Genomic DNA, 288,358 nt, shown 5'->3' on the forward strand with positions numbered 1-288,358 from the left:
GGGAAGCTAATTTATCTATATTTCTATATAACCCAATAAACAACAATATTTTACAGTTACAGATGACTTCCCATTCAAGGACTTAATACCACATTTGTCAAGTCAGTAATTATTAAATTCATTTTGTAGCAAAGGAAACAAGGACACAGGGATGGAGTGACTTGCCCGAAGAAAGAAAGGAAGGTTGTGGCACAGCTGGAAATACAAAACTCTGGTGACCAGTCCTTTGTCTTGGTGGTAAGATTCTTTTGCCCCCCAGTGTGGCTTACAAATTAATGACAGAAACATTAGCTAAGTGTAAGTCCACGTTATTTCAGGGTAGGCTGGGAGAAGAGTTGAAGACATAATTAAGGCCGTTTTCCCTTATGCAATATTTATAATAATATACAAAAATAAAATGACACTTGACAGGAAAATAAACATTTAATGAAAGACTGCGATGAAAAATCCATCTATTTAAAATACTGTTTATTTGTGATTTAACATTAATTAGCATTACATCTATGAGCAATTTCAGATAACATTTATATAATTTTCCACAGGACACAGAGTTGGCTGGCTCATTCTTTATGCCAAAGCAAGTAAATAGAGGCATTAGCAAAAAGGTGCAAATAGTTCACGTTTGCATTTTAAAAAATATTTATGCACATTGCATTCATTAAGATATATTTTTTAAAAAAGTTATGAAAAGCATAGTTCACAGGTTACTTTTTCTACATATGTTGTAATACAACACAAAAAATGTAGAACATAAAAAAAAGAAGTTAAGCAACTGGAAGTTTCCACTAAGATTAAAAACACTGATTCCAGTATTTAGTGATAACTAGAATATCATTTCCAGGATCCATTCCAACATTGCATTGTCACACTTACACACTCAAAGCTAACCAGCTCCAGAACATGCTATAGTCAATATTTTTGCATGCCAAACCACTCTCCAGCCATACTTAATCTATATACTGTATATATTTCAACTGGCAATCTGGGAATCACACTGATCTTTTAAACTTGTTTGCTATTGCAATGGCTGATGTCCTACAACAAATTTGAGAAGAAAAAACCCTATGTTAATTTCTATGTTTAGTTTGTTTTTACAATATAGTAAAAAGCAAAAATTAAAATATCAGCAAAATGAATAAGTGGCACTACCGCCACTACCCATGGCACTAAGATCTAATTGGTTCTTGGTTTGTCTGAAGGACATAAGAGATTCATGATACCCTTTTAAAAATCAAATTGAAGTGAGATAGAGTGTAGATCTCCATGTGAAACCACGTAAGTTATTTTAACTTCTAATATGGAAATGTGATTTGATGATTTAATAAAAATACCTCACAATCCATATCATATATGTAATAAAAATAATCACCAAACTTTTACTTTCTTTGCAACATTCTATTTTCTTACCATTTCACATTCCCTTAACAGTTTTGTTTCCTTCATTTGGTTATGTTAAGAGATTATTTTTCTTCATTTATTAGCAATGCCATGAGGGAAAAACCATGGTAAGATTTAAACATGAATCCATTTTAATTTTATATGCTTTAATCCTTTGATAGTGGAGTCCCTGGATTCCTGAATTATATTTAAGTATACTCTAAACCAAGCATCCTTAAATACACTCTACTGTTAGATGCTTGGTTTACATGCTTATAATATTTTTTATACTAAATGGTATACAAACATTTCAACATATAAAATCTTATTTTGTTTTTCCATACTTTAACTAAGTTATCAATGTTAAGTGTATAAAATCCCCTTTTATTGAAAAATAAGGGTTTTTTCCCCAACTGATAGAATAAAAAAAGATGCATTTAAAAATTATATTTCACTAAAATGAAATATTTGGCAAAAAAGTTATTGATGAATTGACTTTTACACATTTTGTATAATTCCAAATAAAATTTCTCTTACACAGTTTTTCTTCTAATATTACGTGCCAGTGTATAATATTCTATATATTCTAACCTTAAGATTTAAAGGTGTGCTGTTAATATGTACCCATTGATGAAGGGTACAGAAACAAAATATATTGTCTGAATCACAATACAAAACGTATTATATGATTACCAAGTGAGGCAGCAGTTTAAAAATGAAATTTCATGTAATCACTCAACAGTAACTCAATTAGAGACTTCAACTGTGCTGAAGGTTTTACAGTCTGCAAAATACTCCAAGTGTAACTTGTCACAACAATGTACTACAATGGTATCTGATCTCACTATGATAGTATTAAAGCACCTGCCAATGTAGCTCTATGTGAAATTACTGAATGTTTCAAACCCTCAGTAATTTTGGACACTAAGTAAGAGATGAATTTTTTTTTTAAACATAAAATTATTTTTAGTAAAACCTTTTCCAGTTTTGTTCATAGGTTAAGATCCAGTTTACTGCACACCCCTACCACTACTTTGTTAATGTTCACCTTGAATGTGGTTTCAAAATGTGCAATGCCACCTCTTAAGAACAGAGCTGCTCTTATGCTTCCACCTTTTCCTTCTTTTTGTTCTTTTTCAGAAAAGACGGAGTGCGGAATTTCTTTTTCTTCTTCGATGGTGATTTGGAAGGGGAGCCCTCAGGAGACAGGGTCTCTTCAATCTTTTCAGAGGTTTTAATTGTAATCTCTACACTCTCCACAGTACTAGTGGTTAACTGACTGACCCGTTGGGTGAGATCTTCTTCCACATCATGCATATCTTCTTTGCCATTCACCACCACAACTGGTACCTCTGTGGAGATGAGGTTAGCATTCTGGACATACATATCTTCATGATTTTCTATGAAAATGGAGAGTTCCACTATTATTATTCTTACTTTTGAGAGAAATATTTATGAAAAAAAATCAGAACTGGGCCTGGAATATGAAGTTTGGAAATTTGATTCGGATATGAACTGCTGCAAAGTTTAAGGTGCTCAATTATGTATTTTTCCTGTTTTCTGTGCTCTTTATTTTGTTTTTGTCAAATGATATAAAAGTAATAGTGTACATATTTCATCAAAGGATATGGAGTCAACTTCTCAGCCCATTCGTAGCCAAGAATAAAGCAACAGCTTTGCTGACCAAACAGTCTAAAGTATAATTAGAATTATGTGTGCCTTCACAAGGCCAACATATGAATATGCACTCACTATGCAAAAAAAGCTTTCAGAATAAAAACCTTTAAAAATGCTACACTGCTTCTGTTTCAGTACCAACGGAGGTTCTCTTTTGGAAGACTGTTAAACAAAAGACATAATAGCTACATAACAGGGAACAACAGACAACATACCTCCCATTTATTCATGTATGTTTCACAGTGTGCAATTTTATTGGAATGATTTCACATCAGCAAAAATGTATATTGGGGGGAAAAAAAATCAGTAATGGTCTTTAAGACACACTCACTGTTAACTACAGTTAATTAGGTTAGTTTTTGGCCAGCTAACTTTGAAAAATGTGTTCTATCAATTCCAATTTTTCATTTAGATTGAGTAAAGGTGCAGACTTCAGTAAACTCATTGGTTGTAAAAAGCAAGAATTTCATACTGAAACACATATTCCAGTTTCTAAAATCTGCAAAGCAGGCTAAACTATACCTTACTTAAAGGGTATAATGAAACAATAAGTGACCAACATTATTAGAGCTCTTTGTGTTTTATAAGAAAGTTGTATTTAATACCTTCTAATTTTTCAGGGACATTTTGTGGGGACTGAGTTTGTGACACAGATGAACCATCATCTGAGACTAATTCCTGTTCAGCATCTGCAGGATAAGATTTGAATTAGTAGCCATGCAAAATAAAAATGAGCAAGAATATTAATGTTAGTGCATAAAGTATTTACAGCTCTGCTAGCACTGAACTGTTCATGCTAAAGTACATTAACTTCTTGACAATAGTTTAAACACATTATTAAGAAGTTTTACAGCCATCATCCACTAACAGTTAGTTATCAGATGTTAGCTCTTCTATACAAGTAATTAAAAAAAAGGCTGAATACAAGCGAGCAGGTAGACCATGCATATGCAGTTTCATCTCATCATTACCAAGTGACACATAAGAAATCATGATACCATTCATACTCTTAGAAAATCTATACTACGAAAGTCAATCACACAGTATTAGTGCAGGAGAATGCATTATAAATGCTATTGTTAAGCAATACTGAATTAGTAATTCCTATAAGGATTAGCAACATAAAAAACTGTTATAAAATGCTTCTAATTCAAGTGGATGAAAGTCTTGGGGACATAGGAAAGATTATTGAAAAACAATGTTTTTACCTTTGAATCTTTAAGCTTTTGAAAATAAGAAATTATAAAGGTATGCTTTAAAATACCAGCATTTCAGAGTTAAGACATTGCCAAGTGAATAGCAAACAGAAAACTATACCATTTAAGAATATTATTTTTGATAAATGAGAGTTGCTAATGCTTTGCTCTAAATGTTTAAGATTTTATTTCTTGGCGTGTATTCCCCAATTCATGGTGGCATATTTCTCCTTTCAAAGGATCAGCTATTCCTATCTGAAATACAGGTTCAGAAAACAATACAAAATGAACCTATTAATGTACTTAGGTTGACTCCCATTGTTATGTAAGCTTTCTGGCATTTTCGTTCCTATTAGGGCAGGGGTGGGCAATAATTTTTGATGGGGGGGGGCCACTCCAAGAATTTAGAAAGTGGTCGAGGGCTGCAACTCTTCCATGATATTAATGGAGGAGGTGTGGGGTCTTGGATGGAAGTTGGGTGCAGAAGGGAGCTTGGGGTAAGGGATGGAGTTTGGATGAAGGAGGCAGTTGTGACCTGGGGCACTGGACTGGGGCGGAGAGGGTTGGATTGTGACCTAGGGCAATAGGGGACTGTGATCTGGGGCAGGGGATTAGATTAGGGTGCCAGATCTGGGAGGGGATAATGGGTATAGGAGGGGAGCAGAGGATTTGGGTATGTGGAGTGGGGGGCAGAGCATTGGGAAAGGGAGGGACTGGGGTGCCAGAGACTTACCAGCCAGCAGCGGTTCCTGAATCAGCCTCCCTGCCCGTCCTGCCTCATGCAGGCTGCAGCCAGGTGCTCTGGAGCCCCTTGTGCTTTGTGGCTGCCTGTTATTGAAACAGGCAGCTCCCATTGACCAGTATCTGGCAAGAAACCGGCCAATGGGATTGTGCTGGGGGTGGAAGCAGCTCCTGAAACTCCCCCCCCCCCCCCCCCCCCCCCCGGGACTCAGTTTTAAAAGAAAAACTGCCCAACAGCCACGTTTGAATGACATGCGGGTGGGACAAGGCAAACAGGGAGCCTGCCTGGAGCTCCCTGCAGCATCCGTGGGCTGGATCTGGTGGCATATTTTGCCCAGGCTTGTACTAGGGACATAAAAGGTTAACCAGAGGGCTGGGTGGTGGTCTGGTTGGACCCCAGCCACACAGTTAACCGGTTACATGATTGCAATTATAGTGTTAAGCTGTTTTTAATGGATAGTGACACCCCTAGTTTTGACACAAAGTAAAATCACCTAACATAAATTCTACAGTCCTCAAACCGTAAAAATTTGTAATATTTCCCAGGATGGTTGCTTTTGTCAGGTGAGTGCAAGAACTACAGCATAACAAGGTTTCAAGATGTGCTATCCCACCCCAACATAACAATGGAAGTTTGATCATAATGTAACAAATCATGTTCAATAAGGGCACCTTCCTACTGGCTTCCTGTTTGTCAACCCCATTAATTTCACATCTGGCTTTTAATATTATTATTTTAATATTATTGTTTACATTGCACTGGTGCCTACTGACCCCAACTGTGCTACCAGCTGTACAAACATTCCAACAGACAGTCCCTACCCCACAAAACTTTAAAGGTTTGTAGAGTGCTGCATTCTAACTAGTGCTGTCAAGAGATTAATCATGTGCATTGCCCCTTTGAAACATTGCAGTGGCATTTCAAAGGAGCAGTGCCATGAAAGCCCAGGATCAGCTGCAGTCTTCAGCTGGCCCCAGGCTCAGTGCAGCTGCCCCTTTGAAACACCAGGGCGGTGCTTCAAAGGGGGCAGCACTGCACAGCTGACCCCAGGAGCTGCCCATTTCAAATGCAGCAGCGGCATTTCAAAGGGGCAGTGCTGCAGAAACACCTGCAATTAACGTGTTAAAAAAAAACTTACGTGATAATTGTGCTCTGCGTTAATCGCAGGAGTTAATGCACGTTAATTGATAATGCACGTTAACTGACAGCCTTGATTCTACCTGTTCATAAAGCTCCAGTTACTGCAGGCTCCCTAGTGAAAACTGATCTACCCATGTTCCAAAGCAGGATAAATCAAAGTACACTGGCAAACTTTCCTTTTGTGGTAACAGGGTCCGCCCACATGGACTATTAGTGACTGGCAGACTAATGTGTGGCAAATTTATACCACAGCTTACCTTCAACTAACGATTCATCTGGATAAGCCCCCAGTATAAGCAGAGACAAGAAACGGGAACACAAGCAAACACTGGTAAGCCTGAAAGCCATGGGTGTTAGTACACTAGCTACTGAACAGTGTCAGGGTTTTTTGTTTGGTAGGGAGCATGGCAAAAACTGTTTTAAGGAGGGATTTAAAGGAAGACAATGAGGAGGTTCTTAGGATATTTACATAAGCCGGTGTCTCACCAACAGAAGTTGGTCTAGTAAAAGATATTACCTGATCCACCTTGCCTCTTATGCTTGTATTAAATTTGTAGATGATACCAAGCAGGGAAGGATTGCAATTGCTTTGAAAGATAGGGTCATAATTCAAAATGATCTGGACGAACTGGAGAAATGGTCTGAAGTAAACAGGATGAAGTTTAATAAGGAAAAATGCAAAGTGTTCCACTTCAGAACGAACAATCAGTTTCACATACAGAAAATGGGAAATGACTGTCTAGGAAAGAGTACTGCAGAAAGGCATCTAGCAGTTATAGTGGACCACAAGCTGAATTTGAGTCAACAGTATGACACTGCTACAAAAAAAGCAAACATGATTCTGGGATGTGTTAACAAGACTGTTGTGAGCTAGACACAAGAAGTCATTCTTCTGCGCTACTCTGCACTGATCAGGCCTCAGTTGGAGTAGTATATCCAGTTTTGGGCACCTCATGTTAAGAAAGATGTGGAGAAATTGGAGAAGGTCCAGAGAAGAGCAACAGAAATTATTAAAGATCTGGAAAACATGACCTGTGAGGGAAGACTGAAAGAACGGGCTTGTTCAGTTTAGAAAAGAGAAGACAGAGAGGGGACATAACAGTGGTTTTCAAGCATCCAAAAAGGTGTTACAAGGAAGAGGGAGAAAATTGTTCTCCTTGACCTCATAGGACAAGAAGCAATGGGCTTAAATTGCAGCAAGGGAGGTTTAGGTTGGACATTAGGAACAACTTCCTAACTGTCAGGGTGGATAAACACTGGAATTACTTGCCTAGGGAGGTTGTAGAATCTCCATCTCTGGAGATATTTAAGAGGAGGTTAGACAGATATCTATCAGGGATAATCTAGACCAGGGGTCAGCAACCTTTCCAAAGCAGCGTGCCAAGATTTAACTTAGGCGCTTATATTTATGGATCTGCATGTCAGGGGGAGGAGGGCGGCGAAGGAGGGGACAGAGGCTGAGAGGGCATGAGGGGGCTAGGCGGATGTGTGAAGAAAGCCCTGACCTTGCTTGTCAGATCTAGCTCGCGACAGAGTGGCAGAGCGAGTGGCTCCATGCGCTGCCACTCCCCAGTGGGGGGAGACAGCAGTAGTGCACCTGCCAACCCTCAATGTGCCGCCTTGCAGCACCTCAGCTGGGCTCTGGCCCCTCCCGGGGCTGAAGTGGCAGCTCCAAGGCGCTGAGATCTGGGTTTTGCCTCTGACATGGCCACCCCCTCTCCAGCAGCAGCAGTCGCTGTAACAACAAGCTGCCACCTGGAGATGGAGGAGTGACCGGACCAGGGATCCGCATGGCAGCCGCAGCGGGTGGCAGGGGCTCGCCAGGACTCCAAAAATGTTCTAGACTCCGGAAACGCCCACCAGCAAAGCGCTCAGAGCACCTATGTTCTCTGGAAGGGAGGTAGGGAGGCCGTTGCTGCTGCATCGTGCTATCATGAGCCTATCCCAGCTGATCAGGCAGGGAGGCTCATACGCCAGTGAAAGTGATCTTGTGTATCACTTCTGGCACTTGTGATTAGGCTGCCACCCCCTGATCTAGACAGTGCTTGGTCCTGCCATGAGGGCAGAAGACTCCTGAGGTCCCTTCCAATTCTAGTATTCTATGATTCTCTCTAAGGCCCTGGGACACACAAGGCTACAGCCATTCCTCTGTAATCCCTTACGATGTCCAACGGGTGTCTCTTCATAGGAGGAATTCGGTATTTGATCAGGAGCTTAATCTCTGAAATTTAATTCCACAATCTAGCTAATGAATAAGAACTACTACTTCTTCTCATACTACTTTGACGAGACGGATGAGAAGACAGTTACATAATAATGATCAAGAATCCTGGACATGCACCAAGAATCTGACCAGAGAAAGAAACTCTGCTACTTTCTGATATAAATTGCATCTGTCCTGTTGCAGCCAGATAACAAGGAACAATTAGTACTTCTTTTGCTCTGTGGCCTGTACTGATGGCAGCCAAGTCTCGGTGTCCTCTCTAGCTGTCTCCAGGATAAAAGTAACAAACAACTGGGGGGTGGAGGGGAGAAGAAGAGAAATACAAATGTCAAAAGATGAGAACAGGAAGATGCAAATCTGCTATTATTGCTCTCAGCACCTGGCATTGAAAAGCCATATTAACTGCAGTGCACAAGCGAATGCGTGTAAGTAATGTCTGGCAGTTGTACTTTGCACATTTCCTGTAGCAAGGCTTCCCTGAGGAAGCTGCTGCAGACCTTGTAAAATAAGCAATCATGCCCAGCCTCTGCATTCTATTGAGAAGAACCTGTTTTTTTGTCGCCACTCACTGAAGACATGTCCTTTGTCTCTACGCACAAAACACGGCACCTGCATCGCCACAGCTGTGCCACTACTGTGTGCATCTCGGGAAGTTCTGCTGCTAGCCCAATAAAGCCAACTTCCGTAACTCGTGGAGGTACATCAGCAGAGGTATGTCTCCATAGCTCCATGAGCACTTAGTGCTTACCATGCCAGTGCTTATGCCAGCGTAACTTATGTTGGTCAGGAGGTGATTGATTTACTCCCCTGAGCAACGTAAGTTTGGCTGACAAACTGATGTGTAGACATAGCTCAGACTAATTCAAGAGGCGAAAATCTGTAAGGTTCAAAACCTTACGGTAAATAATACCCAGGTAAAAAAGCTTCAGGGGGTAGCTGAGTTACCCATGTAAAAGAAAACCTGAATTAATTTAAAGCTTAGTTCTGACCCAGATGTTATCTGAGGTGTTCTACATGTTCCTATACCCTAACTAGGCTTTCACATAAGAGGAACTGCAGTAAAGTACCCAAGAAACCTGCTGTTTTTGAAGGGGGGAAGGGATGGATCAAACAACTCGGCTTCACTGAGCTTGAACCCTACAGGAATGGTCCACGCCAGGAATCTGAAGATACCACTGATTTACTCTGGAACCATGCCTCCTGAGCTACAGAGAAGCCATCTACACAGTATGAGGGGATGAGGAGAGGACATTGTCTCCAGAACAATCTCACCTGAGTGGACACAATCCTACATAAGATAAGGCTTCATAGGATTTGCATTGACGATCACTGAACTCTCACATATCCTCTAATGAGAACTGACTCTTAGTGCTGTGGCCACACAGATACAATTCAATAGGCCCACCCACAGTTTGACAACACCCTTTGGGGTACTTGAAATTGTCATGTCCCCTTTCAGTCCGATAGGCACCGATTTGAGGATGCCCCCCTTTTTTCAAGACCCTACCTGACTGTTAAAAAGGAAAGACCAATTCCCAGTATCTTTTTTTGTGGCAGCTTGACCTGGTGCGTGTGTGGCGGGGGGAGGAGAGCGGGGGGGAAGAGAACAGGACGACTGGCACTGGAGCAGGTCATATTTTTGAGGCAGCAGTGTCCATTGGTCTTTTAGATCATTGGAATTTTTTTCGCAGATGAATTTTTTTGCATTAAAGATTGCCTAAGCACATGCAAAGATAGAAAGACAGAGACTCTGATTGCCCTTTTCCATTTTATATTCTGATGACTACATTTAAAATGGACACAAATCTACAACTTTGTATTTCAGAAGTCAGTAGCTGTTAGTTAATCTTAGTGGCACAGCTGATAAATGAAATAGGCATAAGCTACAATCCACTCATAGAATGTTCTATTTATACCAGATATATATTTGCTTTTAAATCATGTTTTAGTTTAATTGGCCTTTTACTGTCAGATTCACACAAGACAATGCATCAGATAAAAATTAGCAATTAAATAACTTGCAATAATTACAGTTTCCAGAATGCAATGAATCTTTCAAGTGTATTTTAGAAATATTGTTTCTTTTTATGTTGAATATCTAAAACACTACTGAAAAGCCTTAGCTAATCCCCTTGGAAATCCATTTGAACAGACACGGCTTACTCATTATGATGCACAAAGCTGTTCATGCAGACTAAGATAGGAGATTTTTTCATACTTTCCTGATATTAGATGTACTGTATGTATAGTTTGTTCCGCTCCTCCAACTCCGTCCTGGACCTTCTCTAATCTGTCTGTCATCCCTTGTACTCTTCTGAAACTGCTCTCACGAAGTCACTTCAAGAGTATTGACCAATTCTGACTCCCTAGACAAATCTTCACAGGCAGTTGGCCATTCTCATTGACCTGTCAAGCTGCCGTTGACAACCAACCTCTTCTTAAAATCTTGATCTCCCCTTGGCTTCCATGACTTTCTCCTCTCTTGGTTCTCCTAGTTCCTTAATTTCTCATTCCTACTCTTCATGGGGGTTTCACAGGGCTCTGTCCTTGGTCCCTGTAAAGGATTCAGGCCTATTTTTAGTGCCCTCCTTCTAACAGATAAAGGTTGATCTTGCTGAGCTGGGTTAATTCTGTCTGTGCTGCCTCAGAATTCAGGGAAGCAGTATCCAGCAGGATTACTTGTTTTATTTTAAGCCTTATTGACAAAAAGAACCACTTTCACATCCATCCAGGCTGGTGCTGTAGAGATCGTTTTCCTAGCTTATTATGGCTTTAAACACGCCATTGCCTCCCTTTGCATTCTTCCTGTGAGTCCCCCTTCTCTATTCAAACTACTTTGTACTCACTTTCAAGGCCTTTTATAGAACTATTCCACCTGACCGATCTCACCTCTCATTCACTAATTAAGAAGTCAACTCCTGTCTCCAGTCCGTCTTCATTGCCCATGGATTAAAATTTCAAACAAGCACCTCCGTACTTTCTCTCATGCTGCCCTCAACTGGGAGAAGGTCCCCAGGAATACTCACAAAACTTAGTATCCCTCAAATCCCTCCTCTGCTATGACGTCTACAAAAAATCCTCAAACTCTGAATTTGATAATTTTTGGGCCAGTGGTGTATTGAAACTATCATGCTGATCAATTCTGAATCACTGTTTTCTTGTTTTCCCATCAATTTGTCTGTATCCATCTGTTGTCCCTTGTCTTAGATTGTAAGCTCTTTGCAACAGGACTGTCTGCTTATTCTTTGTTGGTAGAACATCTAGCACAGTAGAGTTCTGGTTCATGAGTAGGTCTCCTTGGTGAGACCACAACAGAAGTAATAAACCCACAGTAAAAATAGTACCCAGAATATTTAAGCATGAACATTGCTTAGATTCATTCCTATCGATGTAGTGCCCTTTCATTATTGTTAATAATAGCACTTCAAGTTAAATCAGAATATGTCCATCATTAACTGTGGTTTATTTGCCTGGGGAGTCTTTAAATATACTCTGTTAGCTGCCCTAATTAAATAGGACAGAATGGATATTACGAATAAGTCTGTCAAAGAAATCCAACAACAATAGAGTGTCAGCTGCTTCGGAATTATTCTGTGAAATGTTTCTCCTCTTTTTGGGTAACTTTACTACACAAATTCCCTAGCAATTCTTTTTTAGTGTAGTAAAGAATATCACATTTTAATATCACCAACTTCCTCAGTTCAAAAAAGAAAATGTTCCTAAACAATATATCCAAGAGACATGACATTAGAAAGGGATTAATAGGACTCAGCACATATGCCATACGATTAACAACCTTCTCATTTCTGATTTTGTATGTAATATGTTTAATCTACTGAATGGATTTTTTTAAACAACTAAGATTTAATTATAATTAAAAATCTCAACCATTTCTTATGTAGTTACTGATTTCAGAATACCTTAAAAGAAGCATCCACCTCAAACTTAATCCCCAACATTTGGCAGATTAGACTACTGACCTTCCATTCCTTGCTGCTTGCGCTCAATTGTCTTCTTATACTCTTCCAGTTCCTTTTCAGTAAGATGACTGAATGGATTGGGAGGGGCTGGTGGTGCATGCTCATCTTCCTCAAACTGCATTGGCTGGGGAAAAAAAGAAAAAAAAAATCAGAGACAGTAATAACAACAGAAAAGATTTACAGTATCTGTCCCTTCCTTTCCAAGGTTTGGGGATAACAGACCTACAAGAAAGAGAGTGTTGTAGATGGAAAGACTAAAAAAGCAAATTGAAATTGCTTCAATTAATAAGCATTTGCTCCCAAGTATACTGTAGGCATTTGCTTATTTAAAATATTGTGGGATTTGGTAATAAATTTAAAAAAAAATCAAAATTTTCTTGTGCTCACTTGCCTCTGAAAATTATTAGTTGAGATTTCTGGTGACTGATCTACTGCTGTTGATATAAAGTAACAACAGGCATTAATTGATTACTTATTGCATAATATCTCAGATTAGCCACTAAGGTGTCAATTGATTAAAGCACACAACTGCTTTGGTGAACTGTGATCCAAATATCTAAGCTCATTTGAAAAAGCCTTTTTGTCCATTTGAATCAATGGATTTACCTCAAAATTTAATAATTCATTTTTACAAATGTGAATTTTAATGGTATGCTAAGAGTGGCATTATCAAAAATGCCAAGTGACTCAAGACTGAGTTCCATTGACTTTCAGGAACTTGCACTCCTCAAATCATGTATGCACTTTTGAAAATTCCACCTCAAAATTCTAATCTTCTAAAGCTTCCTACTTTTCTCACCAATGTGCTGTAGAGTCCACCTCTAAGGCCATGTCTTCACTTCCCAGAAGATTGACACTGTGGCAGTCGATCTTCCGGAGTTTGATTTAGCAGGTCTAGTAAAGACCCGCTAAATTGAACACTAAGCGCATCCCCATTGACATCGGTACTCCTCAAATTGGGAGTTTGACACAAATAATGGAGTTGCATATCTTAATTTGAACTTAGCATAAATATAGACATGGCTTCAGAGTGACAACCCTTACTCTAGTTAATATCTATTTATTCTGCTGAGAATTTTAACAGGGCTGGCCCACATTTTGACACCTGAGGCGGGGAGCTCAAATGACACCCACATGCCCCCTCGCTTGGGCCAAAACTTTGAAAGGTCTCAATTCTGCCTTCTTCCCGTTCTATTCCTCTCATGTCACTCCACCATCTCTGTGCATCTAGAGCAGAGAGAATACATATGCACCAGCAGCAGACAATTTTCTACACTCTGGGTTCTAGTGGCGTCCTTCCCCTCCTCCCCCCCCACAGTCTGCCTCAGTTTGCCTCATGGTAAGGCCAGCCCTGAATTTTAATAAAAGCCCACTAAAATAGTGACCCTCTCTATACAAAGAGTTTAATCACAATTAACTTACAGCCATCAAAAGAGTAGGACTTCACTATCAACACAGGCTAGATTTACATCAATAATTTACATTAATATGGTGTCTGAATTGTTTAGTATTAACTTATTACAATTTCCACAATAAATTCTTCCTTCTACATTTCATTTCCTTTTTTCAGTTTATGATTGTTCTACAACCATGGTGTTCAATAAACTAGTCACTAGCCACATGTGGCTATTTGGCTGGTCACTATAGTGGCGACTGCTTCAGAAGTGGTTGGAAGCCACAGTTCTACAGCAAGCAAACTGTTTATAAAACTGAACTTGAGAAATAAGAGAGGGAGAAATGGAGTGATTGTTTTAAAGTGAAAAACACTTTTAAGTCAACAAGGTGACATTCACTTGCACTACATGAGAAAAGAAGGGGAAAAAAACCCCAAAACCTCAGCACCATTTCAAGAGTATAGGGAATTAAAGTGAGGAAATTGTCTTAACCCATACATAAAATGTGGGGCAGCTGCACACAAAAAATGACAAGATCTTTGTCAGAATAAGTGGATTTTCTATATTTATCTAGAAAAGCATACAAAATTATACATAATTAGGGCCATTTGTATAACTCAGAAATAAATACAACTGTGCTAAAGAAAAAGCAGAGTTATCTTTGAGGGATGTAAGCGACTAGTTGAGTAGTCGACTATTTGATAAGCAAATGCTTATCAGGTAGTCGACTAGCAACTTGACTAGTCACTCCCCCTCCCCCCGCGCCTTGCTGCCTCTATCGGAGGGAGGAAGCAAGTAGGGGCAAGCAGGAGCCAGTGCTGGGGGGAACTGGCTTAAAGCAACCCCCGCTGGTGCCATTTCCCTGTTTACGGCCAGTTCCCCCCAGCACCGTCTCCGTCGGGTAGGGGAGGCAGAGGCACAGCAGGGAAACGGTGCGAGTGGGGACTGCTTCAGTTCCTGCTTGCGCTAGTTCCTACTGTGGGCGCTTCTGCTTTTGAGATGTAGAAGAGCCTCACAGGCATTCCAAAAGCAGAAGTGCTGCAGGGAGCATGGGGGCGAGCAGGGACTCAAGCAGTCCCCGCTTGCCCTGTGCTTTCTGCAGCGCCTCCCACACTTGCTGCCAGGGGTGGGATAGGAACCAGTGCTGGGGGGAGCTGGCTTTTAAGCACCATCTCCAGGGTGCCTCCTGCCCCCTCTGCTGCCTCTATCAGAGGCAGCAGGGGGGATAGGGGCTATTGCTATGAAGCAGTGGAGAGCTGGATCCTCCTGCGGATGGGGCTGCTACCACCAAGCAACCTCTGTTCGCAGTGGCCAGGGCTAGTTCTGGCACAGAGGCTGCTCCAGCAGGAGCCACCGTTCATGGCATACCGGGCTGTCAGCCGCAAACAGGACTAAATGTGAGCTAGGGCCAAGCAATCCCAACTCGCACTGATCACTGAATCTCTGCATTTAAGACCCAGTGGCTCTTACTACATTTAATATCTAGAGCTGCAGCACAGGTGGCTCCAGAGCTGGCAGGCACCAGGACTGCTCAGTCCTGGCTCAAGTCAGCTCCTGGAGCTACCCCCGCTGCAGCTTTGCAGAGGCACTTGCTGACTAATCGCATAGTCGATACAAATTGTATCAACTATATGATTAGCCAGATCATCATATTTTAATATCCTTAGTATCTGCTAAGAAGCAAGAAATGATCACCATAGAACTTTAAGTCCTTCTTGCTCCTAAACCCGGTCAATACGTATGTTTCTCTCAGGCTATGTCTAGACTACATCCCTTTTTCGGAAAAGAGATGTAAATTAGACATACCGCAATTGCTAACAAAGCGGGGATTTAAATCTCCAGCGCTTCGTGAGCATAAAAATGGCTGCCGCTTTTTTCGAAAATAAAGCCTTTTCCAAAAGATCCTTTATCCCTTATTTCAAGAGAGATAAGGGATCTTTCGGAAAAGGCTTTATTTTTCGAAAGATCAGCGTCTAGACTGGTGCTTTTCTCCGACAAAGCTCCGTGCCAAAAAAAAGCGGCAGCCATTTTTATGCTAACGAAACGCAGGAGATTTAAATCCCCGCTTCTTTAGCTATTGCGATACGTCTAATTTACATCCCTTTTCCGAAAAAGGGATGTAGTCTAGACGTAGCCTATGTGAATTATCTAATTTGCAAATACATTATTATGGGGGGAGGGAGGAAAGTGGTACCTGATTTTATTGAAACTTATGCATGAAAATTTTTTTACACTGTTGTATATTATTATTTCAGAGGGGTAGCTGAGTCTGTAACAGGAAAAACTTTAAAAAACAAACAATAGTCTGGTAGCACTTTAAAGACTAACAAAACATGTAGATGGTATCATGAGCTTTCGTGGGCACAGCTCACTTCTTCAGATGACTGGGTGTGAGTCTTACTCATTTGAATCTCATTCTTTTTGGTATCACAGTACAGCTGGAAAAAAATGACTAAGATGATTTTGTCCTCCTGTATGGTAATACAGCAATATTTCTTGCTGTATTTGTAAATATTTGGCTCTTTTTTTGCAATTAATTTTAATTAATTTTCAGAAATTAAAATATAAAGTAGCAAGGAAAGACTTACAAATACTTAATCATTTACATTGTTGCAAATAGTTTTTAAGCAACGAGGAGTCCTGTGGCACCTTATAGACTAACTGAAGTGTAGGAGCATAAGCTTTCGTGGGCAAAGACCCACTTCGTCAGATGCATGTCTGTTTTAGGCTTCTAGCATTTCTCACAGGGCTTGAAGCCAAGGGGCCTAGGCTTGCCCTGCCGGACACACAGGGGACGAGAAGCGAGCCCCGCATCTGGATACTTGAAACTAAGTACAACACTTAACAGCAAATAAAACCTTTAGATAAGAACAGTGAACTTTTTAACGACTAAAATGACGATAAGAACCGCTAAGAAGTGCTTGCACAGCAAGAGCAAAGGCATGTCCATCACAAAGAAGGAACCGAGGAGGTGGAGGGCCATCAGGGGGTAAATATTAGCTGATATGCCAGCACAACTCCAGGGGACTCCCCTGCTGGCCCAACGGGTAATGCTAAGGGAAAAACTTCCAAAAACACATGCACACAGCGTGCACACCTACATGAAATAGACACGAGCAACACACTTCAAAGAAGAACCTCTCCTGTTGCTATAGTGAGAGTCTACACTGAAGCACTACAGTGGCACAGCTGCAGCACAGTTGCTGTGTCACTGTAGCGTTTTAAGATGCACCCTGAGTAACTAGGGGCCTCTCAAATGCATTTTTTAAAATATTGTAGATAAAAATTTGTATTCTGAAAGATCAAAATATCTCTTTGTTTAGATAAAATGGTTACTTACCTTCGTAACTGTCGTTCTTCGAGATGTGTTGCTTATGTCCATTCCATGTAGGTGTGAGTGTGTTGTGTGCGAGAGTCATTGGAAGTTTTTCCCTTAGCAGTACCCATTGGGCCAGCAGAAGAGACCCTTGGAATGGTGCCGCTATACGGGCTAATATATACTTCTGCTGGCCCGCCAATCCTCAGTTCCTTCTTACCAGACTACTCCAAAGGGGAGGCAGGCAGGATTTGGAATGGTCATGAGCAACACATCTCGAACAGCAGCAGTTAGGAAGGTAAGCAACCGTTTTTTCTTCGAGTGATTGCTCATGTCCATTCCATGCAAGTGACTCCAAAGCAGAAACCCCAGGAGGGTTTCGAGTTCTAACCGTCTACCAAGCAGAGGACAGCCCTACCAAGAGCTGCATCCTCCCTAGCGTGGTGAGCCAGGTCACAATGTTTGGTAAAAGTGTGAATTGAAGACCATGTGGCAGCCCTACAGATGTCCAGAATAGGGATTTGAGCCACAAAGACGACAGAAGAGGCCTGTGCCCTAGTGGAGTGGGCCGTGAGAAAAGGGCCTGGAACTCCAGCCAGACTCTAGCACTCCCTGATGCAGGAGGTTATCCATGAAGAAATCCTCTGCGCAGAGATCGGCTAGCCTTTGAGCCTCTCCGCAATTGCCAGCTAAGCGCTAACACTTAACAACTATTTACAGTAAAACTCCGATAGTCCGGCATCCAACTGTTCGGCACTCCTGATACTCCGGCATCAAAATGCCAAGCGCTCCTGACCAGCTGATTAAAAAGCCTGCCGCTCAGCACACATGCTGGCTGTAACCAGACAGAGCATAAGGTGTGTGGGGAGGGGGGAGGAGTGGGATCGTGTTACAGTATGGAGAAGAGCGTTTTGCTTCAGCAAAGGGGAAAGGGAAGGGGAGGGGAAGGAGGATCAGGTTACAGCACGGAGGAGGGAGGAGAGAGGGAGACTGTGTCCTGGCCAGCTGTTAAGCCATGCAGCTGTACCGGACCTCCTGATTCTCCGGCAAATCTGATAATCTGGCACCACCTAGGACCAAAAGGTGCCGGATTATCCGAAGTCTACTGTACAACTATTCAGAATGAGATAAGAACAATGAAACTTGTAACTGCACTATGAAACAAAAGTTGAGGACTGCTAAGAGGTGCTTTCAAAGCAAGAGTAAAGCACGTTCCAAGGACCCTCATATGCAGTAAGAAGGAACTGAGGAAGTGGAGGGCCAGCAGGAGTATATATTAGCCGATATAGCAGCACTACTCCAGGGAGCTCCCCTACTGGCTCAATGGGTACTGCTAAGGGAAAAACTTCCAACAACGCATGCACACACCTACATGGAATGGACATGAGCAATCACTTGAAGAAGAAATAGAATTTTAAGACACATTTAATAAAACATTTAAAAAGAAAAGACCAATATTCAAGTTTGGAGAAAGACTGATAGAACCCACTTAAGGCAGTGAATTAAACCCAAGTCATGATGTACACTTACCAGACTAGGCTTTTTGTCCACAACAATCCCAGCCAGTAGCTGAGACTGTGGTCCTGCTGTCTTTAAGTCATACCGGTTTTGCTCACGAATCTATACAGAAAAAAGGCAAATGTTATTTGAAACATCTATTGGCTTTGCATAGCAAACCCCTTTCTTACCATCAACTTTGTATGGCCAAGGTACTGGGCAGTGGAGCACAACTGGAGCACTGGAATGTGTAGTGCTCTGCTCTGGGTGCCCCCTACCTCTGATCACACTTGCTGATCCTATGACCCCACTTCAGCACCTCTAAAGATTCACTCTGGCCCTGACCCCAGCCACCTGTACACCCTGTGTGAGCCACCATGTATGTGACCCTGGTGGTGGTAAGTCCCTCTGCAGAGCTACATAACATCTGAATATGCGAGGCAAGATGACACAGGCTTAGCTGCCAAAAGGTAAATACCACGTGTGGTCACAGAAATATTCACAGAATTTGCCTCATTTGAATGACATGCTGCTTTCCTCAACTAGCAGCCCGGTCTACATGGCATGATGCACATAGTTAAATTCTAACAAATGAAAACAAAGAAACCCAACCCCCTTCCTCCCCAGGACTGGTAGCCCCTCTCACAGTAAGGCTTGTCAATCTACGTAGGAAGAGAAAGCTTAGTATCCTAGATTGATAATCGTAATCTAAATCAATATCTGGGCAATTATAGGACATTTTTTTATTTATCCTTTTGAAGGAAGGGAGTTGCTCCATCTAAATCATATTCAGTCCTCAGGGATGGTAGTATGGCCTTTTAACCCCAAAAGAATCCAAGAAAGTAAATACCATAATTTCCTGGAAACAGCATTACATGTCTAGCAAAACAATCATGCCTACAGTGAGGTTTGGGTCAGCTTTTGGAAAATGGCCGCTTTTCATATTCATGATAGTAATGTCCATTTAAAATAAATACTAATTCCCAAAAGCTACCCATACATTTCTGCAGTGTTTTGGGAAAGGGCACCTACAGCATAAGAGACATGGGTCAGTTCAGATTTAGATTCAAATTTACAGAAGTTTTGTGCTAATCCTAGGGTTATAGTTTGGAGCCATTTCTGATCTGTCATTCCCAGAGTAACAGCTGATCATCCTGCAAAGGTCTATCTATAACAACGGTGCTACCAGCTTTATTGTTCAATTCAATACCATGTGGAATTTAAAGAAAAATTTTTTGGTAAAGCTATGACACTTTCAGTAAAACATTTACTACTATTTTTAATGATCATTTGTCTGTCAAATTAGAATGTATTTAGTACCTGTAAACAGCAAGTACACATTTCTTTATTAATTTTTTCTTACCTTATTTCTCTTTGCTAAAACCTCACTTGGGTTTGTATTTAGAGGCACAAATTGGTTTGGATCTTCAATTTTGATTGGTGTTCCTCCACTAGTCTTGGAGGAGTCTTCAGCTTTCATCCACTGCAAGAAAAATGTTTAGAATGTAAGGTGGGGAAAAAAAGGGAGAATGTAGCCACTGGAAAGAGCATAGTCTAGTGGTTAGGAGGAGGAACAAGGACTTCTGGGGTCTATTTACATCTCTGCTATTCACTCATTGAGATCACTGCTAATTTGTTAAAACTCTCCGTGCCCTCGTTTACAAATCTGTAAATGGATATATTACTTATGTGCCTTGTATGAGGTTTAATTAAATTATTATAAAAAATTGAAATTCTCACTTGAAAAATAACACGTAACTGCAAAAGGATATTGACATGACTATGTTTAGAAAGGATAGCTTTTACCCAAAATCCTGTAGAAAAGGGCTAAAGGCCACTGAACTTTTTATTCCATTAATACAGCATTTAGTGGCCCCAGAATCGAGTCTCTTTCCCTATTACTCTATTTGTACTGTAAACTTCTACCCCTACTAATTACAGTTTTTGTATTGGGATTTTTCCTTTTTAAGCAAAAATTTAACATAAGCCTGCCACTGATGGTGTATCATCAAAACTAAAAGGTACAGAGAAATTGGTAAAATACCACCAGGTGGAGCTGCTGCTTTTAATCTATGCTTCATGCAACTGTGGTCTGGTGGATACTTAATGGGATTTTATAGGTACTAGGCACCACTTTGCAAGAGGTGTGGTCTCTCCTGTAGCTGGTTGGGAATGTGATTGAAGCAACATATTTAGCCCTACGAGAAGAATTCCTGCACATCATTCAGAGACATATGTTAGCATGTGGCATTCATAGGCTCTAAAGAAGTCCTGATCAGTTGTCTTTGATAAGAGATGGTGACAAGTGTCCTAGACCCAACAAGCACGGAGATATTGATTTAGCATGGAAAAAGACAGCACTCCACTGGGGAAGGAGAGGCCCTAACATCGAAGGAAAAATGAGACACACTATAGTTGATGCACTGGTAATTCCTTGCCTTCTAGGTGCAGTACAAAAAAACCCTCCTATTATAAAAGAAACATAAGAAGAAATTGCTAAAGGGCTTGATAACAAAGCTGTCTCTTTTTCTACCACCAAAATTTCCCCCCAAAAGAAAGGACATCTCATTGCAGCAGTTATCTTCACATTCAATCCCAGGCAAGCATATCTTCTTGTTTGATAGGTTTTTACCTAATTAGATAATCCAGTAAAAGAGATTTTGTAAATGGGCCAGATTTAGTAATATGATCTCTGTGTAATTCACTTTTTCCTCAGGTGAGTAAGAACAAGCTAACTACCAAAAATAGTGCCTACCGTTATCTTAGTTCTGGGACTAGTCTCTCCATTCCAAGACTCCTCAGGCACATTCACTTTCAAGTATGTATTTGGAGAGTTCAGCCATCTTGTCTTTTCCCGCTGCTGTCTTTGTGCTAGGAATTTGAGGGGGGAAAGCGGGACTGTGTCATCTTCGAAAGAAAAGGCAGTCACAGTGGCTGGGATCTCAACATCACTCTTATGTCTGGGTTTTTCTCTGACTAGAGGTTGCCTATAAGCATAGCCAGTTCTGTATCCCTGAGGAGGTAAGAAAAAGATAAACCAATAATGCGCAAAGAATAAGAAATTATGATAATGAAAATTTTAGATCATGGTATATGTATTAAATGAATTATCTGCAGTCATCACAGAGATATGGCATATACTCCTTTAAAGATTTTTTAATAAATCAATAAATGAAAAATATTTTGAAGTCAGCAATTAGGGATGTAAAATTCCAATTGGGGGGCTCAGTTTCCAACTCCCCACAGGGAGGGAGGGCTGCTCTCGGTTACTAGCTCACATCCCTAGTCAGAATCATAGTAGACAGACTGCAGTTTTTTCCACACATTTGATAGTCTTTCCACTTCCCTGATGAACTGTACAATGTGACAGGATCAAGGATAATTTGTAAAGTTTACAATAATCAATTCCACCCTCCATTAAAGAGCCAACAAAGATAACTTTTCCTCTCTGATAGAAAACAACATAGTTTGAATGAAATTGGCCTCTGGAATTCTGCCTTGAGCACAGAAGCAGAGCAGGCACCAAAGGTTGACCCACAGTCATAATTTGGTTTCTGCTCAGTTCGTGCTTGAGAGAGAGAGAGAGAGAGAGAGAGACTAGTAAGTTGAACTAGTTCTTTTCCTGCCCCTTCATGCCAGCTGAACTGTGTTGGCCAGCATGTTCAGTGAAGCCAAGGATGTTAAGAGGCAGTTAATTGGCTAATCGTGTAGTCGATAAGGGAAGGCGCTCAGTCCCAACTCACACCAAGTCCAGGAGCTACTCCTGCTGTGGCTCCGCAGTTTAAATGTAGTAGGAGCCAGGCATTGAGGCAGCCCAGTTCCTACTACATTTAAACTGCAGAGGCCCAGCGGGGGTAACTCCCAGACCCGGTGTGAGCGGCAACTGAGCTCACGCCAGGTCCAACAGCCCCTGTATGTGGGGGGTCCCGGCAGGGATCTGTGACCACCATGGACAGGGACTGCTTCGCAACAGCCTTCCCTGCCCCCGCACTGCTGCCTCTGATAGGAGGTAGCACTGTGGAGACAGGTGCTGGGGAGAGACAGCTTTTTAAGCTTCCCCCCCTTGCTACCTTTGATACAGAAGCACCAAGGGGTGGGAGAAAATGCGAGTAGTCAACTTGACTGCCTGATAAGCCTCTGCTTATTGGGTAGTGAACAACTTGCTCAGATCCCTAGTGAAGCCCATGCTCCACCCTCACCCACTCCTACCCATCCAATCCCTGTCTACTCATGCGAAGGAAGAGTCGTTTCCCAGCTGCTGTGTTTTGACCTATGATATAGACAGTCCACACAGCAAAGCAAAGAGGGCATCTAACCAACTTGCAATATGCAGGGCTCAGACATCAATTACACTATTAGATAAGTGGCACCCTCTTTTGCTTTGCTTTTACTTTATCAGCAAATCACTTAATCTGACATGAATTCATTACATTTTGAACAAATAGTACTGAACTTCATTTTTTCTAAGTCCATAAAAATTAAGGGGGGGAAATGAGAGAAATTAAAAACAAACACTACAATCCATAACAAAATAAAAACAGAAATTTCCAAGTATGTTTACTAAGGTGATGACTGGAAAATATATGTTGTAGCAATACAACTTTATACATATAAAGCCATAGCTTTGACAGAAATTTTAGCTTAATCAGCTTTCACTATTCTGCTGTGTTAGGTTTTAGAAATGGAAATATTGTTTTAAAAAACTACATTCAGTTCCAAATCAAATGTTCAGGAGATACTAAATATTTAATAAAAACGGCTTTTCAGTTAAACACTTCATTTGATTGTAAAGAAAATCACAGACAATTCTTTTCTTATGGCCTCGTTCCACAAAGAGTTGAGTAGTGAAAAGCACTCAAACTCTCAAGGGTTGCACTTGTACTGTTATAATTGTGTACCTACCAGGTTGTCTAGCATCCTCATAAGAGCTTCAAATTCTTGCTCCCCAACTTTCCATTTTTGTTGAGAGCCCATATTAACTCCACCTCCTCCAGCTGCTGCCACAGTGTGTGTAAAAGGCTTGTACTTCTGCATATCTAGTATAAGAAGATTGTCTATTCCACCTGCACCAGCTAATGCATGTACCTACAACAAAAGAAACCCACAAAACTTTAATTTGCTACCTTATAGATGGTGTGTGTGTGTGTGTGTGTGTGTGTGTGTGTGTGTGTGTGTGTGTGTGTGTGTGTGCAGAATTCTCAGCATGTTTGAATTTAAGATGAACAAGTTGTAAACAAAGCATTGGCTGCAATTATGTCCTCAGGTTGCTTCACTTTGCACTAAAATTATGACAACTGCATTAAGACATGCTGAGAATGACAGTAATAATAATGACTCTAGAAGGAGTGAATGCTATAAACGTCAATTATTTGTTAAGTGCTCAACAATGTACTTTTAGCTGTAGAAGACAGAGAAATCTCTTTAATCTTGATAGAGATATACCCTGCTATTGTAGAGAAAGAAAACTGGATGTCTGATTAATTCCCTAATAAGTCACTAACAAGTGATTTCTGGATTCTGCTTAATTTATTTTGTAATATGCCAGTCTCCTCTGCTTTGTGCTCTTAGTGAACAATCCTCCCTTTCATCCCAACATTCAGCTTGAGTAATTAAGTTGGGTGCTGTGAATTACCACAAGGACAGAGGGGGAAGGAACTCTTCAATCCTCCACGGAGGGGTAGAGAACCTTTTTTCTACCAGGGGCCATTGACCCAGAAGAAAAAATACCAATTAGAGCCTCGCAGGGGAGGTGGGCAGTGTGCCATGGAGACTCAGCACTTTCCCTAGGTTCTGGGGTGGGGCCAGAAATACAGGGGTTCAGAGTGTGGGAGGGGGCTCCGGCTTGAGGCAAGAGATTGAGGTGCAGGAGGAAGTGAGGGTTCCGTCTGGTGTGCCGGCTCTGTGTTGGGACCTGAAGTGCAAGTGCTCAGAGCTTGGGCAGCAGGTTGGTGTCGGGGAGGGACTGAAGGCTCCAGCTCAGGGGTGTAGGCAGAGGTTTGGGGTGTAGGCTCTGGAAGGAAGTCTGGGTTCAGGAATGGGCTCAGGCTTGGGGTGGCAGGTCCAGGAGGGAGTTAGTGTGCAGGAGGGGGTTCTGACCTGGGACAAGAGGCAGGGGTACAGGAGGAGGTTCAGTGTGCAGGCTCCAGCCAGGCAGCACTTACCTCAGATGGCTCCCAGATTCCCAGTTGGTGGCACATTTAGGCTAAGGTCCTGCTTGCCCGAAATGGTTCCTGGCCAATGGGAGCTCTGGAGCCGGTGCTAGGGGACAGCACATGGCACTTCCCCGATTATCCCTCCATCTTGGGGATGCAGGGACATGCTACTGAGCCTCTGCTTATGACTCCAGTCTCATGGGAGGGCATCTAGCCTTGGGCTGTGGGCTAGATGAAATGAATCAGGTTCCCACAAACCTCGTGTCCCATTTCTATACAGGGTAAGGACTGATGGATCTGTTGCCTTCCTGCTCCTCTGACCGTCACTGAGTTTAGTCCTGCAGGGAATGTTTATGGAGCAATGCTCTGTGGGGTGTAGAAGTATGCACTCTTGGACACATGATCCTGAAAGTTCCCTCTGTCCACAGTGAAAAGTGTCAATGCAGTTTCACTTGGATGATCTGCATTTAGACAAGAGGGACTCCAAATATGCCCTGTAATATTACAGATCCCTCTACATTTCCTCCCAGATTGCCAAATAACCTGTTGAAATCCAGGCAAAGTTTTAATGGCTCCTAAAATAACGTCCATGAAACGGTATCATTTTGTAATGTTATATGGCTATACACTGACTTTCTAATAAATGATACTGTCCCATGGGATAAACTCATTGAAGTGAGAACACAATGTACTGCACAGCAAAGCCAACACATTATGCCTACACTAACTAAAGCTCATACACAGAGTGTTTTCGATATTACTAACTGTGCACAGAGAATGCAGTAAACAGAACCATGTTTCTATTATAGACTGAAATTAAAAGCAAGTCTCCTCTTTATCCCACAGAACCTCTACCTCAGGGTAGCCAGTTATTTTTTGTCAAGGTTCAAATATCTTGGTCAAGGTATAGCCAAGGCCCAAACTCCAGTGAAGGAACTAAAACAAATGGTAATTAAATAAAAAGATTGTGCTGTGTTCAAAAATGTCTGGCAGTACAGGCTGGGCCCATGGCCTTCCTATTGACTACTTCTGTTCTACACAAATAGCCTAACAGCAGATATTCTGTTGAATACCTTGCAATAATGGAGCTTTCACCGTATAGAGTCATGTGTATCCATTGCAATAATTTGTTGCGGTATAAATATTTCCTTCAGGAAATTAAACAATGATAAAGCATCTCTCTTACCTGTATTTCACATGCAAGTTGCACATTGAAAATATAATGAAAGGCCTCCTCTAATGTCTCTCCCAATGCTACCACACCATGATTTCTCAAGACCAACACCTAGAGAATGAAAACACTAATGTTAAATGGTAGAAACTGGTACAGTACATGCAAATGATTAATGAAAATCATGAATAAAGGTTGACTACCTTGCAACTGGGTCCAAGAACCTTCTGAAGCTGAATTCTCTCTTCCTGTTCATCAAGAGATCCCTGGTAGTTGTAGTAAGCAACATCTCCCAGAATCAGAGCCTCTTGAGAGATTGGAAGAATACCACACTTCATAGAGGAAACCTGTTTCAAGAAAATTGAATGTTTGTGAAATTCCCAAAACAAAAATTTAAACCCACGTTCCGTACAAAAGTGCCCTGTTCCACAAGCCTCATGGTTAATCTTCCAAAGTTATAAAGGAACTGGTGATCACTCCAAAATTAACTACATAAGTGATAAATTATTCCCTATGATATTTCTCTAGTACATGGGTTCTTCACCTGTAGACAAGGACTACTCTGTCCCTCCTATATTCATAAATGAAAGGGAAGTCTTGGCTATATGCTGGCTTGATAAGAGGAATCTCAATATGGAGTAGATAGTATTCTAGTGCTTTATCCAGTCTAGTTTAAAATCTGGTGAACTGCTACCACTGCTTTCATTTGGGAGACGATGCCACATAAAAGATAGCACCATAAAGCAAGTTTTCTCTGGCAATTAAAATTAATGCATCTTTTCCTCATTTCATTCTCATCACAAGACTATAACAGGGTTCAAAAAACAACTAAATAAGTTCATGGAGGACAGGTCCATCAAGGGCTACTAGCCAAGATGAGCAGAGATGGTGTTGCTAGCTGTTGCCAGAGCTGGAAAAGGGAAACAAGGGATGGGCCACATGATGCTGTTTTGTTCATTCTTTCTAGGGGCACCTGGCACTGGCCACTGTCAGAAGATAAGATACTGTATGACTTACAGCTGCAGTTGCAGGGGTGTGTATGTGTATCACACATCTGACATCAGGGCGCATGGAGTAGATGGCAGCATGTGGACTGAATCCTGCATTGTCGATGCTCAGATTGGTACTCCCCTGGTCCACTACATCTCCTAAGATATTTACTTTAACCTGCGAAGTCAAACAAAGGAAACTAATGCAAACTATTATAAGTTGGTCATGAAACTGAAAAAGAAACAAACCAAAAAAATGTACAGTTCAGTAGGTACCATCATGGGAAAAGGTGGAGGGGTGGGGGGGGGCATGGGGGGGGGAGAGAGAGGAGATGGCATTAATTTGGCAACTATCATATTTGCTCTTAAACTTATGCTTAGTTTCATCTCTACTAAAGCAAGCTAAGTTTTTCTTTTTACCACATTCATTTATAACATAATGTTTAGTTCTGGCTGCCCTAACACTTGTAAGTATATAGTCCTGCTGTCAGGAAACAGCCAAGGAAAAGGTAAAGGCCAAATCCTGATAAACAGATGAAGAAATTCCTCTTTGATCTGGTTGCCCCTTAGCTAAAGGAAGAGATGGCAGCATAGTATACCAAGCATACTCAGTTGGAGTAGAAAGCCTGCAGGAGAGTCTCAAATAACAAGCTTCTGTTCAAAGATATATTTAGCATACAGATACCTATAAATACATCCTTAACTATTGTAGTTTAAGAATAGATGCTAAAAATGAGCATTTCAAATGAACACTTCAGATAAACTATATATTTAGACAATTATTAATGTACTGTGTTATAACATAAATTAGACCTGCTAATTTTTCTAATTTGCACTTGCAATTTTAATACAATTTAATGTGAAAACAAAGATTCAATCTCGGAACAACTGCAATTAAACACATTAAAAGTTGCAGACAATTTTAAAAAAATCCCTAAACTGTAACAGAAGTAATAAAAGCAGCATATAAAATCCAATTCTTATGCTTATTTTTTTAGCTCTATTTTTGGAAGTTGACCATATTGCACCACCTATCTGCTGTTCTCTTCCAAAAACTGTCAGCAAGACTCACCAGTAGATATGACTATTTGGTAACAAACTTTCCAGGTCTTTCACAACACTGCAAAATGCCTAATTTGGCTGTCTAGACACTGAATTAGGAGCCTTTAAGCCAGTTTCCATTTTGACCTTGGACAATTTATTTTTCTTTGCTGCTCCCAATTTTCCAGTTATGAAATGGTGATAATAATATATTCCTTATTGTTGACAAGGATCTCATGTGATTAATACATGCTGAGTGATTTGAAGACCAAAGCACTATGCATTACTGATAAGTGGTTGTTATACTTATAAAGTATCTGATATATTCTATTTGACTTGCTTTTGTAGACCAGGTGGGAGCCCAGCTAAAATGCAAAAAGTTTGCTGAAAATTAAAACTTCATTAGAACTAAAGCAGTGAAAAGTGGATACAAAACCTGGACATAAGGGTTCAGGAGCAGAGATTTTTTTGTATAATCCCAAAAATTAATCTGGCTGTTCACCAGATGATTGTGTGAATTTCAAAAAGAAAAACAAAAGCCTGATGTTAATATTCTGCTTTAGTAGATGCAAAACTGTCACAAAACATTCTAAGCCTCAGTGATTATTATTAATGTAACGGATGCACATACCAAATTGGAAGCTGAAGCTTCAGAAAAAGACAGGCCTCTTGGAATGATTAGAATGTGGTCATGTTCTTTGCTTACTCTTACCTACAAAGGAGGGGGAAGAGACTGCTGATTTATTATTGTATTAAGTTAAATAATCCTTGAAAAATTAAACATACAGGTGAAAAAAACCAAATTATTTTTACTCTTAAAAATACTCACAGTGATGTAGGAGTTTGCTAAGTGTGCCCATCCAAACAAGTCAGCCAATCTGTATAAGCTGGCTAATTTACAACGAGTAAGTTTTTCTCCCTTAACAAATGAGGTGGTGTCTATTCCAGATAGGTCATTGATAGCTGTAACCATTCCAAGGCCTGAAAGAAAAAAATAGGTGGCAAACTGCACAATTCAATTCTTTCTGTGATTCTCCAAAAGCAGTACACTTAAATTAGGAGTAGAGAATCTCAGTACTGTCTAAAAACTAACAGCATTAGAGTAGGATTGCAGAACAGGTGTAGTGATTTCTAGGTCTGCTGTAACAACCTTTGTACTATAAGGCCCTCATAACTGTATCCTAAAATAATATTAAAATCCCCAAATTTTGAGAAGGAAGAGTAAATTATTGACAGAGGACTACTCAGACAGCACCTCTCAGGTTTGAACTTCCTGTGCTTCAAGGAAACATACTTCTGAACAGATTCCAATGTTTTAAGACCTTCTGTACTGGTGAGTTAAGCTACATTTACAGTCTTTTTGGAAGTACTCCTATGGGTTTTGCACACGAATAGCCATTCAATTAGATTTCTCATTCTGAGTCATTGTAGTTCATTCTAGGGATGTCATGAGGGAGGAAATAAGAACTATTGCAAAGCTTCTCTAACTGTTCTGTATCACAGAACAATTTCTCTATTAAATTGTGTATCATGGAGCACCTCCTCTCCCATTTATGATTGTGAAGACTACTGACTGTCAATCTTCCCAGCCATAAATGGAATAGAGACCCTGGAAGTTTTTTGCATTCATTTGCAGCTTGGGTCATGGGTCACTTAGGCTAGGTCTACACTGCAGCACCATTTCGGGTGGTATCCTGAAATAGCTATTCCATGTCTTTAACATTCCCAAATGTCAGAGGGGTAGCCGTGTTAGTCTGAATCTGCAAAAGCGGCAAGGAGTCCTGTGGCACCTTATAGACTAACTGAAGTGTAGGAGCATGTCATGCCCACGAAAGCTTATGCTCCTACACTTCAGTTAGTCTATAAGGTGCCACAGGACTCCTTGCCGCTATTCCCAAATGTGTGGATCTTCTCATAATTACTAGAACCTGGCTATAAGTTTTAAAGGAACCCTTTTTGCCTGTAACAGCTATTTCACCACTGTGGCATTTTTTTTGGCCCTCTATTGTCTCTTCTGATTTGGGGTACACAATTAGTCGGAGCCATGATTAAGGTGTGTTTAAATAATCCTCATGCTGCTTGCAGGCATTTAGTTGCTTTTCATTTCTGTTTACAAACATTCTAATTCCAATATTCTCATCCATACAGCTTATGTCACTTCATGAAGGTGGCTATCCCATTTGCACCTCCATGTCTGCAGGCAATGCAGAGAACAGTCTATAAAGACAGAATTGTCTATTGTACACAGACACTTATGAATGTTTAACGCTAATATGCCTTTTTAATAAGGTTTCAACTATTCAAGATCTTGGAAATTAGCCATAGGACTTTTCCTTGAAGATTGTCACTTCAGTGCATGATCCTAGCAAGAATCTTCACTTTTTTCATTACTACATTTTGCTATTTAGTAAAAGCCGCTTTCATGCCCCTGGCAAGGTATGCATTTGAACAAGTTCCTTCTCAGTTTTGAAAATTCAAGGCAAGTTTACTACAGTAAATTGCTGCCAAGTTATGATGTTAGTTGTCATATTACTATTTATGTGTACCATAGTAAAATCGTAATGAGGTTGGGTATTAGTTTTGTTGAGATAAGCTGCAAAACTATTAACTATAAGCTATTTTTATACCTTTAACTTTTCTGATCCCAAATATTGAGTGAAAGTTTAAGATTAAAATTATTTAAGACCACAATTTTTACTGCTTTACAGCTTAAACACCAGGATAGAAATTCTGTTGAATGGATATGGTCCCAGCACCTTATAAAAGGAAGACAGAAATTTAGAAAAATATTGGCAATTATACTAATTGTTCACTTACTCAGTGGAGAAGAAGAGAAACCTGCAAAAGAGCTTGCCATGATGTAATCAGCAATCTGTTGTAATGCAAGAAGTCCAGTTGGATTATGGCCCTTCTTCATCTGTTCTTGAATAAGACATTCCAGGTCTTCTCGGAAGGCCTACATAAACATTTGAGAATAGCTGTGATAAACTTTCCTCAACACAGTGAGATTATTATAGGCAGGGTACATTTAATCATTATCTATTAAGGTCAACCTACACTTCCCAGTGTAAGACCCCATTTTAGTTGCTCATAACACTGAAAAACTAAGTCACAGGGTATGTCTGTGGCATTGCTGAAAAAGGAACTTAGCTCTCCTATCTTTCAGTATTTTGATTTCTCCACAAGATCATCCTTATGTAGGATCACACTATTCACTAGAGAGATGGTTTAAAAGTTCAGAACTATTTTTTGCCTATTTGGCAGCTCATGAATTTAAGAATAGGAATCTATTAAAATGCAGTTACTTTAGGGACAGGAGAAGGCTATATTTTGTAGAGACTATTCAAGTAGATACCTCAAAACACATAACATCTGGTAAACCCACAGCACTTGTATTGAAACTCATTTTTAAAATTACCCTCTCCTACACTTACATTTACTGTATCTTCATTTTAGACCTCATTAAACTGCCGTGGTTACAGAATGGTCAGATTAAGGGCCTGTATACACATATAGCATTTGCAATGACATAGGTGCACTGATGCAGCTGAACCACTCTAGTACTTAGTGAAGATGCTGATGGGAGAGCGTCTCCTGTTGGCATAGTTACTTCATCTCTCTGATATGATACTTCTTATGAAACCCTGAAAACATTTTTATCTTTTTATTGAACAAAATCCCATAAGACCTAACCCAGTACTATTGACCAGAGCATCTTGCAATTGGATCCCTACAGGTGCAAAGGTTCACCTGTGCATTACTAGAGCCCACGTGATTTTTTGTTGTTGGTTTCAATTACCTATTATAATGTTTTAATTCATGAGTATACTATATACCATTCCACATTAGTTGCACAGAGTTTTTGTAGTGGAAAGGGCATGAGCCACTTCAGATCTAGTACCTGACAAGAGAAGAAAGAGTTACTCATCTTGTGCAGTAACGGTGGTTCTTCAAGATGTGTCCCCGTGGGTGCTCCACTATGGGTGCTGGTGCGTCCTCACGCCGGCGACCGGAGACTTTTTCCAGCAGTTTCTGCCGCGCAGCGCAGGCGCCCCAGTGTCCCCTAGTGCCACTGGGATCCTGAGGCACCTGAGTGGCGCGACTCCTCCATTCCGTCTCTACCCACTAGAGAGCAAGGCTCCAAAGCAAGGGAAGGAGGAAGAGTAGTGGAGTACCCACGGGGACACATCTCGAAGGACCACCGTTACTGCACAAGGTGAGTAACTCTTTCTTCTTCTTCGAGTGGTCCCCATGGATGCTCCACTCTGGGTGACTACAGAGCGGTTGTCGGCTTGCAGATGTGGGTTTGGAGCCGTTTGGTAGTCACTGTGGATAGTACTGCGTGTCCCACTGCCATGGAGGAAGCAATTGAAGAGGAAAGTGTGTAATGTTGTGCAAATGTGTGGTTGGATGACCAAGTGACGGCGTTGCAGATGTCCTGAAGAGGAATATTGCTAAGAAAGGCAATCATAGAAGACATTGATGGAGTGAGCGGTTATAGTTTCAGGTAAGTGTTTATTGTATAAGGTATAGCAAGTTTGGATACAAGACGTGATCCATTTCGAAATTCTCTGAGACGAGACTGCTTGCCCTCTAGATTGTTCGGCATAAGACAAGAATAACCTAGGAGATAAACGCCAGGGCTTAGTGAGATCGACGTAGAAAGCCAATGCTCTTCAGACATCAAGTGTGTGCCAAGCAGCTTGGATGGGATCTGCATGTGGTTTCGGAAAAAAGGCAGGTAAGTGTATGGGTTCATTAACATGAAAGGGGGAGGGCACTTTAGGGAGGAACTTTGGGTGGGTTCGAAGTATTACTCTGTCCTTTGTGAACACTGTGTATGCAGGATCGGTCATCAAGGCCGCCAGTTCACTCACTCTCCTGCTGGAGGTTATAGCCACCAGGAAGGATACCTTCATGGACAGGTGGGATCAGGAACAGGTAACGATGGGTTCAAAGGGAGATTTTGTTAAGCTTTTCAAAACGTGGTTCAGATCCCAGATAGGGACTGGTGGGCGGACAGCTGGGAAGGTGTTGAGTAAGCCCTTAAGGAAGCGCTTAGTTAATGGATTAGCAAAGAAGGACGTGCCATCAATAGGGTGATGAAAGGCTGCAATGGCAGCTGCATGGACCTTAATCGTGCTAAGGGCCAGGCCTGATAGTTTCAATGAAAGTAAGTAGTCTAGAAGGATAGGAATGGGGATGGATTCTGGTTGTGTTGAATGTGAGGCGTTGTACCAATGGCAAAATCTCTTCCATTTGTATAGGTACGTTTTCCTAGTAGAATGTCGTCTACTATTGATCAGTATGTTTTTCACTGGCTCTGAACAGGAAGTCTCGGCATTTTGGAGCCATGAAGGAGCCAGGCGTGGAGATGGAGCTTGTGAAGGTCTGGATGGAGCGTCATTCCATGATTTTGTGACAGGCGATCGTGATAGAGAGGAAGTGGGAGCGGGTCCGTCATCGCCATCTTGTGAAGGTAAGGGTACCATGTCTGTCTGGGCCACGCAGGTGCCACCAAAATGACTTGCATCTGATCTGCCCTGATCTTGTTGAGAACCCTGTGCAGAAGAGGGAAGGGCGGAAAGGCATAGAGGAGGTGCGTGCTTCATGAGATGGAAAAGGTGTCCCCGAGGGATTATCTCCCTAAGGCCTCTCGAGCAGGAAAGATGGCATTTTCTGTTGATCTTTGTGGCAAAAAGATCTGGGTGTGGTTGCCCCAATGGAGGAAAAGTGGAACGAGAGCATGTCTGTTTATTTCCCACTCATGTTGGTCGTGGAACATGCGGCTTAACATGTCTGCTGTGACGTTCAGTTCGCCTGGGAGATAGTAGGCTGTTGGGGTAACTTAGTGCATGAGACACCAGTTCCAGAACTTGATGGCTTCTGCACATAGGAATGGGGATTGAGCTCCGCCCTGGCGGTTGATGTAATACATGCACGTCGTGTTGTCTGTCATGATGGCGATTGACTTGTGCGCTATGTATTGTTCAAAGCGTTGACAGGCGTATCTGACTGCTTGCAGTTCAAGGAAATTGATATGAAAAGTTTGTTCCATGAGCGACCATTTGCCTTCTGCTGTAATATTGTCCAAATGGGCTCCCCAGCCCAGGCATCTGTAGTTAATGTGAGAGTAGGTGGAGGAGCCTGGAAGGGAACACCCTCCAACATGTTTTGTGGGTCTGTCCACCAACAGAGGGATTTGAGGATACGAGGCGGGATAGCCACAGTCTTGGAGAGGCTTGTAGGATGTTGCCAACCATGACTGAAGACTCATGTGGAGTCTGGCCATTTTGACTACGTATGTCGTAGACGCCATATGTCCGAGAATTTTGAGACACTGGTGCACCGTCATGGTAGGGGTTAAGCGTGCAGCATTGATAAGATCGCAAATGGTGACGAACCTGTATTCGGGCAGTGTAGCCTTTGCTGCCACCGTGTCAAGGTAAGCGCCTATGAACTCTAATGTCTGTGTTGGCAGTAGAGAGGATTTTGCGTGGTTTATGTGGAACCCCAGGTTGACAAGAAGGTGCATTGTGGTGTCAATCATGGCCTTGGTTTCATGATAGAAGGAGCCCTTTTTGAAACAATCATCTAAATATGGGTCTCTCATAACCCCTTGCCATCGGAGTGCTGCCATTACCACTGCCAGGGTTTTGGAGAAGACCCTTGGGGCAGTTGAAAGGCCAAAGGGGACCACTTTGTATTGGTAAAGTTGGGCGCCCACTGTGAAATGTAGGAAGCGTCTGTGTGCAGGATGGACCATAATATGAAAATAGGCATCCTGCAGGTCGAGAGCTGAAAGCCAATTGCCTTGGTCGAGCACTGGGATTATTGTCACTAAGGTAACCATCTTGAAACGTTGGTAGGCGATATATTTGTTGAGTCATCTTAGATCCAAAATGGGTCGCCGTCCCCTGTTCTTTTTCTGGGTTAGGAAGTAGGCTGAGTAAAATCCCCAACCGTGGAATTCTGGTGGCACTGGTTCTATGGCACCCAGTTGTAGCAGATGTGACACCTCTTGATCGAGGAGGGTTTCGTGAGATGAGTCCCTGATGAGGGACGGGAAAGAGGGGTGGGTGGGTGGAAGAGAAGTGAATGGGATGACATAACTGTATTGGATCAATTCCAGGACCCATTTGTCTGATGTAAAGTGGACCCATTGGTAGTAGAAGGTCCGGAGAGGGTGGCGGAATTGAAGAGTATCGGTTATTGGTGGTGTGGAAGTGGCTTTCTGGCCCTTGACATGAACTTCAAATTTGTTGTTTGGTCACCGGCTGGTGGGTAGCTGAATGCTGCTGCTGCTGGCGTTGAGGTCTACGGCGCTGTGGTCTTTGTCTCCGACAGAAATCCTGTCTCGTCTGTTGACTAAAGGGTTCTCTAGGACGTTGGGATGGCTGGTATCTGGTCCTCTTGAAGGGGGGAGTGTACATTCCCAGAATTCTGAGGGTAGTACAGGAGTCTTTCATGGAATGTAATATCTCATCAGTTTTGGCCGAGAATAAGCTGATCTTATCAAAAGGTAGGTCTTCTACCTTGTGTTGAAGATCTTTTGGAATGCAGGATGCCTGTAGCCATGAGAGCCCGTGTAAGACTATGGCAGACGCTGTGACACGAGCCGCTGTGTCCTCTACATCCATGGCGGATTGCAAAATGGTACAGGCGACATTATGGCCCTCGTGCATGATATTCAAGAGGGTTGGCCATTGTTGCTCCGGTAAGAATTGGATAAGATCCTTCAGCTTGGAATAGTTAAAGTCATCGTAGTCTGCGAGCATCGCAGTGTAGTTTGATACTCTACGGAGCAGGGTAGCAGAGGTGTAAAGCTTACGACCAATAATGTCAATCCTTTTGTGGTCTTTGTCCTGTGGGGTATTTCTGAAGTTCAGCTGTTTCCCTTTGCGGCGAGGAGAGTCCACCACTAGTGAGTTTGGAGGGGGGTGAGTAAAAAGAAAATCCGAATCTTTGGGAGTGATGAAATATTTGCGGTCAACCCTTTTACTTGTTGGGGCAATTGAAGCCGGAGTTTGCCAGATGATGTCAAAAGGGTCCAGATGATGTCAAAAGAGGCAGTTGGAGGTTGCAGTATACGCAGAAGTTGGTAATGCTTTACTTGGACCTCCTGAAGGTCTTGTTGCTGTGCCAGGGCCACTCTCTTGAACAAATTTGAAACTTTTTAACATCACCCGGTGGTGGGGTTTCAGACATGACAGCATCGTCTGGGGATGATGAAGAGTTACGGAGTGGGGATCTATCTTCCCCTTCAGAAAGGGAGTCCTGTGTGTCCGAATGAGCTGGAGAAGGCGGCTCAGTAGCCGGAGCAGTGTTGGATGGTGAAGCAGGAGGAGGGCGAGACACTGTGGAAGAAGCACAATGGTGGACCTTCTTTGGCTGCAGTTCCCACGGCTACCATTGAGTGGCATATGGCAGTGGTGGGTAGGCATATTGCTGTGCATACCATGGTGGTGGAGGGTGGAATGCATATTGCACAGTGGTAGGTTGCCAGGATGATGGTCTAAGTGCCGGGCTGGAGTGTTGAGAAGAAAATCTGCTCCTAGACCCGGTGCCTGTTTCACTCGGTGAACGAGAAAGTGCAGGCGATCGTCAGGACCGTGCAGACTTAGTGGAAGAGGCCGGTGAGAGCGGTGCTACAGGAGTAAAACTCCGCGTTGGCGATCGGTGCCAACTATGGCCCTCCTTCGCTGTGGAGTGATGTGGCCTGGATGGTGCCAGCGGCGACCTCGGTGCCGCGGAGGTTGTAGGTGCCAGCGGCGAGTGCGGCAGGGTAGTTGGTTCAGGTGCCAATTGATCTGGTGGTGGAATGTCAGTGTGGCGTCTTTTCGGTGCCGGCCTCTAAGCCGTTTTACTATGGTGCCTTGGTGCCGTTCGATCTGCACTGTGGTTCATGGGCATTAACGGAGTATCTGGTGTTTCTGGTGCTGTAGTCTGCGGAGTCGTCACCGTTTGTTTTGGCTCCGAGTGGATTCTCTTATGAGTCAGCCCCGATTTGCACGCCATCACGCCCAAAGTTCCCGGTCTATCTCCAGTGCTGGCCTGTGCTGCTGTCAGTGCCGAGGGCAGCAAGGGAGTTGGGGAAAGGCTCGGTTTAGAGGTCGTATGGCCGGGAAGGGCAGAGGGATGATTCTTATCCATACTCTTATCTCGTGATGTCAGTTGTGGAGCCGCCGGAGAGACCTCAGTAGATGGTCACAGGGACTTCTTGTAGAGCAGCATTTTAAGTCTATTGGCTCTATCGCACCGCACTCTCGCAGTGAGTTTCAGACAGTGGGAGCACTTTTGTGTCTGATGAGCCTCTCCCAAGCACTTGATACACTTTGCATGTCCATCAGAAATGGGCATTGCATTGCGGCATCTCTCACATCATTTGAAGCCCAGGGGAAAAGTGGCAAGCTGCAACGGAGAAAAATTTTTTTTTTTCTGTTTTAATCAACTGAGTAAGGAGAAGGGTATTAAAGAACTTGGATTCTGAAGAAACTAGGGAATTAAACAGGGAATTTGTCTATTTTTTACAGAAAGAAGGAGAACTCAGAGGCTCCGTCGGCTGCCGAGGATGATAGAGAAGGAACTGAGAAGCCGCGCCGCTCAGGTGCCTCAGGATCCGAATGGCACTAGGGGGTGCTGGGGCGCCTGTGCGGCGTGGTAGAAACTGCTGGAAAAAGTCTCCAGTCACCGGTGCGAGGACGCACCAGCACCCAGAGTGAAGCACCCACGGGGACCACTAGAAGAAAAACACTTAATCAGGAAAAACAAATAGTAGCAATTGCCAGAGGAATGAAAAGTTATGTTATTCAAACTGTGTATACCCAACCCTCTGTCCTATGAGGAAAATGATTTACGTATGGGATTTAAAACATTTGTTTGAGCCTATGTGAAAGTTCTTTATTAGGATTATCTACAGACTTGAAATTTATGTAAGTATCTAAGGCTGAAACAGATATCTTGGACAAACATTTCAGAGGGTCTTCTAACTTGTCTATCTGTATGTCCATCTTCCTGTGAAGTCAAGTATTTCCATATAAAATGGGAGCCCTGGTTTGAAAATGTGGCCCACAACAGGTACTTAAAGAGTAGGTAAAAGAAACTTAAATCAGATGCACAAAAGAAGAATGAACAATCCTCTCAAAAACAGGTAATCCTGTAGCACCTAAGAGACTAACAGATTGATTAGATTAGATAAAATAGGACAGATTAGATTGATAGAGCGTGTTTTTGTGGGTAAAAGCCACTTCCTCAGATGAGCAGATATTTGTTAATTGCTAAGGTACAAGAGGACTACTTGTTTTTAAAGTTACAGATTAACACGGTTACCCCTCTGAGACTTTTAATCCTCTCAAAACCATCCCATCTGAGGCAAAGAATGACACTGTAATTTTCATTCACTCAGCAACAAAACACCCACCCGAAGGTCTACTGTTATAAGATGAGTTATGAACTCAACTTCTATTAATGTTCACAGGAAATATAGGTACAAGTCTCCAAATAGGAGAACACATTGGTACTTTGTATCCGAGGTTACAATAATGAATCTGAATTTTATGGGAAGAAAATGAAATCTTGCAGGACCAAAAGGATCAGATCAGTTGTAGTAAGTTGGCATAGCTTCACTAAAATAAATGGAGCTTCATTAACTTACACCAGAAAAGAATTAGGTCCCTTAACTTTAGAATTAATGCAAAATGCAATATACTGTATCTCATGTCATCTTGAAAATAAAGGATTTACATATTTTATAGACATCACTGTTCCTTTCTCTTAGTTTTCATAAAGAAACCTAAAATTCCTATCTTTAAAAATAGATATTCCAATACTACCTGTAGTAAGATGGGGGCCTGAAACAAAAGCCCATGTGGCACAGGCCTAGTTTGAGACCTAGCCAACAAGGGACAAAAACTTGGCTAATATAAAGCAAAGCTAAGCTGTGACCAAGAGGCAGGTCCCTGCTCACAGAACTTAGCATGAACAGGGCTGAGAGTGCAAAACACTAATTGGTAATAGGCCCAGGTGTAGAACAGTACAGGTCATAAATTGAAAGCACATTCCAAAAGGATGGTACCAGCAGCTCATTAAATAAGACCTTGGTTCCCACACTTCCCACAGATACCGGCCCAGGTTCAGAAAAAGGAGAGCATGAGGGATAGAGATGATCTAATCAAATCAAGAGGTGCAGGGTGATGGGTGGTATCTAAATAATGTTAGAGGGTGGTAACCTAACATCATCAGAGGGTGGCAACCTGACATGTCAGAAGTGATGTGTAACTTGTTTATACCAGTATATAGAGTGGTATCTTGGCAGGACAATCTTGGTCCAGCCAAGAGGGCAATGAGATCTCTCACTGATTGAACTGAATCCATTGTTACAGGGTACATATGCGTAGTGGTACGGTAGAGTCTACTGACCATGATTACTGTACTTTGCTTAACAATAAACCTGGCCAGGCATGTTTGATCCTTCTCTGGTTTGTGGTCTTCGGGGGCTCTCAGAATCTGCTGTGTTGACTAATTGCACAAGTCAACATGGAACACATGACTGAACACACCCCTCCACCCCCTTTTGGTTATCATCACTGACAGGCAGGAGACCTGTCAGGACACCAAGACAGAAAATCCTGACCTACTACACTACCTTGTTATACATCTTCACTGCCAAATACATTCATATTATCTACACTCAAATTATTTCTCTGGAGTTATCCTCTTGAGTGAGAACAGCCACAATATGAAACAACACTCAAAACTGCTCCTTTCATACTGGCACTGCACTCACTGGTGTGTGGCACTAAGACCTCTGAGGGTGTATCCTATGACTCTCTGTGCTGCAAGAAGCTCGTCTGCTCCATGAATACTTTCCCAGTAAATTATGAGAGCGTTCCAGTTTCCTTTGCATTAAAGACAAGCCCACAAATTAAAGAAAATTGAGACGTGGGATAAAGAAAAGTCCATATAACGTACTCTATGAGTTTCAAGTTGGGGTCCCAAAATTTTATCCTTAATCTCTGTGTCTCACTTTTCTAACTATAAAATACATACATTAATATCGCCTACTCATACAGGTGTGCTGGGAAAATTAATTCATTAAAATTTGTGAAACACTCAAACTACGAGGAAAGAACTGAAGAAATACTCAAGAGAAAATGAGTGATTTGGTATTCAGTGAGAAGCTGGATGGCATGCATTAAATAAGGCTTGAGGCAACAGACTGAAAAAAATTAAAGTATTGAATGAAGCAGGTGTGCTATGGAAAAATAGCATGCAACCCTGTAATTATAAGGCATATGCACAACAGCATCCAATTAATCTTCTATAGGCAGCCGGGATTCTGAATTTCTCTAATTTATGAGTGCTTGACTCGTCAGCTTCGAAAGTATTTTTCATTTTTTTAAAATGTAATATAGACAAGAGAGTGTGACACATGCAACACAAAGCAATAAAAACTGTAAGTATATAAAGATGCAGTTTCAAAGAAGCACAGTGTCCTAGTGGTTTTATAATTAATGACAGATTTGAACCTCCCAATTGTCCATTTGTAGGTACTGTTGGAATAGATTCAGTTTTAGATTAAGAGTTTGTCAGCAGTATAATGAAGTGCTAGTAAGGTACTAAGACCTAGCTGATTGTAACTTTCCTATACCTTCAAAAAAGGCAACAGTAGGTAATGTTCAAGGCCTAAAATATTTTTGCAGAGTGCAGAAGGCTTATATTGTCACCACTTGTACCCCCCCAAATCCTTGAGTTGTAAGACCATAAACAATTACCAAATAGTTTGAAATGATTCCTAAGAATAGCACCTAGAATCCTATTTCCTGGTCTACAATTCTGCAAATGTTCCAGATTCAAAGAGATATAAATTAGTGGAAGCTTACTGAACAGCTTACATGGTTTGAGGGTTCTAGATAACCAATCAAGTTTAATTCAAAGTTCTTCCTTCCAGATTTCAATCTTTCAACTTTCCAAACAGTCTTCCATGTAGCATTGACACAAATGTCAATCTTTAGCAAATATGGATTAATAATTTTGACCGGAGGGAGAATGCCAACTTCAGCATGCTAGCCTTCCTACACAGCTGCATTTTATAATTTATTTCATGACTGTCACATAAGAATCTTAGAATTTTGTATCAGTCCAAATGGGTTACCTATAGAAAGCTACAATTTTCTCAACCCCCCTTACAATTTTCTTCCTGTTTGTAAAATAAGCCATTTATTAGTAGAAAAGCTGCAACAAAGAGCTGTCACACATTTTTTCCTGAAGATGGCCACTCTTCTGGTTGTTCCTAATTCTTGTGGCAGGGAGTTCTGCAGCAGTGTCTTAGCTGCCCAGAAGATTCTATATTCAGTTCTTACGATCAACCTAGCCACTGAGAATTCTGTTTCTTAGGACTGCAGCTATCATGAAGGGACAAATGGCTACTGAGATATCCTGAGTCCAGTCTATTTGAAAGTTCTCAAAATAAAACAACAAGACTGCACACAATCCAATATGTAATGGCTAGCCAGGGCAATAGTTGGAGCAATATACTAACAGCACTTTTATGATTCAATATGTTTTATACCAATTAGTTTCATTAGTTTGTGGATTTATTCTCAATACAGTGCATTAATCATGTCTCATTATACATGGACAAGTGTGGTCTGATAGGAAAGACTATGCCACATCCTGTCATCTCACAGTTTTGTTTTGCCAATTTTTGTTGCTATTTGGGTACTCAGAAGAATAAAGAATACAGGTGGACCCACAGGCCATGTAGTATTTTAAGATAGTAAGGGCAAGTAGAAAGAAACATTTTAGACTACTCAAGAGCATCACTTCAGTCTTGCCTGGCCTTCATTTCAGCAAGGGGTCTTCATCCCAAAGATTATATCAATCAGGCACTATAACATCTGGAGAACAGTGTTGACATCTGACACTTAGAATACCCACTGACTTATTTTCAACAATGATCTAGCTTCTGGCTGGTGACATCATTAAATGGCTAGGCACATTGTGCATATGCCAATGAATGTCATGAGCCACTCTATTCTACAAGTTTCTAGCCTCTGTCAAACATTGGCGTAAGTGTCCAATATTCAATGACTAGCTAGGTCTGAGAATGAGTGGTGTGCAAAGAAGAAAGAAGCCTCAGAAGAGATGACAACTGGATTAGGCCCCTTTTGATTACTACTTCCACTGCAGTGGCATCCAAAGTCCCCAATCAGGATGTGTCACTTTTAGTTAGGGTTTCATTTCAAAATTCCTCCTGCATGAAGAGCAGGGGTCTCTGGACAATCCAACCCTGAGCATATAAATTTTACGTTTTGAATTTGCAATTTTACAATTTCTCATTACACAAACTTTATAATTAAAGAGTATATTTCTCTAACCTGAAAATATTTTAATTGCTTGACTTGCGAGAATTGGCATAAATGTTCCTGGAAGCGAAGCCTTGAAAATTTGTTTCACTTTTTTCTAAATTCCTTCAAAGAATTTAGTACTCACAAAAAGGAATAATTAAGAAACAGACAAAATACAGGCATGCTCCGTGCAAGCTTCTTGTGTAAGATAATTCTTGCAATTTATTTCAAAACACATTAGAGGTTGAACTTCTCTGGTCCAAGAATCTCTGGCCCAGAAAATCCATCATCTGGCAGGACCACAGATGTTGCTGGACTAGAGAGCCCCGGGGCAGGCCTCAGAATCTCAGGTCAGGGAAGCATGGCAATCTGCTGACACACTGGGACAGCCCAGAGTCAGTCAGCAGAGGGGCTGACCTTCCCTGACCCATCAAACTCCCTTCTTTGGGACTGGTTAGATCCCCAGGGTGCGAGACAAGAAAGGTCCAACCTCTACCTGCAATACTCCCATCATTTCAATCTTGCACCTATACTGAACAGACTGGCAATAGGACAGAAGTTTTCTGGTACTTTTGTAACAAAGCGTTCAGATGGAGGAGACAAGTCTCTTCTAGTTCAGACCCAAAATAAACTGAAGTTATATCTTAAGTAATCCACTTGATCTAGCCATGGAGAAACTTAATTCAGTCACTACCCCTAAATTTGTGAAAAAAACTGCTGTAAGGACATTCTCTCCTCTGAACACTATGGTAAAGATTATTTATTCCCTCAAAGAAGGAATTGTAGCACTGATCTCTAAAATTCTTAATTTCAATAATGAAAAAGGGAAGCAGGGAAGGGAGATTCTGGTCCTACAGACATCTGTAAGTCAAACACAGCTTCTCACTTTTGACTAGATCATCAGACACTGTGCAGACACAGCTATAGTTTTCTTCATCATCATCTCTAGGTATAGCAAGCCCCAGCACCTGGCTTATTTGGCCAACTTTTATAATATTGTCATCTATTAATGTTCCCTGCCACAGCAGGAGGTAGATAGCAATCCCTACAGATGCATCTTCACAGCACCCTAAACACAAAATATATATTTTAAAATAGCTTATTTTGAAGTTTGGTGTATCTACACAGCGCCAAATTTCAAAATAACGTGCTATTTCGAGACATCCCTTAACTCGCATGGAACGAGGGTTACCAAGATGCTGAAATAGTGCGCCCATTTTTTAAAAATATTTTGAAATAATGGGTGGCTTGTTAAGATGCAGGGTAGCTATTCTGGGGTACCTCCAATTAAACATGACAGTTAAACTTGGGAGTACCATCCCTCCAAGCCCCTGTAAACCCTCAGGCTGACCTTGCATATCAAAAGTAGCGTGCTCACAACAAACAGAAACTGATTATATTTGGCTAATTGAGGGGAAAAAATTAACTCAATAAGGCTACAGTTAGTTATGCTTATGAGATTCAGCACTTTTTCTGCATTTAAAGTAAATAAAAGAACACAATGTAAGACACATATGGGCCCAGTGTAATTTGCTGCATCTCATTTTATCCCTCTCAACCAACTGACATTTTTTTGAGTTTGTTCTGATTAAGAATTTGGGAAATCCACTTCCCCTGGTTTGTGAATAATTTAATAGTACTAAGTCAAATCATAATGTTTGAGAACTGAATTGTTTTTCTAACAACTTCTTATGATTATGCATTATTCCCTTAAAGTATTTCCTGACTACTGAACAGCTTGGTTGAAAAACTAAAGTTGCACAAAGTTATCTGAACATAATAAATCCCTGAGTCATGGGTTTTGCATATGTAGATTTGAATCTACATACAGACTCTGAAAGGCACTCAAAGATAATACTGAAATGAACAATCCTATTAGTCAAGAGTCTCTCTAATATGTGATTACTAACAGCTGTTTGCAATCTCATTATGCATGGAAAAATGTATACCCTCCCAATTATTTAAAAAAAAAAAAATCAGAAAAGAAAAAAACCCTGAATACCAAACTGCTTCACAAGAGAAAAATTGCATCAGACTTTTTTGGCACCTCTGCTATTTTCAGATATGCCATGGATTTTCAAGAATACTCAACAATTTAATACCCAAATATTGCACAACTCAAGACTGACTTCATCAAGGGGTTATGGAGACATTTGTTCTCCCCAAGATTTCAGATGGAATTAACAGAGCTATATGTCCAGTTGCACAAGCACTGAATTTACATGAGACGCACACAAATGCTGGTGTGATAAAGTAGACATATTACTCCTTCCAAAGTACACAAAGAGCAATTCAGCTTTGAAACACAAAAAGCACAAGTTACTTTTTTAAAGGTCAGAGTATCCATGATGTAACTAATAAGTGAAATATACAGAATAAAAGTGGAATGCAGATCTGCATGTAAATGTCTTTGTTCATATTTGGCTAGTGACCGCGTCACCCTCTTCCCTAAGTTTTAATCAAGTGCCTTGTAGCCAACGAGCTACTTTTGTACTTCTTTAATGAAGCATTACACCACGAAAGCATCAGAAGAAACCCAATAATGGGCTGTTTGTTCATACACTAAAACTATGCAAACAAAATGTTGTATAACCTAACTGTTCATAGATTGTTCTTATGAAAAGTTTCATGGCCTGAGATATTCCCTCTAGCTGTGATGCAATTTGAAGTTTTGTTTTGTGCTATATTGTTGTTTATTTTTGAGTTAGTCTCTGAGAAGGGGGAAAACATCTTTTAGTTCTTTAATCCAACTTACTGGACTCTGCAGTATCTGAGTGACCCTCTTCCTCTGCTCCATCATGTTGAAGTCTTGTCTCAGATCAGGAGACATGTTTCTTTCACGGATGTACTCGGGGTCATTTTCATTGATGCGGTCAAAATACCTCTCTTTGTGAGGCATGCTAGGAGGTGGAGGGGTGGTGATCACCCCCTGACTGGCATCGGCACTCATGCTTCAATACTGCAGATTACGCTCTTTACCTGGAACAGTAAGAGGGAAAAAGAATTAATGACATTTAAAAACAACTTATCAAATAATCCTTACAAATCTGGACAAAATACAATCCTCTCTCCTCCCCAGCAGGAATGACAATTGCTTAAAATGCAGTAACTTTAAAATCAGCAATTAGATGTTCAGGTGTAGGAGGAACTGTGTACCAAAAAATTTCACACACAAAACAGATATTACATAACACAGCCATTTATGTACTTATTTAAAAGCCCTCCATGATGACTTTATCATCTGTTCTTATTCAAATTTTTATGGAAGTACCTGCCATTTTAACAAAGAAGTGTTAATGTTTAGAATGTACATAAAGCACTTTATGACAGACTTTCCCTCAATATTTTATCAAAATCTATTCACTCTAGCCACCTCACCATCATTATGTATAATTTCACTTTCTGACAAACTGAACTTCTGTTAAATCCTATTGCAATGCTGGGCTCTTTGCATACTACACAACTACGCGCTCATAGCTCACTGCCTAACTAACTAAGAAAGTCAAGACATTACTGACTTACAGCATTTCTAAGCCTCTAACTTCAGAGGGAAGATTAAGCTCTGGTGGCATTACAGATTGCCAATAGATCTCAAAAGCTCTCCAGATGGTGCCTCAGTCCTAAAAAGACTATAATAAAAAAAACTATTAAGAAACTGGGGGGAGGGAGGAGTTCAAGTTTCTCAAAATTGCAGCTTTAATATTCTCTGAAAATAAATACATGGGTATACTGTTATATAGATATTTTCTTGTCCAAAGTTGAAATTCAATAAACAGTACTGGAAAAAAAATCTCAAAATAAGATTAAATTATAAAATCGGATTTAAAAAGCCTTATAAGAGTATCTGAAAATGTTGTAGAACTGGTTTTAAGCAGAAATCTGAATCACCACATAAAGAACCAGGTCCAGACACATACGGTCAGGAATCTTACTCGTCCAGCTGGAGAGGACTTAGTGATTTTACTCAGATTTGAGTTATTTCTGAAGAAATTAACTCTAGCTTTCATGACTGAGATTACTGGAATAGAGGGATGTTGGGACTTGTGATAGTTGCAAAGACACAAACTGGCTTACAATGAACGAGGCATTCATTGGATAGCAGCTTCCTTGACTTCTTGTTCAGGAAAAGACACTAACGTTTCTAAAACTCCTCATGTATGACTATATTTGTACTAGATAAATAGAGGATTAAAAATTACACAGAAGGCTCCCTCTCAAAATACAGCTTTAATCCTTCCTCAGCACAAAGTTAACCACAGCAGATTTATATCAGACATTTTTTGATGGGAGGGACCCTGTGACAAAATGGAGTTTTTAGTTCCCTTGTGATTTCTCCTGTCCCGTGGTAACTTTGTGCATGTACCTCAGTTTCCCAGGACTTTGCACCAATACCTAGATTGTGATGGGAATTTCTGTGTGATAGCTTTCACACCTACACAATGGCTGATGCTTTCTGTAACCTGAGCCTGGGAGGGGTGTGTGATCAGGTGACCTTTTGCCCGGGAAGCAGGACAAAGGCCAGAGGCAGGGCTGGCTGCATAACTGGGATAGGCTGCTGAGTGTGGTTTAGTCTTGCTGGCTTGGGGTACATGGAGAATAGTCAGGGCCTTTGGCTCTGAGCCACTCTCCCCAAGACAGATTGTCCTGGCTGCTTCTGGTTACTGTGCTGACAAGTCTGTTCTACACTGTGTCCCTGTTGACTAATAAACCTTCTGTTCTATTTGCTGGCTGAGAGTCACAGACTGCGGATGGGAGCGGGGAGGGGGAGAAGAGGGTGCAGGGCCCAGTGACACCTCACACCTCAGTGACAGGGCCATTCAAAAAATCTGGTAAGTGGTCAAGGATTACACTCTTCCATGATATTAATGGAGGAGCTGTCGGAACTGGGATGGAGGTTGGGAGCAGAAGTGGGATAGGGGATTCAAGTGTAGGACAGGGTGCACGGTCTGGGAGGGAGTTTGGGTGAAGGAGGAGGTTATGACCTGGGGCAAGGGACTGGAGTGCAGCAGGGGCATGGATACAGGTTCAGGACAGGATTCTGACCTGGAGGAGGGGTTTAGGAGCGGGTTGTGACCCAGGGCAGGAGTGGGTGCCGGGATTTGGGTTGTGACCTGGGGCAGGAGACTGGGGTGCAGAGTCTGGGTACAAGAGCAGAAGTGCAGAAGATCTGGGTTACATGGGGTCTGGTTACAGGAGGGTGGGGCAGAGGATTGTTGGAAGGAAGGGACTGAGGTGCCAGAGGCAGGCTGTGGCTAGGAGCTGCTTGGCAAGGCAACTCTCAGCCTGTAGGTCAGCAGGTCCCTCAGGTTGGCTCCCTGCTTTCCACATCCCCACTCCCTGCACCGAGTGGCCAATTGCAGGAAAGTTGGGGGCGGGGAAGGAAATTTGCATTAAGCCTGCCTTGCAAATAGGTAACTCCCATTGGCTAGTTTCCCAAGCCACTAAATCCAGCCCTTGGGCCATATTTTGCCCACCCCTACTCTCTACACACACTCTGGAACAAATCCTCAGTTGAGGATCTGCTTGCTTCCTTGTATTTTTTTTTTTAAACTACACATCCAAGATTGCTGAACTCATCCTTTGGCCAACCAAACAGCCTCAGAGACCACCTCCAGAACTACTTTGTAAATTAACTCACAATAGCCTATCTTGAAAGAATGGCAAACTAAGTCTTGCTTTGTGCTTTTTTTTCTTCCCATGAACTGCACTATCCACAAAAATTGGATTTCCTATTATGCTCCTGAACCCTGGTAATCAAGTAGCAAATTGTTATTCTGTTGCTAATCCACTTGGCTGGCTCAGAAAAAACTAGAATACGCATACATCATACTTTAACATTTTAAAAAAAAAAACAAGATAATTATTTCTAGTCTGTTACTTTAGAATATGTTCTTGTGGTTACAGTAAGATCTACTCATGTATAAAAAGAAAAGAATCAAATGTGTGACAGTCAATATCTTGATTTCCCAATTGATATTTTCAAATTCTAGGAAATTTTTTCTTTCCTCTCTCTCCTCTCCGCTGCCTCGTCAATAACAGTGTAATATTTAAACCTTGCAACTCCAACTATACATATAAACTATCCGTGTACAATGCCTGAAGCCATATCATTTCAAGCCACAACTTGTATGGGAGATGTCAAACACAGGTAGTTGCATGACAAATCATTTGTGTTTTAGTAGTTGTCGCTTTTCCTCCTGAATCACTAAGAGTATGTCTACCCTACCCCCCTAGTTCGAACTAGGTGGGGGGGGGGGAGTTAATGTAGTCATACGGAGTTGCAAATGAAGCCCGGGATTTGAATTTCCCGGGCTTCATTTGCATGAAGCCGGCCGGCGCCATTTTTAAATGCTGGCTAGTTTGGACTGCGTGCCGCGCGGCTACACGCGGCACAAACTAGCTAGTTCGAATTAGGCTTCCTAATCCGAACTAGCTGTACGCCTCGTGGAACTCCTATAGATATCGACCACCACATGGCAATTTTCACAGAGTAAGTATGTTAATCTGATGATTTTACAATTTACCCAACTAGATATTTGGATAAGTTACTAGAGACCTGCAAATCTGTGGCTATCTGCTTTATATCCACAGTATAGTGGGATGGAGACCTCCCCCACTACCGGAAGGGAGAAAATACCCCTCCAGAAGCCTTTTTGGGCACAGCCTAGCCCCGCCCCATCACCTGACCGGAAGCCAAGGGGCGGGGCTAGGACTATAAAAAGCCTGGCTGAGCGCTCAGTCAGGGCCCAGACTCTGGAGGAGACAGAGGCCTGCACTAAGCTCCCTGACCTGGAGGCCGAAACTTGGCTGGGGCCGCCCACAGCCGCCTTCCACGTGGCCAGCGAAGACGGCCCTGCTTGGGCTGCTGAGTCCTGGCCAAGCCGGCCAGCAGAGCTACCCTATGACCCAGAGGAGCCCGGGGCTCTGCTGGTACCTGGTAAACTTGAGGACCTGCCTGAGACGAAGGTCCTGCTTAAGCCCCGAGGCCTGTGGACACCCAGAGACCCTGAGGTCCTGCCCAAGCTAGAGGATCTACAGCCTGCGCCCCCCTTGCCACCCACTAACCGGGTGGCAGTCTCCCCCTCGCCACTGCTGCAGGTGCACTACCTGCCCACCTCCTGAACTAGGAGCGTCTACAAACCTGTGTGTTTGTTTGCGGCCATGCTTAATGAGTTTGCTGCCCCGCCCTGTTCGAGGGCCTGGGCTTGCACCTTGTGTTTTGTTGCCCCGCCCTGCTCGAGGGCCCAGGCTTACCTACAGTGCTTTGGTGCCGGCCGCGAGTCAGGCTGGACCTTTTAAAGGGGCAGGACTAGAACTGTTGCCCTGCCCAGAAACGTGAACTGATAGACTTGCATATATGGTGAACTTCTTCCCCTGCGGCCCAGACCTGAAGCAAGGCCAGGCACGCCAACTATTGCCTCTCACCCCGACCTGAAGCAAGGCCGGTCATAGACTCGCTGACTTGGACTATTTTAAGGCACAGTAGTGCAGTGGGGCGGACTAGCTGCCCACTGCACCAGAGGCGGAGGAATCTCCTCCCGAAGACCTACCGACCTACAACCAACCAGCCCCCAGAAGGGGGGCAGCGTAGAGGCTGTTGTGGGCACTGCCGGAGGGCAGTGTCCCGAAAAGGATCCCGCAACCTGCCATCTGAGCTAATTCCCAGGACCGACGGCTGGTGGCGCTAAGTGTACCCTGCTACACACAGGCATCTACTGATGTGAGCGGGGCTCATTTTTGCTGATACAGATAAAAATTTTAAATCTAGAACCCTGCTAATTTGTAGATAATCTGCTTTATGGCCTCAGCTCCTTTTTGCAGCTACAGATGCAGATGTTGTATCCACAGGGATCTATAAATTACATTGTTTGCATTTTACACTGCACAGTATAACTGACTTCATACCTTGTCCTAAACTTGTGTGAAGTTGCTTTGCACACAAACATCTCCCGCATTCCTCCCACAGATCTGGGTATCTTCCAGTAGTGAAAGAAAAGGCTCCCATATAATCCAGTTACTTTATATTTATAACACACTAGTCAAACAGTTCCTCTCTTCACATCTTGCATAAAAAAGTGCAGAGAGATCAGAGCCCCAATACCCTAGTGGCAGAGAGGCCAGATCTGTGAGCGGGGCCAGGGCGAAGCCTTCAACAGTTCCTGCACCAGCCCCTGACAGCTCGCAGTAGCAGGACTGTGGCCAGGATTAAGGCTGGTAGCAGCCCCCAGCAGCCTGCAGCAATGGGACAGGAGCTGGAGCCGGCAGCAGCCCGAGCAGCCCGCAGCAGTGTGAGGCCAGGGTCTGACCCCGACATTCCAGGATACAGTCCGGCCAGGGAACCAGTTAAGGCATTTGAGCTGGCAGTGCTGCAGGTCAGTGGGCTGAGGGGCCGGTGGTAGGGGACGGCTCCTGGCCTGGCAAATTCCCTGGTTCAGGACCAGTAAGGTTCTAAGGGTGCTGGACCAGGGAGGTCCAATATGTACAACAAGGGTGGGGAACCTAAGGCCCAGGGGGCTCAATGCGGCCCCCGGCTTGCCTGGATCCAGCCCCTGAGGCTCTGGACTCCCCCTCAGCATTAGGAAGCCTGTATTGGCACTTCAGCCCCTTCATTGTCCTCCCCATGGGGCTAGAGAACACAAAATCTACTAGCCTGGGCCCACATAGTCTCTGGTGTGCTAGGGGAATGTAAGGAGTGTCTCTCCTCCACAGCTGGGGGCCACGTCAGTGAGGGTTTTTTGTTTTGTTTTTCACTTGAGGAGCCCGACTGATTTTTGGTGGGTCAGTGGCCCCCAACCCAAAAAAGATTCTTCAACCCTGCTGGACATGAATCGCTGAGCAAGTTGCATGAGGGGACCTCTCTCTCTTTGAACTTATTTAAGGGCCCTTACCCCAAATAGCAGCAAGGTCCCCATCTCAGTTGCTGTACTGCTATCAGTTCTTGGCCCCTCCACTGGCAGTCAGGAAGTAAGAGAGTTAAGTTACCTTTCAGAACAGTTACAAAAGTAAGTAACAGTCTTTTCTTCTTTGAGCAATTCCTCATGTGCATTGCAATACGTGATTTGCCAGCAGTAAATGGTTTGGGCCTATGTAAAACACAAGAGCACACCAAAAGTCCAAGGAGTGCAGCACCGATTCTATCGGAAGTGTGGGGTATTGGGTAGAAGACAGGCAAAAATGTAGTTCGGTTGACATGAAAACAGGAGATCACTGTAGAGAGAAAAGCCAGGTGAGGATGAAGCTATACTTTATCCTTATAGAAGACAGTAAAGGGGGGTTCTGAGGTGGGGACTCAGAGCTCAGAAATCCTCCTGGAGGAGGTTATAGTCAGAAGGATACCTTCTATGATAGGTAAATTGGTGGGCAGGTGGCCAAAGGTGCACAGGGAGGGCCCGTCAGCTTGGAGAGTACAAGGGTCAGATCCCAGTGGGGAAATAGCTCCCTGACCTAGGGATACAACCTACCACGCCATTTGATAAAATGGATAGCCACAGGGTCCATAAATACCTATCTACTTTGACTCCCTGCATGGAAAGCAGAAATTGCTGCCAGATGCACCCTTATGGAGAAGGATGCTAGCCCCTCCTATTTAAAGCCCATGAGGTAGTCCAAGATGACAGTGACAGGAGACCCCATAGCCCTCGTCTTCTTTTGCTGGCACCACAAGGGAAAATGTATCCATTTGTCCAACTAGTGGTTCTGATGGATGGCTTCCTACTTCTCGGGAGGATCTTCCACACCAGACTGAAGCAGGCCAACTCCATGGGATTCAACTGCGGAGGCACTCTAGGTTGGAGTGATGGAGCCTGTGGTGGTCCCGAGTAATTAGATACCCGCACAGGGTAAGGGTTATGGGAGTAGCAGGGTGAACCAGTGATGTCTGCACCACACTGGAGCTATAAGGATGACCAAGGCCCTGTCCTCCTTGATTTTGAGGAGGACCTAGCACATGAGTGAAAACGGGGAAAAGGTGTCACACTGCCGGTTCGACCACAATAGGTGAAAGGCATTGGACAGGGAACCAAGACTGCTGCCCAAGAAGGAGCAGAACAGGGGACACTTGCAGTCGGCCCTTGTCACAAACAGGTCCACTAAGGAAACCCTCATCTTTGGAAAATGAGGAACAGAATGTCTGGCTGGGAGACTACTCATGGTTGATGAATGAGCGACTGAGCCATCTGTCGGCTTGTTGCAAATTCCTGGGAGGAATGAGGCTTGTAGAGTAATGTCATTGGCAATATAGAAGTCCCAAAATATCAGGTCTTCCTGTCATAGGGAAGAGGAGGGAGCCCCACTCTACTTGTTCACATAAAACATTGCCTTGGAGTTGTCTCTGAACACTTCTATGCACATGCCCTGCAGATCATCCCAAAAGACCTGGCAAGCCAGGTGAATGGCCCTCAGTTCTCTTACATTTATATGAAGGCCCAGCTTAGCTTGGAACCATAAGCCCTGAGACCATCACCAAGGTCCAGGAGGGTTCTGGTCTCCAGAAGGTTACTCTCTGGCACACTGACACTGAAGTCACTCAGTTTTCAGGACCAAAGGGGCAGGACCACACCTTATCCAGGGGTCCTTGCATGGTTTGTACATCCTCACCAGCCATGTCCAAAGACGAAGGCAGGCGTGCTGTTCTATGTATGTGCAGGCTACCATGTGCCCCAGTACCTGCAAGCACGTCCTGACTGTTGTCATAAACTGCTGTAGGCTGAGGATGAGGGCACTGAGGGTCTGGAAGCGTGTGCCTAGAATTGATGCTCTGGCTGTTGTGGAGGCCAACGTGGCCCGCATGAATTCTACTGTGTGGGAACCAGACTGGATTTGAGAATGTTAACGCTAAGGCTGAGCCTCTGGAGCATGTTGCAAGCTAGTGTGACCTGTGCCAGAGCCTGTTTGAGAACTGGCTTTCATGAGCCAATCGTCCAGATAGGGGAACACCTGGAGGCTGTACTTGCACAGGAACTCCACCACCACTGCCATGCATTTTGTAAAGACTTTGCAAGCAGTGAAGAGGCCAAAGGGTAGCACCCAGAACTGAAAATGCTGGTCCTGGACCACAAACCTTAGGAATCTTCTGTGGGCAGGGATAATGTATATATGGAAATACGTGTCCTTCTTGTCATGGGTGACGTACAAGTCCCCTGGATCTAGGGATGGAATGATGGTGGCCAGGATTACCATGCGGAAAAGAGATTTCTTGATATATACGTTAAGATTCTGCAGGATCCAATATAGGTCTGAGGCCTCCTTTGGCCTCTGGGATAAGGAAGTAAGTAATGGGAGTAGAATCCCCTGTCCCTGAACTCCTGTGGAACCTCCTCTCACCCCAAAATCTAGGAGCGATTGAACCCTATGGGCGAGTAAAATGGTGCTCATTCTTTTGGGGGGACAAAGTATTGTCACTTAACACCCTTGGCTGTGGGTGGCATGGAGGCTGGCTTCTGTCACAGCACCTTGACAGTATTACTGATGGATGTGAGGGGCAGCACCACCCCAAAAGATCCCTCTGCTATGATCCGAATCCTTCTCCATCTCATCTGCCTGTAGCTGTAGGTTCTGTGCCATGCTGCGCAGTAGGACCTGTTGGGCCCTAAGATCCATGACTGGGAGAGAGATGGAGGCCATCCCTTCCATCGCCTCATCCGGGGATGTGGAGGAGTATGCACGACCTTCTTTGGCTTGACATAAGTCTGGCTAAGAAGTCCGAGCCCTGTTAAAGTCTGTTGCTGGCAAGCATGCAGGTGGGCCTCAGGCTAAAACAAGTATGTGGAAATGCAACTTCTTGCCCTCGGTTATTGGGTAAGGTCTGACCATAAATCACTACCAAAATGCTGAAAATGATAAGTGTGATCATGAACAACAAGCATGGCTAAAATCTCCAGCTTGCAGGAATAGAGGGCGACATGATGGACATGCCTTGTATTTCTCAAAAGTGCTAGCTGCAATAAAAGTAAATAATTTATGAGAATGGCTTAGATTAGTGTCTGAATAAATAAAGTAAAAGGGCCAGCGTATGAGGGATTGATAGAATAGGGAAGTACATATGGCTAGGACAATATGTGGCAATGAAGGGTGCAGGCAACCAAGTCTTTCTTTGCTATAAAATGAACTTTTATGAACATCTGTTTGAGAGGCAGGGAACAGGTTAGACCCACAGACCCTGCTCATTGTAACTAGAAGACAAGACTGGCCACACAGCGCAAGACATCTTGACATGTGGGAACCAAAGAGACCACGAATCTTCTGTCCAGAGCACTAGGGGGCAACTGGTGAAGTGAATTACGTTTAATATTGTAATAACTAGCTTGCAGTAGGAATTATGGTAGAAGAGTATTTTATCTTGTGCTGTATTCATAGTTATTGCATTGATCTGTACTATAATAATGCTTATATTACTTTCAAAATATATGGGATTGTGTTAACTACTTAACGCGTGAAATAAATAAGGAAGTGGGTTTAGTTTCTCTCTCTCATGTTCTGATTTCCCTTGCATCTAAAAATACACTGAACCATACGACAGAGAGAAGGAAGATGCCACTGAGCCTAGAGCCTCTGGTCCACCACCTGGGAGAGGGGAGGGGCCCAGCTGAGGACACTGCCCTATCTGTTCCACTGCCAGGACCGACAGCACCGGAGAGCGTTCCATCTCTCCAGAGAGAGTCTGTACCGCTGTAGCAGGAGGGCCTCTGGACACAGACGTCGATGCCAGACCTTGACTCTGATGATAGGCCTATGGAGTCCAAAAGGGCCAGTTTACTGGAGCTTGCCATTGGGGAGGATTGCTGTGCTGGAGCCTCCTGGTGCTGACAGTGTCAGAAAAGGTGCTGGCAACCTGACCAGCACCGCCTGCAATATGATGGCAACAACTTTTCTCCAAACTCTGGCGAATATTTGGGGAGTCTCAGGGGTTGCTGAACCCAGCTGTACCAGAAAGTGATATCGAGGAGACACTGAGTATTTAGAAAATGTTGTCAGTTTGCTCCCGTATTGTTGGGGCAGTGCTGCTACCAGCACCAGCATTGTCGGTGCCTGGTCGAGGCTGGCAGTCTTGGTGCTGCTATCGATGCCATAGTGGCCAGTGTCGTACCCAATCATGCAACATGCATATTAGTGAACATTGCATCTGATCGTGCCACCAGCACTTGCAGCACTGCCAAGGATCCTGATTCCAGAGGCATCTGCACAGAATAAAAAGTGCCCACCATCGGTGGCGCCACATACAATGCATGCATATTTGGTACCGCATCCTGTGATATGACTCTGGAGTGTTCCATCGGTGGCGATGAATGGGCCATCATCTTGAAGAGGTCCCTGGCAGCCTCAAAGCTGTCCAGCATTGACAGAAGATCAATGTTTTCTTCCAACCCGTCTCCACCTGGGGAAATTATGACCACTGGGCTCGACGGCCTTGCCAGGGCCAATGGTGGCACCGTCACATGTGGGTGCCCCTACACTGAGGCCTTTATACAGTGCACTTTAAACTGAAAGTATGGCCATGGCATGAGTGCTAAGAGAGCTCTCGCAGTGCTCTGTGTAAAACACCTTCAAAAAGGGAATAGCTAACAGTGTTGGGAGTGCGGTACCCAGAGCTGTAGCCTGGTTCACACTGGCATTTTATACTGCTGTAACTTGCTGTGTTCAAGGGGTGTTTTTTCACAACCCTGGCCCAAAAAGTTAGCACGCTGTAAAATACCAGTGTACTTAGTGTAGCCAGCTCACCAACCCGTCTTGCAGAGGTTACTGCAGTGAGAAAGATAACTGGGGATGGAACAGGCGCTGACTGTTCTGGACAAGAAGGTTGTGCATCTTGGGAAGAGGGAATGGACGATGTGCTGACATATGATGGAGGTAAGGAAACCACGTTTGTCTTGGCCAAAAAGGAGCTATCAGGATTACAGTGGCTTTGTCCATTAGTATCTTTTCTAGTACTCTGGGAATTAGAGGTGTGGGAGGGAACGCATACAGCAGTTGACTCCAATCGTATAGGAAGGCGTCTCCCTTGGAGTTCCGACCTATTCCTGCCCTTGAATAGTAGCGGGGGCATTTGGCGTTCATGCGGGTCGCAAATAGGTCCACTGTTGGAAATCCCCAGGAGTGGAATATGGTTAAGAGGACTTCCGGGTGAAGCGCCCATTCGTGCTTCAGGGAAAAATGTCTGCTCAGTGCATCGGCTAGAGAGTTCTGCTGACCGGGTAAGTATTCTGCAATTAGTGAGATTTTGTGGTGGATGCACCAATTCTATAAGGCAATGGCCTCGGCGCAAAGTGACCGGGATCGGGCCCCGCCCTGCCTGTTTATATAGTATACCGTCGTCATGTTGTCGGTAAGAATTTGGATAGTTTGGGCACAAATCTTTGGGAGAAAGTGACGATAGGCATTGCGCACCGCTCGTAGTTCTAGGAGATTGATATGCATCATCGACTCCGTCGGGGACCAAAGCCCTTGTACCTGATTGTGTTCCATGTGTGCGCCCCAGCCTATTAAGGATGCGTCGGTGGTCAATTGTATTGTCGGTTGTTGACGATGAAATGGCACACCTGACATCAGATTTTTGGGGACTGTCCACCAAGTTAAAGAATTTGTGACATGCACGGGGACTGATACTCGTTTGTGGACATCTTGAACATTTGGAGTGTAAACCGTAGCTATCCAGTGCTGAAGGCAACGGAAGTGTAGTCTTGCATGCTCGACGACGTATGTCGTGGCTGCCATGTGTCCCATAAGCCGGAGACATTGTAGGACCGAGGGTCTGGGAGTGGTGGTGATGGCCTGTATAAGGTCTTGCATTGCTTGAAATCTGGTTATTGGCAATAGAGCACGAGCAGTGGTTGAATCGAGTTGTGCGCCTATGAATTGTATCGATTGGTGTGGCGTCATGGCCGACTTTGGAATGTTGATGATCAGGCCCAAGGTTTCGAAAACTGTTTTTGTGAGGCGTGTCACGCGCAGAGCCTCCGCCGCTGAAGGCGCTCTGATTAGGCAGTCATCTAGGTAGGGGAATATTACTACACCTAAACGTCGGAGGTACGCTGTTACTACTGCCAGCGTCTTGGAGAAAACCCTAGGAGCCGACGAGAGACCGAAGAGCAGGACCCTGTATTGGAAATGGCCTGCTCCTAATTGAAAACGTACAAATCGTCTGTGAGCCAGGTGTAACGCTACTTGAAAGTAGGTGTCCTGTAAATCCAGGAACATGAACCAATCTCCACTGTGAAGGGCTGGAATGATAGTGGCTAGGGTAACCATTCTGAAGCGGTGCCTCCGCAGATACCGATTTAATCCTCTGAGGTCGAGAATCAGTCTCCATCCCCCTGATTTTTTCCTCTATTAGGAAATATCGGGAATAGAACCCCCGTCCCCGGAACTGTTTTGGTACTATTTCTATTGCTCCGATGGCGAGGAGGCAATCGACCTCTTGTTGTAAGAGGCTCGTGAGATGGGTCCCTGAAAAGGGATGGGGTGGGGGGATTGGGTGGAGGTAGATTGGTGAATGGAATGGTATGTCCTAGAGTGATTGTTTGCAACACCCATCTGTCGGTGGTGATGTGAGACCATCGGTGTTCGAAAGATCTCAGGCAGTGATGGAATAATGCCTGTGGAAGTTTGGGATGGGTGTTCAGCGGAATGGTGCACAGTCCCTCGATTGGGATGTCAAACTTGTTGCTTGGCATTTAGACGGCCAGATGTTTTTGGCTGAGGTCTTCTCTTCTGCTGGCGCTGCCAGTTGCGTTGCTGGTCCTGCTGCCTGTATTGGGATGGCTAGAAGGCGAATGATCTCTTTCTCTGATAGGGAGTATACTTTTTCCGACGGAAGGGAGGGGTATACATGCCCAGAGTCTTGAGTGTGGTTCTAGAGTCTTTACCAGAATGGAGCACCTGATCAGTTTTGTCAAAGAAGAGATTCTGTCTGTCAAAGGGTAGGCCCTGGACTTTGGCAAGAAGGTCTTTAGAAACTGCCGCCTGGTGTAGTAACGAGGCCCTGCGCATGACCACGGATGTAGCTGTGGTACGCGCTGCGGTGTCAGCCATGTCCAGAGCTATGTGGAGAGCTGTTCTGGAAGCCGTATAGCCCTCTTGGACCACCGCTTTAAGGACCTCCCTTTTGCCCTCAGGTAGATGTTCCAGTAGGGGCACTAGTTTGGCATAGTTATCAAAGCTATGATTAGCTAATAGTGCCGCATAATTTGCCATCCAGAGTGTAAGGGTAGCAGACTAGTAGACCTTTCGTCCGAAGAGGTCTAGCTGTTTCATGTCCCTGTCCGGGACACTCTGTCTTTGCTGCGGGCCCTTCGTTCTTTGTTGGGCCGCATCGGCAACCAGAGAATTCGGTTGAGGATGAGAGAAGAGAAACTCCATCCCTTTTGCCGGAACGTAATATTTTGTCTGCTTTTTTGTTGGTGGCCGGTGCAGAAGCCGGCAACTGCCATATGTCATCAACAATCTCCAGAATGGCATCATCCAATGGGAGAGCCACCTTCACCTGCTGTGAAGGATGAAGGTTCCTAAGCAAGTAGTGGGATTTCTGCTGAACTTCCGCAATCTGTACTTTTTGTGATACCTCCACTCTTCTGAAAAGGTCTTGAAACTGTCGGAGGTCATCCGACGGAGATGTGTCTTCCTGAAATACAGCATCATCAGGCGAGGAAGAGGATTGGTCGATAGGAGATTGATGTTGAGACTCATCCTCAGTGGTATGTTGTAGGAGCACCTGAAGCTCGGGTGGCTGGGGGGGGCGGGATACCTGATGGAGTTGGTGGTCTGGCTGTTGCTGGTAAGGATTGACACTCCCTGCTGGGTGGTGTGTGTGACCGATGAGGAGAGTAGGACACCAAGGAATGTCGAGAATTAGAGTAGTGCCTAAAATAACGGTGTTCCGGTGACCTATGATCTGGAATAGTAATGGGTTCTGTGAGAGGCATAATACCCATAGCGCCCGGAGCGTGATGGAGACCGGGGAGATCAAGATCATTCTCTGGATCTCGGGGTCGGTGGAGGTGACTGGTGATAACGGCGTCTTGGCGAGACATGTGGAGAGTGGTAAACCCTCTGCGAGTGTCTCATAGATTGGGGAGAGAGTCCTGATGAAGGGGAAGGCGGTTCAGGTGAAAATTGGATGTTTTCTGGTGAGAGAGAAGGTGTAATGATTCTCCTCGATGTTCGGTGCGTGGATAAAGCAGTTCGCCCCGCAGAAGGTCGTGCAGGTTGCACATTTCCTTCAATCGGTGTCGACGGTGGCATGTCAGGAGGCGGAGAACATTGTGGGAGAACAGACTCCCGAGCCGGAGTGAGTTCCCGCACCGAAGAGTCGCTCGGTGCCGGCGAATTACTCGGTGCCGGCGAAGGGTGTGCTGCCCGAGCATCTGATGGTGCCAGGGGGCGACGCGGTGCCAGCGACACGTTCGGTACTGGAGGTTCTTTCGGTGCCGAGATGGAAGTCGGTGCCGTAGGAGTGGTCGGGGTCGCTTGTGGTGCCGCAGTTGTGAGTGGTGCGGAGGGTGTTCTCGGTGCCGCACGTGACTTCGGTGCCGGGAACGGCTTCGGTGTCAACAATGACTTAGGCGCCCGAATAGTCATGGGCTGCGGCGCTGAGATACTGCGGCCGAGCTTCGCCTTAGAAGGGCCATGCACGCCCGAGGTACCAGGTTTGTCCCCCACGCTAACACGCGTCGGGGGAAGGGAACGAGAAGGCGATGGTCTTTTCTTCGCCTTCTTTGGGGACGGCTCGGCTGAGGGAGCAGGAAGGGATCCGGGAGTTGCTCCATCTTGTGGCTGTAATGCCCTATCAAAGAGGAGCATTTTGAGCCTCATGTCCCTGTCCTTCCTCGCTCTCGCAGTGAGGGCACTTCTGGGGTATGTGTCCCTCACCCAAACAGCGGATGCAGAGAGCGTGACCGTCGGAGGCAGGCATTGCTTCACGGCATGAGCTGCACTTTTTAAAACTGGGAGAAACCGGCATGGTCGCTTCTGCCTTCTTCTGACGGGAGTCAAGAAGAAAACTATTTACAGTAGAAAACTATTTACAGGTAGCTTCTGAGAAAAATAATTTTTTTTTTTAACTAAACGACTATGACTAATGTAACTATATAACTGGAAAGAACTAACTATGAACTAATCTTTCTCTCTCTCAGCCTGACAGAGTCTGAGTAGAAACCAGTATTCTGTCCGCGGCCGAGGACGGTCAGGAGGAACTGGCGGGAGCCGGACCGCGCGAACACAAACGGCGCGAAAGAGCACGAGCCGCGCTTTGCGCATGCGCAGTACAGCGGACTACGGCTACGAAAATTCTCTGATCTGCGGCGCCGGGACGAGCCCGACACCTATAGTGGAGCACCAACGGGACACTACTTGAAGAAGAACTCAAAGTTTTCATGGATGCAAATAACACTTTTACACATCAAATTATTGTATTATATTCAAACAAGATCTGAAAAAATTATAATAAAATATACCTAAATATAATCTATAGTAATAAATAAAGTTATTCACCTGGTGCAGTAACATCTGTTCTTCGAGATGTGTGTCCCCGTGGGTGCTCCACTGAAGGGGTCAGGCTGGTCCCGGCACCACAGGTCAGAGATTTTTCATCAGCAGTAGCCCTGCTGGATCGTGCATGCACGCTTGTTGCCTCGTGCCATTCACACCCTATTGCGGAGCACGGTCCGGACCCGCCAGTTCCTCCTAAGCCGGGAACATCTGAAAAACAAAGACACTAGCTCCGAAGCAAGGAGGAGGGCGGGTCGTGGGGCACCCACGGGGACACACATCTCGAAGAACAGACGTTACTGCACCAGGTGAGTAACTCTTTCTTCTTCGTTGAGTAGCATTTCCGTTGGTGCTCCACTGAAGGTGAGTACATAGTGATCCCATACTATTGATGTGCTTCGGACTCAGTCTCTGTGCTGTAGACAGGACTGCCTGGGCCACTGCAGAATCATATCTCAGAATATTTGCAAGCGAAGGTCAGAGTAGAGGACCAGGTTGCTGCACGACATATGTCTTGTAGTGGTACGCCCTTAAGAAAGGCTGTGGAGGTTGCCATCCCTCTCGCGGAATGGGCCCTCGGCCTGTGCGGTAACGGGCTATTGCGCAAGGAGTAATATCTCATGACTCAAGACAGATAAGGTTGGAAATGTGCTGTGCAGAGAGCTGTTGGCCTTTTGACCGTTCCGCTATAGATAGCAGAAGGCGCTGCGATTTTCGGAAGACGCATGTTCTTTCGAGGTAAAATGCAAGCTCTCTTCTGATGTCCAGTGTATGTAAGCGCATCTCTTCCATGGTGGAATGTGGTTTCGGATAGAAGGTGAGTTGCATGGCAGGCTTCGGGCCGTGGAAAGAAACACCCGTTAGCATATTTCTGGGATTGTGCCACCACACTAATAAGTCCCTGACATGTTTTGGGATGGAGACCGTCTTGTGCATCCTCTGGACACCTGGCACAAACAGTGAGTACCCAATGTTGAAGGCACCGTAGATGGAGTCTTATGTGGAGCACAACGTAAGTGGTGGAAGCCATGTGCCCCATTAATTGCAGGCAGGCAAGTATAGGGTCTGGGAAGCAACCGATAAGGTGTGGGCCAGGTCTTGGATGGTATGAAACCTATTCAGGGGTAAATATGCTTTTGCAGTTATTGAATCCAGCCTTGCCCCAATGAATTCCAGAGATTGGCATAGCGTTAGGGAAGATTTTGAGAGACTGATTATGAGCCCGAGGGCTTCAAACACTGCCCTTGTCGTGTTGACCGCTGATGTAGCCTTCTCTAAGATAGGAGCCTTTATTAGACAATCATCTAAATAGGGGAAGATCATGATGTCAAGACATCGAAGGTAGGCAGCAATGACCGCCAGGGTCTTGGAAAACACTCTCGGGGCCGCTGAGAGCCTGGAAGGTAACACTCTGTACTGGTAGTGTTCTGTGTCCACGACGAATTGGAAGAACCGCCTGTAGGCCGGGTGTATCGTTACATGAAAGAAGGTGTCCTGCAAGTCGAGGGATGCAAACCAATCCCCTTTTTCGAGAACTGGAATGACTGAGGCTAACGTGACCATTCTGAATTTGTGTTTCCGCAGGTGGCGGTTGAGCCGGCGCAGGTCCGGGATAGGCCTCCAGCCTTCTTTTGAGTGAGGAAGTACTGGGAACAGAAACCTTTCCTGTGGAATTGATCCGGTGCCCTCTCCACTGCCCCGATGGTAAGGAGACCTAAGACCTCTTTTTGCAGAGGAGGCTCGTGAGAGGGGTCCCTAAAGGAGGACGGTGAAGATGGGACGGAAGGGGGCAGTGTAGTGAAACAGATGGTGTAGCTCAATGTGACAATTTCTCTGACCCAACAATCTGTGGTTATGGCAAACCAACGCAGGTGATATGGTCTCAACCGGTGATGGAATAAACGCTGTGCATTGTGTAGAGCCTCTGTTAAGGGGATGGTGCGCAGTCCCTTGACTGACACGTCAAACCTGCTGCTGGCTGTGTTGCTGACTGGGTGCTTTGTTGGGCTGCTTTCTGTGGGTGTTGTCTCTGTCTCTGCTGTTCGTATGGCAAAAGCGGGGTGTGGCATACGAGAATGGTCTCTGTTTATTGTAGGGGGCGTATCTTCATGGATACGACGGCATGTACATTCCCAACGTTCTCAATGTAGTGCGAGAGTCCTTGATCTGTATTTTGGGCGAAGAGCAACTGACGGTCAAAAGGTAAGTCCTCTACCTTGGATTGTAGGTCTTTTGGGACCGCCGCTAACTGAAGCCAGGATGCGCGGCACATGACCACGGATGTGGCTGTGGTTCGTGCCGCTGTGTCAGCAATGTCAAGGGAGATCTGCAGGGCTGTATGAGCTGCTGGGTGGCCCTCCTGAACAACCGTTTTTAGGATGTTTTTCTTGGTGTCTGCTAAACGCTCTAACAGAGCGACTAGCCTGGTATAACTGTCAAAGCCGTGGTTAGCAAGCAGTGCTGTGTAATTAGTAGAGGTGGCAGACGAATAAATTTCTCTGCCCAAAATGTCCAGACGTTTGGTGTCTGTGTTATTAGTGGCGTTTTTGCCCTGTGGTGTTTTTTATTTCTGCTGTATGGTGTCCAGAAAGAGGGAATTAGACTGGAGGCGTGTAAATAAAAACTCTGTCCCCTTAGAAGAAACAAAATACTTTTTATCCAACCGTTTGCTAGTCAATAGGGTGGAAGCTGGAGTTTGCCAGATATCATTAGCAATTTCCCGTATGGCCTCATCGAAGGGATGTGCTAATTTGGATTTTTGGGAGGGCTGTAGGTTCTTTAGCAGGCAATGTTGTTTCTGCACCATGTCCGTGGTCTGCACCTCCTGAGACTGAGCAACTCGTTTAAAAAGCTCCTGGAATTGCGTTCAGTCATCTGTGGGTGAAGAATCCCCCAGGAAAACTGCGTCATCAGGTGAAGATGACGACTGGTCGGTGGAAGAATTTAAGTTCTGTTGCTCGTGATCCGAAGGCATGTTGTCATTCTGCTACTGGTGGCTAAAGCCGAGGGCACCTCTCCGGTGCGTGTCAGCGCATCTGTTCAAGGAGCCAAGGTGTCCTGGGCAGGATGCTGCAGGGACACTGGGTGCCTGTAGTGAGGTGATGGAGATCAAGGGTATTCTGCGCTATGTGAGCGTGGATGCTCATGATAGTAGCAGCTGTAGTGCCGCCTGTGATGACATGCACCAGGGGAATACCTCGGGGAATACCTGCTTGTACTCCTGTAGCGGTGAGAGTATACCGAAGATGTTGGAGACCTCAGTGACGTTACCTCACTGAGTAGTGTGAGGGTGATCGGGAGTGGTGGACTCGATAATACCATCGAGGATTTGGGGAGCAATATGATGATCTATGGTATTGCTCTCTGGGTGAAAAGTAATGTGAAGCACGGTGCCGGCTCCCGGAGTGAGAAGAAGTTGGTGAAGGAGGCGCCGGAGAAAAAGTAGCTAGATCTGTGTTAGGGGAGGGTGTGCAGATGCAACTGGACTTCCGTTGTACCTTTGTAGGTACTGGTGAGATGTGCACAGGAGGTGTGCACAGGAGGTATGCTGGGGGATGGTCTGTGCAGAGACAAGATAGCTCATTTGTGATCTATTGCCGGGGGCAGCCAGTGCCGTTGGCATTGCTAGAGGCGATGTCGGTGCCATTGACGCCGCCGGTGTTAATTGCACCACTGGTAACGGTGCTGAGCTCGGTGGACCCACTGGTACTTGTGGCTACAACGTCAGCTCCAAGTGTGCCAGTGCCGTAGGGGTCAGCACCGACCCCTTTAGCCTGGTCTTCGAGTAGGCCCTTGGTGCTGTTGCCAGTGCTGAGTCCAATTGCGGCACTGCATGCACCATCAGTGCCGGGTCACTACACAGCTGGGCTCAGAGCCGACGTGCTACGGCCCTTGTTTGTCTTGCCACCATCATGCCTCAGCGGTGTACCCGAGGTGCCAGGTCTATCTCTCGCACATGCACTTCTGGTAGGTGCGGAGGTCCTCTTATCGGTGGAGATAGGATGGTTTGTGCGGAGGTCCTCTTATCGGTGGAGATAGGATGGTTTGCGCACCACAGGAGTCTCGTCAGCGGTCGGTGGCTGTAATGCTCTATTGAAGAAAAGCATTTTGAGCCGCATTTCTCTATACCTTCTGGCTCGTGCAGTCAACTTAGTGCAGTGGGCGCACTTTTGAGGGATATGGCCCTCTCCGAGGCACTTAACGCAGCACGAATGCCATCTGACGCGGACATTGCGTCCCGGCATATTGCCCCGGGGGACTTGGGCATAATGAGCGACTCTCCTGTCTCCATTTGTGAGGCTGTATGATTGATGACAAGAAAAATATATATATATATATATTTTAAACTAGAACTGAAGTAGAACCATAATTAGAAGGGCTACTAACAACAACAAGGCTAACAAAAACTGATTCTCTCTGTTTTACTTTTCTCCTCAGAATGGAGGAAGAGCTCATCCAGACTCCATCTGCGGCCATGGACGGTTAGGAGGAACTGGCAAGGCCAGACTGCGCTCCACGAAAGGGCGCAAACAGTGTGAGGCAACAAGCGCACATGTGCGGTCCGGTGGGGCTACTTCTAATGAAAAATCTCCAACCTGCGGCAACAGGACGAGCTCAACACCTTCAATGGAGCACCTACGGGGACTCTACTCAATGAAGAATTACAGCCTTTGAATGGAAGTACATTGTCTTTGGTGGCCCTGAAAGCTATCAGTTTTCGTTTGTGCGTCCCTCAATAGGCTTCTGGTTTGACATACCTGCCCTACAGGTTCATGTATGTTACCTTTCTTGATGTCTGATTTATGTTCATTTAGTCTGGTTTGGCCAATATACATGGCAGAGGGGCACTGCTGGCACTTGACATATATTTGATGGCAATTTGTAATTGGAGACTGCACTATAAACTGCATTTTGGAAGCATGTCTGATTATTAATGTCTGTGTTTAGATGCTAAAGTGATTGTTGCAACTTAACAGCTTTAGCTACCATAAATGTTTTGAAGGCAATTTTTCAAATGCATCTCTCAAAGTTTAAATGCATAACTGTATAACAGTTTTTACTTTATTTTAAATGAGTGACATTCTCTCTCTTTTGTGACTGTTACATAATTTTTAAACATTTTACTCAAGCCTGTCTTCTCTTTCATACTATATAGTTGATTGTGCAGTAAAGTTCTAATACTAGGTTTGTACCATTCATTTTTATACAACATCAATATTGATGTCAACAGAGAATTATTATTTTATCAAAGAATAAAGCATGGCTTTTTTTTTTTAAAAGTACTGTTTCTAATCTGACTATGCTTCATTATATAATTGAATGTAGCTAAAATTACCTAAAATTGACAGACAATGCTCATATACGTTAATTAAATTTTTAACAACATAATTCATTGTTAGTTCTATCTATAAACAAAGAGATGAGGTCACAGAAAAGTGTCCCTCCCTTTTATGGGCAGTGAAATGTATCTAAGATCCCACCAAGATATAACCATGACAAGTGCAACAAACAGGTTTTACCACACATTTGGTTTTAATTATGATCTCTCAGAAGCCAAGAATTCTGAGTTTCACAAATATATCCTCTCTAGTAACTTCTGGCCTCCTAGCATCATCTTGCAATATCAAGTTTTTCCAGTGTCACCCCACAGCCCCCTCTGTAACAGAAGAGAGAGCTTTACATTTTCATGTGAATGTGAACACTTGGTATGCTGGAATGATTGCATTTATTATAGTAGTTAAATCGAACATCCTACAGATGCGCATATTTCCACTAAAAATGGCATCATTTTGAACTGGGAAGGATACACTAGATCTATAAAAGTTCTTCTATTACATTACTTGGATGTATCCCTTCCAGTGTTAGGGACGCTTCTAATTGATTCCAGAGTATATCAGACGTCTTTTTGATTTTATGATGGTCTTGATTATCATTGGAAACATCAAGGCAGAAACAACTGTTTCTTTGATTTAATGGAGGGTCAAAAGTTGTTGTGACGGTGGGCAAACCAAATGACAGACACGAAGCAACTGTTAAATTTTACAAATGTTTACATGAACTGATCTTGCACGTTGCAATATGTAGCCAATTCTTTTTATAGCCCAAACCTCTGGAGGGCCTCCTCTTCATAACATAGTGGCAATACTGACCTTTAACAGTTACAAGTTTAGCAACCTCATACCTCAACTAAATGTAACATGAATGCTTTTTTAAACACTGACACCTATGGATAGTTTAGAGATTCCTAAAAAAGAATTTGAAAACATAGCCAGACATGAGTAGTATGTGAAGGTAGGGCTGGGGGAGGCAAATATTGGTTGTATTATACATTTTAATTAATGAAAAATCTAAATTTAAGGTAATAAAATATCACTCTTTGCAAAAAGATATTAAACAGGCTTCTCCACATATACATTGAGAATCTTGTGAAGCTGGATTATGTATTAAATACAAAATAACTATTAAATTTGACAGAACTAGCTAATGCTAAGACTTGAAGATAAAACTGATACATACTAATGAGAAGAGTATAGAGGTGACACCAGGAATGTTAAGGAAGACTCAAGGTTTAAAACTATTTTTGGGCTAATGGATCCAAACACTGTAGTTCCCCTTCCTGGCATTATTTGATCAAATTCCATGTCTGGTGCTGGCATCTCCCACACACATAAGCTAATGTTTAGTTTGGAGTGGTACAGGTGACCTTGCGCTTGTCCTCTATATTGGAATGAAGCATTTTATTCTACATATTTAACATTAGTCTATCTGTAGATACATATTTTAGCACAAATACTAATTTTAAATGCCAACTGAAAGACCATAATGAGTTTAATCATACTAAATGTAAGTATCTTGTGAGTTGGAGTGTTTCAAGAATTTAGCAGCTGAGGTGGTGAAGAGTTTCCCAGAAGGGCAATGAACACCTCTCATAAATCCCAAAGAGATTTGGTGAGGCTGGGTAGTACAGTAAGGCCCACTGACAGGAAGGGGAAGACACAGAGGGGGCAGCTGCCCAGGGCCTGGCAATTCAAAGGGCTCAGGGATCCAGCCACCTCTGCTGCTGCAGTAGCTCTGGAGGTGGGTGAAGCTTTGATTGATGCTGAAGTGCCACTCAACCTGGCTGTGAAGGCTGGGGTAGGTCCAGCTCCACTGTCTGGTTGACACTTAGGCTGGCTGCCCCAGCCCCACCCCCTTTGCCCAAGTTCCCATCCCTTCTGGAGGTGGAGAGCTGCCTCCTCCCCCCCCTCCCCCCGACCTTGCTCTGGGGCCCACAGTGGCTGTCAGCTCTGCCAAGTATAGTATACATATCTGAGGGGGAAACTTAAGACTGGGCATGTGTTTGGGTCACTGACTCTTACCAATCTTGGCTGGTTTGCAGAGTACAACTCAAGTGTGCCTGGCAGGCTGTAGTTACACATATACCTCATGGTGTGGCTTGCATGCTAGGAGGCTGTTGGTATGTAGAACAGGTGGGAGCTCCTTCAGCAAGGCACTGTAAGGAACCCAAGGTTTCAGGGCAGGGGTGGCACAACTTCTCTTTAGTCTGGATTTTACCCTGGCATATTACAGAAAGAATGGCAAATGCCACACTTGGTGGCAGTATGAGTCTCCCCAAGGCAGTAAGGTAGCACTGGTTGCAGACAGAGAAGGTAGCAAAGGTTGCCAACAGAGAAGAAAACCACAGGAGAGAGTTCCTAAACTCAGGTCTCTAGGCATAGTCCTTCATGAGAAGAAACTTCCTAAGAAGACTGGAAAAGGGCAAATATTGTGCCCATCTATAAAAAGGGGAATAAGAACAACCCAGGAAACTATAGACCGGTCAGTTTAACGTCTGTCCCAGGGAAGATAATGGAGCAGGTAATTAAGGAAATCATATGCAAACACTTGGAAGGTAATAAAGTGATAGGGAATAGCCAGCATGGGTTTGTGAAGAACAAGTCATGCCAAACTAATCTGATAGCTTTCTTTGATAAGATAACAAGCCTTGTGGATAAGGGAGAAGCGGTGGATGTCATATACCTAGACTTTAGTAAGGCATTTGATACGGTCACGCATGATATTCTTATTGATAAACTAGGCAAATATAACTTAGATAGGGCCACGATAAGGTGGGTGCATAATTGGCTGGATAACCGTAGTCAGAGAGTTGTTGTTAACGGTTCTAAATCCTGCTGGAAAGGGATAACAAGTGGAGTTCCTCAAGGGTCTGTTTTGGGACCCGTACTGTTCAATATCTTCATCAATGATGTAGATATTGGGATAGAGAGTACGCTTATTAAGTTTGCAGATGATACCAAACTGGGTGGGGTTGCGACTTCTTTGGAGGATAGGGACATAATTCAAAATGACCTTAGCAAGTTAGAGAAATGGTCAGAGGTAAACAGGATGAGGTTTAATAAAGAGAAATGCAAAGTGCTCCACTTAGGAAGGAACAATCAGTTCCATACATACAAGATGGGAAGCGACTGTCTAGGAAGGAGCATGGCAGAAAGGGATCTAGGGGTCATAGTGGACCACAAGTTGAATATGAGTCAACAGTGTGATGCTGTTGCAAAAAAAGCAAATATGATTCTAGGTTGTATCAACAGGTGTGTTGTAAGCAAAACTTGTGAAGTCATTCTGCCGCTCTACTCTGCACTAGTTAGGCCTCAGCTGGAGTACTGTGTCCAGTTCTGGGCGCCACATTTCAAGAAAGATGTGGAGAAATTGGAAAGGGTACAGAGAAGAGCGACAAGAATGATTAAAGGTCTAGAGAACATGACCTATGAAGCCAGGCTTCATGAACTGGGCTTGTTTAGTTTGGAAAAAAGAAGATTAAGGGGGGACATGATAGCGGTTTTCAAATATCTAAAAGGGTGTCACAAGGAGGAAGGAGAAAATTTGTTCCTCTTGGTTTCTGAGGACAGGACAAGGAGTAATGGGCTTAAAGTGCAGCAGGGGAGGTTTAGATTGGACATTAGGAAAACATTCCTAACTGTCAGGGTGGTCAAATATTGGAATAAATTGCCAAGGGAGGTGGTGGAATCTCCCTCTCTGGAGATATTTAAGAACAGGTTAGATAGACATCTGTCAGGGATGGTGTAGGTGGAGCTTGGTCCTGCCTTGAGGGCGGGGGGCTGGACTCGATGACCTCTTGAGGTCCCTTCCAGTCCTATTATTCTATGATTCTATGATTCTAAGATGGGAAAACTAAGCTAATTATAACACTAATAAGTGTAAACTTACTAAAAAGCTACTTACAATATATATTTACAAGTAAAGACGTTGAGGAGAATCATAGTGGATGCAGCAAATTCCAACTCAGGATATATAAGAAGGAAATGGAGAAGTATTTGTCCAGGCCACCCTTTACACCCCTTCTTTGGAAGCATGAAAAGAGCAACTGCTTATGCACAGATACTACTTGTTACAGTTCTCTAGTCTCAGGCACCTGGATCACATATGTACACGTGTGAAATGTATATAGGGACCATTAGTCAAACAAGATCAGGTTCCTATTGAATTAACAATATTTGTAAGGTTTCTAACCATATCTTGCTATATTATAGCTTTTAAACATGAAGCTAACCAGTTCAAAGTTTAAAATATGACCTTTGATGTATTTTACACAAAAGATTTCTTAAGAAACTGAAAGTTAGTCCTTATTTTGCAGCGATGATGATAAATCCATACATCCCAAAAGTTAGTGCCCTTTCTCTAAAGAAAGTAAGTCAGGATTATGCAGCATCAGAATCGGACAATGGAAAACTATTAAGACCAACCTACGGACGTAAAATTTCCATTTGGCTAATCGAATAGTCGATGCAATTTGCATTGACTATTCAGTTAGTCAATAAGGGCACTTCCGCCTTTGAAGTGTAGCAACAGCCCAGGGCTGTTGCTGCACTTAAAGAAAAAAGTGCTGCAGAGAGCACAGAGCCAGCGTGGGACACAAGCAGTCCCCAGCTGACCCGGGGCTCCACCCAGCACTGCAGCTTGGAAACGGCGTGTGCAGCCTGGTGCCAACTCTGGACTCCCTTGCTGACCCCGGGCTTCATGTGGTGCTGTCACTTTGAAATGCCTCATGCAGCCTGGGACAGCTTGGGTCTGCCACTTTGAAGCACCATCTCGTCTTCCTCCCACTTACTGCCTCTTTCTGATAGAGGCAGCAAGGGGGAGGAAGCAACTAGTTGACTAGCCTATCTACTATCCGATAAGCATTTGCTTATCGGATAGTCTACTAGTCATTCACATCCCTAGAAAGACCTACAGACAATACAGGAATTCTACCACAATAGTAAGACCCTCGCATCTGTGTGCATTAGTTTACAAAGATTCTATGGGAGGCTCCTGCGTTTAACACACTGAATGTTCGTGTTAAGGAATTTTTGGTCAAAATATAATGTGTGACAAAGGCCCACAGCTATATACTACAATTAGCGCTGTGGATTTGTTTTACAAGCCCACAGTAAACTGAAAAAGATGTACAAAGTGACTTTTAATTACTCTTTCTTGCCTCAAGAGCCTGATTTTGCTTCCTGTGAAGTCAATGGGGAAAGTCCCAGTATTTTAGAATTAATCTCTAAGCAGCTTCATCTAGTACTCATAGAAGTCAGTGAAACACCTCCCACTTATCTGAATGGACCAAAGTTCATCAGGGCCTAAATCAGCAACCTAGTATTAATGTGTGGATAGTAACCTAAATTACATCTAGTGCTCACATGTTATTAAATATTTTAAACAAATATTAAACAGAAAATTTGTTTTATGATGGGTATGCCAAACAAACAAAATGTGTAAAACAGAAAACTAGTCTCCTTACCTTAATTCTTATTTCTCATAATGGAAGGCATCCACTGGTCTGGACATTACTCATGGATTAGATCTGTTCATTCCACCACAATGCAGGCAGAAAAATTCTACCCTGGAAGGAGATGTGGTATGAAATTTCAGGTGGACCGATTTTGTTTATTTTTTGTTAGTTAGGGGTATGTGTCAATGAGCAAACTGAGATTATAATGTGAAACAATTTTCAATTTTCACTTTCTGTAGAGAGCAGTTCTACTTTGAAGAAAGCATCTATATAAAATGACACCTTTTTATTTAAGAGATCCATTTCACATGGGTATAATAATGTGGAGTCCTGTCTCTATTATATTGAGTAAAATGTGCTTTTCGAACATATTGTTCCTTGTGAGGCTGCATATGCAAAGCAAATTAAGATCTTTTCCTTCTAGTGCATCATAAGTGTTGTTTCCTAAATTCCACTCATTTGTGTTTGTACAAAGTCACTAAAAATTGTGGGACTATATGGTAAAAGTGAAAGAGTAACTTGGGATTGTAGATTTTTCACTGATGGTAAATGGCACGAGATGGAAAGAATTCAGCAGGACTTTCTGATCCCAAGGACAATTTGAGGCATTGAAATTTAGAGGAGATTATGGCTTCTGTATCAAATATGCTCAATTACACATTGATATATACACCAACAATGACATCTCATTACTCTTCAAAATGCATTGAGAATTCCATAAAATAAGTTACTGTGTTGAGTTTTCAAAAATAATGAATTTATATTTTCAACTAGGAAAAAAAATCATTACTCTTTGACAATACTCTTGAATTATTAGGTTTATTTTTATCGTTTTTACTACAGGAAACTATCACAGGAAGCTCTCAAAGTTCAACACAACTAGATTGTTGCTTAATATTTAAAAAATAATGGTTAAGGCCTTTATACACTATAACTACTGATTACTGAATTAATTCTGAAGACTAGCCAATGCTTTCTTTCTGGATAATACTCAGAACAAAGTAAATATTGGGTTAGTTAGGACACTTGTTGTTCTAATACTTTAATAGCTTATTGTTCACTCTTGGTTGCCTCAGTAAGATAAAACATAAAAAACAGCATTTCCTGACAGGAAGTGAATTCCCACTGTGTGTCTCAGGACTCCAGCCAAGATCTCTGTTCACAGGAGTGACAGATGTCTTTTGTGGTTTACAGATTAATAAACTAAAACCATGATTTCTGTATCAAACAATCTATGTAGTCTGGATACTGCAACGCACAATGCCAACTGCATTGTATTTTGCAGGACTTACATTCAAGTACATTTATGCTACCAATCCCAGAAAAAGTTAATATATCAGTCTTAGGACATCCCCAATTACAGCTATTCTCTCTATGTTAACATCTAAAGATTAAGCTGATTTTCTCAAGAATTTAGTGAATGATTCTCATCCTAAAATTATTTCCACATGATAGTCTGACATGTAAGCTAGAATGTTAAAATAATAGATAGTACCAAACTTACAGTGAAATTACTGGTATTAAATAATACTTATTCATTCACAGTGTGCCTTTTAATAGGTATACTTAACATTGCTATTGCAATAAATTAACATGTATTGTGGATAAAGTATTGAGATATGACGAGGGAATGATATAAATACTTAGACATATTAATCCAACAGTACAGTAACTATGGTAAAAACAAAAAGTTGCTTGTTAGAAATCACATACTCTCTTCCAATTAACAAGTGTTTTAATGATAATTAATATCCTATCATAATACAGTAATAATGAAAAAGGTGCTGTCCCATCAAATTTACCACACTGGAGTTCTACCACACTGTGCAGTATGGAATTTGCACTAGGGATGTTAGATATCAGTTATTCTAGTAATCGTGTGGCTGCAACAATTTTTAGGGGTTACACATTTACTAAAACGCTCCCTGGGGATAGGGTCAGCAGCCAGTAAGCATCTGGCTCCCAGCCCCACTCATGGGGAGCCTCTTGCTATCCTGTACTGCTATCTCTGTATCTGAGGCAACAGCACAGGGTGGCAAGTAGAGTTGGTCTGTAAGGGGAGCCAGTTTAAAAATCCACTCCCCCCCCCCCCCCCCACACACACACAGAGGCTGCTCTGGCATCCAGGGTTGACAGTAGGAGCCCCAAGCACACATACTGTGTTTGACAAAACAATATGAAGAATTTTAAAAGAAACATTAAAAATTCTGCACATGTTATGTATACCACAGAATTTCCCCAGGAGTATAAGTAACTATAACAAACGGAGAAAATTCTTTCACAAAAGTTTCCTAATCAGTGTCCTCTAACTATACTGCAGTTTAGAATCTCAGCCTCTTGGGTAGAGAAAACATTCCTATGAAGCTTTTGTTTCGTGATAAAATTACAACTAATCAAACTAAATGGTGGAACTCTGGGTTTTCAGGCAATACTACAAGTTACTATTACAAATATACATGAACTGTGTGTTTTTAAAAAATTATTTGCCCCACAGCAAATCTCATGACATGTACATTCCTGATTCTGTAACCATGTAAATTTATTGGCAGGATGGTAGGGTAAAGTTCACCTCTCAGGCTGCTTCCTCAGCACCAATCAGCAAAGTCTAGTTATGTCAATTTATGTCACTTTCAGTACTCAATGATGCAAGGAAATGGATTAGAGTGCTGGACTGTGGAAACAATGTTAAACATCTATGCCAAAACTGAGTATCAAACTCCCAGGCCCAGCTTTATATGCCCGACTTCATAAAAGTTAATGGAATGAATGACATTTAAAAAACTCAGTATAAAAAGTAAAACCTATTTCCAGATGTTGAAATAAGATTTGCCTGTAGAAAATACTTAAAATATATTTTTTGCAAACAGAGATGTAATTTGAAATGCAATTTTACAAGAAAATGCAATATAAAAGACATTTAAAAACACTTTTTTTTTTTTAGAATTTGCTAGTGATGTCTAAGGAAATAAAGATATATGGCAATCCTTGCAATGTTTAAGGCTATTAAAATACCCTCCAGACATACAACCTTTTCGTATATTTTTAAATCAGAATATACCCCCTCTGATCAGCCTCCTATTTATATGTGCCACAGCAATTGTAAAGAGGCAGTATCGAACCTATGACACTATCTTAGTGCTATGTATTATGTAATTTTGATTTAGTTCATGATATAGTTTAGTTTTACTCCATTTTAAACAATCCATTTGAGTTATATTTGTTCAACTGTAAATCTTAAAAGGTAGCTTCAATAACTCATCACAGTATCATATCACAACTAGATCCTTTTCTAAGCACAGTATGGAAATACTCGTCTTAACTTTTAAGATGTACTCCAAAACAAGAGCCCCATCCAGCTCCTACTGAAATGAAAGCTTCCATTGATTTAAATGGAAGCACAAGCAGATGCCATGTTCCTAAAACCCTCCCACAATGAACAGTAACAATAGAGGAAAACATCTTAGCAAAACAGGTAAACAGATTTAATGAATACTGACTGCATGGGGGAAACAATATTTCAAACATAAAAATTCAACTCACCATTCACATAACTACACTGAGGACGAAAACAAAAATATTTGAAAAAGAGAATCAAAATATGCTTCCAACAACTTTTTGCTGCATCCCTCCCCAATTGCTCTGTCAAATACATAGCAGCAGCAACACAAAGCATCTTTATGGCAGGAATAAAAGGCTCTTTTAAATGCTTTTTTTAAAATTGAATGAACCCACTCTTACATAAAGTTCATGCCACTATGTCTCGAGCGTCACTATTGCCAGATCATGGAGCTGTCAGTCAGCTAATTCTGGTAAATTACATACAGAGCAATCTGAAATATGTATTCAATTTTTATATTGGATCAAGTCATAAAATTGTAATCAAGAGGTTGATTAAAAACGATCTGAGCATTCAATGATACTTAGCAAAATGTTTACAAAGTTCTTCTGATTAATTTTTCTTTCTCCAAAACAAGAGCGTCACTTCTTACTGAGAACAGTTCTCACTTTCAGAGCCACTTTCTTCCAGGAAGAAATTAAAGAATTTACTACATAAGAACAGCCATATTGGGTCAAACCAACGATCCATCTAGCCTAGTATCCTGTCTGCCAACAGTGGGCAATACCACATTCCCTAGAGTGAGGGAACACAACAGGTAATCTTCACATGATCCCTCTCCTGTCATCCATTTCCAGACAAACAGAGGCTAGGGGCACCATTCCTACCCATCCTGGCTAATAGCCATTGATGGACCAAACCTCCATGAATCAATCTAACAGGTTTCAAAAAAGAGCTGTAGTCCTAGCCTTCACCATATCCTCTGGCAAGGAGCTCCACAGGCTGACTGTGCGCTGAGTGAAGAAAAACTTCCTTTTGTTTGTTTTAAACCTGCTGCCTATTAATTTCATTTGCTGACCCCTAGTTCTTATATTATGGGAATAAGTAAATAACTTTTCCTTATTCACTTTTTCCACACCAGTCATGATTTTATACTCCTCTATCATATCCCTCCTTAGTGTCCCCTTTTCTAAGCTGAAAAGTCCAAGTCTTTTTAATCTCCCTTCATATGGGACCCATTCCAAACCCCCTAAATTATTTTTGTTGCCCTTTTCCAATGCCAATATATCTTTTTTGAGATGAGGCAACTACATCTATACGCAGTATTCAAGATGTGGGCATATCACAGTTTTATTTAGAGGCAGTAAGATATTCTCTGTCTTATTCTCTGTCCCTTTTTTAATGGTTCCTAACACTATTTGCATTTTTGACTGCTGCTGCACACTGAGTGAATGTTTACAAAGAACTATCCACAATTATTCCAAGATCGCTCTCTTGAGTAGTTGTAGCTAAATTAATTCCCATGATATTGTATGTATAGCTGGGATTATTTTTTCCAATATGCATTACTTCACATTTATCAACATTAAATTTCTGATACACAAAGCCACAGACTCCTCCCAAGTACAGTATTAATAATTTGTGTGGGTTTACAGTTGCCATAGAATTAACAAATCTGATATCCCATTGCTTAAAAAAATACAAAAAAAAATAAAAGCTAAGTTTAATTGATATCATGTGGTGTGATGAAAGAAACCTTGCCCTAGAAATGACCTTTATGATTTTTCAAGCTATCCAAAATATACGCAAGAGCAAGGGTGGAGCACTATAGAACCCACTATAACAATGATTCACAGAATGCACATTCATTTGCAAGTTTGGCAAGCAAATAATGCTAGCAAGTATGGATATTATCTACAGAAATGTCCAGCTGCAAGTGTAACAGGGGGACAGAGAAATTCCCAAGCTAAAAATGTGGGATTTTGCTTGTAACCGCCATCAACTCTGAGGAGCAGTGCATTTTCAAACCAGTAAATTTTTTTTAAGCTAAGCAAACAGGACAATAGAAGAAAAAGAACTGGTCTGGGAAAGGATTTTAAGATGGTTAAGTAGAAGTAGGTCCTTTTTTAAGTTGAGTCTAAGTTTCACATACCCTTCACTGCAATGAACATTTTTACCTTGTCTACAAAATTATGTAGTGCCTTGAAAAAACACAAACATGCTACAAGCAACTACAATAATATAGCTGTCCTTTATGTTAACACTTCCCAGTAAGGCATCATACAATATTTGTATTTATCAGACAAAATATTCATAACTCAGACAGATAGGAATTTATATAAACGGAACACATAAAACAAGATAAAAACACATAAAAAAAGACAATGCTTTCTGGTGAAAACTTCCCAGATACATATCATTCCAAAGCAAACAATTTTTGTTTTAAACCAAAGAACTGTTCTTTATTTCCCAAACACCGCCCACTCTTCCAAATAAACAAGTGATCCACTGTTGCGTAAGAATTTTAATTGTTTCCATAATCCTTATTACCTGCCAAAAAAGTACTTAACATAAGATATCTACCATAGTAGGCTCAAAATACAGGCATGTTTAAAATAAAATAATTATCTATCTGTGCATTATGTAAAACAAGCTTAAGACTAACTTTGTATAGATTAAAGCATTTTATAAAGCACAAAAAAATGATTTTTTTCTATTTACTGTTTCTATCCTCAACAAACTTAATCCTGTTTTAGTTCTCCAAATTTAAAAAACATTTTAATCCAAGTTTTGCCTCCCCTACTCAAAGGAAGCAGCATCTCACATTGGAAGCAATCCCACTGGCTCCAATGAAATCTCTTGTGATACAAGACGCTATTGAACATAAGCAGTTAAAGACATATCCTAATATGAAATGCTTATGAGGCTTAAAGTTATTCAGATATGTAAGACCACATCAACATTAGAAACTTATTTTCTGAACATCAGTTGGAGGAGGGGATGATTTAAAAATGCTTTTGCCAGGTAAACTGATTTCATTGGGGAAACCAGAATAAGTTATCCTGATAAGCCTTTTCTAATGTAGACTCGCTCTAAAAATTCTTCTCTTGCAAGACAAAATTTAAACAATCTTATAAACAGTGGGGAAAGTGTTTTTGGAAATACAGGGTGGAAACTAACAAAATATTTTCCTTACAATGCATATCAGATTTTTTCCCCCTCACTCATTTTAACATTGAATCAGCATGTCATAGATTCTCACGCCTTCAGTGTTTGGAAGCTGCTCTCGAATCCACTTTTTGGTTTGTGATCTGTAGCGGGAGGGTAGACAAGCCTTTGATTTGGCATGCAATGTTGATAATGTGGCTTAACCATCTCTTGATAATATTTTAAATCCCGACCTCTCTCTCAGTACAGTGCATTCCCAACTTAGGAGTTTAAGATGTGCAGACCCTGCACATAGGAGGGTGGGGGGAGAGGGTTTAAGGGAATCAGTGAGTATCTGATGATTGGGTAGTAAAACGAAGCAGATAAGAATAAAAGTTAATTGACTGATTCTTATCTGCTTCATTTTAACTACCCAATCTTCAGATACTCACTGATTCCCTTAGCCCCCCTATTTTCTATACCCTCTGCTCCCTGTGTCCCTCCCTTCCCCCCCCCATTTATTTTGGGTCTGCACATCCTAAACTCAGAACTCCGGCCATCTGAAGAAGTGGGCTGTGCCCACAAAAGCTCAGGATACCATCTACACGTTTTGTTAGTCTATAAAGTGCTATCAGACCATTTCTTGTTTTTATTTGTTGAGAGTTCATCTCAAACCCCTTTAAGATTTTTCAAGATGAGAACCCAAAAGGCACCAGATCCTTTTGAAAATCTTGGCTGGAGTTTCTGCATTACAGTTTTTATTTAATAGCATGGGTTCTTAGAACTCAGGAGAGATGTTTGTATGTTGCATTTCAATCCATACATACAATTTCAGTAACCTTGGATTATTATTGCTGAAAAGGTCTATGTTGTTTTCAAAGTCTAAAAAACTTGCCTCACAGCTGCAAAGGAAATGAAGAGAAGAAAACACACACAGTCGGTATATATCAGCAATTAATTCCATCCACAACAGCCCAGCTGTCTGCACATGGAAGAATCAGCCTGTTTCCTTTAGGGACTTTTGCCACTGAAAACTGATATTGCACTTTCAGAGACACAGGCTGTTTGTAACATGTTAGGAATGTGCACATAGATCACACGAAGTTGAAGAAATGAAATCCAGATCTGATTCTCCTTACATCTTGCCAACATACTGAATATCTACAAAGTTATCCCCATCCCTCACCTTCCATTCCCCCAAATAAAAATGGAAAACTGCCAGCAAAATCAGATTAAGTGTCTAGAATGGACACTATTATGATTTACTGGCAAAGAAAAGGTGCAACATTCTCAGGAATCCACATGCCAAAGGCATGTTAAATTCAGCCAAGACATTAGTACTTTATAGCTAATTGCCAAACTGGTAGGTTCCAGGACATCTCATTATAAGTTTACATGGGAGCAATACTTTTACCATGGAAATGCTGATAATCTCTGTTCAGGATACATAGCCATCAAACAATACTTTGTTCCACTGTAACTAATTAATTATGCCCTCAATGTGTACTTTTTTATTTAATATTATGGGTTCTTAGCAGTCAGGAGAGGTGTACACTGCACCTCATGGGAAGATGACCTAGAACAAACTATTGGCAGTAAGCAAACATTTCATTTTCACAATTTCAAGGGCCAATGCCAAGCAGTAAGAAATCATTGTAAAAATGAGCTCCCACAATTCCAGGGAAGTGTTCTTTAATTTTAAAGGATCAATGGGTACTAGCTTGTACGTTTTACTGGACTCACGGTTAGTTAGGTAAACTACAGGTGTGTGTGCAAGTGAACTTGAGAACATGTTTTGCAGAAGTGGGACAGGGAATAACCTAAAAACAAGGTTACTAGTAGTTTCAAGTGACCTCGGGACTCACCTTGAAGAAAGTTCTTTATATAGTAATCAGTCCAGCCAAATACAAATGGCAAAGATATTAATTGCTATAAATTTTATAGCCTGCATCATTGTATCTGTGCCAGAGGAAATTAAAAAAAAAGATAACAAATACAGTTTCACTTTTAATACAGAATAAATTATATTAAACAGTACCTTTTTATATGGCTTTTTTGTACAGTTCAGACACATGCTTCCAGAAGACTGATGCTGTCTCTGAAACGCACAAAATAGAGGACTACCATAGCTTGGGAAATTTTGAAGTCGTTGAAACTTAACTGGTTACAGTTTCCCATAGGATTTAATCTCTCCACACCTGATTTGAAATGGGGTGGGGGAGAGTAAAAATATGAATTGTTTTCATATCACCATCTCTTATTCCCTTAAAGCCAAATCAGTCAAAAAGTAGTAGGTGAATGAGAACATTTAATCTCTTCATCTTTAAATTATTCAATACCTATAGTCACAAATTATCTCCCTATAGTAAGTAAAAGTGGCCCTACAGTTAATGGGTAGCAACATCCATTTAATGCCACTGTTCCCACCTCCACTGTTTTAATGTGCTCATAATCTTCCTAGATAAATTCCTTTGGGGACTTTTTTTCTATGCTTAGTATCAGTCCCACCAGACAATTTTTGGAAAAGTTAAAAATCATGGCCATTTTTTAGTTTTCTGTATGTTAAACATGAATTTTAAGACTCTCCTTTCCTATATGTTCAATGCATCTAACTTAACAAGCAGTGGTACTAACTGCATTCACAATGAAATCAAAACAAAAGCCAAATCTGAAAGAAATTGGATTATTAGTTCTGAGCACTGAAAGTTTTGTAATGCACACATATGCTAAACTGATCAGAAATACCAAAATGTAAAGTCAAAAGTAGCTATACAAGCATTTAGGGCATTTTGAAGTGCTCTTGTAACTTTTCTTAATGTTAAATACCACAGATTTCCAAAAAGGCTTAACTAAAGTTCTAAATTCCTGTAATTAACTTACTAAGTGGTAGTTTCTCCTTAGGTGAGAGTTCTTTATTTCTTAACCTCAATCTTGCATTAATGCTTATTATTTTTAAACTGCATGCAGTATAATAGGAAAACGTAGTTTTAAGGTAAAAGTAAAAATGGTGGTATAGTATAAACATTTCATTTCAATAGTTAAATTCTGCAAAGAAGAGGCAATTAAGATGTACATGTCCCACTGAGTCATCATTAATCTTATCATTCATAGTTTTCCTCCCTCTTGCCTCTTTCGCATGAAAGTTCTCCTTGTGCACAGAGCACATTGAAGGCCCATCCACCACTTAAATGACACTTATGTCTATTTTGAGACTGAAGTGGTAAAGAGGCCTTCAACATTCTCTGCACAGGAAAGAATTTCACCCTTCACGTTGACCCCACCTCCCCTCACTTACTGCATCTAAGTTTAAATTATAAATCCTTAGAAGTCAAGACCCGTAATATTAATTTCTGTGAAACACCTTGCATGCTTTTTTGTGCTCAAAAATAATGAGCTTGGAATAGGCCATACAACTGATGATACCACAAGTGAGTAGCATAGCTCATTCCAAAAGAGTGCCAATATGGATAAGCAACTATGTATACTAGGTGATTCAATATCATTGAAATGTTTGAGCTGTTTAATAGTTCCCAGCAATATTAAGATTATATACTAATTAAGGACACAGATCGAGTAATCATGCAGCATCCAACTGAAATGGTAAAGGGATTCAGGAGTGCAGCTCACAATACTTGTTTTCTGTTACCCAAAGAACTAATGAGATCACTTAATTCCTGAACTGCAGGGTAAACCAAATGATTATGGTTATATATTTTGTGCTATGAGAGCAGTATAAATGTTTCCATGTTTAGGCATATGAATGAAGATGAAAACAAGCTTCCAAAAGAAAAAGTGTAACAAATGGCAACACAATAAATATCCTAATTGGGGAAACAAATTTGATTGGCATGTTTCTAACATAGTATTAATAACAGAGCTAAGAATTCAAAGGATAATACGGTCTCTAACTCTGTAGAGCAATACTTTTCTAGGGGGCTGTGTAATAGAGCTTTACTTGTTATTTGTGACCAGAAGAAAAAAAAATTGGTTAAAAAAAATGTTTGCAGGGTCAGAGTAAAGTACCCTAAAACTAACAGTGCAGGAGAGGCTGAGCAGTTGTAAAAGTTTTGCAAACTCATTATAAAAAATGTTGTACATGCCTGAAATTAATTTACAGCTTAGAAATTTCTTAAGGTTCTCTTATCCCTACATCACAATAAAAGTCAGAGACAAAACCAAAGGAGTAAAGAAAAATACTTACACAGTTCAACCACATTTCTGGATTTCAAGATATTTAAAAAACCTTGTATTTTACATTCCCATGGCATGTAAAGAAATAAAAGAATCTTGTTTAAATTACTATGGTTAATTTATAAGAAACTTAGACACACTAAGTTGAAGTTTAGCCACTGACTGAAACTATACTCAAGCATAGCTACAATTAACTGACTACATTATGGCAATGTCTTTTTGGTTCTAGCCAGAGAATTCATGGAAAATACTCAATCAGTCCCAAATGTATGAATATGTACATTATAGTATATGAACAAGGAATTTGAATCTACTATACCACCTGTAAATATCTCTTTGCTTCTAAGTAGCAAATTCTGTTGTTACAAGTGTGCATATCTTGTATTTTATGTATTAAGAGAAAGGGCTAAATTGAACTAGGGTATGTGTACACTACAGAATTATTTCAAAATAAGCTATTTCGAAATAGTTATTTTGAAATAGCTGATTTTGAAATAATGTGCCTACACACAAAATGTATTTCGAAATAGCATTTTGTTATTTTGAAATAGCACGTCCACACTGAGTGGACTCTGAATTGCATGTAAGGCTGGCCAGAACCAGGTCCAGCAGGGTATCGGGTCAGGAGTTACATTGTGTGGCTGCTGCCTGAGGCTATCTGAGGCCTGTGCTTAAAGGGACCCCCCTGGACAGCCAGTTCTCAGGTTTCCCTGCTTGCTTGCCTACCTCGATGAGGGACAGCAAAGCATTTTGTCTCTGTGTTCTGCTTGCCCTCGCTCGGGACACCACAGCAGTCTGCAACATGGAGCTGGAGCTGCCCCATGGCACTCTGGTGCTGCTCTTGGATGCGATGCTGCAAGCCTGGCTGTACTTTCTGCAGGCTGCCATCCAGAAGGTCCATCGGGGGGCTGTCAGTATCCAAGGAAGCCCTGCGGGAGAGGTTCCACTCTGAGGAGCACTGAGAGCCTCCCTGGTCTGCCCCACTGAGGGCTTGTGCCTCATTTCTCCCTCATGTCCTTCCACTTACCCTTCTACGTCCTACCCACACGTCCTTCCTGATGTAAAATACATGTTTTTTCATAAAAACAAGCTGTCTTTATTTAACAAAACTGGGGGGGGGGATGAAACTCTGGTGAAACTGGGGAAAGGAGAAAGGGTGGAGAAGGGGAGGGGGAACCTGGGAGGAGGGACCTGGAAGGGGGAAGCAAGGAGAAGAAGGGGGAGGGGAAGTTCAGAGGTGGGGGTCTCGCTGCACCAACTTGGTTTTCATGCGAATCTGCTCCAGGGTTTGCATGTGGCCTTTGGTAGCCAAGCTGGCAGCTATCTTGCCATAGATGGCCACGTTCCTCTATCTAGTGCAGAGATCATGGACGTTGGGGGCATCCCCCCCAAGTCTGAATAAGGTCCACGATCTCCACCCTGGACCAGGAAGGGGCCCGCCTTCTCCAGGCCCTGGCAGGCTCCTGGAAGCTGGCAGACTGCTCCTGGGGAACGGTGGAGGGCTGGCTGTCAGTGGCTTGCTAGCTCATGTTTTGGGGCCACTGGGTCAGGGGCAGTGACTACTGGCTCTGGGATGGCAAGCTTGGAGCTGGCACAAGCATTGTGGCCAGAGTCTACCCCTTTAAGGGCTACAGTGTTCTTGGTTGAGGCTGATGTGGCCACCAGAGCACCCTGGGAAGGCTGGAGGCCCCCTATTTCGAAATAAGTGTCTACACAGCACTTATTTCGAAATAGCTATTTCGAATTTGGCGTTATTCCTCATAGAATGAGGCTTACCAAATTTGAAATAAGTGATCCACTATTTCGAATTTATTTTGAAATAGCCATTTGGCTGTGTAGACACTAGGAAAGTTATTTCGAAATAAGGGCTGTTATTTCAAAATAACTTTGCTGTGTGACATACCCTTAGAGTTTAACTCCACTGAAGCCTAGTGGAAGATTTTGGTCAAACATGTCTTATGCCAACCTGACATCTTGGAACAGTCCCCATCTATAGATTTCCTCAATATTATAATTTCTTTGTACCTATGAGGAAACCATAGGCTACCAAAGCAGAAAGCATCAGGACTGGTTTGATGAGAATGTTGAAATCGAGCAACTCATCAATGAGAAGAGAATGACATTTCATGCTTGGCAGAATAATTGCACAACATCAATTTCTTTGTTTTCTATTGGTATATCCTGCTTTGTATACAATTAATGAAATATCATTTCTGACTACATTAAAATAATTAACTTTAAAAGAAATTCATAGCAAATAGCCTTATTGATTTTTTTCAGGAAAGATGCTATATAAAATAAAAGTACATGGGATTTGGATACAAGGCCAGCTTTTAGTTTCATCAACTGTTCTTTTGTTCATTGCTAAAAATCTTACCTTCTTCATTCCATAATTATAATCTCTCAACAAGTGAGGGAAAAAAATTATAGCATCCTAACCCAAAATGATTTATTTAACCCAGACACAGATTTCCAGCAGTACACAGAAATATTAGGAAGCCATCTTGTAAAGATCTTAAAAACTACTGCCACACTGGATGGACATTAGGCTCAAGTTACTTTCAGATAATCTTTGTTCTGAGAATTTTTATAGTTGGAACACAACTCATATTTTATGCATTTTATTTAGAATTCTGTAGGCCTTGAACTGCTGTTGGGCATTTACCTGGCAAACTCAAAGGAGTCATACTCTAGATGTAATATGTCAAACCTGGCAGAAAGGTTAATTATTTGTGTCTACATACTAACAATGTCATACTCTTCATTAACACTAACCATGAGTAACAGGATGAATTTCTAGCTAAAATCTCCTGCATCAAAGCTATAGCAATGCTGAAAGAGCCTTATCCCCTACAGTGGCATCCAATATGTTAGCCACTAACCACATGTGGCTATTTGGCTGGTTCAGTGTGGCTTATTTGCTAATTTGAAGCTAATTTGCTTCAGAAATGGTTGGACACCATGGCCCTACACCCATGTCAATTTGGAGTTTATGGAAGAATTGATCCTGGATGTGGTCTATGGGCTAAATAAGATAAATACACCTTTATAGCAGTAGCACAATTCATTTCAGGCAATTATTTTTGTTATAGTCTATTTTAACTATATACATTCCATTTTAAATGCAAGATTATTTATAAACCAAATGCTGGATATTAAGCACATTCAACAGAAAGCATATCCCCTAACAATCAAGAGAATAAACTTGAAATGTCAGATATACCTTGTCATGAATTTTAAAATAACTTTTATATAAGAAAATGACACCCAACTAAATACAGGTATCATTATAATGCATAGTCTTAGTGGATATACAGAAGCGTAATGGCATACTGACTGCTCCAAAGTAACCATTATGGTCTTGCATATCTATGTGAAAAAACCTCAATTAGTAAACCATTAGAGCTGTTGTGCCCCACGCAACCATTACGGTCTACAGCAGGAATTCTCATTTTCACAGGATGGACTACATTTTGGAGAGATTATCTGAAATACTTAAAAAAAAAAAAACCCCAAAACTCTTCTTAAAACTATTTTTCTGCCATACACAACTGAACAGCCAAGCTCCAGTAACAAAATCACTCAAAGAAAATACAGTGCTATGTAACTAGCAAGCTGTCCACTGACAAGTATTTTGTGGACAATAATTGGGGAACTGCCGGTTTACAGTGATAAACAATCTACGAAAGGAAAGGAAAAAGGAAAGGAAAAAGGAAAGGAAAAAGGAAAGGACAGGAAAGGAAAGGACAGATAGCTCCTTCAGAGCAATTATCAGCCACCTGCCAAATGTTCTGCACTCCTGAAGTCATACTTTAATGACAGTGTGTATTTAATTCTAAAGATGAACTCTGAATGTCATGGTACTCAAAGCAAATGCTACAGGTCCAATTTGAACCTCAGTTACAAGCAAATGGAAACTCTGCACACATGGAAAGATGATGGGGGAGGAGAACAAAAACAGGCTTTAAAAACAAACTACAAAGCTTCTATGAAAGAGTAGTTGAATACTGAGAATTACGTATGCAATTACAATCACCTCTGTGACAGCAGATATTGTAACTGATCTTTTCCCACATCAGGGGGTCTGACTAACAGGTCAGATTGTTCAGCATGTTAATACAATATTGGCTGCAAAGAAACAACAAAAGCTGAGAAAACAACTTCAACACTTAATCTGAATTTCTATTTCAATCAGTTTCAGACAAAATACAGAATTTTAACAGTTGTAGTACATGCATGAAAAAGAAAGGATCAATTCCAAGAGGCCCCAGAATAGGACATAATTTTAAAACATCACACACTACTGGAAAATATACTCTGGGTTCTGTGTGTCAATCCACAACTCCACTGCAAATAATTTTCAAACCATTACTATTAATTTATGCCCTCTGTTTATGTACAGCCTTATAAAGCTCTGCTCCAGCAGAGTCAGCAAGACTGAGGGTATGTCTATACCACCAAGGTTTGTGGAGGAAACTAATGTTAACATGCAGAAATAAACAATTGCAGTCATCAGTGCATGTTCATACTTGGACCCCATTGTTGAAGGGCTGTGTTCACATTGGGAGCTCCTCCTTTGACAGCGGAAGCAATGAACTGTGGGTATGTCTCCCACAATGCCTTGCAACACCATCTGTCGCAAGATGTTGTGGGACTGCAGAATATAGTGGAGGGAATCTTGTGACCATGCAAAACATCCCTCCCCCCAAATCAACATTTTGTTCCAGGGCTACCAGTGGCCTTTCACACTTTTTCCAATTGCCATTCTTTGCTGTACACTCTGGCATTTGCAGTGAGAAAAAAAATGGATCCCTCTTCTCTTTCATGCTCTGTTAACTCTTGTGAGGACATGGTGCATGGCAGCGACAATCTTCAAGTTGTTGACAGAAAAAGGAGACTTGGAAGAGCCTGGCAGCATGCAGGATCTGGACAGTGGTGACCTATCATTGCATTTGGCTGTCACAGAGTAGCTGTACAAGGTAGACCAACATTTCTGGACTAAAGAAACCAGCACTGATTGGTGGGATTGCATTGTCATGTAGGTGTGGGATGAAGACCAGTGGCTACAGATCTTTAGGATACATAAAACGATATTAATGGAATTGTGTACTAGGCTAGTCCCTGACCAGCAGCACAAGGACACCACAAGAGCTGCCCTGTTGTTTGAGGGGAGTGTGGCAATTGCTGTCTCAAAGTTGGTGACTCCTGATTGCTAACAGCTGCAAATCAGTTTAGAGTGTAGAAGTTTACCTTTGCTGCTGTACTACTGCAAGTATGCAGGGCAATAAATTGCATTCTGCTAGGGAACACCATGACACAAATGTGCATGACATAGTGATTTGCTTTGTGGGCTGGGATTTCCCAGCTATTGCGGGGGGGGGGGGGGCATTAAACAGCATACATTCCGATTTTAGCATCAGACCACCTTGCGACAGAATACAACAAGAAGGGCTACTTCACAAATACTTGAAGCAACACTGAGGATCACTGTGGGCTTTTCACAGCCATCAACATGGGGTAGTCTTGAAGGGTGCATAACACACACATTTCAGAAACACTGGTGGAGGTGGGGATTTTGTTTCCAGACCACAACATTACAGGGAAAGATGTGGAAATGCTCGTAGTGATCATGGGAGACCCAGCTTACCCTTGCAACCTTGGCTCATGAAACCACACACAGGACACCTGGACAGCTGTAAGGAGCATTACAACAATAGGCTGAGCAGGTGCCACATAGCAGTTGAATGTACCTTTGGGAGATTGAAGATGAGATGGAAGTGTCTATATGGCAGGCAGATCTCACCAAGAATAATATTCCCTGATTATCACCATGTGTTGCGCTTTGTCTAATCTGTGTGAAATAGGGGGAATTGTTTGCTCGGGGATGGAGCACTGAGGTACAGCGCTTGGCTGCAGAGTCTGAGCTGCCAGAAAAGCGCAAAGGGCTGCTATTAACATCAGAGAGGCTTTAGGGTAAACTTTGACAATGAGGGGCACTGAAATAAACCTCTAGCCAGTTACTTCTAGGCAGCATCCACCTCCTTCCTCCCCCCTTCCCCTCCCCATCCCATGCACCACAGCCACAAACATTTCTCTAAAGCCTTCACTGGGGATCACAGTGATTGGTTTATGAGAATGTTTTAACAGTCAATAACAGCATTGTTCTGCTACCAAAGTGTGCCTTTATTAATCAGAAAATAATGCAATGAAAAGTAATTAAGCACCTCTGACAACTGATAAGGGGGGGTGCTTACAAGGGTTACACCTAACAAATGTGTGTAGATCCAGGTTTCATTACCAAAGTTGGGAGAGAGTATGAAGTGCATAGGAAATCAGGACTCTCAGACAGTGAAAAGGAATGAGAGGGCATAGAGGAGGTGCTGCCTGACACAGAATTATGAATCAGCTGCAGGGGTTGGTAGTGAACCTATGTGGGCTCACTATGCTGCTTGACTAAACACACGAGAATCTCAGTCTGTTCCTTCATCACCATGATTATGCATTCTGTGACCTGCCTGGCAAAGGCCTAGTTGTCCTTACAAATTTGAAGCTCACTTTCCAGGCACTGTTTCCAACTCCTGCACTCATATCCTCCTTGTTTCTTTTCAGGCACTTCCTTATCTATTACAACCTCTCCACTGTGGTCCATGGTGCAACTGCCAAGGTCACAGCTGTTTGGCACAATTCAAGAAAAGAATCTGTTACTATCAAGCCCTACATTGTATCACTTCACTTACCACCTCCTTTTCCACTCACTTTCCTGCTGAACCTTGCAAGGAATGCATCTCATTAAGCACCATAATCATGGTGAATGATGGGATAAAGGTGGCTGCGCATACAGAAAAAATTGTAAGAAGGGCTCAAAATTCCCTTTGCAGGAAAATATTTCAAATTATGCCACACTTCTCCACAGGCAGATATCACCCTGGCAGACATCTCCCTGCTGAGGGGAAAGAGGGAAACAAGGACACAACTTCTCCAGGCTTGCAGCTTTCACCCGGCTCCATATACAGCCTACTTACGTTCTGCTTTGGTGCCTGCACAAGTGATTGCTGAATGGTACGGGATCATGTCGCACAATAGGAGAGGAGACAAAGCTGTATTGCCACAAAACCCGTGGCAGAAAATTAAGTATCTTTTCCACAGCCTCTCTGCGAAATTCTATTGAGATCACAGTGAGCATCAACATCCTGCTCAGCCAGCTACACAGGACTATGTGCTGCTCACAAAGCGCAGCCAATCTTGCTCTTCTCTATGCCCTCAACCCTGCACTTCACAAGCCACAGCCTCCCTGACTCTCATCCCTGGCTTCCTAGTTTCTGGAAAGTAGTTGCTCAGACTAGCTACACCCTTCAGGAGTAGAGATTGATTCTTGGTCACCAGACACTCAACACACCAAGGGAAGCCCCTTATCCTTATCTGCTTCAGCCTCTTCTCTTTGTCTACATCGTCTTCTGGGTTAGGCCCTCGGTGCACTGCCTCCGTGCCCTCTGAAGTATCCATGGGGTTCTTGGTGGTGTAGGTGGGGAAATGGCACACCCTCTGTGAAGCACAGGAATGTCAGTTCATTTCACAGTCCTTATATATGCTTGCCTGAGTTCTTTAATTTCTCTATGTACTGCAGCATGTCCCACTCGCACTCCTTTTTCACACAAGGATTGAAAAACGTGCCTGTATACATCCTAGTTCCTACAGGTCACTCAGCTGGAATTGAACAGATTCTTCTCCCCATACACTGATCAGACCCAACAGCTCCACTACAGTCCAAGTGAGAGAGCATTTGGTGTTAGGGCCAGGCATGGGCACCTGGGATTACAGCCTGAGTCAGCCCACAAGAGGGAGTTGGCGGTACAAGTGCTCATGCTGTGTAGTTCACCATGATTTGTAAGGTTAGCTCTGTGTGACGTACTTGCTCCATTGCATCAAATGCCTCAACCACAACATAGATGAAACCAGACAATCAGTATCCTTTCAAATGAACTCACACAGAAAAGCCAGGCAACAGGAAATGGGATTTAAAATTTTGTGGGAAGGACAGGTAGCTGGTCACTTGGCTGAAAGACATCAAAGTTCAAACTGCTGACCAGAGAAGCTGACTGGGAATTGCAGACCACTTCCTGGAGGCCACAATCAACAACAAAACACCTTGAGGTTTCTATAGTGCATGTCTGTTGACCACAAAGGTAAAAGAAAAAAATCCCTCATGAAATTTGAAATGTTTTGTAGACAAGCGTGGGCATTCTTCTTGACAAGAGTCAGGCTGCAGCGTGAACACTCATGCAATTGTGTGTCAAAAGGTACTTTTCCTCAACACTACATTGCAGCATAGAGAAAGTCCAAGTTACAAGGCAGTGAGGAATACAACATTTGCATATGTATCATGCATACATTTCTCAACTTTCTGGACATGTTTGCAGCTACTGGGTTTCATCTACAGATAAATCAGCAATATGAACTTTAAAAATTGAGCAAGAGCAAAGATCAATGGGGTACACAAAGGTTTAAAAAGCAAAACATTTTCAACCAAGTATTGGAAAATCAGTTCCTCTTTAGACAAACTTGGAGGGATTCACGCTCCCTCTGACAGACACGATAGTGTCACTAACACTTTAAGCATAGTACACTAGCAAATGTACCCAGCATTGCTTCGTTCTTTAACTGAAGTAAAAGTGTGTGTGGGGGGTGGGAGTTTGAAAAACAACTGAAAAAAATATACATACTTTATTTCATTTATTGTATTTTTTTTTTAATGAAGGCTGGACTGAGAGTTTAGGGGTGAGGAGAGGCAGGAGGTTTGGGGCAGGAGGTTGGGAAGTATGGTGGGGACTTAAGGCATGGTGTGGGGGGCTCAAGGCAAGGCAGGTGGTAGATGGCAAAAAAATCAAGGCAGGAGGGCTCAGGGAAAGGAGCTGGGAGGTGTCTGTGTGTGGGGGGGGGCTTATTGGAGCCTCACCTGTGGCATCAAGAGTGGCACTGCTCTAATGACAACTCCTCCCAGGGACCAGGGGCAATACTCTCCTGCCAGTGCCCCACTCCCAACTGCCCCCTAATCTGCAGGCTTGGGGGGCAAGGCTCTGGGAGTTCCTCCTCACCTCCAACTGCCCCCTGCATCCCTCAGGTTATTTGTGGAGGGGTCAGGCTCCAGGGATTTCTACCCTGTCCTGCAGCCTGCCCGGTCCTCCAGCAGGTCCCACCTCACATCCGGTAACAGAGCACCCACAGCTGACAGCATGTGTGCATCTGCATGTGCCTCAACGAACATAAAATTTATTCCTCACAAGGAGGGAAGCAATGAGAGGGAACATCTTTTTCAGAGTCACTGAACCCCCACATCTTTTTCAGAGTCACTGCTTCCCAATGTTGAGTTTATCATACAAGTATGGCCTACTTTCTTTGATCCTAGAGATACATATTTATAAGTTTTAATATGGCTACTATTTCCTTGAGTTTCGCTCGCCAAGTTTGCTCTGAATCAGTGACATGGCCTCTTCATTCCTTAAACACTCTTCCAGTTTGTGTGTCTGCAAACTCTCAGTGATATCACTGGTCTATAATTTTTTAGAAGTCGTCTGCTTCAGAGATAAAATGTGCTATTTATTATGTATTTTGATGTGCTGAATTCAAATATGACAATTAAAACAACTGATTGGCTACTGTTTCCAAGATATTTAAGTTTTTACATTTTACGTCTATATATATTGTGTAGATAGTAGAGTTTTAATCATAAATTGTAAAGCTAGGTCTTTTCATGTGTTTATGGTTGCTTTACATGATATTTCACCTGTCCTGTTTATGTAACACTTTAAAAATCAGCAAAAGGGTTATATAAATAAAATTTATTATGAAACAAAAGGCAAAAAACTATTATGTACATAGTTTAGTTCTATTCAGTGTCTACTCGGCACTTCTTGGCTTGTCTCTTGTATTCATTAAATGGAGCATCTCTTGTCACTGTCCAGCAATAGTCTGCAAGCACTGATGGGCTCCATTTGCCCTGATAGCGTTTCTCCATTGTAGCAATGTCCTGGTGAAATCGCTCGCCGTGCTCGTCGCTCACTGCTCCGCAGTTCAGTGGAAAAAAATCTAGATGAGTGCAAAAAATGTATCTTTGGTGACATGTTGCAACCAAGGCTTTTGTACGCCTTGAGGAGGTTTTCCCCCCCCAACAACCTGTAGTTGTCTGCCTTGTTGTTTCCGAAAAAATTTATTGCCACTAACTGGAAGGCTTTCCATACCGTCTTTTCCTTGCCACGCAGTGCATGGTCAAATGCATCATCTCGAAGAAGTTCACGAATCTGAGGACCAACAAAGACACCTTCCTTTATCTTAGCTTCACTTAACCTTGGAGATTTTCCATGGAGGTACTTGAAAGCTGCTTGTGTTTTGTCCATGACCGTGACAAAGTTCTTCATCAGACCCAGCTTGATGTGTAAGGGTGATAACAAAATCTTCCTTGATTCAACAAGTGGTGGATGCTGAACACTTTTCCTCCCAGGCTCCAATTACTGTCGGAGTGGCCAATCTATCCCATTCACAGAGAAAACAGCAGTACTTTGTGTATCCAGTCTGCAGACCAAGCAAGAGAACAACAACCTTCAAATCGCCACAAAGCTGCCACTGATGTTGGTCATAGTTTATGCACCTCAAAAGTTGTTTCATGTTGTCATATGGACTGCATGACCAACTGGAATTGATGGCAAAACATTGCCATTATGCACCAAAACATCCATGACTTCTAGGAATAACATGATGCAATTCATATCATGTATGACGCAATACCAGCTTCAGATTGCATCATTCATTGTTTTGCCCTAAAAGCAAGTACTGTCCAAACCCAGTCATAGATTTATTCATAGATCCAGTCAAAGATGCATTTTAGTCATTTCTGGTTTAAATTGAGATCCCTTCCCTTTACAACTCACTTATCCTCCGCCATTCGCAAGTCAAGGGTCGTATATACTGACCCAATAGCATATCTTGAAAACTAGAGCCAATCAACAATTTTAAGCATCATTTTCATTCTCAGTGACCCAGAATTAGTAACGTTTGACTACATTTATTTCAGAAGCATTTTGGCTGTAGAGCAGTGTATTTTGTTTTCTTTCAAGTTGGGATTCCACAAGAAAACACCTGGCACCTGATGATTCCCCATTTACAGTTGCAGCATGAGATCTATCAGAAAAGCCAACATTTAATCTATTTAATGAATATTGCGTTAATTTTATAATCGTTCTATTTCTTAAATCAAAATGTCATGTCGTTTTAAGTAATAATGCATTACAGAAGATTAAGTATATTACATCAACACTATCACCTTATCAACTTAATGTGTTAATTCATTAAAAAAAGACAGCTGATTATTCAGGTACAGAAAATATTGGACACTTGGTCAGTGCAGGTAGGCCATTGCTACCATCACACATTTTGAGAAGACCTTCGCGGCTGACAAAGGGGAGCACTCTGTATAATTAGAGATACTGCCTGCAATAAAACTACGGACTTTGTTGTAGCGAGAATGTACTGTCATATGGAAGCACGCATATTGCAAATCAAGCGTAGCATACCAATTTTCACTCTCTAGGGAACGGATAAGGGAAGTGAGGGCAACCTTGAACTGCTAAATCAAGTTCAACTTCCTGATGTCTAATATTAGACATAAGCCCCCAGACTTTTTGGGAATTAGGAAGTAACAAATAGAATCCTTCCCTTAGTAATTCCAGGAACTTCTATCACTCTCAATTCTAGAAAATATTATACTTCTACAAGCAACATGGTCTTAAGAGGTGGAGCCCTGAAGAGAGATTGGAAAAGAGAAAAGAGATGCATTGGATAACATATCCCTCCTTTATAGAGCTGAGAACCCATCTGTCTAATATTTCATTCCTAAATACTGTAAAAAAGCAATAGGGGTCTTCCAGAAGCTGGGATAAGACATTAGTTTAGTATGCTGTTCTCAAGGAGGCACTCAAAATGATTGCTCAGAGGCTGTCCATGTTTAGTGAGAGGGACTTGATGAAGTTGTCTGGCATTGTCAAGAATAGCCATATCATCTTAAGAGAGTCCTGGAATTTCTGAAGAACATGTGATCTGAAATAGGGATGTAAAAGGTTAACTGGTGCGGGGCTGGTGCAGCTCTCCGCCTGCCACTGGCAGGAGGCTGCTCCAGCCCCACATCGGGCCCACTACAGGTAGTGGCAGCTCCAACAGGGGCTGAGAGCCAGAAGCCAGCTCCAGTGTGAGACTGGGAGTGGGAGCCCTGCAGGCCGAGGGCAGCTCCAGCCAGACTGGACCGGTCCCTACACCTGGATCCCACTTAACTGGGTAAATGTTAAGTTAACCAACTAACTGATTAACCAAGTTTTTACATTCAGAATCTTAAGGGGGAGTGAGGTCTAAAATGCTGAGAGCTTAGGATGTAAACCCTAGGGCTACGTCTACACTGGCCCCTTTTCCGGAAGGGGCATGTTAATTTCAGCTATCGTAGTAGGGAAATCCGCGGAGGATTTAAATATCCCCCGCGGCATTTAAATAAAAATGTCCGCCGCTTTTTTCCAGCTTTTAGAAAAGCCGGAAAAGAGCGTCTACACTGGCCCCGATCCTCCGGAAAAAGCGCCCTTTTCCGGAGGCTCTTATTCCTACTTTGAAGTAGGAATAAGAGCCTCCGGAAAAGGGCGCTTTTCTAAAAGCCGGAAAAAAGCGGCGGACATTTTTATTTAAATGCCGCGGGGGATATTTAAATCCCCCGCGGATTTCCCTACTACGATAGCTGAAATTAACATGCCCCTTCCGGAAAAGGGGCCAGTGTAGACGAGCCCTAGGGGTATATCTACAGAGCAGTGTTATTTCAGAATAACTGATGATATTCCAAAATAACAGTCCATGTCTACACTACACGTAGTTATTTCCACATGTCAAAATAATGTCGAGCTGGACGATTTCTGACTCCAACTCCTGTAACCCTCATTTTACGAGGAATAAGGGAAGTCAAAGGAAGGGTGCTTTTTCTCTGACTTCCTGCTGTGCAGACAGAGCCAAAAGCCACAATCAGCTATTTTGACTTTAAGCTACACAATTGACGTAGCTCAAGTTGTGTAGCTTATTTTGGCTTTTGACCTGCTGTGTAGACATGCCCTAAGAGATCTCAGAGTTAACTGGGAATCTTCAGGTCCACATTGCATGGTATAGACCCCTCAAAGAGGAAGTACTTGATTGTATTTTGCTAATGCCTACAGCCAAAAATGTCTCACATCAGTAACAGTGGCCATGGACCATGAAGCCAATGCAGTAATAAACTGTTACCTATACTCCTTTGGTAGTTTGTCTACAAACTTTGCTAATGCTGTATAATTAACCCTGTATTTGGAAAGGAGAGCTTGAGAGTTAGATATTCTGCAAATGAAGGTAGCAATGAAGTAAGCTTTTCTACAATACATATCCAATCTCTTTATTTCTTGTCTTTAGGAGTGGTTCTGGGATGAGATAGGAAGGAGCAGTCATTGGCATCTATGACCACCAATGAGTTGGGGACCACAAATATGAAGACATAATTCAAGTCTATTGAGTGACTTGGTTGCATCTGCATGATCTCCTGACTGTATGTGTCTGGTGTATGCCAAAGGCAGTATGCCATTAATCTGAAGGGTAACCCTTCCTAGTGCAGGGGGTTTGTATACTACTGAGGTCATTGTGCAGATTTTCTAGAATGAGTTTCACCTGTATTTCTAAAGAAATGACAACTCTTCTTACTAGATTCTTGAAAATCTTAAAGTCCTCTGGAGGTGGACTCAGATGACAGCCTCATCTGGAAAAGGAAAAAAAATGTGGACACCTCCAGGTATTCCTCCAATATTTCATCATCCTCAATGGGGTTCAAACCTCTGGGAAAGTAAACAGTGGAGCTTGGTAACAGGCTTCTTGGACTGGAAATTATGGACCTTCCTTCTGATATTAGATTCTGAGGGTCTCAAATCTTTTGGAGTGGGCCAAGACCAGTATGGTAAGGGGAATGCTCACCAGTTTTGAATCCACAACAGTGTAGCTTACCATTGTGTGGCTTCCCTGTAGGAAGATCATTCAGAGTCCTTACAAGCTGGGTCTCTGTCACGAAGTCTTTAAATTGATCTGAAAAAATCAGGATGGTGACATGTGTGCCCCTCAAATTCCAAGTCTGAAGATGGAAGACAGGATCCATCAGGGGCTGTTCCTGTATGTGGAGAGTTTGTTGGGGAGTCACCATTCGGTCTGTATATGGTACAGGGCAAGGAGATCTGAATGCCAATGTGATAAACATCACCATCAGTGTTGAAGCCAACTGCACTGACACAGAAGACCTCTGCAGTGCTGCTGGTGACTGATGACTTCAGTATGGGGAAAATACTGTGGGGCTTCCTTTTGAAACAAGATCTGCACTGGGGCTCTTGTACATTTCAAAAGAAAGCCCTGAGCTTGATGGAAATAATCAAATAGTCAATGGAAATCTCATCGGAATATTTGATTAATTTATTAATCTAAATTTAACATCCCTAATCCAGTTCTGATTAGGTAAACTCTGGTTTTTTGTTCTAGTAGGGAAGAAGATATAAAGTGTATATTTGTCCACTTGGAATTTATTTTTAAAATAATAAATCCTAGGTATCTACACAGACCATTACAATTAATTAACACTAAAAACCTATCTGAACTAGATACAAAGTTTTTCAGAAAACATTGGCTAACTGAATCAAGCAGCTTGCCAAACAGCTTGATGTGGGAAGCTCTGACTTTCACCACGGATGGTGAGACGGAACAGAGGGAGGTAGTAGAGAGATCCATTTTATAACCTGGACTCAATGCACTAGCAAAGCATCCAGCCTCAGACTCTGGCTCCCCCTCAGCATTGGGGAGCCCATGTTGGCACTCCAGCCTCTCCTCTCCCCACTTCCTCCCTATGGGGCTAGAGCATACAAAATCTACTAGCCTGGGCTCACCTAAGCTCTGGTGTGCTAGGCGAAAGTGGGGAGTATCTGTCTCCTTCTCAGTTGGGGCCACATCAGTGAAGGTTTGTTGTTTTGTTTTTGCTTTTTACTCATGTGCAGCCCCGACTAATTTTTCAGTAGATCAGAGGCCCCTCAACCCAAAAAAGGTTCCCCACAGCTGACTTAGTGAAAATGCTGGAATAAAGCTACTCAGTTGTACTTGGTACTCATACACCTGAAGTGAAATGTATGTGCACACAAACACTTGAATGAGAACTTGAGAACAGACTTGATTAAAGTGCTCAATATCTGGTAATTTGTGTAGCTGCACTGGTATTAACTCTGAAGTGTAAAACAAAAGCTGAGGTTTGCACCAATTGAACCAGAGTTTATTTCAAATAAAGCACAATTGAGCTGATCTCACACACACCCCTGCACATTATTTTCTTTACTGAAGGTCAACACTGATGCAGCAACAATTGCTGGCCACTAATTGTGGAATTGTAGCTATGCTGGAATGCAGATAAGGCATAACTAATCATCCTCACATTTACTCATATGTTTCTAAAATATGTAATAGAGTAGGGTCTTTTTTCCTTTAAAAAATGTTATGTCAACTTGAAGATTGTATGTTGAAAAAACACTAGATCCACCATAATACCCCATATATGACTAACATATTATTGTTCTGCAAAAACTGAACACCCTCTTTCCCCCACTGAAATACTGAAATAAAGGTACAGAAAGACTCTGTAAATCAATGCTGCAGAAAAGCAAGAATTGAGACATCCCTCTGTAAGTGGCCTAATCTACTGAACAATACTTACAAAAATGACAACTGTAGGCTCACAGCCCAAGATATATGAAATAAAAATATTTAAGCTAATTCCACTGTTAAACACAAACTTTCCTCCATACACAGCTATTGGTCAGTAGCAAAAACACAAATCCTCATTTTATGAAAACTGCAAAACTGTTAATGCTAAACCTTTTGTGATAAAAGGAAACAAAAAACTGTATGTTTGTAAAACTGTCCTTCTAACCAAACTGTCTCACCAAACTGAGTGATTGGGCAACAAAATGGCAAATGATATTTAATGTGGGTAAGTGTAAAGTAATGCACATCTGGAAAAATAACCCCAACTATATGTACAGTATGATGGGGGCTAATTTGGCTATGACAAATCAGGAAAGAGATCTTGGAGTTATCGTGGACAGTTCTCTGAAAACTTCCACACAGTGTGCAGAGGCGCTCAAAAAGGCAAATAGGATGCTAGGAATTATTAAGAAAGGGATAGAAAATGAGACAGAATATCTTACTGCCCCTGTATAAAACTATGGTACGCCCACATCTTGAATACTTTGTACGGATATGGTCTCCTCACCTCAAAAAAGATATTTTGGCCTTGGAAAGGATTCAGAAAAGGGCAACTAAAATAATTAGGTGTTTGGAACGGGTCCCATATGAGGAGAGGTTAAAGCGACTGTGACTTTTCAGTTTAGAAAAGAGGAGACTGAGGGGGGATATGATAAAGGTATATAAAATCATGAGTGGTGTGGAGAGGGCCGATAAAGAAAAGTAATTTATTAGTTCCCTAAATAGAAGAACTAGAGGACACCAAATGAAATTAATGGGTAGCAGGTTTAAAACTAATAAAAGAAAGTTCTTCTTCACACAGCATGTAGTCAACCTGTGGAACTCCTTGTCAGAGGAGGCTGTGAAGGCTAGGACTATAATAGAGTTTAAAGAGAAGCTAGATAATTTCATGGAGGTTAGGTCCATAAAAGGCTATTAGCCAAGGGATAGAATTGGTGTCCCTGGCCTCTGTCTGTCAGAGGCTGGAGAGGGATGGCAGGAGACAAATTTCTTGATTATTGTCTTCGGTCCACCCTCTCTGGGGCACCTAGTGCTGGCCACTGTCGGCAGACAGGATACTGGGCTAGATGGACCTTTGGTCTGACCCAGTACGGCTGTTCTTATGTTATGTTCTAAATATCTGCCTCTGTACCACATACAGCGAGGAGATCATTGCTAGTAGATACGTGTCAATGGCTATGGACAAATAAAGCCTAAGACTATAGACTGATTAACTGCTTAATGAAAAGTGTTAAGGCTTATGACCATACTTTGAGGGAAAAAAGTCATTCTAAACATTATTTTTCATTCCACATTTTGTCAATTACAAGAATAGGGCAGACTGGGCTACGGGTTGAGAAAATAATCCCCAGCCCAATGTCTTCGCACAGTACTCTCACACTAAGCTGTAGTTACTTTTCTGCTCATACAGATTTATTGTTTTGTATGTAATCAAACATAAAATAATTGCTTCTCAGACAATAAAACCAACACACAATTTGTAATCAAAATATAGTTTGCTAAATTTTGACCTTTGGAGAAAATATTTTAATTTTAAATATCTATTATGTTAACTAAACATTATAATTATCTAAATTGGATGGAAAAAATGGACCCATGTGTATTAACAATCTAAATAGGTTTATATCTATCAATCAGTCACGTTAACAAGCTAATGAGTTCCAGCTTACAGCTCTGAATCAGCATTTTCTACATAAACTGCACTGTTAGTTCAAAATGGTTGGAAACTTCTTGTTCAGTATGTAAATAAGCAGTGACTATAACTAAATTACCCTCTATATTTGAATTCTGGCAGTTTCTCTTCATTATTTCACAATTAAACAAATAAGAGAACACACAATCTGTGTTACTAATCTTGAAAAAGCCACTAGTATTTACCCTGAAAAAAATATCAAATTCTGTTTGGTGAAAAATCAGAACTTTTCCACACTATAGCAAGTACAGCTCACATCTGCATAATTCCATCTGACATAACAGCCTAATTTTTCTGTTATTAAGAAAAGCTTTACATTAATGTCATCTTATTCCTTTTGCCTAGCATGAAACTGCTTTATCTCATAGGCCAGGAATCTGACAGTGACGGTGATATGGAAGTTTATCTGCTGCCAGAAAACTACTTTTATGATAGGATTTTGGAAAGAGGAGGGGGAGACACTCTTCAGCACTCTCCAGATTCTGGAAAGAAGAGTAATATCAATGTGATAAATTCTAAACCACAAGATGTACATCCAAAAAGTTAAGGGGGTAAAAAGTCAGAACACCTTCAGTGTTTCATGAAATAACACCGATACACCTAAATTCATCATCTATATTACCAACACAACCAAAAAAGAGAACATACTGGAGAAGGGGGATGTATAAATCCGACTAGTTCCATGCCCAAATGACAGCCTATGTTTGTAGCCGCACTCCGTTGCTTCCAAGAATCTAACTGAAGGCACCCAATCCTTTATCACATGTCTGGATCAGTAAATCCCTACATAAAGCAGCTCACAGAAGATTGCAGAACTTGCACAGCCTCACTATTTCATCTTGGCAACCTCTCCCCCCTGTCCTGTTCTCTCATTGGGTTTACATCTTTGTTTTTTAACAGAAATTTTGGTTATCATGAAGAGCAAGTGGATATTGGCCATGTTAAAAATGAAATATCCCATTAAGTTCTCGAATCAAGACCTGTTTCCTGAACCTTCCTGTCTTAACACTCATTAAAGGTAGAGATGTTAAATTTAGTTTAATGAACTAATCGATTAGTCTATGGAATTTCCATTGACTAGCTGATCAGTCGGTAAGTGGGGGAGCCACAGCAGAGTTCGCTCCTGGCCCCAGGGGCGAACTCCGCTGCAACTATGCCTTTTAAATGTATTAAGAGCCTGTCAGCTCTTAATACATTTTAAAACTGGAAGCGCAGTGGGGAGACCCAGCGTTAGGCAGAAATCAGCTGTCCCAGCTCACGCAGGGTCTTCCCCGCTGCACACCAACCTTTTAAATGTATACAGAGCCTAGTGGCTCTTAATACATTTAAAAGGCTGGTGCAGAGCACAGGGGACCCGGCACGAGCCAGGACAGCTGATTCCCAGCTTGCAACAATCTCCCCGCTGAGCTTCTGCTTTTTAAATGTATTAAAAGCCGGTAGGCTTTTAATACATTTTAAAAGCAGAGATGCAGTGTCTAAGAATGGGCACAAACAGGGAATTAGCTCATTCCCGGCTCATACCCAATCCCCACTACCCCCTGCCTCCCGCAACAAGGGGGGTGAGAAGCAACTAGTCGAGAGACTAGTCGACTATCCAATAAGCTAGGCCACTATCCAATAAGCTTATGCTTATGTTTATCAGATAGTCGACTAGTTGCTTATATACCTACTTGAAGGTAGGTCAATTGCTACAGGAGTTCTACTCTGTCTTGTAGCAGGACTTTGGAATCGGGATGGGAATTCTGAAATGATGGGTTCTTTAAAAAATGACCCATCCTGTCTCTAATCGCATGCGCCTCCCCTTTGAAACACCGCTGCGGCATTTCAACACGGCAGCGCTGCATGGAGGCCAGGATCAGCTAGAGACCCCAGATGACCCTGGGCTCCATGCAGCACTGCCCCTTTGAAGCGTCATGGTGGTACATCAAAGGGGGAGCACAACACAGAACCCAGGATCATCAGAACCCCCAGCTGATCCCAGGCTCCGCTTTGCGCTGTCCCTTTGGAGTGCCACAGCGGCACTTCAAAGGAGCAGCACAGAATTAATGCCTGCAATTAACATGTTAAAAAATTTAACACGTTAATCCTGGACTGCGTTGATCACAGGCGTTAGCGCATGTTAACTGACAGTCCTAAAAAACATGAAGAATGTCTCTTCTGAAGCTTTTCTGATGTGTGTTCTAATTAAAGACTTCCTCCTTTTTACAAAATATCGGGACAATGGGGGGAGGGGGAATATGTATTTTCCCGTTTTTCTACACTCCTAAGCAAGTAAAACCAGTTATACTTTAGTAAGTGGTGTATTTTAAACGGGAGCATTTCTTATTTATTACACAACATGGAGAAATGTTGAAATGCATTTCAACGTGTTAAATGGGACCCTTTACTGCTTTTGTATATGAATGTCTTATTCTTGCACAATATACACCCCAAGTTATATTTAAGCTGTGTTTGCAACTCAATATTTAACTACTGTTTACACTTACATATGGGCAGAGCTCCAAGTTTTTGACATAGATTGTTATAGCAAATAGTACAGTTCAACACATTAGCACAATCAGCACAGAAAATTCAGTGGGTGGAAGATACACAAAATCTTTTCCATGCACACAGGATATGGCTGTGATTGTTCTAGTAAATATGGGCTAAGTTACAGAATAATTTCTTCAACTGTACAGGAAACTAAGTAGTGAAAATACTCATCTCTCTTTTTCCACAGAAAGTTTGTCGTACAGCAACATAACAATTCCATCTTTTCAAACTACAATTAAGGAATTGTATAAACAAAAGATGTAACTATTGAGAAAAAGAATTATCATATGTAATGGCTTTCTACCCAAGTTCCTACGATGAGTATTAAAACCCCCCAACATTTTGATGTAATAAAGGGCGAATTCATTATCAGACTAATGCTGCACAGTCTCCCACATCATCAGTTTTACTGGTGGTAAAGACTTCCAATTAACCACCATGGAGAGCGTGGGACATTTCTGCAACATTACCTACCATATAACTCTCTTGTGCTATCCACATTACAGAACAATTGTACCAGAACGTTTTGTGAAGTCTGTGCCTGTTTCTTTCAAACACATATTGCTCAAGAGGTCAATTAGAAACGCAAGTGCTCATAAAGTTGGAGCATTGGGACAGGGCATATTGAAATGACTGGGGATTCTGGAGGTGTAGACAGTAGTTACAGGGCCTAGGCCAGTGTTTCTTAAACTGTGTTCCATTTAGTCAGAGGTGTGCTGCGGAGAACAGAATTAAAAATGGCCACCCTTAAAGGAGCAGGCGACCTTTTTTTGCACTCAATAACTTTCCCCCCGACACTTCCCCTCCCCAATAACTCGCCCCCCTCACCCTTCCACCCCACCGACCTTCTCTCCCCCCGAAACAAAAAAATCCTTGATGTTCCTCAAAAAAAAATTTTTTTGTTGTTCCTCGGTCTTAAAAAGTTTAAGAAACAGTGGCCTAGGCAGTTGGGCCATGGAGCCTTAGCTCTCATAACAGATGCTTGAAAGAAAACCTGTACCTTGAGACTAGGTATAAAAACTCCAAGCCAGGGATAAGTGAATAGACTCTGCAATGGAGCTGAGAATTTTTGCTGGGGGTAGGGGTAGTGTAGAAAGCCTTCTCCCTTCCTCCTCAACCCCTTCCCCTCTCATACCCTGAACAGAGCCACGTGGAGCAGCCTTAAGCAGGCAGTCTGCCTCAAGCTTCTGCTGGTAAGTGCCTCCAAGCCAGAGCCTGCCTCTGGCACCCCAGCCTCTCCCTTCCCCAACCCTCTGCACCCCTCCACATACCCAAACCCTCTGCCGCCTCCTGCACCCATACCCCTTCCCAGATCTGGCACCCCAAAATCACAATCCCCCACCCTAGGTCACATCCCAAATCCTACAACTTTGTCCCCTGCCCTAAGTTACAATTGTGTCCTTCACCCAAACGCCCTCTCAGACCCCATTCTCTCTTCTGCACCCCAATCCCTTCTCCCAAGGTCCCTTCTGCACCCAACCTCCATCCCAGACCCCATAATTCCTCCATTAATATGCTGGAAGAGTGTGGCCCTTGACCACTTTCCAAATCTTGAAGTGGCTCCCTGTCAAAAATTATTGCCCACCCTTGGCATAGAGGAACTTTCTGGCACTGGTGAAATGTGGAACACTTCGGCAGTTTTTGCCAATTCCATTTTGATCTTTTCTTTCACAAGCATTTTGTATAGCATTTTAAAATCTATAATTGGAAGCATCATTTATTAAGCTCCAAGATGTGCATGATTATATACTGGGTACATTATGAGAGTCGCCTCTCTGGAAGTTTATAATATAATAAAAATCATCATTATCATGTAATTAGGATAATAAAGTAGAGCAGACTTTGGAAACTTTTCGACAAAGGGCCTACTGATATACTGATTCACATGTAAGTTTAAGGTTGTTGAATTCTCCTTCCTATGGACTTGCAAAAAAAGTATAGGAAAGAGATTGCTGTTAGTGGGATAGGAATAATCAGACATTGAATTCTGTTGAATTTAGTTGAGAAACTATGAACAATACTCTGTTTAGTCCCAATTCCTTCTGCATTCTGGATCACAACACAGGCCCAAGTGATTTCCCAAGTGATTACTCGGATATGAAATCTGCACGTTCAGAACAGAACAGAACAGAACAAAAGGTTGATTCAATCGGCTCTCCTACCACATTTGAAATTCGGGGAGAATCTGAACTGGGTTTACTGAATTAACTAGATACTCCCCCCTCCCCCAAGGGGGATTTGCATTGCTAATTTTGCCTCCTACGTGAATTCTGCTCTTGAATGTTATGGTACAGGACCCTCTGCTTTATGCCTTCAGAGACTCAGTGGGTTTAAATTCTAGATTCCCTTTCATTAAATCTCCTCAGATGCCGAAACGTCATTTACTTCTTGTGAGGCACTGAATGAATACCCTGAATAGCATCAAAGAAAATATTAGAAAAAAAGTTGAAGACCAAAATGAGATGAAACATATGAGTATGGTTCTTAGCCTCAGTCACTCATCATAGCAAAATAATAAAGAAAGAAAATATAGTGTTCACTTTGCTGGAGTCTATCAGTGACTCGTCTATCCTTTAGCACTACAGCATTTCAGAGATTCTCCTCTAGTATCAAGTATCTGGCAATCCCAATCAAAAAGGTATTTCCTCCCCTCACACCTCAAAGGTCAAGTTTAAACATTTTGAATGCATCTACTAGTTGTGATGTTGCAGATAGTATTTTTGGGGGGTATGCCCAACACAGCAACATTATTTTGAAATAACAAGTGTTATTCTGAAATATAACAGTCTGTGTCTACACAGTAACCAGTTATTTCAAAATAATGTCAAAATACTGTCAAGCTGGAGGACTTCTTACTCCATTTCCTGTAATCCTCTGTCATAACCATGAAGGTTGGCCAGCAGCTTGGGGACTATCGGGTTAACTACGTCCCTTGTACCTAGCCAGGTAGCGGTCAGCCAATAGAAATGTGTCTATCAAACAGACAAAGGAATTTTGGGGTTTTCCCTCCTTTGTCTGAGCCAGTTTGATCTCTAGATACTGAGGGAGTCAGAAGACATCGCTCTCCAAGAAAAAGACTCTTCATAATGTGTAACTAGGGTAAAGTCTAAATAAATCCATCAGGTTTTATTGTTTTCTGTTTCGGGAATTTGGATCTGATGTCTGTGCTGTCAGAAAGGGTTTTCCTCTCTTTTGTAACTCAGTTTTGGCCCATGGTGGAATCCTCCATTAGTATATTAATTGGTGGCTCTTACCATCTAGCCATTCCAACTATGCTTGTAACTGGGGTATTGTTTTGATAATAAAAGTTTTTTCTTTTTTATTTAACCTGGTATTGGTTAATTTGTGTGTCCTGGTTTTACTTTAGGGCTGAGATTTCCCAGGTGGTCGCTTCCCTGGTTTTCTTACCATTACTTGGGTGGTGGCAGAGGATTTTATTCTCTGAAGTCCAGGTATTAGGATTTTGGTAGAAGTTTTTGTACCAAAGCCTGTAGAGATCAGGCCCCCACTTCTGCATTCATTGTGCCAAAGCAGGGAACAGCCTTGACATCCTCACTGTATGAGTAGTAAGGAAAATGGGTGGAAGAATACTCTATTTCAAAATTAGTGCTGTTTAGACACTCCCAATTTCGAAATATATTACGCAACTGACGTAGCTCAATTTGTGTAGCTTATTTTGAATTTAGCTCTGCAGTATAGATGCACCCTTTGGAAATAGTGAGGTTTGCCAAACTATTTGATTTTAGAAAGTAGATTAAACTCTACCCTGTTCAATCCAATACCTGCAGAAGAGATTTCACTTAATTTGACACTTTGTAGAACAGCTTCTCTACATTAATAATTTGGGTGCCCATCTGCTGTAAGTTTCAAGAGCTCTTTTTCAAATGTATTTGAATATCAAATATTGTATAACCTATTTTTGCTCATATTGTAATGGTCACCTCTGTTCCCAGATTACTATTAGTTTTTCTCCTCACATTCTTATCCACTTTTCATTTACAGTCCTCCCTACAGTAACCACTGATGGTGTATATTTTCAATTAGGGATGTAAGAGTGTAACTGTTTAAACAGTTAACTGATAAGCATTAGCTTATTGGTTTCCATTTTATAGTCTTTCTCAGCGCACACCTACTCCTGGCTGCCAGCCCTGCTCCCAGGGAGTCAGCTGACACCCTGAGCTGTAGGGTCTGCAATATAAAGCTTACACTGAAAAGCCTGCAGCACAACTGGGTCCCTGGGAACAGGGCCGGGAGCTGGTGCATGTAAGCCATATCCCGGCATACACCGGCTCTACTCCTGCACTGCAGCCTCTGCAGAGTCAGCTTTATACGGCAGAGCCCGCAGCATGGGGCAGCAGCTATCTCCCTGGGAGCAGGGTCACCAGTCAGAGCCAGTGCACACTGGGAATATGTGCACTGGCTCCAGCTCCCAGGCCTGCAGTATAATGCTTATAACTGCAGAGCCTGCAGTGTGTGTAACCACTAGGATTTCTAACAGTTACTTGAACTGTTTCTTTAAATACCTATTTTCAATTTAGCAGCGGTTCTAAGCAATATAAATACAGTCTCTCACAGGCATCCAAAAGAAGAGTCATTCTACAATATACATTTGTGGAATTTCCCAGGAGAAATAGCCTCTATTCCATAGAAATGAGAATTGACTTAAATGTTCTCAAGTACACAAACCAAGGAGAAAGCCATAGTGAACTCCCTGACTTGAATATGGATACTATCTCTGCAGCAGACAAAAGAATAACTAATATTGAGTTATATCATGCATAAAACCCAACTTGATTAATCACACAGGAAAGACTAACTCTATATTTTCTCTTTTTCAAACTTCTCGGCTGGACAGAGAGATTTTTTGTTTTGTTTTGTGTTGTATGGGATTTTTTTTTCTTTAAGGGAAAAGCTTGTACAGTAATTTGGAGCCAGCCACATGTTACTTATCAGTGCTTCAATTGCAGGGCAAGTAAGAAAGGCTATGTCTGGTGTTCCTCTGCAATATAGGAAATCTCTTTTGAAGTCTTTTTGAGGGACTAGAAGGGGAGGCTGAAGTGTCAGGAAAAGAATCTGACAGGGTTTTGCACAGTTAAGGAAAGTCTCCTGAGGTAAAAAGTGCCTGGACCAATAACTTTCCTGCACATTAGGCAAGGAGACAAACCACTCCTCCAGCAATGAAAAATTCAGATGAAGGGTTTGGGGCTCACTTGCATTTTTATTTTCAGTGATTGTGTAGAATATTTGAATTAGCTATGTTTTAGGACATACCTTGCTTGCTAAAGTGATATCAAATCAAAGTTTGTGTCATGTATATGGAGAGGATCATTTACATGATCTCCTGCCAGTTTCTTATCTTTCCAGGAGGCTGCGGAGGAGGTATTTTCCTGAGTGAATTCAAGGGAGTGAGTGCTAAGAATCCGAGACCCTTAAGTTCTAAGATAAAGGACTTGCATTTCAGACATCAGGCATTTTAGAAGGTCTGAATTTATCAAGAAAGCTGGAAAAGACAGCAGAAATTACTTCAAAACAGAGTTAACTGGATATACTTCTATTCCTTCCAAGAGTAGGAAGGTGCATTATTGATGGTGTACTCTTTTCCCATTTTTTACTTCTGATCGCTGCACAAGTGACTTACCGGGGAGGCTTTGCATAACTTCTAGCCTTGGTGAAGACACCCATGAAGAGATCAGGAGTCTGGTAATAGTCCATACATAAGCCCCATAAGACTACCTGTCTTTTCTTGTTTATTTCCTATACACCGGAGAAACCATTCCAAAGAGAAACACCTTCGGATGAGAAAAAAAAATATTCACAAATGCAGGAACAAAGTATTAATACTGCTACTCTACATAGTGTAGCAAGAACTGAATCTGAAGCAGGAAAACAAGGAAGTTAGGTAGATGTCAAATCTTGTTTTAGCAGTTTTATTAAAGTTTGTTAATTAAGGAGACTAAGCTCAAGATTACTAAATAATGAAAAGAAAAATGGGGAATTGTCACTCCCTACCACCTCCTCCTCATATACATGGCAAAAACTTAGATTCAATATCACTTTAGCAGGCAAGATATGTTCTAAAACATAGCTAATTCAAATATCCTACACAATTCAGGCATACCAGTTCAACTGGAGTTGAAGGCTGGTCACCAAAATAAATCCTATGAACACCAGTTACTCATGTTTGACAAATTGTTTATATGCAAGTATGGTTCTTTTACTTACATAGACACATACATACATGAAGCTGCTATTGTATGACTTGCATCACCAATCTATATGGCTGAAATCTAGATACTAAACCAAAACTATTACATACAGCAGTGGTCCCCAACCTTTACGGGCTCCCGGGCGCCCGGGGGCGGGGCCACACACGCGCCGGGCGCCCGGCCACACTCGCGCTGGGCGCCCGGGGGCGGGGCTGCGCGTCCTGGGGCACGCCGGGGGCGGGGCCACCCGAGCTCCTTGTGCCGTGGGCCCGGGGCTAGCGCCGCCGCCCGAGCTGCGTGCCTGGGGCCGGCACCGGCGCCGCGCGCCCGGGGCCGGCACCGGCGCCGCGCGCCCGGGGCCGGCACCGGCGCCGCGCGCCCGCATGTGCCCCGGGGCTGGGGCCGCCCGAGCGCCGCGCACCAGGCGCCGGTGAGTGTCGCGTGCCTGGGGCCGGTGCCTCCAGTGCGCCGGGGGCGGGGCCAGCCCGGGTTGTCGGCGGGCGCCTACAAATGCCCCGGCGGGCGCCATGGCGCCCGCAGGCACGTTGGGGACCACTGACATACAGCATGAAGCTCAAATCATGCCTCTTGTCATTACTAAGTCACAATTTCAGGCTCTCTTAGTGAAGGAGTGTTTTTTGGTTTAAAAAAAAGCTTTTAGCCCTGATTGATTTTATTTTAAAAAGTACCAAGAGCCATCCTGGATCATTTTTTAAATAATCCAAATTATTAATGTTACAATCTCTCCATAAACTGGCATGGTATCCCCTTAGGAGACAAAGCTTAGGAAGGACAGATCTGCATTTTATGTACAGAAGTGAAGTAAATAAGCTCCTCTGGGCAGCTTATTATAAGGTTTCATCTACATGTGTCTCTACAGTCAAGTCACTAAAAGTTGGGCAGTGTTGCTGCGGTCTGTCAGCTCTTTTGCCAACAAAATATTTCCACCTCCAACAAGTGGCGTTAGTTTTGTGGGCAGGAGAGCACTCATGCCAAAAAAGTACTGTTGTCACCAGCACTAGTTGTCGGTAAAAATGTTTTGTCTCACACAAGTGTCATTTTAACACCTTGTTTTCAAACAAAAGTTGTGTTGCTCAGTTGCCAATGTAGACATAGCATAAATTACACGTCATCGCTTGCTGTGTTACAAGAAAGAGTTGGGGATGGGAAGGACAAATTACAACAAATTAAAAGCATCAAGTTTGGGAAGAAGGGAAAATTGAGGAGAATGAAGACATGTGGCACATCAACAGAAGGTTGTTCCAGGCACATGTGGCTGAGTAACAAGGCAAGAGTAGTGCCCCAGGGTATGGCTGTAGCATAGTCTGCGTAGTCTGAAGTAGTTGGTTTTCAAGCACATTAAGCATCAGGACATAAGACAGATAATGAAATGTTTTGACTTTTCATCTAGGGCAGGGATGGGGAACCGAAGGCCCAGGGGCCAGGTGCAGCCCCTGGGTTGCCTGGATCTGGCCTAGGGCCTTCCCCTGCATTAGTTCCTCGCCTCTTATCTAGGGCATCTAAAATTAGAAGCTTTTTCAGCAGAAATCAGATTCTAAGAAAGTGAACAGTCACTATCCACAATACTGCTGAAGTATTTGCTGCCTACCAGCCTGAAGATGAAAGTCCATTACACATCATCTCCCTAAATGTGCCCATTGGGCAACTTTCCAGGAAGCAGCAAATAACCAAACTGTGAGGAGAGAAAGGTATGAATGACAATTTAATAGGCACCTCGTATCTATCTAAAACACAAGCAACTTCTCCGGTTCTGCTGCTTGAAGACTCTCATGGAAAATAACAAAGATGAATACAATGAATAGCAGAATTTAAAGCTGACAGTAATTACATCAATTTTGCCAAGTGACACATCATGGTCAAAACACTTGCTAAGTATTCTTTAGCATTTCAGCTCTGTGTCCTACATTATCTATTTATAAAAATAGGACAATAGTTTCCTATTTAAGTGTGGTGCTGTGAGGTTTAATTGTTATTATAAAGTACTAAGATACTCTTATGGCACCTTTATATTTGAGGGAATGACATGGTATGTTTAGATCTAGGCCATCCCCACAAAAAGAAAGACTGCTTCCTACCACCGTATTTTATTAAACATGAGAATATGAGTGAGTTTGATTGGCAGAAACACAAAGTGTATCACATTGTTACTTAAACAATTTCAATAATTTTCTAAGTGTTTAAAATAAATCTCCATATTATTTACCACTATTGTCAAGATCATCATTATATTACTCTGTCTCCAAGAACATAATGCTATAGAATTTAAACCACTTAATTACCTGGATGTTTTCCCACAAGCCTCCTTGCTTTAACAACCTGTAAAGTGAAATAAGAAAATCATTGCTTCCTCAGCATATTTCTGTATTGTTGGAAATTGTGTTGTGTTGCGTTGCGTTTCAGCATAATGTATACTTACCCCTAAACATGTCTTTCAAAACATTAAGACTATGAAAATGTTTCTTAAACTCTTCCAAATATCTACATAAAAGATCACTGTGAAATTTGAGATGTATGTAGATCATTTGAAAGAATGAATATTAGCCCTTCACAGATACAAAATCTGTATCCGCAATCATGGTCTGAGGCTATCTGCATCCACAGATTTGTAGAGCTCTAATTATACAGCATCAGTCATGGAAAAAGGGAACTCTTAAAACTGGACAAAACTGATAAATATCCAGACAGGAATGTGTTCATACAGGAATGGGAAGATTACTCACCTGGTGCAGTAACTGAAGTTCTTCAAGATGGTTGTCCCCATGGGTGCTCCAACTTTAGGTGCACAAGTGCTGCTGTGCCTCTTGTTGGAGACTTTTGCCAGCAGTGCCCCAGTCGGCTACGCACACGGAACTCTGGCATGCACCATTTGAAATGGCTATCCCACAAGCGAGCCAACCACCTCCTCAGTTCCTTCTCTGACCCGGATGCAGCTGGATCTAAAGCAGAGGGGAGGAAGGTGGGTGGTGGAACACCCCCGAGGACAACCACCTCAAAGAACTGCACCAGGTGAATAACCTTTCCCTCTTCGAGGAGTGTCCCCATGCTTGCTCCACCTTTAGGTGATTACAAAGCCGTATGTGTGCTCAGTGGCAGGGACTTCAGTGAATTTGACTTGGTAACTGAGTATTGTTCGTCCAAAATGCACATCAGCGTCTGCAAATGACTGGATGGCATAGCGTTGCATGAAAGTGTGCGCTAAGCTCTATGTGGCAGCTTTGCAGATCTCTTCTGTTGGTATGCCCTGGAGGAAAACTGTTGATGCTACTTCCCGACAGAGCTAGTAAGATCAGGCTCCCCCCTGTAGATTGTCAGAATACACTGAGGTGACATCGTACATAAGTATTTGTCCTGTTTTGTTCTGGATCAATGAGAGGAAATGTGCACCTGCACTGCGGACTGCCCTGAGGTCAGGCAAGTTGATGTGTCTGTTGGCCTTGTCCTGATCCCACTGGGCTTAGACAACGTGCTTTCCCAAATGGGCTCCTCAACTAGGGATATTAAATACTGGTTAATTGGATAACTGAGTAACCTCATGAATTTTTATCGGTTAGTTGACTATACTATAGTCCCCAGGAACAGGGCCAGCAGCCACTGTATCAGAGGCAGCAGTGCAGGGTGCTAGGTGGGAGCTGGTCCACGAGGGAAGCCAGCTCCCCTTGTGGACCAGCTGCATGTCACCCAATGCTGCTGCCTCTGATAAAGCAGCAGCAGTGTGGGGTGGCAGCAGCCCTTGTCTAAGGGGGCGGTCTGAGCTCCTGGACCTGGCACAAGCCGGAACTGAGACAGGCTGCTTGCCCACCTGGCTCCTAATACACTTTAAATGCAGAGCCGCAGCAGGGGTAGGTTCTTGACCTGGTGCGAGCCAGAACTGAGCCGGGCTGCTGGCCAGCCTGCTATTAAAAAAAAAAAAAAAAAAATTTACTGGCAAGGGTGGAGGGAGGGAAATGCATGTAGTCTATAGCACTAACCTATAAGCTTTTGCTTACCAGTTAGTTTACTTCACTATTCCATCCCTATCCCGAACTCTTTCACAAGGCATCCATAGTGACTGTCGGTACCAGCCCCATTTGCTGTCTGTTTCTCCGGCACCTTGCTGTAATCGGCACAGACACAGACTTTTTATTATTTGATTGCTTCCTCACTGGGGAGTCAGATCCTGAGGAAGAATGGGACCTATTCTTGGGCATTTGAGCCCTTTCCTGGTTCCTAGGGCTCAATCGGGAGGGAGCCCCTCTTTCAAATGCCACCCCCAGGGAGGGATGCCTGGATGGAGTGGTATGAAGTGGGTCTGAGGTAGACCATGATGAATTCTCCTGCTGGATCATTTTGAACTGGAGATCTCTAGCTTTTCTTGTTCTGCTGGCTAGCTTTTGACAGCGAGGGCACTGTTCGTCATCGTGCTCCTCGCCTAAGCAGCGGACACACTCCAAGCGTCCGTCCGATATTGAAGTTGACAGTTTTCAGATCTTGCACTTTTTAAACCCTAGAGAGCCAGGGATGTCCCGGGCCACAGTCTGTTCAAGATGGTCACTGAAGAGTGAGACCGCAATTCTCTAGAGGCGATGTAATAAGCCGTGGCTTAGCAACAAAGAATTGTTTTTTAATTATTGAGAAAAACAACTAAACTATACTAATAGCAGTATTAACTAATTGCTAAGATCACTATGTAACAACTATCAACAAGGTAATCTGAGGGCAACTGCTCTGCTGCGACTGAAGCCAGCGGCGCTCAGAAAGGAAGTGAGGAGGTAGTTGGCTGCACATGCAGGATAGCGGTTTCAAGTGTTGCATGCCAGCGTTCCACGTGTGTGGCTGACCGGGGCACTGCTGGCAAAAGTCTCCTACAAGAGGCAAAGCAGAGCTGGTGCACCTAAAGGTGGAGCACCCATGGGGATACTCTGCGAAGAACCACCGCCATTTTGTCAAATTTTCACAATTCTGAATCCAAAATTCAATTAAAAAATAGATATTTTAAAGTGTCACCATCTTTTTAAGTATGATCTCTACTCCTCTTTCAGAACAAAATTAAACTTCAGAAGCAGCCCTGCTGCCTCTAAGATATAGCTGAGTGAGCAAACCATGATTTGGGTGGCGAGCAAGAGAAAGAGGAACATTTCTCTTTGAATGTTGGCCACTTCACAAGTACTGTACTAGTGTTCTAAGTTCATAAAGAAACTTTTCAAACCAGATCTTCAAGGCAGCTGGAACGCTATTAAGTTTCCCTTTGCCTCCTTTTAATCTTTTCATATGAAAGTGAAATGCCTAAATAAAATGTATGAGAAAAAGCACAACCCTCACCCCCCTGTGTTTCGATCATCTTTGTTCTGTCTAGCATGAACTATTTTCTTCAAAGAAAATCTCTTCTGTATGCAACATATAGGAGGCAAAAAACCCCAGAGAGTATTTCACCATTTTCCCAATTCCTCTCAGTCACCTGCATACTTAATGACACTGAACAATTTTGAATCAATAAATAGGAAAGGGTATTTTGGTAATATGTTTATATATTGGGACCAACGGCATCTCTCCTAGCAAGCCATTTAAAAACTTCATCTGTTCCTTTCTATTTGTAAGGCTGACAAGTGAGAAATGTAATGCTAAAAAGAACAGTATCTATATTATAGGGAATTATATGAAAACTGACAAATCACAGTCATTTTAGGAGTGAATGTAATTAGTTCTTCTCTAGCCACTTCACTTTGCCAAAGACATAGCATATATACTATACAATTGGTAGTGTTGTGGCACCTTAGAGACTAACAAATATATAGGATCGTGAGCTTTCGTGGGCAAAACCTGCTTCATCAGAGGAGTTCATCTACTGCTGGTCAGCCATTGGTGTACCTGCATGAAGGCAAACTCCCAGAGCAGACAGGCACAGTCACTATAAGCAGCAGTTTCTACTGATACAGTTTATAATGGTTTCCATGTTTGTTCAATAAATATCTGTTTTGTATTTGGAATGAGGCAAGATGCTATACTCATTCCATACCAGGATAATGAAGTACTAGTCCATAAGTACCTGAGGATATAAAATATCTAGTAGTGAGAAACTTTTAAAAACTCATATCAAGAATCCTAAAAGAATCTAAAATATCTCTCTGGCCCACTGAAATTATAAAAATGTAAGTTTTAGAATACTGAGGAAATTCCAGAATACTGGAATAATCCCAATGTGGAAATCTTCGTAAAAGAGCCAGTCAGATGATCTAAGTAACTATAGATCAATTAGCCTCATATAATCATGGATAACATAATGGGAAAACTGATCTGTGATTCAGCCAATAAAGAATATAATTAATGACAGAAAAACAAGGTTTTACAGAAAATAGGTCTGTGTTAAATAAGTCTGATTTCATTCTTTGAGATTATACATATGGTGGGAAAAGAAAACTGAGTAGATGTAGCAGACTTAACACTTCAGTAAGGCATTTGATTTAAGACCATGTAACATTCAGATTTAAAAATTAGTATTCTGGCACATGTTGAAGAAGAACTGGTTAGCTGACAGTTCTCAAAAAGTTGTAGTAAATAGGGAACCATCAGCATCATCAAGTATGAGTATTTCTATTGGGGGTTTTATGGACATTGGTACTGGGCTTAGTGCTATTCAACACTTGATCAATGATTGGAAAGTAAACATAAAAAACACTTCTGGTAAAATTTGTAGCACCTTAGAGCAGGGCTATTCAACTTTGGAAGCCCCAGGGGCCACAGTGATACTCACGGCATGTGCCGAGGGCCACAACATAAGTGGGGTTGCATATACATGCAACTGTATATACAAATATTTGCAAACAGCTTTTCACACTGACGAGCATGAATACAAAGATTAAGGCAATACAATACACAAGCTCCATTTAAGTAAGTTCTGCTGATATTAATAAAACGCAATATTTACCCAATTTCCACCCACGTGACAGCACTTTTAATGAGCAATGACAGTCCAGGAATGTAACTACTAAAACAAATATCAACAGAAGACCATTATATTGACTGCCTTTTTGTTTTGGCTCCCACCCATGGGCTGAAAACCAATGGGCTGAAGGCCGCATGTTGAGTAGTGCTGCATTAGAGACTAATAAAAACATATAGCTGGTCTCATGAGCTTTCATGGGCACAACCCACTTCTTCAGACGAATTTCATACTTATTTACAACTGGACCAGACAGGACAATCACACAGAAATCTGATTAACTTGGTAAGTGGGATCCATTCGAACAAAATGTTTAATAGAGTCAAATGAAAACTTACACTGTATACTAAGAAACCAGGCCATACCTGCAAAAAGGGGGACTGAATCCTGCAGAACAGTGACTCTAAAAAGAATGTAATGATCATAGTAGATAAACAATTGAATAAACTGCTCCCAGTGTATCTGTGGCAAAAAAGGTGATCCTTGGATGCATAAACATGGGGTTGGTGCAGAAATGGGCAAAATACAGCCCACAGGCCAGATCCAGCCCACCAAGCCACCAGATCCAGCCCGTGGGTACAGCAGGAACCTTGGCCATGCTCCCTGACTGCCCTGCCCCTGCATGGTATTCAGAGCAGCCACTATGGAGGCCACATGGATGTCTGGAGGGAGAGCGTGGAGAGGCTTCATGCGTTGTTCCTGCACCCAGGCAATCTTGCAGCTCCTCTCCCCCATCCCTTCAAGCTCACAGCATTCAGAGCAGCACATGGCCCTTGCAGCTGCTCTGAGTGCTGTGCAGGGCACAGGAGGCAGGGAGACTGTCTGAGAAACCTGCTGAGCTGCAGGCAGGGAGTTGCCTACGTAAGTGTCCTCTGGACAGAGCCTGCCTCTGGCACCCAGCCCTTTACTCCCCCATGTAATCCAAACCCTTTGCCCCTCCTCCTGCACCCCATACCCCACATGCCCCAAACCTTCTACACCCATTCCTTCTTCCAGACCCTGTACCCCAATCCTCCTGCCCCATGTTACAAGCCCCTCCTTCACTCAATCTCCATCACAGACCCTGTATGCACCTTTTCCATTAACATCATGGTAAAGTAAAACCCTTCACTGCTTACCAAATTCTTGGAGTGCTCCCATCCCATCAAAAATTATAGCCTACTCCTGGGTTAGTAAGTGGGACCAAAGATATGATCTTACCTCTGTATATAATATTAGTGAGACAAATACAACAATACTGTGTCTTTAGTTCTGGAGATCTGGAAGAGGATTTTGAAAAACTAGAGAGGGTGCAGAACAGAGCCACACAAAAAAACTATGCAAGATCTGAAGAAATTGTGAGATCAAGCCTAAATGTAAGCCAATTGCTTTAAATATTTTCATTTTCGCTAAGAAAACCACTGACTTTTGGCAGAATTATGATTTTCCATGTCCCCAGGATCACCAATGAACCTAACAAAATCTAAATTTGGATGCACATCTAAATGTCAGCTGATTTGTGAAAGACACCATCCACATCAAAGTTGTGTGAGAAATGTCAGATTTTCATTCAAAATTCATAAAGACAACTCCAGAAGGGCTGAGTTTAAAAATTCAATATTGGAAATTAGCACTGTGTGGATATGAAAATAAGCCTGAAAATGAAAAAAATTAAATTAAGTATTTCACTCTATGGCAAGAACAGATTTGTTGGTCAAAGAGCCTGTTCCTCCTGATGAATATTTATGCAACAGAGATGCTGTTCTAGTGATCTCTCCCATAAAAACTAGACAAAACAACACTGACTAGTTCTCTAGAGTAGGAGTGTAAAATCCCTCTTAATCCGTTAACTGCTTAAGTGTTAGGTTTAACCAGTTAACTAATTAAGCAGGATCCTGGGCGGGGAATTGCTCTAGCCTGGCTGGAACAGCCCCACTGGGATCCCAGCTGCCGGTCTATCACTACCAAGTAAGCATCACCCAGTAAGAGTGATGCTTACCAGAGTAAGCAGTTACCCATTCACATCCCTACTTTGGAGTTAGATCTAGCAAACTAGATGAGTCACAGCACAGTGCCAGACAATCAGGGGCACAAGGAAATATCACAAAGAGAAACACTCTGGGGGAAGAGGGAAAGAACCTCCTGCTGACACTGATATTTAATAGCTGGTCAGTATAAAGAGAGAAAGCACCTTTGGCTTGATTCCTGACATTGTGTTACAAAAACAAAGAAAAACAGTAGATATTACTAGTACATATTCTGAGTTTCAAAGTAATGAGCTTAAACCCAAATTTCTTTCTCTTTTTTTTATTAACACAAACAAAAACATCAAAGGATTGTGCAATTATGAAGAACCCTTGAGGAAATACTCTTGCGTGGTATTTCCTTATACCACTGACCACAGAAATACAAACAAACTTCACCAAGCAGTGATTTCTTCACTGGAAACAAACAACAACCCAACAAGATTCCATCTTTTTCCACTCCTAGTCCCTCAACATACAGAATGTATGACAGAATAGGATACAGAAATGTTCTACCATCACTACTAAGGTCACAAGATTTCCTCAAATTAAATCAGCAACTGACAGACTTAAAGACTCAGAAATACATTCACATTCCAACTCTATGGTTCTATGATTCTATGATCACCATTCTCTGGTGTTTTTAAGAAGGAAGAGTATAGCCAGAATTTAGGGATGTTTAATTACTGGAAATGTTAAACTAATAGTTTTCCAGCTATTTATTTTTGCATTATTTCTCCTGGTTGGTTTATCCCCAAGATGGTAAATTTTGTAATAATCACTGAATGAAATATACACAGTTATTTGCACCCCGCAAGCACCAGCTCCTGTCTATCACCCCATCCCCAGGGCAGCAGCGTGAGGAGCCAGCTTTTAAGATGGCTCCACATGTGCACCAGATCCCAGAGATCCATCTGCCCCAGGTGTAAACATGTAACCACTGAAATTTTCAGTCATTACATATTTACCTAAACAAACACATTTTAACACCCCTACACTGCACTAGTATCTGTCCTACACACCATAGGTCCCTGATCAGTAATAAATGCAAAAGACAAATACACACTTTAATAGAATATGGCTATTAAGCTGCCTAATGCAGCGTTTCTCAAACTGTGGGTCCCGACCGGGGGGGGGGGGGGGGGTTGCGAACAACTGAGAGGGTGGTTGCAGTAATGGAGAGGGGGGTCGCGAGCAACTGAGAGGAGGGTTGCGGTATCACAAGTTTGAGAACCCCTGGCCTAATGACAAAAACAATGTATCATCAATTCTTCTCTGGTTATTTTCCTATATAGTTAAGGTAACATAGCACCACTTAATCTGCAAAAATCACTGTACTGATATTCAAAATCCACTGATAACCTCTCTTCTAACAGTTTGACAATGAATACTGATTGTTACGGAAAGCACGTACTAAAGCTTTTCAATCTTGTTTTGTTGACAATACCATATAGAGGATTACTCAATTTTAGATTACCCAAAATATGCAGGCTTTAAAGCAAGGCAGTATTTAGAGTACCACATATTTCTGTAATGAAGGCGGGATAATGGAAAACCATGCAAAATGACTGGCTGGGCTTCTACTGAAGAACCCAATTTATCCTCCACTATTTTCTCTACTGAGCCAACATACCAGGTTATAGTTTCTGCCATTTTAAACATATACTTAAGAAAAAATCTTTTAGTTCTTACTCAGCCCAAGCTTCCATTGCAATCAGTGAAAAGTTTTCCCAATTACAAACGACACAATTTCGTGCTTAGAGAGATAATTGTTTGAGATTATAAAATACTGAACAGTTCTTAAAACTTGCTAAAGATTATTTTTGCTAAGTTAAAAAACTAAGTTAAAAACAGTTAAATTTATCAAACATTATGAGATTACTTCATTTTAAACACAATACTTGAAAATGTACCTCATGAAACATTTATTAAAGCTGTCACATCCACAGTGGTCAAAAAATGAATTGAATCTAAATTGTTCAAATGCATACGATTTGAAAAAAGGTTCTGTTAACTCAGAAAACATTCATTTATAGAAATCATAGTACAATCATGAACTGACACAGGATCATCTAACATACACTGTGATTGTAATAGAAGTTGATTCTATTTTTTAGATACAACTGCATCTTTTCTATGTAATGGGGTACATAAAAATTACCTAATGCTGTAGAGTAAGTCTGAATTAAACAGAATATGGAAACTAAGTAGTGGATGTGTTTTAATAAGTTATCTTGTAGTAGAAGAATTATATTAAAATTAGGCAATTCCCCATATTTATAAAAAGACAATTGTAATGAAACATCATTACGATGATAAGGTAAGCAGTAAAGGCTATGCAATTTTTATTTTTTTTTAAATAAAAGGAAATCTGGGATTCCAGGATAGACAAAAATAGGATTTTTAACCCAATTTTATTTAAATCTGCTTTTTTAAAATAAAATATCAAATTTCACATTTAAAAACAACAGTTGCAAATAAATATCACAGACATGCTACACATACAATCTCATAAAAATTAATTGCTGGTTCTAATTTGTGTAGCCTAACTACTAGCTCTTGCTTCTTGAAAGTTCTGGGCTTTCAATTTCTGTTTCTCAGCAGATTAAAAAGTAACATGTGCAAACAAAGACAAGCTGGATACAATTGTTTTTGTTGTGTGCTTAAGTGGTAGTGGACCTTGGCCAAGCACAGCACAGGAGCTGGTTAAGACATTGTTTTAAAGACAGAGACATGATATATAGGAACGGACGGAGGCACCATAGAAATGAACAGTGGACTGAAAAGAAAAAGGGAAAACATTCAGCACATACACAGCCTCCTATATTCCCCCACGCTTTTGCCACAGAAAAACTGTCATGACTTCAGGGCGTAAGAACCACCCTAACTGGGAATATTTTGAAGAAATTCATTCTTTGGTTAAAAAAAGAAAAATGTCAAGTGTAAGGAGTGCAGGAAGAGAATGCAGGGCCTAGTTGTAAGAATTAAACATCAAAAGGAACATTACATATTGGGAGAAAATGATGTACATGGGCTGAGCAGATCAACTGGTTGGAAACAAATAATTCGCTTTGCAAAGAATCATTCTTCAAGACTCTCTTTATGCCTTTTAATGTAAATATTATTTGACAAGTAAATTCCCAAGCTATTTGCAGTATTGGACGTTTCTAGAAAAAAATAAAATTTAGCTTAACTAATCCTTATAGCTTGTTCAACTAGGTTTACAATCTATCACACAAGTATACAATGCAGAAAGTTGCAGTTAGATAAATCTAAAGTTGTCAGTTGCCACTGAATGTCATTTTCTTATTTTATATTGCATAATTTTGGAAAATAATGGCCACAGACCATAATGGTGATACCATAAGTGCTATTCAATATTTTACTTCAGCACAACTCAGCTTTTCCAAGAGAACCACAGTTCATACTTGTTTTCTCAAAGAAACAGAAGTGCCAGTGAGTTTGGTGGGGCTTACTCCAAAATTGAAGTGCACTCTAAGCATAGTTTCTTCGCTTTTTTGGTAACTTGATTTAAATCAATGATTTTTTAAGTGATTTAGATCATGACTTAAAAATTACCTTGATTTAAAATCAATCCACCCTGGGGGATTCTTACTACCAAAACAAAAACAAAAACAAAAAAAGCCCCCCCCCCCCCCAGAGTTACATGCAAGGGGATAGTTTGCATTGAAAGGAAACTTCCATAGTGTTCTATCAGTAATCATTCATTACAAATTGCAAAGCTTATAATCATACTCTGAAATATTAAACAAGTTTCAAGTTGCTAAATTTCTCAAAGAGACAGATTTACCAGTTCGCGGAGATACTACGTATTCTGAGCTCAGTAATTCTCACTACAGATTTTTAGGTATGAAACTGAAGCCTGAAAATAGTAAAATGACTTTTAGATGTGCAAATCATCTGAAGATTTTGTAATAATGCACTATTACACCACAGTATTACAGCTCTTTAGTATAAATACAACAATGAATTCAGTAAAGGGAATGAGTGAAAAGGCCTGTGCGTGGAGAGGATCAAACTGAAACTTAAGGAAATGAATATCAATTGCACCTCTACCTGACCTTCTGTGTGACTGTGGTCAAAACATTTGATCATGTATCTCAGTTCCCTCATGTGTAAAACAAAATGAATAATTATTTCAAATGATTTTTTAGGATAGGGCGTAATACATTAATATTTGTGAACTGGGTTGAGATCCCTAAATAACAGGTGTTATATCTGCAATACACAAAGTTCTATTAGTGTATTTTTGCAATGACTGTCAGTGGCTACCGGAGTATTGGTTGAGTACTCTTTTACTCTAATTTAAGGGCGAAAACCAACATAAATACATTACATTTAAACAAATAACTTATTTAAATCTGAATCATTTGAAAGGTAAATTAGGTCCACAGAGAAAAACACTTATATAGCATTTTACATCTTCAGATGCTAACTCATTTTAACTAATAATAAGATGTTAAACTTTCACACAAACTTGGAAGCATCCCAGCACTCGTTTTCCTAAGTCCTCTTTACACAATATGCTGTCAGGTTTTCAGGAGCCAGTATCTTTCTAGATTTAATTTCTGTTGGAAAATTGTCAAAACAGACCCCAGTCACTAATAAAGAGTCTTCCTGACTTCTATCCTCATCCTAACTGCACATCTCCTTGCCTTCCATACCCATATTCTCACCCTATCTTGCTTTTCTACTGAGTCTGTCACACACATCCAGTTCTTCCCTCTCCCAGTACAATCATGCAGTAGTCTCCCCACATCTAAAAAAACCCACACACCTGCACACACAATCCTTCAATGTCTCAGACTCAAAACTATCATTCAATCTCTCTTCTACCCTATTTATTCCCAAATGCCATTTTCAGTGAGAGACCAGTTGGCAGCTTTTGAACTGGTCAAGGATTCTTGAAAGCCAAAAGGGGACAAGATTTCATCCTCTTGTATTCCTTCAGTGTCTGATGTGGCAAGTCAGTCCTAACTCCTTATTTCTCCCTGCATTTTGACTTTACTGCCATCCACAAAGGGATGTCTGTAGTCATCTCAAAAACTCAGTATGGCCAAAACTGAATTCTCAGTCACCATTCTTCATGCTTCCATTCCCTAATCCTCCCTTTCTCCATAACACTGGATAACAAGTTTCCCAAACACTCAAGCCTGTAACTTAGACATGTTTGACTCAGCCCTTTCTAGCGTCACAACACAGACCACGTCTAAATCTTTCCACTTCTTCCTACGCAGCATAACTGAAATCTGACCTTTCCTCTGTACACACAGTTAAAACTCTCGTTTCACAATGTGATGAGTACAACCTCCTCCTTCTGAGCCTCTTTACCTTGTCCCTCTCAAGTCAGTTCAAAATGCTGCTACCAAGATCTTGCTTGCTATCTTGATGCCTTGACGACATCAACAACTTTCATGTTTTTTCTTGCTCCTCTTTCACCACTACATCAAATACAAGTTATTCATAAACTAACCTCACTTATCTAGTGATTTAGCAGCTTATCTCTATGATTTAGTTCCCAAGTCAAATCCAGCCACCACTATGCCAACTGTGCCAGCATTTACAGAACACTAGTAAAAAAAATTAAACAGCAATGGCCCTATTGCACCTTAGAGACTAACCAAAAATACATTTCATGGGCACAACCCACTTCTTCAGATGACAAATACGCAGCAAGAGGCAGAGAGATTCAAATATAGAGCAGAAAAAGTGTGTGTGGGGGGAGTGGTGAGGGGAAACCTGTCAAAGTGTCTGTGCTAAATGAGGCTAATAGAGTGGGCTGTAAGTGCCCGATATTTATATTCAACAAACAAATGACATCAAAAGCTAACAGCCCCTCCAGTTCATGTCTTTGTTCAAGCCATGAGAGAGTGTCAAATTTTCATATGAAGCCCATTTCTGCAGGCTCTCTCTAGTTGATTCCTGAAATTACTTTGTAAGCAAATAGTCACTTTTAGATCCATTAGCGAGTGCCCAGGCAAATTAAATGTTCCTAACAGGTTTCTGTGTGTTACCATTTCAAATATCTGATTTGTGTCCATTAATCCTCTCTTGTAGAGGCTATCCAGTTTGGCCAATACGCATGGCAGAGGGCCATTGCTGGCATAGATAACATTAGTGGATGTGCAGTGGTATGAACCCTCTCAAGTGGTGGCTTATGTGGCGTGATGATGTTGCTTGTGTAGATGTCTGGACAGAATTGGCACCAATTGAGTTGATTGCAGGGGTAGATTCCTGGGTGAGTATGTTTGAGCTGTGATGCATGGTTGCTGGAAAGAATTTGATTCAGGTTATGGGGTTGTCTGTAGACGAGGACTTGCCTGTCTCTAAGGCCTGTGAGACTAAAGGATTGTTTTCCAGGATAGGTTGTAGATTGTTTATAATGCTCTGGAGGGATTTAAGTTGGGGGCTGTATGTAGATTATGTATAGTGGTGTTCTGTTATTTTTTTTGTTGGGTCTATCTTGAAGAAGCTGATGTTTGGGTACTCGTCTGGCTCTGTCAATCTGTTTTTTCACTTCTCTGGGTGGGTATTTAAGTTTTAAGAATACCTGATAGAGATCCTCTAGGTGTTTTTTTTAAGTTATGGACTAACAGCCTTTGAGACTTTTAGAACACTAGTCAGATCCTCCTTTCAATAAGTTCATGCTTACACTAGTGTTAGGAATACGGGAAAATGCTCACATCTGTCATGATCTTTACAAATATATCTGCAGTAAAGATGTTAAGAGGTGGGTAATCTATCCATCGTGTAATCAAATTTTTGTATCCACTACATGATTAGTCAATAAGGGAAGGCTTCCTCAGTCCCAGATCATGCCAGGTCCAGGAGCTACCCCCGTTGCAGCTCTGCAGTTTAAATGTAGTAAAAGCCAGGTGTGCAGACAGCCTGGCTCTTACTACATTTCAACTACAGAGCCACAGCGGGGTAGCACTGGGCCTGGCACAAGCTGAGAATGAACCAGGATTGCTCAAGTCCCAGCTCTTGCTGAGTCCAGCAGCCCCTGTCGGGAGGGGGGGGGGGCCTCAGCGGATTGTTGCAGACAGAGCTGCTTTGTGGCAGCAGCCTCCCCTGCTCCCCCGTGATACCGGCAGCAGTGGGGAGGAAGAGGGCAGATGGCACCTTGGATACTGCTCGGGAGGGGGAGAGGTGGGAGAGAACAGCTTTTAAGCAGGCTCCTGCTTCCCCCACGTTGAGGCAGCAAGGTGGAGGGGGGCAAGTAGTCGAGTATTTCTCATTTACATCCCTAGTCTACAGGTGGCTTGGCAGATAATTAGTGGGACAATACCTCTTCTTTTTCTAGTCCCTCATCCTACTAATCCTCCTCCTCACTCTCTCCATTCCTCTCTCAACTATGCCCAATTAAAAAAATTTAAAACAGTAAAACAAAAATACAAACATACAATAAGATCAGTCCAACAGTGCATATTAATGCCATGTGTGTGTGGTTTCTCTATTTCAGTGTTTCTCAAAGTGATCCACCGACCCACTCTAAGGAAGCTGCTACCAGGCCGTTCCGGTTTGTTTACTTACCGGCTCTGCACCTACGGAGCCTCGGCACCTCCCATTGGTCGCGGTTCACCATTTGCGGCCAAGAGGAGTCACGGGAAGCAGCGGCATGAGTCACATTGCTTGACATGATTCCCCTTGGCTACAATTACAAACTGCAGCCAATTGGAGCCACAAGTTGCTGTGGCTGCAGAACCGGTAAGTCAACAAACTGGAGCAGCCCTATAGCAGCTCTCAGAGTGGGTCCACGGACTTTGGGAAACACTGCTCTATTTCGTTGCTGTGAAACGACCAGAAAGAGTTTTACAAGAAATATTTTAAATGGAAATACCAATATTTTATAGTAATAATTTCCAGAGGCAAGGTTGACAACTTTCCTGACCAGACAGAACAGACACTATTGCCACAAATGGTGTCTGGTCCATCTGATCGGGAAAGCTGATTACCCTAAAGGTAAAGTAGCTTTGATGAAGCTACAAGTACACACTAACAGCATGCATACTGACAATATGACTACAAGTTAGCACTAACACTACTTACTTTTTTCAAAGCCCTTGACAGTCACTGTGTATAGGTCTTCAAATCTTTTTTTAAAGATGAAGTGCTCCATGAAAACAAGTGTTTCAACAGCATACATTTCAGAAGCTAAAAGACTTAGTGAACAATAAATCTGTGCTAACAAAAAAACCTCACATCTATATTACCTTTCTTTTGAGTCCAAAAGGAATACATAAACAAACCTTGCCTAATCCAAAACTGCCAAATTATACACAGGGATTTATTTTGAAAGTTATCATAATGGCTTAAATCTGTTCCCGGGCTGGAAAAGACAATAGTACTTCTCAAATTTTAACTTTAAAACTATATTTTCCACAAGATTCTTAGCAATTCACTGCTATCTGTTAAGTTTAATTCTGCAGCTGCCTCTTCCTCCCCACCTTAGCCATTTTGCAGGGACCTTCTGTTCTCCAACCACCTGGTCTGGATTTACTTTAAAATGAAGGAAGTTAAAATTTGCACATCAACAAAGAAAAAAAATAAAAGTCTTCTTCTCATGTTTGCAGTTATTTACATTAGTCTTATTTTTGTAGTAGAATTATTATGCCATACTGGCCACCCTCTTAGGGCTCTCACCATCTCAACTGAAGAAAAGCATGACTTCTTCCACCAGTTTCTCCTGTTTCCTACTGCAAAGTAAGAAACTACCCAACTTTTCTCCTTTTAGTCTAAATTACTTTACGAACACTACATCTCATCCATAATAGTTTGGAAAAGAAATCAGAAAGTGATTATTCAGCAAGTTAAAATAATGAAGGATTGCACCTGGAATTATCCTTTAGTCAGAAAGGCTGACAGAATTAAGGCACACACAGAGACAACTTATATTACTAATTTCATAGGTTGCACCTATTTTCTAGTAGCTAGCAACTGTGCCTGTTACCAGAACACAATTCCCACATATAGTTTGTTAAAGCAGCACGGAAGCTTCTTCCATCCTGACTTATGCTCCCACCAACATACCAACACTATGCATGCGAGAGTCTCAGTAAAGACTATACAGCTGTGTAAAATTTAGATTGCTGTCTTCCAAAGTATTTCCTGGACACTCATTAATGGATCTCCAAGTCACTGTTTTGTTTCAGACCAATTCCACAACCCAAATGCACAGAGAAGGATTGGAACTTAACTTCATTCACAAGTTTAATTCCCATGCAAATAGTATGAATCTTGATGGCTAGCACTTATCAACCATCCAACCAATGAAGTTGCTAATGGTTCTTGCTGACTGTGTAGAATCTGGTGTTGGTCATCTTTCTTTCCAAGTGCAAACTAATGGTTCTTATCAGCCTCTTGTAACTACTTAGTCTTTAAGGTACTACTAGACTACTGGTTGATTTTTTTTAAGTCTTTCCTGTTACAGACTAACTCAGCTATCTCTCTGAAGATTATCTACTCACTTCCTCCCCCCCCCCCCCCCCCCCCGCCTTCCCTTATTTATTCTTAGATCTGGACTTCCAACACTCCAGTCATCTGAAGTGGGTTGTGCCCACAAAAGCTCATACCACCATCCACATGTTTTGTTAGTCTTTAAGGTGCTACTAGACTATGTTATTTTTTCGAAATTAGCTTTCATTATATCATTTATACATTCTAAAACAGAGCTTGTTTTTTATCTGGCACTATCTACACTGGCATCTGATGTATTTGGTAAATGAGCTTTGTATTTAATATTTTGGATAGCAATGGATCATACTGTCTTTTCATCAGGGCTAAATGGTTATTTTTCTTATATCAACAAACTTTCATGGCCTGATCCTAATCACACTAACAAGAATAAGAAATTTGCATTACATCTCAGCAGGAGTAGTATTGTGCCCTGTTGTGGACTTAATTAGTGTAGATAGAAAGACCTAATTCTGCATGCTTACACAACTAAACTTAGATGGGAACTGAGGGCACTTAGTACTTTGCAGGATCTGGCTGTTTGATCTAGTTACACATTTTCAAGTTTAATATGTCAACTTTGTTCCTACTGTTAATAAAAAAACCTTCAAACAACAATATTGTAGATGTCTCTGCGTTTTCTTTTTAACAGGTTTGTGCCACATTTCATTCATTGAGACATTAGCATCTCTTCTAAAAACGGGTAATGTCTATTGCTCTTTCCATTAATTGTTACAATATTTCTAGTAATTTTCTATTAAGGAAGTCTTATTCCCTAATTGAGTTCCCTCATTTAATTGAAAATATTATATGTACCAAGTTGACTATTTGAAGTTACCACCCAAAAAGTTTTGCTATTAATTTCTGATTCTTTGTAGAATCCGAAAGATTGGAAGTATGCAATTCTTTAAATGAAGAAGGCTACACAGTACAAAGTTATTTCAAAGGAGAGAAAATTTACCAAAAATCTCAAACTTAAAAATTGGATAAAATGTGTCCATATAAAGAATTACCACATACACAAAAATCATTTTTCTGTTTGTAATTCTTTTAAAAAATATTTATTGATGTTAACAGAATATCTTTTTTAAAAAAAAAACTAACTTAGGCCAGATGCCATATATAATAAACTAAAAAATGAAGAGGAAATTCCTCAAAAATGTTATGAGAAACAGATAATTAAATGCATAATATAGCAAGGGTAGTAAAGATATCCAGAACTCTGTCCTGAAGTTAGACTAAAAGAGTAACAGTAAAGCAAGAATAAAAGCAGTGAAATTTACCTGAGTTGTAGGTTTCTAGCTCCTGAGGGTGTTTATCAATTTATCCCTTCCCCTATCCCCTCCCCCCCACACACACTCAGGAAATAGCACCTGGGTGAACAAAACATTGTTATTGTGCTAGCACAGGACAAAGAAGGTATGTTCTTATCAGCTTAAGAAACTCTGTAGGACTGCAATACTTCACATATCATACTTCATAAACAAATCCAAGAGTTCAAAAGCAGTATTTCCCCAATAACTGCATCCACTACATGAGGAATTTCACTACTATCAAAAGAAAAGAAAGGATGCCCAGACATGATTTTCAAGCTATTATGAATCGAAGAAAAGAATGTTAACAAAACTTTTTTTCTGAGAACAGAATTGGCATGAATAAAATTATGTTAAAGAATTTCTTTTTCTCTAGACACCATCTAGTTCATATGTCCATGAAAGCTGTTCAACTGGACAATAAAATTTCATTTCATAGCAAGTTCTTACAGTTCAGCAAAATGAATAAGTAATCACTGTTTAATCAGCTCCATCTTCCAGACGTTGACACCTTTCTCCCAATACAGACTAAAGGATGCTTGTTTTTCTAGAAATCTAAAGTATGGTGGATCAATATGCACTGCAATTAAACACACACACACACACACACACACACACACACACACCCCATCTAATTGATGCACACCAAAAAGCAAAGCAAGTACGCCATTCCTAACACTTTCAAGGAGAGTGTCAGTATGGTGTGAGGAGGAAAAAGGATAGCTTCTATGAAAAAAAATCAAGACCTACAATCACTGGTTGGAGATTTATTTAAGCTACTGGTACAAGCAAGCACTGTCCAGAATTGCTATGTTACCAATCTTCGAAACTTGGTTATGGGATCACCGCAGCTGAATGAAACTTAGGAGGAGGTGGTACTCACTGTAAAATACGCTTTCATGGAAGGCTGAAGCACAGAGCATAGCATCTTCTCCTGTTCCTTTTATTGCAATTCTTTAAGCTTATTTTCTACAGAGACTGGAGATAAGGTGCACAGGCAAAGACAGCACTCCAGGAGAAAGAAATGGAGCAGCTGCAGTTGCTCCAGTGAGATCTTGTCTTCATTACAAAACTTTGTGTGTGATAGCATTCACATACTGAAGAGTCAAGGTAACCAACATGATGCAGATCATGATTTTACTGTCAGCGCAGTCAAGGGCACTGACAAAGAGACAGCAAAATGCCAGCAACTCATAGGTAAACTCAGATATAAGCCCAAGTTTGAAAAGATGCACAACAGCTAGAAAACTGCTTGCATAATGGAAGAAGGGTTGAATGCAGAAAGCCAGTAGATTGTTGAGACACTCTAAATATACATATAAAACTGCAGCTATTTCCAAGCAATATCACTATAATAGTTAATGTTGCACCTTCCTCTGCAGTATCTGATGCTGGCCAGTATACATTTTTACATTGATTACAAATTGCCATTGGAAGCCACTTTTTCAGGAACAGGATCCAACATTTTTATTTTTTTAAATTGATAAAGGAATAAATCTTAATCTAACATGAAGAACAAATGGAATTTTTATACTGAATTATAATTAAACATTAAGTTACAAATTACAAGGAAATTCAAACTAAGCATAAGAAGAACATAAGAACAGCCATACTGGGTCAGACCAAAGGTCCATCCAACCCAGTATCCTGTCTGCCAACAGTGATCAATGCCAGGTGTTCCAGAGAGAGTGAATTGAACAGGTAATGATCAAGCGATCTCTCTCCTGTCATCCATCTCCATCCTCTGACAAACAGAGGCTAGGGACACCATTCCTTACCCATACTGGCTAATAGCCATTTATGGACTTAACCACTAAGAATAACTAAGTAGTAACCTTGCTCTTACATAGGAACAGTCTGAAATGTGAACATTTCTGAACAGCTTTTTCTAGTTCTGAAGTGAAAAAAGAGGAATAAATGCAATGTTAATGTGCTTGTGTATATTCAGTTAAGAATGACTTCAAAAAATTCTACCACTTGCTTACCTAGATACAGCAATTCTTCATTTAACACTAATAGATGTGTTTCTGAAAATGTTTGTGCCAAGTGAAAACGTGCCATGCAGGGTCAATTTTCCCATTAAAAATAATGGAAAAGGTAGGGGGTGCATTTCAGGTGGTGGTGGCAAAGTCCAATTTTTTGTCGGTGCTGGGTCGTCAACATTAGATATCTAGCAACACAAGAAAACTAGCAACACACGTCGCCACGGATTGTTAAAACACAAAGATAAACACAAGTGAGCGGAGGAGTGCTGTGACCACGCGTATTCATCCACTCATGTGTATTATCACTGTTTTCACCAACTTATACCGCCACGCAAAGTAGTCCACAATGTGATTATTTTCGTGTTATTTCAGGGACAGTCGTGTTATTCGAAAAACGTTCCCTAAAAAAATTGTATATTGTGAAAACGTGTTAAGCGGGCACATGTTAAATGGGTAACTACTGTAATTGGTTTTATAACTGGCGAGTACAATACAAGGTTATTCCCTGGCCCTCCTGATAGAAGCAACATTCATTGTACTGGGCAACTTTTTTCAACTTGAATCATAAGCTTTTCATGACATTTGCAAAATGGAATTAAAGCAACATTCAATTGAGTTTGTTATTGTTTTTGATAGGAAAGCTGAACTGAAAGAAAACTATTAGCCATTCTTTTTAGTAACGTTTACTTTTTGTGTTATCCAACCTAAGTTAGATATTTATTTTATTTAATAATGTGTTTTTAAATAGCAAGGTATAGAGGAGAGACTACTCTTTTTTGGCTATCCTTTTTCAGACACATTATTAGTCACTTTGAACATGAAAATGTATCATATTGATCCAGCTGTGTTTGCATGTAGAGCTAATTTGTAAGCTATTTTGTTTTAAATAAATGAACTGCAAGATTTATTCTGTGTACTGTACACCTGGGGGGAAAAAAAGATAGGTATTTTACAACACAGTATCTCGTTAACAAAAGACAAGAAAAAGAACATGTCTATAGCCTCCTTCACATGACCAGTCTCCTTGAAATCTATAGGACAGTCTTCTCTTTCAGGTACTTATATGGCCCTGTCATAGCTCACCATGAGCCAGGCATCTCTTGTCATGTTCTTTGTGCTTTTTTCAAACATTTAGTTGAAGTTCACCTCCAAGAGAGCCATATGTCCTTTTAGTTCTACAACAAAAACTGTCATAGGGATGTTAGCATGTACTCTTTTACACAATTAGCCAATAAGCCCAGGTATATTGGTTAATCCTAACAGTTACACACGCGTGCCCCCACTCTCTCGCTGTCTCTGTATCAAAGGCAGCAAGAGGGGGAGAGGAGAGGTGTAAGCTGGTGTCCATGGCCTATTCATACCTTGCAACCAAGAAGATATGAGCACCATCATTACCAGAAAGTGTTGGAGATGGATTGGATATGTGCTTTGAATGGAAACTGATTCCATCACCAGAATAGCATTAAGATGGACATGTGAAGGCAAGTGAAAACAAAGCCACCCAAAAACAACATGGTTGTTGAAGCAGAGCTGAAAAACGTGGGGTACAGCTGAAGAACCACTGAAAAACTTGCCAGAAACTTGACAGGAATGGAGGAATTTCATCGCTGCCCTGAACACTAGAGGTGTAATGGGTACTAGCTACATTCTTTGTAGGAAGAAAAGAGGTACGAGACAATAGGTAACTGTATCAATCTATTATCGGGTCTAGAGATATTTGTTTTTAAAAGAAGCATTGTCATCTTCAATAATTTACAAATTCTTACCTTTGTTAAAACTGAAATTAAAACTGAAAGATTTTAACATGTAAATTTTGGTAATTTCTGATTTTTGTCTGTATTCTGCATTGAACAATGAAAGTGAAAACATGTCTGGTCTTATCAATTAATTTCTGCTTAAACTGAAAATGATAATCTTCAGGTATTGTAATAGTATACAAAGCTGGCTCAATTGCCATGATTCTGAGCATGGATGATCATTGATCTCAACTTTTAGAGAGTTAGAACTTGGAATGATCCATCACATTTTGAAGTAAAAACCACATGGATTTCGCTGGATTAGTAACTGCTCCCAAGGAAAAGTGAGGGTAAAAGCAGAGTAGGGAAAGAATTCCGAACAAAACAAAACAAAAAAAATCTGATTTTTTAAACGGTTAGGTACTCATTTCCTCTATCAGAGAAAGAGCTTATATTATCAGACATCCTGTACTGAAGACCAATTTTTTGCCTCCTCACAACAGACTGACAAACTGAGAAGTCTACATATTTAGAAAAGCTGGGAGCGAGCAGTATGAAGAGTTAGTGGGTTACAAGGGTCAAAGATTAAACCAGTGGTTTCCCAACCTGTGGTCTGCAGACCCTAGGTGGGGGGGTCTGCGGTGGTACTGTAGGGGATCTACACGGAGCCTCTCACAGCCAGTATGTCCCTCAGGCCACATTGTTTCCCGTGGCTTGGGAAGCAGCGCAGGCTGAGGGATGTGCTGGCTGCTGGCACAGAGCCTCACAGCTGAGCAGCTCCATGCTGACAGCCAGCAAATCCCTCAGCCTGCACTGCTTTCCCAGCAGGCTGACACACACCGCTCGGGAAGCAGTACAGGCTGAGGGACATGCAGGCTGCAGACACAGTTATATTGGATTTTTTTGGTGGGAGGGGGGTCATCTGTAAAATTGTAATTGATTGAAAAGAGGTCTGTATCATTGAAAAGGTTGGGAGCCACTAGATTAAACAAGTATAGGACCTAGCAGTAGCTTTTTCAAGTCCAGTTTGCTCCATTGCAACGAGAAAGCCTGATCTTATGCTATACCTGTCTACCAGATTAAATTCATGGAATGATAAAAGATTAGGACTGGAAAAGACCTCAGGAGGTCATCTAATCCAACCCTCTGCTGAAAGTAGGACCTTGCTTTAGACCTCAGTTTATTCTGTGCTTTTCACCATACTGAGCTATCAACATTACCATGATTGCTTATCAGCTGCCATGTGACAAGTCCTCCCATTTCAAATTTTTCCATGTTGTTGATAACTGTATACTTCCAAGTCATCCTAGGTCTATCCCTTCTTGTTGGATTTTCTGTCTTTCAACTGACAGCCATAGGCAATAGTCAATTATGATCCATTTGTAACACATGCCCTAGCCATTGATGTCTTCTCTTACAAATTATTTCAGATAGAGACCTCACTTGAGCCATTTTTCTGACCTCTCCATTAGCTTTTTCTTTCCTCATAGCTTACTTCTGATAGTATCCGCAAGCACTTCTGATGAAACTCATGGAACTTCTGAACATCTCTTTTCTTAAGTTTCCTACTGATCCTAAATTTACCAAAGGCTGTGTTCACTTTTCTGATCCTTTTCTTATTTTCTCAGAGGACGTGCCATCTTGCCTTATTGTGCTTTTGAGATATTTGACTTGATCTACCCTCTCTAGCTGTTCATGGTGAATTTTTATGTTTAAATCCTTATCTCCTATTACCATAGCATTACATTTCTTTATATTTAATTGCAGTCCTACCTTCTCCATCATTTTTTAATTTCATTTATGTATGCTTAAAGTCCTTCAGCATTTTCATATAGAAGAGTCATGTCATCAGCGAAATCTAGATCAAATAATCTCAAATGATTCCACCCAAAACCATATTGATTATTCTTACATTCCATGAAACCATAATCAGTTATGAGCAAGAACAAAAATGGTGACAGGATGCATCCTTGCTTTACCCCTGTCTTAATTTCAAATTACTTAAATCTCTATCCCTTTTAATACAACATTTGGAGTTAATGTAAAATGCCTTCATCATACTAACAAGTTTCATCAGGAGTTCCATACCAACCTCAACTAAACCATTACAGCCAGGAAGACACTCTAAAGCAAGGGTAGGGAACCTTTTTTGGTTCGGGGACCACTGACCCACAGAAAAATTAGTCGGGGGCCGCATACAAGCGAGAAGCAAAAAAACCCAACAAAACCCTCATTGACATGACTCCCAACTGAGAAGCACAAAGAAACTCCCCATTCTTCTCACACACCAGAGCCGGGGGGGGGGGGGAGTGGGGGAGTTGTAGATTTTGTATGCTCCAGCCTCGTGGGAGGAATGCAAGGGGGCTGGAGCACCAGAGCAGGCTCCCCAATGCTGGGGGGAGCCCTGAGTCTCAGCAGACAGAACCAGGCAAGCTGGGAGCCACATACAGCCCCCTAAAAAGCCTGGCCATGAAAAATCTCTAGGAAAGAAGGTTCCACCACCTCCCAAGGCAATCTATTCCAGTGCTTCAACACCCTTCTAGTGAAGGCTATAAACAAAGGGGAGAAAAAGGCTATAAACACAAGAACAGAAGTGCACAACTTCCTAACTTATGAAAACAGGTTTAGAGCTTAGTACAGAACAAACACAATGACTTTGCAGACTTGTCTAGCTGGCATGGTTACATTGAGGCAAAAGGACAAAACCAAATTGCTTCATCATCTATAGTGGGGGGGGGGGGGGGGGTTTGGTAAAAATTACTGCAATGAAGCCTGCTGTTGTAATTGCTATTTGCAAGTTTTCAGAGGGATTAATATTCTCTCTCTCTCTCTCAATACATATATCAAATAGTGGTTTTATAGCATGCTTGCATTAGAAGATATAAATAAAAGGCTACCCAATTTACTTGTTATAATAAGCTATAGCCTTGTTTTACTGAATACTTCTAATTAAAATTATGTCATTTAGAATATTTCACTATTGAAAGTATCAGGGGAAATGAATATTTACTAAGATCAGATCTCTGTGATTTCCAGTAGTGAAGTAAAGCCTCATAAAAGTACTCAGGCATCCCTATTAAGTCCACATTCCTTTACTAGGAAAGGTGGTCTGATGCCTAATTTGTTGGAAAAAGAAGGCTGAAGTCCACCCTCCTGGACTTCTGAAGGTTAAGAATCATCTTATGCAAGGTGTCTACTGTGCCCCTACTAGCAATCCCTTAAAAAAGTTTCTGAACGTCTGCTAACAGGATCCATTGCTTAAAGTCTTGATTCCCTGAAAATCAATTTTTGAAGACATCGAGAAACCCTGCACAGTTTAAGCAGACAAAACTACACACAATCCTTAGGAAATATGTTTCAGAAGCCTGTATAACTTTAAAGTCCTTAGATATGTCATTGACTGCAAATTCCTTTTACACCTGCACCACAAAATCCAAACAAATGTTTCAATTCAGCTCATCTATGTAAACCTTTAGAACTACCCCCTGCAACATCTGATAAACACAAAACACGCAAATCAAATCAGGCAGCCAACTGCAAATAATAAAGCATGAAAGGGCCCCATTGCAATGCATCGGGAGTATGACCTGCCTTCTGGGTTTCACCCTCCATTACTATGTTAGTTGTGAGAGTAAACATTCTTTCTGAAGGATTTAGAACTCACAGAAACAGCTTGAGACACAGAGTTCTATTGTTGCTTTGTCAAATACAGTCTCTCCATTTAAGATTACTCAGGTGCAAACACAGGAGCTCACAAATACAACATTTAGAATCATAGAATAGAACTCTGAAGGTCATAGAGTCCAATCCCCTTCTAAAAGCAGGGCCGATCCCAACTAAATCATCCCAGCCAGGGCTTAGTCAAGTTGGGGCTTAAAAGCCTCTAGGAATGCAGATTCCACCACCTTCCTAGATAACCCCATTCTAGTGCTTCATCACTCTCCTAGTGAAATAGGTTTTCCTAATATCTAAACTAGATCTCCCTTAGTGCAACTTGGGACAATTGTACCTCGTTCTGTCATGTCACCACTGAAAACAGCCTCTATTCTCTCTGGAACCCCCCCTTCAGGTAGTTGAAGACTATGCTCAAATCCCCACTCTCACTTTCCTTCTGTAGACTAAATAAGCCCAAATCCCTCAGCCTCTCAGAAGTTATGTGCTCCTGCCCCTATTCATTTTTGTTGCCCTCTGCTGTACTCTCTCCAATGCGCCCATATCTTTTCTGTAATGGGAGGCCCAGAATTGGATGCAATACTCCAGATGTGGCCTCACTAGTGCTGAATAAAAATCTTTAGATCTTCTGGCAGTGCACCTACTAATACTAATGTGCGGTTAGCCCGTTAGCCCTCTTGACTCCAAGGGCACACTGTTGATTCATATCCATTTTCTCATCTACTGTAATGCTCAGATCGTGTTCTGCAGAACTTTTGCTGAGCTGGTTGGTCCCCAGTCTGTAGCAGTGCTCGGGATTCTTCCATTCCAAATGCAGGACTCTGCACTTGTCTTTGTTCAACCGCATCAGATTTCTTTTGGCCCAATCCTCCAATTTGTCTAGGTCACTCTCGACCCTTCCCCTAGAGGTATGTAATAGTATAGTCCAGGGGTTCTCAAACTTTGTGACACTGCAACCCCCTAAAATGCTAAATGAGTTTGTGTGACCCCCCCAACCCTCACTGCTCCGAAGTTAAGAAAACAAAAAGGGGGGGGTGGGAAGAGAGCCAAAGTTGTTAAGCAAAGGTTGACCACTTTGTCCAGTTTGGGACTGCACACTAACCACCAATGCACCCACCTCTCCCCGAGCCACGCCCCTCAGTCTCTCCATCCCAATGCACTCACCCGCCTCAGACCCAGGTCCCCCTAGCACTCCTCCCATCCCAGTGCCCTCCCCCTTGCCTGAGACCAAGGCCTCCCTAGTGCCCCCCCATCCCAGTGCACTCCCCCTTCCCCTAAGGAAGGCATCCTCAGCTTCGGGAGCCCAGCTCCACTCAAATATACCCCCTCCCTCCCTGCAGAGCCAAGCACAGAAGAACAACTTTACTTTTAAAGTGGCTGCTCCTGCTACCCGGCCCGGCTCCCTCAGCTCTCAGCTTGTAGGGGAGGCATCACGTGGCCAGCTGCTGGTCACGTGAGCCAGAGCAGCACGCGTTCCGCTCCCACCCAGCCCAGCACCATCCCCCAGAGTGGCGCCCGGCAACTGCCCCCTCCTGCCCCGCCTTCACTAGACTCTGCGGCACTCTTCGCTCCCCCGTCAGATGCAGTAGGGGTCCAGGTGAAAACCGGACACCTGGCAACTGAGAAGCCCGGGGGGCGGGGGAGAAATTTGTGCATTAAAAAAAATGGATCCAGCCGTGACCCCCCTTGTAAGTTGCTCGTGGCCCCCAGGGGTGTCGCAGCCCCCAGTTTGAGAAACACTGCTATAGTCAATTAACCAATTTATTGATAAGCAAAAGTCTATAGGTTAATGCTATAGACATTTCCAACCCTTCCCTGACAGTTAATTTTTTAGCAGGTTGGCCAGCAGCCTGGCTCAGTTCTGGTTCGCACCAGGTCTGGGAGCCAAGCCCCAACCCTGGACAGAGGCTGCTGCCAGCCTGTGCAGCTGCCTCTGTATCAGAGGCAGCAGGCATGGGGCAGCAGTTAGCCAGTCTGCACAGGGAGCTGGTTTTTCAACTGGCTCCCCTTGCGGACCAGCACCCACCTGCCACCCCATGCTGCTGTCTCTGTATCAGAGGCAGCAGCGCAGAGTGGCAAGGGGCTCCTTGGGAGTGGGGTCAGAGCACACTGGCTGCCAGTCCTGCCCCCAGGCCCAGGAACTATAGAATAGTCGAGTAACCAATAAGTTTTCATGAGATTAATCGAATATTCAATTAACCAATATTTAACATACCTATTCCCCTACCCTCCAGCATATCGATCTCTCCTCTTAGATTGTCATCCATGAACTTGCTGAGGGTGCAATCCATCCCCTCATAGAGGTCATTAATGAAGATATTGAACAAAACCACAATCAGAACTGACTTCTGGGGCACTCCACTTGATAACGATCACCAACCAGACATCGAGCTGTTGATCACTACCCACTGAGCCCAACTATCTAGCCAACTTTCTATTTAGCCAACTTTACAGTCCATTTATCCAGTTCATACTACATACAATTTATCCATTTATCCAATTCATACTTCTACTAACTTTAACTTATGGCAAGAATACTGTGGAAGACCTTACCAAAAGCTTTGCTCAAGTCAAGGTATATCACAACTACCATCTTCCCTATATCTACAAAGCCAGTTACCTCATCATAGAAGGCAATCAGGTTGGTTAGGCATGACTTGCCTTTGGTCAATTCATACTGATTATCAGGGCTTGACAAACGGTGGCGAAAGCTGCTCACCAGCCCCACACTGTGCATGCGCAAGAGCCGTATTGCGCACGCGAGCACCGACAGTAAACGGGGCAAATGGCTGAAATCTACTCACCATGGTTTCCTGTAGAAACCTTTGTTACCTTTCACATCTCTTGCTAGCTGCAATTCCAGTTGTGCTTTGGCCTTCCTGATTACAGTGCTACATGCTCAAGCAATAGTTATACTCTCCCCTAGTCATCTGCCCAAGTTTCCACTTTTTCTGAGTTTCCTTTTTTGTTTTTAAACTCACCAAAAAATTCACTATTAAGTCAACCTGGTTGTCTATCATATTTGCTTTTCTTATTGAACATTGGAATGTTTTGTTCCTGTGCCTTCAATAAGGTTACTTTAAAATACAGACAGCCCTCCTGGACTCCTTTCCCCCTCATTTGTGTAGTCATCTAGAAAGTTACCTACTTCCATAACTGGTGCTCTTCGAGATGTATTGCGCACATTCATTCAACATAGGTATGTACACTTGCCACATACATGGGTGCTGGAAGATTTTCCCTTAGTACCCCCCATAGGGTAGCTGGCTCTGGTGCTTTCTGGAGTGGTGCACACATGCCATGCTAGAGAGTGCATCTGGCCCCCTCCATCCTCAGTTCCTTCTTGCTGGACAACTCTGATGATGGACAACTGTGACACGCGAAACACATCTCAAAGAACACCAGTTGTAGAAACAGGTCTTTTTTTCAAGCGACTGCTCATGTCCATTCAATGTAGGTGACTGCAAGCAGTATGTCCGGAGACCAAAGGAGTTTGCTGGCATGCTGACTGCAATGCAGTTCTTCTAAGGCAGCATCCTCTCAGACTTCTTGCAGTAGGGCATAGTATGTGGGAAAGGTGTGCACTAATAACTATGTACACCTTTCACAAATGTCCAGGATAGGAACATTGGTGAAGAAGGCTACCAAGGAGGCTTGCACTCTGGACGAATGAGCCCTAACTAGTGGAGGCAGCTAAGCACACACCAGCTGATAGCACATCCAAATGCAGGAGGTTATCCAATTAGAAATTTGCTGTGTAGATACCAAGAGCCTCTTCATCCACTCAGCATAAGCAATGAAAAGCTATGGAGATCTAAGCAATGGGTTAGTGGGCGGCTCCAACATGGACAAAATGTCCTGGGCCACCAGCAAGCAGTGTTCCCTCTAGGCTGCCCTGCAGCACAGCTTCACAGGTGATTAATCAGCCCTGCCCAGTGCACTGAGCCTCTGACTGGGCAGAGCTGACTAATCATCTGTGAATCTGTGCTGCTATGCAGCTTAGAGGGAACACTGCCTGCAAGGCCTCTGTTGTTGATAGCGTCGGAAGCTGTCCTAACCCACTCTGATACCAGGCTGGAGAGGGAGCAGGGGATCCTTACTCTGATGAGGCCTGAAGAGTCTGTTCAACCACTGCAGGGGAGTCTACCCCACGTCAACGTTCCGGGCCTATTCTTCTTAGTCCTGGGAGACTTGCCCTTGCCTGGGATTATGGGAAGCTAGTGTACGGTGCCATAGTGTCAGCAGTGTCAGGGCACTGTGTGCAGATGCACTAGTGCTCAGTGCCAAGTCAGGGTGTTCATGCACCAGGGCCAAGGCAGATTCCATTAGGAGAGCCTTGAAGTGAATAGCCCTCTCCTTCTCGGTACTGGGTCAGCAACACACTGACAAAATTCCCAAAATCCTTCCATTTTACTCTTAAAAACTTAAAGTTGTTGTTTTTATTGTATTGTAAAATTGAAAAAATCTCTTTGAAAGTTAATGTTTAAGTAGTAATAAATATATAAAGACAGTCTACAAAGATTTGCAAACTAAAGCAAAAGCAAAGAATCTAATTGTGCTTCTCTTCCATGCTGTCCAGGCTACAGTACAAGGTTGGTTTGTGCCATGGAATGGTTAGTGACAGACCTGCATGCAACATCGAATGCTGGTAACCATTATAGTGATTCTACTGCTATCACTGGCCACCAGCAAGTCTCACTGAAGTGAAATGGGGAGACTTGCATATATCCTCCTCTCTGATAAGACTGGACCACAGACAAGTACCTTATGACCAAGCAAATTTTGCAAGGGATCAGGGAGCCACATGGAACCCTAGGGCTACGTCTACACTAGCGGCTTCTTGCTCAAAAACTTGCCGGGTGTCTACACTGCACGTGTGTTCTTGCGCAAGTAAATTTACAGTACAGTGTCGGAAAACAGGGCTTCTTCCAGAAGAGTTATTCCTCTCCCCACAAAGAGTAAGCCCTCTTGCGCAAGAGGGCAGTGTAGATTGGCAACATGAATTTCTTGCACTAGAAACCCCTATGGCTAAAATGGCCATCAGAGCTTTCTTGCACAAGAGAGCATCCACACTGCCATAGACGCTCTTGCACAAAAGCACATGCCAATGTAGATATGCTCTTGTGGAAGACTTTTTGTGCAAGAACTCTTCCGCAAAACAGTTCTTGCGCAAGAAGCTGCCAGTGTAGATGTAGCCTAGAGGTACAGCAAACAGGCCGGATAGTATAAAGAACACATCCTGACATTCACTAATCCATGCCTCTTGCTACGGGGTTAGTAACATACTGGAAATTCCTTTAGGGCAAGCCACAACATTAGTATGCTTTTGTTAAATTAGATAAAGTCGTAGACAACATAATTGGCCTCTAAACCATAACAATTCGTCAACATGAGACTGGTAAAGAGAACATTAATAGACTTCTGCTACTCAGTGAATGTGTCAAGTGGTAATGAGTTAGCAAATATCTTTTTCCACTTACCAGGCAAAAACCCGTCATGGGTGCACTCATGATCCAAACACTGGCATTTTAATGATTACATCCTCCTCCTACAGGAGGTAGGAGTAATGGCAGCCATGTGGAGGGCCTACTACTGGATAGATCGTCGCATGATGTGCTTGAAACTAAGCATCACAAGAAGTCATGGAAACTAATCAGATGGATCAACATACAGGTATGGTGAAGCTATGACCACAGTATTGTAATAATAAATATTAATACAACAGCTTTGCTTTACCCTACTCACTTAGGCTATGTCTACACTGCAGTTTTTTCGGAAAAAAGTATGCAAATTGACATGAGGCCAAATGTGGGAAAAACCTCCTCTTTAAGAAGAGCCCTTATTCCTCATAAAATGAGGAATACTGGGCTTCCGAAAGAACTTGCCCGCTTTTTCAGAAACTGATCCGAAAAAGCAGACGCGTTCTCTGGACGCAGCAGAGCTTTTCCAGGATACCTCCGGTATCCCAGAAAAACTCTATAATGTAGACATAGCCTTAGACTACCAGAGTTAATGTAAACAGTAAGTGAGCAGCTTTTTGTGACACAGCACATCAAGGTTCTCTTGCCACCTTGGGAATGGCAAAATGACATCACTGATACAGAAATTCAACAGCTATCACTACAAAACAAGAGATGCAACAGCAAATTCTTCTTGTATCCCATGTCCTGTAGGCAGTTATAAAATACAGGAATCTGTATTATGATTAGTGATATTAAACAGAGATTATTGAATAGTCGATTATCCTCATGAATTCTTATTGATTAGTTGACTATTCTATAGTCCCCAGGGGCGGGGCTGGAAGCCACTGTATCAGAGGCAGCAATGCAGGGTGTCAGGCAGGAGCTCATCCATGAGGGGAGCCCGTTTAAAAACCAGCTCCCCTTGTGGATAAGCTGCCTGTTACCCAGTGTCACTCCCTCTGATAAAGAGGCAGCGGAACAGGGTGGCAGCAGCCCCTGTCTAAGGTGGGTCTGAGCTCTTGGACCCAGCATGAGCTGGAACTAAGCCGGGCTGTCTGCCTGCTTAAACACTATAAATGAAGAGCTGCAGCAGGAGTAGGTTCTAGACCCAAGGCGAGTCAGAACTGAGCCGGGCTGCTGGCCATCCTACTAAAACATTTACTGGCAGAGGGGGAGAGGAGGGAAATGCACGTAGTCTATAGCATTAACCTATAAGCTTTTGCTTATCAGTTACTCAACTATACTATTAAATCCCTAATTAAAGTAATCGGTCAGCCAACATCGTGAATACAATCCGATCCTTTGATGAAGTCAGCACTGCAAATCAGTGCTATGAAGAACTATGGATTTCCCAGATATGATGGCATCCTTGCAGAAATATTCACTTACCGAAGTGAGATTCACCTATGGAAGTGAGATCCAGGAAGTGACTGCATAGACTATTTCTCAATTTATGAAGTAATGAAGACATACAGTGAGACTACAAAGATACCACCATTTTTATCATTTACAAGAGGAAAAGTGAAAAGTCTGACCGTGGTAACAACTGTGGTATCACATTACTCTGTATCCTCAAAGTTTTTGACTCACGTACTCTTTGATAGTGTGGTACCCAACATCACTAATCGTGTGCTACTGAAGTCACAGTGTGGTTTTAAGCCATCACAAGAAAAGGCAGACACAATGTGTAGTTTATCAGCTGGAGGACAAACACAGAGAACCTTTACAATGTCTTCACTGTCCTGACTTAAACATTTGACACAATAAGTTAACCTGGGCTATCACAATTATTACATTAGTCTGTTGTCCAGAACATTTCATGATGGAATGCTCAGACAAGTGAACACAAAAGGTGTTCCGTCGGACCCCATTTCATATTACTAATGGGGTAAAGCAAGGCTGCACAACTGGTCTCCTATTTTTTCATCTTTTCTATGCAACAATGCTCAATGATGCTAGAAACAGCCTGTATGTCCATATCAGGATATATTTTGATCCTCTGGAAAAGAAATTCATCTCAACAGGCTGCAAACAACCACAATCTTTGAGGCAAATGATTATGAACTACTAGATGTCAATGACTGTGCACCAGTGTTTCCCGTAAGCTGTGTGCTTGTGTGACCGCTCTGTAGGGATTCAAATGCCGCCCAGCTGATTAGTTCTTTTTTTGTTTCTACTGGTGGTGCACATTCACACATGCTAGGGATATGAAAGGTAAACCAGTAAGCATCACTGCTTACTAGTGCCAGTTAATTGGTGGGGGCTGGAGCAGCAACCTGCCCACCATGGCCAGAGGGCTGCTGGAGCAGCCCCAATCCGTAGCTGGTAGAGGGTGTAGGCAGGGGCTACTCCAGCTGGGCTGGTATGCCCCACTCCCCCTTAAACAATGTTTAACTGGTTAACCAATTAAACCAGTTAACCAGTTAAACAGGATTTTACATTCCAAACACATGCCTCAGTGCACTAAAAATTTATTCCACACATCAGATGGAAAAAAGATTGCTGTGCACTAGAAGCACATACTCTAGAACACAAATAACTAATTACAGATTTGCAAAGTCTGTGGAAAGGTAAGGGCTGACAATTCAACTGAAAAAAACAGAGAGTGGTCATGCCTACATGAAGCCAAAAGTCACTAACAGGAACACACAGTTGAATGCTGTTCCAGATTTCTGTTATCTTGTTCATATATTGTCAATGATGTTATTATAGATAAGGCCCTGACAAGTGAAGTTCATCGTTTGGCAGACTACAAAATAGAGTCTGGCAGCAACACGATATTAAGCTTCGAACCAAGTTAAGTCTATAAAGAGGCTGTGCTATTCAACTTGTATGGGTAAGACCTGGACCTGTGACCTCCTATAAGCATCACTTAGCTTCTAGATAAGTTATGAGTACCATACTCTGCATTAAATGGCAGGATAAAAAAAAATTGCCAATAATGATTCACTCCACAGTGACCAAACCCATCCTTCTCACAACACAGTGATGCTAATCTGGTCATGTGCTGAGGTTGGATTAAACCAGAATACCAAAGTAGTTGCAGAATAGCAAATGGTACCAGGCACCCAAAAGAAGTGCTTCAAGAACACAATTAATCATAACTTGAAACAGTGTACACTGATGACAACAGCTGGCAGTCTTCCTCAGCAAACAGATCATGCAGGCAATCAGTAGTCAACAGCAGGTTACCTGGTTTGAGATTAACCATCCTATGGATCTTTCTTGAGGCAGATTCATAAACAGTGGAACACTCAGCAGGCACAGACTGTAATCTCTTAGGCATTGAGACACCTATGCTCCTCACACAGAAAGTACTGCCACACATCCAGTAGTGTTTTTAATCAGAACTGCACTCAACACATAAAAGTGTAGTCATCATCTTCAGTCTCAAATGGCAACCAAAAAAAAAGAAAAAAATCAGTTACAGGAGATGGCTCCGCTGAATCAGCAAACAAGGAGAAATGGCTTAACTTGATATGATCTAACAAACCACTTTTGTAAGGTACTTAAAATTTGTTCTCCTTGTTAAGATTCACAGATCTCTCTATACATTTAAGAATTCACAGGGCGAGCTGTAGAGTTCAGTTCTCTAGAAACTAGCCACAGTTAACCCAGTACTGTTGACTTGCCAGTGAGATGGAGTCTCAACGGATTTTATAGGAGTGGCCACTTCCAAAAAAAGCTGGTACTGACTGAAAATCTCTGGTTAGCCATCTTACAAGAAGTGTGAAGTGAGTATATACTCAAAGAATCACACTATTCAGTTATCAGTCACATGGAAACATGGATCTATCAAAGTTAGTTTCTGGATACCAAATTTTGCTCGGTCTAACTACACTTAGAGGGCAGTGACTGAAAAATAAGAATTAAATCCATTTAAACATTGTACATAAAAACCCCAAACAAATAGGTAAAGTCTGTTTTATAACACTGAATTAATAGCATTTGCCATATGGTATATTCTTTTTAAGCAGCTGACCCAGTTAGCTAAAAGGGAACTGTACCACACTCCTATGTGTAGCATTACATAACAGCATTCCTGAATACAGGCAGTCCCCGAGTTACGCGGATCCGACTTATGTCGGATCCGCAGTTATGAACAGGGATTTCTCACCCCGGAGGACTGGAGCGGCGGGACACCTGGTCCCGCCGCCCGCCTCCTCCGGGGCGAGAAAAGCTGCTCCCCGTCTCCCTGGTCTGCTGGCTCCCCCAGCAGACCAGGGAGATGGGGAGCAAAGCGGCAGAGGACCCGAGGCCGGACCCGCGGCGCTTCCAGATCAGCTGGAAGCGCCGCGGGTCCGGCCCCGGGTGCTCCGCCGCTTTGCTCAGCGTCTCCCTGGTCTGCTGGAGGGGGGGGGGGGGGGGAAACACAGCTAGTGCAGACCAGGGAGACGCGGAGTAGCTTTTCTCGCCCCGGAGGACACGGGCGGTGGGACCGCGGCGCGTTTGGGCGGTCCTGCCGCCCGCATCCTCCAGGGCGAGAAAAGCCCCGTTCGTAAGTGCGGATCCGACATAAGTTGCAGCCGCGTAACCCGGGGACTGCCTGTACTGCACAACCTGTTTCACTTGGTCTAGTTGTTAGGTCATCTGGATTCTACTCCCAACTTTGCTACTTACTAAATGTCACATTTGCCAAGGCATAATCTCTGTGCTTCAGACCGCCCTTCTGTAAAATTGATACACTACTTGCTGGCCTGTGTACAGCAATTTGAGATATTCGGATGATAGCCTATTTTATTTCATGGTGCTGTGTAAATGAATGCAGAAATATTATAAACAACTCCAATGAGATAAAAATGTCATATGGGGTTTTTTCTTAAACAAAACAGAAAAGTACAACCAGATGCTTTTGGCAGAGAAACAGATTTGAAATAAGGCTGATTTCTAAAAACACTACAACAAATGTGGTCTACAACCTATATCCAGTGTTAAAGAAACAGTCACTCTTTATATAATCCCTTTACTCTTTCCCGTTTCTTCTTTAATTCTTTCTTAAATATAAAAACACCATGAATTTCCCGTAACAAAAGGCTAGTCATATGAAATAGCCATTTCATAGATCAGCTGAAAGAGCCATGTAAATGACGAAGTGAGCATCATCCCACAAAAAGCTAAGCATGCCATTTCTGAAATGCATTGTACTGCAGCTCAGATCATTAGAGCTCTGCAAATCCACAGATATTCACAATTATCTGCATCTGTGGATGTCAATGCTGATATTCATGGCTAATTTTTGCAGATATAGATGCAGACATGGATAAAAATTTTGTATCCGCACAGAGCACTATAAATCATCAACTATGACAAGGAAATATTTCAGTCTATATGGAAGTCAAAGGTAAAAATGGACCATTAAATAAACATTTAGTTGATTTATCTGTATAGTATTAAATGGAATATTTGGATTTCCTTTAAAAGGAAAAATATTTTGTTGTTTTAAAAATTAAAAGATTAAAAATCTTGAAGTAACAGTCTGGAAGTTTCCTTCCTACAGAAATCTTTCTAATTAAACATAGAAAGTAACAAGTCCTGTAACGCTTAAAATCTTATGTTCAGTCATCATGCATTCTATCAGTGGTCATTGAAAAAAAAAACGTTAAGTTTTAAAGCACATAATGAAAATTCATTTGCTAGCTGCAGTTAAAAAAATTATGAACGAAGTTTAACATTAATTGATAAACTGAACGTAGAATACAATCTTGCTTTATTTTTTTTCTGAATTCCAGGTTATGAATCAATATTAAAAAACATGAGCAGTCCTAAAATGACTAACCTGTTCCTATTACTCTCTGAAATGAAACTATTACTTTCTGAAATTGATTTTAAAGTATGTTTAATAAAATGTTCTAATATTATATGGTAATTATAAACATTCGCAGACCAATCAACATTTTTGTAGTAATTATTTTCAAATAACGTGCATAAAGTTTGATAAAAGTTAATTATTATGCCTTGGCAAAATGCCAGAGACAGCAAGATTGTATATGGTTCAACAGCTAAAAATAGAAGGCTTTTACTATAGTTGATATTCAGGTACTTAATATTTAAGTATGTTATCCTCAATTGAAACCAGGACACTGGACAAATTGGATTAAAGTTTTAAATGCTTAATAAAAAAATGAAAAGAAGGTTTTGTATTTCTGATATTGTCTTGGCTCAGTTTTATTCTATTAACTTAATTATGATAATTGCAACTCAGTAAATTGTCACAACTACACCACCTAATTTAGCAGTTAAAATCATGAGCAATTATATTTTATTTGAGCCTTTAAAGAATAAAATCAAGGAACCTTTTTAAAGTGAATCACTTGCAGCATGCTATAGAGGTTCAGCTCTTTATTTTAAAAGATCAAAGGAAATGTTTTAATTATATAAAAATTACTCTTATGAGCACAAGGAAGAAAAGGCCAGTATTAAAACAATTAGAAGAAACATGAGTTGGAAGAATAAAGGTCAGTCTTACCTTCGAAAAGCTAAATGCTATTTAAGCCACACCACACACTCTTAAATTCAAATCAAAATTGAACTCTGATTTGCTGAATATTATCATTACCAGAGAATGTTCTCCCCTATTTGTGTAGAGAATTCTTTTCCTTACTAGGTATCTTCTTTTCTAAGATTCACAGTGCTATGGTCCCAAAAAAGATCTCTTTATCCCACAAGAAAATTTCTTAGGTGAGCAGAAAATTTAGAATGGGATCTGAAATTCTCAAAACTAGGCTAAGTTAGAGCCAACAGATGCAGGACTATATTTGGCTGTGAAAAGTCAGACAATAGTTTTCTTCCACTGTTTGCTTTAAGCATCTAAGACCTATATTAATAGGCACTAAAATTTCTTTAATATTTGTGCTACTCCCATTAGATTTTGATGATTGTATATATTTTAAAGAATTCTTTGCTATTGCGGTGGAGTCACAACTAGGATGACTTATTTTTAAATGTGCTGTCAGAAGGCACTAGAAAAAACAAGCCTAGGAGTTGAGGGAAGCATGTGCCTCAAAATCTGTAAAACAAGAGAGTTACTTAAGCTGGAAGCAGACAATTTAGGCAGTATAATGTCAAACCTGAACAATGCAGTTATTCAAGCCTTAAGTTTTACAAAACAAAAATAAAAAAATGCCACAAAACAAAACCACAAGGCATATGATGCAGTATACTGACTTTGACCAGGCAGTGAGTCTATAATGACTAAAAAATTAAATTCTTCTTCAATTCAATTAGGATACATTTCCCTTCCAAAATGCAGAGACCAACAAGATATGGGCATTAATTACTATTTGTAGGAGTACCCCTCCACACAGTTTGTTAGATGCTTTCCGAAGACCCAAGGACCGAGTTTTGCTTTTAAGACTGGCAGTTAAGTCTAGCTCAGTAGATCCCAACCTGTGGTTGACGGTACTGTAGAGGGTCTGCAGAAAGTTGAGAGGCTCCCTGCCAGCAAGTCCCTCAGCCTGCACTGCTTCCCAAGTGGGCTGAGGGACACGGCTCAGAGCATGCAGGCTTCAGGAACAGCTAAATCATTTGGGGGCAGGAGGCACATAAGACTTTACTAGATTGAAAAGGGGTCCATATGCTGGAAAAGATTGGGAGCCACTGGTCTAGCTCGAACTTTTGACTTGCTTTCCTACTTGTAGTGAGAGGATTTCTTTTTTAAAAATCAAAGGAAGGGATCAGATTGATAGAGGTCACATATTTGAAGTTTACGGGGATGAGATCATGGCCACATTAACACCAGTGGCATCAGTCCTATTGACTTCACTAGGGCCAGGCATTTCACCCTAGGTGCTCAAAGTTAGACACATAACTAAGAATACCCTGATGTGCAAAAGGTACTGAGAATGTCGGATTCCATTTAAGTCACTTGCCACTTCTATTTTCCTTTTGCAAATATAAAAACTTGGCCCTTAAATAATTTTCAAATTTGAAAAATTGAATGTTCCTCAATATTCATGCAAGGTAGTTTAGTATAATTCATATCAGTACAATTCTTAACAAGGACACAGGCACAAGACTTTAGTAAACTTATTACTTTTCTGATGGTAGGGCCTAGGATTCCAAATCAAGGATGAGGGCAGCATTATGCCAAGTACTGCAAAAAGACATAATGAAAAGGCTTGGCCAAAAAAAGATTGTCATGCTCAGAAATTCTGTATCCCAGCCCAATTGTCGGACCACAAGCACACCTCCTCTTCCCACAAATAAAAGACTGAAAAATTACTGTTCCCTTTTTTACAAACCAATTTAATCAAGATGCATAATATATACAACACGACTTTAACCAAGCTAATGAAAAGCAACATAAAAGCCCAGTCTTATTTGAGTTAACAGAATATTCACATATACCCTTAGAACAAACTAACGTCCAGTCAGCAGAGAGCAAGTAAGTTAATTTATTCATGTTTCCAGGAACACACCATAATATCAGATGCAAACTACAAATTTAACATCCCTCTCCCCCCAAAAAAGTTGTAAAATATTGAATCCATTATAACCATTAGCACAGGCAGTACCATAAATGATCCACATGTTGTCTTCACACTTACTCTCCCCTCTCGTTCTCTACCTCCATACTGCCTTCCCTTAACTCAGACCCACATTCTATGTGATTTCCACATAAGCAGAATCACACACTTGCACAGCACTCATTGCAGGACTGAGTGATTCAGAGTTTCAGCTTCTTAGGGCAGCAAGTTATTGAATATGATGCTGATAAAAAAAGGATCAGGAAAGCCATTGTCTAGAAATGTCAGTGACAGAAGTCACTGAGGCTTTTATGCAGAAGATGGATCTGAGATTTCAATTATGCATTTTAAAATAAAGGTACCACATTTATTTTTATTGAAACATGCACACAAGACTCTTGGATTAAGGCTAAACATGAGAAATGTTGTGCCCAAAAGGAAATTCTGGTTGATATTTTAAGGGAGTTAGAAAGACATGAACAGAAAGGCAACAGTGACTAACTATGACAGTCTTCCTATGCTTCTAAAATATCCTCTACTTAAAACTAGTTGAAATCAGTCGTAGTTCATAGCTGCTTTAGGCCCATGAAAATCTTTGACTCAGATGTTCTCCTGGGAACTGGATTTTCCCCATCACAGAGGTGGAGGCTAAAGAGAAACTCTTAAACAGTCTCCTCCATCCAGCAGTTGTCAAACTCATGTTTCAGAGGAAGGAAGTGGATTACACTTAGCATACTGTGCAATGCTGTGCTTTGACATAAAAGGGAAGCAAAAACAAAAAACATAAAAAAACCCTTTACTTATCTTCTGTGCAATCTATTTACACCTTGAAATGATTTGTGTTTCTACCCTTATCTTTAAAAATTTACTAAAATATGATACTATGTTAGTACAGCAGAAGTGATTCAATGGCTTACTAGCATCTATAACAAACAAGAAGTAAAGCAGGTATCTATTACAACTGAACTAGAGAAATGCTACTCCAGAATGTACAATTTCTTCTTGTCCAGTGTGAACGAAATTCTGTAAGTACATTTATGCAGACTCCACACACAGCCATATCCAGTATGTTGGTTTCAACTGTATGAAATCATTGTGACTACCATAGAATCTCATAGTTAGGAACACAGAGTTCTTAACTCATCAGTCAATCCTACATTTCCTCTGGAACTATAAGTATACAGTCAGGCAGCAGCAGCAGGCAAAACAAAAAAAAGCAAATACATCGCAGTACTGTTTTAAATATAAACTACTAAAAAAAATTTAAGGGAAAGTTTTAAAAAATTTGACAAGGCAAGAAAATTGCTTTTGCGCTAGTTTCATTTAAATTAAGAGGATTAAAAGCAGCATTTTTCTTCTGCACAGTGAAATTTAAACCTATATTAAATCAATGTTCAAATGTAAGCTTTTGAAAGAACAACCTTACAAGTTTTAGAGTTTCAAACAGCCTCCATTCCAAAGAACTTTGTAGTTCTACTGTCATTTGAATGCCTTCTGCTGAATTTAATCCTCCTTGGGCATCTAACAGGAGAGAGACTCCCTGAGTAAGATGAAGATTAGAGTACAACAAATAAGCATCAAAGACATAATAAAATGACACATAATAAGAGCAATGCTAGATTTGCCTGCACTGGTCTTTTCCCCAATAACTTACTGCAGGCACACATGCTGCTTTCAGTTTTAATCTACCTTAAAGCAATATCAATGGATACTTATAAATAAATCAAGGTGTCTATTTGAATTTTGCAAGAAAAACTACATTTGATTATAAAAAGCTATTCTGTAGTAGTGACACTATCATGCTACCAATTGATAGAAAAAGGTGAACTCTAATCCCAAACATTTCAGGAACAAAGATGATCATAAATACTAATTAAGCATGTCAATTTAAAAAAAAAAAGTCCAGGGCTGTCGACAGATTATATTACAGGTAAGGAGTGAGGTAGGTGTCAAAAAGTTTGGAGACCACTGCCTTATGGCACTCACGCCTTCCCTTTAGAAGCACCTTCTCGCCGAGAGTACACTGAAGTTGTTTAAGGTAAGTAATTTTTTACTAATTAACTATTGAGTAGTCACCTGAACTATCAGTTAACCCAAGCAGGGCCTTCAGAAAACCGACACGGCACCGATTCCACTCAAACAGACCACTCACCACTTTAATAGTATTTTTACACAGATATCAAAACTTAACTTGAAAAGCAAAAATTGTCATGCCTAACAGTTATTTGTAAATATTTAAAATAAAATATTAAGAGTAACTATGTGTGCTTAAAGAAAATTCTGTTATCTATTGTAACCTTCCGCCTCTCTACCACAACCCACGCCCTTGTACAAAGATAAACAGCAGCTCAGTCAGCCTCTCTATCGACATATCATCTGTCCTATAACCACTGTCAAGAGGAGCAGTAGGGTGGGGAAGAGTATTGAAAGCAACAGAATAAAAAGAGGAGGAAACCCCACCAAACAAAGGACACAGACGATCAAGAAAATCTGAATCCACTTAAAGAGTGGCGAAGAAGCCATGCGTGTATGGCATATATTACAATTGTGAACTTTCAACATTACTCCATAACTTAAGTTGAAAGTGGTTGGTATTTAACTGTTTACGTTCAAAGTAGAGAGTATTGAGTCAGTTTGGGGTTTTGCACCAATTAGGCTGCATTATGAACAAAGTGGTGTTCAGATCTTGGAGAAAATAATTACCTCTCTCCATTGTCAACATTAACCCTTCATTCCTACCCTGTGATTCCTATCTTTTAATTAGTTATTTATCCATGAGAGGACCTTCTCTCTTCTATCACGACTCCTTATTTTGCTTAAGAGCCTTCAGGCTTCTCTGAAATCCCACATTCACACACTCAAAAACTCTATATTCTTATGAGTCTTTTTAAAAAATAGACATTACATTAGCTATCCATTTCCCCAATGGTAAATGGGGCAAGGGAGGAGGAAGAGGTAAAGCCACATGTGCACATGAACAAAAAAACAACTAAGCCATCAAGATAGATGCATACTTTATTGAGCAACCACATGTTAATTGCTGTACTACTCTCCAACTGTTTATTACCCTAATTCGTTCTATCATGTTTAATTTATTTGGCAAACTATTCGTAGTATAGACAAATATTATATATTTGCTTGCTTTGCTAGGATATAAATTCTGGTGTGTTCAAAAGATTATAAATATTGAGTGCACATGATATAATCTGCCTATGAGGGGTCCTAGCTACCTACGCACTATGTTCTATTAAACAGTATATAAGGGTATGTGTAGCCGCGCGGCACGGGGTTCGCACTAGCCGGCTTTTAAAAATGGCGGCGCCGGCTTTATGCTAATGAAGCCCGAGAAATTCAAATCCCGGGCTTCATTAGCAAGTTCGGTATGCGTACATTACCCCCCTAGTTCAAACTAGGGGGGTAGTGTAGACATACCCTTAAAGACTGGTTAGAGAAGGTGAACAACAACAGTAATGATAATATTTGCCAAGTCTCAGTGTGATGGCACTAGAAAAGTTGCATAGTCCTTTGCACTTCAGTGGAGGCTTAATAGCCAAGTTCTTGAAAACCTATCTAGATCTTCACCTGCCTTTTGTCGACTGTCTAGACTAGCAGAAAGTCTAGCTTTCCTATTTGCAACTTCCAATCACGGTCTCAGATATTTGAATGAATTATATCAGAAGACAAAACAAATTCTCTGTGCTTACTGAGGATAAAACTCATTCACCTCCTCAAATAATTGCTTCTAGGTAGCTGGTTTGTGATTTGTAAGAGATCAATGGCACAACAATTGAAATCCCTGCTCCAAACTTGCATTTCTGGGAATGATTCAGTTACTGCTCCGAAATAGGTTTTGTGCATTATGACTGAGCATTGAATTATGCTATTTTAAAAGAGCAGCTACTATCTTGAGCAGCAGACTGTTTTGCAATGGCCAGCATGTTAACCCTCGTGTCCTAAACTAACTCTAATTTGTATAATCACATTGTCTGCAATGGGTAATAGTTAACTTATACTAAGGAGATTCACCCAGCATTGCTCGGGTCCTTAACGCAATTTTTGTTTTTTGGAAAAGGCTTGCAGGCTGTTTGCAGTGGGGAGGGTTGTGGGGCTGGCCTTGCAGCCTGTCCCTCTCTTCAGGAGGGGCTTCTATGTGGGGGACATGGACTCCCCCCCCAGCACTGTTTTGAGATGGGGACAACTGAGCTGCTCTCTTGCAGAGCCCCATCCCTAGACAGCTAATCTCTTACTGGTGCGACTGCCACTAGTGGTCACACTGCTGTTCCCCCTCCCCTTTTCCCCCGGTTACTGAGTATTGAGTCCTTCCTCTCTCCGCCCCCTCCCTTTCCATGCTCTGGAAAACAGTCCAGTTCCAATGGCACTTCCTTTTTTCTTAGCACAACCAAATCCGGTCCTTGCTTCAAGTTAGGGTAAGAGGAAGATGCACAAACAAATTTGGTGGCTGACGCTCTTACCATTTAGGAGTTCTTGAACAAACAGACTTGCAAACAGACAGATTGACTCAGACAGACGCACAAATCTCTAATATATAGGGAACATTTTTATGGCTCTAAATTATAGCAGATCCTTGATGATTAACCAACCCCAACTTTGATTACTCCCATCTTTGACTGCTGGCATTTAGTAGATTTTTCTTCTGCTTTCCTATAACAACTCTCAAATGGAGATTTAAAATGGCTGGATTAGGAATATAAGCGACTAGTTAACTACCCAATAAGTATATGCTTATTGGGTAGTCAAGTAATGACTCAAGTCACTCTCCCCCCCCCCCCCCCCGCTGCCTCTATCAGAGAGGCAGCAAGGGGGGGCAGGAGCCAGTGCTGGGGGGAGCCAGCTTAAAAGCCAGTTCCCCCCCAACACCGTCTCTGAGGTGGTCAGGGGAGGCAGAGGAACAGCAGGGGAAATGACACAAGAAGGGACTGAAGCACTTGGGCTCCACACAGCGCTGCCACTTTGAAGTACCCTCTTCTCCCCTCCCCTCGCTGCCTCTTCCTGATAGAGGCAGCAAAGCAGGGGGAAAGGGGGCGCAACTAGTCCCTTTACATCCCTATTGTGCACTTCACTGGTGAAATTGCTAGTGTCAAGTATGTTTCTCCCTTTGTGAAAAGATGCTTATAACGATCAGAAATACAGAATATCTCTTCAGATAAAAGAATCTGTACTTTTTTTTTTTTTGGATAAAAAAATCATGACATCGGTATCCTTTAAACAAAGGCAAATTTGAAAATTTTTCAAAACCATGACAGATAGTCAACCTAAATTTGGCCCTACCTTTAACTAAAATCTACCATTAAACACAGGAACAAATATTTCCACAACTTAAAAAATCCAGTGTGAATAGTTTTTAAAACATTCTGATGAAGTATTTACAACCAAAAAATGGTATGTAGCACCCCAAAATTAAATTGATTATAAATTACGTAAAAACAGCTTCATTTGTTTTCATTGTTAAAAGCAGCAGGAAAATGGAAAAAAAGGAAGATAATTCTTTCTTACATCTCTTTTTCCATTAGATTTTTAGTCTCTAAACTATTTAGATTTCCTTATTTAATGTACTTTAACATGAGCAAGAGATAAAAACTCTAATCCTGCCAGAATGTGGACTCATTGGGACTACTCACTTCCTTATGTGGTTAGGCCCTGTGATGATGTCAGTTGTGTAGATGTGTGAACAGAGCTGGCACCAGAGTGGACTGCAGGAGTTGGTTCCTGGATGAGTACGATAGAGGTGTGCTATGTGATTACTGGAAGGAATTTGTTTCAGGGTAGGAGTTTGTCTGTAGGAGAGGATTGGCCTGTCCCAAGACCTGTGAAAGTGAGGGGTCTTTTTCCAGGATAGGTTGTAATGCCATCATCACAGCACCTAACCACATAAGCTGCTCATGTAACTGCACATCCATCAGTGTGATCTAAGCCCGTGTTTCTCAACCAGTGGTACGAGTACCCTTAGGAGTACTTGAGAAGTCTGGAGGGTACATCAACACAACTGAAATTTGAAGAAAACTGAATTTTTGTTTTAAGTTTTACAATGCTTTATTTTTGTACTTTTTACATTCAAAAATGTCACTGCCCACCTGGCTACAATTAAGTTGTTTAAACAAATGTGTTGCAATGGTAGAAAAAAATTGTGTGTCAAACTTGTAGGTACTGGTGGTACTCTTTTTTTTTTTTTAATTATTTTTTATTTTTAAAGAGAGGGTACTTTATAAAAGAAGGTTGAGAAACACTAATCTAAGTCATCAAGAGACAGCAATGCCACTCTGCCATGTATATTGGCAAACTGGACAGTCTCTAAAAGAAAGAATTAACCGACACAAATCAGATATTTGAAAAGGTAACGCACAGAAACCTGTTGGGGAACATTTGAACTTACCCCAGGCACTCATTAATGGATTTCAAAGTTACTGTATTATTGCAAGCCAATTCCAAAAAAACAGCTTGAAAGGGAGGCTGCAGAACTTAATTTCATTTATAAGTTTGATACCTGCAACAGAGGTCTAAACAAAGACCTTGTGTGGATGGCCAACTAGATTCCACATCCTAATGACAAAAAAAGAGCACTTAGTACTCACTCTTATCAGCTTCATTTATCATGGACAATGACAATATTTTTCTTTCCCCACACCATCCTCATCCCCTCTCTTTCTCTGCTATTTATTTGGAACTTGGACTCCTTAACTCCATTCATCTGAAGTAGTGGGTTGTGCCCAAGAAAACTCATGATACCATCTACAATTATTGTTAGTCTCTAAACTGCTGCAAGACTTCATTATTTTTAATGAATCATCCAGGACTGTAAAAACCTTTGACAATGACCAACCCCACTGCAAATCACAACTTTGGGCATCCAGGCCCTTTGCTAGAATTAGGCAATTTGTTAGGAAAGGGATGGGTAATAGAGTTGTACATAATTTTGTACTGAACAGTTGCAACCCTGAAAAAATGATGAATACTGGAGTACTGAGAGGTACTGATTTCCTTAAATTACTATCAAAATGAAATGCCATCAGGAGGAGCTCAACACCCTGCAGGCACTGGTCTAATCCTTACTATTTCCAAGAATTACACTCTGGATTTCCCTCAGAATTATAAGAAAGATTTCAATTATATGGCTAATGCAGAAAAAAGGCAAACAATTACACTTTGCTATACACATGCATTTTTATTCTTGTAATTTACATCTGCAGCTACAAAAATAACCCCAGCAAAACCTATTTTAAATCATGTACATCAAATGTGTGTATTTCAGTAGTAGCTAAATTCTAAATATTTAAAATTTAACTCCTGTGCAGTTTGAAGTGTCTGATGGAGTTCCAATGCAAGCAATTAATTTGCTCATCTACCTGCTAAAGCTCAGTATCTCACATCACCTTCCAAACACAAATTTATTCTGAAGTGTCATTCCAGAAAACACCAACAGGCTATAACCAGACACAAAATTTCAAAGGCAGACATGTAAATGAAGGTATCAAGCATGGCAAGTATCAGAGGGATAGCCATGTTAGTCTGGATCTGCAAAAGTGACAAAGTCCATGCAAAGCACTGCCTTTAGCCATATGGAGTGAAAATCTATCTACCTCATGAAGAAACTTGCACAAGTACAGACAGATATCTTTCTCTCCAAACTGCATATTTATACCTGCTTCTGGAAATTTCCACTACATGCATCTGACAAAGTGGGTCTTTGCCCACAAAAGCTTATGCTCCAAAGCATGGCAAGGTAACTCATGAGGGTTTGATTCTGCCATTACTCAGGCAGAACTTTCAAGCAATGCAGCTATTCAGTTTTATGATAGTAATGAACACAGAATTCTACAGTATTTCATAGGAGGAAGGCACCAATTTTTTTTTAAAAACTATCTCCTCCTGATGCAATTACCAGCCCTCATCTTAACCAGAATGAAGGGAGATCCTGTGTAGTCAGATTTCAATTAATGGAACTGCTACAAAGATCGACAGGCTTCTCTGCTAAGGATGGTATTTTTACCCAAGAGAAAAGTTCACCATATCTCATTTTCTATAGAAAGACCTCACTCTTTCTAAACGAGGGTGGGAGGGGGAAACAAAGTAAACAAAACATTTTCTAGACCAGTGTTTCCTGATTTTATTTGGCCACAGAACCCTTTTCAGCTTAAAATAATTTCAAGGAACCCCAAGGGTTCCCAGAGTAAAATTTGGCAAGCCAAAAAAAAAAAAAAAAGCCCTGACAGAATTGGTTGAGAAAAAACCTGCAAAATACTCTGTCTCTTTAAGAGGGAGCAGTGTAATGCCGTGTTCTCGCGGAACCCTTACTTTCGCTTTGCGGAACCCTGGGGCTCCACGGAGCACCAATTGGGAAACACTGTTCTAGACCATAAAAATATATTTCAGATCCTAAGCCTGGTTCAAATCCTTTAGAAATACAGAAAACTTCAAAACAAAAGAGGCAACCATTAAAACAGAGGTGGCCAACCTGTGGCACTGGAACTCCATGCAGCTCTTCAGAAGTTAATATGTGGCTCCTCGCATAGGTGCCAACTCTTTGGTTGAAGCTACAAGCACCAATTTTACAATGTGCTGGGACTTGCATGCTGCTCAACCCCAGCTCTGCTCTCATTCCACCTCTTCCCCTTTAGCCTGCCACGGCCTTGCTCCTCCTGGCTACCCTCCAGGATCTGATTTCAGGATGGGGACTTATGGTAGCAACTTCAGGGGAACATGCTAAAGATTTTGTAAATTTCTCTCAGCTTATTTTGTTCCTGAGAGCAGATAAGTTTCTGGAACAAAACAAAACAAAAACCACACACCACACACGATAGTATTAATTTTGTTTAGTTTCGTTTATTGGGGGTTGGGGGGAAAGGAAAGGAAAGGAAAGGAAAGGAAAGGAAAGGAAAGGAAAGGAAAGGAAAGGAAAGGAGAGATGGGAATAGAAGTGTTGCATTTTATGGTAAGTCACCTTTCACAAGTTTCCATTATATTTTAAAATATAGGCATCATACAAATTTTTCCATGTTAATCAGATCAGTCTTAATTTTATTTATATATATATATATATATATATATATATATATATATATATATATATATATATATATATCATATATATATATATATATATATATATAAAAAATTATACACACACACAAATATATTGCTCCTGATAGTTCTGCCCTTTGAGTTTGTGTATCTTCAGTAATCAGCTATATTTCTGATTACAACTATTAACATCAATGGGAGATACATGTATATTATAGGGAGACGAAACTCCTAACAAACGACCTCTACATAACCTTAATAGACCAATAAAACGTTTTACTTTCTTCTTCAAACAAGTTTTAACAGTTTTCCACTGGCATGGCATAGTTAAGAGGAAGCTGTAATTAAAATCTTTATAACACATCCCAGTGAAAACTAAAGCCAAAATATATCAAAGGTCACCTTATATAAAAAAAGCCTTATTGTTTGTGTGTATACTTAAACAAAAGCTTTGTTGGCACAAGTAGAGATGGGAGTCAGGGAAATTCAATTTAACCCCTGGTAATGGCAACAACATTAGATTTATATTACAAAGGTGGATTATTGCGTAAGTAGGCAATTAGTATTTCAGTTTTGAAAATGAATCGTGTCATCACTCATATATGCAAAGCTGCAGGCTATATTTTCTCTCATGAAAATGATCAGATATTACCTCACAATTAATTTAACTTCTCCTAGTGATTAAATTACTTTATTTAGTAGCAGACCAATATTTATAGTACCATAGCTTTAAGCAAAGCACAACAAAAATGTCAATGTTAAGACGGAAGAGAGAAGAACAGAATCAAATATTTCAATTTTTCTAAGTATGTTGGTCTCAGAATATAACTAATGTAAAATGGAATCCACATTGCCTTAAACTAGTGGCAGTGGTTCTCAAAGTGTGATCTGTGGGCTTGGAGCTTGCCTCCCTGCACAGCGGAAAGCCAGCACTGGTGCTCCAGCCCTGCCATCTCCCCGGCAAAATTGAAGCACTGGCACCAGCTTCCCACTGCGAGGGGGAGCCCCAAGCCTCAAAGGCTGGATTCAGTTGAGTTGGGGGAAGAGAAGCAACTCCATGCTGGCAGCACAGGAAACCCTCATCCTCAGCCCACACCTGAGGAGGGATGTTAAAGACTAGACAACTAGTCTTGACTAGTTGATATACCTCCCCACCCTTGCTGCCTCTGAGATAGAGCAGGGTTTCCCAACCTATGGGTCGGGACCCAATATGGGTCGCCATTACATTTCAAAAGGGTTGCCAAGTGTCTCCCCAGGTGGCTCTGCCCTCCTTCCTCCCCGTTTTTGAATTGCCTTGGGTCACCAAGTCTTCCTGAATTGTCAAAATGGGTCCCCACCTGGAAAAGGTTGGGAACCACTGAGATAGAGGTAGCAAAGGGGGTGGGAAGGGGTACTCTGAAACCGCAAGGCTATACGCGGAGTTCCACATTCCTCTTTTGAAATGTACAAAAGCCCCAACAGAGTCTCTTGCACATTTCAAAGGAGGAAGGCGGAAGTGCCTATCGACTAGTCGACTGATAAATTAACCATATTTTAACATCCTTGTTCCTGAGCACTCCCTCACACCCAGCACCCCTTCTTCCACCCCCTTCTGCATCCTGGGTGGTAAGCTGGTGGTCTGTGGAAAGGTTTGCATTGAGCAGGGCACGCTGTGGGCCATAAAGTGTAAGAAACACTGATTTAAAGGTACAGGAAGATTCTTAGATCTGAATAGTGTAACACCAAAACCTTAGACATTTTAAAACTAAATCTACTTTATCCTTGTTACGCTTTGCACTTCATTCTACTTGGACAAGGAAGTCACAATGTTTAATTTCAAATATTATTGAGTCAGTTTTGATTCAAGGTTCTCTCATACTAGAACTATATTGCTGTGTTCGGGTTTACATCATGATAGAACACTGCTTAAATACGCAACAAAAACACCACATGCTACAAAACCTCACTAAGAAACCTTTTATTTGGGATCTCAATAGCACACCTTTTGAAATAAAAGGTATCACTTCACCATGTTATCTGGGGCCCAGCAACTAGAGATGTTAGACAGCATGTAACTGAATAGTCATGTAACCGCATCAAATTTTCGTGGTTACACAACTATCTGATAGTCCCCAGAAGCAGGGCTGGCAGCAAGTGCACTCCCAGCCCCACTCCCGCGGAGCCCCCTGCTACTCTGTGCTGTTGCCTCTCTATCAAAAGCAGCAGAGCAGGGTGGCAGGTGGAGTTGGTCCATGAGGGGAGCCGGAGCCCAAGCCTAAGCCTGCCGTAGACAGAAGCAGCTTCACGGCAGCCACCCCCACCCCCACACTGGGGGAAAACTAGCTTTTAAGCCGGCTCCCCTCAGCACTGGCTCCCCTCCGCACCCCTGTATGAGGCAGCAAGGGGCAGGTCCACAGAGCCAGGACGCGCACAAAGCTGACTTAAAAGCCACCTCCCTGCACACACTGGCTCCTGCCTGGCCCCCTCACAGTGGGGTGGGGGGAGGCAGATCTGGCGCCCACCTACCCACACTTGCTGCCTCTGTATCAGAGGCAGCAAGGGAGGGGGGAATGCGTGTAGTCGACAGGATCAACCAATAAGCCCAGGCTTACCAGTTAGTCATCCACACATTAACATGAAGAAATTGAAGATAGTATAAATGAAATTATTATTTTAAAAAACAAAATGGTTGATTCTCCCTACTTCTTCTCCTTCACATTTTTAGTTTGTTATGTTGATAAAAAAACAAATCATAAAACACGCTTTGCTAATTATAGGAGTACTTTGGCCTGTCTCTTTCCAATTGTTTTTTCAAAGTACAGCACTGCCTATTATTGCAGAAGAAAATATATGACATCTGGATATCATTTTTTGTAATCAGTTGCACAAGTTAACTGTCTTTTTTATTACAAAAAAACTAATTAAAATGTTACTAGAATGATGTACTTTGGACATTTTGTTTTCAGCCTTACAAACTGAATTCTCTTTGGTCTAACTAAGCACATATTTGGAGAGATCTGCAAAGTATTTTAAATATCCTAAAAAGATTGAAAGAGCACAGTTAACATAAAATATGAATACTTTCTTTGAATGCATATCTGGCTTGGCACTATGTATAAAAAGACTAACAGATTTTAATACTCAATCCATACCATCAATAGGCCGGCAAGAATTCTAGCTTGTATTCACCGTAATCTCCATCAAATGGAAAAGATATACGCTTTCATACTAGGAATGTATTTGTGTACACGGGTAAACGGTTAACCAATGAGCCTGGGTCATCAGTTAACCTTCACAGTTACACCTAGGCCTGCTTCCCCCACCCCTTCCTGCTGCCTCCAGTGCTGCCTCTAGTGCTCACTGGAAGCTACCTTTTAAGCAGGCTCCCCGCGTGTACTGGCTCCCATGGAGCAGCCTGCACCCCCCATGTGCACTGCATCAGAATCAGCAGTGTGGGGAGGAGGTGGCTCCCAAGGAGCCAACTTAAAAGCTGGCTCTTGCTGCCTCTGATACGGAGGTAACAGTGTTGGGGCAGGGCGGCCTTCTATCCACCCCTGCATGTAAACATGTAACCACTGAAAAAAATTCAGTAGTTACACATTTACAAAAATAAACACATTTTAACATCCCTATTTTATACCCTAATTTTTTTAAATTTTTGATGGGGGGAGAGATTGCATAATGGACAGGAGACAACAGCATGAATTTCTGCAGGATAACTATTTTAGAAATCACCTTTGAAGAGTTTATCTTCGGCATTTAGGTCACAGTGTATATCTGCCCTTCTGAATTCCATCCTGCAGGACTTAGGAAAATAATAGATTTAAATCGTTATAGAAGAACACTGTCTGTGTGTATATTCTTACGTCAAAAGATGCATTTGAGGATTCTTGCTATATGAAATCCCAAAGAATCTCATTTGCTTCTAGAACTGTGAAGCATGGTTTTGACCGTAAGCTCTCCCAGGACAAGGACTATCTTTTAGTATGTGTTTGCATAGCACCTAAGACAAATGGAGCTTTCCGTTCTGACTGGGCCCTCTAGGCATCACTATAATACCAATTAAATCTGCAATTTCACTCTACTTTATTAAACCTACATGTGCATCCAACAGAATCCCAAGTGTAAATGGGGTGTACAGATCCCACTGGACACAGAAGGTGCCAGAGCAGCTCTGGTGGTAGGACTAGCGTAGCCTCCAAAACCTCTTAATCTTGTATGATAGAGAGGAAGCCTTTAAATGGGAAAAAGCATTAGTTGGGGGAAGAGAGAGAGAGAGAGAGAGAGACTGTCTTAAACAGCATATGGCAGGAGTCACGCCTGAAACTGTGAAGGGAACTCCTACCCATGAGGTGTTCACCCAGATCCTAAGAACAGTATAATGGGCTCCAAGACTAAGCTAGACACAGATCCTAATTCAGATACTCAGCCAGACGGACTTCCACAATCTACCCTGCCTCTCCCCATGTTAGAGCTGAATCATAGGCAGTACTATAGACTTACTGTCTCCCTCTTTGCTGGATTCACAGGAGAAAGTATCCCTGAATGCATTAGGGTTTGTGACTAGTTTTGATCACACATCTGGAGAGACAAAGCCCACAGAGCAGAACCACTACTGCTTCCGCACTCCTTTGGCAAACTGGGCTTATGCTGGGACCCACCCAGCGTAGAGAAGGTCAGGTCCTTATCTAGTGTAGATAAGGTAAGGTCAGGGAAAAACCCAAAGATCTTGTTCTATCAGGATATTATCCATCTTTCTTGTTACAGCTGTGCTAACACGTCACCATATTTAAACTCGTGTTTACATTTAAAGCAGAAGTTCAAGCTGTTTTTATATGAAAAACCCACAGAATATCTGCTCCCTGATTTCAACCACTATCTGAGTAAAGATTGAATTTTCTGAAGTGTTGTTTTAAAACTAGTTAGTTCCCATTTTAATCAAATTAAAAACTGCCCTCCTTGAAATTCACATTGAGTCTCAATTTTTGAACACCACTAATTTAAAAAATGGTAAACTGTATAGTAAGCAAAGTACATTATGAGAATTTGGTGGATTCTTTGGGGTTATCTAATGATTAACAAAATTAGATTTTTTTACATCACAACTTGGTTTGTCTCAGATGTAGCTGAGGGAGATCATCATTTACAACAACCTAGATCTTCTGTTGGTTCATCATTGTCCAGGAACTCAGAGAAACTGTTCAGACAGTTCAGAAGTGCTCCTGAACCATCTAAATAGTTTCAGTCCATGGTAACAGGTTCTTCAACACAGTAGCTGTTTTGCTGAAGACCAAGATCTACAGGAAACTGTTCAACTGGATCAGGAGAAGTGCTATTGAGCGAATTAAACAGTTTCACAAGATCCTCTGCTGGTTGATGTAGTTTCATGAAGCTTTTCAGCAAAGCTCCTCAGCCCACTGACCAATTTCAAAGTGACCATGGTCCTTTCTGAAGTAACTGCTGGTTTGTCAAAGACCAGAAGCTCACTACTAGAAGGTACATGAACTCTGCCACAATAAGAATGCCAGTTTTCCATCCCCCTTCCTCAAACACATGTAAGTGTGATTTTCCAGAAGAGTGCAAAACAGGGGAAAAGGCTAGGAGAAGTCTGTCTGTTTATGTTGTAGGTGGTTTGGGATATTGGAAGGCTGGCATCCCTATTAGCATATAGTTAAGGCTAGGGATGTAAATAGTGTAGCCAATTAAATGATTAACAGATAAGTGAAAGCTTATCAGTTAATGCTACCAACTCCTCTCTGTTCCCCCTCGCCCTCACAAAAAAAATCTGCCTGTAAATTTTTTACAGGGCTAGCTAGCAACCTGGCTCAGTCCTGGCTCGCACCAGGTCCCAGGAGCTATCCGCGCTGCAGCTCTTCATGAAAAATAATTTAGAAGCCAAGAGGATCTGGCGTAAGCTTGGACTCAGTCCGGCTGCCTGCCTGCTCCTAAATGATTTTCCCAGCAGAGGTAGCTCCCACGACTGAGCTAGGACAGAGTCAAGCTGCCTGCCCTCCAGCTCCTAAAATACTCTTAGTGCAGAGCTGCAGCAGGGGTAGTTGCTGGACCCAGCACAAGCCAGGATTGAGTGTTTGCAGTGCTAACCCTTATCAATTAATTGTATAACTGACCAAGTTTTTGTCGACTACATGATTAACACATTATACAGGTCTTAACATCCTAAGTTAAGGTTCTGGTTTATTGTTTGTGTTGCATGGTGGTTATTCTAGCGGTAAAATAAGAGTACTGCTGGAGAAATAAATTATGTCATTTTACATGCCTTAAAACTTTTTATTTCTTTGCTCTGGTTGTTGTGTGTTAGGCATGTATGCATAGAGCAACCTTAACCTTACACATCATATTTTGTGTATTAAGTATACACACTGCCAAGAAACTTTGCAAGATTCAATTATGTCAAATATTATAGAGTAACAATGGATATATATGAGGTAAAGTTTATATGCCTTTATAATCTGGCAAAAATCAAACCCAGATCAATGTAAGTCAAATCTGCATCCTAGGGATTATATCAATACCAAATGTCAAGTTTCTATGAACTTCCACTGATATGGTAGGGCTGTTAAATCCAAAAGTTAATTTTCTTTGCAGGGAAAAAAAACCCTGCATTTTCTGGCCTACTTTATATGTGAAAAAGAACTTAACTGTTTCTGATTAAACTTAAAAAAAAAAAAAAAAACTTCCTGCTGAAGGGAAAGCATACCAAAATTGAACCAAAAGAGTACAACTGAGATTCATAAAAGTAGTGATTTTATACTTTAAGAAAAATGCAAATGCCACCTCATTTAGATTATAAACTCTTTGGGGCACGGACAGTCACTTACCATAAGTCTGTATAGCATTTAGCACAATGGGCTCAAACCCACAATGGCCTCTGATTTAGATATAGAAGACTGAGCTAAACACCAGGCTCACACACTAGTCTTCACACATTAAGGACATAAACTTGTTTTCATTAAAAATTTAAAAAACAAAAAAATAGTCTAGTAGTACCTTAAAGACTAACCAAACATGTAGATAGTATCATGAGGTTTCATGGGTGGAACCTACTTCCTCAGGTAAGCATTAGCTTATCGAATGGTTGACTAGTCCTTCACATCCTAGTTTTTACTCTCCAACGTTACCTTTTTTCCAAATGAAGACAAGGCTTTTAGGAGACCAAAGTGCAGAATGAGACCTCTGTAATATGTGTAATTATTTAATATCAGCTGATTATGCCCCCACTAAGCAAAATTTGTGTTAATACTGTCCCAATTAAACAGCAGTCATTACCATTCATCAGTATTTGTTTAAAAATTCCAAAGACAATGTCTTGGTAAAACAGCTATTCTGACATGACATGAACTGAATTGTGAAGGTATGAAGACTCCAACTTTGGTACCTGAACAGGGTGAAGCTTTTAAGTATAAACTGACATGTTTGAAAACATTATCTTACTTTTATACTACCAACTTTTTTCCCCTATTAGCTTCTAAGCATTTTCCTGTTTATTAGTATTTTTACAGCTATTATCCCAAGCCACAAATGAGGAAGATATTTAAAGACATTTTAAAAGAAGCAATGCTTGATACTTTCCTTAGAGGTTGAGCAACAAACAACACTGGTGTATCTGAAACTGAGAGGGGGAGAAGGAGAAAAGAGACAGAAGGAAGCCCTTCTTATATATACCATTTATTTGAAAGTTAATATAGCACACAGATATACAACTAAGATCATACACCACAGTGGTTACTCTAAGCACATTAATGGTTCAAGTAATAAATTCCCATTCCTTAGGGGTTGTAACGTAATCTTTATTACTTAGTGCCAAATGATACAGCCAACACATTGTTTTGTTCGTAAGGCATCTGGCATTACAAAACAATGCAAAGAAAACCCATGATTCAGCAGGAAAGTTCTGTGATGGTCTGCAGTCTGGCCACTTGGTCAGTTTGTAGGACTGTGGTTAAGGCTGGTAAGAAGCGGGAAATTGACTAATTGTATACTTGATATAATTTGTATTGAGTACACCATTAGTCGATAAGGGGCCCCGCTGTGGCTCTGCAGTTTAAAAGTAGTAGGAGCTGGAATGCAGGCAGCCCAGCTCTTACTACATTTAAATTGCAGAGCTGCAGCGGGGGTAGGTACAGGATGAGGCGTGAGCCAGGACTCAGCAGTCCTGGTTCATGCTGGGCGCCGGACAGCTGTACCACTGCCTTTTAAATGTAGTAAGAGTCACACGGTTTAAAAGCCGGTTCCCCCCAGCAATGTCTCCGCGGTGTGAAGGGGGGGACAAAGGAAGCAGAGGCACAGCAAACTGGGTCCTGGACCTACCCCCGCTGCAGCTCTGCATTTTAAATGTAGTAAGAGCCGCCTGGCAAAATCCTACCTAAGGAGTTACCCTGGAATGAAACTCGTTCACAAAATCCAATTGCCTACAGTCCACAAGAGAATCTATCACCCTACATCACTGAACAGATCACACATACACTCAGGAAAGGCTTTTTAAATGGCATGGGTCCACTTCTCCACCTATACCAACCAACAATCAACTTTTATTCATCATGAAATATTGGACACACTAAGGAGTCTCAAACTAAGACCTATGAATGACCAAAATGGTAAAAAAGGCATTTGGTATTGAAATAGCTAATGCTTCATTTAAGGATGCACTCTCCCTTTCCTCCTTCAAACATGAAATAGCATGACAGACACTGAAGAAATCTAGATGGATAGGTCAGTTATAGCCAGCTACTGCCCAGTATCAATCTAATTTCTGAGCAAGATATGGGGAATATAGCCAAAGGCCAACTACAAGCTCATTTAGCTGAAGTCAGTATCTTAGACCTGGTATAAATCTGGATTCAGGTCAGGACATGGGAGGGAAACAGCTTTAGTGGCGTGAAGGTGTTGTGTGCTGGGGGGAGGGAGAGGAGACGGAGGTTTGGTAGGTGACTCTGTGATTGGGCGGTGGGAAAGTTACAGTACTGCTATCCTTACTTCTGCCCTGCGTCTGACAGTTGCGCTGCCTTCAGAGCTGGGTATCTGAAGAAAGGCAGCTGCTGGCCAGGAGCCAGTTCTGAATGCAGAGCTACTATCAGCAACAATGCAGAAATAAGGATGGCCTGGTATGGTATTTCTAGACCTTATTCTACACTTATCTTCAGACCTGGACCCTCAGTCAGCAGCTGCCACTCTCTAGCCACCCAGTTCATATCAAACCAACCTAATAGCTTTCTGTGACAGGATAACGAGTCTTGTGGACGAGAAGCAGTGGACTTGGTATACCTTTATTTTATAAGGCATTTGATACCATCTCACATGATCTTCTTATCAATAAATGAGGGAAATACAACTGAGATGGGGCTACTATAAGGTGGGTGCATAGCTGGCTGGATAACCATTCTCAGAGAGCAGTTGTTAATGGTTCATTATCATGCTGGAAGGGCTTAACAAGTGGGGTTCCACAGGGGTCTGTCTTGGGACCAGTTCTGTTCAATATCTTCATCAATGATTTAGATATCAGTATAGACAGTGTGCTTATTAGGTTTATAGGTTATACCAATCTGGGAGGGGTTGGAAGTGCTTTGGAGGATAGGGTACTTATTTTTTATTTTTATTTTATTTTTATTTTTTTAAAGGGGTACTTTATAAAAAAAAGTTGAGAAACACTGGTCTAGATGGTGCAGGGGACTGGACTCGATGACCTCTCGAGGTCCCTTCCAGTTCTAGTGTTCTATGATTCCATTATACCCCTCCCTTCAAAATTACTTTGCATCCGCCTTGCAAGTCCCTTTTGGGTCAGTACTCCATTTCTCAAATTGAGGGGTCTCTTTGTGAAAGATGTACATTACACAATAAAAGCACCCAATACCAGATTCCACATGAGAAGACCAGATTTCACAGTCTGTGATGCATTTTTTTTTGTCCGTGAATTTGATACATCCCTAAACATAAGAAACCACTGTCCTACAAGACAGGTGGCTAAGGGTCCAACAGAACACTATAAAATAATTTAAAACCAAGAATAGTGATAGATCACTATACCTCTACCACTTGACCCTTCACTTCTCAAGTCCCACTAGGATCAATTATTTTTCCAGTCCTAATCAATATTTACTTCCAACCACTATGGGAACAGGTATAATGCCACAGAATACAGTACCAGCACTATGTTGATTACACACAGATGAAGAACAGCTGGGAGAAGCTAGAGCTGTGTAAGACAACATGATGCTAGCAGGCTAAGGATGTTAAATTGCGGTTAATTTATTAGTCGGGTAGTCGAAGGAATTTCAAGTAGTCGACAAATCAATGTGCATTTCAAAGGAGGAACACGCAAGTGCCTAAGAGCCCCCACTGGGGCTCTTGTATATTTCAAAGGAGGAATGCGGAACTCTGGAGCCAGCACAACCTGCCTGCTTTGAAATGTACAAGAGACCCCAGTGGGTGCTCTTGTGCATTTCAAAGTCATGGAGCTCTGCATCAGCAGGGGACTCCCCAGCTGACCCAGGGGGCAGCGCAGCACTTCCCCAGAATCAGCTGTGGGGCCATTGTGAAATCCCAAGGCGGCATTACAAAGGGTTAGCGCAGCACAATTGATCTGCAGCTCAGCTGTGCTTCACTGCCCTTTTGAAACACTGCTTTGGGGTTTCAGAGTAGCCCCACGGCTGATCCCCAGCTCAGCTGTGCTGCCCCTCTGAAATATCCCTTCTTTCCTCCCCTTTGCTGCCTATATCAGATAGAGGCAGCAAAGGAGGGGGGGGAGGAGAAATCAACTAGTCCTTAACATTCTTATAGCAGGCAGAGGAAAGCACTTTGCACCATAGTGGTAAACTCTTCAGTCTCCGTTTGTCAACAATGCTCACAGCTGGCCAGTTCAGTTTGGAGTGATCTACAGTAGCTTCCCATAGAAACTCTGGTCAAGTTCAATACAGTACTCAAGTATTCAGAGATACTCAATGGGATGGTTGTTCCAACATATCTAAAACACTGCCTGCAATGAAGCCTATGTCTTACACAAATCCACTCAGGCACAGTGAAACTTCCATCTCTGGAAAAGACAAACCTTTCGTGGGGGGCCAGTCTGAGATTATGGAACAAACTCTTAAATAAACTAAGAACCATCATAAAACTCATGACCTGCACTCCAAATATAAGTCGCATTTCAACCTTGCCTTCTCTGTTTAAAAATAAATGAGACTTCAAACTCAGCCAAAACACTGCTCTACACATAAAGCTGTAACCCTGGAGAGGGGAGGAAAGAGAATGAGCCACATATGACAGATGTTAGTCACATCACTTAATGTGCTACTGGAAGGCACTCAGATATTATGGTGATGAATACAAGGACCTGTATATAATAGAATACAATTTTTAACAGCTCTGTATCCATGCTAATGAAGAAGTTGCTGTTTGGTCTAAGCTACTACAGAATGAACCTCTCTAATTCAGCAACATCTGTGATATGGCATAATTTTAGTTAGCCCAATGTTCACTTATCTTGGGTGTGGCCAGATTTCCTACAGTCCCATAAAGTTTTACTGCCACCAGTCATGGAGCTCATTGTTCTATGCTGTTTCTTAGTTCCAGTTTATTCTAAATTTCTTCTAAGAGCCCAGTAAGTAATGGAAATGTAGGCAATGCTAACTTCCTGTGGTTCGGCATATTCTCTGGTTTGGCATCAGTCAGGTTCTTACGATGCCAGACTACAAAGATTCAAACTGTACTCACTTTGAACATAGGTATAAAAAAATTTATCCTAAGATAAAGACCTATACATGCGCCAAAGTTTTTTTTAGATCAGTATTGCAGTAAAGACAGACACTTCAATTGCTGGCTCCTACCTAGGAAAACTCCATCACTGAAATAAATTTCCACATTAGCCCTGTAACATTGATAATTGCATAGTAACAACTACATTTCAACCTCTCTGGTGAAGAGACCAACATGAACACCACTTCTAAATATACATGGAAATGACTCATTCACACTTGTGAAAGTGATGGCTATGGCCTATAGGCAACCAGGAGTGACTAGGTTTACACACTTCCAAGGAGCCTCAATAGAAGCAACAGAATGAACAATGGTTTTGGATTTACAGAAGGTGCAAGGGAATCCTAGATCAACAAGTTTACAGGTGACATGCTCTTTTCCCTAGTGGCATCAAATAATCCTGCAGTCCACTTATTTACATAGCCCCAAGCCCAACAGCCTCAGCAGGATGCACACATGCATGTAAACCACAAGGTGCTTGCATCAGAGCCATCCAAACACATTCTATGGAGTAGCAGCAGGAGGGAAACAGATGTTAGATTACATTATAAAGGAACTCCATGAAAGGTTGTTAGGTATGTTTCAGGTACTTCAAAACCTCCTTTTTAAGTGAGGGGTTTTCTTTTCATTCAAAATGCAATGTCTTGCAACAGCCCTACAACCAATTCTCCCCCCCCCCCCCAGGTGAATGCCCAGGACACTGCTACTTCCAAACCGTCCTTTGGCACATTAAGTTGGGTTAACCCGACTTGGGACAGTGTTTGCAATTAAACTTTGACGACCCGTAAGCCCCACGTCTCCCCTCCCCTCGCCCCCCAGGGACTTTCCTCTGAGCATCCACCTTCTGCGCAGCGCACGCCCAAGGCGCACAGCCCGGCTGGAGTGCAGCCCCACCAGCTGGACTCGTGCCACGCTGAAGGGGAGGTCGCCACAGCGCCCCCCGGGAGCTAACGGGGAGCAGCCTCGCCCACGTGGTGGGATCGTGCCCTGGAATGGGGCGCCCCCTTGAAACGCCCCCCCCGACCCCGTAGGCTCCCCCGGGGCCAACGCCCCCAGAGCAAGTGGGGCGCAGCCTCTCCCACGTGGGGCGCGTCACAAAGGGCGTCACACCCCCCACGGCATGGGGAGGGGGGGGACTATGGGGCGGCAGCAGCCTTCCCACCCCCGCTTCCACCCCACCGACCCCCTCCGCAGGGCGCTCCACAGAGCCCCGCGGGAGCATCCGCCGGCGAAACCACCGGTGCGGAGGGGGAGGGTAATTCGGAGCGGCCCCCAATCCCTGTCCACATGGCGCCCCAAGCAGCCCGGCGGGCGGCGGAGAGAGACGTTTGTTTACCTCAGGAGCGAGCGCGCCTTTGTGCGCCCGCGCCGCTGCTCAGCTACGGCGCATCTCGGGGGGGGCGGGGCCGGGTGGCTCCCAATGTGGCAGGAAGGGACACCTGGGCTCCGCCTCCCGCAGCCGGCGCCAACGGCTCCCTATCTGGCAGCGGCCCCGCCCCCCCCCCAATGGTTCGATCGCTCTCGCGCGCGCGACCCCCTCTCCACAGCGGGCGCAGCCAACGTTCGGCCGCGTTTGAATCTCTCCCGGCGCAGAGCCCCGGGCCCTGCTGAGGAGCCGCTCGCGGCTGGGGGTGGGGCGGGGGGCGTGGCTGAGCCGGGCGCCCGGGGGCGCTGCAGTGACGGAGACTGAGGGGCGGGGCTTCTCCGCCCCTCCCTTCCCCCACCCCTTCCCCGCCCACTGGCCCCCGGCCAACCCCTCACAGGCCTCCCCGCAGCAGGTCGCTGGGGCCCTCGCCGCTCCGCAGCTGCCCAGGGGTTGCGTGTCCTCTCTCGGGCCAGCTGCAACCGCCCCGTGCATTGCCCCTCCAATCCCCCCCCCGTGCATTGCCCCTCCAACCTCCCCACCCCCACATTGCTCCACCCTCCCCGTGCATTGCCCCTCCAATCCCCCCCCCGTGCATTGCCCCTCCAACCTCCCCACCCCCACATTGCTCCACCCTCCCCGTGCATTGCCCCTCCAATCCCCCCCCGTGCATTGCCCCTCCAACCTCCCCACCCCCACATTGCTCCACCCTCCCCGTGCATTGCCCCTCCAATCCCTCCCCCCGTGCATTGCCCCTCCAACCTCCCCACCCCCACATTGCTCCACCCTCCCCGTGCATTGCCCCTCCAATCCCCCCCCCGTGCATTGCCCCTCCAACCTCCCCACCCCCACATTGCTCCACCCTCCCCGTGCATTGCCCTTCCAATCCCTCCCCCCGTGCATTGCCCTCCACCCCCCCACATTGCTCCACCCTCCCCGTGCATTGCCCTTCCAATCCCTCCCCCCGTGCATTGCCCCTCCACCCTCCCCACATTGCTCCACCCTTCCCGTGCATTGCCCCTCCAATCCCTCCCCCCGTGCATTGCCCCTCCAACCTCCCCACCCCCACATTGCTCCACCCTCCCCGTGCATTGCCCTTCCAATCCCCCCCCCGTGCATTGCCCTTCCACCCTCCCCACATTGCTCCACCCTCCCCGTGCATTGCCCCTCCAATCCCTCCCCCCGTGCATTGCCCCTCCAACCTCCCCACCCCCACATTGCTCCACCCTCCCCGTGCATTGCCCTTCCAATCCCTCCCCCCGTGCATTGCCCTTCCACCCTCCCCACATTGCTCCACCCTCCCCGTGCATTGCCCTTCCAATCCCTCCCCCCGTGCATTGCCCCTCCAACCTCCCCACCCCCACATTGCTCCACCCTCCCCGTGCATTGCCCTTCCAATCCCCCCCGTGCATTGCCCCTCCACCCTCCCCACTCCCCACATTGCTCCACCCTCCCCGTGCATTGCCCCTCCAATCCCTTCCCACCCCACATTGCTCCACCCTCCCCGTGCATTGCCCCTCCAATCCCTCCCCCTGTGCATTGCCCCATCCACACTCCCCACCCACCCTCCCCGTGCATTGCCCTTCCAATCCCTGCCCCCCGTGCATTGCCCCTCCACCCTCTCTCCACCCTCCCCGTGCATTGCCCCTCCAACCTCCCCACCCCCACATTGCTCCACCCTCCCCGTGCATTGCCCTTCCAATCCCTCCCCCCGTGCATTGCCCCTCCACCCTCCCACACCCCTCCCCTCCCCACCCCCACATTGCTCCACCCTCCCCGTGCATTGCCCCTCCCTCCCCCCAATCCCTTCCCACCCCCACCCCCACATTGCTCCACCCTCCCCGTGCATTGCCCCTCCAATCCCTCCCCCTGTGCATTGCCCCTCCACCCTCCCCACATTGCTCCACCCTCCCCGTGCATTGCCCCTCCACCCTCCCCACATTGCTCCACCCTCCCCGTGCATTGCCCTTCCAATCCCTCCCCCTGTGCATTGCCCTTCCACCCTCCCCACATTGCTCCACCCTCCCCGTGCATTGCCCCTCCACACCAGCCCCTCATCTACTGCCCCTCCACCCTCCGTGCATTTGCCCCCAATACATTGCCCCCTCCACCTCTCATGCATTGCCCCAACCCCCCCATACATTGCCCCTGCAATCTTTTGTGCATTACCTCCCAATCCATCCCCCAAGCATTGCTCTTCCATCCCCCTGTGCATTGCCCCTCCAACTTCTCCTCTCTTTGCATCGCCCCTCCAACCTGCTGTGCATTTCTGCAAGCCCATCAGCCTCCCCATACATTGCCCCTCCAGTCCCGCTCATGCATTGCTCTTCCAGCTGCCTGTGCATTGCCAATTCAACCTCCCCTCCCCCACCCGTGCATTGCCCCTCCAGCCCTCCTGTGCATTGCCCCTATCCAGTTAATTCTTACGCCTCCATTTTCCCACCCTCTAAGGCAGGGGAGGGGAAGCTCAGGCCCTGGGCTGGATGTGGCTCCTAGCTTGCCTGGATCCAGCCCCCTAGGATTAAGGGCTCCCATCTCAGCATTGGGGAGCCCATGCTGGTGCTCCAAAAACTATTAGCCTGGACTAATAGATGCTCTGTTTCTCACTTATGCATGGTTTCCAACTGACATTTCTGTGGGTCAGCAACCCCCAACCCAAAAACAGTTCCCCACCCCTACCCTAAGGCTTTCCATCCCCTGCATTGCACCTCCCACACCACAACAGCACCTTCAGAGCCCCAATCCCTTCACTCCTGCATTGCTCCTCCTGTCCCCAGTTCCTTCTTTATCCCAACCCCTCCACCCTCTGCAGTGCTCCTCCAGACCCCCCCAATTCCTGCATTCCCCTTAATACCCCCAATTAATTCATGCTTCTCCATTGCCCCTACTAGCAAGTCATTCCTACTCCCATTGCCCCTCCATCCCCAGCACTGCCCATACCCCTCACTTAATTTCTACACGTCCATTGCCCCAGCAGCCCCTAGTCCTGCATTACCCCATCCCCATTCAATTCCTACCCCTCCATTACCTCCAACTCCTGCAGCTACTTCCACCCAGTTACTTTACCTCTCCTTCTCAGCCCACCCAGTTAATTCCTATCCCTCTTTCCACACTGCCTTCAGTTATCCCCAACCCATTTTATTCCTACCACTCACTCCATGCCCCCTAAATACCTGTCTTTCCATCCCCCCACATAGCTCCAGCATTCATGCTGCTGTCAATGCACTTACTTTCTCTCTCATTTCTCCAATTCACACTATCACCCTATATCAAATTAATCCTTCCCCATCTTATTTTATGTCACCCCTACAAACTTCATTTCCCCTCTCAAAACACAATTCATTTTACCAGAGCACCTTCCTGCCCCTGCCCAAAATTCAAATGGTTTTCCACTGGCACTTTTCTATTCTCTCCCCACCCCAGTTCAATCTATTTCTCCCCTGCAGCCTAAATAACATTCACAATTTTATTCCTCTTCACACCGCTCACGCCCAACATGCACACACCATTTCCTCCATGCACAACTCTTTCCGTCTCCCCCATGCAGAGATACCACTCACATAGATACAGGCACACCCATACTTCCTTCCTCCTCCCTTACAGGATGGGGCAATCTCCCCCAATCCTTTTCTATTTTGGGGCATAGGAGAAAGCATAAGGCTAGCCTTCGCACATCAATCTTACCCCAATTTCTCTCCCTTTGATTCTCACCCTCTCCTCTGCCTGATCCTAAGACATGGGAATGTCGATTTCAACTCCCCTATAGTCTCTCCTTCATCCACTGATTATTTCTGAAAACTGAAAAACCGAAATCAGCACATCCTTTTGATGCTTTAGGGCAAGGGGATTTTGCTAGCCACATGATGGCATTATGTCGTTAGACTCGCTGTGTTTGGCTCTGCTATCAGAGGAAAAAGCTAGATAATTCTTTTTTTTTTTTTTAAATCTTTCGCCCTCTTCACAAATTCATTGTTGCATGAAAGTTTACGTGGATTAATACTGCAAAAAGTGTATTGAGGGTGGACGAGGGGGGAGTTGTCTCTCCAGCAGTTTGAGAGCGGCAGAAAACAGCATGCAGCATAATCTATTTCAAATGTGTAGGATCAACCTTTACCATCCCCCTCAGCCCCACCTTTTGCATATTTGTTTAAGAAATGGCTACAAGATTTAATAGTTTACTTACCAAACGGCCGTCCAGGGCTTCCTGTTTGCCCAGTGTTTCTCTGTGTGTGTTTTTCCCTTTTGTAGGTGGGGATTCTGCAGTGCTGCACAGACACACTGCAGCAGCTCCAAAGCTGGAGGATAGTAAAGTGTGTTACTTACTACAGAGGCTCTATATTGCCACTAGGCGCTGGCAAGAGGAAAGCATTTTCTTAAAGAGACATGATTCTTCTTCATCCCCGCCTCCCCCTGCTCCCTTTAACTTTTACTTCACAAAATATGGGAAACTGTAGGAGGTTGGACTGGGAAAATGCATAAACAGAGGAGGTCAAGGTTAATACTGAGTGAGTAATTGAGAAAAGGCTTGAGCATGACTCAATGAATAGCTGGAATTGCCCACTCTCAAAAGAACATTTGCTACTTTTCAGACAAACTTTATCAACTGCCATAAATGCTGCCTGAATATTTTCCTTGACACCTTTACTACTTAAAATGAGGACTCCTATGGCACCTTAGAGACTCCTTGTTGTTTTTGCAGATACAGACTAACACGGCCACCTGTTAAATCCCTGTGTAGGGGTAAAGAACAGTGACCAATATGTTGCTTTAAGGACAGGCCCTCCAAAGGGAGGAACAAATGGGGCAATTGCCCAGGGGCCCAGCTGCTCCCGCCGGCCGGAGCCCTGGAACCCTTCAATTACCACCAGGAGCACCATGTCAAGTGCTCTGGGAGGGTCTGAGGGGCACTGGCTACACTCTTTCCTCCTAAAGCCCTGCTCCAGAGCTGCCTCCTCCCCACCTTGCCCAGGGACCCACGGCGGTTGTCAGCTCCCCTGTTTATGGATAGGGTCCTACCAAATTCAGCCAGTTTGGTAAATGTCATCACCCTAGAACTTAAAATATCTAAAACCATAAAATTTAAGTTTTTTACTGTTGTAAACTGATGAAGTCCCAACCTAAAAACAGGTTGGGAGGGTGGCAAGGCACATGCATTATCCATAGGCACAGGAAGCAGAGGTACAGGGCGCACTGCAGCACCTGCAGATTTTGCATCCAGATTCCCTGTGTCCAAGGACCAGCCCTGCTGCCAATCCACTGCCAGCTCCACCAGCTCCAAGTTCTGACCTTCAGGGTTCTGCCGGTTCTGCCAGCTTCAACATCCCCTGGGATCCAGCCAGCTAATTCCAGAGTCCAGGTCACATTTTTGGCTTTAGCATGGCCCAAGGTTTGACCGTCACAACCCTATGCGTGGCCCCAGCCTGGGGCATTGAGCGTCATGAACCTGTGGGGGTGGGAGGCTCACACCAAAAAATAGTTCCAGCGCCACTGACCCTCAAGCCTGTGGAGAGACAATGGGGTTGTGGTATTGCCACCTTTACTTCTGCGCTGCTGGTCAGGGGGTGGTTGCTGGCCAGGAGCCCAGCTCCGAAGGCAGCGCTGCTACTAGCAGCAGCACAGAAGTAAAGGTGACATGATACAATGGTGGCATTGCCACTCTCACTTCTGTGTTGTTGTGGGCAGTGGCACTTCCTTCCGAGCTGGGCTCCCAGACAACACCCGCAGAGCTTCCTGCAGCTGGAGGGTGGTTACCAGAAGTGGGTGACCCATTTGGGGAAGAGGAAGTCCTGCCTCTCCCCAGTCCAGCCACAACTAGCAGCTAGAGCCCAGTGCATGAAAGGAGCCTCCAACTGGAGCACCTCCAGCTGTGCCCCTCCCCAGCTCCAGGCCACAGTATTTGGGGGTTAAAGGAGCCTTAACTCTGTGGCTGTGTCTACACTGGCATGAATTTCCGGAACTGCTTAAAACGGAATACTATTTCGTTTTCAGTTTTTCCGGAAAAGGAGTGTCTACCTTGGCAGGCTGCTTTTCCAGAAAAGCCCTTTTTCCGGAAAAGCGTCTGTGGCCAATGTAAACGCGCTTTTCCGGAAAAGATCCCCGATCGCCATTTTCACGATCGGGGCTTTTTTCCGTAAAAGACTACTGGGCTGTCTACACTGGCCCTTTTCCGGAACAGTGTTCCGGAATAAGGACTTATGCCCGAGCGGGAGCAGAATAGTTTTTCCGGAATAGCGGCTGATTTTGTACAGTAGAGCATCGTTGCTTTTCCGGAAATTCAAGGGGCCAGTGTAGACAGCTCACAGCTTATTCCGGAAAAGCGGCTGATTTTCCGGAATAAGTGGCCCAGTGTAGACACAGCCTGTGTGTGGGAAGGTGACCATGTCGCTCCCCCAACCATGGCATGCCTGGTGGTTACCCACATCTCTACCCACTATCCCCTCAAAAACAATGACCCCCATATTCTGCCACCACCACTTCTGTGCTGCTGCTGGCAGGGTTCTGCCTTCAGAGCTAAGTGCCTGGCCAGCAGCTGCCACTTCCTGGATCTCCAGCTCTTAAATCAGCACAAGGGTGGCAATCTGCAAACTCCATCTCCCCCCCCCTTCAAATAGCCAGATTTCACAGAAGAGACCAGATAGCAGGGTGACTCTTTTTGCGTGGCTGTGAATCTGGTAGGGATCTACTTATGGAGATAATGAATTATACATTTAATAGTAACCTGCTGTGCCACCATGGTCTGGCTGCAAAGGCCAATTACAGCCAGCTGAGCAAGCCCAGGCCTGACGGGCTAATGGAAACAGCTGTGGGCTTCAGAGGGCTATATAAGTGGGCCAGAGGGGGAGGAGCCAGAGAGCGGCTGAGTGTGCATGCTTATGCCCCAGCCAAAAGAAGATAGCTAGAGTTGCTGCTGGAAAAACCCCTAAGCTCTGTAAATAAAAGGTGGTGGGAAATCGGCACAAGCAAAAGAAAGACACAGGTGATTGCACAAGATGATTGCCTGGTGATTTGTGGCTGAAGAAAGGGTCCCACAGCAAGCGGCCTGGGCAAAGACCTTGCCACACTACGTAACGTATGTCTGATCTGCAATATGTTACACTGTTTTCCAGCCTTTTAATACCTGGGACGCAGTAAGGGCGTTACCACAGACTAGAGCCAAACCATGGATCCTTCTTTCAGAAACACTGTTACACAGCAGTAAAGAGAAAGAGACACTGAGACAGAGAAAAGTTTTGAGACAAAATTTGAAAGGAGGTCGAGAGATGATGAAGCCGAAAGATAGCAGAAGGTTGCTCCAGATGGCATGAGCTGCCGACGAGAAGGCTCTGGCACTAAAAGCAGCAATATTGTGGGAAGGCACACAGAAAAGGGCACGATGGTTACATGTGTAAGGAATGGGCAGGATATGTGAATACAGTAGTCTCATTTTAGCATAAACTATGCAGTTATAAATGGTAATGTAGCATTCACTATAAACCCATTTTCAGTTAATAACCTTCTGAAGATTCTACTTTGAGACAAATCATAACTTTAGCCCTGAACTACATTTTTGTTTTTTGAAATTTTGAGCAGTAGCCACCAGTCATTTTAAGCAGCGGAAAAGATATACTTTTTGGCTACGACTAGACTGGCATGATTTTCTGCAAATGCTTTTAACGGAAAAGTTTTCCGTTAAAAGCATTTGCGGAAAAGAGCGTCTAGATTGGCACGGACACTTTTTTCTGCAAAAGCACTTTTTGCGGAAGAGTGTCTGTGCCAATCTAGACGCGCTTGTGCGCAAAAAAGCCCTGATCGCCATTTTCGTGATCGGGGCTTTTTTGCGCAAAACAAATCTGAGCTGTCTACACTGGCCCTTTTGCGCAAAAGGACTTTTGCCCAAACGGGAGCAGCATAGTATTTCTGCAAGAAGCACTGATTTCTTACATGAGATAGTCGGTGTTCTTGTGGAAATTCAAGCGGCCAGTGTAGACAGCTGGCAAGTTTTTCCACAAAAGTAAGTGCTTTTGCGAAAAAACTTGCCAGTCTAGACACAGACTCTATGTTTAAAAAAAAAATGCAGACTTTTTTCACACGAGAAACAGAAATAGTTGGTCTTAAAGGTCTCATTCTGGCAAACATGAACAAGTCAATGGGATGGCTCCTTTGTGTAAAATTACTCACATGCAAAACTGTAGGATAAAGGACCAAACCTACTATTTTCACGTGTTGGTAGATTGCAATGAGATGCTCAGATACTGCATTAATGAGGTATATAAGTACTTACAATAAATATGGAGAGAAGTTTGAAGCATGTTTAAAATAACTTTAAACATGTAATAGAGAATATAAAACATTTTAAAGTGACAAGCAATTACAACCCACTTTTGGCATGGACAGTAAATACATATGTATACAATATAGAACTCACCTGCTGCTCTGTAAAGTTTTGAAGTGGTGAGGGGTTTTGCACAGTCACCAAGTAATGCAGTGTAAAATGTAGGGAATCGTGCAAAATAATTGTTACATCTTGCATAATTGTTTCCTCTTTTTAAAAATAGAAGAAATCAAATGCAAATTCTATGTTCGTAAAACGTTAAAATTCCAACTCTGACAATGAAAAAAATTGAGATGCCTAAGTTCGCTCATGGTTGTTAGGAGCAGAAGATTGGTCTTGTGATGAAAGCAGTAGGCTAGGAATCAGATTATATTACAGGTTGAGATAGGAAATCTGTGTGACCTTGATCAAGTCACTCTAAGCCTGATTTTCATCTCATACATAGGCAGCCCCACCACAAGGCTTTACTATTGTGGTGGTCTTTGCTTGTGTTTTTACCATAGGATCAAATTTTATCTTCTGGGCGTAAGACAGCTCCTGCAATTACATTAGTTAGGGAACAAAGTTACAGGAATGACCAATACTAATTATTCATGACATAGGCTGATTATAAGAAGAGCCAAGAAAAACAAAACAACAAACTTTCCCTGCATGGTATAAAATTTCAGTTATATTATGGAGGTTTTGCGCCTTCCTTCTAAGGATTTGTCATTGACAAACATATGTTAGCGAAACGTAACCTGTTCTAGTTTGGCAAGTTCCATGTTATGCAAAACATCCCTGGGGTGATGCAGTAAATAGAGAGAGATCTTTTATAGCTATCTCTGTCCAGTTAGAGGATAGTAGGGATGTGTTATATAATTGTTTAAGCTCTGAGAGAGAAATGCAACAGCTTGATCCGGAGGGACAAGAACTAGCAAAAGATTCTTTCAGACAGAAATGTTCTTCTTTGAGGTTCAGACTCAGAGTTCAAAAACCTTTACAACTGAAACAAATCAAAAGTGTTGTAGACTGAGAGAGCAGCACATCAGAGTCAAATAATATATAGACAGAAACAAATACAGCTGTAAGACTTCCTTGGGAGTTAACTCCCATGTCTCCTTTTTTTATGCTGTCAGTGACATTTTTTCCTGGCACGTTTTCTGTATTCAGCAAAATGCATTACAAACAACCCAACAGGCAATTAGAGTATTCACCTTTCTTAGGCATAATCTGCCACTTTATGTGGTGCTGAAACCCTTTCACACTGTACGAGGCCATGTGTCTAATCAGTGGACCTCCCTGAGCTAGTCATTAGAAACTTGGCTGGGCCACATAAATTTGCTTCTCTGCTTTATGCCAAGCCAGTCTAGAGAGTATTCCAGGAAAGGAGGAGGGAGTGGCATAGAGTTAGCTCATGTAGAGTTCATTCCCCATGGAGAGATAACCAGAGCATTACTCAGAGATTCATTAAAAAAGGGGGGCACTTTAATGACCTATATGGCTTTTTTTTTTAAAGGAGTTACTTCAGCAAAGAGCTGGATAATTCCTCACACAGCTGTGATTTAGGAAGCAGCTCAAGAGACATTCCTGCAGAATTACTCTAGTACAATTAAAAAGAAATTACGGTTGGGTTTCTTGGGTGCTTTCCTCTCCCCCCCCCCCCCAACCAATCAAGGGCATTGTGGCCTCATTCCCTCTCTTCAATTCCCCCCCCCCCCCCTTTGAAGTCATTACAGCTTCAACCGCCGTATGGCAATTGGCAGACTGCCTGCCACAAACAGTCATGGTGCTGTGTGTTCTCGCGGCACAGAATGACCTCAGAAGCTCCCCAAGCATGATCTCTCTCCTGACGTCATTGGGGATGGTCATATGAAGGCAGTCATCATGAGGGAGACATTGGGGGTGGGGAGGCGTCTCTTGGGGGTGAACACTGAGCTTCTACAAACTGCTGCATTGTTCTTAGTCAAATCAGAATTAGGTCTCTTGGGGCACATCCACAAAGCAGTATTATTTCAAAATAAAATGAGCATCTACACAGCTATCTCGTTATTTCGAAGTTATTTCAAAATAACGGGCTTCTTGTTTTGAATTCTGTAACCCTCATTTTACAAGGAATAGCGCCTCTTTTGAAATCGCTATTCAATAGCAATCGCTATTTCAAAATAGGGCAGCTACTTTGAAATAAGTGGCCTCCAGGGCTTCCCACAGGTGCCCGGCTGGCCACTCTGTCCACGCTAATCAGAACTCTATAGTTCCCCTTCCCCTGCAGCCCTTAAAGCCACAACCACGGGGGACAGGGCTTGTGGCACAATGCAGGCCCTGACAGCCCTGTGCCACATAGGAGCAACCATCACAGCTGTCCCTGTTGCCATGAGCAACCCCCGTGCTCCATCCAAGTCCTCCATGGCTACAGCCAAGCAGGCAGCCAGCTCCCAGGACCTTGCCCAGGGACGAAAGAGGTGTGCACCTTCCTGGTCTGGTGCAGAGATCCGGGACCTCACTAAGGTCTGGGGAGAGGAGGCAAACCTCCAGGATCTCCACACCAGGTTCCGGAACGTGATGGCTGGATGGCTGACAGCCTGGGCCACAAGTGCACGTAGGAGCAGGTGCGCATGAAGATCAAGGTGCTCAGGCAGCCTTATGCCAAGGCCAGGGAGCACAGTTCTCGCTCTGGGGCCGTACCACAGACTTCCCCTTATTATGATCAGCTCCACCACATCCTGGGGGGGAGGGGGGAAGGGGGGAGTCAATCCCTTCCTTGGCCCCCCATTGTGGATTCTGGGCTGGAGAGACCCCATGTCCTCTTTCCTAGGGGTGGGGGCTGAGCCAGCGCAGAGGAGGAGAAAGAGCCAGTTGAGGCCAGCACCATCTCACTGCCCGCCAGCCAGGAGGTCATGCTTATCCTGGGAGAGGGGTACCAGCTCCAGGGGGTCTCCCAGGCTTCATCCAAAGCCAGGGAAGGCACATCAGCTGAGTGCCATTACTTTCCCTAGACACACACGAGTGGAGGCGGTGGGTGGCAAGGGGCAGCTGCACGTTCCTTGCTCGGCCTGGGAATCACACCGCAGCCTGTGCACGTGGACCCCTCGTGTGGAGCGCACAGCCCCAGGAGGCTGCAACAGAGGACCCTTGTGCTTGTGCTCACAGGGTGTCTGGAGGGGCCTGCCTTACTTCTGATGCCAGGGTGGGACATAGCAGAGCTGCATACAGCACATGGGCATGCCTGCACTCTGGGGACAGCGGGCTGAGGTGCACGACACCAAGCCCCTGCCAGGGGAGCCTGCTGGGAGGAAGAGGATGTGGAGGGGACCCCAGGAGCACCTCCCCAGCAAGCAGAGTCTACCGCTCACACAACTTCCCCCTCCCCAAACACTCTGCCCCCTTCTCCTCCAGCAAGCAGGGACACAAGTCCTCTCTGTGCAGAACACTGCCACTGCTGGACCCATCTGGGGGGGGCCTGTCACCTCCCCTTCCCACCCACAGGCTCCTGGCCTGGCTGGCACATTCCCATGCCTGCTTGTCTCCAGGGTAGCGAGGCTCTCCCCCCGCACATCTGTAGCCCTGCAGGCAAGGGCCCGCTGCCCACGCTTCAGGTGGCCTTGCTGGAAGCACATCCCCTTCCTCTGACCCGAGATCTTTTGGTGTCAACTCTGAGAGGAGGGTGAGGCTTCATGCACAGTGTCTCCTGGGATGACTGCCCTTCTCTGTTCTCCACAGCTGGACCAGCTGCGAGTGGGGTGCAAGCCACATCTCCCGTGCTGTCCTCCTGACCCTGCATGACGCAAAGGCAAGCCCTGGAAGACTTGCAGCTGGAGCGCATTGCCTGCCTGGACTGGCAGGGCCGCAGACTGGAGTTGGACCTGGCACTGTGCTGAAACACCTGGGAGGAGCTGCTGCAGTCGGGCCAGATCACATGTGATTGATTTCACGGCTGCCCTCGACCACCTGGTGGCCGCTTCTGTTCCTGCTCTCCACCTAAGCCCCACCTTGGCCACCAAGGGCCCCGCCCAAGAGGCAGTAGGCCCACCTGAGGCAGGCACCAATCCTAGTCCCATCCCTGAGGCTCTCTTCCCCCCTCTTTCTCTCCCTTTCACCTCCCTGCCAGGTTCTTTCCCCGGTCACATTTACCCCAATTACACAAAACTAGTTTATTCTTTCAAAACAAAGTGTGTGGTTTATTGTGTCTGCAGGGGAAGGGAGGTGGGGTGAAGGCAGCACACTGGGCTACTGGGGAGGCCCACAGGAGAGAAAGAGACTCTCAGTCCCCTGATGGGCATGCCAGATGGCAGCCGTGTGCAGCTGCTCAAAGGCCCTGGTGAGCTGCTTGGCCTCTGTCCCCCACCCTGGCAGGAACATCTCCCCCTGCGTTCAAAGGTTGTGGAGGACACAGCATGCAGCCACAACGCGGGGGATGTTCCGGTTGCTGAGGTCCAGCTGGGTGAGGAGACAACAGAACCTCCCTTTCAGATGACCAAAGGCACCCTCCACTACATTGTACGCCCTGCTGTGCCTGCCATTGAAGCGTTCCTGCTTTGGTCTACATGTCTGGGGGTAGGGCTTCATTAGCCAGGGGAGCAGAGGATGGACTGCAGCCCTGCAATGCACATCAGCATGTCCACATCCCCGACCCTAATGGCGCAGTCAGGGAAAAGAGTGTCTGTGTGCAGCTTCTGGAACAGGCTGGAGTTCCTGAAGACACAGGTGTTCTGTGCCTTCTCCGACCACCTGATGTGGATGTCCAGGAACTGGCTGTGGTGGTCTATGAGGGCCTGCAGACCATCGAAAAGTACCCCTTGCAGTTGATGCATTTGGTTGCCCGGTGGTGGGGAGCATGGGTGCTGTTAACTCTCCCCCCCCCCCCCCGCAGATGGGAAAGCCGGCAACAATGGGATCCACATCACCCAGGTTGATGACCTGCGCAGCAGGACAGTGTTGATGGCCCTCACCACCTGTAGAACGAGACAAAGAATCACAGTATTCCCAAAGCTCTGGGGAAGTCACCCAATCCTAATCCCCCTTTTCCCTCCATACACTTGGAGCAACCCCTACTCACTCCGTCCCCTGGCAGGACTGAAAAACCCCTCAGAGAGGGGGCTTCCACCCCCCCTCCCATAGCACATTCCAGCAGTTCACCGCCCCTCTGGGTCAATAGCACAAGGGAGTCATACCTGCATGAACATGGCCCCACCAGTTGATCTCCCCACGCCGACTTGGTTCCCCACAGAGCATTAGCGGTCCGGCATGGCGAGCTTCCAGATGGTGACCCACTTCTGGAGGGGGATATCCACGTGTGACCCGCCATCTCATCACGTGAGGTCAGGGGCGAGCCCCTCACACCTCTTGAAGGTTTCCTTCTTCACGTGGAAGTTCTGGAGCGACTGCTGGTCATACCACTGCTCCATGACTATCTGATCCCACCAGTCGGAACTGGTGTCCAGTCACCAGAAGCAGCGGTGCCTAGTGTGCAGGGAGGGGGTCGAGCTGCAAGAGCAATGTGTGGAGAGAAGAGAGGAGGTGCCCTCCATGGAGTTGGGGTCCTGTTCCTGCAGAGTCATGAGGGAAGCCTGCAGAAACTGAACCAGGAGGTGCAGCATGAGATGGAAGAGCAGTCAACTGCTTGGAGGCAGGTTCAGCTACATGGCTGGAGTGCTGTGGTGTCAGCAAGGGCAACCACAAAGCACAGGGAAAAGGCTTTGCTGTTCCTCAAGGAGGTAGACAAAGGAGAAGAGCCTGAGACAACTGTCCCGGGGGCAGGGTCCCTTTAAGCACGAGCCTCAGATAATCTCAGGCAGCAGCTAGGGGAAATGACTACTGTCCTGATGCCACACCTGAAGTGCTGCTGGGTGGCCTTAAATGCAATTCAGCATCCAATGAGTGTGGCTGCTCCATTTTGAAATAGCTCAGTACTATTTTGACAGGCATTTTCTGTGTAGATGTGTTATTTTAAAATAAACCTATAAAAAAAAAAAGCACACAATGTAGACATACTCTTGCTGCCTAGTAGACACCCAAGCACCAGACATAGCTATAGCTGAAAGTGCCTCTTATTTCCCACCATCAGAGCTTGGAGACAAGCCTGCAACCGCTGTTCTCCAACAGGAGGAGATCTTGCCAGAGCGATCTGTGCCTGTGTTACCTAGGGACCAAATTTCTGAAATGTGCTGTAGATAGGCTATGTACGGAGGCTGTTCTGAAATAACAGTGCAGCTCTTGGTAGGTCTTCTTAAATGAAGTTTCACACGGAGCGCATATTACAACATTGCACTGGTTTCCAGAGGCATCCAGGTGGAATTCTTGGTGCTAGGTTTAATTTATAAACACCAAATGGTTTAGGACTTGGTAATTTGCCGGATTGCCTTTCCCCCCCCTCCCCCCCCCCGATCATAAGTTGCCAAAGCAGAATCTATGGAGTGTCCTTTAGCTGGGGTCTTGGTTTAAAAAAGATAGCGACTAGCAACTTCCTTCTTGTTAAGGCCCTTTGACTTTACAATTTGCTGCTCAAGTTCTGCCTTTCTCCATTCCTGCAGAACCCAGATTTCTTCCTGGTCTTTTGGGGAGATGTCGGTGTGGTGAAGATATACACTAGTACCTGTGTGGTGCACAGATACTACACTAATGGGAGCTGTGTAATTATCAGAGAGAGCAGATTTACTTTTCCCCAAATCAAATGTTTCCTGTCAAACATGGACCACAAATGTACCAATCGTTGCTTTCACATTTCCTCCAGACCACAGGCCTCTTCCTATGGATAAAGAGGACAGGAAGAATGCTCTCTTGCTCCAGCTGGAATCTTATCAATTGCATTTTATAAATCTGAAACAGCTCTTCTGCATCCTCTTCAACCAAGGATGGAACATGCTGCCTCTATAGTTCTTCCAACACATCCTGTCTTAATTACGATCGGATTCACTCTGGTGTAAAAAAGCAGCAATTCTTCTGAAGTTAAAGAAAGTTATACTGGTGTAACATCAGTATGAGCAGAATCAGAAACAGACCCCTAGGGAGTAGAATAGCACAAGACGGAGGGAAACAAATCAAGCCTGTGTCTTTCTCAAGGCAGTGCTACTAGTTCACAGCACTGGCCCAGATGAACAGTAAAGAAAACATACTTCTCATTTCCTCTTTGTCCCTTCAGGGCAGGAAAGAACATCCTGTTGTTCTAATAATATGAGCAAAAATACTAGTTATTTTTGGCCAATAAAAATAATTTTAAAAGTACATTTAAGGCAACTCTAATCCAGGATTCAGAAGATTCAATAAGTGTATTAGGAGCATAGTACTTTTTGCATCTAGAAATCCATATTCATGGACACAGCGTATGTGAAGTCATTGAAAAGTTCATATTCATTCAACAGTAAACCATTTTAGCAGTTATCTATCCAAAGAGAGTGATGATTCTGAAGACAACACCAATAACCTGGGTGTGCCATATGTAGTATGTACCTGGGGATCAGTGTGCTCATGAGAAGTGTATAACATTTGCGTTTTCATGTGAACTGTGGGAGAAGAGCACCAAAGTACTGGTGCAAAAGGTCATAGGCAGGGCAGTGGAAAATATCTGCATCTGAAAGGAAAAAAAAAAAATCCACCAAATCCATATCCACATCTGTGGATGTAGCTGCCTGTAGCTATAAAGCAGATATCCACAAATTTGCATGGCTCTAGATACAAAATGCGTATCCACATCTGCAAAAAAAGTGAGCCATGAATATCTACATCCATATCTGCGGACGCGGTTACCTGTGGATACAAAGTGGATATCCATGGATTTGCAGGGAGGCTCACACCAGTGTGCTTGCATTGGCGTTTTCTGTAAGTTAATCCTACTTTCTGTAGAAACTCAACATAGACAGCTATGTTGAGTTGGCTGGCCTTACCATGAGGCGAACTGAGGTGGCTGCCTCAGGTGCCAGACTGAGGGGAGGACTCCACTAGGACCCAGAGAATTGAGACCTTTCAAAGTTTTGGCCCAAGCGAGGGGGCATCATTTGAGCTCCCCGCCTCAGGTGCCAAAATGTTGTGTGCCAGCCCTGGACAGATGAAATCACTAACTGCACTCTACAGAAGTAAGTTTCTCCTCTAGTGTGGTCAGGTTTGCTAATTCTGGACGCATCATGGACCTTACACACCTCTGGACAAGTTTAAGCATCAGGCCCTGTGGGTGAGCCAATTCTTATCACTGATGTATCACTTGACGGTGGTGTTACAGAGAGAATATTCCCAGCCAATGGGATCAGCAGGAAGCAGTGTCTCAGTCCAGCCCACTTTCTGCGGCTGCCATTGTCTGGAAACAGCGATCTGTGGCCAACAAAAGCTGCAATCACCAGTAACTGCAGAGACAGGTAAATACAGCAGTGGTGGCCTGCTGGAGTAAACCCTCGTGGGTCAAATCTAGCCTGTGAGCCAATATTTGCCAACCCCTGCCTGAGCAAGGGGATTCGACACAGGCGTCATAAGAATTTGTCCTTTGATTATCTCTGAGAGGGAAATCTTGGAACCACTACAGTCAGTAGCAAGACTCCCATTCATTTCACTTATCAGAGGGGTAGCCGTGTTAGTCTGAATCTGCAAAAGCGGCAAGGAGTCCTGTGGCACCTTATAGACTAACTGAAGTGTTGGAGCATAAGCTTTCGTGGGCAAAGACCCACTTCATGCATCTGACAAAGTGGGTCTTTGCCCACGAAAGCTTATGCTCCAACACTTCAGTTAGTCTATAAGGTGCCACAGGACTCCTCGCCGATTCATTTCACCCTCAGTTTCCACACACAAGAATGTACTGGCAGGAATATATGCAACATATCACAAGTCCATGAGTAGTGTGCATATATTTAGATACACATACCCACCTTTTTTTGGCTTGTTTGCTTTTCCAAGATCCTGTGATAATCTTGTGGATACATGCAACAGTGTCACAATAGAATTCACTTTCCTGTTGAGAAAAAAAGTGTCATCACCTCTTGGGAAACAAGCATTCATGATCAATCAACCAGTCAGAACTTGTCTATTGGTGTGCCCTGTTTAAATGGGCTCTCCTTCCTTCTACACTTGCACTTATCAATATTTAAGTAAGTAACACTGAATCCAGGGTTAAATAAGTATGGACCTAACTTAAAGGACATGAGTAGTCCCAAGGGGATTTTAGTAACTTGATAAACTGACCTGGGTTTAGATCCCAGTGCCAAAAGTGTGAAGTAGGGTGACACCAAATGGCACTATACAAGACTGCAGTTTATGCTGCCATTCCTTAAAACAGATCATTAGAGTAAAGGAGAGAGGTTAGGCATGAGTAGCTGCAAAAATGCAAGTCAGAGTCTAAAAAAAGATACAACAGAACACAAATGTGCAGTGACATAAGAAACATGAAAGTTTTCGGGAGGGAAGGGAAAATTAGAGCAGCTGTAGATTTTTGCAGTTGGCCCCTTATCTCTGAAATGCCAAGCCAGAACCAAGATCCAAACTCCTTCCTGAACTTTTAGAAAGGCAAGATCTTAAGCCAGATCCAGACTTCACAGCTCAGCTCTATTTTTTCCATGGTATTCTTCTGGTGTAGGAAGGGGGTCATGACAATCAGAACATCCCATTGACAAGGTGGAGGAAACCAATGGGGGATGCAGGTCAGCAAAGGGGCCCTTTGTCTGCTGGGAATGTTTTGAGTGTCTGACTGATACTCTTATCTAGAACTGGTCTTTCCAGCTGCACCTGGTGTGTCAAGCAGCACTGCTGATGCTCACAAACTGATTTTCCGCACAGAAAAATTGTTTAGTCTCTCTCAGCTGCACTTTACTCTGTACCAAGTTACGACGTTCAAAGTGATTGTCCAGTTGTCCTGGAATGCTGGCTTAGCAATATTAATCTATGGCACACAATCTATGGGAGAATCAGGGAGGGGAGAGAAATACATCCCTTTACTGAAAAGATGGTGCAGTGTGACCAGAAAGGGACTGCATTCCTACCCCTTACTTATCTCCCTAGTAAATTCTTTGTGCAGCAGGGCCCCTGTTTCCATCAGGCACAAAGCCAACTCTAGTGATTCTACTGCATCATTGTGGAGGCCATCTGAGGGAGGGGAAGGCACAGGGCAGGTCTAAGGAGGAAGAGGCACAGGAGTAGGCCTGGGTGGGTATGTCCTGTGTCCTGGTAATTCTATTCCCCTGCCGTGTCCCATAGGAACCACCGAGACAGGAGCAGAAGTTCCAGCAACCCTCAAAGCTGCCCTCACCTGCATAGGCCACCTCAATAGTCTTCTTTCCCCAGGAGCGCTGCCCTTTTCCCCTCCACTAGCACAGGAATCAATCTGCTTCAAGGTTTGCTGCCTCTGGACATAGTTCTCCTCTCACTTTCCTCAATGCAAGTCCTTTGACATTTTAATAGAGCTATTCCTGACTTACCCTCATGTGAATGGAGAATCAGCACTTGTATACACGAAAGTGGCAACCACGATTCTTCCTATTTCAGTACATGGACACTTCACCTATGGACATTGTTATCAGTGGTTCAAAACACCCCAGCAAAAGTATTTCTATGGTAAACAACCAGCTGCCTAGCAAACAAATTCAGCCACAGATATGATGCTTAATCTCAATGTCCATAATTATCATTCCAGTACCCTTTGAACTGAAAAACTGGAATAGGTGTTGGAAACTTGGGTTATATTTCCAGCTCTACCACAGACAAGTCATTTAAATAAAACTGGTTTGCTGATTTTGAGTGCACACACTAATTTTCAGAGGTACTGAGCACCTAATAACCCCACCCGATTTAATATAAAGAAAAACTTTCAAGTCATAGTGCAGCACCTGATACTCTTGGCTGGCATTTGTACTTGTGTCCCTAGAAGTCAGTCACTCCCAATAACCATATTTTCATAGCTGTTTCTTTGTATGTAGCTTTCCATTGTGTTAGTCAAAGAGATGCCATTGACAAAGAACTGAAAAGCTGACTGTAAGAGCAAATACCTTGAAGTGGATGTCTTGTTCCCTAACAAGTCTATGCTAACAAGTCTTGCCAAGATCTAGTAATTCCCCTATAATCATTTGCTACATTCCAGAGACCATGAGGAAAGACGGGCAAGGGTGACCTTATGGAGCAACTGAAACAACACCACTAATACATAGAAACACTTCAGACTCGTTAAACTTTCCAACAAACGATCTCACAGGCACCCAAATTTTAGTGCATTCGTTTGATGTACTTATCTTACAAAATGTCTCCAATCAGACGAGGAAAATATATTTTTTTAAATTGTAATTTGGCTAACTGAAAATGCAGCCTGCATGACTAATACACAAACATTTTTGTAGAAAAGAGTATTGTGTACTACTATATAATTCTTTTATACTATCATTGCAGCCTGATGGTACTTTAATTGTAATGCTCTTTTTTCCCCCCACACACATAAATCTCAGAAAAAATTATAGATACTAACTTTCCCATCCTTCAACTCTAATACCCTATTCACTTAGGGTACGTCTACATTTGCTCCCTAGTTCAAACTAGGGATGTAAATGTAGGAGACTGAAATTGCTAATTAAGTGGGGATTTCAATATCCCGTGCTTCATTAGTATGATCTTACCAGCGCGTTACTCCGCTAAACAGCTGTTTCGAAAGTGAAAGTGTGTGCCTAGTTCGAACTAGGGAACAAGTGTAGACATACAGGGACTACCCACACTAGGACTAATTACACAAGAATTCCGAAATGTGTTGACAGGGCAATTGTATTTAAACAGATATTCCCTGCTCAAGGTGAACTTTTTAAAAAAAATGCACCTTTTACACTAGAGTGATCAGGCCTTCAGGGTGGGATGTTAAAAGGCATTCAGATTTGGCACAACTCTGCTCCGCTCCCTTTCGAATCAATGGGAGTTTTACCATTAACTTCAGTGTGAGCAGAGAGGTTGGACAATGCTTGCTGAAGGCTTTTTAATATCTTACCCTAAGGGTACGTCTAGACTGCAGGCTTCTTTTGGAAGAAGCTTTTCTAGAAGAGATCTTCAGGGAAAAACAAACACCACCTTCCAAAAGAGAGTGTTCACACTGCCAAAGCGCATCAAAAAAGCGATCTGCTTTTTCGAAACATAGCATCCACACAGAATGGATTACTATGATTACTATGGACGGAATGGCCACAAGAGCACCTGTGATTTTTCCTCTTTTCAAAAAAACAGAAAAACCAGCCAACCAAACACTCCCTCTTCCCTGTCCACACGTGCCTTTTTCTGAAAGAGCTCTTTTGGAAAAGGCATTGTCTCTTGTAGAATGAGATTTACCAATGTTGGAAAAACCCGTGTTCTTTCGATTTTCTTTTGAAACAACACAATAGCAGTGTGGACGCAAGTGAAGTTTTTGGAAAAATGGCCATTTTCTGAAAAAAAACCCTGCAGTCTAGATGCACCTTAAGTAAACATCTTCAGTTATAGCAGAGTTGTTGACTCGAGTCCCACGACTTGAACTTGAATCTGATTTAAGTCACCTAGGTGACTTGACTTGAGACTCGACTTGGGTTCATTGTTTGTGACTTGAGGCTCGACTTGAGACTTGCTAAGTTTGTTAAATCGACTTGGTGAAAAATTTGTCCAAAAACGCCGATATTGATGGCTTGTGCAAAAGTGACTTAACATTTTTTTAAATTAAAAACGTGAGACTCGTCTTGGGACTTGACTCAAAAGTGACTTTAGGGACTCGAGACTTGACTTGTAGTAACTTGAAACTCGACTTGGACTTGACAATGATGACTTGAAGACAACACTGAGTTATAGTATACCTTCTTTATTTCTCCAGAAGAAGGCTTCAAAGTTTGAGTGCTACCACCAGTACAGAAATTCAAGAGAAACTAAAAATACAGTTGCATTTCTGTTTAATAAAATGATAATACAGGGAATCACTAGCTTCCTTATATTGTGGACCACCTAATAAGAAAGGTATTCTCTTGAACCAACTTTTCTCCTCTTTACATTCCTGTGGCAACTACAACCAGCTCTTATGTAGAAGTATAGTAGTAGGAAAGAGCAAACTGTTGTTAGCATTGTCATTCCTGGCAGCAATGACATTCTGATAAACAAACTGGAGAAATACGAGCTGGTTGGAACGACCATTAAGGGGATACATAATTAGTTAAGCCACAGCAAACAAAGAGTAATTGTTAATAGAATGATATCAGATTGGAGGAAGGACTCAAATGGGCTTCCACAAGAATCTGTTCTAGGCCTAGTGTTAACATCTTTATTAATGATCTGGAAGACGAAATAGAAAGCATTACTGATCAGATTTGCAGAGGACAAAGCTGGACTGCTATCAACATTTTGGATAATAAAGCTAAAATTCAGAGGGCTCTTAATAGATTGGAGAACTGGGCGAAGTCAACAAAATTAAATTGAACAAAGACAAATGCAACATGCTATACTTTAGGGAAGAAAACCCAAATGCACAAATAGAAAATGAGACAGCTGGTGGTTTAGCAGTAGCATTGCCGAGAAAGATCTGGGAGTTGCAATGGATTACAACCTCAAAATGGAGTCTGAAATTTGATGTTGGTGTAAAAGTAAATGTAATTTTAGGTTGCATTAATAGCATGCAAGTCACAGGAGGGGACATTACCACTTTACCGAGCACTGGTTAGGCCTTAGTTGAAGTACTGAGTCCAGATGTGGTCATCAATGTATAGCGAGGATGTGGAGAAACTGGAAAGGGAAAGTCAAGCGACAAGGACGATCAAAGGGGTGGAATGCAAGCCATGAAAGCAAATGGTTGTCACATTACAAAGTCAATTTCGCTTCCCTTTAACATCTGCATTTCCACTTCCAAAGCTATGGGAGTGATCCAGCCCCCTTAATTAGCCTCGATGACACAAGTCCTACAACTGACAGGTACTTATTCTGCTGTCCCCCCCCCCCTTGGTTTATTTTATTTCCATTGCAATGCATCTGATGATGAAGTGGGTTTTACCCAGAAAAAGCCTGTGATTCTATAGAGTTGTGGCAGTGTAGAAACTAGCCAAATAGTTTTTAAAGCTACCGACACACACAGCTAGCCCTTTGACATAAGAACAAAAGGTTGAAGGAACTGGATATGTTTAGATTGGAAGAGTGATGGTGGGGAGAGGATAGCAGTCTCCAATTACTCGAAAGGTGATTTAAAAAAAAAATGGAGAAAAGTTGTTCTCTCTTGCTACAGAGGGTAGGACTAGAGTCTAGAGGCAATAGGTTCAAACTACAGCATAGCAGATTTAGAAAGTGCTTTCTGCAATTTTAATCTAACTGTAAGATCAGGACAATGGAACAAGCTACCTAGGAGGTTGCAAAAGCTTCTTCACTGGAGGCTTTCAGGAGGGAGGTCACCATCTGTTTTGGAGAGCTCAGACAACACATCCTGCATTCTGGCAGCAAGTTAGACTAAAAATGAACCTTGCAGTCCTTTCTAGGGCCATGATTCTAAGTTAGCAGTTGGAAAAGGAGAGCCAGTGACATGTGACTGTCAGATGTCTGCAGTTCACCATCAAATACTTCATGCACTACAGTTTAGGCACCTCTGGTTCATAGAGAAGGCTTCAATATTGAAATATTAATGACAGCTTAATGATGGGCCACTTTAAAATGAGCCACTAGAGATAGACCTGTGTCAACTACATTCATGATCTTATACACCAACCTTCATCATTGGCAACCATCTTCCCATTTCCTGGTTTCTCCAGCCAATTTTTAAAATGCACAAAATGCTTGGAAGCTTGACAAAAGTCCAGGAAAAACAAGCAACAAGAGTGGGCCAAATGCAGTCCTCAGATACACAATATCCCCTTATTATTTCAATACAAGATGCACTCATGAAACTGATGTCAGTTTAGTTGGACTGTTGCATGAACAAAAACAAAACAAACAAAAAACCCCCACAAAAAACAAAACACCACACCACTATCTAGTGTCACTTTGTCGTCTTGACTTGCCATGGAAATCTATGATATTATATATGATATAGGTAAGAGCCAAATAAATGACTTGTTACACATATGTAATCTAGTGCTATACATCACAAATTTTAAAAATAAGACATGGTAGATTGAGATCATTATCTATTTCAGGTATTTCTGAAACACCTAACTCTTAGTATCTTAACGCTAGGTTTTATACAACAAAGTCTCATATTAATAGATGACAATGAATGTTGTTTGAGTTCACAGAACCGTAGAATCCTAAGTCTAGAAGAGATCTCAGGAGGTCGAGTGCAGCCCCCTCCCCAAAGCAGAACCAACCCTATCATCTAGTACCGTGGTCAACCAACCAGTAGATCGCGATCTACCGGTAGATATCAGAGGCTCTAAGAGTAGCTCTTGAGCCCTCTCTGAACTGCACGCCTGCGCAGTACATTTACGTTAGATTTCCTCATGTAATGTAGGCGGGGCTTCAAGGAAGGGGCGGGGTAGTAGATCTTCGCCTGTTCTGAGACTTAAAAAGTGATCTTGGGTGTAAAGAGGTTGGAGACCACTGATCTAGTAGATAAGTAATAGATACTTACTCTATTTTCCCTGGGACAATGCTCTTTTCTCCTGTTCTGTACTAAACACATTTTCAACATTTAATGAATTATAAAGGTGGAACTGACCAGTTTTCAAGCACTGACAGTTTGTCATGGAGTATGGCAAAAAGACTGGACGTTAACTTGAAACTGAAAGTTAAACTATTCCATGGAGTGTACTAGACCAACCAAAACTACCCATGTCACAGGAGCACAATACTGGAGGAAGAATAAAAGGAAAACTATGTAGCACTTTAAAGACTAACAAGATGGTTTAAGAAGTGATGAGCTTTCCTGGGCCAGACTCACTTCCTCAGATCATATTACTATACTTAAGGATACATTTTTCCCCTGTTAAAATGCCATGAGACATATCCAAATGCACTTACAACTCACATTTGAGTCAAATAAAAATGGAATAAGGATATCAATTTTTGCACACACACATTGCAAATTTTCATAAGTACGACTGGCTGGAACATTAAAAACAAGTGTTTCTCTTTACCTGTTTACCATTAACCCTCTGTTTTTTCTTTGGTTTCTCCCCCCACACCTCCCAATCTCTACATCCCCTTTTCCTGTTTTACTGCCCCACTTCTTACTTAAACAAAAAGTTCCCTTTTAATAAGCTAGATCAAGCTGCCATGAGCTCTCTATCAGTGGTATTCACTTCACTAGGCTCTAGCCTTATGTTGCATTGCCGTGGCAACAAGATTTAGTAGCAAGTCACCAGCCTTGAACTTGTCAGAGACCATAACAATGTGCACCCAGCATGAATTACTCTCCAGATCATCAGGTTGCCATAACTACTAACAATAAAACTCATCGCTCAGTTTTAAAATGCAGTGACTCTTACTCTTAGTTTCCCAGATGGGTCTGGGATCTGTGAATCCCAGGTTTGTTTTTATGATCTAGCCTCAAATAATGAAATAGTCATATAAATAGGAAGGAGTGAGATGGGCAATTTGGGTCATGAATTCAATGGATAGAGTAAAGCAGTGCAGAGCCTAATGGGCGTGCCAGTGCTGCAGATGTTGAGGAAGAGGAAAAACAAACAAAAGCCTAAGTGTCTGTGTGTACAATATATAGTACAGAGTTTAATTTGATAGCAGAGCATGTTCATGCAGTCTAATTTGCGTTCCCAAGAGTTTTCTAATGGGCTCCATTCTGCAAGATGCTGATCATCTTCTGAGAGTGCTTTGTCTGAGAAAAAAAAGAAATCAGACCTTTTGGCGGTCCTCTGTTCCCCTGCTCTTCTCTGGACACAAAGCTTTAGGTTTGTGGAAATCTCATTTGACCAGATCAATAAGTAACGTATGTGCCCTCTAAAGGAGAGCAAATTGCTCAGAAATAGCACTTTATAGCTGTATGTGCCAGTCTATACGCTTATATTCACCCCTTTTATAGGACTATGGTAACTGTTGTACAATGTGCATTTGAAAACTCAGAATTCACTGATCATTATTGTCCTGGCAAAGTGTGGGGCAATATTGTATGTAAAGTTATAAAACTCTACAGTAAAAGTGCTAGAACATGTGCTAAGAGAGATTTGCTTTGAATTCACTTACTCTGGTAAGTTAGGTATTAGTTACAATACACTTTGCAACCAGTTCTGACTTTTGCCTCACTAGTTGTAGTAATTAACTATAGAGACAGATTTAAAAAAAAAAAAAAAAAAAAAAAAAAAAAAAAACTTTACCTAAACCAGTGTGCCTTGACTAGTCTTTGGGATAACATGATTTGTATGCATCAGTTTCTAGTAATAAAATGGACTTTATATGAACTTGCATCATCCACGAGCCGGGCTGAACACCACACACATTTCTGGGGGAAGTCTGGGAACTTGCTGGTGTAGCTCAGTAGTAAAAGTCAAGGCACTCTTGCAGTACATGCCAGAAGCTGTGTTTGAATAGACCAGGAGTGGTAGCAAAAGGCACCCGGTGTTGGAGATTGGGCACAGGTGTTCATTGGTCCAGGTTATATCCTGGGTAATGTCATACTGTGTCTCCACCAGCCTTTTTTTAAAAAACAAACAAACAAAAAAAAAAAAAAAAAAAAAAAGAGATTGCCCTGTGTCACCAACACCAGAAATTCTAATGCCCAGTTCCCTGCTCTAACACCATGCCCCTCCCCTCCCCCAGAATCAGCCATCCCTCCAGCCCCAACCCAATGCCCTCACTCCATCCCACAGCCAGATACTCCCCCTTCCCCCAGAGCCAGGGACCCCCAGCCCTCTGTTCTAATCCAATACCCTTCCCCTCCCACTGAGCTGGGGACATAACAGAGCAGAGAGTAATGCAGTGACTCCATGGGAGGACCCAACACGCCCCCCCCCCCCCACTGGACCTGCCATGCTTCTCATTGGAGTCTCTGCCCTGCTGCAGCCACATGCTTTTCCACCAGGCGCTGGGGCATGTGCATAGAGCGGCTAGGGCACATGCACAGAGCAGCTATTAACATCCAGGTGCATGGCTCCGAATGTTCAATTTGACAGGCACATGCCCCACCTCCTCCCTGATCCCCTTTGCAGGACAAAATCCTGGACTTTTTTTGGCAATTTAAAAAAACCCGTCCGGCTGGCAATTTAAGTGAAAAACGAGGTCATGTCTGGGAAAAGCCAGACGTATGGTTACCCTACTATCCCTAGAATCATGGGCATGTAAAGTCACCTTCACCTCCAATCCCACTCTATCCCAACCATTGCTTCCACACAGCTCAGAACTGAAGCCAAGACGTTTCAAGTTCATTCGTTGTTTAGATGAGAAGCTTTATAATTTGCAATACAATCATTTTAGTAATTAAGGCTTTAAGGATAAAGTACTGTTGGGTATCTTTGGTAATGGAGCATATATTATATTTGTAGTACATTAGTAATTGGAAGGGATTCCCAGAAATGTGTATCTTGTGTCCATTATACAGCCTTCCTGTAGAAGTACTCATCCTTTTACAACCAATACCCGATGCAATCTGTGCCCTTTAGTTTTTCCATAACAATGGCCACATTTCTTCAAAGGCAAATAATTCACAACCAAAGGAGTCAAACAATGGAAATGTGTGTTTAAAAATAAAGAGTCAGCTGTAAGACAGGATATGGCATATTTCAAGTGCAGCTCATAGATGCAGACAGGAACAGGACAAGACGCGGCAGTTTTTCCTTCTCTCTGAGTCATGCTCTCAGCTCCCCAAGTCAGAGGGACACCGCTGGCAACTGGATAATTAATGAAGATTTCTAAGGAAGTATGTTCATGCAGACAAACACTACACGCAAGTAGAGGCCTATTAGTTTACACCGATTATAATTCATGTTATATGGAGCTTACAGGTTTTCTAAAAAATTTCTCAACCAAAAAGAAAAGAGCAAGAGATGGATTAATCTTTACTGTTTTCAAATATGACACTTTGCATGGGATCTTTATACCGCCTTCCTTAGTATTGATTAATTATTTGTACTACAATAGAATCAAGAGACTCAAGTGAGAATGGGACCCATTTGTGCTAGGCGTCCCCCCCCCCCCCCACACACACAGTTAATGACACTTCTTGGACAAAAGAGTTTGCAGTCTATACAGGCAAGATACACAAAAGGAGGGGAGAGGTACAGAGAAACTGTCTCATCTCGAGTCAGACAGCATGTCAGTGTCCAAGTTAGGGGAACTGAGGTTAAAACCGAATTTCCATTCCAGTGTTCCATCCATCATTATGTAATTTATTTAACCCTTACAAAGCCCTTGTGAATTCACCCATTAAATATTTCGGTCTCTATGTAATGAGGCTAATTATCTGATTCCTGCTCCAGCCTGGCTTAAATGCGAGAATCAGGATTAGAGGTTAGGAGTTACTGACATCCATCACTGTTCCATACTACTTTGTCTGCTTAATTATGGTATTTAATTGGCATTTTGGAAGTGCCAAGGGACCCCAGTCAGGAATCAGGGCCCCACTGTGCTAGGCATTGTACAAACCTAACAATAAGTCTTTGCAACAAGGAGTTTACAGTCTAAGTACAGGTTGAATCTCTCTAGTCCGGCACGCTCATCTGGCAACATCCGTGGTCTGGCATGAATTTATTTAGTCCGATGTCCATTTACCATGGGTGTAGCCAAGTTTCCTGCTGTCCATAAAAGTTTTACAGCCACCAGTCCTGACTCTCGGTGTTCTGTGCTACTTAGCTTTAATTTACCCCAAAAATCTCCAAGAGCCTAGTAAGCAGTGAAAGTGTTGGCAATGCTGGGATGGTCCCTGAGCTAACAGCTGTAAGTTAGAGCAGCTGTAAAGTTGCTCTAACTTATGTAGAGATAGGGCTGTTCCTAGAATCATGGGGCTACAGAGCCACCTTCAAGATTGACGTCCCATGGTTTGGCAAATTCTCTGGTTTGGAACCCTTTCAAGGGTTCCACCCGTGGCTTCAGGCAAATATGGTTGAATTATTCTTGCTCACCTAGGATGTTCATAATCCATCACTAGCCAAGTGTTAAGGCTTGATCCAAGTTATTCTGAGTCAGTGGAAAGACTTGCACTGGCTTAAATGGGCTTTGGATCAGGTGCTTGATCTGCCAGCATTTAAGGCTGCTAAATTCTGCCTTTAAAAAGGATCCAGAACAAATTCAGTGAAATGGTTTTTCCACTTCTTTCCTAAGAGAACAAACACACACACATAACAGGAAGAGAATAAGGACCATGGATACAGCTAATGCCAAGAAGCAGCACTAACAACATATCAGTGTAGCTTGTGCTATTGCTGTACAGTTTGAAGTGGTCACTTTTCCTTTCACGCAGTCTGGAGGAAACACTCAGCTTACTGAACTACAGATAGCCAACACAACGACGAATCACCAGTGCCAAAACATCTGTTAGACAGACGTCATAACATCCTAGGTTTGGAGATACGTTTCCTTCTAAAAAGCAAACATCAATAGCGCTTTGTTTTAGACTAGATTTTCGGCTGCCCTGGTTTTCAAAAATTCCATTTTTTTTAAAAATCAAACCAAAAGAGCTTATTTTAGGCCCCAATCCTGCAATTATAACAGTTTTATGAGGGTAGCATCCAAAGATACCTATGAAGGGCTGTGCATGAGGAGTTTACTCCACACAAATCTAATGAAAAGATGGTCCCTACCCTAAAGAGATTGTAGTCTAAGTATAGGACAGGAGACAACAGGTGGATTCAGCAACAGATGGATGGCAGAGCACAAGGTAAGTGAGATTGTATGATAAACAAACAGGTAAGAGTCTGCCTGTGAAGCTACACACATGGATGGGGGCCAAATTTGAGAGTCACTTATGGGTTTCTTCTGTACTGAATACCTTTGCCCAGATCCTAGTTTTTGGTGTTCACTCGGAATTTTTCCTGATGGCATGCAACACCATGCTGGTGTCTCTTTTAAAAAAAAAAAAAAAAAAAAAAAAAAAAGAGTTTCTAAGTTTCAAAACTCAGTTCACACATGCTGAAACCAAGAATTAGGGCCTTAGATTTCAATTATCCTGTACTGTTGACTTTAGTTCTAATATTTATCCATCCATTTCCCAGTCCTAAGGCTATTTGTTTTCTTTGGCCAGCCCCTCCAGTCTGAGACTTCCCCAAACCTGCATATTGCCACCTGGCTCTCCTTACAGCTTATTTTGCACAATGGGGCCCTATCTGGGAATGCAAATCAAAGACAAGATGGTCAATAGGCCAGCGTTTTCCCATGAATCTTCTCACATGAATAACATGTAGGTTGTAGGACTGTGTGTGTGTGTGTGTGTGTGTATGTGTTATGATAAACTAATGTTTAAAATAATGGGATTCATTCAAAAGTCTTTACAGAATTAAGTTATTTTGACAAATTTAGGTCCATCATCTTTACTGGGGTGAAGTCCCCATTCTCTCACACAGGCCTGTGACTTCACTGGAATTACACACACAACTAAGGACTATGCATGAGAGCAAGGCTTTGCAGACTCTTTCCTTAGTTTCAGAAGTTAAATCAAATGATCGGGATGGGAACGTGAACAGAGGCATGGTTCTGTGGACAGGACATGTGACCAGCACTCAGGAGATCTGGTTTTATTCTCACCTCTGCCACTGAAGGTTCATGGCCTTGGTCAAGTCATTCCACATCTGTGTGACTGTTTCCTTTCCCATGCTTTTTCTGGTTTTCTTACACTTAGGCTACGTCTAGACTACATCCCTTTTTTGTAAAAGGGATATAAATTAGACATATCGCAATTGCTAATGAAGCAGGGATTTAAATCTCCCCCGTTTCATTAGCATAAAAATGGCTGCCGCTTTTTTTCCCTCCCGCATGGAGCTTTGTCAGAAAAAAGCACCAGTCTAGACGCTGATCTTGCAGAAAATAAAGCCTTTTCCAAAAGATCCCTTATTTCATAGAGGGATAAGGGATCTTTCGGAAAAGGCTTTATTTTCTGCAAGATCAGCATCCAGACTGGCGCTTTTTTCCGACAAAGCTCCGTGCAGAAAAAAGCGGCAGCCATTTTTATGCTAATGAAGCGGGGGAGATTTAAATCCCCACTTCATTAGCAATTGCTATACGTCTAATTTACACCCCTTTTACGAAAAATGGATGTAGTCTAGACGTAGCCTTAGGGCCTGACTTCAAAGGGTCTAATCCAAAGGCCATTGATTTCAAATCCAGTGGCTATATCTATACTATGAGCTAGGGCTGTGATTCCTAGACACCCCCCCCCCCAAAAAAAACAAACAAACAAACAAACATATTCTCACTAGATTAATGAGAGTTACTATAAATACTAGTTAGCCACTGGGCATGGCCAACAGCAGCAATATCTCCAAACAATGCCATGTACATATGCATTGGTAGAGCCTGAAAATCTGTGGATATCTGCTTCAGATCCATGAGTATCCACATCCACAGATAGCTGCAGCTCATTTTTGTGGACATGGATGCAGATACAAGTTTTGTATCCAGGCAGGGCTCCACGCACTGAGTTCAAATGGGTTTGTACTTGGCAGGGCTATGGCGTGCGGCTGCCACTCATGCTACTGTGGCTATGACGACATTGATACTTGTGGTAGCTTTCACTGAGCTAGCGGTTTTACATTTATGTAAACTGGGAATTCTACTCTTAGCTTATAGAGTAGACATTGCCTTATATTGTAAGCTCTTTGGGGCAGGGACTGTCTCTTACTGTGGGTACATGCTGTGCCCAGCACTATTCTACCATGTGTAGGTTTTTGTAGTGCACCTCATTGTAGTATCAGAGTCTGGGACCGTGACTTTGTATTTCAATAGCAGCTAGACTCTTTCCAAGGATTAATAGTAACTTCACACTAAGTCTTTGGGTGATGGTTCTCTCTTGCTATAGTGATAGAAATGTAGCCGTGTTAGTCTGGGGTAGTTGAAGCAAAATGCAGGACAATGTAGCACTTTAAAGACTAACAAGATGGTTTATTAGATGATGAGCTTTCGTGGGCCAGACCCACTTCCTCAGATCAAATAGTGGAAGAAAGTAGTCACAACCATATATACCAAAGGATACAATTAAAAAAATGAACAAATATGAAAAGGACAAATCACATTGCAGAACAGAAGGGGGATGCGGGGGGGGGGGGAGGGGGAGGAAGGAAGGTAAGTGTCTGTGAATTGATGATATTAAAGGTAGGGAGAGTGGGATGTTTGTGAGTTAATGGTATTACAGGTGATAATTGGGGAAACTGTCTTGGTAATGGGTGAGATGGTAATGGGTGAGATAACAAGAATTTGAACTATCTCACCCATTACCAAGACAGTTTCCCCAATTATCACCTGTAATACCATTAACTCACAAACATCCCACTCTCCCTACCTTTAATATCATCAATTCACAGACACTTACCTTCCTTCCTCCCCCTCCCCCCCCCCCCCCGCATCCCCCTTCTGTTCTGCAATGTGATTTGTCCTTTTCATATTTGTTCATTTTTTTAATTGTATCCTTTGGTATATATGGTTGTGACTATTTTCTTCCACTATTTGATCTGAGGAAGTGGGTCTGGCCCACGAAAGCTCATCATCTAATAAACCATCTTGTTAGTCTTTAAAGTGCTACATTGTCCTGCATTTTGCTCTTGCTATAGGACACTTATGGCCCAGATCCTGACAACTCTTATACATGTGCACTGTTTTATTTTGGGGATTACTCATATACAGGGGGCTGACAGCCATCATGGGCCCAGGGGCAAGGTGTGTGTGGGGGGAGGGGGCCCAGCTCTGTGCCCCAGAAGGGGCAGAGCCTCAGGTGGAAGGGGCAGGGCCAAGGGCACTTAGTCCTTCGTGCCACTGAGAGCGTAGCACTGGACCCTCCCTGCTAGTTTTCAGTTCCAAAGGGGCCTGGGGCTCTGGCCACTAGGCTGCTTTGAAACACTGGGCTGCTGTGCAATTGTCCCCCACTCCCACGCCCCCTACTCCCCCAAATGGGCAGGTCTGCTCATGCAAAACTGCTCCTGTGCTTAAGTTTTTGTAGGACTGGAGCACAAGGTAGGAGCTAGGTTGTTCCATTACATTGCTTCTACCTCCACTTGGTTATTATCCGCCCTGGTTACATATGCCATGCACACTAGGCAAGGAAACCTCATACAATACAAATGCTTCCCAGGTGAGCAGGACAAAAAAAAAAAAAAAGCCCTCACGGGCATGCATTTCAGCAGAGGCAATTTAGATTCGTGCTCACAAATACTTAATGAAAAATGGTACGGGATTGGACCTAAAAAAAGGTTGTTCTATCATAACCAGAACCTAATATTTAAAGACAACATATCAAATCCATAAGAATGTACTTCCGAAACAGTGCTAAGTTTTATGGGAATTGAACAAATTATCCCCTACAATGGCTTATTATGGAAACAGTGACCCCCTTGATCTCTTTTTAAAAAGATTTTGCTTTCATGGTAAGTGGGCTTTCCCTATCCTTGTACCCCATCTGGCAAAGCTAAAAGAGTCATGGAAATTACCATTAAGCTCACATTTCACTTACAAAACACAGGTGAGCAGAGGTGCCATTGTTCTAGGGGAAAACAGAGCCAGGCAGAGCATTCAGTAAACTTCTAGTTTTAATCATAGCCATGATCTTTTTGGGAGCTGAATACCTGCATCTGGTAGTCAGTAGAAAAGAACCTACTGCTAATAAAAAAAGCCACCTAGTAACACTCCCCTCAGTGTACTAATACAGACAGTGGGGAATCACACAAAAGCTTAATTTCAGTTTCCCCGGCTGGCCAGACTAGACCGCACCCTCAAGAAACTACAGAGGATGATCTTTAGATACACTTGTTCCTTTTTAGCTTGGTACGCCTTCCTCCCCCCCCCCCCAAACATGCAGTGATTATATATGCCATTTCCAGTTTCTTTTTTCAAACAATTTTTTTTAAACATTCAAAGGATTTACTATTTTAAAAGTAAGTTTTTAAAGTTTGCTCTACTCAGCGTTGAACTTGAAACTATGGCCTTGTCTACATGGCGGGGGAAACGACACAGGAAAATAAAACTGAATTTAAAAAGGTGTGAATTTAAAGTGGATTAGTTCAATGGCGTTGGACTCCCCATGTGGGTATTCATTCAGAATTCAAGCCCCCTCCCCAAAGAGCAGAGAGTCTACAGCCCCATAGGCTACAACCTGGAACCAGACATACAGAAACTTGTGTCTGAATGGAATCTCTGTGAAAGTCAATGAGGTTCTGCATGGGTGCAGAGATCATCTAGGAGGATTAGCTTGCTGGATCAAGGTCTACGTTTTAGATATGACAGCGAGGGTGAGGACAATGGGAGTTTAAGAGTTATAATAAAGGTGAGACATGCAGGTGCATTGATAGCAGGCTGGTTTTTATTCCTGGGCCCTGATTATCTGATATGGGTCAGGATTATGAAAGGTTTATAACACTATCATGTGACAGGGATTAGTTTCTGCCAGTTCTAGCGACTTCTGCTACACCTTCTCCTTTAAAAAGGAAAATCAGGTACACTTATTGCAGACTTTAAAAAACCCTCAAAACTAAAACTACCACCACAAAAAAAACCCCGCAAAAACAAAAAAAACCCTCCAAAACCATGCAACACACCTTGGGCTTCATTCACAAAAATCTTTCAGCAGTACTTTTTCCCCCCAGACACTTTAGTCAAGATCAAATAACTGCTTAGAAGTACAGTGTCATATTTTAATCATTTAAGATTAAAATCACATAAAATTCTGTTTGATAAATTAATTAGGATGATTTTACATTACACATACCCAATAGTTCATTAAGCCACTTCAAGGATGAGCAAAGGCGCTAAATGCACAGAAACCAACATGAAGCATTTTGAATTTAATTGGAACCTCAATTCCATTTTCTGTTATTTAATTTATCCATGCATTAGTCAAACAAAATAAATAGCAACACCACCTGTCTGTGTGTTCATTTGAGCAGAGTCCTACCAACTCTCCTCCTGTCTTATGCACCATCATACCACTATCAATATCCTTTTGGCTCATAAACGAACTGCTGATTCTGCAAACACTTATGCCCATGGTTAGCTTTATCCATACGAGTAGATCCATTGGCAGTGAGACTGGTCACTTTGCTTATTGTTTAAGCACATGCTCATTTTCCATTCAGGAACCCATTCAGTGCTGGGATTGTCATCTGGTGGCTGGGATAGGGGACTAAGGGTCAGGGCTTGCTGGGATGAAGTTATATTGCTACCCTAGTGTTTGATTTTTGGCAAGACACATCAAGAAGCAGAAAAAAACAAATCTAAAAAGGGCATCATTTTACCTACTTCAGATGGGCAATTTTAGGCTTAATCTAGTAATATTTGCAAAATATTTCAGATTTTTATATAAGTGTTCTTATGGAATACAATTTGCTGTGGTTGAGTCCCCTGGAAATGACATACAAGATCCTAATCAAATGACAATATCAAGGCCTGGTCCACACTAAAGGACGTGAGAAACAACTCCAGCTATGTTAGTTACGTAGCTGGGGTGGAACTATGTTAAGTCGCAGTTTGGCACCATCCACACAGCAGGAGGTTGACAGGAGCACACACTCCTGTTGACTTTGCTTATTCCTCATAGGGGCAGGACTACTGGCACCGATGGAAGCGCCCTCTCAGTTCCAATTAGCAGGTCTTCACTAGACCCGCTAATTCAAACCCGGAAGATCGACTGAAGCTGCTTCGATCTTCTCTGTAGACAAGTCCCAATTTGTCATTATTAATTTCACTGGGCGGAGAAGGAAGTTGGCCTAATTTTAGACCACGCAGTGCATCAGAAACACTTAACACTTTCAGGGATGCACGACATATTAGGACCATATTCTGGGACATAGAATCATAGGACTGGAAGGGACCTTGAAAGGTGATTGGTCCAGTCCTCTCAACTCATTGCAGGATTAACTATTGCTTAGATTATCCCTCACAGGTTTTTCCTCAAATTGGATCTTAAAAATCTCCAATGATGAAGATTCCACTGCATCGCTAGGCAATTTATTCTGGTGTTTAAATCACCCTGACAGAAGTTTCTCCTAATGTTTAATCTAAACCGCTCTCACTGCAATTTAAGCCCATTGCTTCTTCTCCTAGCCTCAGAGGAGAAGAGAACAATTTTCCTTCCTCCTCCTTGTAACAGCCTTTTAAATACTTGAAAAACTCGTATGCCCCCTCTCAGTCTCTTCTTTTTCAGGCTTCCCCCTTAGTCCAGAGAAAAGCAACAACAATTATTACAGGTCTAGAGAACATGGCTTTTCTCCAGTATGTCCATATCTTTCCTGACATGTTGCATTCAGAGCTGGACACAGTACTCCAGCTGAGGCCAAATTAGCTCAGAGTAGAGTGGAAGAATGACTTCTTGTGTCTTGCTTACAACACTCCTGTTAATGCATCCCAGAATTAAGTTTGCTTTTTTTTTTTTTTTGGCGAAACAGCATTACATGGTTGACTCATATTTAGTGGTCCATTATGAGCTTCAAGTCCCTTTCTGCAGTACTCCTTCCTAAGAATAATGGAACTAATGTTGCATGTAGTCCTGAATGGATTTTGGAACTCGGTCGTTGTTTGAGATCTTCGGCTTCCTTGAGTTACTCCACAGGACATGAAAGTCCTTCATCAGGAAGACACAGAATAATGTGAGGACAAAGTAATCACCAAACAATGCATAAAGATGCTTTCCATGGTGACTTAATTTCTTTCATCTTTAATTACCAAGACATCAATCAAATGATGTCTGCTGTGAGGCTCATTAATTAAGATTTACTCAGCAAATAACCAACATAGACCAAGTTAGTTAAAATCCGATATTACTTATCATTTTGCTCTTCAGGATCTGTAGGTTGTACAAACAGCAATACCATTTAGAGTAGGCCAACTTAAATGCTATGCTACCTCAAAATGTTTCCTCTGTATTTTTGTAATAGCGTCTCATATGTTGTTGACAGGCACGGTATTAAGGACTGGACCCACAAAAGGACTTAGGAATTGCACCCAACTTTTAGGCACATGAAAAAAAAAAGTCACTGGCATTCACCAATCCTGGGGTATGCACCCAGGCTCCTTGTACCAACAGAGAGAGAGGATTTTGAGAATGGGATCTACAAAAAGCCAGCCAGTGGGAGATGCTGATGAGATGGGTAAAGTCCCTAGTCCCTTCTCACTGAGTTAGGTGCCCAAGTCCTTTTGTGGATATAGGCCTAAGGGTTTGCAAATTTGGAAGAATTAATGAGGTATCATTAGGTTTGATTGCTGCCTACTTCCATCTCATTTATGGCTTCAGGCATTTACCTTCTTTCCCTTTACTACATACACATCCATGAGAACATGTACCTCAGATTCATTATCACAGACAAGCCCATGAACTATCAGAAGAAACACAGAATGAAGTTGATTAATGTGTTAAATTGGGGCCTTCCCTATTCCAGAATTTGATGCAAAATCTTTCCCTGTGCCTTAGAATTGTGCTCCAGAAACTAAACCTTCACTTACAACAGAGTACGTTTCTAATCTTTATACCTGCAGAATTGGCGATCAAAGTGATGGTATAGAACTTCAGGCTTTTCAGCTACCCATCAATTCTTAGTCTTTCTGCATAGCCCAACAAGCAATCTGGCAACTTAATTCTATGGTGGCTGCTCCTCATCCACTATTCCAGATGGAAAATAAATCCCCCCCTTTTATTTCTGCAGCTGTTCTTTTTAAGCCTCACCCATTTTGATCCTGTGGACTGTCACCGTTTACCACTTACCTAAGACTAGGTAGGTAACACTGGGAGTGGGATCCAGATTATAGAGACTATTTCATAGAATTTCCACATCTGATACACAGCAAATATTAGTATCTGCTGCTGTAATTGCTCTGAACAGTCACCCTGCATCAGGGGTCTCCCACCTTTTTAAGCAGGAGATCACTTTTTGAATTTAAGTGCAAAGTAAGATCTACCTCAAACCCAAACACCCTTGCCCCGCCTCCTTCCTGCCCCTTCTGAGGCCCCGCCCCTGCTCACTCCATCCTCCTCTCCCATCCTCATTCACTTTTATCAAGCTGGGGGCAGAGGGTTGGGATGCGGGGGGGGGGGGGGGGGGGGAGAATGTGGACTCTGATCTTGGGCTAAAGGATTTGGAGTGTGGGAGTAGGGTTGCCAGGTGTCTGATATTGTACCAGACAGTCCGGTATTTGGGCACTCAGTCTGGTAAAAAAAAATAATCAGAAAATACAGGACATGTGCAATGTCTGATATTTTCTGATTTTTCCAGCTGCGCACCGGATGGAAGCCTGGCGTGGGTGGGGGAGGGGAAAGCAGCTGGGAGTCTCAGCTGGGAGGCGGAGCCGCAATTGCCACCTGGAGCCCTCAGTCGGTTGAGTGTGGGGAGGGGAAGCCTCCTCCTCACTTGTGCGTTGCTGGGAGCCTGCACAGGATGGGCAGCAAGTGCCCAGGTCAGTCCTGCTCCCTGCTGGCCAATTTGCTCACCCCCTCCCGGCTGGCCGGTTCTCCCCCACTTCCCCGGCCAGCCCCCCTGCATCCCTCCCAGCTCTGCTTCCCGCCCCCTCCTTCCTCCTGGCCAGCACTGCTGCACCCCCACCAGCTGTGCTTCCCACTCCCCCTTCCTCCTGGCCAGCCCCGTGGCCCTCCGACCTCCCGCCAGCTCTGCTTCCAGATGGCCCGTTCCTCTTCCTGATCTCTCCCGGCCAGCGCCGCTGCACCCCCTTATTCCCCCCCCGCCAGCTCTGCCTCCTACCCCCCTTCCTCCTGGCCATCCTCATGGCCCCTGATCCCCCCCACCTGTGCTTCCTGCCCCCCCCTTACTCCCAGCCAGCCCCACCCCCTCCCAGCTGGTCCCCCCTCCCCCGATATCCCTCGGCCAGCCCTGTTGCCCCCCCCCTTAGCTTTTCCAGACCCCCCTATTGATCCCCCACACACACTTTTTTCCCCCCCTTCAACAAATTTTTTTCCTGGTGTTTTTTTTGGGGTGTGTGTGTTCAGTGTTTTTGTTTCAGCCATCTGGCAACCCTATGTGGGAGGGGTTTTGAGCTGACCCCAGGGCAGGGAGTTGAGGTGCAGGAGGGGTTCAGGTTCTGGGAGGGAGTTTGGGTGCAGGGGGACTCAGGGCTAGGGCAGGAGTTTGGAAAGCAGGAGGGATTCAAGGCTGGGGTTCAGAATTCAGGCTCCAGCTGGGCACTGCTTACCACAGATGGCTTCTGGGTTGTGGTGCAGGGGGCTAAGGCAGGCGCACCCCTACTGTGGCCCTGAAACACTCCCAAAAAGCAGGTAGCAAACTCTCGCCATCTCTGCCTCTCCCCCGGCTCTGTGGAGATGGGGCATAGGATGGGAGAATGGGCACCCTGACATCAGCACTCCTTCCTGAGCCCTGCACAGCAAGCAAGAGGCTCCCAGGGATGGGGGCAGCTCCAAGGCAAAAGGCAGGAGCAGCATAGCAACACTGAGAGGGGCAGTTGAAGTGCCGGCACTTGACAGCCTCCCGGCCAAACGTGTCAGGATCACCTGTCAGAGGCGCCAAGAGCTAACAGTGGATCTCAGTTTACTGGTTGGTGACCACTGCCCAACATCTTAGCTTTCCACAGGCTCTTAGAACAATTGAACAGTTTTATTGTCTCACCTCTGCCAAAGGGCAGGGCACGTCAGGGCCTTGCAAGTCTTATTTTGTGGGATCAGAGCTGAGCAATGGAGTTGAATCATAGATCTGGAAGAGACCTCAAGAGGTCATCAGGTCTGATCCCCTGCCCAAAGCAGGACCAGCCCAAACTAAATCATCCCAGCCAGGGCTTTGTCAAGCCAAGACTTCAAAACCTCTAGGGATGGAGATTCCACCACCTCCCTAGTAACCCATTCCAGTGCTTCACCACCCTTCCAGGGAAATAGGTTTTGCTACTATCTAACCTAGACCTCCCCCACTCATTTGAGACCATTGCTCCTTGTTCTGCCATCCGTCACTACTGACAACAACCTCTCTCCATCCTCTTTGGAACCCCCCCCTTCAGATAGTTGAAGGCTGCTACCAAATCCCCCCTCCCCACACACACACACACACACTTGTCTTTTGTAGACTAAACAAGCCCAAATCCCTCAGCCTCTACTCCTAAGTCACATGCTCCAACCCCGTAATCATTTTTGTTGTCTTCTCCTGGACTTTCTCCAATGTACCCACATCCTTTCTGTAACAGGGCCCCCAGAACTGGACACAATACTCCAGATGTGGCCTCAGCAGTACCAAATAAAGGGGAACAATCAGGTCTCTAGATCTGTTAGCAATGCTCCTCCTATGCACCCTAATATGCATTAGGCTTCTTGGCTACAAGGGCACATTGTTAACTCATATCCAGCTTCTCATTCATTGTAACCTCCAGGTCCTTTTCTGCCAAACTTCTGCTTAGTCAGTTGGTCCCCAGTCTGTAACACTGCAGCTTATTTATTTACACTATATACACCAGTCCCTGAACATACATGGCATTAAGCAGCATGTGGGCAAAACCCTCTTTCAGAAATTTTTGCCCAGACACCAGTACCCAGGAAGCATCTATCCCACAGGAAGTGATTCCAGTTCAAGAGAGAGAAGCAGAAAACAAACTCTAGATGTTGAGAACAGCTCCCATGACAGAATCGGATTTACAAAACCAACAACAATACAGGATTTCTTCAAAGACTGCATGCTGGTCCAATGCTCAGAAACAGAGCTTTAATAACAGCACGTAACAGAGCCATGCAATGAGTCCCCACAGAACAATATTTTTATGCCCAGTATTTTTTGTGTGGGAGCTAGATATGGAGCCACACTATGCCCGGGGGAGGGACTAAGTAGCCTCACTCCAACCTTATGCAGTCTGCTACCAAAATGCCCCTCCCTGGGAACAACTCACCTGAAAGAAGACAGAGCCAAGTCTCTGCTCTCTGTTGGGCTTGTCAATTTGCTGAGCTGCACAGCCACATGGAGGAATTATGACCAATCCCTAAAAGGAGCCTTTTTGACTGGGCTTCCCCACAGTGCTACACCAGTGCTCTGGAAGATACCACACTGAATAGTGCTTTATTGCAAGCAGTGGCTAAATGCCAACTCTAACCCTGCCTTATTATGAGCCAGAGGAAGGTGAAAGGGGCCATTTTACAATGCAGATCAGCTGATGCTTTCAGACACTGATGGGATTCAGTTGCACAGTTCAACATCAGCAAATTATCTCTGGGGCTATGAAGGGAATATTCCAGGGCATTTAAAATGTCATAACATGTGCTTTAAAAATGGCACCGATGTCACTCACTTTTGTCAAGTTTTCAATACATTAGCCTCACCAGCAAATAGTTTGCAAGATGCGTGTAATAAACTCTGTTATGCGAACACATTCATTAAAGTGGTAGCCTATCCTGGCAGAGACATGGGCCTGATAATCTAAGAGGCTTTTTCAACTCTGAGCACCATAATGATATATATTCCTTCTGGGCAAAGACAGGAAACTGTGGAGAGAATTACCCGGGAAAAGAAATTAGCTCCAAGCAAGGAGATCAATTAGAGAAGCAAGATCTCAGTCTTGCAATGCTTCTAGTATCAAGCAGCTCACTTTCCTTTTTGCCTCACCTGTAATCAATAAGCTAAACTGGAGCACTTTCCCATGACAGAGATGTGGGGGGAATTTAGTAGGAATGTGCCTGTAGTGAGCATGCAGAAAGGGAAAGGATAATTAGCTGGTGCAAACTTTGAAGTCACTGATGAAGAGCAGCAATATCACTTCATTGCTGTGTAAACAGCTTCCTGCATCTGCCCCACCCCCACCCTACTCATGCAAAAGGACCCACATCAAAAGAATTTTGTAGCGAGGCAGCATAACTCCAGGAAATAAGTTGTAATAACCCAAAAGATCAGAATCACTGTGCTGCCCTAAACTGTAGCCTCATAACTGGTTAATTAATTTGTGTATCACTTTATACTGATGAGAGACTTTGCCGGGTTCCGGGGGGAGCCAACTCTGGGCCCCTAGAAGGGGCGGGGCCTCAGGTAGAAGGGGCGGGGCTGGGGGCTGGTCTCTCCCAACCAGCCCTTCAGTGGCAATTTAAAAGGCCCATGGCTCCAGCTGCTGGCAAGGTAGTGGTGTTAGTGGCTAGGAACCCAAGGCCCATTTAAATCTCTGGGTCCCTCCCCACATTGGGGATGAAGTTTATTATACTTAAGGAATAAGTGTTGTCTCTTGGGGTACATCTAGACTGCAAGCTTCTTTTGAAAGAGAGCATCCACATCTCAAAACCGGATCGAAAAAGCGATCTGCTTTTTCGAAAGAGCATCCAGACTGCATGGACGCTCTCTCGAAAGAAAGCCCTGGTTGTTATTCACAGAATGGCCACCAGGGCACCTGTGCTTTTCTCGATTGCCTCTTCTTTTGAAAAATGTCCCTGTTCTGCATCCACACATGCCTTTTCTCGGAAGAGCTCTTTCGACAAAGGCATTCTTCCTCGTAATTTGAGGTTTACCAATGTCGAAAAAAACCCTGTGTTCTTTCGATTTAATTTCGAAAGAACGCGATTGTAGTGTGGATGCAGGTGAAGTTTTTTCAAAAAAACAATGTAGTCTAGACATACCCTTAAGGTATGTCTACACTGCACGGCAGTTTTGGATTTTATTCCTGACTCCTCCAGTGATTTCACGTCTGATGCTGGCTCTGACATGTCATCTCTCCATACTTGTCTGCCCTTGTGAAATCTGTAAACTGGTGCGTTCTCATGCAAAAACTCTTTTACGGAACAGTTCTTCTGCAAAAACTCTTCCAGAAGAGAGCATCTACATTGGCATGTGCTTTTCCGCAAGTGATGTGCTTTTGCACAAGAGCATCCATGTAGACACTCTTGTGCAAGAAAGCTCTGATGGCCATTTTAACCATAGGGCTTTCTTGTGCAAGAAATTCATGTAACCTGTCTATACTGGACTCTTCCGCAAGAACAGTTGCGCAAAAGGGCTTATTCCTGAGCAGGAGCGTCAGAGTTCTGGCACAAGAAGCCCTGATTTCGTACATTAGAACGTCAGTTTACTTGCGCAAGAACACAGGGCCAGTGTAGACAGGCAGCAAGTTTTTGCGCAAAAGCGATTGCTTTTGCGCAAGTTCGCACCAGTGTAGACACAGCCTAACGCTGTCCAGTAAGTAGAGTTATTGCCTTAGGATGTACTGATAAGATATCTTCACAACAGTAAAGAGTCAGTGTGGATAGTCCTTTACACTCCCCTTGCCCACTACAGATTTATAATGGAATAGAATTAATTGGAGCCTTATTTGCCTTTAGGAAAGAATACATCAAAGTTGCTCAGATTCTGCAGCAATTAAGACCCACACTGGCTCGTTCCCCCCTGCTGCCTCTGATACAGACTTAAGACTTTAAGCTGGTCTCCTATTCACCTTGTCCGAGGCCTCAGAAGAAGCGTATATATTTTTGATGTAAAACGCAACATCTCCTACTAATACTTCCTATTCTTCCTGTTTATTCCCCATACTCCTTGTATTTGAGCGGAAATGTTGATCCAGTTCCTCCACTGATTTCCTTCTTGTTGTTCCTATGACCCTTATTGTAATTTTCTACGCCTCGTGTTCTTTTATTGCTTTTGTATTGCTTGCCTGTTGCCTTTTGTCACCTGTCCCCTTTGAACCTCGTTTAAAGCCCTCCCCTCGTTAGGTTGCTGAGTCAATGCATGAAAGATGCTCTTCCTCTTCCTGATCAAGTGGATCCCATCTTCTTTTCCCAGTAGATCTTCCTGGAACAGCACAGTTGAGACTAGGCTGTGGGCATCCATTCCTAGTGGTCAGAGCAGGAGCCAGGAAGCAGATCCAGTCCAAGGGTCAGAGCCAGTAGCCACACTAGGAATCAGAGCCAAAACCAGGAACAAATTGTCACAATGGGGTTGTGGGCAGTCTGAACTAGTAGTTAGAGTGGGAGTCAGACCAGGTTGGATACTAGAGGATCAGAGTCCATGATAGGCCAGAGAGCAAATCAAACATCAGGCAGAAGGCAGGGTCTAGTTTCGGGGAGATCAGAGTCTGTGATAGGCTTTTGCGGAAAAGCGTCCTGCCAATCTAGACGCGATTTTTCGTTAAAAGCATTTTCGGAAAATCATGCCAGTGTAGATGTAGCCCTCATATATAGTATCATGAGCATTTGTGGGCAAAATCCACTTCCTCAGATGAGCTGGGGGGGAGGGAGGGAGGAGGGGGAGAACCCTCACAATTTTTAACAGAAGATGCAAGAAGGGAACTGGGACCCCACATGAACTCGCAGCCACTATGTCTCTCCACCCAGCGCTAGCTGCAAGCCAGAAAAATAATTTCAAGTGACAATATGAAGGGCAGGTGGCAATACATCACTAGATCTCTTGGAAACAGCCTCCTTGGTCCTTTTCCTCTCTGCTGGAGGTTTCCCTCCCCCTGCCGCACAATAGCCCCAATACATCGCAGCCCTCTCCTCCCCCCATCTATGCGGTGCCTTGTTTTTAAGAAAAGCCTTCCCTGCAAACCATCGCGGCTCTCCCACTCCCGCTTGCTTTCTGAGCCGCCCCTGGCGAGGGAGAGAACTTCAAGCCACGGCCGCGGCGGGGAGCGACCTCACAGCTGCACAGGCCAGGCCGGGCCTTTCCGAAGCTGTCCTAGACCAGCCAGGAGGCCACGTCCCCGGCCGGGATCTCCCGCGGCGGGGATGCAGCCGGGGCGCGCAGCTGCTGCGGGAAGCTGCCGCTGATGTCAGGGGGGAGCCGCTCGCCCCGCCCCTGGCTTCAGCCCGGGCTGCCCACGTGGCCCGGGACGTCAGTTTTTGCATGGCAGCCTCCAGGAAGCGGGGCAGCGGCGAGTCCAGGTGAGTCCAGCGCATCCTTGGCGCGCGCAGCCCCGGGCAGGTGGCCGCGTGGAGCGCGGCTGGGGGAGCGCCGGGCGGTGCTCGGTAGGGTCCAGGGCAGGGGGAGGGGCGCGACAAGCCCCAGAGGTGCTGCCCTAGGGGGCTGGGTGTGTGTGTGTGTGTGTGTGGGGGGGGGGGGGGTTGCTATTTGCACATCTGGCTGGAGAAATCTCTTCCCTGCACAGAGCCCCTCTCCTGGAGGCGGCCGCCTTTCAGCCTCCTGCGCCCAGAGGCAGGGAAGGGGAGGTGTGGATGCTGTGCAGGGGGAAGCCTGGAATAGGTCTATGAACAGGGCTGGATTACCCAATAGGCAGACTCCGCACATGCTTAGGCGCGACAAGCCCCAGAGGTGCTGCCCTAGGGGGCTGGGGGTGTGTGTGGTGGTGGGGGGGGGGGGTTGCTATTTGCACATCTGGCTGGAGAAATCTCTTCCCTGCACAGAGCCCCTCTCCTGGAGGCGGCCGCCTTTCAGCCTCCTGCGCCCAGAGGCAGGGAAGGGGAGGTGTGGATGCTGTGCAGGGGGAAGCCTGGAATAGGTCTATGAACAGGGCTGGATTACCCAATAGGCAGACTCCGCACATGCTTAGGGCACCAGCAAAGCAGGGGCTCCAAAAAAAAAATAAAAAATTACGGTATAGTATTGTTTTTATTTTGAATTATGTATGGGGTCATCTTTCCCGTGCTTAGGGCCTCTAAAGGTCTGAATCCGGCCCTGTCTGTGGGGGCGAGGGGATGGGGTGTTGTAACAGTGGTTGATGATAACTTGAGTCAGTTTCAGCTCTGTGCTTTTTGGTTGGCACAACCTTTCCCAGAGCAGAACAGGAGGGTTAATTTTTTTTGTCTTTTAAAGGAGATGGTGACATTTCATGACTAGCCCCTTTCATTACCAAAGATGTAGTTATCCCATGTGGAAATCCATAGGAAAGTAGATGTTAGGCACAGTTGGGCAATCTGATGCCCAGATGTATATACGTCGCTGATATACATGTTTATATTTTGTACATTTTGTTATAGTGGTTTTCTCTGAAGGGGTATATAGCCAATACTAGGCAGGCCCTGCTCCTGGCGAAGAATAGCAGCCTTCTATTTGTGACAAACACTGTCCCTGAGGCACTGCTATCATGGAGATAAATGTGATGTGAATTATTATGATTTATTATTATAATGATTACTATTATTTATTTACTTCTGTTTGTGTACCCTAATGGATAGGAGCCCTAGTCATGGAGCAGAGTTGTATACAGAACAAAAAGACAGACTTGGAATAAATATACCATTTGAACTGACAGTGGGGATAGTCCCAGAACTATTGTTTTTAGGCACTGTCTTCTGTCAGTAATGTGTATACATTTTATATTTTTTAAATAAAACACAGATTATACCATGTTTTATCAACACTTCTAACCCTCTTCCATGTACAAGCTACTCACAGCTATTCGTTTACATAGTATTGCTACTCAGGGGAACACATACATGGTTTTTAAATGGGTAAGAGTGGGCTGTTACTTGTTTTCATTTCATATGCATTGGCATAAAAATAATAAAAGGTAAGTAGTGTGGTGTGCATTTTCAAAAGTGACTAGTAATTCTGGGGCACCTACATTTTAGGTTGTACAAATTCACATCAGGGTGTGGAAGCAGTTTTTTTTTAGAGAGCGTGGTTGGAAGCACTGCATGTGGTTGCTGTTATTACATCAAGCTGGGGGGTCCACCCTTTGTTCCAGTGCCTTTTCTTGAGATGGTTTAAAGAAGACTGATTTTCAGAGGGCTGGTGGTTAGAGCTCTCTGAAAATCTGCTCCCTATAAGGAGTCTTAAGTAATTCACCCTTTGAAAATTTAGGCCCATCTCTAACCTATGTGGTGTCCTGTGGACACATGAGAACTTAGCCTCTGCTCCTACAAACCTTTGCTCATGGGCTCAATGGTAAGCCTGTGAGTAGTCATTGACTTCAGTGGAATTACTGGCATGTTTAAAGTTGAGCATGTGCAAACGTATTTAAGGTATCAGAGCCACAGCAATAAAACTTCTTGCTGTTTCATATGCATTTGTGAAAACAGATATTACATTTTTGTCTTGCACACAGAAAATACTTGGTAAATCAGAATTGCTCAATAGAAATTTAAAAATAAATCTTCAGTAATTGCAGATTCATTTACATAACCTATCTATTGGGGCTAGAAATGCAAGATTGCAATCGAAGCATTACCTGCTTAATGTGGTAGGAGAAGTTATCTTGGCACAATAAAGTCATTGGGTGGTGTCTCTCATTTTATAAATGGTTTCCTGGTCCTTATCATTAACCCCTTTTGGTCACAATAGGTCACAAGGATAATATTAGACTAAAATCTTTTATGAGAGGAAAATATGATTTGTCCCAAATTTCTTTCTTCCTTTCATCCAGAATGAGTTATTTCCAGCATAAAGCTGTAAAGTATAACCCTCCATAGAAGACAAGCACCTGATTGGTCATTTTTCTTCACAGAAACTTGCTTTGCATGTTTCGGATGTCATACATTCTGCACAAAAGTAGGCCTAATAAAGCAGAACTCTACTGCTGCACATAGAGATATGCTTAGTATTTTGACAAAAGAGGTGTGAATCCAGTTGATGATGTAAATTAGAAGAATGCACACTGCATGGGCACTAGGAAGTCCTGTGATCTCGTCCTGACTGCCGCTGGCTCTACCGATATAACGGCAACTGCCTCAGTTTCTTCACTATAAAACTGAGAAGGAACTTGAATCTACCTCATAGGTTTGCTGTGAAGCTTAATGTCTATCCAGTGCTTTTCATGTGAAAAGCTACATATGAATGCTGAGGATTAAATTATTATAGTATGATGACTGAATATGTTATCAGTGGGGTTGCTCACACTACATGCTGCACCAGCAGAACACAGTATATCCATCAGCGGATTAACGCAGAGAAGTGAAAGATAGCTAGCAAAAGGAATGTCCTATTTTTCATAGGGTAGGGAGACCACTTTGATAGAAGCGGCGAGGAGTCCTGTGGCACCTTATAGACTAACTGAAGTGTGGGAGCATAAGCTTTCGTGGGCAAAGACCCACTTCGTCAGATTCGTGGTCTTTGCCCATGAAAGCTGATGCTCCTACACTTCAGTTAGTCTATAAGGTGCCACAGGACTCCTCGCCACTTTTGCAGATTCAGACTAACACGGCTACCCCTCTGATACTTGACACCTTGATAGAGTTCATGTCTCGTGGATCTGAATTTCTTACTACTCACAATCACATAACATGCAGGTAATAGCTGCAGCAAGAAAGTGGGCACAGGCCACTTCTTCCGATGATTGGAAAGCCCACGGAATCTCATGATACCATCTACATATTTTGTAGGTCTTTAAAGTGCTACCAGACTATTTGTTGTTTTTTAATTTTTTCCTGTTACAGACTAACTCAGCTACCCCTTTAAAGCTTATAAAGAAAGTGTTGAAGCTGAGGCTAAAATTCAATGGGTGTTGGGCATCTGAAAATCTCAGTCTTAATGTACTTTTAGCTGGTTTTCTTGCATATAAAGAAGATATAAAGAAGATGCATTGTGTGAGCTGCCAGCTTCTCCATAGACCACCATCAAATGCAGACCACCAATGTGCACGTAGCATTTTGAGCATCTCTGTTCTATAATCTTAGGTGGATGTCTCCTGTACTGTACCATTACTGCCTCCGAAGCTGTGCATTGTGGGATAAGAACGTTTATTGTGGCCAAAGTCTGGTAAAGCATTAATATTTGCCCTTTGCTTTCTCAGGCACAGCTGAGCTTGTTAAGGAGAACAAAGTACTGACTGGTTTTTGTTCCATCAAAAGACCAGAGGAATCAGGACGTGGAGAGGAAAGCTATAGAGAGCAGGTAATGTGGCTACAGTTATTTGATGGCTTTGAAATGTCAAGGCAGAGGATTTGGTTGCGTCTTTCATCAGTGGGACAGTGACTTTAATTTTAGTGGCACTTGGTTTTAATCACTGAGTGAGTAAATAGTTTCAGAGAAGTGATTTTAACTTAGCACTAGGTTTACTGCTGTGGGGAGAGGTCGGTTATATTCCTAAAAATATAGAGACACCAAGTTAAGTGACCTCCCCCAAAGAAACAAGGATGAAAAATCCTACTGGAAATCTTGGGAATATTTAAAAATGGTTGCTTAGAAAGCTGGAGTTACTGCTGGCATCCTTAATATGGGTTTCACTGCCAAGAGAGCTCAGAGTTTCTGTCATTACAGTTACAGACTTTTCAGGGTCATGTTTGAGGACAGTCCTTCCTGACTTCTTCAGTCTTTCACTTGTCGCTTCAGGGCTTCATTAGATGTTAATCAAGCCCTTGTTGTTCTTTGCTTCTGCAATCATTGTTCCACATCAGTTTCTATTTCAGGCTCCTGCCCTTAGGACAAAGCACGTGCCTGGAAAGAGGAACTTTGTCCTTAAGAGTTAAGGGAAGGGTTTCTTTTCTTTTTCTAACTGACCGTCAGATTGTTTCCGTTGTCTTATGGACATCTCTCAGCAGTGAATGGAAGTGATCAGCTTATTACATGGGACAGAAAAGTGTAATCAGAATAAGACACTGTACATCAGTGGTGGGCAAATACCGGCCCACGAGCCGGATCTGGCTCCTCCGGGTTAGCCTCTATATTTACCTGTGCCTCCAATCTGCCCCATTTCCCACAGATCCCGTGGGCTGAAACCGGTTATCCCCGGTCATTGGGAGCTGCAATTGCTTGTACCTGTGGAGGTGCAGGCCTATATAGTGGAGGTAGCCCGCTGTGACTAACACTGGCAAACCGTGGCCATTTTATTGCCCATCCCTGCTGTACACTATGGTGGACAAACAATATATGGCCATTGAAATAGCTAGAGGGTGAAATCCCAGTCCCATTGAAAGTCATTGGGTTTTTTGCTATTGGCTTTTTGGGGGCAAGGGTTTCACCCATGTAGAAGTCTATGTCTGTGCGTTTCATAGGGCAGGTCTGTTCTACCTACTTACTTCTGTAAAACTGCATCATTCTAGGGTGTGAAAAATTCACACCTCGGAGCAATGAAGTTATGCCAGCCTTAACGCTCTTGTGTAGACAGAGCTATGTCATCTAATAATTTCTGCGTCAAGCCTGTCACTTCAGCCTGACCTAACACGTAAAACAGGTAGTTGTAAGTGAGTTGTGGCTCACAAAAGCTTATGCGCTAATACCCCAACAAATGTGTTAGTCTTTAAAGTGCCACAGGACTCCTTCTTGTTTTTACTGAGAGTAACAGCGCTACCTCTCTAAAACAGGTAGAGACTCACTGCTTGGCAAATACAGGCAGTCCCCGAGTTACGTGGATCTGACTTATGTCGGATCCGCAGTTACGAATGGGGCCCTCTCCCTGGTCTCCAGCAGACCAGGGAGAGGAAGCAAAGCGGCGGAACACGCGGGCAGCGGACAGCCCAGACGTGTCTGGGCTGTCCGCTGCCCGCGTGTTCTGCCGCTTTGCTCCCCGTCCTCCTGGTCTGCAGACCAGGGGGACGGGGAGCAAAGCAGAGCAAAGCCGCGGAGCACGTGGGCAGAGGACAGCCCAGACACGTCTGGGCTGTCCGCTGCCCGCGTGTTCCGCCGCTTTGCTCCGGACGCCTGTGGTACAGCAGCTGGGGCGCTGCCGGTTGGTCCCGTAGCGCTGCTCTGGGCGCTACTGGACCAACCCGGCAGCACCCCAGCTGCTCTGCCCCAGGCGTCCTGATTCAGCCACTGCTGGTCAGTTTCAGCAGCGGCTGAATCAGGACGCCTGGGGCAGAGCAGCTGGGGTGCTGCTGGGTTGGTCCAGTAGCGCCGAGGAGTGGCGCTACTGGAGCAACCCAGCAGCACCCCAGCTGCTCTGCCCCAGGCGTCCCCAAGTTAACCGCTGCTGAAACTGACCAGTGGCTGACTACAGGAAGCCCCTGCCCCGGGCTTCCTGGAATCAGCCACTGATCAGTTTCAGCAGCAGCTGACTTGGGGACGCCTGGGGTTCTTAAGTTGAATCTGTATGTAAGTCAGAACTGGCGTCCAGATTCAGCCGCTGTTGAAACTGATCAGTTTCAGCAGCGGCTGAATCTGGACGCCAGTTCCGACTTACATCAGATTCAACTTAAGAACAAACCTACAGTCCCTATCTTGTACGTAACCCGGGGACTGCCTGTACTCGTGACTGGTTGGCAATGGGACCTCCTGTGCCAAGGGACACAAGGGTGGGGAACCTCTGTCCCAGGAACTGGATTTGGTCCCTCCCAGAATTGGGGAGCCGGTGCTTGAGCCCTGTGATCCCCTCCTGCCCAGACCCCCGACACCCCACTCTGCTCTTGCATCCTACCACCCTCCCAGACCCATCAACCCCAACGTACTCCTGCTTCTTCCATCCCTCCCAGACTCCACACCCGAAGCTTGTGTCCCAGCGCCCCCTCCCACGCACACTGAACTCATTTTTGGTCCCTCCCCAGAGCACGGGGGGGTCCACAAAATCTAGCTGGGGACCCCCGAGGCTCTGATGTGTGTTTGTTTGTTTTGCTTCTCACTTCTGTGCGGCCCCAGAGTAATTTTTCTGAGAGTCAGCGTCCCTCGACCCAAAATAGGTTCCCCATCCCCAAAGAATCCGGCGCTATTCAAGTTTATTGGATGACAAATCTTCTTTTAAAAATGTCTTTTGAAAGGGATGCACGCAATAGAATATGAGGGTAAATAACGCACCCATGTGAGTGCCGTGGTGTATAACGTTGTGTATATTGAATGGTCTGTACCCTTGTTGGCCGTCAAGATATCATTTCCCCTCCATGCCCCTCTCCTGTCTTACATTCCCCATTTGATAGCAGTTACTTTGCTTCTGATTAAGGAACAACTAGATAGGATTTCTCTTACTGTCCTATGCTGCACTTTAATCAGTGGGTCTCCCACTCTGGGGCTCTGCATAAGTTCCATGAGAAATAACATGCAACAGGCATGTAAAGGTTCGCAGGAATTGATTCTTGTCTGCATCCAGGACAAGTGTCTTCCTTTTTTTTATCTGACCTAGCCTAGGAATCCAGCCATCCCAACTGTGATAGCACCACTGTGATGTAGCTCAGACTCAGAAACCAGCTCCCTTAAATGATCTGTGTGAGCACAGGAAATGGCCAGGGCAACTCAGGGCAAAAATTGAATTAAGCAACACAACTTCAGCTACGTCAGTTGCACAGCTGAAGTCAGAATAGCGTAATTCAGCTTTTCGCGCTGTCTACACAGCAGGAAGTTGAAGGAAGAACAAACACTCTTCCTTCACCTCCCCTTATGCCTCGTGAAATGAGGGTTACAGGAGTTGGAGTAAGAAGTCCTCCAGCTCTCCGTTACTTTGAAATAATGGCTTACAGTGTAGACGCGCTCTTTGTTATTGTGAAATAACGTCACTTATTCCGAAATAACGCTGCTGTGTAGACGTACCCTCCCTACTCCGGTAATACAGTATTTGTGCCCAGCAGGCAGAGTTAAGGACTAAGGCAGGCATGTCAAACTTGAAGCCTACTGAGGGCCACACAAACGAAACCTGATAGCTTTCAGGGCCACCAATGTACTTCTATCGGAAAGTCATAATTATTTATTACTATAGATTATGTTTAGGTATATTGTATAATATTTTTTCAGGTCTTGTTTGAATATAATACAATTATTTGATGTGTAAAATAGTTATTTGCTCATATATAATAATGTTGATCATTTTAAAATATAAATGTAAAGTACTTTTACATTATTTTTTATATGATACATAACTTGTTTTGTTGAAATGAAAACAAGTATAGACCAAAACAATAAGAGAGAGACTCCTATTTCAGAATAATTGCTACAGCCTGGCAAATAATAGCCTTTGAATTTTCTTTAAAGAAACACAGTGTAAACCAGGTACATTCTGATTCTTTTTTTGCCCTGGAATTTAAATATGACATCTGTGTTGGCTGCCTTATCTGCAGCCATACCCTCCTCCCCAGCCTTCTCTAAGCCTCTATTTGTCCCCAAAAGGATTACCAAAACGAATTGAGTGGCTTGCAAAGCTGGCCTTTATGCTATCCTTAGGATTTCTAAAACCTGCCATCGCTGCCACACATTTCTTCCTCAGGCGCTGGGGCGGCATGAGAATAGCGGCCGGGTCTGAGCAGGCGCTTGATGCCTCTGCAGAGCGGCCCGGCTGGCCGTGAGCAGTTGCTGCGGCGCAGTGCTCAGAGTGGCTGGCCAGCTGTGATCTGCACTCGGCCATGTGCGCTGAGCGGCCAGCAGGCTGCACTTTATTTTTTTATAAAATGTAGTGGCGGGCCGCAAAAAACTTCGATTGGGCAGCCCTCCAGATGCCTGTTTGACATGCCTGGACTAAGGGCTCTTTCCTGTATAGGTAACAAGCCATGGCTGTGTGCAGACATCATGGACCAGAATGGGAATTGAACCTGGAAACGCTGACATCAGAACCACAGAGTTTGGTATAGGAGAGGACATCTAAGGGCTGGTGCCAGCCCTTAGAAGGATCTTACATGCAAAGCCGTTGTATTGCACAATTGCACACGAGTGGAAAAAAATAGCACAAGTGTTTACAAGCTTTGCCCCTAATAGATGAAGCCTCATCTCTGAGCCATGACATTGGCTAAAGAACCCAAATGAGTGATAACAAGGAAAACAAGAGGGCAAGAAGCTGAAAAGCAGCATTATGGGGCCAGGTGCTTGCTGTGTTGACATCAAAGGGAGTTTGGCCACTGAATTCAATGGGAAATGGAGCAGGCTCTTGCAGGCCGCAGGGGCTGGTGAAGAAGGCCTAAGACTGTGCGTAATTTGTATTGCAGGTAGGAATATGGGTCCCAAGATTACGACAGAGCTGCTCAGGCAGCTGCGGCAGGTGATGAAGAGTTCCAAGTACGTCGCCGAGCCCATCCAGGCCTACATTGTGCCCTCCGGAGATGCACACCAGGTAGAGAATTCAGTCCTAAGGATAGTCCCTTCTGGGGGGAAAGCAAAGGCCTATAAGTTTGCTTGCTTCAAAGAATTCCAGATAAAAGCATTGGTGAGGTGGGGAACGGTGCTGCGGGGAGCTGCAGCCAGGGTTTTCTAGGGTCGTTTTTCTGAGGGTCGGTGTTTGTTTCCCTGCAGAATGTCAGCGTTGCTGGTTCTGCTCTTCCCAAGGAAGCCCGTGGTCTTCAGAAATGAGCTTGCCAAAGAAATGGCTGCTCCCCTCCTGACCCTCGTAGTGTATCTTCTAGAGCTAGAGAGCCCTAGCCTGCAGCTCTCCCATGGGGGAGCGTCTGGGATGGCAGTAGGGAGGACAGCATGCTGCAGAGGCCCAGTCCCCTCTCCTCTGCAGACCTGGGGTCCCGTGCCCCCAAAGTGACTCCTCTCTGTGTCAGTCGGAGGAGGTGATCCCGGGGCCTGTCGCTTGGGAGTTTGATCACCATGGTTGCTACCTGCACAGTACTAAGATGGTCTTGATCTGCTGTAGTTGTTTAGCCCAAGGCAACTTTGAAATGTTGAACCCCCTCTTGCCCACCTCAATGTGTAAATTCAGCCTCCTCAGTCTTCCACGGAGCTTGTCTCAGTCTTCCACGGAGCTTAGAGCAGTGGTCCCCCAACTTCCGTGGCTGCCGGGCGCCCAGGGGCGGGGCCACTCACGTGCCAGGCGTCCGGGGGCGGGGCTGCTCACGCGCTATGCTTCTGGGGGTGGGGTCACGCATGCGCCGCGCGCCTGGGAGTGGGGACCGCCCACGCGCCCTGAGCCCAGGGCCGGCACCACGCATGAGCCGCATGCCCGGGGCAGAGGCCGCCCATGCGCCACGAGCCCAGGGCCGGCACCACGCATGAGCCGCGCTCCCGGGGCAGGGGCCGCCCATGTGCCACGAGCCCAGGGCCGGCACCACGCATGTGCTGCGCGCCGGGGGCAGGGCCAGCCCAGATGTTTCGGTGGGTGTACATAAATGCCCCGGCAGGCGCCATGGCACCTGCGGGCACCGCGTTGGGGACCACTGGCTTAGAGAATCCCAGAGTTCTTGGGAGGCTAGAGGGGGGAATCTTCTTCCCTCGGCCCCTTTCAGATAGAGAGGGCCAGACCGCTGTCGCCTTCCCACACCTGGGGTGGGCATTTACATTTGTGCAAAGCGCGTGTGAAGTGCTGCCGCGTCCGAGTGTTTCGCTCCCTTTTTGCACAGCTGCATGGGATGACACAAGGGGTAAGGCGGTGGGGCATGTGGCGTTGCCCCGGGAACACACGTCGCACGTTTCCCCTTGAAATACATCAGCTCCTCAGTTCGGTGCGATGGGGGAGGGGCTCCCGGGCAGCTGCTGCAGTTTGCTCCTTGCCTGAAGCTACCTCCCTGTAACTCCAGACACATTTTGCTAGATTGGGACGGTGGTCACATGACTTCGGAATCCTGCAGGTCACATTCCTTGCTCCTTTCCCGCCCCCCCCCTTACAGTAAATGCAGTCATGCAAACAGCCCGGCTTCCTGCCGGACTAGTTCATCGGGTTTCTACAGTCTGAATGGAAATGATTAATGACAGCTGCTAATTTGTGGCTTACATGTGTCCCGGTGGGTTGCCTCTGTCAGGTCTTGTCTGCAGTAGGGAATTGCTCCACTTTCAGCCATTGGTGAGTTTCACCAATACAGCCCCCTGGTGCAGACCACTATAAACTGCCATTTCCAACATCTCCTGGTGTGAAGCAGGGGTTCATGGCATCTGTGCAAGTTCAGGTTGAACCTCTCTAGTCTGGCACCTGTGGGACCCGACTGGTGCAGAACCAGAGAATTTGCCGAACCACAAGGGGTCACTTTATTTTTATTTCACTGATGCAAATGAATGGAACAGCTCTTGCAATGTTGCTTAATAATGTACGATTGTACTGATACACCCTATATAAGCCTACGCTTAGCCAAGGCTTATCAGCTCTCTTCGTCACAAAGTGTTAGTGTTGCACAATTTTACTGTATCTGCACAAGGAAATAAGTAGATAAAGCATAATAAGTACATACGTTTAGCAGCATTACCAGCCCTTCCACTGCTCTGGGCTCTTAGAAGACACTTAGGAATAATTTAGAGCTATATAATAACACAGAATACTGCAAACCAGGGCTGGTGGCTAACAACAAACTTTATGGGACCGTGGGAAACTTGGCCACACCTGCAATAATGGGACATCTGACTAGCTAAAATCATGCTGGACCGCGGATGTTGCCGGACCAGAAAGACTGCTGGATTAGAGAGGTTCAACCTCTACTAGGTTTGCTTTTCTACAGTCAGGACTCACACTTGTGCAGCACCACCAGTGACTGAAATAGAAGCAAATCAGTACTGCAGATGAGGTCGAAGACAAGGGGAAGTCAAGGCTGGTGAATTTGGTAGCAGCTTTTCCTATTGTATTATAGCCTGATCATATCCGTTGGCTTTGCAGGTTTACTCATCCATGGGACTGAAAGGACAGAATCATAGAAACATGTAAACATAGGGCTGGAAGGGACCTCAAGAGGTCATCTAGTCTATCCACCTGCAGTGGTCGCCCAAGATTAGCCCTGATGTGTGTTTGTCTAACCTGTTCTTAAAAACTTCCAACACAACCTCCCTCGGTCCGGGGATTTCAAACTCTGGGTTGCGGTTTATAAGGGCAAGTCACTATCTGGCCATAAGATGCTTTATTTACCTGTGCCTCCACAGATATGGGTGATCACAGCTCCCATTGGCTGCGGATCGCTGTTCTCAGCCAATAGGAGCGGTGGGACGCGATGTTCTAGTCCGCACCATTTCCCATAGCTCCAACTGGCCAGGAACAGTGATCAGCAGCCAGTGGGAGTTATGATCACCCGTTCCTGCACAAGCGCAGGTAAACAAAGCACCTCGCAGCCAGAATGGCTTGCCCTTACAAGCCATGACCAAAGTTTGAAACCCCCTGTCCTAGGTAATCTATTCTAGAACTTAGGGTATGTCTACACTACAAAGTTAATTCGAACTAACAGCCATTAGTTCGAATTAACTTTCATAGGCGCTACAAACACATACAAACCGCTAGTTGGAACTTAATTCGAACTAGCGGAGCACTTAATTCGAACTAGGTAAACCTCATTCTACAAGGACTAACGCCTAGTTCTAATTAAGGAGTTTGAATTAAGGGCTGTGTAGCCACTTAATTCGAACTAGTGGGAGGCTAGCCCTTCCCAGCTTGCCCCGGTGGCCATTCTGGGCACCACCAGGGAAACTCTTCTACCCCCCCTCCCGGCCCCGGAGTCCTTAAAGGGCCACGGTCTGGCTACGGTGCCTGTGCCAGGTACAAGTCTGCCAGCACCCAGCCAGCAGACCCTGCACCTGGCACGGCATGAGCCAGCCACCCGCTGCCACCCAGCCCTCTGCCTCTTCCCAGGACCAGGCTGACGGCTCCCAGGAGCCTGCCCAGGGCTGCAAGACGCGGGCGCCCGCCTGGTCTAGTGCGGAGATCGTGGACTTCATCCAGGTTTGGGAGGAGGCTTCCAACATCCACAATCTCTGCACTAGGCACAGGAAAGTGGCCGTCTAGGGCAGAATAGCTGCCAGCCTGGCCACCAAAGGCCACATGTGAACCCAGGAGCAGGTTTGCATGAAAATCAAGTTGGTCCAGTGAGTCCCCCAACCCTGAGCCCTGAGCTTAGAACATAAGAACGGCCGTACTGAGTCAGACTAAAGGTCCATCTAGCCCAGTATCCTGTCCGCCGACAATGGCCAACACCAGCTACCCTGGAGGGGACGGACCGAAGACAATGACCAAGCCATTTGTCTCGTGCCATCCATCTCTAGTCTTCCACAAACGGAGGCCAGGGACAGCGTCCTTATCCCCTGGCTAATAGCACTCCATGGACCCAATCTCCATGAATTTATCTAACTTCTCTTTAAACTCTGTTATAGTTCTAGCCTTCACGGCCTCCTGAGGCAAGGAGTTCCAGAGGTTGACTATTTGCTTTGTGAAGAAGAACTTTCTTTCATTAGTTTGAAGCCTGCTACCCATTCATTTCATTTGGTGTCCTCTATTCCTTCTATTATGGGAACTAATGAAGAACTTTTCTTTATTCACCCTCTCCACACCACTCATGCTTTTATATCCCCCCTCAGTCTCCTCTAAGCTGAAAAGTCCCAGTCTCTTTAGCCTCTCTTCATATGGGTCCCATTCCAAACCCCTAATCATTTTAGTTGCCCTTTTCTGAACCCTTTCCAAGGCCAAAACATCTTTTTTGAGGTGAAGAGACCATGTCTGTATACAGTACTGAAGATATGGCGTATCATAGTTTTATACTTCCCTTCCTCCTTCTTCCCCTGGCTTTCCCCTTCCAGCTCCCTCCTTCCAGGTTTCCCCCTCCCCTCTCCCATTCTCTCTCTTCCCCTCTCCCACCTTCTTTTCCCAGTCTCCCCAGAGGTTAATCCCTCCCCCTCCCAATTTTGTTAAATAAAGAGAGTTTCTATTTTTGAACACGTGTCCTTTATTTTTTACATCAGAAAGGGGGGCTAGGGAGGGGTAAATGGAAGGAGGTGAGGGAGGAACGGGGCACGAGCCCCCGATGGGGAGGACTGGGGTGGCTCTGCGGGCTCCTCAGGGTGGAAGCTCTCCTGCAGGGCCTCCTGGATCCTGACAGCTCCCCGATTGACCCCCCCCCGGATGGCAGCCTGCGGCAAGTGCAGATGAGCTGATGGCCGAGTGCTGTGCCAAGTGCGGGCACTCCAAGACAGGACTGCTTTGCTGTCCCTCATCGAGGTAGACAAGCAAGCGGGGAACCCTGAGAACTGTCTGTCCGGGGTGGGGGTTGGGTCCCTTTAAGCACAGCCCGCGGCTAGCCTGAAGCAGCAGCTCCATATTCTAAGTCCTAACCTGATGCCCTGCTGGCACTGGTTCTGGCCAGCATTAACTTCGGTTCAGGGTCCACTCAATGTGGACATGCTAGTTGGAATTAGCAAAACGCTAATTCGAATTAGTTTTTAGGTCTAGATGCACTAGTTCGAATTAGCTAGTGCTGTAGTGTAGACATACCCTTAGCTATTTTGAGAGAAAGTATTTTTCTAATATTTAACCTACATCTCCCTTGTAGCAAACTAAGCTGATTATTTCTTGTCCCACCTTTTGTGGCCGTGGTCAGTGACTGATCACTATCCTCTTTAAAATAATTTTTTACATGGTCAAGGACTATTATTTGGTCTCCCATCAGCTTTCTCTTCTCTAGACTAAGAATATGTCTAGACAACATGCCTCTGGCGACAGAGGCATGTAGATTTGTTTACTCGGGATAGGGAAATGAAGCGGCGATTTAAATAATTGCCGCTTCATTTAAATTTAAATGGCCACCGCGCTGTGCCGATCAGCTGTTTGTTGGCTCAGCGAGCTATTCTGTACACTCCGCGGTCAACATCAAAGGCATTTATCGACCTCCCCGGTAAACCTTATCCCACGAGGCATACCGGGGAGGTGAAAATGCCTTTGATGTCGACCGCGGAGTGTCCAGACTCGCGCGCTGAGCCGACAAACATCTGATCGGCACAGTGCGGCAGACATTTAAATTTAAATGAAGAAGCAATTACTTAAATCGCCACTTCATTTTCATATGCCAGGTAGCCTAATCTACATGCCTCTGTCTGCCCAGTTCCTTCAACCTTTCCTCCCAAGTTCCATTTTCCAAGCCTGTTGTAATACTAGATGCTTTTTTGGATTCTCTCCAATATGTTTGCCTTTTTCTTCAAAGCATGGTGCCCAAAACTGGACAGAATACTCCAACCAGGGCCTCACCAGTGCTGAATAGACCACAATTACCTCCTGGGTTTCACATTCAATAGGCCTGTTATTACATCCCAGAAAGGCATTTGCCTTTTTCACTGCAGCATCACATTGCTGTGCTCTTAAACAGAGCCATCTTTTCCTAGCATCTCCAGGTCCAATTTATATCTGTCCTAAAGGCTGCCATTACCCTGGGTTGGTGGCTGTTTTAGCCGGTGCTGAATACTGGCAGTGTTACTTACTTGGATTTCCTACAGTGTATTGCACACTGACTCGGCCTTGTTTCTCTAAATAGTGTAGGAAGTTAGAGGGAATGGCGGTGCTTCTTGTGAACAAGGTAGTGCTGTGGGGTCTAATCTAAATATCACTGTGGTCAATGAAAAGACTCCTATTGGCTTGGACCTTAAGGTTGGTGTTTGCAAAGGAGTCTAAAGGACTCCTCTTTTGAGAATCCCAGTTTAAACTGTTTTGAAGTTCATGTGCCCCAAGTGATGAATGTTGGTATAAAGTCGTAGATTTTACATTGACGACAGAGAGAGTGCAGGCTGAGCGTTCAGATTGTCTCCTCAGAGCGCTCTCTGAAGCTGGAGCTGTTGGGATTAGTGGTTTTGGGGTTCACACCCCTCATGACCTGATTCACTAGCTTTCCTGCTACTGCTCCAATCCTGTCTTTGAGTGAAAATTGAGAATGAGGTTTCAAGACTCACATGTGTCCTGGTTTAAAAAAAGTGTAAAAAAAATTGTCATCCTGTAACACCTGTCTACACTACAGTGATACTTCAAATTATCTTATTTACACGTTTACAGACAAAATGCATTTCGAAATAGCGCGTCCACACTGATTGGACGCTGAATCACATTTAGGGCCAGCTGGAACTGGTTCCGGCTGGGCATCAGGTCAGAAGTTACCTTGCGGCCAGGGCAGCCAGCAGGGTACTCTGGGAAGGGCTGAAGGCCTTCTGTTTCGAAATAAGTGTCTACACAGCGCTTATTTTGAAATAGCAATTTCGAAATTGGTGCTATTCTTCGTTAAATGAGGTTTACCAATTTCGAAATAAGCCCTCCGCTATTTCAAATTAATTTCAGAAATAGCAGTTGGCTTGTGTAGACTCTAGGAAAGTTATTTCGAAATAACGGCTCTTATTTCGCAATAACTTTGCTGTGTAGACATACCCTTAGAGATGAACACTCTCTCTCTCTCTGTGTGTGTGTGTGTGTGTGTGTGTGTGTGTGGAGGTGGATGAGGGAGTGGTGCAAAAAGGCACAGAAACCCTAAATTTAAAGCAGAAAAGGGAGAGGCGGGAGAGGGAAAGGGAAAAAAAATCCTAATGAGGCTACTAGAGTGGGCTGTACACTGCACCATAGGTCGAAATAAGCTACGCGATTTGAGCCACACAAATTGCGTATCTTATTTCGATCGTATTTTGAAATAGCTTGTTTTGAAACCATGGGGCTGGAGCACACAAAATCTATCCGGGTCCCCTGAGGCTGTGGTGTGGGAGGGGAATGTGGAGTCTTTGTCTCCTTCTCAGTCGGGGGGCCATGTCATGTTTTTTGTTTTTTTCGGTTGCTCTCTTCTGTGCGGCCCCCAACTGATTTTTTTTGTGGGTCAGTGGCCCCCGACCCAAAAAAAGGCTCCTCACCCCTATATTGGGGTATTCAGAGCGGCCTTTCGTTGCCCAACATTGCCACCCTCTGCTCAGGACTGGAACAAGCTGAGGTGTGTTTGTTTAGGTCCCAGGAATGGGCAGAATTGTGGAGCCAGCTCAGGCCGGTGCAGGGATTGTTACTGCTCTGGGTCCTGGTGCGCCTGCCAAGTATGTGGTAGGGTTTGTTCGAAATGGTCAGAGGATCAAGGTCGCTCCTGCAAATTAGCGAGCTCCCTGCCTGATCGCGGCTGTCTGTTACAGCTGGAATGCACCGGTTGTGCTGCCGAACGCACTCGGCACAATACATTTGAGTGTTCAAGGGCCCGACCTTGAGAACATTTATTCCAATGAGTCCCACCGTTCACTTCCAAGAAGGCTCATGGGACGGATGGCTTGCAGGATGGGGGCCTACCATTGCACAGGTTTGGCCAGCTGCCCCACAGGTGTGGTGTGGAGCAGCTTGAGGGTCTGAGCTAGGACAGAGTCTGGTCTGGCTGCAAGAGGAGCTCCAATTAGATGAGTTGTTTTGGCTCTGGTGAGGCCACATCTGGGGTATTGTGTCCAGTTCTGGGTCCCCCACTACAAAAAGGATGTGGACACATTGGAGAGGGTCCAGCAGAGGGCAACCAAAATGATTAGGGGGCTGGAGCATATGACCTACGAGGAGAGGCTGAGGGAGTTGGGTCTGTTTAGTCTGCAGAAGCGAAGAGTGAGGGGGGATTTGATAGCAGCCTTCAACTTCCTGAAGGGAGCTTCCAAAGAGGATGGAGAGAGGCTGTTCACAGTAGTGACAGATGGCAGAACAAGGAGCAATGGTCTCAAGTTGTGGTGGAAGAGGTCCAGGTTGGATATTAGGAAAATCTATTTCACTAGGAGGGTGGTGACGCACTGGAATGGGTTACCTAGGGAAGTAGTGGAGTCTCCATCCCTAGAGGTGTTTAAGTCTCGGCTTGACAAAGCCCTGGCTGGGTTCTGAGGTTTCTTCCAGCTCTATGGTTCTATGATTCTAACCAGGCAATGGCTCATGCCTTGTTCAGCATTCCCAGGTGCACAGTGTTAATTTTAGCACAAGTATGATTGTCACAAAACACTGGGTCATCTTAGCACAGCAGGAATTGCTGCGTGGAAGAGGAGGTGACTTGATGCTCAGATATGGTGGTGATCGGACTCTCTGGAAGAACCTAAATAGACAAATGGCTACAAAGGACCTTTGCTTAAGTCCTCTTCCTTCCTGACAGCCACGAATTGTACTTTATGGCCCATCTGTGCCCGTGCTTCGTTTCAGCCCCTCCTTTAAATGTTTCCTGCATCTTTCCCTGAATGGGACACTGTCAGGGAAGAATTTTTTTCCTCAAATTAAGATTTTTATTTTTTTAAATACGGTGTTGCCAAAGCTAAGACCAATGGAAATATTCTGACAAAGGCAGTGTGTTAGGGAAAAAAAATCACTATTTTAAAAAAAAAATATAGCCGTTAAATCACCCACTGGTGTGTTTGTCACCCAGACATTACAGCATTATGTTAGTGCATAAGGCCCCAATGTTGAAATTAACTAGTTAATATCTATTTATAAACAGACTGATGCCTTTCCTCATTGTGGAAGGTGAGAGAAAGGGAAGAGAAAGAAGTAAATAAATAAGGGCCGGGCTCTTCAGATGTCTCTGTGACTTAAGAGCAGTGCAAGTCACTGGGACTCAGGCTCCTAAATCATTTAGGTGGGTTTGGAGCTGCCTCGCATGAATATAAAGGAGTCATTTATATTTAATAACTAATGTTTGAAACATAATAAAGGAACTTTAAAAATAAGCAGATGGGCAGATTCCAAGCAGATTAAAAGAGCCACCATCAGCTCACTGGGGCTATGTCTAGACTGCAAGCCTCTTTTGAAAGAGGCTCTTTCGAAAGATACTTTCGAAAGAGCCTCTTTCGAAAGAGAGCGTTTAGACTGCACGTTGAACTTTCGAAAAAGCGGCTTGCTTTTTCGAAAGAAAGCATCCAGTGAGTCTGGATGCTCTCTTTCGAAGAAGCCCTATTTACATTGAAGAACGCCTTCTTTCGAAAGAGGAACTGGAAGACGCTCTTTCGAAAGAAGGCGTTCTTCCTCGTGAAATGAGGTTTACCGCCATCGAAAGAAAAGCCGCGTTCTTTCGATTTAATTTCGAAAGAATGCGGCTTGAGTCTGGATGCAGGTGAAGTTTTTTCGAAAAAAGTAACCTCTGAGTCTGGACACAGCCTGAGCGTCTTCCAGTCTGCTGCATGCTCTGGAAGCTAGACACATGAGAGGATCGGACTCACAATATTTAATCTGACTGGAACCCTTCAGCGTTCCTAATTTCTCCTCTGCGGCCGCAGAATCAAGAAGGCAGAGAATAACTCCAGGCTGATCTGCAGACTTTTGTCTTGGATCATTGGCCTGGGACTCTGTTGAGCCAAGGCAAATAGGGCTGGCCAGAATTAAGATGATTTCCTGAATTGTGTTGATAATTAGAAGCAAGTTTAGCAATCCTGACCTCTGATCTTGGCTGAACAGGATCCCAGAATAGGGCGTGTTGGCCATTTCAAAACATAGTAACTTCTTGGCTAGAAGTGTTTCTTCTTTCATTTTTGGCAGCAGATTCTGGACTTTGGGAGTTTCTGTGTCCCCAGCCTATTCAGTCCTTCAGGGTTTTTGCTGAGACTGATGACAAAGGGGCCAGTTAAGATCGTTTTATGATGTGGACACTTTGATCTTGACGGAAACTACCCCTCTCTCTCCCTTCCCCCTCTCACTTGTTTCACATAGGAAAATAAGCACTGTTCCAATGGTAGCCAATAACTTCTGGTTACTTCTGACCGGGGCTGGATTTGAACAGGTAAAACAGAGGTAGTAGACATGGTGTCTAATTATAAGTCTCCTGAAGGCTTAAAAGTTTTATGGCCTAACAACCTTGACAGTCTCCTTTTTAATAGCTTTGTTGTAGAGAAGAAATTCTAAAAGGGCTTCTTGTAAACCCCAGTTGGAGGACATCAATAAATATAGTGGCATTTAGAGACTTAATGGACTGTGTACTTTAGTTTCCAAGATCGAGGAATGCTTCTGTGTTCTCTTCTCCTTACTTTTGCAGCTTCAAAGGCAGGATCTGTTTGTTGCCAAATGGGAGGTTGTGTGTGAAATAAATATCAGCAAACTGCAGCACTTCACTGTTTACAGAAGTTGATGGGAGAAAAGTTCTGAGGGGGGGTTAAAAAAATCAGACCCATATAAATACAAAGTAATTGCAGATACTTAAATGTCCCAAAGGAACAATTTTTAAACACTTGTTAGGACTTCCAAAGGAGCAGAGCCCAATCTTATAACTTGTTTGTTTCTCTTGACTGTGTCCTTCACTTGAAGCAAAGTTTTTTAATGTACTTGTCATCAGCGATTTTTGTATTGCTGATGTAAGTAATTAGCTGCGTCTTCTCTTTTCCAGAGTGAGTACATTGCGCCCTGTGATTGCAGACGGGCCTTCATCTCTGGATTTGATGGCTCTGCAGGTACCTTACCAGAACCTCTGTTGTTTGAGACCCTATTTCCCCCTCCAAAGAAGTGATCTAATTCACAACACGCACGCTGGATGGAACGAGACATCTAACCAAAATGTTTGGACTGTTCTCTTCCCCTTTCGGCAACTGCAGAATTGTGTGTTGGTGATCAGCTGAAAATTATGTAAGTTCGATGCAGTCAGGAGTGTTCACAAAAGCTTGACCCCGGCACGAACCTCCAAAAAGCAAAATCCTGTTAACTGTTTAATGCAGTGCTCGCAGGCTGCTTTTCTTTCATCTAAAACGAGGCTGCTGCGAACAGATTGTATGTTGCCCAGCGGAACTGGGATGAACAGTAAACAATGTTTGTCAGCCGCTTTCAATCATCGTAGAATGAGGCGAATGCCAAAAATACTGAACTGTGAAGCTGAGAGTATGGAAAAGTTTGCTTATCTCATGGAGGCACGGGATGTTCTTTTGGCTGAAGCCTAGGACTGGAAGTTGGGAAGGCAAAGTTCTGTCCCAGACCCTGCAATTTACTTGCTGTGAAATTGTGGACGAGTCACTCTACCTTCCTATGCCTGCCATCTCCCAGCTGGAAGTTGGGGTTAATAAAACAAAAAACCATCACAGGGTGCGGTGCGGGTTTGTCGGTCAGTTTCTGTGAAGTGCTCTCCGAGCCTCTGGTGGAAGGCACCCTGCACAAATGCAGAGCAGCCGTGTTCTAGAGCACAAACCCTGATTCGCAGCCTTCCCTTCTTCAGTTTAGGGCCTCCACAGGCTGTCCAAAGAGCTGTGGATCCACAGCCAGAACTGGGCAGGATTTGCCCCTGCGGAGGCTCAAACAGCATTTGCTGAATGAAAACACTGATTTTTAAATGGGTTGCAATGTAAGCGTGTGTTTTTCTGGGGGAGATGAGAGTGAACTGGAATGTGAGAACTGTGCAGTAAACTAGACTGCAGTAAGGGAGAAAATAGGTCAGATGATCATGCTGCCAGATTGGGACTCAGGAAACCTGCATTCAGTTCTTGGCTCTGCCACAGACACTCTGGGTGGCCTTGGGCACATCACTAAATCCCTCTGGCCGTGGGTCAGCAAGTCACGTAAGCACATGCCTAGGCTTGTGATTAGTCCCATTGAAGTTTATTCCCATTGCTTATGTACCTAGCTGACCTATGGCTGGTGTGCTGCAGTTTCCCTCCATAAAATGGGGATAATAAAGCTTCCCTTCTCTCATGTGTTTTCTGTTTAGACTGTAATCTCTTTGGGGCAGAGTCTGACTCTCTGTGTGTGTGGTGCATTTTCTGGGGCAATGGGACTTGGGTCTCAGTTGCGGCTTCTAGGAGTTTCTCCAGTAATGATAATTTGTAAAGCAGGCTTCGGCTCCTCCATGCTGACTGGTTGAGCTGTGCTTAAACTGCATTAGGCTGCGGAGCTTTAAACGCAAGTTCAGCAAACCCAGTTCCCAGTGTAGAATGGCCTGGACAGAGTTGCAAAGGAGTTTGCCTCTTAGTTGTGGGGAACAATTTGTTTCTCCTGAGTGGCATCAGAGCTGTGACTTGAGCCTTCCTAGGGACTGTCCAGCATCTGTGCCCACTTCAAGCGAACCTTGTGCCGCCCATAGATCTGTGATGTACCAAGTGCCTCTGCTTTCCGATGAACCACAAACCGACTTTTCCCTTTTGCTTCCTGACCAGGTACTGCCATTATAACTGAGCAAAAAGCAGCCATGTGGACGGACGGACGTTACTTCCTGCAGGCAGCACAGCAAATGGATAGCAACTGGATGCTCATGAAGATGGGTGGGTGGTCCTTCAGGATACTGCCCCCCTAATAGACCGAGAACTAAATAACAGGATTTGGAGGTGCTCCCTGCAGTCCCATTAATCGACTGCCAGGGTGTGTGAATGCACTCAGATGGGTATAGTGCCTTTCCAAAGGGAAACCTCAAGGGAAGAGCACTGTGTGTTAGGATCAGCACCTGTGCTAGATGCTGCTGCTTTTATATCAGTCCAGGCACTTGCATTCGGGTGTGACTTCTGTGTCAGCTTGTGCTGTCACTTAGAGGTCTGTGTCAAATCACTTTTGTGTGTGTTTTCTCGGTGCTACATTTTACCCCTTTTTCCACTCCTAGGCCTGAAGGATACGCCGACGCAGGAGGACTGGCTAGTGAGCGTGCTCCCAGAGGGCTCAAAAGTCGGTGTGGACCCTTTCATTATTCCAGCCGGTTAGTTTATTTTATGCCTGCCGTGTTGGGTGATGAGATTCTGCCTCCCCACATTCTCCATATGGGGCAGAGGATCCTTTTTCACTTTCCATGTTACAGCCTATTACTGCTGCGCAGCTAAGTGAGTTCCTCTTTAGCTGAAGCATTAGAGGCCGGTGGCTTTGGTGCTGTAGCTCTCCGGTTCATTTTCCACTGGTGACCGTGATACCTCGTATCTGATTGTCACTATGGCTTGTTACATCTGGATCTTGCTGCTGCTTCGACTTCTTCACCGGCAGGAGGTGCAGCGGTGGGGAAGGAAGCTTAGACTTTTCCAGTCTTCTCTAGCACACAGGGAATGCCTGTGTTTCAAGACATTTGTGGCCAGCGCTCTTAGCTCTCTCCCCTTTGGCAGATCAGTGGACGAGGATGTCTAAAGCGCTGAAAAGTGCCGGCCATGTTCTTGTGCCGGTCAAAGAGAACCTGATAGATGCAATCTGGGTAGACCGCCCTCCGCGCCCCTGCAGACCTCTGATGACCCTGGACCTGAGCTACACAGGTTAGTGAGATCCAGTCCTAACTGAATGGATTCATTGTCCCTTCCCTCTTCTTCCTCCCTTTCCCTTATAAAGCGACAGGAGAAGTATCACTGCAGCCGGATGTGCTGTTGGATTAAATTAAGACTCTTGTTTATTCTCTACAACGACTTCTTTTGTTTTGGAAACCAGACATAAGCATTGGTTGTGCCTAGATACTACAGTGATGGGTTCATAACAAACACGCGCCTGTATGCTGCTGACGAAGCTGGGGATGTTTGTCATAAAGGAGCAGTAGGGAAGACATGCCAGAAATTGGGGGTCAGGCTTCTAGAACATTCTGGGCTCTTTGCATTGGGGCTTCATGGCCATGACTCTCTGCTGTGAGGCAACACATGAGGTGGCAATAGCATGTGTAACTAAAGAACCCAACCCACTCACGGCTGGCAAATGTATTTCCCAGGGATAGGCTGGAAAGAGAAGGTTGCAGCTCTGCGTGCGAAAATGGCTGAGAGAAAAGCCCTCTGGTTTGTGGTCACCGCCCTGGACGAAGCAGCTTGTAAGTATCCTGGGGGCTTAGTTTGTCAGATCTCCCTGACACCACAACAGGGGCGGGGAGCATTTTTTGGGTTGGGGGCCATTGGCCCACAGAAAAATCAGTTGGGAGCCACGTACGAGAAAAGCAAAAAACCAAAACCAAAAAGAACCCAACCAACCAACCAAACCAAAACAAAACCCAAAACCCTCACTGATGTGGCCCCAGACTGTGAAGGAGAAAGGCATTCCCCTTGCACACTAAGTTCTGGTTAACAGATTTAGGGTATCAGATTTAGGGCTTCATCCAAGTAACTTGGGACTGGGTAGAGGTCCCATTTCCCAACCAGGAGAGAAAGTTGTGTTGTAGTGCAGAGGAGGGGATCCAGATGTGGCCCCCAGCTTGCCTGGATCTGGCACCCGAGTCTCAGAGCTTCCCCCAGCATTGGGGAGCCTGCCCTAACACTCCAGCACCCCTACTGCCCCACAGCAGGGCAAGAACACACTAAGGGTATGTCTACACTACCCTCCTAGTTCGAACTAGGAGGGTAATGTAGGCATACCGCACTTGCAAATGAAGCCCGGGATTTGAATTTCCCGGGCTTCATTTGCATAAGTGGGGAGCCGCCATTTTTAAAACCCCGCTGGTTCGAACCCCGTGCAGCGCGGCTACACGGGGCTCGAACTAGGTAGTTCGAACTAGGATTCCTATTCCACGAGGTGTACCGGTAGTTCGGAATAGGAATCCTAGTTCGAACTACCTAGTTCGAGCCCCGTGTAGCCGCGCTGCACGGGGTTCGAACCAGCGGGGTTTTAAAAATGGCGGCTCCCCACTTATGCAAATGAAGCCCAGGAAATTCAAATCCCGGGCTTCATTTGCAAGTGCGGTATGCCTACATTACCCTCCTAGTTCGAACTAGGAGGGTAGTGTAGACATACCCTTAGTGTGTTCTTGCCCTGCTGTGGGGCAGTAGGGGTGCTGGAGTGTTAGGGCAGGCTCCCCAATGCTGGGGGAAGCTCTGAGACTCGGGTGCCAGATCCAGGCAAGCTGGGGGCCACATCTGGATCCCCTCCTCTGCACTACAACACAACTTTCTCTCCTGGTTGGGAAATGGGACCTCTACCCAGTCCCAAGTTACTTGGATGAAGCACAGTCTTTTCCAAGCATACACCTGCCTCCTGACTGTCCTCATGGATATCAGGGGGCCCAGCGGACCCAGCCCTGGACTCGAATGCCAGCGCTGCAGATGGAGCTCGCACCTCGCCTGCTGGAGCCACTCTTCCAAGATTTGAGTTCCCGGGCTTCAGAGGGCCTGAAACTTGGTGCACAGAGGGGTCAATTGCCCGCAGAGCTGCTTGCCTTCACCCTGAGTTACCAGTGACCTGTGGCCACAATCAAAGGTTTTGGTCTTAACTTATCTGTGCCCCTCTTCCCTCTGAGCAGTGTTTTCCCCAGGAATTGAAATTGGGGGGGGATGTTCGAATTTACAGGGGAGTGTGTGTCAGGGCCGATGAGGGGTGAGGCTGTAAGGCTGTGTCTAGACTACATGGCTCCATTGATGGAGCCATGTAAATTAGGGTTGTAGGCATAGGGAAATGAAGCGACGATTTAAATAATCACCGCTTCATTTAAATTTAAATGGCTGCCGCGCTGAGCCGACAAACAGCTGACCAGCTGTTTGTTGGCTCAGTGCGCTAGTCTGGGCGCTCCGCGGTCGACATCAAAGCCCTTTGTCGACTGCCCCGTTATTCCTCGTGGGATGAGGTTTACCGGGGCGGTCGACAAAGGCCTTTGATGTCAACCGCGGAGTGTCCAGACTAGCACGCTGAGCCGACAAACAGCTGATCAGCTGTTTGTTGGCTCAGCGCGGCAGCCATTTAAATATAAATGAAGCGGCGATTATTTAAATCGCCGCTTCATTTCCCTTTGCCCAGTAAACAAATCTACATGGCTCCGTCGATGGAGCCATGAAGTGTAGACATACTCTGTGGGTGGAGGTGGGCTGCATGGCACCATAGTAAAAACTGCAAAAATGTTTCATGACCATTTTATTAGATTTAACTCATGTTTTAAAATCACACAAATTAAAGTTGGCTACTCAAGCCTTCCATGAAGCACTAAATCTACATTCTTCTTGGTTTCTTGTTATAATTTTGCACAACTCTGTTAATGAACTTCTCGAATGCAATGCGTTCATCTTCGATGGCTTCTCATGTGTCCGGTACTTCCATTCCTTCAACTGATACATTTGTTAGTTCATTCACATGATCAGGCAGAAGGGAACTTCTTTCAGAACACAAAATTCTATTCAATGAAGAAAAAGAATGTTCAGCTGTAGCTGTTGTGAATGGGAGTAGCAAGAGATGAATTCCTACTTCTTTCATCCCAGGAAACAGCACAAAGATCCGGTCGAGCCACTAGTGATGATAAAAAGAAGTTGAAGTCAAATCTTCATTCATTTGTCAAATGATATTCCACTCTGTTCAAATTCTCTGTTCTGTCCTGAGCACATGGCAGCCCCATTGCTGGTAGTGCCTCACTCCTCTCAACTGTCGGTGTTTTATAGGACAGGCATCTGTAAAAGCTACGTAGAGGTTGAGTAGAATCTAGAAGTCACTGTTGTAGATTTTTAAGAATCAAGTCTGTGTACTTTTTCAGTTGTCTTAACAAACACTTCTCGTCCTCTTCACTTAAGGATTCAATATAAATGCCTTCATTAGTCAACTTCTAGACTGAAATCTTTGCTTCTTCCAGTATTTTTTCAATGGATAGCTCTCTGATTGATCCAAATGTAGCTTCTATTGCTGGACAAAGATCTACTACTGTTGTAGCAGATGCCTAGATGGCATTGTGTAATGACCCAAGTGATTTCAACAGTAGATTTACCAGAGAGAGAATAGCAATAGTCTTCTCTGAACGTAGTAGCAAAAGTAATCCACCAGCCTCACTACTTAGGTCCATCCCATCTTGGTAGATACTTTCCAAAGCCAGTAATAACGGCTGGAGTAATTTTAAGACAACGGCCAAGGATCGCTCATGAGAAAGCCAGTGGGTTTTCCCAGGTTGGACTAATTTGAACTTCAGTCCCAGTGTATCTTCTGTATTTTCCAAGATATTCAGTCTTTTTGGACTCTTGCTGAAAAACGAATATAATGAAGATATTGCATGTATAGCTTTTTTAAATGTCTTTTGAAGATTCTGCAGCTCGTACTAATGCTAGTTGGAGTAGATGGCCTCTGCAGTGTGTATAGGAGAGATTAGGGTTACACTTTTCTCTGAGCAAAGCTTGTACTCTACCATGTCTTCCAGAGAAGTTTGCAGCTCCACCAAATGCACAAGCAACCATCTGTTTGGGGTCCAATTGACAAGCATTTAACTCTTCTAAGATGTGGGTTGTCACAGATGCAGCCGATGTGTTTTCTATAACTTGAACATCTAGAAATGCATCTACTGGCCTACCACTGACATCAAGATAATGTACACAATGACTTAATACTTGATGCCTATTTGTATCAGTGCATTCGTCAGCCATGTATGCACATTTTTTGAATGTGGTGAAAGAGTTCTTCACTTTTTCAACTGTTGAGTCTTTCACTGTTGCACCGCATGCTTCTAGCCAGTCAGTTGAGTTTCTTGCAGAAAGATAGCGAGCATTTGCTGGTCTTGTTCGGAACCAGTGTTCAACTTCAGGATGAACAAGTGACAATGCACTTAACATTGGCCTTCAGTTTGTAGTGTGTGGTATCTCTTGCTTAAATAGATAGTATGATGCCACAGCCATGTTTGTTTGCATGAACTGTGTTGTGTCTCCAGCATTCTTAACACCCTCGTTAAGTACTTCTAAAATTGGCTTTGAAAGTGGGTTTATAAGGCTTTCTGCATGTTGATGCAGTCCAGAGGCCTGGTGTTTTGCTGCCTTTTCACATAGTTTGTCAGCATTGGCTTTGCTGATCGTTCTGACAAACCAAGTTCCTCCACTTTTACTAGTTATAGCATTGGAAAGCTTTCCTTCTTCGGAAGCTTTTTTGCAAGAGGTGCACCAGTAGCCAACTTTTGTAACTTCAATAAATGGGAACACTTTGATCGACAAACATCGGGAACTGCCTTTAGGTTTTGAAGACACTGTTTCTTCAGTAGGTAGCTGTATTTGTGCTTTGGGCTGGTCGGATGTAGATACACCACTTGACCCTTCAGATGACATGTTGATATATTCTTGGTTCTTGATGTTTTCTTCACCTTGGTTAGTTTTTGAGGCCTTTGAGTGAAAAAATTGTATTGTTTTTTGTTTTTTCATTTTCAATTTGACCAGCAACGTATAAAAGAGATATGAATAAATTAAATGTTTTGTTAGGATAATGCAAATTTAACATAAGGATAAGGCAAAATACACCAAAACACGTAACAGAAAATATCATATTGCCTCTATATAAATCCATGGTACGTGCACACCTTGAATACTGTGTGCAGATCTGGTCACCCCATCCCAAAAAAGATATATGGGAATTGGAAAGGGTACAGAGATGGGCAACTGAAATGATTAGGGGTATGAAACAGGAGGAGAGATTAAAATGACTGGGAATTTTCAGCTTAGAAAAGAGATGACTAAGGGGGGATTATGATAGGGGGGGGGTCTATAAAATCTTGAGTGGTGTGAAGAAAGTGAATAAATATTATTTAATCCTTCATGTAACACAAGAACTAGCGGTCACCCAATGAAATTAATAGGCACCAGGTTTTAAAAAAACAAAAGGAAGTACTTCTTCACACAACATAAAGTCAACCTGTGGAACTCTTTGCCAGGGGATGCTATGAAGTCCAAAACTATAACAGGATTAAAAAAACTAGATCAATTCCTGGAGACTAGGTCCATCAGTGGCTATTAGCCAGGATGGGGAGGAATGCAATACCATGCTGTGAGTGTCCCTAGCATGTTGCCAGAAGCTGGGAATGGGCAACAGGGGATGGATCACTTGATTACCTGTTCTGTTCATTCCCTTTGAAGAACCTGGCCTTGACCAATGTCGGAAGACGGGATACTGGGCTATATGGTCCACTGGTCTGACCCAGTATGACCATTCTTATGTAAAAATTAATTATAATGATAAAAATGTTTAGTACAGAAACTCCCCAACATAATGACCTCGCAAGATAGCAATGATGTGAAATAACAACCTTGGCAAATAATGCATTTTAAAAATCTTGGCCTACTAGGAAACACATTTATATAAGTTTCCATTCCCAGTCACAAATCTAGCATTCTGGAGCAAAGTCACTAAAATATAGTCCAACAAACAAATGTTTATTTAATGTGCCCCATATTTTTCCCTCCACCTCACCCCACTCACCGGTGTTGTCCTTGGTCAGTGGAGACTCAGAGTTCAGGGGTGCTTTCATGTGAGTACATCTCCCAGGTATGGGGAAAGAAGGCACCTTGCTTGTTCCTCCAGCTGCTCACTGTTCGCTCTGGCCACTGTTGTTCGTTGTGCCACCGTTCACTTCACCGCTCTGTTGCCAATGGCCCTGCGCCATCACCTTCTGCTGCCACCTGCCACTGTGACCTCTGCAAGTTGGTCTCTTGAGGTTCCACCCAGCTCTCGGTGGGGGAACCTCACTGCTAGTGCAGTCTGGGCTGTCTCTTACACAAAAACACTGTCCCCACAGCAGGACTAAGCACTTAGACCTGATTATCAGTGATTTCAGCTGTAGTGGTCAAAACAAAAGACTATATATGGAACCTAATCAGCTCTGTCTTTAAACAGTGGAGAGGGGCTGATCAAATAGTACTTGTGACTCAGACAGACCATCAAGCAAAACACCTGTCCCCCACCCTCTCTCTTGATGCCCTCAATCAGTATGGTTAAGTACAGTTCTACTGCCCTTTACTCATACAGTAAGAACAACAACATTTCATCCCCTCCGCATTCAAGTGATTTGTAACCCAACCCCAGCCAAAATCTATCACTTGGGCAACACAGCTCTGTTTGCTGGATACCTAGGTAGATTAGGTGTGATTGTAAATACAATCAGGTCCTGAAGCCTTTCCCCCCAGCCTCCAGCTCATCACTAGCTCTCAGGGAGAGCTCATTGTGACTTGGCTTACAAATCATAATTTTAAATTATTAGGTTGGCCAACATCACCAAAGTGAATGCACTGACATTGTCATAAAAAACAACAGCTGTATAAGGAAGCTAGTCTATGTACATACTTTTAAAATCTATTCTACTTTTTCAGATACACATATCTTATCATACACTGTATATGCTTTTAAAGTGTGTATTAATGTTTCAATTTCAATTCAAATCTCCAAACAATCACTAAATTGGCATGTAACTAGTTCACAAAACTGCGGGGGTGTTGGAGAAATTCAGGGGGGGGTATACACCCCTATGGGGGCGGTGTAGGGAAATCCCTGCCTCTGAGGGTCCCATGGCTGCATGTGAGCTATGGACCTTAGCAGACTCTGGAGAACGAGGGGTGAGCTGCTGTCAGATTGCACAGATGAGCTAAAACCTCCTTGCCCGGCTGGTATCTCCCCTGCCGTCTCAGACAGAGCCTGAAGAGATCTTGCTGGGGTTATTAGTACTCAGCTATTTGGTGCCATCGTGTGGAGAACACAAATTACTGCCAGCGAGGCTCTGGGGAATTACAACAGCTGGACTCTGGCTTCAAGCCCTGGTGTGCCGCTGGAAGGTTGCTGTGGAGTCAGCGGAGTTTGGTTTTGTTTTCCTTCTCTAAGACTGTGGAAATTGCAGTGATGAAACCAGACTGATTCTGTGCTCTCTTCTCTTTCCTAGGGCTGTTTAACCTCCGAGGCTCAGACGTTGAATACAATCCAGTGTTTTTTGCTTATGCTGTCATAGGAACCGACACAATCAGGTCTCCGCCTTGTTCCTTCTTTATCTTTCCCGTGTTGCCCTGAAGTTCCAGGCCTGCTTACTCCGAGAGACTGGCTCTCGCAGTGTGCGTGTCCTTTTAAACTGCCCTTGCCACCTTCCTGCCCCGTCCTAGTACTCGGATGTTCCAGGATAATCCATTTAGCTCCCCCTGCTCCCTTGTCATCATAGTGGTGATGGAGTCAAGAGCCTTTGGCTTGGTCCCTGCTCCGCTACCGTGTGGCTCTAGGCAAGTCCTTTCACCTCTCTGTGCGGCAGTTCCCTCCTCTGTGCCATTGGGATCACGGAAAATGGTTTGAGATCTTTGTACCAAAGGGGCTGTAAGGAGCCACCGGCAGTGAGGCAGGTGCTAGAGAACTTTATCCAGGGAGGGATTTTTGAGACGTGACTTAGCGGAAGGGTCACTTCAAAACCACAACGACAGCTGCTACTGTACTCTGGGATTTTGGGGCTTTGGGCACCAAGGATCCTTCTCTTTTTGTTCTGTGCAACAAGCTTCCGTGGGACACAAGGATGGAGGCACATAAAGGTACTAGCCGAACGTGTATGATCTAGTGCAGTGGTTTTCAACCTTTTTTCCCCCATGACCCAGTTGCAGAAAGCTATTGATGCGCGTGGCCCGACATAGGCTCCGTCTACACTGCACGCTTATTTCAAAATAGCACGTTTACACTTCAGGGAAGCCTCAAAATTAGTCCGAGGCAGGCTCCCCTAATGTAGATGTTCTATCTCGATTTAGAGCCCCAGGAGGCACTGGGGAGGAACAACTGAGAATGGCCCTGGGGAGGGGCTATTTCGAAATAGCAGCAGTGGAGCGTCTACACATGCCTTATTTTGAAATAGCTGTTTCAAAGTTGGCTTTAGTCCGCGTAGAATGAGGTTTACAGATTTTGGAATAAGCTGTCTGTTCTTTCAAAATTATTTCGAAAGAACGGAATGGCTGTGTAGACGCGCGCATTGTTATTTCGAAATAACGCTTGTTATCTCGAAATAACGGTGCAGTGTAGACATAATGTGACTGAGTGTGGGCTCCGGGGTGGGGCTGAGGAGTAGAAGCTTTGGGGTGCAGGAGGGGGCTCCGGCTTTGGAGGTGGGAGTTCAGGGCTGTGGCAGGAGGGGCTTACCTCGAGTGACTCCCGGTCAGTGGTGCAGTTGGGGGGCTAAAGCAGCTTCCTGCCTCTCCTGGCACCGGAGACCATGCTGCGCCCCAGCAGCAGGTTCCAGCCAATGGGAGTGCGGAGCTAGTGCTCGGAGCAGGGGCAGTGCACGGAGCCCTGTGTGCTCCCCCCTCCCTCACCTACAACCCGGGCCTGCTGTGCAGTCTGTAGTGCCAGGGCCGGCAAGTAGCCTGCTTTAGTACTTCCCCTTATCACCTGACCCTCCTGCAGCCACAAGACCCCGTGTCCACCACCCAGCACTGGATCACGGCCCACAGTTTGAAAACCCTGCTCTTGTGAAAGTTCTGTTCCCAGCTGTGAGCTGACATGCTCTGTGCATGCTCTGAGCCCTCTCCGTTATCTTCAGTTATATAATCTCTCCCGGGAAGGTGTGTGGGGGGGGTGGTTGTCAGGCTTAATTTGAATGCGGGTTGCAAAGTGCGTGGCGATCCTTGGATAACCTTGTCTGGATCAGTGCACGGTCGTATTTATAATTACATCCTCCTTCTCTCTGTTAAATGTGATCAGAACCGTGTGATTTCCCCCCCCTCTCCCCACAACTCCATCCGGCTGAAGCCCAAGTCTCACCCACGTGTTCTCTGCTGGTATGTTTCTGCAGGCTGTTTATCAACCACGACCGCGTGGCAGACCCGTCCGTGAGGGAACATCTGCTGCTGGATTCCGCCCTGGAGGCTGAGTTTAAAATCCAGGTGGCGCCATATGAATCCGTCCTGACGGAGCTGCAGGCAATCGGTGGGGCTCTCTCCCCCCAGGGGAAAGTGTGGCTCAGTGACAAAGCCAGCTATGCCCTGACCCAGGCTGTTCCCAAGGTTGGTGTGATGAGTGTTTTTAATCAAGGCATGAGCTCTCGGCTTCCCATCAGTGCCGGGTGCTACAAGTCTCATTCTTTGCCGGAGGGTGGGTTTGAAGAGACTGCCGGATTATCAGAGAGCTGTTGAGTGCAGGGGTAGCTGTCCACAGGGCAAGCCTTCAAGCTTCATAAGCCAATTCACCCTAAGAACCCTCAGATTCAGGGTAAGACAAGAACAGTGGAAGCAGAGGGTTGGGGAGATGTGGGTAAACTAGGCTCCCTGTGCATGGATCTTGAAACTGATCCACACATGGCATAGATGAAATACACCCAATGATTCAGGTGTGGATAGAACCCCAGAGGGCATGTGGGGAGGCTGTGCTTAGTGGGGGTATCTAGAGATGACTTCCCTTATTTATTTCAGTGGCTTGTGGTGGGAGGCAAAAAGCAAAGAGTCTGACAGATAGTCAGGAGATGCAAGAGCCAAGGTAGACTGGATTTGTGTTCATTTGGCAAGGAATATTATGAGGACACAGATTGCATGAAATGGCTGGTTGCCCTTGTGATGGGTTAGCATGACTATGTAGGTGTAGGGACACTGTTGATATCAGAATTGCTTTGTTTCCTTTGTACTTGATACACCTTAGTATTGTGCTTGTAACTATATCTTCTGGTACTCATGAAGAAAGCCCTATCCCATGTTTCTCTCTAATTATGATACAGAGTATAACCATCCTTTTTAAACAGGAGGGCACTTATTCAAAGGAAACATACCCAAAATATGCTCTATGAATTATTTTGGGGAATTATTTTGAGGAAGATGATCACAATGGATCCTTGTGGCCTTAGAATATATCGGAAAAAAACTATAATTACTGACAAATAAGCAGGCTTCCACACATCTTGAGTTCCAGCTATGTCTCCCTTGTTTACCAGAGACTACTCACTCTCTGGAACTCCATAGAGCATAGAGAGATATTAATGGCTAAATAATACACTACAAGTAAACATTACACTCAGCACTATTGCTGAGAGTAAGGACTTTTGGGTGGGTAAAGATTTAAAGAAGAGTAATTTACGTGTAGAGAAAGGTACCAATATAGGACACCTAGAACCTGGATCTTCAGAGAGGTTGAGCACCTATGTATCCATAGAGCTAGGGCAGCTTCCTATGTACCAGTGGTTCCCAAAGATTTTTACTCTACGGACCAGCAAACCCATTCACGAGCTTTCGGTGGATTGGCAACACTTTATTTACATATTTGCATATTCATTATGCAAACACTGAATATGCAAATAAAATGTTACTGGTCCGCCAAAACTCCAGCTCTGGCTGGGGACCGCCACAAACAGCCGGCGTCAGCTCCGGCAGTTGCCCGCCATATGCCGGCTGTTGTGCGGTGGTTTAAGGGCTAGGATGTACCCCAGCCCTGGCCCCCAAAGCTGCTGTGAACAGTTGGCTTCAGCTCCGGCAGCTGCTGTGGCCCTGCAGCCAGCATTTCGCATCCTGCCACCGGTCTGCGGACCAGTGGTTGCGAACCGCTTCTCTATACCATCCTGTGGAGGGTGTTTCAGGCCTGTTCTGAAGCAACACGTCCTCTTCAGGCCCACAAACTCCTCGGCCCCTTTTCTGAGTCTCTAAGCAATGGTTCTTATGGGCCTGGCGATTTGCCATGTAGCCTCTTGCCCAGCAGTTGGAGAAGATGCCCTGAGTTCACGGCATACTGGCCACCAAACAGCCACTGTTAGGGACCATTATGGATTTGTGTCAGTGACCGAGAGTGGAAAAGTCTCCATTGCCAATCCAGCGAGCAGCTCCATCTCAGCCGTTGGGTTCTTCTAAAATGACTCTTCTTCTCATGCTTTCCCTTATTGAGACTGTCACTGGGACAGTCTGTGGCCCTGGCCGCGTTAGATTAAGAACAGTTGGGTGGTGGGGGCCTTCATGGAAGGCCTGGGTGAAACTTTGGGTGGCATCTTTGGAAGTGCTCAGTGCTGGCCTGTCTCTGCTCTCATTGAAGTCAGTGGTAAAACTCGGGGACGCAGTAGCAGAGTGGTGCAGGGAAACTGTCCCTGTTGTGTGGACAGAGAGATCTCAGCTTCATTGAGGTGGGCCTGACGCAGGGCGTTACTCATCAATATGATCACTTAATGTAACCAATCGTGTAGTTGTTTATGTCCCAGCCATCCCCTTCCTGCCACCAATCCCACAGGATAATCTACAAGACAGCTTTACATGGCCCACTGTGCCGCTGAGCCGTTGTCTGCCGCTCTGGTTGGGATGACGTTTTCTGTTCTTGTCTTGCAGCCCCCTACCTGTTGTAGTGAACATTTGCAGGGTTGGGCTGTTAAGCTGCATTTTGGCAGAGACATCTGGGTTTGAAGGCCCTTCTCTTGCAAAAAAAAACATTATGGGGTTTTGAAGAGCAACCTAGGTTTCATGTCGCATGAAACAAACCTCTCCAGCTGCAAAGGCAGTTTATAAATCCCCCTGTTGTCTATTTAACAATATACCTAAGCTAATATCTGTCCTGTCAAACATGCCATTTACTGTGTTCAAGAAAGCCAGCAGTGTGTGTTATTTTTCTCTGATTATGTATGTTGGCCGTGTCTCTGCCTTGTGCGATAGTACAGATGTGGAGCCTGTGAAAACGTTATAATTTACGCCGCCACCAGTCTCTTTGATCGATGATGGTGCTCTTTGTACCTTTCTGCCAACTCATAAGAAACATGTGTGCTTTGCCTGATAGAAAAACAAATCATCAGGATGTAGAACATGTGTAACCCAGATAAATCTCCCGGCCTCTTTCCTTAGTCAAACCTCACCTCCTGACAACAGCACATTGCTCTGTACCAATTGCTGATGCCGTGGAAAACGGCTGCACAGAACTAAAACGCGCTGCAAGGCCTCTTTTCAGGATAGTTGGGTTTATTAATTTTGGATGGCTGGGTCAACTCTTCATCTGGTAGAAACCAGTGTTGGCGTCAATGAAAACACCTTTTGCCAGAGTAGCGGAACTCAAAGGACCAGAACCTTAGCTTAAGTCAATTGAAAGAGCCTCGTAGCAGGGTGCCATCCTGTGGCCTGGTGTGGTCCTGATGGCACCTTGCCCTCAGTTTCCCCCTTGAGTTCTTTGCAATGATCGAGACTCCGTCCAGAGTATTCAGGCCTTTTTGTGGGGCCTTCATTCGTTCTCTTCCAAATAGCGTCTTTTAACTCCTTTGGGCCCATCCTCCTCCTCATTTGATCCTGAGTCCCACAGCCTCCTGCCTGAGGTCTGGTGAGTGTTCAATCAGACTGCTTTGCCTGGCCAGAGAAGTCCTGCAGCCTCCTTCTATGGAGCTGTGCTTGCTCTAGTCAGCTGCAGCCTTAAACCAGCTTTTCCCAGCTGGCCCCTTTTTTTATCTAGAGAGGAGGCAGGGTATATATGGCCCCTCCTTCCCAGGGCTCATCCTGGTTGGCTGGGAGAGAGGGGAGCCTTGCCCCACACAATCCCTTAAAGAAACAGTACCGTGGGTTTTGTTCCCAACCATTAGCTGTTCCCCTAGGACAAACCACTTCTCTCCAGTACCTGCCTTGCCCCTCCACTCCACTCCCTTTGTCCACTCCAAAGTCCCAAGGCCTTTAAAGGGACGTGTCCTGGACCAGGGGTCCGTTGGACCCTAATCTGAACTACACTTAGGCTGTGTCCAGACTCCATGCCTCCGTCGACGGAGGCATGTAGATTAGCCAGATCGGAAGAGGGAAATGAAGCCGCGATTAAAATAATCGCGGCTTCATTTAAATTTAAATGGCTGCCCCGATCTGCCGATCAGCTGTTTGTCAGCAGATCGGGAGAGTCTGGACGCGATGCCCCGACAAAGAAGCCTTTCTTCATCGACACAGGTAAGCCTTGTGAAACCAGGCTTACCTGTGTCGATGAAGAAAGGCTTCTTTGTCGGGGCATCGCGTCCAGACTCTCCCGATCTGCCGACAAACAGCTGATCGGCAGATCGGGGCAGCCATTTAAATTTAAATGAAGCCGCGATTATTTTAATCGCGGCTTCATTTCCCTCTTCCGATCTGGCTAATCTACATGCCTCCGTCGACGGAGGCATGGAGTCTGGACACAGCCTTAAAGGAGACACCGGTTCAATCGCAGTGTAGTTGTATCAGTTTATATGGCTAAGGGTCTGGCTCATAATAAGTAATATAGGATTATTATGATTAATTTACATTAACTTAGCACCTGGACACTTCCGCTGAGACCAGAACCCCGTTGTGCTGGGCCCAGTGCAAACACAGCGCAAGACTGCCCCTGAAGAGCCTAGGAATAAGATAGACAGAGGGATGAGGGGAAAAGGAGTTAAGTGGCTTGCTCAAGATGTAAATATACTTTTAGCAGAAGATAAATACACCCTGACCACGTATGTAAAATTGTCAACCTACATCCTAAATACATTGGAGTCTGTCCTGCCTCTGGTAAATGAAATTTCCTATGGCTGTTGAGCACCTTTTACTGTGACGTTCTAAGGGAGCATTCTCCTGCTACTGTAAAATATTTGGAAATGGTAAATCATTTAGTGGTCAGAGCAGAGGCATGGGAGTCAGGACCAGGGCTCTATTCTTCGCTCTGTGTCTGATTTGCTGTGAGACTTCAGGAAAGTCACTTCTGTCACAACTTTTTGAAAGGCTTCATTAGTCCCAGCTGCCTGGCGAGGCCTTTGTTTTCTACTATGTCCAAGCATAGGTCAGACACAAGGGAGACTGGCTGTGGATCCCTGACTCAACTACCTGGCCCTGGCACAAGGGAGATCTGCAGATGGGCAACTTTAACTTGGCATTGGTGTGAAGTCCCTAGGGTTGCCAGGTGTCTCGTATTGACACCTAAAATGTCTGGTATTTTCTGATTTTTTTTTCCCAGCCAGGAGGCGAGAACCCTGCGTGCTTACTGGGTTCCGCAGGGGAGCTGTCCGTCCTGGCACAGGGAGACAAGATGGCAGGTGGCCGCCAGCAGCCTGTTAGGGCCAAAAAGCCTCAAAAGCGTTTCTTAAAGGGGCCAGGCTTTTTTTAAAACTTTTAAAAAAATTTTTGCTTAACTCTCGGGGTCCTTTTTTTTTTCCTCAACAACTTTGGTCTCCCCCTTTTTTTTCTCAACAGAATTTTTTCCCCAGTGGGTTTTTTTTTTGGGGGGGGGGAAGGGGAGTGTGTTCTGTATTTTTGGTTAAACCATCTGGCAACCCCAGACGTCCCTTGGGGAGCTGCTGCCATGGAGGATTGATCAAAATAGAGCTCTGCTCTTCTGCACCCTTGCTGGTATTGCTTGCACCCCCTCCGCCCCCAGGAATGTGCTAGTGTCTCCAGGGATCAAACATTAATCTTCAATGAAAGATGATGTCCTGTGAGGAAACCTCCAGGAATATGTCCAACCTTAACCCCCTTCCTCTTCTAGTCTTCTCAGCTTGCCTCCACCTTCCCCTTCTCCGAGGATGGGTGATGAGTAATGGAGGTGGTTCCATCATCCCTTATTCCAGTCTTATGCCAGTGGAAAGTTCTGCCCAAGGGCTACTCTCCACCGGCCACCTCGGCCTGCTTTAAGGCCACTTGATGGCACGGGGGGTCGGACTCTTCGGGCCTGGTTTTTAGGGACGCAGCTCACCATACACTTGGCTTAGTAAGTGCTCAGAACCTCTGCCGAACAGACCCTACGTGTCTCAACTGCCGCACCCAAGATTGTAGGCTTGGGGCCTAAGCCTTCTTGTGCCTTCGTTGTCCCACGTGCCGCTCAAGGCTGACCGTTCGGAGGTACTGCCTGTGGCTGGTTGTGGCTCTTAGTTTGCTCTCTGAGTTCTAATGAAGGCTGAGGAAGCTCGTCAGAGCAGGGGCTGTTCCTCGGCCATGTTCTGACTGGCGTGTAGCAATCCGCCAGCCATAGGCAGAGAGCCAGGCTGCTGTAGAAGTCCAAACTGCGGTTCTGCTAAAGCCCCAGCTCGTCATCAGGCAAGCGTGTGCGGTGTGAATGCCCAGGATGTAATCCCTTTCCTTATGCTCTAGGCTCACCGCTACCTCACCCCGTACACCCCCTTGTGCATCGCGAAGGCCGTGAAGAACGCAGCCGAAACAGAAGGCATGAGAAGAGCACATGTAAGTGAAGCGCCGAGTGCGGTCGATTCCGATCATCTCTCAGAGCTGGCAAGGGTGTTTCCCTTTCAGGCAGGGGGAGTGTTTCAGTTGGACTCGTGCCTCCGATTAAGAAGCAAATAATACCTTGGCTGGTGTGCTAGAATATTTTTCTTTTCTAACCTGCTGCCGCTCACCCGCTGCTGTTAATAGGGGCCTTCAGCCTAACCATTCTCCCTTTAAAGCTGTCTGAATCCTTTTCTGAGCTGTCAGACATTGCCTGGGACACAAACCAAGCCCTGCCATTCCTTTCTATCATGTTTGCTGCAGCAAGGCCTTCGCGGTGCATTTCTATAGTCTCACGTTTTACAATGACCAGATGTTGGTCGATTGCCCACCCCCCAGCCAGCACTGCTTTTTGTCCAGTCCCTTCCCGGTGGCCTGATGGCCTGATGATGAGAAAGGGCCGAGTCCCCTGCCTTGGAAGAAAGGAGATTCCTCTTTAAGATGTCTCATGGTGGGCCTTTAAAATTGCTGGCGCGGCTTTGGAAATTCATGGGCTCTTGTTTCTCCAGCCTGACTTCTCTGGAACCATCGGGTGAGTGGGGAAATCCTGTCCAGCATAACTCTCAGGGTCACCAGACAAGCCTTCCCACTGGGGATGTTAAAAACATTCAATATGGTAACTGTGTAACCGCTAAAAAAAAATCTATGTGCTGTGAAAGGCGACTCTCCTAGCACACCATCCAAAGTGGTGTTTGCTTCTTCAGCTGAGGCATGAGTCCAGTTATACTGCAGAGCCTGCAGCAATGCCTTCCTGGGGGCGGGGCCACCACCCTCTGCTTGCCTGGCTCCCGGGAAGGAGGCTTCGGTGCCCTGGGAGCCAGCTGAGTTTAACTGATACCATTAACCAATAAGCACCAGCTTAGGTGAAACGGTTAATCGGTTCAACTCTGACATCCCTACTTCCCACCACATGTAGGCCCCCAGGCAGGTCTTAAAGCTTTGAACAACATGTACGGGGGTACTCGTCACCTTCCCTGTTCTCAGTCAGAATCATACAGTGTTCCAGGCCCATACAGTGTTCCAGACCCATACAGCGTTCCAGACCCAGGTGAATTCTGCAAGGCAGGGATTGTCCCTTTGCTATGTCTGTACAATGCCCTGTGCAACGAGGCCCCAATGTGTGCTGGGCCCTGAAGGCAGTACTACGGGACAGCCATGAACCGCTACTATGGAGGGGTAGAAATAAGGAACCAAGGGTATAACTCTCTACTCGAGAGTTCAGCATTTTCTGGGCAAGCCCTTTTCAAAGGGCTCCTCATTTTTGGGGGACCATCTTGACACCCCTGAAATGGGGCTGTTGGTCAGAAAGGGCCGAGTCCCCTGCCTTGGAAGAAAGGAGGCTCCTTTTTAAGGTGCCTCATGGTGGGCCTTCAAAATAGCTGGCGCGGCTTTGGAAACCCATGGGCTCTTGTTTCTCCAGCCCGCCTTCTCCTCTGGGACCATCGGGTAAGTGGGGAATCGTATTCCAAGGGAACTTGGCATGGGGTTTGGTCCATCCAGGTGCTAATACCTTCCTGAGGGGCATGGGGCACTCCACTCCCGGCTCACGGGGCGCTCGACACCTGACAGAAGCAGGCCATGTAAGCAGGTGGGACCCGCTAACACCAAGTGGTTCTTGAGACCCTTAAAGTAGCCAGTCCAGCTATGGAGGTTTATGACTCTGCCACTACCTTTTGAGCTACGGCAGGTGAGTCATTTAGCTCTGGCAATGGAAGCCCATGTTAGATCCAGAAGTCCTCTGTGAAATCCCTGCTCCTGGTAAACCGCCCAGGGTTGTTGCAAAGGCACTAAAAATGCAGTCACTTGAATGGAAGGAGCAGCAATGGGGTGACATGTATCTGCACAATAAAGGAGCAGCCAGAGCCGGGGGCATGAGACAAAGAACCAGCAGGGCAGCAGCCACCGTGGGCCCTGGGGCAAGAGGCAGGGCCTTGGGTGGAAGTGGGGGGGGTGCTTCGGGCTTTCAGCTCTTGGTGCTCGCCAGGAGGCCCCCACCCCAGCCTGTGGGGCTCCATGCACTGCCCCTGCGCTGAGCAGTAGCTCCACACTCCCATTGGCTGGGAAGCTGCTGCTGGCTGCTTCTGGGGTGCAGCATGGTCTGCGATGCCAGGAGAGGCAAGAAGCTGCTTTAGCCCGCCCACTGCACCGCTGGCTGGGAGCCGCTCACGGTAAGCCCCTCCTGCCTCAACCCTGCTCCCCCCCAAAGCCAGAGCCCCCTCCTGCACGCTAAAGCTCTCCTCCTCAGCCCCACCCTGGAGCCCACCCTCTAGTCAAATTATGTTGGGTCGCGGCTATCAAGAATTTTCTTCAGCTGGGTCATGAGAATAGAAGTTTGAAAACCGCTGGGTTAGAAAATATGACTTACTGCAATAGACTCAAGCAGCTCTGTCTATTAAGCGTACCAGCAACAAGGTTAAAGGGGGCCTTGCTCATAGTCTATAGGTACCGGCACAGGGAACAAATATTACATAAGAACATAAGAACGGCCGTACTGGGTCAGACCAAAGGTCCATCTAGCCCAGTATCCTGTCTGCCGACAGTGGCCAGCACCAGGTGCCCCAGAGAGGGTGGACCAAAGACAATGATCAAGCGATTTGTCTCCTGCCATCCCTCTCCAGCCTCTGACAAACAGAGGCCAAGGACACCATTTTATCCCCTGGCTAATAGCCTTTTATGGACCTAACCTCCATGAATTTATCCAGCTTCTCTTTAAACTCTATTATAATCCTAGCCTTCACAGCCTCCTCTGGCAAGGAGTTCCACAGGTTGACTACACGCTGTGTGAAGAAGAACTTTCACACTATTTAATAACGAGTTCATACATTTCTCTTCAAACTGAAAACACGATCCAACGGCTTTAAAATTCAGACTGGAGATCAGCTGTGCGTTTTTAACAGTGAAAGTAATCATAGAATCTTAGAACACTAGGACTGGAAGGGACCTCGAGAGGTCATTGAGTCCAGTCCCCTGCCCTCGTGGCAGGATCAAATACTGTCTAGACCATCCCTGATAGACATTTATCTAACCTACTCTTAAATATCTCCAGAGATGGAGATTCCACAACCTCCCTGGGCAATTTATTCCAGTGTTTAACCACCCTGACAGTTAGGAACTTTTTCCTAATGTCCAACCTAAACCTCCCTTGCTGCAGTTTAAGCCCATTGCTTCTTGTTCTATCCTCAGAGGCCAAGGAGAACAAGTTTTCTCCCTCCTCTTTATGACACCCTTTTAGATATCTGAAAACTGCTATCATGTCCCCCCTCAATCTTCTCTTTTCTAAACTAAACACATTTCTTTCAGCCTTCCTTTATAGGTCATGTTCTCTAGACCTTTAATCATTCTCGGTGCTCTTCTCTGCACCCTCTTCAATTTTTCCACATCTTTCTTGAAATGCGGTGCCCAGAACTGGACACAATACTCCAACTGAGGCCTAACCAGCGCAGAGTAGAGCGGAAGAATGATTTCTCATTTCTTGCTCACAACATACCTGTTACTGCATCCCAGAATCCATCACACTGATTTATGTGACTCATATTCAACTTGTGGTCCCTAACCCCTAGATCCCTTTCTGCCGTACTCCTTCCCAGACAGTCGCTTCCCATTCTGTATGTGTGAAACTGATTGTTCCTTCCTAAGTCGAGCACTTTGCATTTGTCTTTATTAAACTTCATCCTATTTACTTCAGACCATTTCTCCAATTTGTCCAGGTCATTTTGAATTATGACCCTATCCTGCAGATTAGTCGCAACCCCTCCCAGCTTGGTATCATCTGCAAATGTAATAAGCGTACTTTCTATGCCAATATCTAAATCGCTGATGAAGATATTGAACAGAGACGGTCCCAAAACAGACCCCTGCGGAACCCCACTTGTTATGCCTTTCCAGCAGGATTGTGAACCATTAATAACTACTCTCTGAGTACATTTATCCAGCCAGTTATGCACCTACCTTATAGTAACCCCATCTAAGTTGTATTTACCTAGTTTATTGATAGGTAAAATGAACCATGGGAACAATTTACCAAGGGTCGTGGTGGATTCTCCACTGGGGACAATTTTCAAAAGAAGGCTGGGTGGCTTTCTGAAAGCTCGGCTCCAGGGATTATATTGCGGGGCATTCTGTGGCTCGTGTTATACAGGAGGGCAGACCCAGATGATCACAGTGGCCTCTTCTGGCCTTGGAATCTATGAGAACACTTCCAGTGCATCACAGAAGTTAGAGGCTAGAAAGGCTGCTTGGATCACTTATCTCATCTCCCTGCCAGCGTGCCCTGTCTTAATAGCTCATTGTCTTTTCACAAAAAAAAGACTTTTCTTCGCAGCTTTATAAATCTGATGTGCACTCAATTCCCTTTTTCTTTTTTTGCTTATTTTAATACAGATTAAAGATGCCGTGGCTCTGTGTGAGCTCTTTAACTGGCTAGAGAAAGAGGTAGAGTATGAATTTCTTGTGTTTTGAACTTGGGTAATTTTTTTTTCATTTGCATGCGCTTTTCAATGCTGTGGAATTTCTTTTGAGTAGGAGAGGGAAGGAAAAGTGCCCGTTTTTATTTGGTTGATTTTGAGGCTATGGTTTTGAGTCTGGTTTCCATCTAAAGTGGAATGAGAATTTGAATCATGCTCAAAAGGCAGATCAGGCAAATTTGCCTGAGTGGGTGAGGAAGGGCTAATAAAGGAGGTACTATTTTCCTGCTGACTTTGGTGTAGTAGATGGCAGAAGAGTGTTGCATGATACAGTGCGGTGTTTCAGGGATGTTCTCGAGGTAAGCAGTGTTGCCCAGTGGTTATGGCAGTTTGACGCCTAAGCCCAAGGTCACAGTTTCGAGAGAGTGGAGGGGGGACAGTAGCCTTGCGCCCCAGGTTGTGGCTTGCTTTTCTCCCCGTTCCCCTGATGTTAAGGGAGCGAGGGGAAAGTACTTGCATTCTATGAATTACTCCTCTGCCCCCTCCCTTGACCAGCCAGGAGTGAGAGGCATGCACAGAATCCAAGTACTTTCCCTTTGCTCCCTTATCGACAAGGGTCTGTGAAGAAAAACAAACAGCTACCCCTCCTCTCCCGTACCCGCTGCTCTCTTGAAACTCCATCCTTGCCTAAGCCACACTGATGTAACCTGTTTGGGTGCCTTCATGAGTTCCACCGGATGCCTCCCGCATCCCACTGTAAACCTGGCCTTAGGCCACATGACCAGTGTCCTGTACTGCCATTCACCCATGGTATGAGCTTCGGCAGATCTACTGCAGCTGTGTCTCCATTGCCCTACTCCCCTCGCTAAAATGGTTAACATTATTTTTTGTGTAGTGTTTTGAGATCTGTGGCTTAGAGCACTCTCTGAGCACGGGTAGCTTTTAGAAGTATAATGGGTTTAATTATATTTCCATAAGTGCATTAGTGCCTTAGATGCTACCGCAAATTGGCATTAGCGCTAAAGCCACAGATGATTGAAATGGAAAGCACTGGTTACATCCAGTTTGATTTTTCACCATTTATTCTAAACGGGTGCCTTTCCATGTCGCTCCTGATCTTCGAAACAGCTGCTGCCATGGGTGACATGACTTCTTTGGGCAGCTTCATTGAGGTCAGGGCATACTAGAGTGGCTGCTTGCACCACAGCGGCCCTGAAACACTGATGTTGCATTGGTCTGTTTCATGGCCCACTTGGCACAATGCCTCTCCATCACGGGAGGAGGGTCCATGAAATCAAACCCAACACACCTCTCTTCAGAGTAGGTGGTGTAAAGGCTAAGGGGAAAGTCTCTTTCATCGTTGGCTTGCGTCCTTTGTAGGGCTGCCAGGTGTCCAGTTTTGGCCCGCACAGTCTGTTATTTCTGTCCCCTGTCCAGAAAATACTGGACATGTAAATTTTTTTTTTGCTCAACCAAGTTTTTTTCCTGCCATGTTTGGGATTTTTGGTGAAAGCGTCTGGCAAGGCTATTGCTTCGGTTGATCTGAGGAAGTGGGTCTGACCCACGAGAGCTCATCATCTAATAAACCATCTTGTTAGTCTTTAAAGTGCTACATAGTCCTGCATTTTGCTTCAGCTACACCAGACTAACATGGCTACATTTCTATTACTATTCCTTCGGTAGGTGACTTGATAACTTTTCCCTCTTCTCGTCCCTTAGGTTCCAAAGGGATCTGTTACTGAAATCTCAGCTTCAGACAAAGCGGAGGAGTTTCGCAGGTAAAACAGCAACAACAACAAAAACAAACAACAAAACGAAAAACCCCAAAACTGCAGTCAGGGCATTTTTCTGGGTGGTTTTCTGATTCTTTGTTAATTTCCCCTTTTCCTGGTACATGTTGTCCAAGGCCAAGCAGCTTTCAGATGGTTTGATTTGGGCACTAGTAAAAGAGGTTTTGTGGCCACTGGGTTAGGATCTTGCAGGGGAGCAACTCCTGACTTTCCTTGCCTTCTTCTGCTGCTGGTTATTGACTTCTCCCTTAGCCAAGCAGGGGGAGAGAAAGATAGCAGGACTCAGCCAGTTGGGACATTACGGCTGAACTTGCTTGGCTCCTGTCTAGCAGTAGAACAACCTCTAAGCAGATGGCTGCCGGACTGAACTGATCTGTCTGGGGAGGGGAAAGGTTTTGGGTGAGGTGAAATGGAGGCGGGGAGGAGGTTTGGGAGCTGGCTGGAGACTGTTTTATTATCTGAGCGGTGCTGGTGACGTGCACTGGCTCCAGCTCAGGTCTCACTCATGGTCTTTCCTTTCAGCCAACAGAAGGATTTTATCGATTTGAGCTTTGCTACCATTTCAAGCACGGGCCCGAACGGCGCCATCATCCACTACAAGTAAGAGAAGCGCAGCCCCTCGGCTCTTCAGCAAACACACTTGCAGTAGCTGGCATGGCTTCCCCATGGAGCAGTAGCCAGGTTGGGAAGAGCTGGCGTTGTTTGGTCCAGGCAAGGAAAAAGACATCCCTGTCGCTCGCCTACTGGCTTGACGTTGGCAAAGCTTCCTTCCCCAGGGATCCCAGTGCACTTCTGGAGATGCTGATGCTTAGATGCCAGTGTTGAACCAGGGATTCCTGGCCAGCAGGGGACCATCCCAGGTGGTGGCTGGCTCAGCCAATACAATGGGCCCCACTCCTGTTCCGAGGAAAATCCAGAGCATCCCGCCTGTACCCAATTGAGGGCTCAATTTAAGCAACCCCACCCTTTCCTTTTTGAAGGCTCATGGTGTAGAATCATAGAACACTAGAACTGGAAAGGACCCTGAGAAGTCATCCAGTCCAGTCCCTTGCCCTCATGGCAGGACCAAGCATTATCTAGATCATCCCTGACAGATGTCTGTCCAACCTGCTCTTAAATATCTCCCATGATGGAGATCCACAACCTCCCTAGACAATTTATTCCAGTGTTTAAGCACCTGGACGTTAGGAGAAACTCCCTGCCAAGCCTAAGCCTCCCTTGCTGTAATTTAAGCCCATTGTTCTTATCTTATCATCAGAGGTCAAGGAGAATTTTTTTTCCCTTTTCTCCCTGTAGCACCCTTTTAGGTACTTGAAAACCGCTATCATGTCCCCTCTCAGTCTTCTCTTTTCCAAACGAAACAAGCCCAGTTTTCCCTTATAGGTCATGTCTTCTAGACCTTGAATCATTTTTGTTGTTCTTCTCTGGACCTATCCTTATCCACAGGGCTCAGGAAGGAACCTGGTCAATTTAAGAACCTTCCCTTTCCCTCAGAGCTCCGGATGTTTAGGGCACACACGGAAGAAGCAAATCTCTTATGCTCACAACTCCCATATACAACAAATGTCACCTGGTGGCCAGGTAGGGCTTCCCGGCATTGCCTCCTTCCCAAGCAAGTTGTTTACACTTTATCTTTCATGCCCCAGGGTGACTTAGTTGTGACCTTTTCTGCTCGTGCAGATGGTCAGCGTTCAAACACCGGTCAGAGCTTGTCTGGCACTGGATTGAGTCTCTTTCTCTAGCCTCCTTTGTTTCCCAGCATCTGGGGGTCTCTACTGTTTTGCCTTGGTGGTTATAGCTCTCTGAGGCGGGTTCACCTTATTAGCAGCAGAATATTCCTTGTGTCAGTGGGGAACTCCCTGAGTTTCACCCAAGGCTGGTTTACTTTGGGGAAGGGGAAAGGTTTGATCAGGTCTCAGGCCTGTATTCCAATGTTGGAAGTGGAGGTGAAGGCCATGGATAATGTAACCCGTGGCATGGATCCATGGTGATGGCCATGCAGGGGCAATGACAGTTCCACCCTAGCATCCGCCAGACCCGGGTCTCCAGAGTTGTTTCTGAGAGGAAGGTGAGTTGGCCACTCTGGGCTGCCTTCTCGGGTGGCTGGTTTGGATTCTTGGTGCTGTGAGAAAAGGGCTAGTTATTTTGCAGACTCAGGTGGCTCCTGATGAGAGACAGAGAAGACGGTAGGTGTGTGTGGGGGGGGGTGGGGGGCTAGGAAATGGCTCCTGAAGAGGGAGAGGAAACTGTGCCGTAATGAGGCCAGGTTGCAGGTTGAAGAGTGGGCAAGGAGGAGCCTGTGCCATTCGCTAGGTGGAATATGCTCCTCTCCGCATCTCATGGCTCAGTCATTGTGCAAATCCCATTGGCCAGAGGGAGCTGCCTGATCTAAACTTGCCCGTGATGTTGTCCTTCAGCAGCTGCATTGGGCCAGAGATGTTACAATTGCAGAACAAACATTTTTTTCCATTTAATTGAATAGGCCAGTACCTGAGACCAACAGGACTTTGTCGGTGAATGAGATCTACCTGCTGGATTCTGGAGCTCAGTACAAGTAAGTGGAGGAGGGCGGCCGTCACTCTTATTTCAGTTGGGATCACGACACTTTGAGCGTGTAATCTGCAGGGCGGGACTTGGCGTTGGTGGATGTGACGATGTGTCATTTTGAATGAAACCCTGTAATGCCGGCCCTGGCTCCCGTGTCCTGAGGGTGGTGGCAGTTGATGGGAGATTGCACAATAGTGATTAAAAACAAAATCATTTCTAGGTCACCCTTTTGACTTGAGCCAGGGGCGTGGGGCCATGAAAATAATCCGCCGCTTTGCTGGCATTTGCATAAGAGCAAAGGATTGAACGGGCAGTTATTGTTAATAGGGTTCACTGGTGTGATGCTTACAGACCAGTTTGTCATCAGGTAGCTGCCCCGGGCATTGCCTCAGGACAGGGCCCGGTGCGGCAGTTGCTCGGGGTGCTGCCTCAGGGCAGGGCCCGGTGCGGCAGTTGCTCGGGGTGCTGCCTCAGGGCAGGGCCCGGTGCGGCAGTTGCTCGGGGTGCTGCCTCAGGACAGGGCCCGGTGTGGCAGTTGCTCGGGGCGCTGCCTCGGGGCAGGGCCCGGTGCGGCAGTTGCTTGGGGCGCTGCCTTGGGGCAGGGCCCGGTGCGGCAGTTGCGCTGCCACCACATCCCTGACGCTCTGGTGACTTATGGCTTGGCCCTGTGGCCGGGTCACTGGGAATGTTTAACCCTCCCTTCCCCTCAGAGATACCTCTGCCATGGCCTCGCTTAACGACCATTGGCAGGTCCCTGAGGATCCCAGACAGTTCGATATCCGGCCGGCCTTCTCTCCAGGGAGGCTCTGCCGGGCTGCGATCCCACTCCGTTCCTGGCTTCTCTCCTTCGTAGCCAGTCGCACCCCCATGAACTCTCCCCTTTCCAGCCCCTCCCTGCAGCCCAGATGTCACTACGGGCAGGGCCGATGGTGCTCACCACAGCTTGTCAACCCTTCCCAGCCCGGGTGGGATTTGAATGCCCCATTCCAGGAATGTACAAAGAGGGATTGTACAATGCCCGGAGGCTCTGGCAGTAGAAAGGCTAGGTGGTGCCATTCAGGCTGGCTGGCGTGCTGGATGCTTACCAGTTCTGATTAACCAGGGCAGGGCTAGAGTGGCTTCCCATCCACCGCGGACCGGAGCTGCTCCGGGCGTCCAGCCCAGCATCTGTCCACGGTGGGCTCAGGTGCGTCACAGGCATGGGTCTTTAATGGACCACTCCAGCCCAGCCTCCCTTAAGTGATTAACCAGCTCAATGTAAAGTAAACATCATATTTAACCAGTTAGCCAATTACACAGGATTTTTACATCCCTAGTCACGACTGAGCTTTGATTCTCCCCTAACCCCAGCGAGGAAGCAGAAACAGTTACTTCCCCCTGGAGCCTGCAGGGGAAGGGGCAGAATCAAAGCTCTGTTAATTCCCCACCCACGTACATGGGAGGATGGAGTTACAGCTCTGCTGACCTGCTCCTGCACTTCAACCATGCTGCACAGGCTACCTGCATCACTAGTAAGGGCACGTTGGGCAAGAAACCATGGCTTCCACTGTTAAGATGGTGCCCACAGAGGGATGCCATGTCAGGGATGAGGGTACTGTTCACTCTGAAACCTAGTGTGAAGTCATGGTGCCTGAATTCCTGTCTGATCCCTAGAAAGACTTCAGTTGTGAGCTGTATTACCAGGGAAGTCTGTTACCTTGGCTCATGCTGTACTTGTTTGATAGATCAAACTGATAGCCTACAGCTCCGCGTTTGTTACACTAGGACCTTTCACAAGCGCTAACTAAATAGATTAAAGGCATTTTGTTCAGCAAGGGAGCAAGGTGGACTTAATCTGTTCTTTGTGATGAATTGTCTCTTTGGAGCATTGGCTATTGTTAGCGGTCGTTTAGAAAGGGCTTTGAAAAGGAAGCACATGAATATACTTTGATACGATTTTTGCAAGTTCTTTTCCCTCTGGTGGACTAATTAACAATTCCTTTGGTGTCACAGTGAAAAGCAGACGCTTGAATAAAATATGAGTTCAACATCGATGGTATTTAGCACAGTGTTGGGGCAGAGATGTTGAGTTCACCGGAGCTGAGAAGTTAAATCCTGAATGTTTTATGAGCATGACCTCTATGGGCCAGGGTAAAATTTATGCATGCGGACTGACATTTCAAAAGTAACTGGTGATTGGGGGTTGAATGCCAAACTTGAGATGCCTTATGGGGTTTCATTTTCAGAAAGTAGGTCTCTAGCACTTTCTGAAAGATCAGGGTCTTTTGAGGGTCTCAAACTGGGCAGCCTCAGTCATGACTCACTTCTGAGTATTTATCCCGAAGTCAAAGTAAGCCTTAAAACCATTGACATGTCTTTTTGCAGCCGGTAGCTATCATTTATGCATCTGGCTTTTTGAAGAATGCAGTTGTGGATTTTGTAGGTTTCAGTAATCACACTTAAAAACGAATTTATAATTATCCCTTCTCAGCGCAATTGTGCGGCATGCTGTGCATGGGTTGTCCACTCTAGAATTAGCTGCATTTTAGTGGCACTCTAGCGGTATAATTTGATCAATGCTTTGGGATGAAAGGTAACATTTGAATGTGAATCTGTACCGCTGCATACAGGACATGGTTGTGTTCAGGAACTCTTAGATACAGCCAGATGTGATCACTATGATTAGCTATAGAAATGTAGCCGTGTTAGTCTGGTGTAGCTGAAACAAAATACAGGACTATGTAGCACTTTAAAGACTAACAAGATGGTTTATTAGGTGATGAGCTTTTGTGGGCCAGACCCACTTCCTCAGATCAAATAGCGGAAGAAAATTGTCACAACCATATATACCAAAGGATACAATTAAAAAAAAATGAACACATATGAAAAGGGTTAGCTAGTGTGACCTCCTGCATAACTCGGGGTGTAGATTGTCAGCTGCTGACGCCTGCTTTTTGACTGAGTTACTGGAAATGACAGCACTTGAGCTTCATTATTGGGGAAAGGTGTTTTCTCTCCATTTGAGCTTGCATTCTGAGACTGACTGAGCTCCTGTTTCCAAGGGACGGCACAACAGATGTGACGCGGACAATGCATTTCGGCACCCCCTCGGCATATGAAAAGGTAATTGAACATCTTCTGCTTTGAGAGCAGGCCTACAGTGTTAGAGCTGTTTAAATGATCATTTACTACCACGTGCGTTTTTAACGGACTTTAAAAAAGTAAAACCGATGTATGCAGTAGAAAGCTCCCTAGTAATTACGGAGTCAACGTGGCTCGTTTTGTCCCTAGTAGCATCGATGAGGATTCTTAGATTCCGAGTCCAGAAGAGGACCACTGTGATCATATAGCCTGGCCTCCTGTAGTCCGTAAGAGTTGCTCAAAACAATTCCTAGTTAGAAAGGAAGCTGTCCGAATTCAGCGCTCCAAAATGTAACCAAAGAAAATACAAAGAATAGCACCTTCCCCCTCGCAGAAGCCACATGTCCCACCAGGAAAAACTACTTTGATGGGTAACTGACCCTGCGATCACAAAGCTCAAATGGTGCGGCTGTGCAGGCAGGGCTTGCCGAACAAAGGAAACGCACTGGTTTCACTTACATGCAACTTTCCCTGCTGGTCTTCCCCTCCTCCGCCCAGCCTGCAGTGCCTTCTGGGGTGCAGAAATTTAGGCTCAGTCTACTTTAGAAAATTAGATCCGTTTAACAGAGGTGTGAAAAATCCACACTCCAGAGCGGCGTAGTGAAGCCGACTTAAGTCCCCATGGGGACGGCTCTAGGTGCACAAATCCTTGGCCTTAGCCAGCCTTCTGTCCTTGATATGCGCTTTCTCTTCCTTCCCCAATTGAACAGCACTCTAAACCCCTCCCTGGAACCCTGAATGTTGCCCCTGGGGGGGGGGGGGGGGGCGTTCCATGTGGGTTGACTAAGATTTCAGGAGCCCGTTAACCCCTTTCTCCCATCCATGGCTTGTCAAGAGGCTCTCATATTGGTTTGAAACTGGAGTACGCTGCTGTAAGCCACTTTTAAACCGATATCAGGAAATTCATACTGGTATTTCAGTAATCTTGACTTTTGATACTGTCCCGTATGACCTTCTCATAAACAAACTAAGGAAATTCAGCTTAGATGGAGCTACCATAAGGTGGGTGAATAACTGGTTGGAAAACCATTCCCAGATAGGGTTGCCAGATGGTTGAAACAAAAATATACTGAACACTCCTCCCCCCCAAAAAAAAACACCAGGAAAAAATTCTATTGCAGGGGAAAAAAAAGGGGGGAGACCAAAGTTGTTGAGCGGGGGAAAAAAAAAAAGACTCCAAGGACTTAAGCCAATTTTTTTTTTAAAACAGCATGTGAGTGCAGGGAACAGGGGTTTGTAGGGTTGCCAGGTGCCCAGAATTTTTGCCTTCTGTCTGGGGAAAAAATTCAGAGAATACCGGACATCTCAGGTGTCCGGTATTCTCTGAATTTTTTTTACCGGACAGGAGCCGAAAATACCAGGTGAATACCGGACACCTGGCAACCCTATTCCCAGAGAGTAGTTATTAATAGTTCACAGTCATGCTGGAAGGGCATAACGAGTGGGGTCCCACAGAGATCAGTTCTGGGTGCAGTTCAATATCTTCATCGATGGGTTAGATAACGGCATGGAGTACGCATATAAAGTGTGCAGGTGATAGCAAGCTGGGAGGGGTTGCAAGTGCTTTGGAGGATAGGATCAAAATTCAAAATGATTCTGGACAAACTTGAGAAATAGTCTGATGAGATTCAATGAGGACAAATGCAATGGACTCTACTCAGGAAGGAACAATCAGTTGTACACATACAAAATGGGAAATGATTACCCAGGAAGAAGTATTGCAGAAAGGGATCTCGGGGTCATAGTGGATTATTCTAGGACGGATTAACACAATTGTGATAAGCAAGACACAAGAAGTAATTCTGCTGCTCTATTTCATGCAGTGTAGGCCTCAGGTGGCGTATTGCGTCCCGTTCTGGGCACCACATTTCAGGAAAGATGTGGGCAAATTGGAAAAAGAGCAACAAAGATGATTATAGGTCTAGAAAATGTGCCCAAGAGGGAAAGTTGAAAGAACTGGGTTTGTTTAGCTTTGCTGGTATTGAAAGAAGAATTGAATCTGCTGGAAAAGAGAAGACTGAGAGGGCACATAATAGTTTTCAAGAACCTAAAAGGTTGTTTCAAATAGGAAGGAGTAGAATTTTCCTCTTAACCTCTAAGGATGGGATGAGAAGCAATGGGCTTAAATTGCAGCAAGGGAGGTTTAGGTTGGACATTAGGAAAAACTTCCTAGCTGTTGTCAGGGTGGTTAAGCACTGGGATAAATTGCCAAGTGAAGTTGTGGAATTATTGGAGGTATTTAAGAGCAGGTTAGATAAACACCCGTCAGGGATGGTGTAGATGGTGCTTGGTCCTGTAGTGAGTGGAGGGGATGGGACTTGTTGTCCTCTTGAGGTCCCTTCCAGTCCTATGATTCTATGACGTTAAAATCATTGCAATTTTGCATTTATACCAGAACTGTTTGTCTTTCCAAATACTTATAGGAGATCCCCTGTTTTACAAACTGTTTTGTGAACTATTGAGGCATTCATATAATCAAAAAGTTCAATAAAATAGAAGATCTTAAAATGACAGTGGGCATGGTACATAAATTGCCATATGGGTGCAATGCATCACTTTCTTCTTGACTTTCAAACCACTGGAAGGCTATTTCCGATGCACGGAAGGCATAGGACCGTGAAGGGCTGGCTACTTGTTCTTTGACATCATTTCTGTTATGAGTGGGTTTTTTTTTTTTTTTTGGTCTGCTGTTGGGAATTTTTTTTTCGTATAACTGGTTGTTCGTAAGGACAGGTGTCCACCGGCACTCGCTGGAACCCGTTTGGGAGGATTCAGTCCAGTCATTATTAATTCTCTTGCTCTGAATTGTTGTGCTCATGCTTTGCTTTAGGAGCACCTACTTTATGGAGCCTAGCAGAGCTTCTGTAATGCTCTGAGGGCCACACATTGCAGCCCTCTTTTCAGAGGGAGGAAGGAGGTTGCTTTTTATCTTCACGTGCCTCACAGGGTGCTTTTCGTTGTCAGGAATGCTTCACCTACGTCCTGAAGGGCCATATAGCTGTGAGTGCCGCCATCTTCCCTAACGGAACCAAAGGTTGGTGGCTTCGTTTGTCTCACTTAGTTCTGCAGCTGCTGGTTGTTCGGCGTCACCTGTTGCCTGAGCTGCGGCCTTCCTACTAAGATTTTCCATCCGTGAACGGAGTGTGAGTTTTGTCTTGTGCACCAGTATTGACATCATGTGCACAGCCTCACCATGGCCCGGCTCCAGCTGTGGCATATGGGGCATCCCTCCCCACCATGCAGCCTGGGCCGCCGGGGACTCTTCCCCAGGACACTCGCTCCAGCCTGGGACACCCACGCGCCACCTGGGCTGTGTGATGGCTGTACCCGGTCGGGACTGTGGTGCTGTTTTTAGCACTGCCGCCCTGGCCCAGGAGCAGCTGCACCGTGGCCCTGGCAGCAGTCCCGGAACACAGGTCAACCACCTGCCATGCGGCCCCACCTACTATTTTTAGTACTGCCCCTTCCCAGAAGTAGTTGGGGCTGTGGCTGTGTGGTAGCTACTAGGGCCGGGACCATAGCTGGGGCCATGGTGCTATTTTTAGTACGATGGCCTAGGCTCCAGCTTCCAGTTGCCCTGTGGTGGCTTCCCAGCTGTTCTTGGGGTGGGGTAGCCACCCGTCACATGACCCCACCCCTGGGAGTAGCTGTGGCTGTGGCTGTGCAGTTCTGCTGAAGAGGTGGGCGGGACTGAAATTTTTGGTATGCGCCCATGCAGGTTTGCACCTTAGAGAGAGCCCTGCTCAGGTGTGTGGAGAATCGTGACCCTTTCGAAAAATATTATGTTTGACAGTTACAAATATAGTTGGCAGACACAGAAGTCTTGTCTTTAGTTGCATCTCTCTGTGTAACCATTACATTGCATCATATTTATCCAGTTAGCTCGTTTAACTCCATTTGTCAACAAAACTCTTGGAGTTTAGTAAAGGGAGTTTGTATCTCTCTCTAGTTCTACAGGTGTAATATTTTCATTGCTGAGTTGCATGGCAACAAATCATTGGTCACCTAGAACTTTACACTTGTCTGGGGACTGTATATGGGCACAGCCTGAGCAAGCAGAGATCTCAGATCACCTGTGTCAAAGGCAGAGGTGTTCATCTCAAGCTAAAGGAGAATCTCTTTTGGTTGTTAGAAGTATAGGGTGTCTGACACACACAATTTTCTGATTCCATCCAGTAGAGGGCAGCGATGCACACGTGCACACAGCAGCCAGCTCCTTGCAGTGTTGTTCCGTCCTACATAAGATACCCAGCAACGATGTCTCTTTCAGTTGGGCTAGGTTCCATTTATGATGCATGTCAAATACAAGCCAGATTTTCACGTGGATGTTGTCATTGGGCAGTTAAGCCCAGTTCTGGTGCTTTAGGGAACTATTAGGGGTGTTTGTGTGTGCGCGCATGCCAGGGTAAGAGAAGGCCCTTTTATCCTCTTATTCTCACCCCCAGTTTTTTTGCTTCTACTGTACTTGGAGTGACCGCCTCCAAGTCAGGCATTCTCGAGGGGCCATTCAGCCTCTGGAGTTTGAGGGAGAAAGGGGCTGGTGGGGGTTGTGTTTCTGAGAGAGACACGGTTCTGAAAGCCCAGGGGATCGTGAGCCTGGAATTCTGTACTGAAGAAGAGACTTGGCCTGTTACCCAGGACGGTGTTCGTGGTGGTCTCCCCCCCACCCCCTCCCCGAGACATTCTCCAGCAGGCTCTTTATAGTTGCCTGGTCCAGCTCCCCATGGGCTGGCTCCAAAGATCCTTCACAATGAAATTACATCAAATGCAAAAACGATAGCAAAAGTCCTCCGTCATGGTGTTTTTCTGGAGGCAAGGGGTGTTTCTGTCTATCTTCCCCAGACTGGGAAAAGGGCATTCTGCATCACCCGTTTCCTCCCATCATAGATGCTTTCCTGGCAGACAGGCCTTCGGCATAGTCACCTCCGGGTAACGAGAACAGGAAGCGTTTTGTCCTCCCTCCAGAGTTTTTGTCTTAATTGGATGGGTGATTGATAGGCTGGGAGAAGAGGGAAGGCCTTACCTCCCCACCCCCAAAGCTTCTGACCGCAAGCACTTAAAGAAATAGGTCTCTCTTCTCCCCAAGACTCAATCTCCCTCTCCTCCCACATCTGTCTCTGCTGTCCCTCAGGGTCTCTATTTAGTGGAGACTCTTCGGAACAGGTAGCCCGGACCTCATGGCTTTTTTCCTTAAAGAGCCACTGTATCCCAGTACAGGTCTGGGGACGTGGTTCTCTTCCATTTACGCTCCAGTGTCCCATGATCAGATCTGCAGGTGTAATAGTCAAAGGACTTTGTCCAGCTGGTTGCCCTCTCAAAATGTCTCTCTCTTTCACTGGCTTGCAGGTCACCTTCTGGATTCCTTTGCCCGCTCTGCGTTGTGGGACTGCGGTTTGGATTACCTGCATGGCACAGGACATGGAGTTGGGTGTTTCCTAAACGTCCATGAGGGCCCATGTGGCATCAGCTACAAAACGTTTGCAGATGAACCTCTGGAAGCTGGCATGATCCTGTCTGATGGTCTGTAGTAGCCGAGATTATATTCTATTCTATTCTGTAGTCCACTGAGGACAGGTGTGTTAACAAGCTGCTTAGGGAGCAAATCTGAAAGACACTGGGTGGTCACTGGGGATAATAATATTTAGTGCAGAAGAGGGGTGAGTGAGACTAAATCATTCAAAAACAACAAGCAGTCCTGTGACACCTTCAGAGAGTTACAAAAATGTATCGAATCATGAACTTTTGTGGGTAAAACCCACTCTCACAAAAGCTCATAGAATACTAGGACTGGAAGGGACCTCGAGAGGTCATCGAGTTCAGTCCCCTGCCCCCATGGCAGGACCATAGTACCTTATGGTTCTATATATTTTTGTTAGTCCCTAAGGCCATGTCTACACTAGGAAACGATTTCAAAGTAACTAAATTTGACTTAATAACTCCCGATTTTACAAAATCATAATAGCTTCTCCCCACTACGGGGAAGCCTCAAAATTAGTCCAAGTCTGGCTCTGTTAATGTGGATGCACTACCTCAACCTAGAACCGCAGGAAGCACTGTGGAGTAATTAGTTCGAATTACTCTGGGGAGTCGTTATTTCGAAATAGTGGCACCGGAGCATCCACACTACTGCTATTTCAAAATAACCTTTTCAAAACAAGCGTTATTCTTCGAGGAAAGCTGGAGTATAGGTTTTGAAATAAGCTGCCCCTTATTTCGAAATAACGAGCTTTGTAATGTGGACGTTCTGCTTATGAATTCAACTTAAGGAGGGTTATTTTGAAATAAAGCCCTAGTGTGGACCAGGACTCGCGTGCCACGAGATTACTCGCTGGTTTTAAAGTTACAGGCGAACACAGCAACCCCTCTGAGACATTTTAAATCATTCAAATTTGTTCCTTTGAGATCCTTAAATGAGGGGCACTGTGTACAACAGGCACTGTGTACAATCCCACCTAAAATGGGGTGGGATTTTTTTGGTAACTGGATTAGTAGAGTATTTGCAGAATTCTGGGGACTGAAACAGATGTGACCCACACTTTGTATTCTTCTCTTGAGGTAGAAAGGTGACGGCCTAAGCTGTGAGAACTCAGCCTGTCCCCCGACTTGGGCTGTGCATGCAGATTAGGTGGAATGGGAAATTTGTTCATCTCTCTGGGTGGCAGATATCCAGACTATTTAGCTATGCTAACGCCCCAGTAGGCAACTCACCTGTTGTGATAAGAAAGTGCCCGGCATGGCACGGACTGGCTGATTATTGTCTGTCTCTGCAGAGCCTGGGTATTACGAAGATGGGTCTTTTGGGATCCGAATAGAAAACGTGGTACTCGTGATTCCTGCCAAAACTAAGGTGAGTGACTCCAAAGCATACTCCAGAAGCACCTTATCCCTTCTCCAGGAGCTGGTGGTTGTAAAAACATGAACATCTCGAGAGTTGTGAATGAAAAGTCTGGAACTGGCCACAGGCTTGTGTTGCAGGCTTGGTTCCCACAGGTCTACTTTTCCCACGGGACTTGGTCAGTGCACGTACAAGGACTTTTCTCTCTAATGAAAACCGAGTCTTGGTCTCCTCCTGTAAACAGATATAAGGAGGACAGCATGGTTGCTGCTGTGGTCTGCACAGCTCAGTAGAAAAGGTCAGGTAAGGTTAAAATATGCGTAGGAGAATTCTAAATGTTATCTTTCTGCTCCGGAGATCCAGGGCCAGAGTCTCTGCATTCCTGCATTTGTGACACTTCAGAAGGGTTGTACAGTAACCCCTTGCTTAAAGGTGAAGTTATGTTCCTGAAAGATGTTATTTTAAGCAAAACCAGGTGACGCAAATCCAGTTTCCCCATAAGAATGAAGGTAAATGTGTGGGAGGGGGCATTAAGTTGCAGGGAAATTTTTTTCAGCAGACATATATACGTATACAGTATAAGTTTTAAACAACTTAGTCCTGTACGCAGCTATAACAACGGCGAAGCTTGTTTGAGGTGGAGGTGTCAGGGGATGGCATATTCCCCAGGGAGTGTCTTGCTACGAAATGATAAGCTAGCACTCAGCTGAGTGGTAATGTAGCCTCACACCCTCAAGGCAGCCTAGACTGAGACAGGAGGGAGGAAGCACAATAGACTCAGGGCAGTGGCTGCAAACACTTCCCTGCAGAAACTGAACATGATGCTGAACCGATGCTATTCTGCAGGAGCACAGTGCCAAGGAGTGAGTGTGTGTGAGAGAGAGAGAGAGAGAGCGAGAGAGACAGACAGACAGACATGCATTGCCCCTTCAAGTACACTGCCCTTGGAAGTAGACCAGGAAGTCCAGACTCAAGAATCTGTAGCTGTGATTTCCTGCTTTGTGGAGATGGGGTGTAGAGTGGGGAGTCTTGATGGGGGAGGCAAAGAGGATTCTTTGACACCAGCACCCTTCTTTCTCCCCCCTCAGCCCCTGCACAGCAAGCAGGAGGCTCCCGGGAGCAGATCAAGGGAGCTGATGGGGGGAGGAGGGTTACTAGCCCACCCTGGTTCCAACCCCCCACAAGGGCAGGCTGCTTTTCTAGAAAATCCTGCAAGTAGTGGACAAAGAAGGCAGCCAAATAACAACACTACAAGGAAGTATACTGCACAACTTGAAATGAGCATGTGTTCTAATAGAAAAGCAAGATAACCTGGGACAGTGTTACATGAGGAGTTACTGTAAAGCTAATGGGTTTCCGCAGCTGGAGACCGCTAGACAAGACAGAGACTCCAGCTGAAGTAGAAGCAGCATAGTCTATGTAGACACCGAAACCTGCCTGGCTGGGTGGATTATGTTTTCATTAAACGCAGGTGATTTTTAAAAGGATTATTTAATTGTATGCTACATTTCTGAGAGCAAAGTGTCACTAGAAATGCCAAAATGAGCAATTGTAGGCAGCTTCCCCTATACAAGATGGTTTCAGGTTTGGGCTTGAAAGGGCCGATCAAAGCTCATTGAAGCCCACATGAAGATGCCTATTGACTTCAGTGAGCTTTACATCAGGAACCTGCTACGTTTGCCTGGTGCATTCCAAATGTTTTCCCTTCTCTACCATGTATCAGCCAATCTAAGCACTGGGGTTGCACGTGTTATGCAGACCATTCCTATCCAGCCGGAGCAGTTTCCAATGACTAAGGATGATTTGCCTTATTCCTCTGCAGTACAACTTCAGTAACAGAGGGAGCCTGACTTTCGAGCCGTTGACCCTGGTTCCGATCCAGACTAAAATGATCAGTATCCCTTTACTGACGCAAAAAGAGGTAAGGGAAGTAGTGGATGGAGAGGAGCTGACGTATTCTAAAGGGCCAAAGGATCCTGGTCTCCCCTTCATCTCTCAGTAGGGCTACCTTGCGTCTGACGGTGATGTGACTTTGGCAACTCTCCTACACTCATCTCTGCTTTTCCTCTCTTCTTACTCCCTACGCCAGTGTTTTCCAAACGGGGTTCTGCGGAACCCTGGGGTTCCGCAGACCGTCAGAGGTTCCACGAGAAATCGTGGAATAAATAAATAACAATTTTTGTTCTTACAATGTAAGCTAACATATATATATATACACACACTAGCCAATAGCCCGTCATAAGACAGGATTTTCGGGTCTCTCCTCCACGTCCTATACCCTTTCTATCTTGCTCTTCTCTCCTAAGCCTCCAGTCTCTTGCTCCGTCTCTCTCTTTCCTCCTCCTCCTGCCTCCCGGCCCAGCTCTCCTTCATCTTCTGCCTCTCTCTCCCCATCTCTCTCTTTCTCTTCTCCTCCCCCTCCTGCCTCTCACTCTTTTTCTCTTCTCCTCCTCTTCCTGCATGGGGAACGTGGAGCCCAAATGACCACTTGCACTGCTTGCTCCCATGCAGTGGCCTGGCTGAGCAGTGCAGAGGTCAGCCGAGTGCCACGGCGGGAGGTGAAGGACAACGGCGCCACCCAGAGGCAACACCAAACGCTACAGCATTACAGAGTCACAGACATTGGGCTACTATGTATAGGAGATATAACAGCTCTTTACAAATAAATTTTCTTGATAATAATTTAGCAGTAATTGAATTGCGCTCCCCGCTGTCAACTTTTTCTGGCCAAGCAAACGCTTTCATAGGTAGGGGTTCCTCGGGATATGAAAAATTATTTTAGGGATTCCTCCATGGGAAAAAGGTTGAGAATCACTGCCCTATGTTACCTGCAGCCCTATCATGTAGCTGCTCACTTTGTTTCCTTTGTTGCAGCCTTTCTATTGTATTGTCCCCACAAACTTAGATCAGCTCCCCCTCCCCCTTTTCCAGTATATCCTCTCTACTCTTCCTTCCTAAGTTTTCCTGACCAGTAGCCCTGCCAGCATTCCCTTTTCTGAACCCGTGTCCATTGTGGCATCATCATCGGCCTTCAGGTCCAAAATGGTAGCCCGTACCTAGGTGGCTACTCTCACTCAAGGCTGTGTGTGTAATGAGCACAGGGCTCTCAGGCCCATGTATTAAAAAGAGGCCACTGAATTTTGGGGTGTCCTGTTGGAGACACTCATTTTTAGAGAAGATAAATTAGCCACAGAGCCAACTGAAGGCGAAGGAAAAAGCCTCCGCTCCTCTGAAAATCTGGTCTTCAGTGCCTCAGTTTTGACACCCCAGATTACAAGCCATGGTTGAATACATGGGCCTGGCCCTTTTCCCTTCTGCTTTGATGACCTGGTTACTCTTGGGACAATTAAAAATCCAGCAGGAAAAACATAAAATGTACAATATTTTCAAATTCTGCGTACTGCACTTGTCAGAATAACGCAATATAATTGCAGCGGTTTCAGTTATTTTTGGTCATTTTTATTTCACCAGACCTGTCGGCAGCTACATCTGTCACCATACAGACCACAAAAAAGATTCAGAAAATGATATTTGACAAATAGATTCCTCACTAGGCATATTAATACAGAACTCCGAAGAATTCATTTCAACTATAATACAGAACCATGTTTCCCGCAGCCTCCAGAAACAGTGCAAAGGCTGGGGGTGGGGGCAGTTAGGGATAACAGAGGAGCCGAGGGAGAGGGAAGTAATTGCTGGGAAGGAGTCTGGGTGTGAACTTGGAGCATTGTTGTGTGTGGGAGGAAAAATATGGAACAGGTTTTTTTGAGGATGGGGAGGAATGGGGAGGAAGCCACCCTCATGCAGACCCTGGCTAACTCCTAGACTATCCCATTTAGCTAGGTACATCTGCTCCATCCCCCAATTCCCTTGTGGCCCTGCACCCCTTCTCCCTCTGTCCATGTGTCCCTGCACCCCTTGTGCCTCTACTCCCATTCAACCCCTGCCCCAGTCTGTCCTCCTCCCTTTTTCAGCCCCTGTCTTACCCCTCTACAGCCCCGCGCCGCACAGTCTGTGTCCACTTAGCTCCTGTCTCCTTAACTGGCCTGACAGGCGCTGTGAAGAAGGCAGACTCTGCCTCTTTCTCTCCCCCCGGGGATGCTGTAAGTGGCTGCTGTGTTCTGTCACCACAGCATTGTCTGGTGGGCAAAAGAGGGAAGTGCAGTCACTTTTCAGCAGAAGCTTTTTTTCTGAGCAAACAAATGAAAAATACGTGCAGCTCATTAATTATGCACACACGCAGTAGTGCAGAATCCCCCCCACTGAGAAATGATAATGTTGCCCATGCAAAATGCAGGATGAATAGATTATCCTCTGCTCCTCTTCTTGATTTGCTTTAAACATGACTCCTCTTCTTTACTCTAGTGTGACTGGGTGAATGATTACCACCGGACATGCAGGGAAGTGATTGGGGAAGAACTGAAGAGCCAAGGACGACATGACGCTCTTCAGTGGCTCATCAGGGAGACAGAGCCCATCACCAAAATGTGTTAAGATCAATTTAAAAAAAAATAACTTTTTAAGTGGTTACAGTTAGAATCGTTCAGCCTTGAACTACTCTATTCCCCCAGCCTTCTTTTGAAAAATGGAAGTTGTTTGAGCAAGAGACTTTGATCACCATTTGAAAATAGTGGCAGAAAGGTGACTCTTTGTTTAGCTTTCCTTTGTGGAGGGGACAGGAGTGTTCTATCTGTGAATAATTTTTCTGATGATGAGCAAAATCTCAAATGTGAAGTCTTTTGCTTTTGAAATCTGGGCCTTGCTAAAACAATCATTTGATACTGACATGGTTTATACATTTTGGTTTATCACTGTGAAAATGCAGTGGGTTTACATTCTTGGGTTCCAGTTGCCAATACGCTGCTGATGTTAACTGTTAGGCTGACGGGCTTATGCTTCTGATCAGCTAATAAAAGTTTCAGAGCCCTGATTTGCTCCAATGCCTTCAGTCTCTTTGGTCTCTTTCAGTGGTGTAACTGATTTGATTGGTCTTTAAATTCAGAGCCATGCCCAATGCTCCCTCACTATGGGCACACCTGCTTTGAAATATGTAGACACGCCTTTCCCTGTACTTGGAGTTGGGGCAGGTGTTAAGAAATGTCATAGGAGTGCTCTGCTCTGTGGCAGATCTCTACACAGGATTGAGGACAAAATCCTATGGAGGTTTGTGCATGCAAAAGGTCTTGGTTGATACACCTGCCCATAGGTTACAGTATTTGTCTACTTATGTGGTGCCCATCCATGCAGTAAATGAGAATACAATGCCATAGAAATACCTGGGAGTAGTTGTTTAAAAAAAAGTCTAAAAAAGGTGGCTGCAAACCAAACAGGCTTGCACAGAGCTCAATTTCCAGCTCAGTCTGCCTTTGTTTACCAGGGAGTTACTCTATCTGGATCTCAGTACAACACAGAGAGCCCTCTAGTGGCTAAGCAGTAGATTGCAAATGAACATTTTTCACACATGCCCTGTACTCTGTATCCATGATGAAGAAAAAAAAATTCATCCTCCACAACCCACTTGTAGATTTCCCCATGGAAAATCTCATTGCTCATCATTTATTGAAGTGAAATCAGAGTTAGGCCCATAATGCATAATGATATTGTGATGATGTATTCACTAAAGCTCTTGAAGTAATGTTCCATCCTCTTGATGGAACCAAAAATTCAGAAACCTTCCTTAGAATAAGGAACACCCAGAGTTTTTCCATCCAGGTAGTAGATCTGATGTTGACAAGATGCTGCCAAGCTATTATAGCTCAAATGTATTTCTGTAATTTTTTTTTTGGAAAGTGAAAATGGTAATTAAGCCACATTAAATGGCATAGAGTGTGTTTAAATAGTCCTCAGCAAATTGGAAACCCAGATGCAGTGCGGATGCCTGACAACCAGCAAGTGAAACGGACTAGAACTAGGCAATGAAACTGAGCTATCTCCTCATTGACACAATCCAAGCTGAGGGAAAAAACCCAAAGTGAAATGCAAACATTAAAAAAAGTCAGCCACTCAGATTTTTAAATGGTCTTTAGACAAGGGATAAAACCTCTGAAGAATGGCTTTTTTTTTCTTTTTTTCTAAGTATAGCTTGTATCTTGATTGTGTCCCTGTTGGGTTGTGATGATATTTCAGTGCAAATCAGTGTTTTCTTTTGTGTGCACAGTGTTAATGCTGTTGTGAACATTGAAGAGAAACATCTTGCTTCCGTTTGCTGGGTGCTTCCTTGCCAAGTACCTGACAAGTGATATGACAAGCTCCAGGTTTGTACAAGGGCTTTCTCAACGAACCATCACATGGAGATGAATCTGCATTAGCTGCCATCCAAATTAACGTGTGCACAACTGGGAATCGGTGATCAGAGGGGTACGAGTTTCATGCCTGCGGCCGTACTGCCTCAGGTTGTGTGATCTCGTCTGATCTCACAGACTAAGCCGGGGCAGTCGTGGGAATGAGACACTTTTAGGGAAAGCAGTGATCTTGATCGCTGAAGTAGGGAGCCTGCTTTCTCCTGGTCAACACTAAGCTGGTGTGGAGGCAGGCTGCTGCTGAAGGATTAAAGACTGAGATGTGAAACGAAGATCCTAGGCACTTGTGATTGCTAAACCTCCCCAAAAGAAGGTTTTCCTAGGGGAGCCCTGCTCACATTCCAATCTGCATTAGCAACGTCCTGCCAATTGGCTTCAATTAATCACATTCTTCGCTCTCTTAGCCAGGGGCCCAGCAGGACCCTCAGACAGGCTCCCTGCCTGCCGCACCCCCCATGCCACTCAAAGTGACTATGTGTCCCTTGAGGGGGAGGGGAACCCTCTATGTGCTTCCTGCACTGTAAGCACAGCCCAGACAGCTCCCATTAGGCCCATGGGCCCCGCAGCTGGCCACATTGAGCGGGGCGTGGGGGTGCAGATGGCAGGGAGTCCGGTTGGGCTGTGAGACGGTGGTGGGTCGGTTCCAAAGGTTTGGCAGGTGGCCCGTGGGCTGTATTTTGCCTCAGCACAGCGGGAGGTTATAAGGAGGTGTTGCTACACTGCTGACCCTTAGCTACAGGCTGCCAGTTGGTGTCAGCTTTAGCTATTTTACGTTAGGAATGTTAACCGACGGCTGACCACAACAATCCAGTGGTTTTCAAACGCAGGGTCGTCACCCAGCAGTGGGTGGTGGAATGTCGGAGCTGGGTCTCGTTGCTGCAGGGGAGTGAGGTGACCAGTGAGGGGAAGGGGGGAGCTAAGGCAGCCACCCCTTATCCTGGCACCGCAGACTGCGCTGTGCCCCAGAAGTGGCCGGCAGCAGTGCCGGCTCCCAAGTGTGTGTGTGAGGGAGAGTGCCCAGGGCTCTGTGTCCTGCCCCTGCCCTGAGCACTCGCTCCACACTCCCATTGGCAGGAATCTTCTGTTGGCTGCTTCTGGGGTGCAGCATGGTCTGGGGTGCCAGGAGAGGCAGGAAGCTGCCTTAGCCGCCCCACTGCACTGCTGACCGAGAGCCACTCAAGGTAAACTCCTGCCCCAGCCCTGTCCCCGCCCCAAAGCCAGAACCCCCTCCTGCAGCCCAAAGCTCTCCTCCTTAGCCCCACCTCGGAGCCCACACTCCAGTGACAAAGCCCTGGCTGGGTTGATTTAGTTGGGATTGGTCCTGCCTTGGGAAGCGGGCTGGACTTAATGACCTCCTGAGGTCTCTTCCAGCTCTGTGATTCTATGTTGGGTCATGGGCCTCCACAATTTTATTCAACTGCACCGCGAGAAAGTAAGTTTGAAAACCGCTGTCATACTTAGTAACTGTGGTGCATGCCAGTAAGCATGAGGTGGAAGGCCAAGTGACCGCTGGGGGAAGATTAAGAGTCTCTCCTGGCTTTTTGCAGTAAAAAGTCAGGGATGGGTCATGGGCCATAAACTACCTGCTCCAGTTCCATGCGTGCTGACCCAATCCCAGCCACTGCTGCAGCTCTGGGGCTGATAGCTGCTCCTACCCTGCGCCAGGATGAACCACAGAGGTCCTGGCAAGTCAGGGGATCTGTGACCAAGACAGAATTGTCTCTGGGCTATGGCAGACAGTCACTGCCACACTGCTCAGGGGATGGAACAGAGAAGGAACAAGGGCTGAGCCTCCTACTGACGCTGCATTAGGCACAGTGGGAATCAAAGTAACACAGTATAAAGCTGTAGCCCTGCCAACGTGCCTGGGAAGACAGCAGGGTGATGAGGAACATGTCATATTTTTCTATAAGGATGGTGTGTGTGTCTGGATGGGGGACATTTTGACCGTTCTATATTATCACTGGCGTCTTGGTGGGGTTAGCATGTTTGTATTCTTGCTACCTGTGCTAATAAATATGAGAGCACCTTTCCTAAGTGTGTACACATGGGTCCTCATTGTAACTCGCACACACTCGTGCGGCGGAGCCCTGCCAAACTACAGAGTGTTAATTGACTTTTCCAAGTCAGCGCTATCACTTACACACACGCCCTAGGTCAGGCGGCATCCTCGCCACTTGTTCAGCTTGATGGCTTTATGTAAATGCGCTGTCATTGTCCTCCACTGATAGTCAAGCTGGTCACGTCGGCAAATGCACGTTCCTTTGTCTAGGGCCGGCTGGCTTTCTGCACTGCTGCCCCATGCATTTTACACATGCATTTCCAACACGCTGCTATAGCTCTTCATACACAACCTGTGCGTGCAGCATGCGGTGACGTCTGGGACCTATTTTATACGTGGTGCCTTACATGATGCCTTGGAGATGCATATTATTTATTTATTTAATTTTTATTAGAAGTATTTGTACCCTGCCTCTCTCTTTAAAATATGCGAGGTGGCTTACAAAAACACAATGTAAATATATATACAAAAATTAAAACACGAGACCCCAGGGGGACATCACACTGGCTAAGACATCTCGAGAGGAGGGACACACACACTAATAAAAGCACGAGTACAAAGAGTGGCTTTAGCCTGACACTGAAACAGTACTAGCGTTGGCGCTAGGCGAATATCCCGGGGGAGAGAGTTCCACAGCCTGGGAGCAAAAGCTGAGAAGGCCCCTTCTCCGCATAGAGTTAATCTTATCTCCACAAGTGGAAGAACACGGAGCAGAGCCTCCCCAGCTGACCTTAATCCCTCGGCAGGTTCATATGGGAGAAGACGGTCCTCAATACCCTGGACCCAACCCGTTATTATGACAACTATGTATTGGGGCCATGAATACGTGGCCCCTGATGTGAGTTACAAGATGGGAGCACCTCTACCAGTTGGCCCGGAAGGGATCCCAGTGTCACACCCATTGAAGTCAGTGGGTGGTTTTGCTTAGCCACTGGTACCACCATATGACTCAAGCTTTTAGCGCTAGTAAATAGGGGGGCAACACTATCTCAACGGAAGAATCCCTGTTTACCTCAGCGGAGGCGCTGGCTGAGTACAGGCATCACTACTGGAGCGGTAAGGACACACGCAAGCCGGGGAAATGTTCTGACTGCACGGAGAGGGCGGCTGTCAAGTTTTTTGTCGCCCTTCCAATAAAGGCGTTACGAGAGGCGCCAGTGCTAATTTTTCACCTAGGAACATCCCTCAGAGGCGGCACTGTTCAATCATGACTGGAGCTTGGACACGGAGTAGTGGCAGCATGCCCATCGCTAGCCAAGGTTTTCCAGACAAATAGACCCTTTCTCCTTGAGTCGGAAGCTCCGTGTTCATTTATCACAGGCAGAGCGCTCCGACTGTCGGTAAGTGGTTTGAATAGCTGTCTCCTATGAAACCCTGTCCTCTGCCCACTTTTACTTTAAGTGTCCCTGGCAGGGGTGAAATTCAGTTGTTTTGCAGCTTAAATGACTCATGACTCACCTGCAATGGGGACGCCAAGATTGGCTCACACGGCTATTCAATCTGTTGCTTCCCAAGGCAGCCACTGGCCTTAGGTTTGATTGCATCAGATCAGGCCTCAAAAAATAAATGTGTCCAAGAATGCTGGGACTCAGGAGGTCCCTGACAAATCTGCCTTTGGAATGCTGCCACTTTTTAGCCTGACTCTCCGTCTGCGTAGGGGATTCTCAGCTAATTTCTCTTACCCACCTAAACTGCCAGAGACGTGAGGAAAGATGGAGACACTGGCTTCCCCCTGGATATAAAATAGGTGGAGACACTGGTGAAATTCTCACAAGGACTAGCTCAAAGGCGATCATAACTTTTGGTATGGGGCAAATTCCCTTTCTAAATTACATGTAGCTGCTGTCAGAGGCTTCCCATAGGCAGGGCACACCACAGGGACTGTGTTTGAATTGTCCCGTTTCTAGTCAGGTGTTTAGCAGTGGGTTGAACTGAGGCAGTGCCGATGCACAGGCAGTGTCTATGGAGCTGGGAGTGTGGCGCTGTGGAGAATAGGGGTAAGTCTAGACTACAGGCTTTTGTCGACAGAGGCTTTGTGGACAGATACTGTCGACACAGCTTCTGTCTACACAGCATCTAGACTACATCCAGTTCTGTTGACAAACAAGCCGCTTTGTTGACATGACAGTGTAGACGCAAAGGACAGTGTAGATGCAATAATGCCTTCTGTCGACAGAACTCTGCCACTCTGGTAGAATGAGGTTTACCACCGTTGACAAAACTGCCGAGTTCTGTCGATATTATGTCGACAGAACTTGGCAGTAGTGTAGACACAGGTATAGTTTTGTCGACAAAAGTCCACTTTTGTCGACAAAACCCTGTAGTCTAGACACACCCTAGGAGAGCTGTAGCCGCAAGCAGAGTGTCACTTGTTTATCTCAAAGCACTAATGAACTCAGTGTAACGAGCAGGGGCACTTTCTAGCTTGGTGCTTGCATGGCCCCGTTTACCATAGTTCACGAGCACTTCATAACATTGTACAGAGTTTTATCCACACAACCCCCTCTGCCCATAGCACTACCTTCATCTTACAAACAGGGAACGGAAGCATAGGCTGACTTGACTAGGGTCATGGTGACTCTGCGGGTGAGCCCAATGAGGTCCGGATCAGGGACTCTTCCTACCCCAGTGTAATCTCCTCTATTCCCCTTATATGCGGATGGTCCCAAAGGGGTGTGTGATTGTGTAACCCACACAGCTAGTGTGGTTCACTGACCAGTTCAGTGGCACCTGACCACAGCAACAGATAAGACCAAGAGACCTCTACAGTATGGGCTGGGTGCCAGCTGGCTTTTAGCTCAGAGGGGAGAGGCTCCTATATTAAGCTTCACTGTGTCCCAGGTTCAAATCTGCTTACAATTGACTTTGGGGTGTTTAGTGCTGTGTGGGAGATCTGGTACAATTCCTTGCTCCCAGGACAGGAAGAACCTGGGGAATTGGCTGTGGTACCCTATAGTGAAATGAATATGCCCAAAGTTCGTTCCTAAGAGTGTTTTCCGTGATGAGGCCAAAACTCCCCCTGACTCAGGTTTTAATAGAAGTTACTGTAGTAATAAGAGAAAAATGAAACAAAAGCCTCTAGAGAGCATAAAAATGAACTGAGTTGATGTTTAATTAAGTTGCCTATTAATAGTTGTGTACTGGCCTGGAAGGATTTTAATGCAACGATTAAAATAAGGAGCTATCTTCTCAGCTCTCCAACTTCTCTGGAGGTGCCTGCAAGAAAGGCAGGCAGTTCAGATCAAGAGCCATTTGTTTTCTTCTATCCATTTTGTTAAAATTATTCTACATTTGGCATGCAGCACACACACACAGAAACAACAGCCAAGACATTTCTCTCTTGCAAATCTTAGCGTCAAAAACAAGCACTCATTTTAAAACAGTCTAAGGGGCAGAACTTTAATACAATCCTGGCTCTTTCAAATTCCTTCTGTTTTACAGGAACTCAGCCTTATCCAGTGGAATTCATCCAAGAAGGGGGAAGGAATTGTAAAGGGCCAGGATTGTAAATTGCAGAGTGAAGAACTGAAGGGAAAAGAGTTAAAGATTTGGGGGAAAAAATATTGTAGATGGGAAAAATCAAGGTCATGTCACATGCATGCTAATGAAGAATTAAGATTTTCATTAGCTATTGATGGGATATGGTAATATCTATTGCAATGAACTCTGTGTGTGTGCGTGTGCGTGTGTGTGTTAGGGATGTGAGTGTGTAACTGAGTAAACAGTTAACCAATAAGCCTGGGTTACATGAAGGTTCCTGCCCCATTTCTGGGGAGCCAGCTGCCACTCCGTGCTGCTGTCTCTGTATCAGAGGCAGTGGCGTGGGGGCAGCAACCAGGCCCCCAGGAGCAGGGGCTGCAGATGGGAGTCTGTGCACTGGGAGCCGGCTTAAAAGCTGGCTCCTCAGGAGTGGGGTGGCAGATGAGAATTGGTGCATACTGAGAGCTGGCTTAAAAGCCAGCTTCCGGTGCACACTGGCTCCTGGGGAGCTGGCTGCCACTGCAGGTCCGTGTAACCATGTCACCACTGAGCGTTTCCCTGGTTACACATTTACCTGCATTTTAACATCGTATGTGTGTGTGTGAGAGAGGTTTGCACCTCTCCTCTCTGCTGGATGAAATGTCCACGTGTGGCTTTGCAATGTGGTTGTAGCCATGTGGGTCCCAGGACACTAGAGAGCCAAGGTGGGGGAGGTGATATCTATTTGTGGGCCAGCTTCCATTGGTGAGCAAGACAAACTTTCAAGTTTACACAAAGCTCGTCTTCAAGCAGTCAGCACCCCCATTAACAGTGGGGTGGAGCTCTACCCTTATCACCTTTGGTCAAAGGACTGTGGCTTTTTTGGAGTCCCAGGTCGATTTCGATCTGTATTATTTTTATTTATTTGCATAGCTGTAGCACCAGGAGCCCCGCTCATAGACCAGGATCCCGTGGTGCAAGGGGACATGCAAACACCAGCAATTTACCAGGCACTTGTCATGCATTAGGAGGCCAAGGTGCTAATGGAATACATACTCGATCATAAGCCTATTTTTGTTTTTAGTAAAACACGACACCGTAAAGAGCAGGGGTCAGCTTATGAATGGTTTAATTGCATTTTTACCAATTTTTTTTAACTTGGTTGGGGGTAGGGTCAGCAAACTTTAGTTCCCAGCCCAGTAGGGCAAACCGCTGGCATGTTGAGCTGTTTTATCTACCTGGAGCATCTGCAGACACAGAGTCCCTGAGCTCTCATTGGCTGCTGTTCACTGTTCTGGGTCAACGGGAGTGGTGGGAAGTGGTGGCCAGCACATCCCTTGGCTCACGCTGCTTCCCGCAGCTCCTATTGGCTGGGAATGATGAATAGCAGCCAATAGGAGCTTAGAGGCTCTGTGTCTGCAGATCCTCCAGTTAAACAAAACATCCCAACGTGCCAGAGGCTTACGCTAACAAGCTGGGACCAGAAATTTGCAAACCACCGATATAGAGTCGACTTATGAACTGGTCATTGTAATTTTTACAATTTTTTTAACTTGTGGCGGTCGGCTTATGAACGAACAGGCTTATAATCGAGTATATATGGTACTTTCGGAAGCTGATCCCAGGCTTCCCCACCCACCTGGTAGAACCAAAAATGTAGCTGTGACCTTGATGTAGCGTGATGTAGGTTAGCTTAGATTTCGGCAGCTGTGGGCACTACAAAGGGGCAGAACCTGCGTGTAAACAAGGCATGCTGTGATGTGCAGTAGCGGCGCTTACTCTTACATTAGAGGTTTGAACTGATGCAGTTACGCATCAATAGCTGCTCACTGATGGCTGAAATCAGGGTTAAATCCCAGTATATATTTTTTTGGAGGCCCCTCAGTGCTGACTTTATTTTCTGAGTTAGCTTTGGACTTGGCAATTTTACTGCATTAACAAAGAACATGTGCTTCCATCAGGAGATCTTTGTGAAAGGAACACAGAAGCCATGCAATCATCCTCAACCCAAGGACAGAAAAATATCCGCAGTCTCAATTCACTCAGCTGTGGGCGATGCCTTTTTAGAGGCTTTGTCTTTTTCAAGCAAATAAGCAATGGAACTCCACCAAATACTCTGTAGCAAAAGACCCCTCTGTGGGTTTGAGTTACTCCAGAAATGAAACTGGCAAGTGGAATTTAAAATGTGAAACTAGAGAGAGCTGATTTCTGAACCATGCTTTATATATAGCCAGATCTTTCTTTCAATCCTGTGTCTCAACTAGATAATAAAGTCATTTAGTCAGCAGATGGCACTGTTTGTTTCAATGTTAACAGCCGCTACTGCAGATGGGCTTTGATAAGAAAGTGGGTCAGCTGTTGAAGTGTGTTTTACTACAGCCCTTAAATCCTAGAGCACAAATCATGCGGCTTTCAGGGTATTTGCTGGCTGCCTCTCTGTGGCCCAGTCCTGCAAATGTGTCCTGCTTTTTTACTGCACCCCAACGGTCTCATGGTAGCGAGCACTTTGCTGGGTATGGTGGTTTGCAGGACTGGGCCCAACCACATATGTGTGGACCAGGATGTCCTAACCTACCATCGTGCTCCAGGGAGAAAAACCTGTTGAGAGTCTATGGGTTAAGTTTAAAGGAGCAAACAACAGCATTGATGTTGTGGTTGGTGTTTGCTACAGGCCACCGAATCAGGTGGATGAGGTAGATGAGGCTTTCTTCGGACAACTGAGCGAAGCTTCCAGATCTCAGGCCCCGGTTCTTGTGGGGGACTTTAATCACCCTGACATCTGCTGGGAAACCTATACGGCAGTACACAGGCAATCCAGGAAGTTTTTGGAGAATATTGGGGATAACTTCTTGACACATGTGTTGAAGGATCCGACCGGCGGCCGTGCGCAGCTTGACCTTCTGCTCACAAACAGGGAGGAACTAATAGGGGAAGTGGAGGTGGGTGACAACCTGGGAAGCAGTGATCATGAGATGGTAGATTTCAGGATCCTGACCAAAGGAAGAAAAGAGAGTAGTAAAATACACACCTTGGACTTCAAAAAAGCAGATTTTGACTCCCTCCGAGATCTGATGGGCAGAATGAGTCCAGGACAGCTGGCAGTATTTTAAAGAAGCCTTATTGAAGGCACAGAAAGAAACCATCCCGATGCGTAGCAAGAGAGGCAAACCTGGTAGGAGACCGGACTGGCTTACAGGGGAAATCCTTGGTGAACTTAAGCACAAAAAGGAAGCTTACAAAGAGTGGAAACTTGGACAAATGACCAGGGAGGAGTTTAAAGGTATAGCTCGAGAATGCTGGGGGGTTATCAGGAAGGCGAAAGCGCAAATGGAATTGCGACTGGCTAAGGATGTGAAGGATAACAAGAAAGGTTTCTACAGGCATGTTAACAAGAAGAAGGTGATCAGAGAGGGTGTGCGGCCCCTAATGGATGAAGGAGGTAACCTAGTGACAGATGATGTGGGGAAAGCTGAAGTACTCTATGCTTTCTTTGCCTCTGTATTCACGGACAAGGTCGGCTCCTGGACTTCTGTGCCAAGTGACACAAGATGGGATGAAGATGGACAGCCCGTGGTGGGTAAAGAACAGATTAGGAACTATTTAGAAAAGCTAAACATACATAAATCCATGGGTCCGGTCTTAGTGCATCCGAGGGTACTGAGGGAGTTGGCAAATGTCATTGTGGAGCCTTTGGCTATTATCTTTGAAAAGTCGTGGAGATCGGGAGAAATCCCGGATGACTGGAAAAAGGCAAATGTAGTGCCCATCTTCAAAAAAGGGAAGAAGGATGATCCAGGGAACTATAGGCCGGTCAGTCTTACCTCGGTTCCTGGAAAAATCATGGAAGGGATCCTTAAGGAATCCATATTG

General features: G+C 44.1%; 2 protein-coding genes across 24 annotated transcripts; one reads left to right on the plus strand and one right to left on the minus strand.

The window, feature by feature from the left end:
- Positions 1-451: 451 nt before the first annotated feature.
- Positions 452-175,986, minus strand: ADD3 (adducin 3). 22 transcript variants are annotated; one of them, XM_075935496.2, is made up of 19 exons: positions 175,831-175,979; positions 110,754-110,790; positions 107,886-108,036; positions 71,526-71,627; positions 45,767-45,873; positions 45,000-45,223; positions 30,714-30,852; positions 28,726-28,877; positions 28,528-28,608; positions 26,884-27,033; positions 26,070-26,213; positions 25,882-25,980; positions 23,446-23,628; positions 21,299-21,556; positions 19,907-20,026; positions 18,577-18,666; positions 12,337-12,460; positions 3,660-3,743; positions 452-2,777 (listed from the first exon to the last, which is right to left on the minus strand). In XM_075935496.2, the coding sequence occupies exons 6-19, from the start codon at positions 45,192-45,194 to the stop codon at positions 2,479-2,481; spliced, it is 2,118 nt and encodes a 705-aa protein (XP_075791611.2). In that variant the 5' UTR covers positions 45,195-45,223; positions 45,767-45,873; positions 71,526-71,627; positions 107,886-108,036; positions 110,754-110,790; positions 175,831-175,979; the 3' UTR covers positions 452-2,478. The 22 variants fall into 22 exon arrangements, with proteins under 22 accessions (XP_075791611.2, XP_075791610.2, XP_006135073.2 ...); XM_075935495.2 differs by lacking the exon at positions 107,886-108,036; XM_006135011.5 differs by lacking the exon at positions 45,767-45,873 and having other exon boundaries at positions 175,831-175,978.
- A 39,607-nt stretch (positions 175,987-215,593) lies between these two features.
- Positions 215,594-277,598, plus strand: XPNPEP1 (X-prolyl aminopeptidase 1). 2 transcript variants are annotated; one of them, XM_075935514.2, is made up of 21 exons: positions 215,594-215,740; positions 219,547-219,647; positions 224,591-224,715; positions 235,616-235,679; positions 237,366-237,470; positions 237,803-237,895; positions 238,290-238,433; positions 238,874-238,969; positions 245,741-245,822; positions 247,616-247,826; positions 253,842-253,931; positions 258,354-258,404; positions 260,096-260,154; positions 260,689-260,766; positions 262,649-262,720; positions 265,755-265,815; positions 268,798-268,867; positions 271,180-271,353; positions 272,604-272,680; positions 274,491-274,589; positions 277,034-277,598. In XM_075935514.2, the coding sequence occupies exons 3-21, from the start codon at positions 224,599-224,601 to the stop codon at positions 277,160-277,162; spliced, it is 1,872 nt and encodes a 623-aa protein (XP_075791629.2). In that variant the 5' UTR covers positions 215,594-215,740; positions 219,547-219,647; positions 224,591-224,598; the 3' UTR covers positions 277,163-277,598. The 2 variants fall into 2 exon arrangements, with proteins under 2 accessions (XP_075791629.2, XP_075791630.2); XM_075935515.2 differs by lacking the exons at positions 215,594-215,740; positions 219,547-219,647; positions 224,591-224,715; positions 235,616-235,679 and adding an exon at positions 235,735-235,851.
- Positions 277,599-288,358: the final 10,760 nt, after the last annotated feature.

This window comes from Pelodiscus sinensis, chromosome 8, assembly GCF_052426305.1.
Source record: "Pelodiscus sinensis isolate ZL-2025 chromosome 8, ASM5242630v1, whole genome shotgun sequence".
NCBI classification, from domain to species: Eukaryota; Metazoa; Chordata; order Testudines; family Trionychidae; genus Pelodiscus; species Pelodiscus sinensis.

What these genes read in the sequence shown, in the direction of transcription:
- ADD3 (XM_075935497.2), bottom strand. Translation starts at nt 45,194, where the DNA reads ATGAGTGCCGATGCCAGTCAGGGGGTGATCACCACCCCTCCACCTCCT. An exon ending in TGAGGATGCTAGACAACCTG is followed by an intron (nt 21,557 to 23,445) that starts GTAGGTACACAA and finishes TTACCTCCTCAG; the next exon opens with GGATACAGAACTGGCTATGC. An exon ending in TTTTAGCAAAGAGAAATAAG is followed by an intron (nt 18,667 to 19,906) that starts GTAAGAAAAAAT and finishes TTTTCTGTATAG; the next exon opens with ATTCGTGAGCAAAACCGGTA.
- XPNPEP1 (XM_075935514.2), top strand. Translation starts at nt 224,599, where the DNA reads ATGGGTCCCAAGATTACGACAGAGCTGCTCAGGCAGCTGCGGCAGGTG. An exon ending in CGCCCTGGACGAAGCAGCTT is followed by an intron (nt 238,970 to 245,740) that starts GTAAGTATCCTG and finishes TCTCTTTCCTAG; the next exon opens with GGCTGTTTAACCTCCGAGGC. An exon ending in ATAGGAACCGACACAATCAG is followed by an intron (nt 245,823 to 247,615) that starts GTCTCCGCCTTG and finishes ATGTTTCTGCAG; the next exon opens with GCTGTTTATCAACCACGACC.